We start from the raw sequence: 271531 nt of genomic DNA on the forward strand, positions 1-271531 counted from the left end.
CTTGCAGAGGCCTCCCTGCCTGGAGCTCCAGCATCACGCTCTGCTGAGGCCCTGGCGTGCAGCGCGCCCCGTTTGCACCATCCCAGAAGTGGGGCCCGAGGCCTGATCGGCAGGGAGGCCCGAGGGGACTGAGCAGGGGACGCAGAACCGCTTCCCAGATGGCCGGCCCAGAAAACCAGGAACAGGTTAAGGGGCCAGAAGACTGGGCAGGGCCGTGGAGTCTCCGTGGGGGCCGAGCCTGTGCCCGGGGAGCGCGGATGCTGGCAGTGAGAGACGGCGGCGCTCCCAGGAAAGGGGTCCCCCCTCGGTGCCGCGGGCTGGGAGCCGCGCAGCCCTCGCCAGCGCCCCGCCCGCCCCGAGGCCCGAGCGCGAGGCGCCGCGGGAGGAATTCCAGCCATTTCCTCTGCGCCGAGCGGTATGCGGCCTGCTCGCTGCCCGACCGCAGCGCAGCCGGGAGGTGGGGGCCGGCGGCGCAGGCCAGTCACCAGCCGCGTCTGGCAGCTGCCCGGGCCTCGCAGTCCCGCTCCGGATCCCCGGAGGGCCTCCTCTAGTCCCTGCGATCAAACCGGCCCTCGAGCGGCACCAGACCTGTGCGGCGGCCCCGGCCCCTGCTCCTCCCCGCGAGGCCGCCGCCGGCTGAACCGCCCCCTCCCCGCGCCTGCCCTCCCGCCTCCTCGGTCCCCGCCGCGCCACCCCCCACACATCCCTGGCTGCCGCCGACCCCCGCAGGCCCCCGGAATCTGAGTTTGAAACAGAAGGTGGCCCTTGCTACATCCCTTTGGGGGCACGTCCCTTGGCCTTTCTAAGCCTCAGTTTCTCCACCTGTGAAATGGTCACCCTAACAACATTGCTCCGAGAAGGCAATGGCACCCCACTCCAGTACTCCTGCCTGGAAAATCCCATGGACGGAGGAGCCTGGTAGGCTGCAGTCCATGGGGTCTCTAAGAGTCGGACACGACAGAGCGACTTCACTTTCACTTTTTACTTTCATGCATTGGAGAAGGAAATGGCAACCCACTTGCCTGGAGAATCTCAGAGACGGGGGAGCCTGGTGGGCTGCCGTCTATGGGGTTGCACAGAGTCGGACACGACTGAAGTGACTTAGCAGCAGCAGCAACAGCAGCGCTACCAAGTTTGTGCCGCCCAGAGGTTGAGAAAAGGAACCTGCCGGATCAACATCGACGATGTTCTCGTTTCTCTAGGTACCGCTGCTGTCCTAAACCTCCCGGGATCTTCCGCCCATCCTGCCCAAGGCCTCTTCTGATGGAGCAGACAGGGCGGCTTTTCAGGTAGGCACTCTAGACGGCCGCCTCAGGGACCGGCGGAAGACTCTTCCTCGGGTTTATTTGCCCTCCAGGTTCTTTAAAAGCCTAAAGAGCAGTTATTTTCATTTTTTAAAATGATGTCATCGCAGTCTGAGAACAACCAGGCACGTAGCGATTAGGAGAAGTTGAGGGTGCAGCCCCGGATGGCCTGGACTCTACATATGGGTCTGAATAGAGAATGGCCACCCCGTGCCCTCTGGGCTCCTCTTTCCAAATGCAGATACCTCCCACCACCCCCACCACCACCCCCATCCCCCTTCGGAGAGTGGACAGTCGTTCAGGCTTTAACCCTTTGGAGGAGCAAGAAAGGGAAAGCCAGAGCCCCCAGGCGACGAGGAAGGTGGGAGCCACTTCCCCCGCTGCCCACACCCGCCTCACCCACGCCCACGGCTGCGGTCAACAGAACACGAGGTGGGGTTGGAAAGCCCCGGGTTTCACCGGGCCTAACCGCCCACTTCTTTGCAAACGCGGCACGGTAAGAGCCGCTCTGCCTCGAAGTTCCCCCATTTGGCCATTCGTTTGGATACTGGAACTCCCTTTCCAGCCAGAGCCCCGAGGCCGAGAATCAGCCTCAGGAGGTGCGCTCCCTCTTCCCCCCGACACACGCTGCAGCCACAGACCGCAGAAATCCAGGTGGAGACAGGTCGAGAAAAACAGGTGCTATAAACATCCCAGTCCAGCGAGTTGGGAGACACGGCTCGCAGGCAGCCCCTCCCCGCTCACCCTCTTCCGAGCCGGGCACTTCCGGCCATCATTGCGCTGCAGGCGGCTCTCGGAGTCGGGAGGGGCGGACTCCATCTGTTTCTGAGGCCTGGCTTCCCTTTCCTGTCCCCAGACCCCCTAAGTGCCTAACCTGAGGGTTTTCTCTGTACTCTGGATACCCTCCCTAACTGCCATTCGCAGACGGCTCCCTTCCTGCGCAGATATTTTTTTTAAAGGCTTCTCCCAGGGACCCCAGGCTGTGTGGCCAGTCTTCCGGAAATGCTGGCTCCTGTTACAAAGATGCATGAGGGGATGCTGCCTGAGGTTGGAAGGCAACCAACTAAATCACATCTTAAAATGTAAAGTTTGATTCTGAATTTTTGATAGCACTTTTTGTGTGGGGGGAGGGGGGTGATGGTGGGGAACAGGCTGGAGGCAGACTGTATTTAAAAGAGGAGGAAAAGGAAGGGGGGAGTTAAGTATATGCAAAGAGTGGGTATGGCCACATTAGAAAAGAGAATTGCTTTCCCAGCACGCTGGTTCCCAGTTTAGTGGGACCTTCTGAACCAGTCTCCTGAGCCTGGGACTTGTTGAGGTGCATGCAGCTCGCTGAGAAAGAGCCTGTTGGACAGAAAAAGACTCCACTGGGGAAAAGGCTAATGAAGTTCCACCGCCTGGGGCTAAGGGATTCAGACACAAAAATTGTCCCCAGGATCTCAGAGAATCTCATGCCTCCAGGAGAGAGTGGCAAAGAGCAAGGCAGGTTTGGAGATGATGAGTGAAACAGATCTGAACCACCAGTTTTCAAATGTGACTGTAAAAATAAGCTCTCACTAAATACTAAATAGAGCCCTGGTTTGAAAATGAAGTCACATCCCCTTCCCAGTGTGGGTGCTTACTCTACAGTGTCTGTGCACAGGAAACACTTGCCCAGCTCATCACACTGAACCCTACTTAGATTGTACTATTGCTAATTGCTAAGTCACTTCAGTCGAGTCTGACTCTGTGCGACCCCATAGACGGCAGCCCACCAGGCTCCCCCGTCCCTGGGATTCTCCAGGCAAGAACACTGGAGTGGGTTGCCATTTCCTTCTCCAATGCATGAAAGCGAAAGGTGAAAAGTGAAGTCATTCAGTCATGTCCGACTTAGCGATTCCATGGACTGCAGCCTACCAAGCTCCTCCATCCATGGGATTTCCAGGCAAGAGTACTGGAGTGGGGTGCCATTGCCTTCTCCAGAATGTACTATTAATTCCCTGTTATTACACATGAGAAAACTGAGGTCAGAGAGACTAATTAACTAGCAAAGGAGAGTTTCAAGCCCAGGGATCTGACTCCGGTGGCTACCTGTGGAACCTCTGCTGTAGGGTAATTGACTCTGATGCTCTTTCTGACCAGAGATTGGAATGACTCCACTTCAGCCTTCAGCTGCCTTTCACAGTGAGGAAGACATTGCTGTAACACCCACCAGCCTCTAGCAGGCCCCAGTGATTGCAGCTTCATTGAAATTGATGGTTTTCCTGAGGGGGCCATGCAACCTATTCCAAGACTCCAGAGTACAGAGGAACAGACTGCCCATAGGAGGAGGACTCTGAGTGGCCTGGATATAATCATCAAGGTCAGGCCTTCCTGTGTGATTTCAGGACTACAAGGAGCCCCAAGTGGCCTTCTAACTAAAAATCAACCATTAAAGAACCATTGTGCTCAACACAGAGTCAGATGTGTGCTTACAGGTCACTGCTGTCTCATCTTGGGCCATGCGCCAAGGCGACCCAAAGATATTTGTCTAGCTTTCCTAGTGTTTTTTAAAAGTTGAGTTAATTACCAAGCATTTAAAATTGGAAGATGGTACAGAAATATCTGAATTTTCTTTCTTTTTCTTTTAGCTTCTCCCCCTAAATCTTAAGAGCTGGCCACACTGATGAGTACTTTGTGGTCCACCACAATCCCAGCCATCGCATCCTGTTTTTCACTCCCATCCTCCTGTTGGCCCATTAACATCTGAATTTGCTGACCCCCATCTCTCTCACTAAAATGCAGTTATTCACTGAAGAGGTAACTGTTGAGTCTAACTAGTCACATTCTGGTTTGGATATCTTTTCTGGAGAGCTGGTTGTGATAGAACAGTTGAGGTAAGTTAAAGTGAGGGTAGAAGAGAAAGTAGGGCTCCCCTGGACAAGGCGCCCAGCCATACCAGAGCAGAGCAGATTTCTGAGATCCTGGAAGACCGCAAGATGAGAAATTAATGTTTGAACAACTGACTTGGATGTCAGAACATCAGCTGCTTCCCAGAAGCTCATCCTTTCATGTATCTTTGCAAGCACCACACTTTCATTAGCATCTTGGGCTGCCTTCCCCAAACCTCCTTCTGGAAGTGCCTTGGGGAGTGTCCAGAAGCACACCCTGGAGGTGATTAGAGGGCGGCCGGCTCAGGCTGTGAGCAAGCCCGAAGGAATGGATCTGGCTTTAAACCAGGACAGAACTGAGCCTGGAAGAGGAGCTGAATAAAGACAAGGACCAAGTGATTAACTGGGGTTTGAGCAGCCAGGAACTGAAGCACGGTCTCATTCACCAAGATGGTGAGCAGCTGTGAGCTCTGAAATGTGGACCACAGGAGGGAAAACCATCTTTCCCAAACTTGGAAGCTTTCCTGCCAAAGCAGTTTACTGTGCCGGCAGAGAGGAGAGAAGGTTTTGTGTGGCGACGTGAAGGCAGATGAGATGGCCTTAGACTACCTGATAGACCTTGGGACATCAGCCTTCCCCAGATGTCCATGGGGGAGAGTTTCAGCCCTGAATATTTGAACTCGGACCTTCTTGGCAGCAGTCCATAGGACAAGTGTGTCAATAGAGCCCCGGATGTGTACTCTGGGGTGTGGAGGGTGTGAATGTGATGAAGTACTTTTAGGGCTTTCAGAGAAACAGGAAATTCAGTTATCAGAGACAGGAAAGTCTGTCCACCTACTTTCAAACCCAGTGGATAGTGTGGCACTCAGACTTGTCACAACTGCCTTTGGAAAAGGCGACAAATTAAGAGAGCAGGGAAAGAGTAGGAAAGGCCTCTTCAGGGAGTTGACTGGCTGGGTCAGGGCATGTTCTCTTCAGAGAGCCTCCTGTCACCTCCTACGTTAGTGGGAGCCCCTGAAATCCCAGCATTCAGCCTTGCCACCATCATCTGCTTTGTATCCAGTGGGACTAATCTCACTGTGAACTCGCTCCTGTTCTGCCGGTCCTAAAATCCCCCTGGCTCCCAGAGGCCCTGTCCTTCTCCTATTCTGTGGCCTCTCCCACCCTCCTCACTCTTGAAACTCTTCTTCCGTGACATCTGGAGTTCATAATCCATGATTAGCAAACTTTCCTTTATCCTCAGTCTATTCTCTGAGCATCCCCTTCACTTCTTTCGCTATGGGACCCCTAGCTCTCCCCTGAGTTCACTGCTGACCCCACAGCCTTCTCCAGTGGGGCCTGAGTCAGCCTTCTTCCCTAGGCCTAGAGGGGAGATAGGTGTCCTCCGTAATCCTGATTGTCACCTTTGCAAGTACTCTCTTGCATACCACATTCAGTTGCATCTTATCAGATTTTACCAATCGCTGCTATCTTCTCCTGACCCCCTGGCCATATTTTGTTTGCAGTTTTTCTAGATCTTGGTTCATCATCACTCACTCTTTCTAACACTGTCTTAACTCTTGGTGACTTGGTATACATGTCAATGACCCTTCCAATACCCAGACCTTTCAATCTCTTGAATTTCTGTCCTCCAGTGATTTTTCCCTCCCTTCAACCCATAGCTGTGATTAAACAGCAGTCCCTCCATAATCTCAATTTTATGCATCCTCCTATCGTTCCAAGTTATCCCCTTGCTTGATCTCAGTTATCCTCTGACCCAATGAGAACCTTCAATCAATTGATCCCACCACCCTTCACTGTTGCCCACCCCTTTGATGTTCTTACTCCCTCCTGACCCAGTGTAAAATTTCATGACCATATCACCTGGAGAAATACACCCAGCCAGGCTGCTTGACCTCATTTGAAGTTCATATTGATGAAACTTAAGTGGGCCCTTAGTGTTTCCCAACTGTAATACTTAGGTTCCCTGGTCCACTCACTCACCTAGGCTCCTGGATGACAGTTTCATCCTTTCTTTTCTCTTCTCAAACCCTTCAGATTCCCTCCACACTCTCTATCACCTGAATTCTAAAAGAATCTACTGGGATTCTTTTTCCCCTGGGAAAATAGAAGGAGCCAAAGGAGAAAGCTGCAGATCCCTAACATCACATTTATCCCCTGTCCAGCAGCTTCATCTTCATACTTTGCCTTTCCACCTACTATCTCAGTGCTGACTCATCCATCAAAAGCAAATTCCTCCACTTGTGTAGGCAATCCAGTCCCTCTCACCTACTCACGGACATTACTCAGTAATTCTTTCTTTCCTCCCCTACACCAGATTATTACTCTGCTGGATTCTTTCCATCAGCACACAAACATGCTATTATTTCCTGCATCTTAAAAAAAAAAAAGAAAAGTCTTTTAATGACTGTACTTGCCTTGGCAGCTTCTGTCGCATTTGTGTGCTCCACTTTAGAGCAGATCCCTCAGAAGACTCATCCGTACTTGCTATGCCCAGTTCCTCTCCTCCAGTCCTCTCTTACACCAACCCCACAATCAGGTCTGTGTCCCTCAGAGTTCCACAGAAATTATTCTGGTCCTAGCCACCATGACTTAACTAAATCCAGTGGTCGATTCTCAGTTCTCATCTTATTAATAACATCTGATATAATGGACCACATCCTCCTCCTCCATATATGTTTTTCCCTAGGCTTCCAGAGCATCTCACTCTCCTCTCTCACTGCACCCACCTTCTTGGTCTCTTTCCATGGCTCCCCCTCTTTTCCCTGACCTCTAAATGTTGACTTGCCCAGGACTCAGACTTCAATCCTCTGCTCTTTTTTATCTACCTCTTTTGATGATCTCATCTAGATATGTGGTTTTAAATACAACCAATACACTCATGACCCACATTTATATGTCTAGTCCAGACCTCTTCCCTGAACTCTAGACTCATATATCCAGCTGTCTGCCCCATATCTCCAAACTCAAGATGTCCAAAACTGAAGTCTCGAGATGCTCCCCAAACTTGATCTACCTGCAGTCTTTCCTATCATAATGGTGGCAACTCTGTTCTTTCAATGGTTCAGGCCAGAAAACTGAGTTACCCTTGACTCTTGTCTTCTTCTCACTCGCACATCAGATCTGGTAGGAATTAACTCTACCAACAGAATACACCCAGAATCCAACCACTTCTCACCTCTTTCCTGGCTGCCATCCTAGTCAAAGACACCATCGTCTCTCTCCTGGATTACCACTGTGCCCACCTGTCAAGTCTCCCCACTTCTACTCTGACCTTCCGCAAAGAAGCCAGAGTGATCCTTTTAGAATGTACTTTAGACCATATCACTCTCTAATCAAAACTTCCAAAGCCCCCTCTCCTCTAATTCTTTTAGGCTTACTCTTTAATAAGTCCCTACTCCTCTCAGTATAAAAACTAGTCTTTATGATGGCCAAAACAGGTCCTGCATTAATTATCTACCCACCTCTCCCAGCACTCACCTCTTTCTTCTTTGGAGTATTTTATTTTATTCTTTTTTTTTTTTTTTTTGGCCAAGCTGCATGACATGTAGGATCTTAGTTCCCCAACCAGGAATTGAGCTCAGGTCCCTGGCAGTGGAAGCACAGAGTTCTAATCACTGGACCACCAGGGAAGTCCCTGTCTTCCTCTCTGGATATTCCCTTCCTCACTCATTCTGGGAGCCCAGCCTCCTTGCTATAGATGTACCCTCTACCGGAACACTCTTGCCCTGAGTCTACTTCCAGCTTTCTCATTTCTGCAGTCTTCAGATTCTCAACTTTTCAATAAGACCCATTGGACCACCCTGTGTAATACCAAAACTTGCCCTTTCCCTGCATCCTGACACTCTTGATCACCCTTAACCTGCACAACCTTGTTCTTTCCTGTCCCCAAAGCATTTATTATCTCCTAACATACTATATGATTTATATATTTATGTTTATTGCTTATTATTATCTATCTTCCCCTCAACTCCACCCCCACAGGGATCTCTCTATATATTGTTCACAAATATATCTGAGATGGCCAGAGCAATGCCTGACACATGGTAGAGAAACCAATGCATGTTTTTCGGAATGAGTGAAAATATCCAAAATTTCTGTGCCAAGAGCAAAGGGGAAAATGGAACCGGAAAGAGCAGTTGGAGCTGACCATAAACGCATGATTCATGGGCAAAGTCAGGTCAAGTTGGAATGAGCAAACAGTGCTCATAATCGCTACATAGATAGATAGATGATAGAATCTCCCGCACGGTAGGTGACAAAGTGACTTTATTTACCACATATAGAGTAATAAAAGCCTGGACCAATGATGCTGACTTACCCAAGTTCCCATCATTGTCGGTTGGTTTTTAGCTGTTCTCCCAGCCCTAAGTGGGCCAGTTACAGTTGACACTTGAACAACGTGGGTGTGAACTGCCTGGGTCAACTTGTCCGTGGGTGATTTTTAATAAATGTAAAATCAGCACTCCCTATTTGCAGGTTTCTCATTAAGGGGTTCAATCAACCACAGACTGTTTAATCCATGGATATGGAGGGTCAACTGTATTCAGTGGACTATACCATCTTTCATGAAGTATTTGAGCATCCACGGATTTTAGTATTTGCAGAGACTGCTGGAACCAGTGCCCCGTGGATACAGAGAGACAACTGTACAGGTTGACAGAGCCACCAGAGACAGTAAAGGCCAAAGGACAGGAACCTACAAGTGGAGACTTTGAAAAAGAAACTCCTGTCTCTTCACCTCTTCCTTTAAGTGCCTTCTCAGTGAAGGATGCTGCAGTACCAGATGTCTGGGGTAGTACTCAGGCCATTTCATCAGGTTTCTGCCATTATTGGATGCAGATGGTTAATAGTTCTGCTTGCCTGGCCCCCATATGTCCACTGTTAACAGAGGCCTCCTGGAGGCCTTGCCTTCCTTTCCCATAGGGATTACAGCCTCCAGGTTGACTGCCAATGTATTCCTTCTCGAAAGATGCCAATGTTATGCAAGGAGCCTCTGCACTAAAGATAAACCAATTAAATAAGGCTCCTGGGGCCCTCCAGACATTTCAGATGGAGACCCTGTGGTATCAACAGTGTGGCTGCACTGGGAGTTTGAGGCCAGTATAAGGTCTGGGGCAGGAGGCTTTACAGGTCCTGAGGCGAAGTAGAATCTCAGAGCCTTTACAGAGTTGAGGCTTCATCTCATGACAGGCCTAAATAACTGCAGGCAGAACTTCCAAAGAGCTCTAGGCAGAAGCTCCAGAAGATCCCCCTTGACTAGACATAAAGACAAGACCCAAGTTTAGAAGACAGACGCAAACCAATTTGCCTTTTTTCCAAAACAGGGCCCTGTTCAGCTGTACCTTCATCTTAAGCAACGTATGTGCATTGATGGAGCTTACCTGGTGCCAAGAGTGTGGTGAAAGGCATGGAAATACGGTAAGCTGGTGTCATTTTCTCCATAGGAAACCTTCATTCATAAGGAAGGCATTCATCCTTAACATGAATAGGGATGCCCTGTGTGGTTTGGATTAGACACAAAACACAGCGGAAGAAACAGCACTCCTGTATAACAATGTAATTTAAATTAGTTAAAAATATTTACCCAGTCTCATGAGAGAGGTCAAAGGCTTAAAGTATATTCTCAACGCTCAGTCTAACATCTCTTTCCTCCACTGACCATTGCCCTATTTTGGTCCTCTTCACTCTCCCCAAAGTCAGTTAACAATCCTCCCCCACCCTCTGTACCTCCACCACACACACACACACGCACACACACACACACACACACACACACACACGCACGCACGCACACAGGTTCTTGATGCCCTTCCTCCTAGCTTCTGTCTCCTTGGACCTTTTCTTTTCTCCATTTCCAGTGTAACAATTCCTGGCCTCTCAGGCCCCTTTCAAGTCTTAGTTCTTCCCAGATCTTACATCGGATCAGCACAGTAGCAGACTAGCTGAGCTGGAATCTTTCTTAGGCAGTAATTGGGTAAAGTTGTACGTATTCATGGGGAGATACTGTATAATCCTATGCCTTTCCTCTGTATCTCTTTTAAGGATGTGGTTTTAATATCCACATCCATCAGCATTTTCTTCCTAGGAGAAAAGAGAGTGAGGGAAGGAAAAGAGAGTGAAGGGAGTCAGAGTGTGTCTAGGGAAGGAACGGGGCAGAGGTTCTTTTGATCTGCTCCTTACATTCAGCTCAGATGCCTACACTGGACAGTGCCCAGGTTATTGGTAGATTCTGGGACATTCCTACGTTAGCATAATCAAAAAGAAAACTGAACAAAACCAATAAGAGGTTAAGGCACCAAGTCAAAGTAGAGAGGCATCTCTGGGCCTCTGAACTTGACTTGAAACATTCCGTATGAAGGCAGGAGCTGGGAGGAGGAAAAAAAAATGAAAATTGTGTCTTGATTATTTTTTTTTCTGATTACAAAAATATGTTCAATGTAGAAAACCAGAAAAATACAGAAAAGTACAAAAAGTGATTGGAAAAACAAAAGAAGCAACACTTGTGTTCCCGCCACCCAGATATAATCAATATGAACATATTTGTTTACATTTACAATGCATGCATATTCTTTTTAAATCAAATTATAAACATAGTATATACATTCTTTTAGAAATTTTTTCTCATTTAACAATGTATCATAATTTCCCCAAGTCATTAAATATTCTTACATACAATATGATTTGTTAAAGCTGTTCATGATTTTATGCTGTGGATTTTGTGCCATGGAATTGCCCAGTTTTATGTGGGAGAGTATTTAGGTTGTTTCCAAGCATAGAATTTTAATTGTGGCAAGGTTGTCTGCACCACCTGTGTTTTTGGACAATCTAACCTTCTTCCCTTACCAGCAAGTAAGGATCCCTTCGAAGTTCTAGACCAAGAGAACCCTGCATTGGCAGAAGTAACTCCTCACAAGCATTCAGCTATCCTTGTGTCCTTCAGAGAAAGCCTGGCATTAGGCTTACTCTGAGCATCAGAGTCGGAGAAGGCAATGGCACCCCACGCCAGTACTCTTGCCTGGAAAATCCCACGGACGGAAGAGTCTGGTAGGCTGCAGTCCATGGGGTTGTGAAGAGTCGGACATGACTGAGCGACTTCATTTTCACTTTTCACTTTCATGCACTGGAAAAGGAAATGGCAACCCACTCCAGTGTTCTTGCCTGGAGAATCCCAGGGACGGGGGAGCCTGGTGGGCTGCCGTCTATGGGGTCGCACAGAGTCGGACACGACTAAAGCGACTCAGCAGCAGCAGCAGCAGCAGCAGCAGCAGCAGCAGAGTAAGGATACTTACTCTTATGGCCAGGCCATTCTTGAGCAGATGGAGGGAAAATATTTGTCATTCTAAATCAGGGAGTCCACCCAATTCATTCAATGCAATCATCCTTAAAAATGTATTTTTGTGCTAGTCCTGAGCTAGATATTATAGAAGAAAAGATATGGTTTCCATGTCACATAAACCTGCACTCTGTGTGTGTCGACAAACATAGAAGTGTGAAAGAGTCAGATAGATTATGTGTGAATGACTACGTGCTAACTCTGTGGTTCGAATCACAAGTGCTTTGGGAGGTGAGAAAACTGCAAGCACAAGGTAGACTTGAGTGGTCTGGGAAGACTCCATGGAGAAGGTGGAGCTTGGAGGCAGGGTGGACTAGGAGCATTCCATGTGGAGGGACACAGAGGCCAGAAACACAGGAGGCAAGAAGGAGGTGCGTGTGGCTGCAGTCTGCGATTGAGGGGGAAGTGGTCCATCTGATTGGATAAGTCATAAATGGGGCACATGCAGAGAGGGTCAAAAAGATGTTTGGCTCTAATTCTGTAGCTGTTTCCCCTTGTACCAGAGGTGTCACATCAAGAGAGGAAATGTCTAGTCAAATTCAAGCTGAGTTGTTTTTGTTTTTTGGTGTGTGTGGGGTAGCAGGGTGGGGCCAGGGGGATGGTTTATACATAGAACTTCTCGAAGCCTTTAATATTGTTTATGTATGTGGCAAGGTCAAGAGAGGAGGGAATCTGACTTCCCAAGAGTCTTTGACCACAGAATCTTGTTACCATGGACCATCTCCTTGGGTGTTCCAGGAGACGCAATTAGGGGCTAGTGAGGACTTCGCTGGTGATGCAATGGATAAGAATTTGCCTGCCAATGCAAGGGACACCAGTTTGATTCCTGGGCCGGGAAGATCCCACATACCACAGGGCAGCTAAGCCCATGCACCACAACTACTGAGCCTGCGCTCCACAAAGAGAACACCACTCTGCTGCACAACCAGAGAGTAGCCGTCACTCGCCACAACTGGAGAAAGCCAGTGCACAGTGACAAATTTTCAAACTGGAGAGTAACACGTGAGGGAAAACAAAGTTTTGGAAGGTTGATCTCATAGCAGAATGTAAGGTGAACGCGAGAGAAAACAGCCTGTATTCAGGCAATACAATTAGATGATTGAATAAAGACTCCAGATAAGTGGGCAGGGTTGGAGCACACTGGAGCCGAGAATGAAGAACAAAGCATTGATTGAATGCAGAGTCTGCTATTGGGCTCTGGGGAGATTCAAAAGTGTCAGAGTTCCTAGGTCTTTTAGGAGTTTGAATCCATTCATTAGGATTTTCATTGCAATGCACAGAAATCAACTTGAAGCAGCTTAATCAAAAAAGAGTGTTTTTAAGGAAACAGGGATACTTCTTGAGGAGCTGAAGCCATGTACTGGAAAGTTGGCAAAAAGTCCCCTGTCCATCTGGTCTCAGCTACCCTGTGTCTGCTTCATCGTCCTCATATTATTTCTCTCTCCTCTTCTGTCCTCTAATAACCCCTCCCCTCTCCCCTTTTCCCTTCTCCGCCCCTCACCCTTCTCCCCTCTCCCCACTCTCATTTGTGGAAGAAAATGGCTTCTCTACAGCTCCTGAGTTTGCATGTTACACTGTTTGCATGACAGAGTTCCAGCTGTATCAGAGGCTGAATCTCCATCTCTTCTTCCCAGTTTCAGATTTCCAATGGGAAGAATCTCGTCGACCAGCTTGGAACACATCCTACTCTAACTAGGGGGACAGGTTTTAAAATCGAAACATGGCTTCAGGAGACTTACCCTGTGAGTAGTGTGGGGGACCACTGCCAGGAACAGGTGTCGGCTGTTGAGTGATGCTGGGCTTTCCTGGTGGCACGGTGGTAGAGAACCCACCTGCCAATGCAGGAGACTTGAGCTCAGTCCCTGGGTGGGGAAGATCCCCTGGAGAAGGAAATGGCACCCCACTGCAGTATTCTTGCCTGGGAAATCCCATGGACAGAGGAGCCTGATGGGCTACAGTCCAAGGGTTGGCAAAGAGTCGGACACGACTTAGTGACTAAATAACAACAACACAGAGTGATGCTATGACCTTTCATTGAAAGCATGCTTTTGTAAGAGTTGAGCATGAGCACACTATTGTTGAATGAATGGATAACTAGGAAGCTTTAAGGCAACTTCATTAGAGTCCGTATTCTTGTCCCTTTGCCAAACTCCTTCAGTCTCCCAGTTCTATAAAAACCTGCAGATGAAGGAAGCAGGATACACAATGGTTATTAGCACACGCCTGGGTTAAATTGTCTTATTTTGGATCCTGTCCTTGAAGACTTGAGCAAGTGATGGAACCTACCTGAGCTTCAGGTTTCTCACCTCTAGAATGGGGATCATGAGGATTAAATAAGATAATATGAGTAAAGTGCTCAGCACAATGCACCTAATTATGTTGAAAAAGTGAAAGTGCAGTCGTTCATTTGTGTCCAACTCTTTTCCAACTCATGGACTGTAGCCATGTGTCTCCTGCATTGTAGGCGGTTTCTTTACTGCTAAACCATTGGGGAAGCCCTGCAGATTGGGTCAAAGGAAAAAGCAGCAGAAAGTGGAGTGGGTTCAGATACCAAACTCAAATACCAGGCTTCTCTGTCTATGGGATTCTGCAAGCAAGAATACTGGAGTGGGTTGCCATTCCCTTCTCCAGGAGATCTTCCCAACCCAGGGATTGAACCCAGGTCTCCCACATTACAGGCAGATTCTTTACCATCTGAACCACCAGGGAAGTCCAGTTATGTTAAGAACGTAAATTTTAAACAAAAATTAACTGATGGAGGGGGCTTCCTGGTGGTCCAGTGGCTAAGACTCTGTGTTCCTAATGCAGGGGGCTTGGGGTCAATCCCTGGTCTGGGAACTAGATCCCACATGCCACAACAAAGACCCATTGCAGCCAAATAAATAAATAAAATAATTTTTAAAAAGAATTAGAAAAAGAAAGAAAATTAACTGATGGAGCTGAAGTTGACAGGAGCGGATCCAAATGTCTTTGATAAATGGGGCAAAAGAAGATGAATTGTCAGATGGGCAAGTGGTCAGCTTGGTTCTCCAGATATCCCTATGAACGTGGCCTTTGGAATAAGAGGTTTGGGGAGAAAAATAAGCCACGAAGATCTTGTGGCGCCAACAGGGACTTTAGAGATCACAGGTCATGTGTGCCAGTCGCACTCCCTTTTGTTCCTAGAGATTTAATATCTACCAGCCTATTAAATGGTCATGATTTGGAGGAGAGAAGACAAGAAGAGGAATTACTTTCAGCTGGCCCCGGTCTTTAAATAACCCGGGGTACAGCATCTTTCAAACACAAAGGAGACCATGTGTAAAACATTAGTTAAATTCAGATATAAATCTAGTCTTTGACCAGTCCAAAGCTAATCAATATGCTTTTCTACTCTCTTTGAACTTTGAGTTTTCTGGCAACAACGAAAACCCCAAACCCCATCCAAAACCATCGTCCAGACAGCCCAACTCCTATGCTCCCCTCTCTCATGTCACATATTGTTGACAGAACTCCTCTCATTACCACATGCATTCCAGTGGTGATTCAAATTCTTCTGCAGAAATGGACTTGAAAGACAGAAAATTGCTGTTGTAATCACTTAATAAGGAACCCTGGACAAGGAATACAGGGCTAAGAATATAGATTTACTCTTAGCTTTTATGGATGCATTTCCTTCAATTATTTTCATTGAAAATCACGATGAACTAATTTAAATAGCAAGGTAAACTGAGATGGAAAATGACCCTTAATAAGAAGTTTGATGGAAAATATAGATTGGCCTGGTCTTCAGCACATCAAGGATTCTCTTGGTTTCAATTGCAAATTCGGAGAGATTTGAAATGTGTTTGTTTGAATGTGTCAGTCTTAGGCAGAACTAAACTACGCTGTCCCTTTCCAAAAATCAAGAATCTGCCCTGGAAAAAAATCATGCAGTATGATGTACAAAGCAGAGGGGGAGGAAAGAAAGTAGTGGGTGAAAAAGACCCACCCAAGGACTGCAGCCAGCTTCCCCAGGAAGATTCATGACCACGCTTCAATCCTGTCCTGTGATTCTTTCCAAGGGATTTTACTATAAATCACTAAAAGCAACCGCTGCTGTTACCAGAGCTATCTTTGCCTCAAAAAGAAGAAAATTCAGGACATGCAATATAATCCTCTCACTATCTAAGAGAGAAACCAGCCCATTTGTCATAAGATCTGAAAACACCAGCTATGTAGTATATTAAACATTAGCATTTCATCTTTCATAAAAGGAGGGGGGGCACATAGGACGACGTGATTGGATGCAACCATGATAAAGTGACTTGAATTGGATTGACTAACTATAACCTACAAAAACCATTCTATTACAAATCCTGTTCAGTAAAAGGTAAGAAAATTCTATCAACATTTTTTTAAACCACTCTGAGCTATTCACAACAAATAGATCCTTACTCTTAGCGGATGTATAAGCGTTTATGTAATGCAGGAGTTTCATAACTTGGAGAGTGTCATCAAAGTCAGAGCTGATACAGTGTTCCTGCCTTTGACTTGAATGCCTTCTTCTTCCCTATATAGGGTGATTATTGCTTCACAGTGTCCCCGGTATGAAAGGACTTTGAAAGGTCATTTGCCTTGCAACCCAACTAGCAGCATTAGCATTACCAAGGAGAGGCTGGTTAGAAAGGCAGTCTTGGGGTCCACCCCAGTCTTACTGGCTCAGCTTCTGCATTTTGACAGGATCCCCAGGTGATTCATAGGCACACTGAAGGTGAAACTCTGCCACCCTAAGTCATCCTACTGCCTCTGAGCAAAACGTGCACGATGGGATGGGTAGGCTGGTCTCCTTCAGCCAATTTCAGGTCCTTTATAGTTTATCCTGTGTGAGTCATTGAGAGGAAACAGGAAGCACACTCATTTAAGGAGGTCTCGCTTAGCCTAACAAAGCTAGCAACTTCTTCAATACATTCAAGTTCCTGTTCTTGGAAGAACTGCTGCTCTGGGTCCTGTTGCTCGGTCATGTTGACTCCTTGCGACCCTTTGGACTGTAGCCCACCAGGCTCCTCTGTCCATGGGATTTTTCAGGCAAGAATACTGGAGTGGGTTGCCATATCATTTTCCAAGGATCTTCCTGACTCAGAGATAGAACCTGAGTCTCCTGTGTCTCCTGCATTGCAGGCGATTTCTTTACTGCTGAACCATTTGGGAAGCCCTGCAGGTTGGGTCAAAGGAAAGAGAAGCAGAAAGTGGAGTAGGTTCAAATAGCAAACTCTAATAAAGTAAGGGTAGCACAGAAGCTGAGACTGTGAGGGATGGGGAAAACAGTTTCACCAAATTACCAGTTCCAAAATTGTCTCTGCACTGTGGATGATTTATAGCCCTGGAAGCTTAAAGGCTTGAGTCTCTTGCTGTATTTTATTTCAGATTAGGAATTTTTATCTAATACTTCCCTGCAGTTTAAAATGAAGGCCCTGTAACTACAAAAATGAATTTATCTGGTGGGCTGTGTTCATTTTGTAGTTATCCTGTAGGTTTCAGATTTGTTACAGGACTGGAATCTGGACAATAGAAAAACTCTCTGTGGGTTAATGGCAGCCAACTTCCAAGCCAAAACTGAAGGACATAGGATAATTATGTATATGTTTCAGTGTCCTCAAATTTAGCTGCACATTAGAGTTCCCTAGATAAAAGGTTTTTACACAGCTTTCTTGAGATATAACTGACATATAATAAGCTGCATATATTTTAGGTGTACAGTAGGAAGAATTTTGATATATGTTATACATCTGTGAAACTATCACCATGATCAAGCTAATCACCCCTAAAGTTTTCTTATGCCCCTTGGCAACCCCTCCACCCATTCTGCAACAACTAATTTGCTTTCTGCCACCATAGGTTAGTTTTCATTTTCTAGAATTTTAATTTAATGGACCCATACCCTTTTTTTTTTTTTTTTTGAGGGGGGAGACCTGATTTCTCTTACTCAACATAATTATTCTGAGATTCATCTACATTGTTGCCTGTATTACTAGTTTGTCCTTTTTACTGCTGAGTAATATTCCATTGTATGAATATACCACAATTTATCTTAACCATTTACCAGCAAAGGACATTTGGGTTGTTTCCAGTTTTAAACAACTATGAATAGCATTGCTATAAACCTTCATGAACAAGTATGAGCATATGAGTTTTCATTTCTCTAGGTAAATACCTAAAAGTGGGTATGGTAAGTATACGTTTAACTTTAAAAGAAACTGCCACATTGTTACCCAAAGTGACTGTACAATACCATTTTGCTTGCTTACCAGAAATGTATGAGTTCCAGTTGCTCCACATCCACTCTAGGAATTGGATTGGTATTGTCAGTGTTTCTAATTTTAGCTGTTTTATTAGATGTGTAATAATATCTCCATTGTGGTATTAGTTTACATGTTCCTAGTGACTGCTGACGCTGAGGATCTTCTCATGTGTATATCTGCCATCCTTATATCTTTTTTGGTGAGAATCTTTGAAGTCTTTTGCTTATTTTTTAATTGGGTTTTGTTTTCTTAATTGTTGAGTTTTAAGAGTTCTTTATGTATTCTGAATATAAGTCCTTTGTCAGATATATGATTGACAAATACTGTCTCTCAATCTTTTTATTCCCTAACAATGTCTTTCAAAGGGCAGAAGTTCTTAATTTTGATAAGGTTTAATTTATAATTTTTTAATGGGTTGTGCTTTCGGTGGTATAACTGACCAAATCTCACAAAGATTTTCTTCTATGTTATTTTTCTAGACGTTTTATAATTTTAGGTTTTATATTTAGATCTATAATCCATTTTGAGTTAGTTTTTATATATGATGCAAGATATGGAATGATGTTTACTTTTTGCATAGGGATATTCACTATTTTCGGAGAAGGCAATGGCACCCCACTCCAGTACTCTTGCCTGGAAAATCCCATGGACGGAGGAGCCTAGTAGGCTGCAGTCCATGGGGTTGCGAAGAGTCGGACACAACTGAGCGACTTCACTTTCACTTTTCACTTTGATGTATTGGAGAAGGAAATGGCAACCCACTCCAGTGTTCTTGCCTGGTGAATCCCAGGGATGGGGAGCCTGGTGGGCTGCTGTCTAGGGTCGCACAGAGTCTGACACGACTGAAGTGACCTAGCAGCAGCATTCACTATTTGTTGAAATGACTGACCTTTCTCTATTGAATTGCCTTTGTACCTTTGTGCAAAAGCCAATTGACCTTATATTTGTGGGTCTTTTCTAAAGTCTCCATTCTGTTCCCTTGATCTATCTTTATACTAATATCACGTTGCCTTGATTACTATAGCTTTATTATTAGTCTTGAAATCCAACTTTATTCTTTCTCTAAATAAGAATTTTAGAATTAACTTAAATTTTACAATATTTGTCAACTTCTGGGTTTAAAAAAGTCTAATGGGATTTTGATTGGGATTTGATTTTATAGATTTGGGGAGAACTGACAGCTTAACAATTTTAAATATCCCAATACAAGAACACGGAATATCTCTCATATATGTGGTCATTTTTTAAATCTCTTTTTAGCAATATTTTTTCAGTGTACAGGTCTCATACTGCATTTTTGAGATTTAATTTTAAGTAGTTGATACTGTTATGCCCTTGTAAATGTTTATATAAGTTCAGTTTCCAACTTTTTGTTGTAACTATTTAGAAATACAGTTGGTTTTTTAAAATATTGATCTTATGTCCTGCAGCCTCACTAGACTCATTTATTAGTTTTGTAGCTTTCTTAGGTTCCATAGAATTTTCCACATAGATATTTATGTTTTCAAAAGTAAAGACAGCTTTACTTCTTGTCCAGAGTGGCTTCCTTTTATATGTTTTTTCTTGCCTTATTGTACTTGCTAGAAGCAGTAAATTGCTAAATAGAATTAGTGATAGTGGACAACCTTGCTTTGTACTTGGTCTTAGAGGAAAGAGAGCCAGTCTTTTCCATTAAGTATGATGTTATCATTAGGTTTTTCATAAATGCCCTTTCTGAGATGCTCCCTACTTTGCTGAGAGTTGCTTTTTAAAAAATCAGAAATGGATCTTGAATTTTGTCAAATCTGCATCTATTGAGCTATTCTTCTGGTTTTTCTTTTAAGCCTGTTAATATGGTGAATTACATTGATTTTCAAATATCAAACTAACCTTGAAATCTTGAGGTAAATCCATTTGTTTACTATTTATTATCATATATATAGTTAGATTCCATTTGCCAAAACTTACTTAAGAGTTTTTACATCTATACTCATTAGAGATATCAGTCTCTGCTTTTCTTTTATTGTAATCTTTTTGTCTAGTTTTGGTATCAGAGTAATCCTGTTCTTATAGAATGAGTTGGGATATGTTCCATCCCCATCCCCTTCAAGTTACTTGAAGTGTTTGTATATAGAATGAATATGATTTCTTCCTTAAATGTTGGATAGAATTCATCTTGGACTGAAATTGTCTTTGTGGGAAGATTTTTAACCACTAATTCAATTTATTTAACAGATGTAGAACTATACTGGTTATCTGTTTTTTTGTTTGAATAATAAATTCTATCAAAAAATTTTTATATTTCCTCTAAGTTGGTCATATTTATTGACACAAAGCTATTCTTGATATTATCTTATAGTAATTTTAATATCTGTAGAATCCATAGTGATATCACCTCTCTCAATCCTGATATTAGTAATTTGTGTCTTCTTTCTCTTTTTTTCCTGATCAGTCTGGCTAGAGGTCTATCAATTTTACTAATCTTCTCAAAGAACCAGCTTTTAATTTCATATATATTTTCTCCGTTGCTTTTGTTTTCCGTTTCACTAATATCTTCTCTAATCTTGATAATTTACATTTTTCTGCTTAGTTGAGGTTTAATTTGCTCTTTTTCTAGTTGCTTATGATGGTATCTAAAGTCATTGGTTTAAGGCCTTTCTTCTGTACTATGTTTAGTGGTATAACTTGCCTATAAATATGTTTTGGCTAAACTTCAAAAATTTTGATATACTGTGTTTTCATTTAGTTTCAGATTACTTCTTAATTGCCCTTTTGATTTCTTCTTTGACCTGTAGGTTATTTAGAAGTGTGCAAATTCGTTCCCAAACAATTGGCTACTTCCTAGATATCTTTCTGTGATTAACATTTAGCTTAATTCCTCTGTAATCAAAAAACATATTCTTCTGATTTGGATATTTTAAAATTTCATAAGACTGATTTTGTAGCTATCTTTTATGGTCTATCTTGGAAATTTTTCTGTGTGCTCTTGAAAAGAATAAGTACACTGTTAAGTGGAATGTTCTTAGAAATGTTAAGTTAAATTAGCCCTCTCTAGTCATTGCTCAAGTCCTCTATATCCTTACAGATTTTCTATCCTACATGTTCCATCAATTAGTAAGAGAAAGGTTTTGAAATCTTCAACTATAATTACAGATTTGTTTTTTTCTCTTCTACCGTTCTAAATATCCCACCACCAAAGCCACACATGATAAAAATCAATTCAGAATCTCTGGGGGCATGACTCAGGCATCAGTATGTTTTTAACTCCCCGGAGTGATTTGGGCTTCCCTGGTGGCTCAAATGGTAAAGCGTCTGCCTGCAATGCAGGAGACCTGGGTTTGATCCCTGGGTTGGGAAGATGCCCTCGAGAAGGAAATGACAACCTACTCCAGTACTCTTGCCTGGAAAATTCCATGGATGGAGGAGGCTGGTAGACTACAGTCCATGGGGTCGCAAAGAGTCCGACATGACTGAGCGACTTCACTGGTAGAGTGATTCTAGTGTGCAGCCAGGTTTGAGAAACGTAGCCTCATGCAGTCCACAATGTGGATTCAACAGATTCTCAAATGCATTATCTTATTTAATCCTCATACCTGCCTTTGAGTTAGGCATTATTCATTCCTATTTTACCTAAAATGAAATTGAGTCCTAGACATTTGTCCAAGATCACACAGTTGACCAGAAAGCCTAGCTGGGATTTGAACCCAAGTAACCTAATTCATAGTTCATTCCTTTGAGGTACTTACATTTTGTCCTGTGAGGTATGTTTATTGACTAAAATTCTATCTGTATTTCTATTCTGTCCCCCTAACACACTCTTTTGGGTTGTGGGCAGAAGCTGTGTCTAACCCAAAACTTATAATTTTCACTGGACCTACCACAGTGTCTGTCCCCTGGAGACGATTCTAAGGTTTTTCTTTTTCCTCTTGAGAGATCTAAGTATCTGGGTTCATCTCACCACATAGTCATCCATCTGCCGTTTTCATAGTCCATCCACAATCTAAGGTTTAAGTCAAGCTGTAATTAACACTGGAACACAAACTCTTCTCCAGAAGCCTTCTCGGGCTGCACGCTGTCAGCCTGCTTCACTCCACTAAGGCACAACATTGGCAGCCTGGGCCTAGAATTTGCCCCGAGCTACGCATACAAGTTTGGGGCAAGATTAGGAGAGAAGAGCAGCCGGGGATGGATGCATTTCCTGTTTTGTTTGAGTGCTTCCAACAGGAGAAGTAATGATGAAAGAAGCCCTGCCCATGCCAACCCCTCATTTGTGCTTGGCCGTCAGGGGTTTCTGGCTGGTCTTTTTCGATTTGTCGTTATTTTTCTCCAGAGGTTCTGGGTTTGCCTGCATGTGCCTGCTGCTATGTGGATGCTATGATTAATTCAGTTGGTCAAGGATTAATACTTAAAGATCAGGAATGATTTGAATCATTCCTCCAGAGGAGTTGCTCAACTGCCTCCAGGGAAAGGGATCAGCCCCCCAAAATGGACCATTAATGTTTTTGAGATAGTGTGCCTTTCAAAGAGACAGATACATCATAATTTGTTTCACCATTCCTCTGCTACTGTCCAGTGTTCATTGTTTCCAGTTTTCACAGTTATCAGTGATTCTCCCATAAATATCTATATTCATATAAAGATTTCCTCCCTCCTTCTTTTGAATTATTTTCTTTGTAGAAATTTCCAGGAGTGCTGTTACTATACAGAAGGATTTGAATGATTTTAAGGGATTATGAGCTCTTAAAAAGGCAATACCACAGAGTTCATAGCCCATGTCACATCTTGATTAGTTGAATTAATTATGACATGGAAGAGCCAAGTTATTTCCTAAAGCATCATTCACTGTCCAGTCTTATCCCACAGAGTGGTGTGAGCAATACTAGATAAAGGCACCTCCATCACCTCATTCTTTATTCCACCAAAACTCACTTTAAAAAAAAAATCCTATGTAAGACCAGAAACTATAAAACTCCTAGAGGAGAATATAGGCAAAACACTCTCCGACATAAATCACAGCAGGATCCTCTATGATCCACCTCCCAGAATACTGGAAATAAAAGCAAAAATAAACAAATGGGATCTAATTAAAATTAAAAGCTTCTGCACAACAAAGGAAAATATAAGCAAAGTGATAAGACAGCCTTCTGAATGGGAGAAAATAATAGCAAATGAAGCAACTGACAAACAACTAATCTCAAAAATATACAAGCAACTTATGCAGCTCAATTCCAGAAAAATAAACGACCCAATCAAAAAATGGGCCAAAGAACTAAATAGACATTTCTCCAAAGAAGACATACGGATGGCTAACAAACACATGAAAAGATGCTCAGCATCACTCATTATTAGAGAAATGCAAATCAAAACCACAATGAGGTACCACTTCACACCAGTCAGAATGTCTGCGATCCAAAATCTGCAAGCAATAAATGCTGGAGAGGGTGTGGAGAAAAGGGAACCCTCCTACACTGTTGGTGGGAATGCAAACTAGTACAGCCACTTTGGAGAACAGTGTGGAGATTCCTTAAAAAATTGCAAATAGAACTGCCTTATGACCCAGCAATCCCACTGCTGGGCATACACACCAAGGAAACCAGAATTGAAAGAGACACATGTACCCCAGTGTTCATCGCAGCACTGTTTATAATAGCCAGGACATGGAAACAACCTAGATGTCCATCAGCAGATGAATGGATAAGAAAGCTGTGGTACATATACACAATGGAGTATTACTCAGCCGTTAAAAAGAATACATTTGAATCAGTTCTGATGAGATGGATGAAACTGGAGCCGATTATACAGAGTGAAGTAAGCCAGAAAGAAAAACACCAATACAGTATACTAACACATATATATGGAATTTAGAAAGATGGCCATGACGACGCTGTATGCAAGACAGCAAAAAAGACACAGATGTGTATAACGGACTTTTGGACTCAGAGGGAGAGGGAGAGTGTGGGATGATTTGGGAGAATGGCATTGTAACATGTATACTATCATGTAAGAATCGAATCGCCAGTCTATGTCCGACGCAGGATACAGCATGCTTGGGGCTGGTGCACGGTGATGACCCAGAGAGATGTTATGGGGAGGGAGGTGGGAGGGGAGTTCATGTTTGGGAATGCATGTACACCCGTGGTGGATTCATGTCAATGTATGGCAAAAACCAATACAGTATTGTAAGGTAAAATAAAGTAAAAATAAAAATTTTTTTAAAATAGCAAAAAAAAAAAAATCCTTACACATTTTAAACAACGAGCTTTTGGAATAAATTTAAGAAACTCCAGAACAAAACCATGGGACAAATCAGTGATGCACCTCCTGAGATAAATCCTGTCTTAGAAATGAAATGAGAGCATGCAGTGTGCGTGCAGGGGGGACAGGAGGGCAAGGGTACAGGTCAGTTATGATTGGAACGTTGATGTCACACTTGTCCTCTGCAGACTGGTTTCTGGGAGCTGGGTGCAGACAGCCTGAGTTGAAAGCCAAACACAGACAGCAGCTGTTGAGGATGTAAAGCCTCCGGCCAGAGTGGACAGGGAGATGGGTGTGGTCACCCATAGCCCGATTTCCACCCCACCCTGTGAGCCCAGTCACGGAGGCCGAGAAGAACGAGCTCCCGTGTCGCATTCCAGTGCTCCTTTCTGGGCTTGGTGGGAATAACGCAAGAGACTGGTTGCCAGGCCCGATTGCCCTGCACACACCCCCTCAACTGGGTTCCCCTGGCAGTCACCGAGACCCCGGAGAACACCGCGACCAGCCGCGCCAGCCCTGGACGGCTGCACCGCTCTGGCCATAGCCCCAGGTATAAAGTACAAGGAAACCCTACAACCGTCCTCGAGGGACTTCGGGGAAAGTGCAGGGAGCGTGCGGATCTTTCCTGCATTGCACAAGGAAGCGCTGATCCACCGGATCGCCACCGGCCCCTCTGCAATTTCTCAGAACCTCTGACAAGAGCCCTCAGGCTGCATCACTGAGCAAGGAATCTTCATTATTCATTTCAACATCACTCTTCTTGGAAACCCTGACTGCTCCACTCTCCAGAAATAATCCATCAAACTTTTCCCTTTGTTGAAGTCACACTGTGAAAACTCCCATAATCAAATTCCCCATGTTCGGATCTCTGCTGATGTTATTATGTAACAGTGGAGTCCAGAGCAAAAAGAGTGGGGCAGACTGACATCTCTTTTTTTTTTTTTTTCCCTCAGTCTTTTAACTTTTTGTCATGAAGTGTTTTAAACATACACAAAGGGACAGAATGGCATAGTGAACCCCACGTCCCTACCACCCAGTTGGAACAATCTCTACAGGCGCTGATCTTGTTTCAAGGAGCATTTCTGAATTAGTTACAATATAGCTTGTTTTGGTTTTTTGGCCTCCAGGCATGTTGTATCTTAGCTCCCTGAGCAGGGATTAAACCTGCACTTCCTTGCATTGGAGGGCAAAGTCTTAACCATTGGACCTCCAGGGAAGTCCCTAACTGGAATTTTTAAAAGCAAGTCCCAGACACAATGTCATTTCACTTGTAAATACTCCAGTGTGCCTCTGTATCTAAAAAGAACTTTCTTTTTTGGTGTAACTCTATAGGCACTGGTATTTATTTAGCAACTATTGGTATTTGTTTGGGATTGATATTTAGGTTAAGCATAGCATCACTGACTCAATGGACATAAATTTGATCAAACTCCAGGAGACAGTGAAGGACAGGGAAGCCTGGCGTACCGCAGTCCATGGGGTTGCAAACAATTGAACACGACTTATCGACTGACCAACACATGACAATAAGACCCTTTACACAATTTAGTTAATGAAATCTCAGCCCAGCAGAGAAACACCTTAGAAATTCGTAACCTCCGCAGTGGAAAGAAATGCTCTGGCCTTGAGAACTTTGCTGTTTGCATTTTACTTATGAAGAAAAACTGCTCAGCCAACTCAGGGTAAGCTGTGGAGAGGCTGCAGTCCAAGAGACGGCAGAGCTTGGAACAAGAGGCGACGAGTCAGAGCCTGACTTGCTCCATCCCCCCTGGATATTCAGGTTATTAAAGGGACAAAGCTTCCTCGTATGAAAAATTCCTTTTAAAAACAAAACCAAAAAAACTTACTTATACCTTTAAATTACATTGTCAAGATAGAAACACCCAGACTTCTTAAAAAGGTAGTGCCTTAAAAAAAAAACACAAAAAAACTATGCATAAAAAGATTCCTATTTCTACTCTCCCCAGGTGTGTGTGCAGAGAGAGCACTGGAGGAGTGTTGCTTCAAGCCTAAGCAATCTCAGTGTAAGTTTGCTCTGTGTCCTTCCTTGCAATCTCTGCACCTCATCTATGAACCCGCACTCAGGAGATGGAAGCAGAGGAGCAGCACTGCATTGACTTGCCCGAAGAAATGTTCGACTGCACAAGCATAGCCTTGGGGTGAGTCTCTGCCTCAAGGACAGGCTGATAAACCCACTCTCAGTCACACAGGCTTCGGGCCTTCCAACTCCAGCCTCCTAGACTCAAAACCCCAGGTAAGCCCTGGAGACAGTCACAGCATACTGCTGATTCTCCCTTATGCTTGCCATTACTTCATGCAAGAGTGCCCAGTGTGGATGGATGCCCTCCTCAGGCCCAGTCCACCAGGGCTGGAGATTGGAATGTGTTACACAAAGGAGCTGCCACCCACTGTTGTGGGTGAGGACTCTGTATGAGGAAGGAGATATTGTCACCCTGGATGGCAGTGTGCATACGCTCACTGAAAACTGGACTACTTTATTTATTTAATGTTTGGCTGCGCTGGGCTTCACTGCTGCGCTCTGGGCTTCACTGCTGCGTGCTGGCTTTCTGTAGCTGCAGTGAGGCAGGGCTCCTCTTTGTTGTCGTGCATGGGTTTCTCATTGCGATGGCTTCTATTGTTGTGGAACACAGGCTCCAGGGGCTTCCCTGGCTCACTGGTAAAAAATCTGCCTGCAATGAAGGAGATGTGGGTTTGATCCCTGGGTCAGGAAGATCCCCTGGATGAGGAAATGGTAACCCACTCCAGCATTCTTGCCTGGAGAATCCCATGGACTGAAGAGCCTGGCGGGCTCCAATCCATGGGGTCACAAAAGAGTCAGACGCGACTTAGCCACTAACCGACCACGGGCTCTAGAGCATGGGCTTCAGTAGCTGTGGTGCACAGGCAGCCTGTGGAATCTTCCTGGGCCAGGGAAGGCAAACTCTTAACCACTGGACCGCCCGGGAAGTGCCCGAGCTACGTCCACAGGCTTCGACAGGTGTCCCTCCCTCTGGGCCCACCCGTCCGATGTCTGTGTGACTTGCCCTCTTGCCGCTCTCACTTCTTTTGTATCTCTGCACAAGCACCCCATTATCAGGGAGGCCTTCTCCCCCGACCCCAGCACACACCCAGCCCTTTCTTCTCCTTGCTTTGTCTCTACCACTGTCACAACCTGATACATAGTTATAATTTGTTGTCTGTTTTGGTTGCTCCCCTATGCCTTGAACCTAGATCAGTGCCTAGAACATCCAGCAAGGGTCCATCACATTTGTCCAGGGTGAATGACCTCCTTAAGAACAAGGCCAGGCCCCCTTTTCATACCTGACTGATCAGAGCAGGCAGTGGAAACAGATGCCCTTTGCCGAGCAGGGGCTCTGTAGGAAATCCATGGGGAAATACAAAGGAGCTTTCCAGATCCAACACTCACCCTGAAAACCTAGCTGTTCTAGTAGGAATGCCAATTTCTTAAATCTGTATCTTCCGTGACCATGTTTTGAGCGTGGGACCACCAGCTTGTCCTGTGTTCTTACCCTTCAGGGTGTACGTGGAGTTTCCCAGTGCCCCGACTAACACACTTTCAGGCACTTACACTTTCATAATATATCCCTCTCAGAGCTATACCACTGAAAGGTGTTCCTTCAACAACAGAAAGATTTATTACTTTCTTCCCCCACAGAAAAACCACAAAAATATTTTCTTCTTGACTACAGCAGTGAGTTCCAAGTTTCATTAAAGAACTGGCCAGATGCTTCCTCCTAGCTTGTGTGGGAAGAAGTTAAGATAAAGGGCACTTGGAACTCTACCTCTGAACACCTGCCTCATACCTTATTTCCTCATGACAGGTCTTCTTCCTGTTTTCCTGGGGTCGGAGATATAGAGCTGTATATGATTGGCTTCTCCCAGCAGCTGGGGCTCTGGAACCGCCCCCCCCCCACTCCACGCCCTCTCCTTCTGGGTATTAATAATAGATGGCTTTTATTGAGCTGTGCACCTGCCATAAACCAGACATGGCACTTCACAAATTGTTTCAAATTCTTAATCTCCAAACTGGAAAAGAGCTGTAACCTGAGTGTCTGCTGCTTGGACAGCCCTTCTCTCTGTAACAGCAGAGCCTGTCTTTCTGTCTCTGTCTCTGAGAACCACTCTCCACCAGTAGATTTGTAGAGAAGAATAGGAATCATCTCCAAAGCCAGTCCAGGCTGTGGCCAGCTCCACCGCTTTCTCCTGTCCCCAGCTCCACCCTCAGCCAGGTCTCTGCTTGCCAGAGTGTGGGGCCTGGCCTGTGTCCTGTGGCTGCCATCTTCCCCGGGCATGACACTCATGGTGGCCTCGGGGGTGACATTGACAGAATAACGGCCCCCAGAACGTCCACATTCTGGAACCTGTGAATATGTTACCTTACATGGTAATAGGACTTTGCAGATGCAATTAAGTTAAGGACCTTGAGTTGGGGAGATTGTCCTGAAATATCCGGGTGAACACAATGTAATCACAAGGGTCCTTATAAGGGAAAGAGAGTAAAAGTCAGAGAGGGAGATATGACGATGGGAGCAGAGGTCAGAGGGATATGAGGAAGAGGCCAAGGAATGCAGGCTGTCTTTAGAAGCTGAAAAGGGCAAGAAAACAGATTCTCGCTTGGTGGATTCAGAAGGAATGCAGCCCAGTAGACATCTTGATTTTAGGTCTTCTAACGTGCAGACAGTAAGATAGTACATTTGTGGTGTTGGTGACAGTTCGTTGTACCAGTCACAGAATACTAATACAAGGGACAGTGCAGGGAAGTCACATTCGCTGCTGTGGTCTTCTCTCTTAATTCTGCACAGCTAACATGAATGTGTAAGCCGCTTCATTAGAAATTTGGGGATATGTATGGGGAAAAATGAAAATTAAATATAATTGTTCCCAGAGCCCCAAGTGAAGAAGGAAAAGCCCTTAGCAGTGTGTCTTCATAGGCCTGGTCCATTTCCTAACCTTGCTGACCAGTCCCAAGGCCAAACCTATTTCTTCTTTTCCTCTGTGAGCCCACTGCTCTCCATGGTGCCATTCATTCATTCAACAAGTGTTTACTAATTGCCTGTGGTGTCCATTCTAGGTGCTGGGAGTAGAGCACACAAAAGACAAAGGATACAAGCTATCACTATATTTACCATTTACTACAACACCCCCCGCAAGCCCCATGATATCCCCACTCAACAAAATCCTTCCAACCCTTACCCTCTACTGCAAATAGGATCATCTACAGGGTAAGGATAATCCACAGCCAAACATTTTTCAAAGTCTAAGTTACTCAGAAATCATACCATGTTGTTAGATGACTCCCAGGATAATCTGAGAGGTTTCGTTTCTCCAGTTCTTGTTCTCTTTAGGGTCCCTCTGCCAGAGTGTAATCAAGATAGCCCTCCTCCTTCTTCCTGTGGTCTTCTGATCACCAGTGATTAATTCTTAGATATCACACACACACACACACACACACACACATACACCAAAGAAAAACCATCCGTGTTAGTCCAAATCCATACTAAGGAAGTGAGGGGAGAATCATCCTACATGAATTTCGTTCTTCCAACATATTCTGCCCAACTGAATGGGGACATGCCTCACTTTTGTTATGCAAAGCAGCTCCAATTGCTTCTTTCTCGGTTCCTACCTGTAGACGATGCCCAGGACTTGCCCTAGCAATGCTGCCTATTACGGTGCCCTTCCAAACAGAAAGACCTCTAGTCATTACATCACCCCTTTCTACCCAGAAGCTTGGTAGATGTGCTTTTTAGATTCATTGAGCCACATCACATTCCTATCCAGGGCTGCTTCGACTAATAGACTCCATGGGGACATGAATCTGCACCCTCTTTCCCCAATCCCTACCAAGCGATCCAGAGTTATGGGACTTTTCTAGCTATAGGAAGGAACTCCCAAGGGAAAATACCTCCTTTTCATCACTTGTAAATGATTCTTTCCTCCTTCTTCTCCTCCTCTCCTATGGTCTTTTCCTAACAAAGGATGAACGGGCACCATCCAGCAGATACTTTAAAAAAAAAAATTGTATTGGAGTATAGTTGATTTACAATGTTGACAGGTGTACATCAAAGTAATTCAGTTATACATATACATACATCTACTCTTTCTCAGATTCTTTTCCCAGATTCTTATCCCAATTACAGAATATTGAGTAGAGTTCCCATCCTATATCATAGGTCCTTGTTGATTATTTTATATAGAGTAGTGTGTATATCCTCGGAGAAGGCAATGGCACCCCACTCCAGTACTCTTGCCTGGAAAATCCCATGGACGGAGGAGCCTGGTGGGCTGTAGTCCATGGGGTCGCTAAGAGTCGGACACGACTGAGCGACTTCACTTTCACTTTTCACTTTCATGCACTGGAGAGGGAAATGGCAACCCACTCCAGTGTTCTTGCCTGGAGAATCCCAGAGACGGGGGAGCCTCATGGCCTGCCATCTATGGGGTCGCACAGAGTCGGACACGAGTGAAGCGACTTAGCAGCAGCAGCAGTAGCAGTGTGTATGTGCTAATCCCAAACTCTTACCCCACCGCCCCACATCCTGGCCTTTCCCCTTTGATAACCATAAGTTTGTTTTCAAAGTCTGAGCCTGTTTCTGTTTTATACATAAGTTCATTTGTATCCTTTTTTTTTAAGATCTCACAGATAAGTGATATCACATGATATTTGTCTTTCTCAAGCAAATACTTTTGATTAAAGCAAATATTAGCTCTCTGGGCACTGAGAAATTTCAGAAGGAAAAAATGTGAGCAATAGAATCTGATGAAGCTTACTACCATTAGCTACACCGTGCTGGTTGAAGCGTGATTACTGTAATAGAAATAAAAATGCATTGATTATGCATTTACTGGGTGCCAGGGCTTTACTAAATGTTTTTCTTGCCTTTAGCTCATTTAGTCCTCCTCAATGAAGTTAGGATGATTTTTATCCACATTTCACAGATGAGGAATTTGAGGCTGTGAAGGGTTAAGAAAATTGCTCCAAGATTACACTGGGAGTTGGTGGCAGAGTGGGGGTTCAACCAGGTTCACCTAATGGTCAGACCTTAACCTCTGCTGTATTGTGCTTTAGTGACTGGAATCCTCTCCAGGCTGGTACCTCCTATCTCCAGTTCCATTCTTAACTGAAAATGATAAAGGCAGCAAAGAAGGAAAAGACAGGTTTCCTGAGCAAATTTGAGCACCCCTGAGAATTATAGATAGGTGAGAAGAAACCTGAAGCCAGGAATACGAAATTTTAAATTACAACTATTTGAGCAATAATAAGTTTGGAAATTCGTGGTTTAGAGTCAAGCATGGTGTAGGGACCGGTGGCAACATTTATTTTGAAAAGTGTCAAGGACTGCCACCTCCATTTAGATGCTTTTAATAAACGACAGTCTAAAATACTCTAAAGAGAATCCCAGCAGAGACTACAAGCCAAGAGTCTTTGGCTTACAAAATCATGGGGGCTGCTACTTCCTAAGTTACCATGCACAGAAGCAAAACTTGGCAGAATCAGAGACAAAGGATTTTGATCTTGTTCCCACCATTGCAAAACAAACCGCTGGGTTACCTCTGTTGCTGCTCCTGAGTACCAAATCCTGCGAGGCACTGTTTGAAAGAGAATCCCATTTAGGTCTTTGCCCAGGGAAGTCAGCCCCTCTAGAGGTAGTCCCCCAAAGACCTAAGTTCAGGGTCTTTTCTACTCCTTTTTGTTTTCTGCAGAGTTCTGTTTCTTAAGGAAATTTTCTGCATGTAATCAAGCTGCTACTCTGACACCATTTTCATTGAGTAACTCATGGTGATGTCACACCAGCCAGGCACTAGGGGAAGCCCTGCTTTTATGGGTTGGCTCTTAATTTAGGAATTTTTATTTTCTGACTTCCCTTCCCCCCCACCTTTTTTTTTTTTTTTTTTTTTTTTGCTGGACTCCACTGCATTTGAGCAAGATGCCTGAGTGGTGAAGTGTTGCCTGCTTTTGAGAAAAGGAATTCCTGCTCGTTGAGAGGCAAATGGTTGAGTGAAAGCAAGATGTGAGTCCTGTAATAGTACATCTTAATTGGAGAGTTGGCAAGAGAGGAAGCATATGTAGGCTTGGTGTGGGCTCCATTGCTCCTAATGGGGTTTGTGGAACTGAGCTGAAGAGATAGGCCACGGACAATAAGACTCACAATCCCCCCCTGCTGCCACTGTCCTATGTACCTAGGGAGCCAATTGCCTCTTCCCTGGCACCTGGGCAACCACATCTAACCCACATCCCAGCTTCCTCCCTTGCCTCTCGGCTGCTCTGTGCAAGCTTGGCAAACCTCGCCTGTAAAAGCCTAATCCAAACAGCATGTCCGCTGAGCTCAGGGGGGTGACTCATGTGCAGTGATGCGTGAGGCCAGCAAGTGGAGATTAGGATCTGGCCCGCCCGCCAGCCTACCCTGCACTTCCTTTGATCAGCTCTGATGGTTTTTAATTCTGCAGAAGCAGCTTCCTGCCAGGGACAAGTACCTCTTGGTGGAGGCTGGAGCTGTGTCGATGCTGACCTACTTGTCAGAGTCAAGGCCTGCATGTGCTGATGGCACGTGGACCGACACTCTGGGCTCACAGCCCACGCAGAGCCAAGAGGGGAGCCTCTTTCGCTGCGGTGCCCGTGGTAACATCAGAAGCTTGCTTCGAAGCCAACACCAGCAAGGCCATGCGTGTGAGCAGCCCGGTTTCTGAACCTGATCCTGGCATTGGTTAGACTCACTGGGTAATAGAGAAAAATGGGACTCTCTCTAGGGGACTTTTTTTTGGTAAGCTGGAGCATCTCTAAGGACAGTGTTTGGCACAAAATGAAACACTCTCTGGGCTCTTCAGAAGTGCTTTTTCACATCTGTTTTGCTCAAAATGGAACACATTCGAAGTATATTACTTTCTTGAACTTTTCTCCCCCTGCCTGAGTAGAATGTGTTTGCCTCTTGCTTCTTCCAAATCCCCGCAATGACCAACACCAAACAGAGCCCCTGAGACCAGGTCTTATTCTCTCTGTTTCTCTCTCATCCTTTATCATGCTCTCTCCTTTCTCTCACTTTTCTCAGGAAGTGAAGGAGTGATTCTCAACCTCAGTTGCAAGTCAGGGAGACCCTGGGGTCAGGCTCGGGCTTTAAAAAATCCCCAGTCCCAGGCTCCACCCTAGCATAATTCACTCAGTCTCTGAGGGTAGGTCTAGACATCAATAGTGCGTGCCTGTGTGTGTGCTCATCACTCAATGGTGTCTGACTCTTTACGACACTATGGACTGTAGCCTGCCAGGCTCCTTTGTCCATGAGATTCTCCAGACCAGCATACTGGAGTGGGTTGCCATGTCCTCCTCCCAGGGGTCTTCCAGACCCAGGGATCAAACCCAAATCTCATATCTCCTGCACTGGCAGGTGGGTTCTTTACCATTAGCACCACCTGGGAAGTCCTCAACAGTGTATGAAGCTCCCCACTGTGCAGGCAAAATTGAGACTCATTGAAATTTAGGATCACGTGGCATAAGCTGTCAGCCCTAGAAATGCTTCCTGTTTCCCTGTCTGTCCTTCCCACCACCATTCAATCTGAGAGCCTTCTAGAGACTGGTGTACATTGATACTTTAACCAGGTTAAGGTCAGATGTTACCCAGATAGGGTAATTAGACTACCTATAAAAATAATTTGTTCCTCTGATTTAAAGTATTTACCCTCCCCTTGTGACTTAGCAGAGACTGAACATGAGGAACTGAAATACAGAATAGATGGATCTCGCAGGGAAGAAGTAGAGGATAGTTCAGTACACAGCACAGGGACCAACCCAAAGGGAATTTCTGGGAGACAGGTTTGTATATGGTGGTAATGGGCTGTGGGTAGGGCTTTCAGATCAAATAAGGACCCTAGCTAAATTTGAATTTTCCAATAAACAACAAGTAGTGCAATATTTGGAACATACTTATACTAAAAAAACTATTCATTATTTATTTGAAATTCAAATTTAATTGGGTGTTCTACAGTTTGTTTGCTAAATCTGGAAATCCTAGTTGTAGATGGCAGAACTGTGAGAATCTTGGGTATTTGAGGTAGTGGTAGGTCTCACCTGTGTGCATCACTGTCCTCCAGGGTGTGTTGAGGAGAACAGGTAGAATTTGGGGCTGTCCCAATGACTAGGGATTGTTATGAGCATCTAGTGGGTGTGGACCAGGATGTCAAGTATACTGCGGTATGTAGAATAGTTCCAATGAAGAATTATCCCATCTAAAATGCCAATATAATGCCCTGACCTGTCCCACCCAGTTCACCATTTTACTGAGGACTCCCACCTGATTGCCTTCACATAACTGCTCCCTAGAAAGTAATGCACTGGCCTCTCAGAGTAAGTTCAGAAACTATCCCCAGAAAAGAGCCAGTTGCATAAATTCCAAGGTACATGCTTCATGTAGTCCAGCCGAACTATATAAATGATCCAATGAAATGAACCCTTGAATTTAACCCAAGCCTTCAAAGTTTACAATAAGTACTGCTGGCTTCGGGAAGCCTTCCTTGACTGCTCCAGTCTTCACTGATAAGTTTCCTCAATCCCTAGAATCTTTGTTCTTCTCATTTAATGCTTGAACATATTCTAATAGTGGCATGTGTCTAGCCCGTGAGTCTCCCTAACCACCCGGGTGATATTGAGGAAGTGAGACCAAGTTCTAGGTGACCTTGGTCATGTTACTAATTTGATGGTTAGTTTTGTTGTTTGTGGCACTTTTCAGGTTTTTTAAAAACTCTGGTGTAGCTGCAATTAAATGTACAGCTAGGTGAAGCAATTAAAGTAAAGATGAAAGGGGGGTTGAGAAACCACATAGAGGAAGGGGAAGATCAGGAGCCTGAGATAAGATAATTTTGTAAATGGGTATTAAACTTAAGTTCAGGCTCCCTGACAGTCAAAGGAAAAAGGGAAACACAACTGGTTACTGTCTGGAAAAAAAGAAAGCAATATTAGCTCATGAGGAAGCATAATCTTTTTCTTGTGAATTCTAAGTGAAATTTATCATATAGATCCTAAAAGACAAGACATTGAGAAACAAAATGGAAAATGTCTTCCGCTGTGTTTTTGGAAGATATAAAAAAGCAAATGTGGGTGGGCTTTTTTGTTTCTTTTGTTTTTTGTTTTTCTATTTCTTCTGTTTACTTTCTAAGAAATTTGGGACTGTAGTATTCAACTTTGACTCAGTGAAGGCACTCTTGTAAGGTGTTAAAAATATTATTTTCTTTTTTTGGTTTGTTTTGTTTTGTTTCATTTCTAGTGATCTGATTAATCGGGGAACTCAGTTTTCACCACCCGGAGCTTTCCCACGGACAAAAGAGCCTAGCGAGCTACAGCCCTTGGGGTTGAAGAGTCAGACACGACGGAGTGACTAAGCAACAGCTTTCATGAAGCCTTCATGTGTGGCTCTCCCAGGAGCTCTGACAGCCTTCAGGAACAGGTAGCGATGCTGTAAGCATCTAGGGTTGCGGTGAGAGGTAGCGGAAGGATAGCTGGAAACAGCCACATTCTACCTCGCACCCCACCTCCCCGCCATCCTCTCCGCACCCCACCTCCCCGCCAAGTTAGAAGCAGATAGTTGGAATTATCCAGCTATCTTTCCAGCCACATCCTCAGGAAAGGGATAAAGGAAAACAGAGTGTCACCAAGGGCCCACCCCAGGGCAGGATCCTGAGAGTGGCTTGAGGGACTGCCTAATCCCATGTATCATGCTTCAGTAAAGTGCTACACTTTGGGGTTATTTTGCCTCTCTTCTAAAGTCAGGGAACAAATAATCAGATGACTCAAAAAAAAAAAAAAGAGTTTCCTTTTTTGGTTTTATTTGGGGCTTTTTTGGTCTTGTTTTTAGACCAACTTACTAATGGGTGGGGGACTAAAACAAACGGAAAATAAGCCACAGATGAACCCCCCACCCTGGGCTGGGCAACATCAGTAAGAGAAAACTGTGGCCTGGGACTTTGAAGGGTGGCTGGTGAGCACACGTGTCCCTAGCCACCCACCCCCATCTCGGAGGCCAGCCCTTCTGCCTGGTGGCTAGCAATGACAAAAACCAAGATGAATCACCAATATGTCAGGATCCATAAATTGTGAAAAGTCTAAGCAGCAGGTCTGGGATGAGAGATCAAGGCCAAAGGTAAATATTTCTGAAATAGGCTTTTGTTTTCCGATGGCAGCTTGGATTTCCTTCCTGTTGGTGAGAAAAGGATGGCGGGGCTAGGTGGGGCTGATCCAGCTGCAGAGGGAAAGGCTGCTAGAGCGGGAGGGGACTGCTTTTCTCACTCCCAGGGAGCCTCCCCAGGGCTCCCCCGCTTCTCCTTGCTGAGGCTGGAGGGAGGGGCACCCAGGGAGAAGTCTCTACCTCCTTCCCTAAGAGAAGGAGGTGGTTCTGCCGGTTCTTCCCTGGTTGTGCTGACCTTACTGGCCTAGGGGGCTTGCTTCTGGGTCAGAGGATACCAGCCTCAGTGCTGAAATGTGTCTCCTGGACTCACTTCTAATCCTCTGGCAGGTCAGTGTTGACTCATGCTCTCCCTTCACAAGGGATTAGACGAAGGGGGCTTAGGGTCGTTTTTGGCTAGTGAGCATCTGAACCCCCTTCCCACGTTTGGGACGCTATCACTTCATGAATTTCAGTGCCCTATAAAAGACTGTTCTAGTCTTCTAGAAGTCTCTGGAAAAGTCTAGTCCCCTTTGCAGCTAGGACATGGACATACAACCAAGACTTGGCCAATCAGGTGCTCTTGCTCAGGAAGGAATCAGAAGTTATTGGCACCAACAAAGTGGGACATTGGAGAATCCTTTCCAGGGGAGGCTGCAGGGCAACAAAAATATCCAGGCTCCCACTGCCCACGGTGGTATCAAGTGTCGAGGGCTGAAGACACTGATGGTGGAAGCGGTGCAGCCCTCGGCAGCGGCGGCAGGGGTGCCCTCATCTCACTCTTTCTAGGCTGTGATTGTACCTGTGGCCTCAGATATGATCCTGAGTTCTCGGTTCTTATGTTTTCTGATCCTCTTTTTCAGTCTTCTCAGTGATTATTCGATAGCTTTTTTGAGAAATTCCTTCTCTTAAATCGGTCAGAGTTAGTTTCTGTTGCTTGCAGCTGAAAACCCTGATTCTGCCCAGCTACAGCTGGTTTCAGTCAATCATTTGCAGATGCTCCTTTTTTTTTCTCTTCCCTGCTTGCATTCTTCAAGCCTCTGTCCTCCTGGCAGTTCCACAAGTAATCCAGAAAAGGAGGAACGAGCATGCAGAGAATTTGACCACAGCTGGGAAGTGAGCCAAGAGAACTCTGAAGAACTTGAGTATTAGCTCCTTCACTTTGTGAGGTGGGGTGGATGTGGGATTAATGAGACAGAAGGCTGTGGGCTGTTCATCTTATGTTGTTTTTCTCATCTCTAATTTGATTCTACAGTGATTCCCTATGGCACTTACAGAGCCCGTGAGGGCATGGACTGAGTCGCCTTGTTTTCCCCAGTATCCAGGCCATACAGGATGCTCAGTAAATAGTAGTAAAACATGACAAAGAAAGTTTGAGAAGGAAATCAGGAGAAAGAAGGTACATATATCCTTAGTGTCTCTGTAGAAAAAGAACTGTCTCAACTACGTGGGCTGGTGAGTCGAGCCAACACTGCCGGCATTTGGTGGTGTTGATTGAAAAGCAAGAACCTGGAGCTTTAGCCATCAGACTGTCAAAGACCGACACATACTCCCAGGCAGGCAGAGCCTAACCTGGGTCTAGTCCAGGGAGAATGTCAGTCCATTCTTTCTTGGAAGAGAACCCCAAGAGTGCCTGCAAGTTCAACTGAGATGGCTCTCCAGAAAGCGTTTTGAATCAATTTCAAATGCATTGACAGTACTTGGTTGAAACCCCAGACAAAGGTTGAGCGTGGGTGGAGTTAGTTTGAATCTAGAGACCAAGAGCAGGTTACCTTAACCGTTAAAGAACCTCAGTGCATCTATTGTATGGGTTTCCCAGGTGGTACAGTGGTACAGAATCTACCTGCTCATGCAGGAGACTCAGGTTACATCCCTGGGTTGGGAAGGATCCCTGGAGAAGGAATGGCAACCCACTCCAGTATCCTTGCCTGGAAAATTCCATAGGGTTGCAAAGAGTTGGACACGAGTGAGCATACACACACGCACACAGCATCTTGTTTTGAGGAACATTTATTCAGATTTGAGTCCACAAGGAAGTGTTTGCTACAAACTGACTCTGGTTCTAATTTTTGTTTGTGGGATTAACCAAGGAAACATTTACCTTAGGCAGCTCTCTTAACTAACCTAAGTCTTCATTTCCTGATTTTAAAATCTCTGGTTATAGAGAGTTTGGGCTATCTTGCTCACTAATTTCCTAGCTAAAATTTGATGTTTCTGTTAATTTTCTTAAGGACAAGAATCATGTGTTCTTTTTCAAATACCCTTGCATCCAAGTACAAAGCTGGACCCAGGAGGCACAGACAGCCCATGGTGTGGCCATGTTCTGAAAAGACTAGACTAGACCCCTCTAAGACCTTTCTCAAGCCGGGACCTAAGGCTAGCAATGAGAACGTTAGAAGGGGGAAAACACTGTAACTAGGATCTGTAACCAGTTTGTGGTGCTTAGTTCGGCTAATGAAGCTGAATTTCCAAGATATGTACTTCTAGCCTATGCTTGTCCCTTGGACTGCAAGGAGATCCAACCAGACCATCCTACAGGAAATCAGTCCTAAATATTCACTGGAAAGACTGATGCTGAAGTTGAAATGCCAGTATTTTGGCCACCGGATGCAAAGAACTGATTCATTTGAAAAGACTCTGATACTGGGAAAGATTGAGGGTGGGAGGAGAAGGGGACAACAGAGGATGAGGTGGTTGTATGGCATCACCGACTCGATGGACATGAGTTTGAGTAGGCTCCAGAAGTTGGTGATAGACTGAGAGACCTGGTGTGCTGCAGTCCGTGGGGTCGCAAAGAGTTGAACACGACTGAGAGACTGAACTGAGCCTATGCTTATCTTTAAATTCACACTGAACAGTAGAAGATAGTTAAAGCTGCTCATACGTCCAATACTGTCTGGGGCTAGTGAAGGAGAGAATTGTGAAACATCGTGTGTGTGTGTGTGTGTGTGTGTGTGTGTGTGTGTGTTAGTCGCTCAGTCGTGTCTGACTCTTCGCGACCCCATGGACTGTAGCCTGCCAGGCTCCTCCATCCATGGGCTTTTCCAGGCAAGAATATTGGAGTGGCTTGCCGTTTCCTTCTCCAAGGATCTTCCCGGCCCAGAGATTGAACCCAGGTCTCCTGCATTGCAAACACTTTGCTGTCTGAGCCGTCATACACATGCACGTATATTTTAAACCTGTGCTGTGCATCTTGGTTTCAGCCCGTGAAATTCTGTGTTGCCTGTTTTTGCTCCGAGAAGGTGTGCTGCGCGTCTTTCCGTCCTGGGCTTAGAATGATAAACAGATTAGAAGGTCATGAGTGACAGCGGCCAGGATGGTCCTCTTACTTCCTCCGCTTCCTCTCTGGGGAGAGGCCGGAGGACTCCGGAGAAAACAGAGATGGGAAGGAAAACAAGTCCATCCCAGCGTGGGGAGCAGGGAGGGGAGAGAATGGTGACAGGCTGTGGGAGCTGCCAGCAAACGTCTGATTTCCTGCATTGCTCGGAGGAGAGGAGGCAAGTCTTCCCAAATCCGGGCGCCCCAACACGATTGCGAAAGCCACACCCATCGGCCCACAGACAGCCAACACTGCTGCTGAACCAGTGAGACACCTTGGGAAACCGCCCGAGTTTCTGGAGACATCTCTGTAAAAGCTGCCTTTCGCCCTGCTGGATGCTAGAATCCCAGCACTGGGCGACCCAGAGCCGCCTTTTGTTCACGGCAAAGTTAATTTCAGAAATATTGTTCTCGGAGGGATGCGGTCCTCGGGCCAAGAGTCAATGCCTTCTCCCACCGGCGGCCGCGGGGCCGGCTGAGCACGCGCGCAGAGGCGCTCTTTGAGCTTTGAAGTCAACAGAGGTAGGCAGGGCAGGCCACGGTGGAAAACTGTGAAGTCAGCAGAGTTATCGCGGGCACTCCTCCCTTCCCCCTTGCTTCCCCTTTCTCCACCCATTTCCCCCCTCTCGGCTTGCAGCTTCTCATTTCCCAGGGGATCGCGCAACGGAAGAAAAGCCGTCCGGAGATACGAGGGGCCAGCCCACGGCTCCAGCTATCGAAGTATGCTCCCCCCAGCCCCCACCAAGTCTAAAACAAACACAGGAATGCATGCCATACATTTCCAAAGACTAGAGAGCGCAAGCAGAAATCCTGGCCTTTGTGCCTTCTCCCTTAAACCCCACGAGTTTGGGGCCTCAAGTTTGAAGCCGGCTTCCTGCCTCCCCGGGGGTTTTTGAAAGATTCAAAAGTGCCTCAGACCAAGACAGCTGCTTGGTTGATGGCTCACATTGAAACCACAAATTATAAAATGATAAATCGCTGCTCAAAGCTCTTCCAGGAAAGACTATGTTGTCAAGATTAAGTTACAACCTCATGGACCTATGAGTGAGCCGAGCTGCTGACTAACTCTCACACTTCTTTTCCTGCCGAAGATGTTTTTGCTTCGTGAACTTTCACTGTTTCTGAATACTTGAAACAAATGACTGAAGGCAGGAAAAACATCGGGGACTTCTTAACCCATGGAGCTTATTACAGACTTTATTATGTAACGGCTGCTTTCGTTTTGTGAGACCCAAAGGAAGTTGAAGAAATCTCTTTCTTCTTGAGCACTTAACTGCCAGCGATCTGTGAGAAATGGCTTCATGTGGGCAGCTCCACTCACTTGAAACTCTAGTTGGAACGTGTAGTGTGTGCTAAATCAAAGCTGGTTTTAAGGAATTTGGGTCTTAAAGTATCTGTTCAGTGATTTGGGCAGGATTGCAACATGAATTACTGTATTTGGTTCCCGTGAAATGAATTCTTTGGACTGGTCTAGTGATCAAGTGTGACAAATAATTAGGCCACATGCATACTCTCATGTAATGATGCTCCTCTCTGCCAGGGTTTTGGCAGGCAGAAGGAGGCAAGATGAAATGCTTGTTTGACGCCTGTATATTGCCTTGCTGAGGGGTCTGGCACAATGACCTCATTGAGATCACCTGGGGCTGCAAGAAGAAACTCAATCATCCATCCATTCATTATAGTCTCCAAGCACAGGGCCTTGGTTACACAACTCTGATCCGGTTTCTCCAAGGCCACTCAAGTCTTGAGGACCATCAGACTGTGAGTCATAATCACTTTAGCATTGACTCCTAAGTTCCCTCTTGTTGATTTTACACCTCAAGCCCTTCAGTTTCTCTCTTTCTTGGAGGCCTTGGGTTCTGTGTGACAGTTTTTGTTTTCTGATATCATCTTGTGTTATCACCCATGCCAGCCACTGCAGGGCTGGCCACGGCTACTCTTGTCTCTGCTTTTCTTGAGGTCAGGCCTGCTGTCGTTACTGCTGCTTTTTCTGGGCTACTTCAAGTTGTGGAGAGAGTTCTTTTCCTGTGATTATAACTCTTTCTTCCAATTTTGACTGGCCCGGCGTCTCTGTGATTATAGCTCATTAGGACTCCTGAGGCTAGGAGGCACTATTTTTTTATGCTACCTTGTTTTTTTTTTTTTTTTAATAACATGTATTATAACTTACTTTTTGCAGGGAAGTATAAATATGAAAACAATAGTAGTCAATCCCACAGTCCAGTAATGCTTCATAGTATTTTTTTAAAAATAAAAGTAATAAACCCAAGGGAAAAAATTAAAGCAATAAAAATGGTAGAGAAAAATAAAAGCTCCTCTTCTGCCCCTTAATCCCGCCCCCAAATATAACTACCATTACTAATTTTTATGTATCTTTGTTACTGCACATGTATGTATGTCCTTTAACAAAATTTTATATAAAAATAATCTTTCTGTACTCATCATCATTCTACATTTTGCTTTTTTCACCTAAAATGCTATCTAAGAGATTTTTCCATCTGTGCATTGCAGGGATACTCCCTATTTTTAATGTCTGCATAGTCTTTATTAGAGAATGTGCCTTCCAAATGAAATGCATTCAAATAAAATAATTCCAGGTCATTTCTGTCCTTTACTTCCTCCACTCCCTGAATCCAAAGTGACTTATCTGACTTACAAGTTTGGAAGAATAACCTAGGCATGTTAGTTTCAACCCTGGCCTTCCTGAGACTCTCATTTTTCACAGTGGTGAAAAAACTAGTACCTTCCTTGTATAGAGATTAGATGAGTTAATATATGTAAAGCTCTGATGCATAGAAATTATTCAGTAAGTGCCAGTTCTCATAATTAATTTTGCATATGCTGTACTGGGACTTGCTCTCTCCCTTAACAGTATATCTTAGGGATTATTCCACAGCAGTACATATGCATGCATGCTTAGTCGCTCAGTCGTGTCCAGCTCTTTGTGACCTCATGGACTGTAGCCCGCCAGGCTCCTGTATCCATGGGATTTTTTCAGGTAAGAATGCTGGAGTGGGTTGCCATTACCTCCTCCAGGAGATCGTCCCGACCCAGGAACTGAACCCTCATCTCCTGTGTCTCCTACATTGACAGGCAGATTCTTTACCTGCTGAGCCATTGAGGAAACCCACTTATAGACATACTTCATTTTAAAAGTGGCTAGTATGGTGTTTCATAGTATAACCTCACTGTAGTTTATTTAGATGTGCTCCAATTTGTGTTGTTTCTAACATTCAACCCTTTCTCATCTGAGGATACTGATTCTGGAGTCGGTCATTGTAAGGTTCACCTGCCATAAGTATATTTCCCTTTATTTAACATATATATCATTTACTACCTGTCATACAATGTCCTAATCACCTTTAAAACTTCATTATTAACTCATTAATACTCATAATGATGCTTTTGAAATAGCAATTTAATCTCCATATTACACATTGGGAAACTGAGGCACAGGGAGGTTAAGTAACTTACCGGAGATCACATGGCTGGGAAAAGGAGGACTGAAAAAGCCAGGCCAGGCAGTCTGGCTCCCAAATTCACGCATTTGACCTCCCTGTCCACATTCTTCACCTCCCTTTATTCTAAACCCTGTGGCATCACTTCAATAAGACCTTGAGACTCATCTTGTCATATTTCACACCTCTATTGTGGATGGGAATTCAGCCTTTTTGGAATATATTAGGGACGTATGCTGCTGCTGCTGCTAAGTCGCTTCAGTCGTGTCCGACTCTGTGCGACCCCATAGACAGCAGCCCACCAGGCTCCCCCGTCCCTGGGATTCTCCAGGTAAGAACACGTATAGATGATTTAAAAGAGAACGTGATCGGGACTTTGCTGGTGGTCCAGTGATTAGGACTGTGCTCGCCAACGCAGGGGGCACGAGTTCAATCTCTGGTCAGGGAACTAAGATCCCACATACTATGTGGTGGGGCCAAAGGAAAAAAAATAAGACAAAACATGTTTGCCGAATCAGTCTGACTCAAATTACCAAGAGCCAGCTTTTCTAAGGACTGTCCCAACTATAGCCAGCCAACATGGAGAAAGCTTTTCAAGTGATGATACTAGCAATTGCCTTCAGAGGTCCCAGGTCTGGGCTCACAACTCTGCCACAGTGGCCTGCTGCACAAACTCACAATGCAGGTCAGCAGACAGCCTTAAAATAAACAAACATGTTTGTGCTGTGCCCAGTTATGAAAAAGTGCATATCCAATTTGGTAGTGCAAAACTCATGCAAATAATCTTTGCTTTTTCCGATTCCTGCTGTGTATGAGTCTTGGACTTGGCCAACTCAAATTCCTAAAATACTAAGGTTCAGAAAGTCTGGTCAAAGTTTGCTAGTTAAATATGAAACCCTGCCTCCTCTATCCATCATCACTGCCCCCATCCCTACCCTCAGGCCACTTTAGCTTTCAGACATGTGTACACTAAATGCTTTTTTCCTTTAAAGATATGGGTGAGATATTTCTTTTGGAGTGTATCCAGATAATCTGGCAAATCCACACTTGATGTTAGCCACAGGGAAGAATATAAAAAAAAAGAGGAACAAAAAATAAAATTAGGGCAGACTATGGACTCAACCCTCTTTAGAAATCAGAAAAATGGAAGACTTTACCAAACTGAAGGGTTTAATTTTTTTTTTTTGCTTTGTTAATGAAAAAAATATGTACACATACATAATTTAATATTCTGGAAAATTCTTAATGATTAGCATTTACATTTTCATTTCAAAAGTTATTGCTTATTTTAACATACTAAAACCTGTACTTTTTCCTTTTATACATAAACTTCTATCTCTGGGTTCTGTCTTTTAGAAAGAAAGTTACTTAAGGCCAGTTTTTTACCCATCCTGAAGCTTAAATTTTGGCTCAAGGAGCTTCCTGTCCTATTCCAGCTGTGACATGTTGAAAATAAACCTGGCAATCGGAGACAATTTGTTATACTTTCTGAGCTTTTGCTGTGGCTGTAGCCCCTTTTGTCTTAGGAAATAGGGTGGGAGATAGAGAGAGAAGTGAGGGAGAGGGAAGGAGAAGGGGGGGAGATATGATGGGAACAGGAAATAGGGTCTTCCGGTTTTCCCAGGCCTTCTTTCTACTCCTTTCACCTTTGCATTCTCCAAGGGGATGAGCTGCCTCTGCACGTACAGGCGCACCTCACTTTATTGTGCTTCACTTTTTTGTGTGCTTTGCAAATATTGTGCTTTTTACAAATGGAAGGTTTTTGGCCATCCTACATCAAGGAAGTCTATCAGCACCATTTTTCCAGTAACATTTGCTCATTTCATAACTCTGTGTCATACTTTGGTAACTCTAGCAATGAACGTGAAAAAAGAAAGAGTCACTCACTTGTGTCTGACTCTTTGTGACCCCATGGCCTGTAGCTCAGTAGGCGTCTATGTCCATGGAATTTTCCAGGCAAGAATACTGGAGTGGGTAGCCATGTCCTCCTCCAGGGGATCTTTGTGACTCGGGGATCTTTGTGACTCAGGGATCAAACCCAGGTCTCCCGTTTTGCAAGCATATTCTTTGCTGTCTGAGCCACTAGAGAAGCCCTTTTTCAATATTGTACTTGCTGCAGTGACATGATCAGTAATATTTCATGTTAGTACTACTGCTCGCTGAAGGCTCAGATGACAGCCTTTTTTAGCAATAAAGTGTATTTAAATTGGTCTTTTTCTATGGCTCAGTGGGTGAGGAATCCGCCTGCATAGAAGATATAGGAGACATGGGTTCCATTCCTTGGTCAGGAAGATCCCCTGGAGAAGGAAATGACAACTCACTCCAGAATTCTTGCCTGGAAAATCCCATGGACAAAGGAGCCTGGCAGGTTACAGTCCATGGGGTCACAAAGTGTTGGACATGACTGAGTGACTGAGTACACATTCACATATTTAAATTAAGGTATGTTGTTTTTTTAGACATAATGCCATTGCACACTTGATGGGCTACAGAATAGCCTAAGCATAAATTGTATATGCACTGGGAAACCAAAAAATCCATGTGACTTCCTTTACTGCAGTCTTCACTTTATTGCTGTGGTCTGGAACCAAACCCACAGTATCTCCGAGGTCTGCCTGTATGTCTAATCCAACTCTTCTCACAGGGAGGTAGTTGAGCAAGAAGGGATTGTGTTGAGATGGGAGCAAGGACTTGTCTTACCCTTAATTATAATGTACAGTGCCGGAGATTGAACACAGGAAACTAGATTCTGGCAGAATTGCTAAGAACAAAGACAGAAGTTGATTTAAAAAGAAGTGATCCATTTTTCATTAAAAATACCAACCACACACTCATGGAATTAATCACCATATCCTCCCACCCCAGTATCATCTACTGGAAACTGCTCTAAACCCTTGTCCTACTGAAGAAGTAGGTCCAAAAGCCATGTTTCGTAGCTTGCTATCCAGCTATCCATTCTAATGGCTGATTGGAGAAGAGGTGAATCCCTGATTCAAGGGCAGTTAATCCGTAAATTCACTAGATTCCCATGACCTGTGGCCAGATATGAAAAGGAAAAGAGATCTTGGGCTAATCAGAGTCATTCTCAGAGGAGTGGCATGAAAGAAAGGTTTGCTTCTTTCACAGAAGTTATTAGCAGTGCAGAAAGGAGGAAGGGTGAACTGTATTTATAATGATGAAATCCCACAAACACCGGTGGATTTAGTGAGGTCTGTCAGGCCACCTCAAATTGAGAACTAGCTTTTAGCACTAGTTTCTCTGAGGCCAGCCCGTTACGGTTTCTGTTCTTGCGTTTCTGAAAGCTTCCATTATCTTATCTTGTATTTTTCTTAAAGTTCTTATACTCAAGCTAGCTGGAATGAGTGCCTGGTGGTTGTAGCCAAGAAAAAGCCAAACTAAAGCATTATTAAATAGGCAGGCAAAAATAGAGCCAAAATAAAGAGGACTGAGAAGTCAGGGAAGTCAAAGCCAAAAGCAATGGGGGTAGGTGACTTTGTTACGGTTCTTGAGGTTGCCAATAATGTTGCTGAAACTAGTTCAAATTGATTAAAGAAGAAAAAAGAAAAGGAATTCACATATTTATGTGAAGGATGCTCAAGTAGAGCAAGGGCAGCCAGGACTCTTAAGAACTAGTGACAATTCCTCAAAATGTTAATCACAGTGTTATTACCATATGACCCAGTGATTCGACTCCTATGAACACTTAAGTGCACACTAGAACTTGTGCACCAGTGTTCACAGCAGCATTATTCAGAATAGACGAAGAGCGGAAACAACTCCAATGTCCACCAGCTGATGAATGATAAAGCAATTAGCGTACCCCTATAATGGAATATTATTTTATTATAGAAATGAAATGCTGATACATACTACAACATGAAAGAACCTTGAATAAGTGAAAGAAACTAGACACAAAAGGTCACTTATTATGTGGTCCCAGTTGGCTACTGGGGGCTGGGCAGAGTGGGGAATGGAAAATGATTGCTAATGGGCCTGGGGTTTCTTCTGGGGGAGATAAAAATGGTCTGGAATTAGATAGTGATAGTTGCTGCACAATTCTGAATATAATTTAAAAAAACCAACTTAATTGCATACTTCACTTTTTGAAATATTTATTTTTATTTATTTGGTTACACCAGGTCTTAGTTGAGGCACACAGGATCTTCGATCTCCGTTGTGGAGTATGGGATCTTTGGTTGCAGCATGTGGGACCTAGTTCCCTGACCAGGGATAGAACCCAGGTCCCCAGCATTGGGAGCTCAGAGTCTTAGCCTCTGGACCACCAGGGAAGTCCCTCACTTGTATACTTTTAAAAGATTGAATTTTCTCAACATGTGAATTATATCTAAAGCTATTATTACAAAAATTATATACATATGAAAACAGAACAAAGCCAAACAAAACAACAATATTGTGTCTCAAAGTGGAAAGCCAGGAAGAGAAAACCACATGACTCTCTCTGTCTCTCGCTACCCCCTACCACCCCAGGCTGTCATCTCTGCTTCCCTACGGACATCTGCTTCATTCTTCCCTCTCTACCAATCAGCTTTCTTTGCTGTTTCATGCCCAGAGCAGCCTATAAACCCCACAGTTCAAACTTAGGTGTTGTGACAGAGACTAACCAGGTGGTCACCTGTCCACTTGTTCTTCATTCTGAGCATATAATGAAATGACATTTTTCAGCATCCTTTGCAGTTCAGTTCAGTTCAGTTCAGTCATTCAGTCGTGTCTGACTCTTTGAGACCCCATGGACTGCAGCACACCAGGCTTCCCTGTCTATTACCAACTCCCGGAGCTTGCTCAAACTCACATCCATTGAGTCAGTGATGCCATCCAACCATCTCATCCTCTGTCGTCCCCTTCTCCTCCTGCCTTCAGTCTTTGCCAGCATCAGGGTCTTTTCTAATGAGTCAGTTCTTCGCATCAAGTGGCCAAAGTATTGAAGCTTCAGCTTCAGCATCAGTCCTTCCAGCGAATATTCAGGACTGATTTCCTTTAGGATTGACTGGTTTGATCTCCTTGCAGTCCAAAGGACTCTTTGCAGTCAAGTGCAGTCATATGATGAATTATGGCCAGGAAAATGTGGGCAGAAGTGATACATACTCTTCTCAGGCCTGGCCAGTTAGAAAACCTGCTCTGTACCTCTCCATCCTCTTCCTCTTTCTTTGACTAGGACCTTAGAAAATAGTTGAACTGCTAGATGAAAAAGGAGCCTGGATATTTGATAAAATTTATTGGAGCACAGCATTTCCCCATTGACCTATTTGAACTGGATATGATTGAGAAATAAGCTACTGAAATTTGGGGGTTGGTTGTTGCAGGAGTTAACTTACTCTGACCATATATGTCCTCTGTACAAGAGATTAACCCAGATTGACTGGTTGGGCTCGCAGTTCCAATGTAAAATCTTCAGATAAGAAAATTGCATTGGTCCTAAGTGAGTCAAGAAGTCTTTTAGTTCACTTGTCTGAAGCTGAGGCATGAGGTCACAGGGCATAAACATAGTTCCCTGGGGCTACTTACATAAGCAAGAGGCATTTTTTAGAGAAAAGATGTCCACCCTAGTGGTTAAATAGGAGGGGTCACTGTGAATTAGGGAAATGAAGATGCAATGCCCAGAGCAACTCTATGTTTCTTCCTCTAATACATTCATAGATAGAAATATAGGTATGGATAGAGATATATTATAGATATGGATATAATACATTCTGGCTCCTAATTTTAAAGGTAAAGTTCTTTTTAGGCAATTTGAAAAAAGAAAAAAAGATTGAGTCACCATTTTGCTGTAACTCCTCCCCTCCTTTACATTCCATTCCTTCTCCTCCCCCCATCCTAGGGGACAGTACAATGTAATGTACTAAGTGCGAAGTCACTTCAGTCATGTCCAACTCTGCGCGACCCCATAGACTGCAGCCCACCAGGCTCCCTTGTCTCTGGGATTCTCCAGGCAAGAACACTGGAGTGGGTTGCCATTTCCTCCTCCAGTGCATTAAAGTGAAAAGTCAAAGTGAAGTCACTCAGTCATGTCTGACTCTTCGCAACCCCATGGACTGCAGCGCACCAGGCTCCTCCACCCATGGGATTTTCCAGGCAAGAGTACTGGAGTGGGGTGCCAGTGCCTTCTCTGGTACAATGCAATGTGTGCCTGCTAAGTCACTTCAGTTGTGTCTGACTCTTTGTAACCCTATGGACTGTACCCCACCAGGCTCTTCTATCTATGGGATTCTCTAGGCAAGAACACTTGAGTGGGTTGCCATGCCCTCCTCCAGGAAATCTTCCTGACCCAGGGACTGAACCTATGTCTCCTGCAGCTCTTGCATTGCAGGCAGATTCTTTACCACTGAGTCACCAGTGTAGCTAAGAGTAGTTAACTCTGTAGAATGAGATTATCTGGCAATAGCTTTGTTTCACTGTTTCCTGGCTCTGGGATGTTGGACAAATTATTTAACTCCTCCCTGTTCTAATTTCTCCATCCATATGGGACTAATAATAGCGCTTACCATGAAAGAGTCTCATGAAGATCAATTAGTTAATTTGTTCAGGGTATAGGAATGTGCCTGGTTCATAGTGAGAATTTATTTGCTGTTTGTTGTTATTATGTATTTGAAACTGCATTGCAAATTTAAAAATTTTTTTCTAGAATCTTCTAAAGATGAAAGGTGGACTGTGTCTTTACTCAAAACACTTCTTGTGTTTCTGAAGATCCCAAAGAAGTGGCAATCAGTTGTTCTTGGGGATTCTTTGAACTGGTGGAGTTATCCAAATGCAGGTATTTATATGGAGATTAAAAAGCAGAGACTTGACTTTGTCGACAAAGGTCCCTATAGTCAAAACTATGGTTTTTCCAATAGTCATGTATGGATGTGAGAGTTGTATCATAAAGAAAGCTGAGCACCAAAGAATTGACGTTTTTGAGCTGTGGCGTTGGAGAAGACTCTTGAGAGTCCCTTGGACTACAAGATCAAACCAGTCAGTCCCAAAGGAAGTCAGTCCTGAATACTAATTGGAAGGACTGAGGCTGAAGCTGAAGCTCCAATACTTTGGCCACCTGATGTGAAGAACTGACTCATTAGAAAAGACCCCGATGCTGGGAAAGATTGAAGGCTGGAGGAGAAGGGGCCTACAGAGGATGAGAGGGTTGGATAGCATCACTGACTCAATGGACATGAGTTTGAGCAAGCTCCGGAAGTTGGTGATGGACAGGGAAGCCTGGCGTGCTACAATCCATGGGGTCTCAAAGAGTCGGACATGACTGAGCAACTGAACTGAACTGAGATGAAGATACTGAGGTTTTTGTTTAAATAACACAAAGAGCCATTTTTATTGGCAGGAGGTGTACCTCTTCCAGATTATTGTAATGTCTCATTTCCTCTGTTAACAGTCTGAATCAAGAAGTTGGGGCCTCAGGACTCAGGCCAAGAGGACTAGAGGAGACTCCCCATCCAGGAGATAGGAAGAGCTCCTGCACAACACTGGCAGCTGAAAGCAAAGGAGGGGGATGCTAGGCAGGAGCCCCCGGAAAGAGTCTAATAGGGGAAATTTGGGAGCAGTGATATTCAATATCCACTTTTACAGGTTTTTTTCCTGTACTGTAATTCCCCTCTGTAATCATTAAGACTTCATGAAGTTTGTTAAAATTGCAGCCTTATGTTAGCAGCATCCTGGGAAATAGAAGGTTTTCATATTTCACGGTAAGGTATATATTAGAGAGTGACAGCCAGCTGGAAAAGCTGTTAAGAGATGGCTAGAGGTGACTGGGGAAGAATTCTGGAACAGAGCTGTTCAGTGTAAGGTGACCAGTGGAAACCAGCATGGATTGGGGAATATGTAAATACCTGGAAAGAGGCAAGGAAGGTAATCCAATAAAGCTGGAAAAATCTGGATAATCTCTCTCTCCATATGTGTTTAAATGTGTGTTTGTGTGTCTGCATACATACATAGAATTTATATCCACTTTGGATTTATGGCATATACTTTTTCCCATTATGTCGTCAGCTTTCTTAGTATCTTTAAATATTGTTCAAGTACATAACAAGTATATAATGAATAATGATCTCTTAATACTCTATGATTTTATTCTCTTCTTTATATAACTACGTCCAATTATTAGACTTTTTCAGTTTTTTACTTTTGTAAGTAACACTGCAGTGAACATTCTTACATATTTTTCTGTGCATGTTAAGAAATTATTTCTGAAGATAAGTTCTCAAAAGTCTGTTTTCTGTGCTAAATAGTATGAATGGTCGTAGGCTTTTGATATATATTGACAGATTGCCTGTTGGAAAGCTCATAGCCTAAAGGACTCCATAACCACTGCACTCCATCTTCATGTTAGATTAGCTGTGCTCATTTAAAGAGGCTGAACATGATAAATATAGGACAGTATTTACTTGTTACCATGAGATTTCACCAAGGAAATATGTCTCAATTTCCTTGTCAAAAACTTGCTTTTCTTTACCTCCAAGATAGTCTTTCTTTAGCAGATTTAGCTATGAGGAAACACTGATATTCTTTACAGAGAGAACTCTCTAGCCTCCCTCAAAGGGAGCTTATTTTTTTCAAACTTTTTTTAAACTTTTAATTTCATATTGGAGTATAGCCAATTAACAATGTTTTGAGAGTTTCAGGTGCATAGCAAAGGGACTCAGCCATGTATGTACATGTATCTATTCTCCCCTAAACTCCCCTCCTATCCAGGCTGCTGCATAACATTGAGTTCCCTATTCTATACAGCAGGACCCTGTTGGTTATCCGTTTTAAATATAGCAGTGCCTATATGTCAATCCAAACTCCCTATCTATCACTTCCCCAATTCCCCCCCACCCACACCCACACCCTCCTGGAAACTATAAGTTAGGTCTCTGAGTCTGTGAGTCTGTTCCTGTTTCCTAAATAAGTTCATCTGTAGCATTTCTTTTTAGATTCCACATATAAGAAATGTCCTATAATATTTCTCCTTCTCCATCTGATTTACTTCACTCGGCATGACAGTCTCTAGGTCCATCCATTTGTTCCTGCAAATGGCATTATTTCATTCTTTTTAATGGTGAGTAGTATCCCACGCATGCATGCACACATATCTTCTTTATCCATCCCTCCGTCAATGGACGTTTAGGTTGCTTCGATGCTTTAGCTATTGTAAACAGTGCTTCAGTGAACACTGGGGTACATGTATCCTTTGGGGCCATGTTTTTCTCTGGGTATATGCCCAGGAGTAAGATCGCTGGATTATGTGGCAACTCTATTTTTAGTTTTATTAAGGAACCTCCATACTGTTCTCCATAGTGGCTGTACCAATTTACATTCCCCCTAACAGTGTAGGAGGATTCAAAGGGAGCTTATTCTTAATTCTCCTGTGTCTACTTTGAAAGCAAGGCGAAATAATCCATCTGCTGGTGGCATGACTGAGGGAAGACCTTGTCTATGACTCTCAAGTTTGCCCCCACAGCAGGTATCCTGACCCCAGATAAATGCCCACTAGTTCTTACATAACATACTTAGAGTGATTGGAACTTTACATACTATTATAGAGAATATTGATGGCAAAATATGATGGGGATGTAGAGACCATTTACAAGACCAGACTGACGTATGTAACATTGTCCACTAGAACGTGCCGAGTGTTAGGATGGAGTTAGTGGCATCGCCATGAGAGGAACAATACAAGTGATGTGCTCACACCAGCTGTCCTGGCTCTCTCTTAACTGAGTCCTTTAGTCCAAAGATAACCATGGGCAGCTCTGAGCCCTCAGCTCAGAGGGAGCAAGCCATTCAATTTCTTTGACTTTATTAATTCATGGGAAGTAGTTCTTGAGAAGTCCCTAGAACTCTGTTCTGCACTTTCAACACTTGACATCACAAATCCTCCCCTGAGAAGTTGTGGGAACTAAGCAAGAAGTTTAATTGCATTTCTTGAATCATAACTAAATAGTGAAAGAACCTGGACTAGTGCTGTACACTTCCTTTTATTTGTGTATTTGTTCTTAACAGTACTGTTGCCGACTACCAAAGTAATGCATGTGCATAGGAGAGAGAAATAAAAGTACAAAGAGTAAAATAAAAATCGCCCATAATTCCAGAACAATAGAGATTTCTGCTGTTAACATTTTGGTAGATTATTTTCCCACGCCTTTATCCATAGATCTATAAACATACTATCATCTCTTTCGTAATTCTGAGATCATACAGTATTATTTTGTAATCTCCTTTTTTCTTGTTGTAGGATGTTTTGCACCATCAAAAGTAATACCATGAGGGCATTTCTTGTATGTAGCTCTGATTATTTCCTTCGGGCTGATTCCTCAGAGTGAAGTTGCTGAGTTGAAGGTAGTCACAGTTTAGAGCTTTTGATAAACAGCACTAGCAGGCCCTCCAGAAATATGGACCATTTTCCACACCTGTTAGAAGTATCTGAGACTACCTGTTTGCCTGTCTCCTCATCTACAGCGAGGAGAATTTTTTTTTTGAAAAATAAATTTTCTAAATTGATTTCTGGCAAATGATGTCTCCTCATCTTAATTTGTACTTTAAAAAATAAAACTCTTCTCTTATACAGAATTATTTATGCTCGGTATTTCTTCCTTAGTGAATGCCAGCTTCTGTCCTTCGCCGTACTAACGCTTCCTCACCTGCCCTGTGGCCAGCTTGGTGAGCCTCGTTTTGTGCAGAATCCTGGATGACTGAGAGTGACACCAGTGAGAAGACGCCTTTCTCATACCGTGTCCCTGGGAGGCCCCGAAGGCTCTCCCACAGGAATGGCTTCTCACTCTCGGGCAAGAACGGCCGATTTTACACCATGGCCTGCCTGCACGTGGGTTATGTCTCACTGCACAGTCTGGTGCCAAAATGCCACCGTTTTGGAAAGAAGGTTGCAGGTCTGAGGCAATCTCATATTTATTTTAGTTCATAGACTAACCGATTTATAGATCTTCCCCAATCTACAGCTGTCACAGTGTCACTGAAATGAAAGTGGCCAGGGGGACCTTATCTGAAAATGATTATTCAGTTGAGTGCAAGTCCTCAGGACCCGAGGATGAAAAACTCCTATTGTGACTGGAAGGACTTTGATGATGAGCACCACTGACCTGTGCCGACTGGAAACGTTCTGCATCACCATTCCCACCTCCATCAGGCACTCAGTGTGGGCAAAGCCAAGCTTTTCATTAGGAGGAGGGTGAGGAATGATACACAAATTTCTTGATCTGGCGACACACATACTTAGGCGCTCACAAATGCATTCTGTTTGCACATATGCAATAAATCCTGGAAATGGTGTGGAGAAAAGGAACGTTCTTGCACTGTTGGTGGGAATGTAAATGGATGCAGCCACTATGAAAGACAGTATGGAGATTCCTTAAAAAACTAGGAATAAAACCACCATATGACCCAGCAGTCCCACTCCTAGGCATATACCCTGAGGAAACCAGGGTTGAAAAAGACACATGTAACCCATTGTTCATTGCAGCACTTTTTACAACAGCTAAAACATGGAAGGAACCTAGATGCCCATTGACAGATGAATGGATAAAGAAGTTGTGGTACATATACACAATGGAATATTACTCAGCTATAAAAAGGAACACATTTGTGTCAGTTCTAATGAGGTAGATGAACCTAGAACCTATTATACAGAGTGAAGTGAGTCAGAAAGAGAAAGATAAATACCATATTCTAACACATATATACGGAATCTAGAAAAATGGTACTGAAGATTTTATTTACAGGGCAGCAGTGGAAAAACAGACATAGAGAATAGACTTACAGACATGGGAGAGGGGAGGAGAGGGTGAGATGTATGGAGAGAGTAACATGGAAACTTACATTAGCATATGGAAAATAGCCCACGGGAAATTGCTGTATGGCTCAGGAACTCAAACAGGGGCTCTGTATCAACCTTGAGGGATGGGTGGGGAGGGAGTTTCAAAAGGGAGGGCATATATGTATGTATGCCTATGACTGATTCAGGGTGGATGCAGGGGGAGATGGGATGGAGTTTCAAAAGGGAGGGCATATATGTATGCCTATGGTTGACTCATGCTGAGGTTTGACAGAAAACAGCAAAATTCTGTAAAGCAATCATCCTTCAATTAAAAAATAAATAAATTTTTTTTAAATTACTAGGAAAAGAAACTAAAGGGAATGACATGATCAAAAGCAAATTATTCATTTTGTATTTCTTTTCCCAAAAATAATTTCAGACTGTCTAAAGGCAAATTAATACAGTAATATCCATACAACTTACTCCTCTGATGAACCTTTGATAGGCACTCAGACTGCCTCCCTAAAGTGTGCAGACAAAAACGGAGACTGCTTCTTAAATTCATTGGAAAAGCTTTATGGTTACTTACATTCATGAAGAACTATAAACCAGGGGTGGGAAATCTCTCCAGGTCTTTAATCTTATTATTATAATCCAAGTGTTTCATCGCACTAAAGAACCACTTAGCACTTCTTACATTTCTAGTTACAGTTTATCTCTTAAATGCCTGTTCTTTACTCAGAGACTTCTGACATTTGGAGAAAGACTGAAAATAAAATAAATCTTCTATCTTTTATTAGTTAAAGGCCATTTTAACTTTATGCTCTTATAAGATTTTGTTATGAGGTTTTGATCCTGTATTTGGTCATTTAGTTATTGGATTTAAAATTTGGCATTTCAGTGGACCTCAGACCAGTGAATTTCTAGAAATGTACAATCAAGCTATCACCTAATGGTTTACCTGAAAGTTTTTAGTTAATCAGACTTGGTTTTATCAGGTCATCCCACAGTAGTTTGCTGAGGTTTTACTGACATGAGACAAAATAAATATGGATGAGGAATATTTGATTTAACTCTGTAGGGGATACGAATTAGTAGAAGAATGGATTTTCTGAGGAAAATAAGAAATTAGTAAGGACAAGAAATTGTGATCTAGACAGTGGCTGCTGTATTAGCTTATAGTGCAAACTGAATAGTGGAGGAAGGAGGACAGCAGTAGAGAATGGGGAAAAAGCATCTACTCAGTACCTAATGAGAGGCTAGGAAATCAGCTTCTACAGCCCCAGGAGGAAGTGGGAGAGAAGAATTGGTAACCCTGACTGGCAAGCATACTTGGGTACCCTGAATACTAAAAATTTGTGCCTTTATCATACTCCAAGTCAAGTTAATTTTCTGCTTCTGCCCTTCTCCATTCATTCATTAAGCAAATATTTATTAAGCACTTGCCCTATGCCAGGTGCTTGTCCAGGGGCTGGGAATACAGTAGTGAACGAAATAAAGTCCTGCCAAAGTTCTTTCAGCGCTAGCCTAGATTTTCTTCTTCAGCTCCCACGCTAGCCCCTCGGTCTTCAGCCCCTTTCCCCCCACTGCAACCTGATTTCTTTTCCCGCCATCATGATGAAACAGCTCTCTAAAGACCAATGACGACCTAATCACTGTATCGAGTGCCCCTCTGTCTTTCCCCATTTTCCTCAGAGTCCGTAGCATTTAAGAGCATCTGATTTCCATCAGTTTTTAAAACTCTTGGCTTCTCTGGGTTTTGTGACGTGGCACTAGCTTGACTTGCCTTCTATGACCGTTATGCTGTTTCTCTGACTTGTTCTCTTGCCTTCTAAATTGTGGTGGTCTGTTCAGTTCCACACATTGCTCACATCGATTTTCTCTTTCTCAAATCTTTCTCCTCGATCCTTCTCAGGACTTAAGTCATTGGCTCGATTTGGAAGTATCCTAAATCTATATCCAAGGACCCAGCTCTCTCCAAAATTTGAATCTCACATTTTAGACTTTGTGCTGGAGGCTTCCATCTGGGCATCTGCTCGTGATGCCAGCGCAATCTGTTTAAAACTGAAGGCAGCGTTTTTACCACCCAGGGTTCAAAACTGCAAACAACAGAAACCCACTCTGGCTAATTCAAGCAGAAAATGAATTCACTGGGAGGATATCAGGTGGCTCACTGGGTTGACAGGGAAGCCAGAGGACCAAGCATGGAAAATGGGCAGGAACCCAGGCAGTCTGGGGCACAGAGAGCACGGCCAAGTTCACTCCATAGGAGGAGTCTGTTGAGGACGCTGCCCTGGAGCTGGCTTTCCCCGCACACAATCAACACTGGTCTTCAGTGTGTCAGTCACCTTCCAGTGTGGTCCTTGATGGCTAGATTTTTGTATTATTCCCCCCAGATTCAAAGACTTGGGTTGGGGCTTCTGATTGGTCTAGGTCATGTGCTGGGTCCCAGCTGCCCAGATAACAGCTGATTCCCTTCAGCTTCCCACAAAAAGAAAGGGATCTGACACAGGCCAACCAGAAAATGTCAACTAACCACTATCTTTTCCCCTCCTCCCCTCATTTCCTAATATCTCCTTTTGCATTTAATGCTGCCATCCTTCTCTCTATTACTGGGAGTTGAATCTAGATGATTTCTTTTACTGCTTCCTCTCCCTCAGCTTCTGAGGCAGTCAGTCATCCAGGTTTGCAAGGATTTATCTGTCATTCATTCATTTGTTGTTTTCCTTCACAGTATTTTCTTCCCGGACCTTTCCATAGCTACTCCTCCAAATTGTATTCTCCACTTCCAGGGCCTCCTCCAATTTATCCACCCACAGGTTCATTTTTTTCTGTAGCAACACTTTGATCTTATCACTTGCATTGTAGATGTCTCAGCCTGGCATTCAAGAATCTCCACAATAGAATTCTAATGAGACCAAGAGGCAAACTGGTGCAGTGAGAAGGGCTTGGCCTTCAGATACAGATTAATATGGGTTCAAACTCTGATTTTCGCACTTTCTAGTTGTAAGACTCTTGAGGCTCACTTTCCTGATCTGAAAAATGGGAATAATAAAACCTATCTCCTAGGGTGTTTGTAAGTCAGCTCTTTGAAGGTTAGAACAGCGTTATGAGTTGTGTTTAGGTTACAACATCAACTCACAGATGCTTATATGAACAATATTCAATTACAGACCTGTCTGTTTCAAAACTTAAATAAGATTGTCATCGGTGTGGTTTTGACAAAGGCAGGTAGGGATCAGTATGCTACATGTTTTGAGAGCTAAGTGGAAATCTAACCACCATTTATAGCATTGTTCCTAATTTCAAACAGCTGACTTGCAAATGACCTTTTGGAAATATTTTATTTGCAAGTAGAGAACTTCCTGTGTTATTAATTTTGGGAGTTGAATTTCCCTGATTGGCTGCTTTCCACTATAACATTGCTATTTTAAAGTATTTCCCTGCAGAATTTCAATTTTGTGAGAGGCTGCTATGAATTCCTTATGGGGAAAAAAACATATAGTCATGGTGGACAGATGAAAATTATTAGCTATTATTTCTCAGGCTCACCCAGCATTCTGTAAAAGTGGTGGAGCTCAAGCACATAGAAAGAAAGCTCTAAAGTTTGTTCCACAGTCTCAACAAGCCCTGTTTCATGGCGTTAAGTTCTGGATTGGCCCTGGGAAAACCGAGCTCTACAGCCCAGGCTGGAGCTTCTCTGGGCTCAACATGAATGGCACCATCAGAGCTACCCTAATTAACCTCAGTCGACATTCATTCACTCACTTGTGCATCCACGCAGCAAATCCCCCTCAGTCAGGCGTGTTTGGTGAGCCTCACAGTATAGGTTTCAGTCTCATCAGCTCCTGCCAAGAATTTACAGCACTGCTGATTGCTTGATTTTTTTCCCCTGAGGTCAGTAAGACTTTAGGTGAAAGATGGTAATCATGCCAAGATTGGTAAAAGTTGTTTAATTAGCATGATATTTTAAACTAGTCTCTACACATATAATTTGTGGGTGGGTATGTGAATTAATATGCACTGCAATGTATTTTTTTTGTCTCTCTAATGGTTTTTAAAGTGAACACATGTTAACAATATGATTAAAATAATACTTATGATTATTAAATATTATTTTTGATTAATAGTATGATATGATATACTTAAAAGTGAAATCTCCTGTATTTCTCTCCACATATTTCTTCCCCCACTCAATTTCACTTCCCAAAGGAAACTACTTTTTAACACATTGGGGGTACATGCTCCCACACTTCTTTTTCTTTTGGTATAGTTTATTTATTTTTTATTTATTTTAATTGGAGGCTAATTACTTTATAATATTTTAGTGGTTTTTGCCTTACATTGACATGAATCAGCCATGGGTGTACATGTGTTCCCCATCCTGCACCCCTCTCCCACCTCCCTCCCCATCCCATCCCTCAGGGTCATCCCAGTCCACCAGCCCTGAGCACCTTGTCTCATGCATTGAACCTGGACTGGAGATCTGTTTCACATATGATAATATACATGGTTCAGTGCTATTCTCTCAAATCATCCCACCCTCACCTTCTCCCACAGAGTCCAAAAGACTGTTCTATACATCTGTATCTCTTTTGCTATATCACATATAGGGTTATTGTTACTATCTTTTTAAATTCCATATATATGCATTAGTATACTGTATTGGTGTTTTTCTTTCTGACTTACTTCACTGTATAATAGGCTCCAGTTTCATCCACCTCATTAGAACTGATTCAAATGTATTCTTTTTAATGGCTGAGTAATATTCCATTGTGTATATGTACCACAGCTTTTTTATCCATTCGTCTGCTGATGGACATCTAGGTTGCTTCCATGTCCTGGCTATTGTAAACAGTGCTGCGATGAACATTGCGGTACAGGTGTCTCTTTCAGTTCTGGTTTCCTTGGTGTGTATGCCCAGCAGTGGGATTGCTGGGTCATAAGGCAGTTCTATTTCCAGTTTTTTAAGGAATCTCCACACTGTTCTCCAGAGTGGCTGTACTAGTTTGCATTCCCACCAACAGTGTAAAAGAGTTCTCTTTTCTCCACACCCTCTCCAGCATTTATTGTTTGTAGACTTTTGGATCGCAGCCATTCTGACAGGCGTGCGATGGTACCTCACTGTGGTTTTGATTTGCATTTCTCTGATACTGAGTGATGTTGAGCATCTTTTCATGTGTTTGTTAGCCATCTGTATGTCTTCTCTGGAGACTGTTTAGTTCTTTGGCCCATTTTTTGATTGGGTCGTTTATTTTTCTGGACTTGAGCTGCAGGAGTTGCTTGTATATTTTTGAGATTAATTCTTTGTCAGTTGCTTCATTTGCTATTATTTTCTCCCATTCTGAAGGCTGTCTTTTCACCTTGCTTATAGTTTCCATCACTGTGCAAAAGCTTTTAAGTTTAATTAAGTCCCATTTGTTTATTTTTGCTTTTATTTCCATTACTCTGGGAGGTGGGTCATAGAGGATCCTGTTGTGATTTATCTTGGAGAGTGTTTTGCCTATGTTTTCCTCTAGGAGTTTTATAGTTTCTGGTCTTACATTTAGATCTTTAATCCATTTTGAGTTTATTTTTGTGTGTGGTGTTAGAAAGTGTTGTAGTTTCATTCTTTTACAAGTGGTTGACCAGTTTTCCCAGCACCACTTGTTAAAGAGATTGTCTTTTCTCCATTGTATATTCTTTCCTTTTTTGTCAAAGATAAGGTGTCCTTAGGTGCGTGGATTTATCTCTGGGCTTTCTATTTTGTTCTTTTGGAATAATTTTAAAGTTATCCCTAGGCATTCTTTATGGTTAGAAGCTAGAACAACATCGCCATTTAGCCTCTGACAGATCTTGGAACCCTTCCATACACTGCTTATGTTAAACATATTATAGAAACAAAGAATTAAAAGAACTCTTTTTCCTTCCACTCAGATATTGTTAATTTCTGATTCTGAAAGCCAAAGAAAAAAGCCGTTTTTTTGTGTGTATTTATGCTTATGTGTACTATAGATTTATATAATCTACACAATTCCATGACCATAGCATTTAGTTTAAAAAAAAAAAAACATTAAGACAGTGAAATAAAAGGAGAGAAAAGCCCAGCATACTTAAAAAGCAAACAAACAAACTTAATTGCTCTTGAGGTCACTTAAAAAATGTCTGAGGGAGAGAATGTCAAGAAACCAAAGTTTCTAGTTACCTTTCAAGGCCATCTAGCTAATGAGAGCATAACAAAGAAACCATTATAGGAATGTTTTATTTTTCTTCAAATCTTAGGTCAGGGCATTGACAATAGGTGTTGTGTGGCTTCACAAGTATTCAGAATCCCCTCCCACAGTAACCTCATTTTGACAGAGAAGGGAACATAATAAAACACAGAGTCAAGGTTCTGTGTATGAAGAAAATGTTTTTAATTTTTATTATTTGATAACTGTATTTAGCCTTTTGCCATAATTGAGCTCCTGAAAAATGCTGCTTATTTTTACTTCTGCTATTGAATTAAATTACACTTAAAGGGCTCAAAGTGAGGGGTCAGGGGAGCTCTGTATTGAAAATAATTGAAAGATAAATCTTTTGCTAGAGTTGTTTTTACCCACTCAGTTGTGTCCGATGCTTTTTCGACCCCGCGGACTGTAGACCGCCAGACTCCTCTGTCCACAGGATTTCCCAGGCAGGAATACTGGACTGGGTTGCTATATCCTTCTCCAGGGGATCTTCCCAACCCAGGGATCGAACCCTAGTCTCTTGCATTGGCAAGCAGATTCTTTAACACTGAGCTACCTGGGAAACCCTCTGTTAGAGTTCATGGTCCAAATAACCACCCAATAATTGGTAACTGTTAAGTATATTTTAATTTTTATGTGTGTTTGATGATAATATACAGCTATATTTTCATTTTGAGGGATTTACATTAAATCTTCTATTTTATTATGGTAGTTTTAGACTGTTTTCAAGATCTAATTTGATAAATATAAAACAGACAAATTAATACTGGCTGCTTTAAAACAATTAGGCAGTTGTTGTTGAAATAATGTTTTCAGATTGACTAGTTTTCAGAGTTCTATGTTTGTTTAATATTCAGTAAATATTTATTGAACAGCTAGTCTGTAATAGGCACTCAATATATAATGGTGAATAAAAGCAGACACAGTGCAAGCCCACTTTTAATAACAGCAACAACTAACACTTACCAAGTTCTTGCAACATATGGGGCCCTGTTCTAAGGGTTCTTAATGTACTCTCTCATTGCATCCCCTCAACAACTCTAGGAGTAGAAGTAGTATTATCCTCGCTTTACAGATGAAAAACCTGAGGGACAGCGAGGTTAAGTAATTTGTCCAGTGTTACATAGCTAGTAAGTGGTGGAGCTGGGATTTCAGTCTAGGCAATGTGACCCCAGGGTCTGCACTCTCAAGCACTGGGATACACTCTCTCCTATTTTCTAAAAGTCTTTCTTGTAGTGTACAACCTAATGGGTAAGGTACTAATTGAATAATCATTTAAGGAAATGAAAACTTCTAACTCTGATGAAGAGGAATATGGCAGAAACTATTTGGGTCATTGTTACCAAAATGTTTCTCTTTTCCTTCTAGTTACATGAACACTATTTCCTAGTCTTCCTTAAGGTTAACTGTGGTCATGCAACTAATTCCGGACTATAGAGTGTGGATGAATGTGAGGTTCATACTTCCATGTCTGGACCATAAATTTTCCTGATTGACTCTCCCTGTTCTTCCACCACTACCCCTATTTGGTGGCTGAAAAGAGTGGACTTAACATAGAAGAAACCTGGATCCTTGAATGGCTTCGTGGAGCAGAGTCCCTGATGATCTGTACTGGATAGTGATGAGTAAACAAAAAATATTAGTTTAAGCCAACTGAAATTTTGGAATTGTTTTTAATAGCAGTCAGCTTATCTTGACTAATACAGAAGATGAAACCTTGAAGTTGCATGCTGCTATAAGGAAAAAAAAAATCTAAAATACATGATTTTGAATTCGTAACTGGGTAGGGATGGTGTGGAAACAGATATCAGAGGGCAGTATACTTGAGAGTTTGTTATGTCATCACAAAAGATTTGCTACAACTGTTGCTTGTGACAACTTAAAAGGTAGCACATTACTTGCCTATACAGCTCTACAAGAAGTTTCTGGAAAGAGAGTTGGTAGTGTGTGTTGTCTACTATTCGCTAACTTTAGTAAAGCATTAGAACAAAGAGAAAAGCTCAAGCAAGAAGTGACCATTTTTTTAAGCAAGAAAGTACTCTTGCCTGGAAAATCCCATGGATGGAGGAGCCTGCGGGGCTACAGTCCATGGAGTCACTAAGAGTCGGACATGACTGAGCGACTTCACTTTCACTTTTCACTTTCATGCATTGGAGAAGGAAATGGCAACCCACCCGTCTTCTTGCCTGGAGAATCCCAGGGAGCGGGGAGCCTGGTGGGCTGCTGTCTATGGGGTCGCAGAGAGTCGGACACGACTGAAGCGACTTAGCAGCAGCAGCAGGAGCAGCAATGGAGTTAGAGGTCCAGAAATTTGGGGGATGAAAGATTATAAAGCTGACTACTTCTTGACACTAAAATAGGAAACAAAATATTAAAAACCTGTGAGTAACAAAGCCCGTTAGACCAAGACTTCAATGGCAAAGATCTAATTAAGAGTATGGTCTTCCCATCCAAGTCTAATGGCTTGAAGATAGCCCCCATTAAATTGAGAGAGAGGAACCAAGGAATGAAAACAAAGACAGAAATCATGCTTGAAAATTAAGTATAGGAAAGAACTTTGGGTGTGGTTACTGGCACACGTTGCTGACTGGAAGCAAACAGATCAAAAGCCGACCAAGTTTTTGAGGGAATCATGTTCTTAAAGAAATCCTTTGATTATCTGAGTTGAAAGTAACCTTTGGATTTCATGCCAGCACCAGTAGGAAGTGAGCTGAGCAGACTCTAAGGAAGGTATATTCCCCAACACTCGTTTTCCGTAGAGCAGCAAAGCCAGGGACCATGGAGTAGATAAGGGAATTCCTTGGAAACATGAGTAAGATTTAAACAAAGAACTTTGCTTACCCCTTCATGGTAATTCTGGAATTGCTGTGGATAAGTGAACTATAAGTGACTACTATATTTCTCCTCTTATTTGTTCTTCTTCTGAATAAGCATTTATTTCATTTTTCTGTCCTGTTTGTTTGCTTTTAATAAACTTCTGGTTGACTTTACTAATTAGGATGAGCATGAATTTCTTTTGTAAAAATGTAAGTAACTAAAACAGAGGCAGAGGAATTCCCTGTTGGTTCAGTAGTTAGGGCTCTCCATTCTCACTGCCAAGGGTTCGGGTTCAGTCCCTCCTTGGTAGGGGAACAAAAACAACAAAACAGAAAGCAGAGATAGATTTATCAAGAAATTAATGAAACTTAAGCTCTAAGGGTCTCTGCCAAGGCTCCAGAAAGTGTCTTTCCACTGCACCCTCTCCTTCATCACATTTCCCTTCATGTCAGTTTGTGTTGGAGTGACCCTGGATATTCTGCGTATCTGGCTAATGGAAAGCTGAATTGGGGATACATTTAATTTGGGGCTTAATGAAACATACTTACATGGGTTACAGTCCCATTTAATTCAGTTATTGCTGGCTTTCCTTGTTTAGCAACAGATTCCAGGATGGAATCTATGGCCCTTTGCACTGATTCACTTGGCATCCTGTCATGAGGTTACAGGGCTAGAGGTCATAATGTGGTATTAACACATGGCTGGCACTGGAAGTATGTGGGTAGTGTGGGAGAAACAAGGTTTGAAACATAAAGAGCCAGAAGCTAGTCCAGGGGAAATTCTTCTAATCATCAGACATGTACAAACTGTAAGTGGAGAATCTGGTTATCATTGATGTCAAACCAAAATGGAAGTTCTCTTCTATTAGAAATATACTCAATAACGCAGTGTTTTATTTTTAATTCATCATACATTTTATTTCTTTTCTTGTTTTTTTAAAGGGTAATCACATGAAATGGGATCAATCAGAATTCCTGCAGCAGTATTATAGCCTGTTTGATATGTGTCAGATGGTTTTTTATGCATCCCAGCTGTCCATAATAAAGACTGATTGATGAATAATGATGCCAGAGGAAAAACTCCATTTCTTTTGTCCTCTCTATTAAAAAATTATTTAAAAATCACTGTCCTATTCATAACACTGATCTTACAGGTTTACTGTGACATTGAAATGAGGTCAGGCATACAAATAGAAAGTACTTGGGTACAAAACCTATATAGCAGGTTCCCATATAGCAGGATCATGTAACAGGCTCATATGACAGGATCACAGTAAAAAACAGTCATTGTCATATGAAGAGGTAATCAAAGAATATACAACCAAGAAATTTAGTAAACGTGCATTGGACATTTACTTAGATGTCATATTTCTCCATTTTATAATGTTTATGGTATTTGCAGTCTTCTTAAAATGTATAATCTATTGTGATTACTTTTCTTAGTCTAAATAAATACTTGATTTAACCTAATTTTGTATCTGTATGGTTTGTATTAGCTTTTTTTTTTGTCTGCATCACATGGCATGAGGGATCTTAGTTCCCCAATCAGGGACTGTACTTGCATCCCTTGTATTGGAAGTGCAGAGTCTTAACCACTGGACCACCAGGGAAGTCCCTATATTAGTTTTTCTTAAAGAGGCCCCATAAACAGTAAATGTGTCAGGCCCCCACAAAACAGGGATCCTTCTCTGAATTAAAAATATACATTTACTTGCTGTGTGTCAATTATATCTCAATAAAACTGGGAGAAAAAATGATTATTATTTTTTTAATTTAGCAGTTTCTTTAAAAAATGGAATGCACAGCTACCATTCAACCAAACAATCCAATTCCTGGGTATTTATCCCAGAGAAATGAAAAATATGTTCACAAAAAAATACGTGTACATGAACATTAATAGCAACTCTCTCTATATAACAGCCCCATATTGGAAGCATCCCAAATGCCTTCAACAGATGAATGGTCAAACAGTGACAATCCCAACCACGGCATTTTCAGCAATAAAAACAGCAAACTCTTAATACTCACAAATTACCTGGATAAATCTCCAGAGAATTATGCTGAGAAAAGCCAATCCCAAATCATTACATATTACATGATTCCATTGAAATGACCTATTTATAGAAATGGATTACAGATTAGTGGTTGCCAGGAGTGAAGGAGCAGATGGTATCAAGAGGAAAATGGGTGTGTTTATAAAAGATAGGTTGGATCCTCATGCTCGTGGAAATGATACAAATGTTTTGTATCTCCACTGTATCAGTATCAATATCTTGGTTGTGATATTGTACTATAGTTTTGTAAGAACCTGGGTAAAGGATATTCTAACAAGTACATATGAATCTACAGTTATTTCAAAATTAAAGTTTTTTAAAATGTGTATATATACCAGTATACAAGTTCTTATTCTTTTAATTGACTTAAAGCAGAAAGTTTTGCATACAGGCATAGAAGAGCAGCTGTCAGAAGTAAGCATGTCTCAAATATTAAGCAATTAAGACTTAACAGAATTATACAGATATGAAAATGCCCACAGCAAAGGAAACACTGGGTAAATAATTTCGAAGAAAGAGAAAACCTCAGACACCATTTTGACTGTAACCTGAATTTATCTTGGCTGCTTTATGGCCCTTTCCCCCATAGCATTCAGGGACACACAGGTCTGATATCCAAAAAAGAAATTTAAAGTAATTTAGACTTTCAGGGAAGAATTTTAAAGAGACATCAAAGGTGAAAAGTATACTATAAGACTTTGACAAAATGTTTAAACAGTCCTTTCAACCATCCAGTTCCTCCAAGTTCCTCTCATTATGACAGTTGCTATTTCATCTTTCTCATCTTCTTTCTTATCTTCCTCTCTTCTGCAACTGACTAAAAGGACTGGTTGTTGTCTAGTCGTTAAGTCATGTCTGACTCTTGCCATCCTGTGGACTGTAGCCCTTCAGGCTCTACTGTCCATGGTGTTTCCCAGGCAAGAATACTAGAGTGGGTTGCCATTTCCTTCTGCAGGGGATCTTCCAGACTCAGGGATGGAACCTGAGTCTCCTACATTGGCAAGCAGATTATTTACCTCTGAGGCATCAGGAAAGGCTGTAAAAATCACTCTTAATCTCTTCTAAGCCAGCTTTTTATTATTGTACAGATCAATTTAGTTCCTGGATACCTTATATTTCTCCTCTGTAACTAGTCCCCTGATCCACACAACGTAGTCCCAAGAGGGACTTGGGAAACCACTGGAAGGTCTTCAGAAGGATGGAGAATACAGGTGTGTGGGAATGAGGATGAAAAAGAAGGTTTAGATGTTTTGCTTACCTGTCCAGTCTTCCATTTACAATGGAATAAAATGAGGCCCAAGTGAGTTTAGTGACTTGATCACTCACCTCTTGAGTCACATGGAATTGGGCCTGGACTCAGGATTACTTCAACCCTTTGTTACACTTCCCTAGTAGGCAATCCTATGATTTGTCCTGTCAGAGGTGGCTTTGCATCCTTGGTGGAAAACAACAGGAGGGGGGAATTAGTTCTAGTTCTGCTTTTACCAGGTTCCGTGACCTTGCGCTGCTGCTGCTGCTGCCAAGTCGCTTCAGTCGTGCCCGACTCTGTGCGACCCCATAGACGGCAGCCCACCAGGCTCCCCCGTCCCTGGGATTCTCCAGGCAAGAACACTGGAGTGGGTTGCCATTTCCTTCTCCAACGCATGCATGCATGCTAAGTCGCTTCAGTCGTGTCTGACTCTGTGCGACCCTATGGACAGCAGCCCACCAGGCTCCTCTGTCCACGGGATTCTCTAGGCAAGAATACTGGCGTGGGTTGCCATTTCCTTCTCCTGACCTTGCACAGGTTATGTCTTTTCTAAGGCTCAGTGTCCTCCCTGAAGCGGAGGCAAGATGAACGCTTGGGTCCTGTCCAGTACTAACATTCCTTGCTTCTGGAACATCCTGGGCCCTGCCCTGCTGTGGGCCTTGGGCTGTGGAGTAATGGCCTTGAGCTAGTCAAGAAGACTCACCCTCATCTCTGTCCCTCACCCTACTGGGACAAAGGAAGAACCCGCGAAGACTGGATTCCTCCCCCGACTTGGTTGCCTCTTTACTGTGCTAAGGCACTCAGGGTGGCCATCTCCTGTCAGAGGAGCTCCAGATTTGAGCTTTGAAGGGTCTCTCTGGACTCCCTAGGTGCTGCGGAGGAAGGAATCCTTGGAAGTTCCTGAGTATCCCAGGCTGGAGGTCTCCCCTTACCCTACTTCCTCGGAACCAGTTTCAAGTCCCAAATCCTGGGCCCTTAGGCAGTCCACCGCGCAAGCGCAGGCACCCGTCCCCCGCGAGGCGGGCGGAATCCGAGGCTAAGGCAAGGTGAGAGGGAAGGGTCCGCGAGACCCCGCCTCCGGGTCGTCACGTGGGAGGCGGGGTCGGAAGCGTGACAGCGTGCGCGGGGGCGGGGCTACCACTGCGCGCGGGCGCGCGGGCGCGGGGGCGGGACGCGGCGCGGCGCTCACGGCTGCTGTCTGGGACGGAGGCAGGGCAGGCGGCGGAGCGGCGCGGCTCTCAACCTGACGGGGAAGTGGTCCCGGCGGCCGCGGCTGACTGCCCTGGGGCGCACGGGCCGACGGACTACGGAGGCGGGAGCCGAGCCGCGCGTCCGAGAGAGCGAGCGGGTCAGGCTCAGCGTCGACCACCCTAGTCGGTCCGCTGAATGAAGTGCCCGCCCCGCTGAGCCCGGAGCGCGGTGCTTTCCCCGCAAGATGGACGGTTTCGCCGGCAGCCTCGGTGAGTGCGGCTGGGAGTCCTTCCTCTCCTGCGCAGGGTGGGAACCTTGTTCCCTGCACACGCAGCCCGGGCCTGCTCTCCACCCTGCCCCTCGGGATGGCAGCAGTTCCACTGCACATGTTTCCCTCGAGCCTGCCGCCCCTCTCCGGGCTCCGGTGAACTCGGAACCCCTCCCCCAAGCCAGCCCTCCTCAGCAAGACCCTCCTTTCCTCCCAGCGTCCCCGTCGGTGCGGGGCGCTTCTTCCCCGAAGTGGGAACCTCTTCTTTCATAGAGGCCGCCCTAAAGCTGTTGCGCCCCCGCGCCATACACTCACGGCTCCCCCCACCTTCAAGATTAGGACACCTCTTTCTCAAACCTGAATCTCTTCTGGGTACAACACTCCTCCCCCGTCTTACATACCGAGCTCTCTTTCAGGGTGGGGACATCCCTTACCCACGCACAGGCTCCCTTTTAGGGAAGGGACCCCCATTCCCTCTCTCCTCCTCAAGCCTTCACTTTAAATTTGGAGTCGTCTTTTAAGTATCTCTCGGGGTAACTGACAACTTCCCCTCACTCCCTCCACTTCGCTGAACGTTTCGTAGTGGTGGAGAGATCCAGTAGCGCTGAAGCATCATTTGCCTAATACAGGAAAGGAAGAGGTGCTTCTGTGTTGGGGGACCCTCTTTAAGAGGGGAGTGAACGCAGAAGTCTGCGTGCTGACTCTGCAAGCATGCTGGGGAGAAGTAATCCTGCCCCATGAATCCATAGGAAAGGGGGCCTCTGTCAGGGAAAGAAAGGATTCTCCATTTTTGGAATATGTTGTCTTTGTGGAATGGAGAAAGGGAAGTAGACTGAAGTATTGTTGCAGTGTTCCCTTTCACCCGAATAAAGGTAGTAAATTTTGTAACTGGTTAAGAGAATCAGAACTCGTGGCTGGTACTCAGAGCCATATAATCTGTGTCTGGAATTACTATTCTTTGAGGCTCTTGGAATTTGGTTACTGTAAAGATTGAGCTCAACTGTTATGATGGTGAGAGAAACAGTTTCTGCTTTGGCTGATAAGGCAGTTATGTGATACCTGCTCCTGGATTGGTATATTGAGTATTTGACGCTTTTCTTTTCGTTTCTTGATAATAAATTCCTAGTTGGTTAGTGTTCATGGATCAACGCATGGGCCGGCCATAGGCCATAGTTTATTCATACATGTTGAGATCAACTTTTTTTTAATATAAAAAAGTATATTTAAGAACAGTGGACCTACTATGGGTATTAAATAGTAAAAACCGTAATTTTGGCTACGACTTTATTTGGGAAAAACACATACTTTCTTTGGGAAACACACACTAGAGGGTGGAAATCCTAAAATAGGAGGCCACTGAGTGTTACTCTTTCCTCCCCAAAGGCACCTGTTGTCCATTATCTAACCTTTGATGTCTTATAATTCCTTTCATTGTGAAGTTGTTTCATTCTTGGGCTCCTTTTAAAGAGGTATCAGCTTTTCACTGCCCCGCCCCCCCCTTTTTTTAAGCCATATGCCTGTGTCTGGATTTATTCCGTAATCATATTGGACTGAAAGACTTGTCCTTTATGTTCACAAAGAGGTGACATATACTTGGGCAAGAAACTGAGTGTCGGGGGATGTTGTGCGGCTGATGCGGCTGAGGTATCTGCTCTGCTGGCTCCTCAGCCTGTAGGAATGGTGGGATCACTGCTCAAATTAGAATCAGCTTTTACTTCTGGCTGTTGGTTTGTGGACTTCGAAGGCTTGCCAAAACTTCATCTTCTGTAAGCGTTTTGTGGGAGTCATTCTCACTAATTGGGTGCACTTAAGTTTATTTTGAAAGTGGATATGCGTTTTTAAACAACTATCCCTTCTTACACTGTTCATAAGGTAACTGGTAGGAGAGACTGAAAGAGAAGTTTTAGTTGGGGCTCCCACTTTTCGTAAAGAATGTTATAACTGACTGTGATGTTAAATGTTGTATTTATTTAAGTTTTTTTATTCATTTCGTACCACCCTTGGGTGACACCTTGAGACTTTTACCTTCTTTAAGTATGATGTTGATCAGGAGCAGAAGAGATGCTTATATTTAAAGAGAGGAACCTATGTCAGCTGGGAGGGAAAGAAATGGTTCCTGGCAGTATTTTTGGAGCTGCTCCTGATGAAGATACTTCTCAGCAGGAGATTTGTGCTTTCTCTTTCTGTCCCCCTTTGAAAGAGTAAAACTAGGCCCCATCTTAATTGAAACCTTAAAGGATTGGGAGTGGGCGAAGGGTAAAGCTGGTATATTTTACTGGTAGTCTTTAAACATAGTTTTACCCAACTCTAGCCAAATCGCTTGTTTCTATTCCCTTCAGTTCGTTAGTCTAGTACTTGGAGTTACGCTGATCTTTATTTTACCTTCAAGAGAGCCATGAATGTAAAGGCAAGCTCTTGTATTCTAGTAGACGTTTCAAAACTTTTTTTAACCAAACAAGAATTCAAAACATGTGAACTTCTTCTGGGGTCATGAGTATTAAAGTATTTATTCTCAAGGAAGTGTATGTGTCATTTTATATACTGTATGACTTCTTGAAAATAGAGAAAACTACGTTTTTATAAGCAGAAAAGCTGAGTGCTTTGTAAACTGATTCTAGAAAAGCTGATTATTTAAGGGAATGTTATGATGCATCATTTTGTTAAGTGAAAACAAAAATTCAGACTGTACCATTGATTGTTGAGTGTTTAGATAAGGAAAACACTTAAGTGCATTTTCTGAGATGTCTAATGGCAATTAAAACTGTGTAATGATTTTGAAATCATTGAGAGGAATATTAGATGCTAGTCTGTGTTATATGTGCCATATTGAAATTGTATACCTGTTGTATTTCTTTTGTTTTGTCGATACATTTAAAACAAGGAAAGGATGCTTTTATTCTCTGCAGCTGATGAATTTCCGGCAGTTGGACTGGCAGGTGTTTGTACTTTTTCCTTTAAGCATAGTATCTTTTAGTTCACAAATTATTGTAATACAAAAAAGCAGCACGTTAGCAACAATTTTTTTTTAAATTAGTGAGGGGGAAATACTCACTAATTAATTGTCTTAATGTCCTGCCTCCAAATCAGTATATGTGAATATACACACATACCCGTACAAAACATGTATATAGTAAACATTTTAAATTTCAGGTCTGTGTGCAGAAGTGGCAAACTGTTGACAGAGCTTTCGTGCTGATTTTCATAAGGCATAGGTTAGGTGCGTTTCATGCCTAGTTTCTTCAGCATCTCTTTTTCATAATAAAGGTTTTAATTTTAAAACTTGTCTTGGAAATAGCCTCAGGTTTAGTCAGTGTTTATGCCTTAAAGAAAGCATATTGTTAACCACATCAGTTTTAACTTTTTCTGCTCCAAAGATTAAAAACAAAACTCCCAAACTTCTTTTTAAAGAAAAATTGTAATGAATTAAATTATAGGGTTAGTATGAGAAATGTAACATTCTTCAGTGCAGTAATAATATGCTTCAGTTTATCAGATACATGAAAAAAACAATTTTTAACATAATATTAGAACTTATCATTTCTTATCTCATATATACTCTTGCTTTCTTAAAGGAACAGTGTAGTGTAAGATTTTTAAATATTAATCAAGTATTCTTTATTCATATAAAAGTGTTTCTCATGTAGTAACATTACTTGTGGAATTTTTCCTTAGCTTTTAATTTCTTTAATGGCTGTTTCTTGAAGGGCTTGAGGCGGGTTTACATTTTAATATGACATGAGTAGTAACTCTTCAATGGTTACTACAGCATCTATAACATGAGTTAGAGTATTTCTTAACATGTACCCATTTTATGACATGCTTCTTGCCCTTCAGGAGCTTACTATCTGGTTTTCAATAGGTATCTAGAGGTGTTTAATCCTAAGTAAAGGACCAGAAGTGGGAGTTGAAGGGGAAGGCACCATTTAGAAGGCAATGCTGTGTATCAAGCACATAACTTCTAAGAGATGACATTTGGAGATTACTGAAATTATCCTCAATAGAGCGTGGCTTTTTAAAACCGCTAAATAACTTATTTAGAAGTCCAAATATTAGGGAATGATAACTACTAGCTGTTTTTTTTGCTTTGTATTTAAGTTTCAATAGCATGTAGGACAAGTAATGTATTAATTATATATAGGATATATATATATATATATAGCATGTAAAACCTCAGTGTTTGTTTATAAGAAATATTGCAGTAACATTTTGATTTAAAAATAGATGGATTCTAAAGCTTTTTTAAAGTTTAAGGAGATAATCTACTTCCCAAATCTGTAGTATATTTTTACGTCTGTGTGTGATATCTTGTCCTATAGCTGTAGCTGTCATAGACTGGTATAATGCCTTACCTTTGTATATTGCTTTATAGTTTACAAAACTTCATTTCATTTAATCTACACACTAACCTTGAGAGAGAAGAAATTATTTCCCCATTTTTAGGTGAAGAAAATAAAGTTCAAGGAATTTGCAGTTTTTTGAAAAGACTTCAAATCCAGATTTTTCTTTTCCCTTCCTTTTTCTGGTGTGGGGGTGCAGAGCCTGATTTGTAAGGTTTGTATCCAATGAGAATACAAATGACAGGAAAAAAAAACTTTTATTCCTAGTTTATTTGTATTCAGCTGACGTTAACATGTTGATGTACACGTTTTTAGTCTTTTCCTGTGCTTTTTATACACAGTTAAAATTATACTATAGATATAATTTTGCATTCTGGTTTTCTCATCAGATTCTAACCATTTTTTTCACTTGAACTCAGATTTTTTTGATGGGACCCAGTGTTTTCCTTATCCTATTACTGACTCTTCATAACCCACTTGCATGTCTATTCTAATGTACTTGGATATGAACTGTTCTTCCTCTAAATCAACTTCTTAATTTTTCGCTGTAAGTATCACCCAGCCTTAAAATGTTTGACTCTTGGCCATTTTTGCCTACCACATTAAAATCTCTTCTAAGACTTATCAATTCTTGTCACCTTTTCACATCCCATACTTTCCTTTTCTGATACCACAGTTGAAGGCCTTATGTTTCTGTGTTTGCGTTATTGCCTAGCCTCAAGAATCTCTATTTGTCTATAATTTGTTTTGTAAGGGGTGGGAGAGGGAGGACCTTTTCCAGATTGCTTCATTGCCTCAATGACTAAATTCAAGCACCTTAGCCTTGCTGTCAAGATCCTCCATTATCTCTTTCTACTGTCTTAACATGATCTGGCCTAAATGACCTATTTCTTTTCCCCCATATTTGATTGGCAGTTTTTCATCCCTGTGTCTGTTCTGTCTTGAAGTACCCTTCAAGGCCCAACTCAGATATTGTTTCTTTTCTGAACTCTCTTCTTTGTTCTCTTTCATTCCCAACTCATAGTACCAACCCTTGAACTTTTAACACAGGAACATTTTTAGGGCACTTACCACAGAATATTTCTTCTCAAAAGGTAGAAGTAATTATTACAAGTCCTAAAATTACTGTAAGTCTTACTTATACAACCAGATTATAAACCTACTGAAAGGCTGACACTCATGTGTTTTTGAAATCTCATAGCAGAGCAGGGGTGATTTCATGATCCTGTGAAATTGGGGGGAAATTACTAGGGAACCAGTATTTAACTGGCAACATACAACCTTGGCTCTTACCATCATTTCTTAAAAAAATGATAACTTGAAGACCAAAAAATTACCATACACAATGTCAGAGTAGAATCCTTAAAAAAATTAAATAACTCTTTATGTTCTTGTTTTTTTTGGTTCTTATTTCACCTGAAATAAATGAAAACTTTCTCCCAACTTTGTTGAAAATTTAATAAAGAACTGTATCTCAGGTTCTAGGGTAGTGTTTTTCAAGTGGAGTTTTTGTGAATCACTTATTAAGGATTTAGAAGTCAGTTTATTGAGGGTCAAGATGAATATTTTTAAAAAATGAGAAAGAGACGGAAAGGAAAAAAAGATTGTAAAATATTAGTGCTTTGCGTGATATTGCTTCAAGAAACTCTCAATTTCATATAAATATGTTTGCCTTAGATTGCAGAATAAAATTTATTTTATGGGGGGGTCACAATTCAGATGAAAGATATGTTTTTAATGGCTGTTACTCCCTATCTTTGAAAGACAAGGCGCTACGGCTGACATATATGAAAATGTGGATGAACAATCAGAAGTAAGAGTTATAATGAATTGTGCTGTTTCTGAAAAGTTTTTCAATTCAGTCACTCAGTCATGTCCAACTTTTGACTCTAAATATAGTGATTATACCATAGTTATCATCAGTAGCAGCAGAAGTATGTCTTTAGTTCTAGAATCAGTTCAGGCAAACTCCATATGTAGAAATGTGGTTTATAAAACTGATAAGCTAGGGTATTATACTTACTTTGCAGAAGGATTCACCATATTGGGTTTTTTTTCAGCTTTCCTGATGGATTTGTTTGTGTCTTGACTGTCTCTCCACTTCATTAGCTTTTCAGAATCTATCCAGTCTTTAAGGCATGGCTCAGGTACACTTGTCTTTCTGGAAGCTATACCTGATTATTCTAGTCTTGCACTCAAACCATTGCCCTGTAGAGCTCCTTAGGTCAAGGACACCAAGTGTGTATACCTTAGGGATCTAGGAGTATAGCCAGAAGTTATCTACTTAAATATTCATGAGATTATTTTGCAACCATTTTAATAAAGGTTAGTTGAGACAGGAATCATTGATACATGCTAAATCTATGGGACATTTTTGATGAGGAGCAGAATGTTTCAGTTCAATTCACTCACTCAGTGACGTCTGACTCTTTGTGACCCCATGGACTACAGCACGCCAGGCTTCCCTGTCCATCACCAACTCCTAGAGCTTACTCAAACTCATGTCCATAGAGTCAGTGATGCCATCCAGCCATCTCATCCTCTGTCGTCCCCTTCTCCTTCCAGCTTCAGTCTTTCCCAGCATCAGAGTCTTTCCCGATGAGTCAGTCCTTCGCATCATGTAGCCAAAGTATTGAAGTTTCAGCTTCAGCATCAGCCCTTCTGATGAATATTCAGGACTGATTTCCTTTAGGATGGACTGGTTTGATCTCCTTGCAGTCCAAGGGACTCAAGAGTCTTCTCCAGCACCACAGTTCAAAAGCATCAATTCTTCAGCCCTCAGCTTTCTTTATAGTCCAACTGTCACATCCATACATGACTACTGGAAAAACCAGTTTTGACTAGACAGACCTTTGTTGACAGAGTAGTCTCTGCTTTTTAATATGCTGTCTAGGCTGGTCATGGTTTTTCTTCCAAGGAGCAAGTGTTTTTTAATTTCGTGGCTGCAGTCACCATCTGCAGTGATTTTGGAGCCACCAAAATAAAGTCTCTCACTGTTGCCATTGTTTTCCCATTTATTTGCCATGAAGTGATGGGACCAGATGATCTTAGTTGTCTGAATGTTGAGTTTTAAGATTACTTTTTCACTCTCACTTTCATCAAGAGGCTCTTTAGTTCTTCACTTTCTGCCATAAGGGTGGTGTCATCTGCATATCTGAGGTTATTGATGTTTCTCCTGGCAATCTTGATTCCAGCTTGTGCTTCATCCAGCCCAGCATTTTGCATGATGTACTCTGCATATAAGTTAAATAAGCAGGGTGACGTGTACAGCCTTGATGTACTCCTTTCTGTATTTGGAACCAGTCTGTTGTTCCATGTCCAGTTCTAACTGTTGCTTCTTGACCTACATACAGATTTCTCAAGAGGCAGGTAAGGTGGTCTGGTATTCCCATCTTTCTAACAATTTTCCACAGAATGTTTGCATGGTCTTAAATATCTCTCCATACATTGCATATTAGTTAGAAGGAGAAAAAATAGTACCTTTATACAGTGATGAAATCAGACAGCACCTTGAGTGCATGATCAAAATAAATAGCACCAGTGGACATTGTGTGCCTCTGAATATGATGCCCTGCAAAGAGCACATCACTTAGGTAGTTCTCCAGTGAGGAATTCATAACCTGGATGTAATCATGAGGCCATATTGGACTTCAGTTGGGGAACATCCTGTTTTATAAAAGGGTAGGTGGGAGACTGTACTCTTTAATGTTAATGTTACAAAGACAAAGAAAGGCTGTGGAAGTGTTTCAGATTAAAGGATACTGAAGAGACATGACATCTCTTCGTGGTACCTGATCCTAGAATAGATCTTGTATTAGAGGGGAAGATGCTGTAAAGGATATTATTGGATCACTTGGCAAAATTGGATTATAGGTGGTAGGTAACATAAAGGTATGGCGTCAATGTTGAACTTTCTAAAGTTGGTAACCTAAGGTTATAGAAAATAATATTTATATTTTTAGGAGATACGCGCTGAACTGTTTTTTAGGAATAAAGGGCCATGATACATAACTACTCTCAAATGGTTCAGAAAAAATTAGGTATATATGTTATATACACACACATATACATACACAGCTGTATTTATGTGTATATGTATTTGTGTTTGTATTAGGAGGAGGGAGGGTGGAAGGATGCTCCTGTGCAGTAATGCAGATGAATAAAATGTTAACAGTAAATGAATTAACAGTAAAACTGTACAGGTGTTTTGTACTGTTCTTGTTCTTACAGCTTTTCTGTAAGTTTGAAATTATTTTTAAATGAAAAGTTTTAAAATCATACGACTTTGCATTAAACTCCATAATATAGAATTTTAAAAGTAAAGAAATATCTCCTCTCCCAGAAAATTCCAGGCGAACTCTTGGGATAAAACTGTGGCTCCAAGAATGTGTTCCATGTATATCATGTGGTTTCCCTTTATCCCTAGGCCTCGGTTTGAGAAGCATGTCTCTGGGCCAGAGGCAGCTGCGGTTCAAATTTAGTCAGCAGACATGTTTTGTTTGGCCTTTTTGAGTGTGTAAAAACTGGGAAATTTCACATAAAAATCTGCATCTTTGGTTTCTCTTGAAAAAATGGGATGATCTTGCCATCAGCTTGCGTTCCAGATGATCTGTATACTCACTGAGTGGTGTGTCAGGTAAAAAGCCTCAGCCCTGCCTTATGCCTAGCTTGTTTCAGGTAAAACCTGGCCCCTATAGGCTGTGTTCACAGCCTTTCTCTCAGGGATCCCCAAACTCTGGGCTGCTCACTGGTACCTTCTGTCAGATCAGTGACAACATTAGACTAGAAAGAAATAAAGTGCAAGGACTTCCCTGGCGGTCCAGTGGGTAACACTCTGTACTCCAGATGCAGTGGGAACTAGATCCCGCATGCCACAGCTGAGACCTGGCATGGCCAAATAAGTAAAAAAAAAAAAATGCAATAAAGTGCACAGTGAATGTAAATGTGCTTAAATCATCCCCAAATCATCTCTCCCACCCCAGGTCCATGGAAAAATTGTCTTCCAGAAAATTGGTCCCCCCAGAAAGTTGGGGACTGCTGCAGCTTGCCCAGGAGATGCTGGGGTATCTTTGTGCTTGTAGTAATTTGAGAATTAAGTCGTTAAAATGATGCCCTGACACTTGCTAACATTCAGGTGTACGTCTCCTATAAACAAGGACATTCTCCTACATAACCGTACTACAGTGAGGAGAATCAGGAAATGAATATTGATATGTTGCTGCTGTGTCACCCTCAAACCCATTCATGTTTTGCTAATTGTTTTAATAATGTCTTTTTTAGTGAATAACCAATTCAGAATCAAATGTGTTTACCGATAGTTGTCATGTCTCTTTAGTCCCTTTGAATCTGGAGCAGTTCGTCTTTCCTTGGGTTTCATAAACTTGATGCTCTGCAAGATAATAGGCCGTGTGTTTTGTAGAATGTCCTTAAGTGTGATGTTTCCTCCTGACTGGATTCAAGTTCTGTATCTTTGGCACAGAAGTCACAGAGGTGAGCTGTGTTTGTCTCATTGCATCCTATCAGGTGGCACACAGTTTTGATTTGTCCCATTACCGATGACGTCCATTTTGACCCTTTGATTAGGGTGGGGTCTGCCAGGCCTTTCCATTGTCAAGTTACTTTTTCTAAAAACTTTGTAATTAGTATTTTGTAAGAGGTGCTTTGAAATTTTGTAAATATTCCGTTCCTCATCAGACCTTCACGTTGCTGGTTTACTTAATATATCTGTATGGAATCAGCTGTCTTATTTCTTTCCCAGTGGGTTATAATCCATTATTGCTTATATATCGATGCACATTCTTCATGGTTCTTGTAATTTTGGAACCATCTAGCAGCGTATGTTACACTTAAAAATTACGTTGAGCACATGGACTAGACCATTCATATAGGTTAGTTTGAAGGAATTTGCTGTAAGTGGGAAGCCATACAGGGCGTTTGTTACTATTATGTTTCTATATTTAAATAATCAGCAATTATTGAGAGCGAGATACTGTTATGTGGTGTGTGTGTTCGGGGTGAAAGAGAATATAGTTAAGCAGCAAAGTCAACCATTTTTTTCCCCTTTAAATATTGTGATCATCTTTCCTTCTCAGAGAGTATAAATATAAACTTTAATGGATCATATTCCATTGTTTGGACATCTGATCTGCTTAAGCTGTGTATATAGAACATAATTTAACGTATTCTAGATGACTGATGGTTGTGATGAGCTTTCGACGTGATTCTGTGCTGTGATACGGTGGTGCTTCTGAGAGCTGTTTGTGTACAGCTGTTTCCTCCATACACCAAATGACACTGAATAGTTACAACTGCCCTCCTTGCTCTTGCCATTTAGTGTTGGTGTGCGTTACCCTTTGCTCTGTTTTTATATGTTAAAGCGTCTCACCCGTAATATTTGAGTTTATATATCTTGAAAGATGATTCTTCTCTCATTATTAGACCTACAGTTTGACAGTAATTTCTTCTGGGGATGGGAATTGCACTGTGAGGCATATGGGATCTTAGTTCCCCAACCAGGGATCCAACCTATGCCCCCTGCGTTGGAAGCTCAGAGTCTTAACACCAGGAAAATCCTGACAATAGTGTCATTTTTCAGTGGTTTGTTTAAATCAGGGTTTAAACAGGATCATACATTGCATTTGGTTGCTATGTCTCTTTTAATCTATAATGTATATTTTCCTTCCCTTTTTTCCCCCTAGTTTACTAAAGAAACTAGACCTTTCTTCCTGTAGTTAAATTAACATGAGTACAGATTGTATCTTTTGTTTTTTTTAAGCTTGTTTCTTTGTTTTGTCTGTCCTTTAATAGACACTTACAGATTTATTTATTTGATGTATTTTGATCTGCTGCCGTTACTCTTCGAAATTTTGGTGCTTAGATTTTCCTGTTTTGACCTGTCAGAGCATTTTCACATTGCTTCGAGTCCTGATCCTGGTGCTTTGTCAGCTTCATTGCTTTCTGATAAGATGCTCAGACTTTACACTTACACTTCCTGCTCCATTTTTACAGTCAACTGTTATTCTGAGAAGTTGTGGTTCCTTTTGGTAGAAAATGGTACTCTAGGCTCTAGAGGTGGCTTGTTGTTACTAGATTGGTTATTGTTTCTAATCCATCCTTTTTTTTGATTTCCAATTTTAAATTTGCTGTAGACTAGGAAGCCAGATAACAAAGCTGTTTTGACTTATATAAGGGTTGTTTCGGGTCTCAAAAAAGAACCCAGGAATCACGACCTGTGCCTTTTGAAATTATATGGTATAGCACTTACAGGGACAGAATCATACCTAATAAATATTACTAATATTTGTAATATGTGACTAAATAATGTCAGATGTTCCTCAGGATAAAATGATAAACTGCATCTTCTCACCCTAAGGGTCCACTTTTATTTTTCCCCTAACAGTTTTATTTATTTCTTAGTTTTCAGCGGTGCTGAGTCTCTGTTGCCGCACGGGCTTTCCCCGAGCTGCAGCGTGCGGGCTGCTCACTGCTGTGGCTTCTCTGGTTGTGCAGCGTGGGCTCTGGGCATGTGGGCTTCAGCTGTGGCTTCCCGGCTCTGGAGCACAGGCTTAAGAGTTGTGGCTTGCGAGTTTAGTTGCCCCTTGGCTTGTGGGATCTCTGGATCTCAGAGCAAACCCGTGTCTCCTGCATTGGCAGGCTGATTCTTTACCACTGAGCCACCACTGAAGCCTTCTGAATGAGGCCTTTAATAAAATACCTGCGCTTTTAGTTTATACACTTGATGTGTACATGTTTTAAATTATAGACCACTTATGTTCCCTATATCCTCGTTTTTAAGGTTATCTTTTGTTTCTTTTGTTTTTCTTTTAGGATAAATCTCTGAGTTAATGAGCTGTTAGTATCTTGAGAGTCAAATTATGCTATATCAATATTTGTCATATTCCGTAATAAGAATGTACTTCTTTTCCTTTTAAAAAATTTTTTCCAGAGAATGTACCTTTTCTGACTTTTCAGAATGGATGACTTCCTAAAGTTGAGATGACTTGCTGTTGTAAAACAAAACTGTTTAGTTTTTTTTTTTTAACTGTTTAGTTTTGATACCTGACTTTTTTTTTCCTTAAGTCATTTTTCACTCTTGTATGTAACTTCTTATGGTGATTTTTAAGTGACATGTCAGAGAAAATGACAAAATTTGTTTGTGTTTTTCTTTGAGGCATTTGTTCCAGAAAAGTGCCATAACTGACTTCTGTTGATGAGTGGGAGATTTTTTTTTTTTTTAACTTTGGAGGATATCCTGTTTTCAGTTTAGTTGGGGCATAGCCTTTGACTTTCTTTGACTGCTTTGAGTACCTCTTGGCATTCATCTTATTTTTTTAATCCTCTCCAATTATAAATAGTGAGGATTTTTTTTTTTTTTTGGCACAAACAATATTTTCTTGATTTTTAGGATCTATTATTGTGGATCATATAAGATGTAACATATTGGGGAACAAAGTTTAGAATAAAGAGAATGGCCAGGAAAGTAACCCGTTTTTGACTTCTTTTCTTGAAATCTTTGAGTATTCTTGAGTGAAATTTAATGATTATACACACACTGTGAAACTCCTTATCTTAGTTCATTAATGCATACTGTAATGGGGCTAAGGTTATAGGTTTGAGTCTCATATAGGCCACTTATTTGCGTGTGTTTCCTGGTCATAAACACATTCATTAAGTAAATAGCTTTTGATTAGCTTCTTTGGGTCACACTCTGTGCTAAGTGCAGTGGGAAATTGGTGAATGAGACTCTCGAAATCCCTGCTCTCATGAAGCTTATAATTCTGTGGGGGATTCAGGCAGTATTTATTCAGGAAATATTTATTGAATGCTTGGTATGTGCTCAGCACTCTTCCAGCTATAAACATAGTTCTTATGGAGCTTATGATGTTGGCTTTTAAAATACAGAGTAACAAGAATTGTGATGGTGAAATATGGGAAGCTTTGGAAACCAAGGAAGGCTACCTTAAACTTCCGCCTTCCAGCCTTTTCTGTTTTATTCAAATGCTTGCTTAGTTTTGGGTATAAGCAGGTCACAGTAGCCTTCCCAGCTCGTGAAAATGGCTTAAAGGAATGGCATTTACTTTTTTTTCTTCCTGCTCCCATATACTTGAGAAGATGATAAACTACCAGCAGAGCTCACTTTGGTTGCCATTTTCATCCTATGCAGAGACCATTGTCAGCTTCGCTCTCCTGGTGTCGTCCGTCCTAACTTAAGTCAGTGATTCAGTAACTTCTGTCCTCTCTGTTATCTGTGTAAGTGGTGCTTTCCTGAGATACTTGCTTTTTCTGTGCTTTGTTGGAGTATGAGTCCTGTGATTAAGTCTGTGGTCTTCGATATACTTGCTTTAGGAAATAATCATTGAGGCAGTAGTGTATGGACTACCTCTCAAGAAATTTGGTTTCACATGGCTAACTTTTTGAAAGGAAGCAGCAGAGCAGAGGCACTAGCATTTTTTCAGCTGTGAATTAGGAAGCATGTCAGATGCTTTCCATAAACTAATAACTAAATGGCAAAGAAGATTGTTAACGTCAGTTAAAAAAAAAAATACCCTCGGGTAACTTTTAACTAGATTGAGCAAAACTGAACTTGTTATTACAACCCTACATATGAGGGCGGTGATTATAGTAGTATCTGTTAGACTTTTGGTGACTGAAATGAACTATTGCTGCTAGTATGAAAATCTAATAATTGAGCAAATATTTATTCACCAAGTGCCATGTACCAGGAATTGTTTTCATACTGGGAATATATCAGTGAAGAAAAGAAACAAAAATTCCTACTAAAGCATATACTGTAGTGAAGGGAGATAGACAGTAAACAGTTTTCATTTAATTATTCACTCAGGATATGATTCCTGCATTATCTATTATAAACATAGTGTCCTTTTTTTCATATAATAGATGGTGATAGAGCTTGTGTGGTCTTTGGTTTTGTGAGATAAGCTTAGAGAAAAGTAATCTTGGGGAATGCAAAAACATATAGGTAAAATATTGACTGTGCTTGTCTACTATCATTGAGCATCTTAGTCACTGTATCTGATCATGTGACAGTTTTGAATAGTATATGTACTTCTTAGATGTCCATACTAAGACTCTTAATTTTTTTGTTTCATATTTAAAGTTTTATTGTTTACTATAGTACTTTTATATGTTTGGATATATATTCCCTTGAATTGTAATATTTTTTTCTTGTGGAAAAATTTGATCATATTTCTCTAAAATCATTTGCTTCCTCTAGGTTAGTTACTGTAGATCACTGTTTGGCAACCTGGATTTGGGACCCCTATTCAGTTCCTAAGGAGGATTCCCAGGATGCTGTGGAGCTCTCCAGACAGCTGTCTGTGGGTGGTAGTGAGAGTGGAGGCAAGCAGTGGGTTGTGTGGCCAGGGTGAGGTCACCTCTTTTACCTTCTGGCCCTCCTTCTTTCCGGACTTTAACACCTACTTTGGTACTTAAAGCAGTTTGGGTTCTATGCTGTGTTCTGAACAGTCGTTTAGTAGTAGTACCCATAAGATGATGTTAGATGTGTTTTGGATGGAACTCACGGGGGTGTGACTATGTCACAGCAACAACAAAGAAGTTGTTTCAGTAGTTTGAAAAGCGTTGGTATAGTTTTAAGTCTTCTGACCCACTATAGGCCACTGTTCTCATGTCTGGAAATTAGTGACTTCACATTTGATCTTTCCTGCTCTCACTTAACTTGCATATGGCCACCAGAATGTTTTATTGTCACTTTCTGGCCTAAAAGCTTTTTATCATTTTCAGCTTCTGCGAGATGAACTCTTGGCTTGGGCCACCTGGCTCCAACTTACTTTGCCATTCTTAGCTCTTTTTGGGGAATCATAGGTGGATTCATTCTCTCACTATCCCTTTTCTTGCCTCATTTCTTGCTACCTTGTTTCTTATGCCATAATTTATTATATTATATATTACATATATAATATGTTGATGGGTTTGACATATACCCTCAGGAAAATTAGGGAATTTGAAAACCAACAGATAACGACATATTCCTAAGAGTTGCATGAGAAAGTGTCTTTAGAGTAAGGTTTTCTGAATTGTTTTCTTTTCCTACTTATTAACTTGTTCCTGCTTCTCAGCACTGGTATTTTGTGTAACCCTGGATGAGCCAATCTTCTTTTTTGCCAAACTTCATTGGACTTCTTTAAAACTGAGTGTATTCTGTTCCTTTAGGAATTTGTCTGGTATTTTTGCTATCAAATACAGTGCATTCTTGATAGCAAATTCTCAGTCATTTGTTTTAAAACATCACCAAACACCTCATTATCATATCTTGATCTTAGTTTGATCTTAGTGACAAAGAAAACTACAGAGTAGTTTTGAGAATTCAAATTTTTAAAATCAGCTTTATTCAGCTGTGTGTGTGTGTGTGCACTAAATTGTTTCAGTCATGTCTGACTCTTTGCAGTCCTATGGACTGTAGCCTCCTAGGCTCCTCTGTCTGTGGGATTCTCCAGGCAGGAATACTGGAGAGGATTTCCAGGCCCTTCTCCAGGGGATCTTCCTGACCTTGGGATCAAACCTGGTCTCTTATGTCTCCTGCATTGGCAGGCAGGTTCTTTAGCGCTAGCGCCACCTGGGAGCTGTGCTTTACCTGTGATAAATTATGCCAATTTCAAGTGTATAGTGGGTCTTCCAAAATTCATATAGTTGTGTATCCACTACCACGATCAAGGTATAAACCATCTCTATTACACCAAAAAGTTCCCCCCGAAGTTCCTATACCACCTTGCAGTCAGTCCTTTCCCTCCACCCTGTTTCTGGCAACCACTGATTTGCTGTCTTTCCCTATATTCTGCTTTCCCTAAAATATCATATAACTGGAATCTTAAAATCTGTGGTCTTTTGTGCTTTTCACTTAGTATACTTTTGGGATTCATCTGTGTTGCATGTGTCAGTAATTTATTCCTTTTTATTGCTGAATCGCATTTTATCGTGTGAATATACCACAGTTAGTTTATCCATTCACCAGAGGATGGCCGTTTCAGTTGTTACCAGTTTTTGGCTATTATGAATACAGACAGCTGCTGTGAACATTGGAACTTTGGCTCCCCACGGCCCTGCAGCCACTAATCTGCCTTCTGACTATAGATTTGCCTGTCTGGTGCTCATTTTTCAAAAAATGGGTTGATTATCTTATTATTAGATTTTGAGAGTTCTCTGTATACTATGGATGCAAGTCCTTTATCAGTTATGTGATTTGCAAATATTTTCTTCCACTTTGCAATTTAACTTTTCATTTGCTTAACAGTGCCTTTTGAAGAGTGGAAGTTTATTTTGATGAAATCCAATTTATCAGTTTACTAGGATAAAGTTTGTCTTTTATAGTACATTTTATGTCCCATTAAGAAATCTTTACCTAACCCAAGATCACAAAGATTCTAAAAGAAAACTGTCTGCTCACAACACTTCTGACACCAAATGTGTGGATTTTCCACACCACTAACTTCCTGAAATTAATGCAGATCCTATAGGTTAAAGAGTCAGTCCCTCATGAGTGCCTTCCTTCTCCAGATATCAACTACAAGTTCAGACCTCAGATACTTCTGACTGACCACTTATAAATGGGAGATTCCTATGCCCCTTCCTGGGTCTGATAATATGTTAGAATGCCTTATAGAACTCAGGAAAGCACTTTACTCCCTGTTACTGGTTTATTATAAAGGATACAATGCAGGAGTACCCAGATGGAAGAGATGCATTGGACAAGGTTCTTAGGAGGCATATGGAGCTTCAGTGCCCTCTCTGGGCATGTCACTCTCCCAGCAGCCACCTTGAAGTGGTCATGTACCTGCAAGCTCTCTGAACCCATCATTTAGGGTTTTAACGAAGGCTCAGGTATATAGGCGTGATTGATTAAGTCATTGACCAGTGTGGCTGAGCTCAAATTTCCAGTCCTTCTTCCCTCCCCGGAGGTCAAGGGGTGGAACTGAAAGTTCAAACTGTCTAATCAAGAAGTTGGTTCCTCTGGCAACCAGCCTCCATCTTCCAAAAGTTACCTCTTTAACATCAACTCAAATATGGTTGAAAGGGGCTCTTCACATCTCTTTACTCAGAAAATTCCAAGGATTTCAGAAATTCTATGCCAGGAACTGGGGGCAAAAATCAGTTATATATATTGCGTGTTATGTCACAATTTCTCTCCTATTTTCTTGTATAAGTTTATAGTTTTTACTTTTATTTTAGGTTTGTGATCCTTTTAGAATTAGTTTTTACATATGGTATGAGGTATGAATCAAGGTTCATTTATTTGCACACTGATACCCCTTTGTTCCAGCAACATTTGTTGAAAAGATTAGCCCTTTTCCTTTGAATTGCCTTGGCACCTTTGCTGAAAATCAATAGACTGCATATGTGTCCGTCTATTTTTGGACTCTGTATTCTGTTCCATAGATGGCTATGTTTATCATTAAGTAAATACCACACTGTCTGATTACTATAGCTGTAAAGGCTTCAATTAAATTTTTTATTTTTGAAAAATAGTTTAGAGGAAATAAATTTAACTTTAAAACTTTGTAGACTGACATAAAATTACATAATTCAGTGATTGTTGTTAACATTTTATATTTAGATTTCAGAGTTTACTTTTTAAAATTACTTCCAAGAACACAATCTCTTGATTCACTGATGATTTTAAGAATTAGAGCAGGCACTGATATTCATATTTTATAAATGAGGAAACTGTAATATTTAAGAGGGATAGTTTAAGATCAAGCTGTAATATTTAAGAGGGATAGTTTGAGTGTGATAAAGGAAGAACTAAAGCCAAAATGTTATGCCTTCAAAAAATCCAGTGTGCTTTCCACTATAGCACACTGCTTTCGTTTGCTACTTCTCTTTATTTTGAATATCAGAGAATGAGTATTTCATGAAAAATTGAATCACTAAATTTTATTTAAAGTATAGAGCTATAGGAGAACAGTTAATCTGTTTTTTTGGTCACCAACATCACAAGACACATTAAGAAGTCAAAATTGGACTTCATCCCCCCCCCACCCCCCACCCAGTGGTGTGTTTTACAACCAGAATAGGTATTTACACTTTCATTTTAAATTTAGAAGTGCAGGAAAGAAGCAGCAAGATATGTTAAATGAAAGCTAAAGATTCTTTCTAAACGAACTGTTTTAAGAATGAGGATCTTCTTGCCAAAGTGAGAATAAGAACAATAAAACTTAAACTTTCGACTGTTTGAAGCCTGAAATTATCTATAGTGTTCTGTTATGTTGCCACCACATTAAGTCTTTTCTCCCCAAATCCCCAGAGCCTCAGATCCTACTTAAGAGATTCTTGCAGGAATCCTGGTAAAAGATGATGACACCTGGGGCTTTGTGTGGCAGAGGTGAAAGAAGTGGTAGCTTTTGGAATGTCTTTTGGAGAGGCTGTCGATGTGCTGATGGTTGGTTGTAAAGGATAGAGAAAAGGACTGAATCATGATCCCAGGATTATCCACTTAGAGGTTTTTCCCCCTCATCAACTTGATGGTGCCATGTACTTGGTGTGGAGAAGACTTAGATGAATTGGAAGAGCTACACAATGGAGGAAAGGAAATCAGAGAAGCTGTTAAAGTTCTTTTTTTAAGTTAATTTTTTGTTGGCATATAGTTGATTTACAGTGTTGGTTTCTTCTGTACAGCAAAGTGAATCATTTATACCCCCTCTTTTTTAGATTTCCTTCCCATTTAGGTCCCCAGAGAACACTGAATAGAGTTCCCTGTGCTATACAACAGGCTCTCACTAATCTGTTTTATACATAGTGGTGTATATATGTTGGCCCCAATCTCCCAGTTCATCCCATTCTCCCTCTTCCCCCTTATCCATAAGTTTGTTCTCTACATCTTTATCTCTATTTCTGCTTTTCCATTGAGTTACCTATACCATTTTCCTAGATGCCGCATATAAGCAATATTATATACTTGTTTTTCTCTTTCATTCTGTATGACAATCTCTAGATCTGTCCACATCTCTGCAAATGGCACTGTTTTTCCTTTTTCTGGCTGAGCAATATTTCCTTGTGTTTATGCACCACAGCTTCCTTATCCATTCCTCTGTTGATGGGCATATTTAGTTGGCTTCCTTGTCCTGGCTATTGTAATATTGCTCCAGTGAACATTAGGCTGCATGTATCTTTTTGTATTGGTCAGTTTGCTGGGTTATATGGTAGTTCTGTTTCTAAAATTTTGTTTTTATTGAAAGCAATATCACATCTCAGACTGGGAAGATAGAGACAAGATGAAATTACTTATGATCTTACCTTCCTAACAATCATTTAAAGTGTTTTGGTGTGTGTGTTTACCGTTTTGTATAGAAATTGGCAAACTTTCTGTAAAGACAACTACTCAATTCTGTTGTGGCATGAAGGCACCCATAGACAGTATCATAGTTGGGTGTGCTTGTGTTCCAATAAAGCTTTATTCATGGCCACTGAAACATGAATTTCAGTTAGTTTTCTCATATTGCAAAATATTCTGGTGTTGCTATTTCCCCCCAAACATTTAAAAATGTAAAAATTGTTCTTAGCTCACAGGCCATACAAAAATCACCGGCAGACCAGATTTGTCTTATGCGTTTGCTTTGTGGTTGCAGTAATAGCTTACGTTGAATTTCGTTACCTGCTTTTTGTATTTAATATATGTAATAAATGTGTACAGTTCTAGTTGAAAACCAAAGTGATCACATTTGCTGAATAATCTGAATAAGCTCTGATAAACTTGGAGTTTATGAAGTACCTTTATATTATTTCTTTTAATTCTTAAAATAACAATGGGAAATATTTACCGAGCTTAAGGTGGCTCAGATGGTAAAGAATCCACCTGCAGTGCAGGAGACATGAGTTTGATGCCTGGGTTGTGAAGATCCCCTGGAGAAGGAAATGGCTACCTGCTCTAGTATTCTGGCCTGGAGAATTCCACTGGACAGAGGGGCCTGGCAGGCTACAGTCCATGGGGTCTCAAAGAGTTGGACATGACTGAGCAATTTTTCACTTCCCTTCACTTAAAATACACGTTATATACATAGTCGAGGGTAAGGATGGTGCATTATCATTGGAATTATTGGTCTCTTACCTCCACTTCTCCATACATACTTGTTTTGTTCTTTGAAATAAGTCTTCTTCAGCAGCAGGGCTCATCCCAGTAGCTCTGCAAATGTGTCCTCAAGGTTTCCTTCCCTTAACTCTAATTTGAAAAATCCAAAGACAGGACTTTGGTCCTGCTTACATCAAATTTTTATCCCACTGCTAATCATTATGTTTACAAAGGGCAAATTGGTCATTTAGGAATATGGCAGTTCTCTTTTGGAACAAAAGTCTAGAATAATAGGAGAAATGATTGAGTAGTCTCTCAGATGAAGGTCTAAAGGGTAGTACTCACAGCCACTTGGGGGAATTATGAATTGGATAGCCCTACCAAATCATGTCTGTTTACAATCCTTGGTTAATTCACTGATTTGATTTTGTGTTCTTTTCTTTTACTTGTTTGTATCACACTCAGTTCTCTTTCCTTCACTCTAGTTTTCATTGCTACTTAATTGTTTTAACACCATCTCAATTTTAAAAATCTCTAGTTTTGAAAGTCTCTTTCTCAAGAGTCTAGGTCTTACACCTCAGTGCAGATGATGCTCTTCTTTTAAGAAGTCTGTATTCTTTCTGTTGTTTCCTGACCACTGCAGTCCCTTAAATACTAATATGCTTTTAGAGCAAAATCTTGGTTGAGTATCTTGTCTTTTCTGTAACAACATAAAAGGTTGGATGAGAAATAAGTGAGGATCATTTGGAAACCCAGACACTAAAATATGAGTATATTTTGCTAGAATAATTGGCTTCCACTAGAATCCAAAAGCCCCTGAAGCGGTTGCTGGGGTCTCAGAGTTTTTAGGGCAATTGATTCCACTGTCATTTTCAGTTTCCTCCATATCTCATCTAGAGAACGTGAGATTCCTGGTTCATCTATACAAGGTGTTCAGGTTTTTGCTAATGAGAGAAATGATAGGTGAAACCCAGCAGTAGTAAGATTGTTTTGCAGGTTCTGAGATGATAGAGAGTATGGCAGGGAGGCGATGGAAATAACGTTTCAGCTGATTCGATCCATCCGCCAAGCATTGGTCACAGCATGCTTCATAGTGAAATACTACATAATGTGCAGACAGTTTATCCTACTGAAGAAAAAATTAATAAAAGGTGGTTTGGGGATGAAGAATTAGAAGAGGAAAAGCATTTAGAATTTTGTCTGTTGTGTAATTGTTTAGACTGATGGTAGAAAATATTCTCAGGATAGAAATTACTGTGGAGATTTTATTTCTTAGGGCCAAACCCAATCTAATGCTGTAATGAGGACTAAAATGATTTCAGTTCTTTTAAGTTTTGGCCATTTGTCATCTTAGATTTCTTAATATCCCCATCTCAAATTCTTTAACTTAATCACACTATAAAGTTTTGGTTCCTTTTTTTTTCTTGCCATATAAGGTGACATTAACGGGTTCCAGGGATTAGGACATACGTAAAGGGCCATTTTAATATACTTTCAGTTTTTCATTTGTTATTTATTGAGAGTAATATGCATTCTTATTTTTAAATGTGTTGACCTTACTTTATTGTCAGCTGGTTTTAAGATTTCCCTTTTACCATTTTTAGGGGCACTCATGTTTTGCTTATTTTAATTCATATTTATAATATAGTATTTTTATAGCCTGTAAATAAAAATATATACAAAGGAGTGGTTACTGTAAACTCTTCACTTCTAATGTTAAGTGTTAATTAGAATAAGCTACAGTATGTGGTGAAGAAAACCGTCTTTTAAAATGAGATTAGATAAAATATATTTGTATTTCATTTACTTTTCACTTCCCATGTTTTCTATTCAATTGTTTAAATTTTTATTCTAGATTTGTTGTATTTATATACTCTGAATGCAAATCCTTTGTCAACTATATGTGCTGTTAATATTTCTCTTCACAACTGTGAAGTTACTTCCTTAATGGTGTCCTTTGGTGGATAGGAATTTTAAAACTTCTGGTGAAATCTAATTTATCATTGGTTCTCTATGACTTGTGCTTTTACTTTAGGTCAATGATTAATTATACTTCAGATTGATTTCTATGTGTGGTATGAGATAAGGAATAAAGATCATTTCTTCCTTATGCTCCATAATAAATAGCACTTTTTGTTAAAGACCTTGCTTTACTTTCCTATTAGGTTTGAATATTAACTTATTAAAATAATTCTTCAAGTAGTTACATAGTTAGATCGCTTATTGGTTATAGAAACTGTGCTTCTAAGTTCAGTGTTACAGGTTCGTTCTTTCAGGATCAGTGAACTTGGCCTAGTTTTGTGGCCATAGATACATTTCTAGTCTGCTTTAGCCAATTGGTAGACCTGTATAGCCTAACTCCATTGTGCTACCAGATAAAACATTAGAGCATATCCCCTCCATGGTAATTCACTAATTTAATTTAGTGTGAAAGACAGTACCTCATTACATTTTTTAAGGATATAATATGCATAGTAATACAGTGCTTATTGTGGCATGCTCAGTTTTTGTGCCTTACTAAAATAAGCAGAAGTACGTTAATTCTTGTAAACATTAGGAAATAATTTTCCAGAATTTTGTGTAGAGTGGAAAATGGTGACATGACACTATAAAGTCTATTTGTTGTTAGGTTTTGTGGGTAAATGATAATTACAAAAAATTTAAGAGAAGAAAATTTTAAACGTAGTTCTACATATGCTTGAGTCAATATATACATATATTACATAGACCCAATTGTTGGCTTACATTTCTGAGAGATCCGCATTAAACACAAGTCATCTTTTAAGAGGCTGAATTTCAGTTATATTACTGTGGTAGGATTTGTGCCAGCCTTTGGTTAATCATTATCTTGTTGATTATGTTTGGTTCAAGATGACTCATTTTTCAAGGAGCTTTATTGCAACATTACATGTTTACTACAGGAAGCCTGGACGGAAGTGGAGCATCAGGTCCTTGGAGATGTTTTTTTTCTCTAAACTTGATTGTACCAAGTGTTATTAAAGTTAATTATTTTTCAGTAATTGAATTCTCTGTAGAGCCTAGTATTTCATTAACCAAATGTTATAGGATCAGTTATTTCTTTTTCATGGCAGACAGGTATATATACAGTTTGATGATTGTTTAAATATTGATCATACTTCATATCATACTTTTGGCTGCATTTGGATAAAATACTGTATCTTCATTAGGTTGAGTATTATAATTAACTGAGAATTTTGGAAACATAGAGATTTCAGTTGATGAAGATGTGAATGTATTTATATGCTGAGGGCAAATGACCAGTAGATAGATCAGAGAGGGGCCCATGCGTGATGGACATAACTTTTCTACAGATAATATTTAATATTAGGAATGCTGTGTAGTACATTTGGTTTTTAACCAGAGACAACTGTGATTTGGGGAGGGGTATTTCTACCTGAAGTCTGCTATTTTCTCTTTAAAAGAAGAGGCGAGGACACTCAGAGAGAAGAATGAGGTAGAAACGGTGGAGCTGAAAGCTGAAACCAAGTTCTGAGAATTTGAAGTACTGAGGCGAATGCGATTGGCATTTACTTGAGAAGTGTAGACTCAGATGAGTTTGACGGCCTTGGATTTTCTGGTCACCTCAGCAGTGCGCATCATTTCCCCCATCCTGCCCCCACAGTACTGTGGTAAATGTGAAGGACGAAATTTGAGAAAGAGGGAGGATGGCATAGGAAGAGCCATTCTAAGAGGGGTTGAAAGGATCCATCTTGGATGTCTGGACTGGATAGAGAAAGAAGTGAAGCCAAAACAAGACTGGGAGATAATGGAGGAACGTAGCACCAAAAGTTTCCTTGAAGCTAAAGTGTGATGATGGGTGGGTTGGCTGGGAGGTGGGGGGAGGGGTGGGGGAGGGGTGGGGGGGCGGGGTGGTGTACAGTGTTGAAGAGCCAAAGGATAAGGAATGTTAGTTATAGGTCAAAACTATGAATTTTAAGGTTTCAGATGAATAATTGTTCTGGGTTATAAGGTATAGAGTGATCATAGAGGTAGGTTGTTCAGTTGAGTGTTGGATATAAAGATAATTGTAGTTGGATATCTCCTTACTCCTTGAGGAGAGCAGCTAGGATGTTCACAAGGATTTGGAAGTTACCTGGTTGATGGTGCCTGAAAAGGCAAGTGAGACAGTAAGACGGGCATTAAAACTTCTCTGCTAAGTTGAGGAGTGATGGGGAAGTTGATTGATGACACTGATGAAAGTTAAGTAGCGCCTGATTACAAATAAGGAAGAAAAGTTGTAACAGTAGACTTTTGGAGTAATCATATGTGTGCCACAATAGGAAAATGATAAGAAAATGCTGATATCTCCCAGTCTGTTGTTGGTGAGGTACAGAGAAAGGTGGAATGAGGTTCTGGGAAGGGTCTAGGGAAAGTTTATTCGTAAAAGAAGCAGCATTGCAAACAGTGTAGTAAAAACCTTTGGAAAGGAGGGGAACCCATCAGGAGAGAGGATGGGTAGGAAAGAGCAGGAGCCAAGCCTTACAGAAATCAGATGTCTGTCATTTACTGGTCAGATGGTGAGTATTTTAGGGAAACAAAAGTGGTTTGTATTGTTATGGAAGCATGGACGAAGGCCATTTGTTATGAGGTGGTAATTCATGGTACATCATTTATGCCAGTTTCAAAAAACAATTTTGTATGATACCATTCCTTAGTGATCACATCATCATGATTATCTGGGTCGTGAAGATCTTTTTTGTACAGTTCTTCCGTGTATTCTTGCCACCTCTTCTTAATATCTTCTGCTTCTGTTAAGTCCCTACCATTTCTGTCCTTTATCGAGCCCATCTTTGCATGAAATGTTCCCTTGGTATCTCTAATTTTCTTGAAGAGATCTCTAGTCTTTCCCATTCTGTTGTTTCCCTCTATTTCTTTGCATTGATTGCTGAGGAAGGCTTTCTTATCTCTCCTTGCTATTCTTTGGAACTCTGCATTCAGATGCTTACATCCTTCCTTTTCTCCTTTGCTTTTTGCCTGTCTTCTTTTCACATCTATTTGTAAGGCCTCCCCAGACCGCCATTTTGCTTTTTTGTATTTCTTTTCCATGGGGATGGTCTTGATCCCTGTCTCCTGTACAGTGTCACCAACCTCATTCCATAGTTCATCAGGCACTCTATCAGATCTAGTCCCTTAAATCTATTTCTCACTTCCACTGTATAATCATAAGGGATTTGATTTAGGTCATACCTGAATGGTCTAGCGGTTTTCCCTACTTTCTTCAATTTGAGTATGAATTTGGTAATAAGGAGTTCATGATCTGAGCCACAGTCAGCTCCTGGTCTTGTTTTTGTTGACTATAGCTTCTCCATCTTTGGCTGCAAAGAATATAATCAGTCTGATTTCGGTGTTGACCATCTGGTGATGTACATGTGTAGAGTCTTCTCTTGTGTTGTTAGAAGAGGGTATTTGCTATGACCATTGCATTTTCTTGGCAAAACTCTGTTAGTCTTTGCCCTGCTTCATTCTGCATTCCAAGGCCAAATTTGCCTGGTAGTCCAGGTGTTTCTTGACTTCCTACTTTTGCATTCCAGTCCTCTAAAATGAAAAGGACATCTTTTTTGGGTGTTAGTTCTAAAAGGTCTTGTAGGTCTTCATAAAACCGTTCAACTTCAGTTTCTTCAGTGTTACTGGTTGGGGCATAGACTTGGATAACTGTGATATTGAATGGTTTGCCTTGGAGACGAACAGAGATCACGACCCAGATAATCATGATGATGTGATCACTAATCTAGAGCCAGACATCTTGGAATGTGAAGTCAAGTGGGCCTTAAAAAGCATCACTACGAACAAAGCTAGTGGAGGTGATGGAATTCCAGTTGAGCTGTTTCAAATCCTGAAAGATGATGCTGTCAAAGTGCTGCACTCAATATGCCAGCAAATTTGGAAAACTCAGCAGTGGCCACAGGACTGGAAAAGGTCAGTTTTCATTCCAATCCCAAAGAAAGGCAATGCCAAAGAATGCTCAAACTACCGCACAATTGCACTCCTCTCACATGCTAGTAAAGTAATGCTCAAAATTCTCCAAGCCAGACTTCAGCAGTACGTGAACCGTGAACTCCCTGATGTTCAAGCTGGTTTTAGAAAAGGCAGAGGAACCAGAGATCAAATTGCCAACATCCACTGGATCATGGAAAAAGGAAGAGAGTTCTAGAAAAACATCTATTTCTGCTTTATTGACTATGCCAAAGCTTTTGACTGTGTGGATCACAATAAACTGTGGAAAATTCTTCAAGAGATGGGAATACCAGACCACCTAACCTGCCTCTTGAGATATCTGTATGCAGGTCAGGAAGCAACAGTTAGAACTGGACATGGAACAACAGACTGGTTCCAAATAGGAAAAGGAGTACGTCAAGGCTGTATATTGTCACCCTGCTTATTTAACTTATATGCAGAGTACATCATGAGAAACGCTGGGCTGGAAGAAACACAAGCTGGAATCAAGATTGCCGGGAGAACTATCAATAACCTCAGATATGCAGATAACACCACCCTTATGGCAGAAAGTGAAGAGGAGCTAAAAAGCCTCTTGATGAAAGTGAAAGAGGAGAGCGAAAAAGTTGGCTTAAAGCTCAACATTCAGAAAACGAAGATCATGGCTTCCGGTCCCATCACTTCATGGGAAATAGATGGGGAAACAGTGGAAACAGTGTGAGACTTTATTTTTTTGGGCTCCAAAATCACTGCAGATGGTGACTGCAGCCATGAAATCAAAAGACTTTAACTCCTTGGAAGAAAAGTTATGACAAACCTAGATAGTATATTCAAAAGCAGAGACATTACTTTGCCGACTAAGGTCTGTCTAGTCAAGGCTATGGTTTTTCCTGGGGTCATGTATGGAGAGAGTTGGACTGTGAAGAAGGCTGAGCGCTGAAGAATTGATGCGTTTGAACTGTGGTGTTGGAGAAGACTCTTGAGAGTCCCTTGGACTGCAGGGAGATCCAACCAGTCCATTCTGAAGGAGATCAACCCTGGGATTTCTTTGGAAGAAATGATGCTAAAGCGGAAGCTCCAATACTTTGGCCACCTCATGTGAAGAGTTGACTCATTGGAAAAGACTCTGACGCTGGGAGGGATTGGGGACAGGAGGAGAAGGGGACGACAGAGGATGAGATAGCTGGATCGCATCACTGACTCAATGGACGTGAGTCTGAGTGAACTCCGGGAGATGGTGATGGACAGGGAGGCCTGGCGTGCTGCGATTCATGGGGTCACAAAAAGTCGGACACGACTGAGCGACTGAACTGAACTGAGCTGAACCATTCCTTAATGAGATGAACAATGGTTGGGTAAGTAAAATTGTGAAGATTTAGAATAGAAATACCATTACTGTGTACACATGAGTAAAGAAGTAAGAATTTCAGCGGTAATTACTTATGATCTTTGCTATACAAACAGCTACAGACAGCAATTTTTTGTGAATTCTTTGTAAATGCTTATGTGGGTAAATGTTAATTTGTGGTCATCAAGCAAATTAATCAGTTCATTTAACAATATGTGTTGAGTTCTTATTTGGTCATTGGGATCAAAAGCTGTCTTTTTTGCTTTAGCACACTGTAGTCGAAAAGATAGTTTCAGAAATTATGGCACCAATTCATACTCATAAGCCTTCTTTGTAAAGACAATAATTCTCAAGTTTAACAGTTTGGCTCTAAACATCGTAACAATTCTAAATTCATACATAGAGGAATGTTTTAAATCTTTTTTAGAGTTTTTACAGATACTAGTCTGATAATGTTGGCATGCCTTTTATTGAATCTTTGCTGGAAAAATAGGACATGAAGCAGAGCACAGTGCTTTGCCAGGGGAGAGTAGAGGAGGCCATAGGAAATGAGGGCACATCCATAAGCAGCAGCAGCACGGGGTAGCCCAGGTCTTTGCCACTTCTTCCCCTAGTCTCCATGGATTGCCTACTCTGTTCTCCTAGGGAGGACCGAGGTAAATGGAGTGAATTGCACCCTCTAACTGTTCACTACAGCAGCAACTTGGCAGAGTACAGTACTTGCCGAAGTTCCCAAGTTTGGAAAATGACAGTCTTCAGCTTTATGACTTAAAGTTTGAAATCCATATAAGTAAAATTTAAGTGAAGGGTCAGTTCAGTTCAGTCGCCTGTATTCTAATTCCCATCAATAGAATTGAATTTCTGAAGGTTTTGTGACCTGTGTTGATGTTCAGAATGTTTTTCTTGGCTGCGTGCCAACTTCCTAGTTAAAACTGTGAAAGCATTCCTGTCAAAATTTAGCTATTTAATTAAATTAATATGTAATTATAATAACTAACTTTTATTGAGCACCACTCTGTAGCAGGTTGTGTTCCAAGTTCTTTACATGTATTGACTCATTTAATCCTCACAATAACCTTATGAAAGAGTATTATTATCTCTTTTATAGATGAGGAAACTAAGGCTTGGGTTAAAAAAGTTACTCAAAGTCACACAGCTAGACTCAGTGTATGTCAATTTAAACTTGGTTTATGAAGTTAAACTTAAGACTATTAAACCTTTAAAAACTTACACTTTCCATAAATATGTAAAGATGTAAGTGGTTTTTTTTAATTGTTTAATGGACAGTTTATCTTTCTATCTGTGGTAACCCTTTTTTATCAGAATCTGAGATAAAAATATTTGAATCTATATTATGTACAGTATAGTTTTTCTGAATTTGAATAAATTTGTTTTGTTATTAAGCATACAAATGTCTTGACGTAGCTGTAATTAAAGTTAATATAACAAAGTTCACTTGAATGTTACATAGATTTTATTTGTAGTACAATGGATGGTACCATTGCCTATGGAAGCTATTGTACAGGGTGGCTGTAAAGTCTGGTTTCACTGATTAATATTACAAACCCTTTTTCTGTATACTTACCTGTGTTTCCAAATTTTATAATCACCCTATATTTTATAAAGGCCTTTTCTGCATGTTCTGGTGTGGGTTTTAGTTGCCTGGAAGTAAAGAGGAAAAAAATCAGAAAAGAGGTACTATACTTTTGTGGCTTCTATATCATAAGAAGAAGGCCTGGACTCCAACAGTTTGATTCCCTGTAACTATATGATGATGGTACTAATAATTAAAATAGAGTAACACTGCATGCGTGTTCAGTTGCTCAGTCATGTCCAATTCTTTGCGACCCTGTGGACTGTAGCCCACCGGGCATCTTTGTCCATGGGATTTTCCAGGCAAGAATATTGGAGTGGGTTGCCATTTCCTCCTCTGGGGATCTTCCCGATCGAGCCAGAGATCAAACCTTAGTCACCTGCTTGGCAGGAGGATTCTTTACCCCTGAGCCACTTTATTTAGTACTTACTGTGTATTAGGTATAGTGCTAAACACTTTATATGTATTTATCCTTTTAATCCTCTCAACAGTCCTATTAGGTACTATTTTCTGTCCTTAAAAAATTTTTAGAATTCTGAGTTTTAGAATATTAAACAGTGAGACAGTCTTCATAACTAGTGGCATAGGCAGATTTTGAAGCTGGGTTGATCTGATTTCAGTGCCTAAAGCATAATCTCTTGTCTGTTCTGCTATATGATAGGGGTTGGCTTTTCCTGTAAGTGGTCATATGGTAAATATTTTAGGCTTTGTGGGACACATGGTCTTGCAGAATTACTCAACTCTGCTGTTTTTGTAAAACAGCCATAGTCAGTACTTAAAAGAATGGGTGAGACTGTAATAAAACTTTACTTACAGTCACTGAATTGCATATCATTTTTGTGGGTCCTTTAGTACAGTTCTTCTTTGAATTCAGTTTTCAGGTGTTCAAAAAGTGAAAAATCATTCTTAGTTAGCTGGCCCTATGAAAGCCAGTGGTGGAATCAGATTTGTCTTATGGACAGTAGTTTGTTGACCCCTGCAGAGTGATGTAATTGTTCTTTCCCTCACCAAGGATAACAGATATGGAGAATTATAAACATTTCTTTAGAATAAACTAGTATTTTTAGGTACCACTTAGAAATGAATTTAGGTAAATATTCTTTGGGGCAGATATTCATGGAATGCTAAGATAATGAGACTCTTTAATATTATAATTCTTATTACCATACCATATACTTTTAGAAATCATAAATATTCAACTTAGTTATTTCTGTTAAATTGCCAGTTTGTTCTATAACTATCAAAATTTTTTTTCAAGGCCTTTTTGTATGTTAGATGCTGAGGTAATTTGATTCTTCTGTTAAGAAAAAGGAGTTGGAAATATAATGAAGAGTTCTCAAAAAAGATGATTCATGCAGAGTTTACAAAACTGGTGTCTTAGATTATAATTTGTCACTTATAAAGTTGACCTTTTAGAATGGATTTATTGTAAGTTTGGCTTGTATGCAACAAAAATACTTCCAGATGTGATCACTGATATATGATTCTGATTTAAAATGCTTAATGAAAACTTTTAGTGTTGACATATCGATACTAATAAAAATCTGTCCCTACAGTTAGTGAGGTTTATCAGCAACTGTTTACTTTTTTATATTTGGTAAGGAAAAGAGATACACAAAGACTAAATTAATCTCAGTTTGATCAGTAACGATTATAGGTATTGATGGAGTTAAATGGCCATTTATAGGGATTATATGGTGCTGAGTCAGCTTCCCTGACTTGCCTAATCCACAATAAGCACTCAATATATCTGTGATATTAAATTCTGTGTCAGCAGGTACACAAACGGAGGAATCAAAAGATATGTTAGTACAAAAGGAAATATTCTTTTTAGGAATTGTCAAGTTGAGTAAATCAGTCAGATTCTAGACGAAAATGGGGGAAGTTACGTGTATTAATAATGCTATGTCAGAATCATTTAGTGATTGGCTATTACCTGTAGTACAGTATCCAGTTTTCTTCGGGGTAGGATTCAGAGTGCTCCATAATTTGGCCCTAGCCTTTCTTTCCAGCCTTGATGTTCATTCCCCAGTGTTAACAGACTGTGTAGTCAATCTTTGTTACTCAGTTGTCCACAAATACTCTCTCAGTGTGGAATTTTCTTTTTTTTTTGCCTACCCAGATTTTGCTTAGAGTTCAAGACCTGAGTCCAATCTCTCTTCTTTCAGTTGGACCACTTTATTCATCATGATCTTTTTTCCCTCTAAATTTCTAGCACTCATTACTTTTGTCACACATATGACAGTTACTGCTTTGTAATATTTCTTATAAAAATGTTACATATTTGTTTTGTCAGCCCAGCCAGATGGAAAACTCCTTGAGAACAGAGAACATATCTTCTACTTGTTTTGATGTATTGTAGAACTTAGGAGGAAAGTAAAAACCTCATGAATTCCATGTTTATGTGTATGAATTTTTTTTTTCTAATGTGCATTGTTTTTCCTTTTCAACTTTTATTTTGAAGTAGCTTCAGATATAAGGAAAAGTTATAAGAATAATTCAAAGAACTTCATATTCTTCACTCAGATTCACAATTACTAACATTTTGCTGTATATGCTTTATTGTTCTTTCTCTACCTTTTTTTTTTTCCCCCTACTGAGACATTTGAGAGTAAGTGGTAAGTATTACTGCCCTTACCACAGTGAACATTTTCTAAGAATAAGGGCATTATACAACCATAGTATAGTGGTGAAAATCAGGAAATAAACATTTGTACAATACTAGTTTTAAATCTGTAGACGTAATTTATCTGTCACTGATTGGTTCCATGTAGCATTACCGCACCACCCCCCCACACCCAGTTCTAGTCAAGGATCATGCGTTGCATTTAGTTTTTTTGTTTCTTTAGTCCTCTTGCTTTCTTTAATCTGGGACCGAACCATTCCTGAGTCTTTTTTTAAATAATATTAACATTTTGGAGATTACCGGCCATTTATTTTGCAGGATGCTTGCCAGTGTGCGTTTGTCTTATGTTTCGTCATCACTAGATATAGGATATGAATTTTAGCACATGTATAGTCTGTAAGTGATGTTGTGTCTTTAGAGTGCATCATATAAGGGGCACGTGATAGTAGTTTGGTTATTTTTGATGTTTTGTTCGATCACTTGGTTAAAGTGGTTCTTTTTCTTCTTAAGAGGACCTAAGAAGAGGACCTCCTCCTGCAGTGGAGCTAAAAAATGTAAGAAATATTTAAGGGCATTACCTGCATTAACTTAAGGGATATCAACTTCTGTTAATTTGGTAAATAATAAAATTTGAATCATCGCAGAATTGTAATAGTCACTAGTGAATTTGGATAGCATAGTGATCAAGACAGTGATCAGACCTGGACATTTATCCAGATGCATAGTAAAGGTTACTGTAAAGCTATAGTAATCAAAAAAATGTGGTGTTGGTAGTTGCATAAACAGGAAAAATATTTTAAAAGCAGACTCATAAAGCATTAAACATATGATGAAGGTTACATTTCAAATTAGTGAGGAAGAGAATGGGTTCATTAATGAATTATAGTTGGGAAAAATAGAACTATTACACAACTTTCAATTGTAAAAACTCAAGAGATAAAGTATCATTCTCATCATATCAAGATGCATAGCAGCAACATGATTTCTGACTCTTGGCTGAGATGTTTTTCAGACTTCTCCACTGTAAAGTTACTACCCCACTTTTCTATAACTACTCTTTCAAAGGTACAACCCATACCTAAGGAATAGAGAGGTAATGCTCTCGTCTCCTTGAAGGCCATCTACTTTCATGTAATAGTTTATTTGAAATTCTTCTACATGGGAGATTTATCTCTTCTCCCCTATTAATTCATTCAGTTATTCCTATCAGTTTGGACTCATGGATATTTACTTTATACTTTGGGTTATAATCCAATACTACTTCATTTCGTACTTAGATTGTTCAACTTTTTTTTATTTTGAGAACTTCTTTACTTTCTACTACTATAAAAGGACTTAATTTTTAGATGAGTTTATTTAAAAATAAAATTTGAGGCAGTTCTCTTATGGTCCAGTGGTTAGGACTCTGCTTTCACCAAGGGCCTGGGTTGGATCTCTGGTTGGGAAACTAAGATCCCTCAAGCCTCACAGCCCATCTAAAATAAAATAAAATTTTATGTCACTCAAAATTATATGCATAAAATTATAGAATATTCTTATCTTAGAAATCAGTTGTATTTAAATATTAGGAATGCGTTATAGTTATTAAAAACTGAGGCTTTCTTCTTGAATCTGGAAGAAGCCTGTGTAAACGTCTGTCTCTCATGCTCTATCATATACTTCATTGGAGAGGCCTTTCTTTGCAGTTACAACTTTGTGGGGTTTTTTTGTTTTGTTTTTTTTTGTTGTTTTGTTTTTTTTTTTAGTATTTTCCTCAACATTTATTGAAATGCCTATAATGTCATGAGTATTGTGGGAAGTATATGAAATATGGTCTTCTGTTGTGAAGGGGCTTGCAGTTGAATCTGGTTAACAGTCTGTAAGCACCGTTGAGAAAACTCAGTCACATACTGCTGAGTAGAAAGTACTAAATGATAGAGGTGAGGCTTATGAGAGTTTAGGAGAGAAAAGATTCAGGGTTGAATAGAATGAAAGAAATAACTTCTTGGGGGTGAGAAAGGAGTCCTGAAGGTAGATAGAGTATGGGAGATGGGCAGAGTTGTTTTAGACCAGAAAGTGAATTGAGTGAGTGTTGTTATCTGTAGAACAATGAGGAAATTTTCTTGGTTGGATATATGTAAAATTGAAAGTGTTAGTTGCTTAGTCGTGCCCAACCCTTTGTGACCCTATGAACTGTAACTCACCAGGCTTCTCTGACCATGGAATTCTCCAAGCAAGAATACTGGAGTGGGTTGCCAGTCCCTTCTCCAGGGGATCTTCCCAACCCAGGAATCAAACCCAGGTCTCCTGCAAATATATACTTGGGATATATATTGGAGTAGTTTAAAAGTATCTGAACCAGTGGATTCCCTCTATCTTTTGTAATGAAGTTTAAAATCATGGCTTTAAAGACCATGCCTGAGGGGGTCTAAAAAATGCTGGTCTGGATGAAGGACAAGCTAGAATCAGGATTGCTGGGAGAAATGTCAATAACCTCAGATGTGCAGATGATACCACCCTTATGGCAGAAAGTGAAGAAGAACTAAAGAGCCTCTTGATGAAAGTGAAAGAGGAGAGTGAAAAAGTTGGCTTAAAACTCAACATTCAGAAAACGAAGATCATGGCATCTGGTTGCATCACTTCATGGCAAATAGATGGGGAAACAGTGGAAACAGTTGCAGACTTTATTTTGGGGGGCTCTAAAATCACTGCAGATGGTGACTGCAGCCATGAAATTAAAAGACTTGCTCCGTGGAAGAAAAGTTATGACCAACGTAGACAGCATATTAAAAAGCAGAGACATTACTCTGCCAACAAAGGTCTGTCTAGTCAAGGCTACGGTTTTTCCAGTAGTCATGTATGGATGTGAGAAGTGAACTGTTAAAGAAAGCTGAAGGCCAAAGAATTGATGCTTTTGAACTGTGGTGTTGGAGAAGATTCTTGAGAGTCCCTTGGACTGCAAGGAGATCCAACCAGTCCATCGTAAAGGCAATCAGTCCTGAATATTCACTGGAAGGACTGATGCTGAAGCAGAAACCCCAATACTTTGGTCACCTCATGCGAAGAACTGACTCATGTGAAAAGACCCTGCTGTTGGAAAAGATTGAAGGTGGGAGGAGAAGGGGTTGACAGAGGAGGAGATGGTTGGATGCCATCACCGACTCAATGGACATGAGTTTGAGTAAACTCTGGGAGTTGGTGATGGAAAGGGAGGCCTGGTGTGCTGCAGTCCAAGGGGTTGCAAAGAGTCAGACATGACTGAGAGACTGAACTGAACTGAAAGGGGATCTGTCCTAATTATTAAAGAACTTGGATATTTAAAATTTGCAAATATTTCTACATCTTCAAGTTTTGTGGATTATATTCCACTTTCATAGTAGTTTGTAGATGCTAGTCTACTCTTTAGCTTCCAGTATTACAAAGAATTCCAATATTTTACTGCAAATAAAATGTTATTAGAGACATTGAAATTTTCCTCCCAGGAAGGTTATATTATTTTCTCACTGAAATAATTGAATTTAAATTGTATAACTTTGCTCTTGTTACTGCATAGTGTGTTGTCAATGTTCTGACAAGAGTAAGATTTATCTTTTGTGTGGTGGGTAATATAAGCTTAGGCTGGCAGCGAACAGTAATATTTTCTTCCCAGACACACAATAAGCCACTTAAAAATAGTATGTAAGCATGTATAACGGCATTCTTTAGCCATTGTGGTACTTGACTACTTTGGGCCTTTGGATCATCTGTTAAGGATTATATAAGGTTTTTGTTGGTTTTAATTTCTTAATGAAAATTCTCTAATTGTATTTTTTTTTCACTTATAGTTGATGGTGTTTGAAATTTGAACTAGTGTGTATTTAAAGTCATTTTTAATAAAATGTTAGGCTTCCAAGTTTACCTGTCAATATCCATTGAAAATTTTTATTTAACTATATTTTAAAGAGAAGAAAGAAAAATATTTAAAAATTGGCAATGCAGTAAATGTGTTTTTCTACATAAGTTTTATTTTCTGTTATTTCTAATTGGAGGATACTTACTTTACAATATTGTGATGGTTTCTGCCATACATCAACATTTAGCTACGTAAGTTTTATTGCAAAAAATCAGAATGTTTTATAAATGTTTGAGACTTTGGGCGGGAGGGCTGGTGGTGGTGGTGGTGGTGTCATTTTTAGAAGCTTCCCTTCCCCAGCAAGTCACTGCTAAAATTCTCTCTTGATTTTCTTCTCATTAGAACTTTTTCTTCCCCCTCTCCAGATTAACAGATACGTTGACATGACATTGACATGGCATTGACAGATACACTTACTCTGTGTGTATTATTTGGTAAGGTAGTAAGGCAGATTATGATCCCTTTTTTGCATTTATGTATCTACATCACTTTGCCAGTGTTTCTTCTAGGGCAGCATGTATCATTCATCAGGGCTTGGAAATAGGAAAACGCATCCGCAGACATTGTAAAAGTAGCTACTAGAGAAAGAGGGTTTGACAGTATTGTGTGGTGGTAAAGCAGTAGAATAGGAGTGTGGAGGCCTGTGTTCTAGTCCTGGTTCTGCCCTGTATTATGTAACCTTGGAAGTCAGTTTCTGCATTTTCGTTTGGCTTATGTGATCTCCAAGCCACCTTCTATAGTTGTATCATTTTATGCCATGCTTCTGCAGACAAATGAGCAAACTAGTTTAAAGTATCAAGAATAAAGTGTTGGAAAACCTCTGCTTCAGGTGTAAAAAAAATTAAAATCTTATAATTTTGCCCACTCTCCACCCAAGTACACGTATTTTTTTCATTTATTGATTCATTTTTCAAAATTTATTTTTAATTGGAGGATAATTGCTTTACAGTGTTTTGTCAGTTTCTGCCATAAGATGGGAATCAGCCATAAGTATACATATATCCCCTCTTCCTTGAAACCTCCCCACGCCCCAGCCCCACCCCTCTAAGTCGTCACAGAGCTTAGCATTGAACTCCATGTGTTACACAGCAGCTTCCCACAAGCTGTCCATTTACACATGGTAATCTGTATGTTTCAGTGCTACTCTTTCAATCCAGGTAAGCTTTTAATTGAAGTATAGTATACATACAGAAAAACTACTCAGATTATAACAGCACAGAACATGAATCACAGAAATTACCAGAAGCCCTTCGGAGATTCATAGTCACTCCTTTTCCTCTCCTTTCTAAGGATAACTGCTGTCTTGACTTCTAACATCATAGATTAATTTTGACTGTTTTTGAAATCACTTAGTATGGCTTTTTGTGTCTGGCTTCTTTCCCTCAACATTATATTTGTATTGTAGTTTGTTCACTTTTTTGTTCTTAATTTATATTTAAAATTGAGCTGTAGTTGGTTTACAGTACCATATAAGTTTCAGGTGTCTAACACAGTACCTTGTTCATTTTCACTGTGTAGAGTTCTTAGTGTAAATATACATTGATTTATCTAGTCCTCTGTTGGAAGAATCAAAAGGAAAAGAAATTGAACTACCTTAAAGTTAAGCATGTCTGATAGTTTTTAATCTTCAGGGATTGAGTATTTCCAGTTTATACTTTAACATACTGATTAAATGAGCCTGCAAGTTACAAATGGATTCTTCAACTTAGTTAAAGTAGCCTAAGGTTTCTCTTTTTTTTCTTTGCCAGCAGCCATTTGAATCTTGTTCTGCTGCCTTTACTGGAAGAAAGGGATACTTTAATTATTATTTTAATAGCATGAAAAAAACTCCAGAAGCATACGTATTAAAGAAGCAAAAGATTAATAAGAGCAGCAATTTAATAGCTTCTAAATTTTTGGTTCTAGGGTAGATATAAGAATTAGAGTCTTAATTTCATATTTCATAGCTATTTAGAAGGTACTTTTGTGTTTTCTTAAAATAAGTATAAAATTAAGGATATTGATGACTGTGTTGTTATTTAAATACATCAACTTAGGTTCTGTCACATAATATATGAGCTGAATATGTAGAATTTTCATATTCACTCCGTCAGCACTTGTCAAGCACCTACTGCACATAGAGTCATAAGCTTTGTTTTACTGCCTGTGTCAAGCATTGTGTCAGTTGGTGAATAACACGTACAAGTTTGCAGTCCTTAAGATTTTTCCCAACAAGTCACTGAAAACCAAAACTGTAGAGGCTTAAAAGACATTTTATTGTTTTAGATGCAGTTAATTCTCTATTAACTATTTTTACGGTAGCAACTTGGATGGGAGTCACAGATAACTGACAGTGTCAGATGATGGATACATTATGAATTTAAAGAGCAAAAAATACATCTAACACATTTGCTTTTCTGTAAATATCACCCAGTATATAAAAAATGAGTGGTTTAAGAAATATTTTGCTATTTGTTGCCTAGCTGAGTTTTTATTATACAGTGAGTGGGATGTATATATTTAAATAGACTAGGAAGTGATATTTCTAACTAGCCCTTTTCTCTTTTTAAAAAAATTTTTTACCTGTTTAGCCTAGATATTATAGGGTCCTTTTTTATTTTTCAGTACATTGAGAATGGATCATTTCATAAAAATGAAGGATTTGGACTAAAATATTTGCTATTTAAGGTACTTTATTTATGTATTCTGGTTTTTAAAAAGCACCGCCAAAATTTAGAAGCTTTAAAGAACAAGTGCATTGTTGTAAATCATATTATTTTGAGTCAGAAACTTGGGCAGATCTTAACTAGGCAGTTCTACATTAAGGTCACTCAGTTATATTCGACTAGAAGGTCAGACAGTTTCATTTACATGTCTGGTACACATCTGAATGGCTCTCAGGCTGCATTTAGCTGAAACTATCAAACTGAGCTGGGTATGTGGCCTCTCTGGCATAATACCTCAGACTAATTAGATTTATAAATGGCAGGTCAGTACTTCTGAAGAAAGAAACCAGAATCTTAGAATATGCAAGGCATATTAATGTATAGTCTTGAAAGTTATACAACTTCTATTAATCAAAAAGCAAGTCAAAGGGCCACCCTAGATTCAAAGAAGAAGACTGTAGAAAATCATTAATACTTCCTGGGAGGTGTGGTTTATTGGGGCATCATCTTTAGAGACTAGATACATTACAGGATCTAAAGATCTATAACTGCATAGTAGATATAGAAAACATTTTTTAAAACAGAATGGCATTCAAATACTGTAACCCAAATATCTTAATATTTTTCTCTTAAATCTTCCAGAGTATTCTGTAATTTGTTTGTATTTTTCCTATGTATGTGCCTCAGATTTTTTTCTCTTTTGTTAGGAAAACTGCTTAAAAAAGATAAAGTTATTTACAGTGAACACCTAGATAACCACCGGTTAGATTCTGTAATTAACATTTTGCTGTTCTTGGGTTATCACATGTCTGTCTGTCATCAGTCTGTCTTATTTTCTGAGGACTTTAAGAGATGTAGGTACTCAGAAGTAGATATGTCCCTTTTTCCTTTTGATTCTTTTACCTTGGAGAATAGTCAGAATATATAAAGAATCTCTCTTTAAGAACGTATATGTTGGGAACTTTTCAACCTGCCTTATTCATCACATATCCAGCCAAACTTTGGTGTAGTTTTTCACAACCCTTAAGCTTCAGAGTCTCAGTAAGATCTTTGTAGGAAAAGAAATCATTTTTTAAATTATAAAAACAATCACTCACAATCTCAGCATAAGCACAGCTGTTCTCATTAATGTGTTCTTGTTCTTTTTCCATTGCTAGTATTTTTATAGTTATTTCTGATGTATTGCACAGTGGGCCCTTAAAACAACTCAGGGATGAGGAGCACTGACCCTCCAGGGAGTAAAAAAATCTGTGCATAACTTATTATCAGCCCTCTGTATCCCTGTTTTCTCTGTGTCTGGGTTCCACATACATGGATTATGCCATGGATAATAGTCCTTGGACTATGTATTACTGTAGTATCTATTGAAAAAGAAATCTGTGTATAAGTGGACCAGTGCTGTTCAAGCCTCAACCATATGTAGGTTTTAAATCTTTTATTGAATTTTGGGAAGTTTTTAGATTATTATAGCCTGATAATGAATGAGTGATATTTTATTGAATATCTGGATCACTGTTTTTAACCCTGCCACTTTTGAACAGTTGCTTTTCAATTGAGAAAAGCTGTTGAACCCAATGAAATATTACACTTATTGTGTGAAATTGGTTATATGCAAAGTTTATCCCACGCCTCTGATTTACACAACCATAACTGTTGAAACGGATGAAATGGCAGAGAAACAAAAAAGTTAGAGGGAACAAAGATGAACTTCAGTTCTGATTAACTTTGCAACTGCCTCAGAAGCAAATAAGGAAGTTAGAAAAAAAATTTATTTTCAACTTTACATGGAATATTTTTGTCAATTAAGTAGATTTTCATTTTCACCAGTATTCTCAGAGCTGGGCTGAGTAAATTTCCTGAAGTCTACCTGCAATTTTAAGCATACTAGAATTTTTTGGTGTTGAAGTATAAGGACTAGATATGTGTATTATATTTTCAGTGAATTTTATTCCTGTTTGGTGTGAAACTCCTCTATGAATTATGAGAAGCAGTAACCAGTTCACTACACTTCCGTAAGTGGTAGTTTCAAAATTTTCTCCCAGTTTAAGCATAACTGGCTAATCAGAGAGATTCAAAAAAATTAGATCCAGTAATCTTAGGGATAGTCTTGTAGGAGATAATTTATGAGTTCTCCTATAGTGATACGGGCTTCCCAGATGGCTCTGGTGGGAAAGAACTTGCCTACAATGCGGGAGATGTAAGAGACGCAGGTTCAGTTCCTGGGTTGGGAAGGTCCCCTATAGAAGGGCATGGCAACCCACCCCAGTATTCCTGGCTGGAGAACCTTGTCGACAAAGGAGCCTGGTGGGCTATAGTCCTTAGGATCACAAAGAGTCAGACATGACTGACTTGGCACAGTGATATAGGATTACACTTAACCCGTCAAAGCAGTTAAATCTTGTTCTATTTAAAGATTTTTCAGACAAAACTGATCTTACTTGTTAAAAGTTATTCTTCCTGGAATTAACTTTTACCAGTGAAATAAAAATTTCTCTCTAAGACCTGTTTTTCATGTTATATGTTGAGTATATTTCATCTTGTTTGACCCTTTGTGGAAACAGATGATTACTGTTTTTTGTAGAGTAACTTTAGATACTTGAAACCTAATTTGTCTTCTAGGCTTCACTGTGCCTGAATTAAGTTATTTACATAATACAGACCTGAACAGAGCTTTCTGTTAGGAAAAAATATGCTCTGGACTACTTTTGACCTTGTTTGTATGTGCATACGTTCATTGTCTTAATGAGTAGTTAGGTTATTTGAACTATTGATACATTGATTGCTGGGACTTTTAGAACATATGCCCAAGTATCAGATCTATCAACAAGTATTATAGCTAATTGCTTAACTAGAGAAAATAGATTTGATCTGAATTTTGAATTAACTTTGGAGAAGACATGGGAAATTTGATCTAGGTTCTGATCATCACACTTTTGGAAAATTCCTCTAATGGATGATTGATCCTGGGATTAATTTATGGATCTGAGTCAGATCTGGGGTGATCCCATAAGATTGCATCATCCTCTACAAAGTGGGCTCTAGAACATCCAATTTGTCCCGCAATTGAAAATTACTACATGGATCTCTTGTTTATATGTATCCTCCAGAACGTGTCTGAAGAGAATAGATGGTGGAGGAAAGAAGAATTAAATTTGTCTCATCATATTTACTTTGGTGTCAGCCTTTCACACTTGGTTCCTATCTGGACAACACAATACAATTTCATATGAGGAGTAAATGGATACTCCTTTAAATTTTGAGAGTGCTTTACTTTGACGATAAAAATATTTGACCTTTGGGGATTTCAGCCAGTAGGATGGTAGTGGTTTCTCCTTTGCTTGTTTCAAAACCACTGAAAACTTTTAGTATAGGTATAATACAATTGAGTAACTTGTTATACATTTTCCTAAAAATGTAACTGAGATACATTTACCTTGTTCATCAGTGACATCATTTAAACAATTATGATTCTTGGCAGTGAGGAACTAACAGTGAACACAGAAACAAGTGAATTCTGAAGCCAGTAATAAGTTTAGTTTTAGACCTTGAATTGATTAATTATTGCAAAAACAACATCAATTGAAGAAAAGCCCCTTTCATAAGGAAATATCAGATGTCTTTGAAAAGGACTACCTTATAAATTTCCAAGTTCTGCAAATATTAGATTGCTTTAGTTTTTACATTGATGTTTGTTTTGCTTTTCACAAATTAAAAAATGACAGATCACGTTTAACATAAGCTTCAAAAAATTAAGTTTATTTTGTGTTTTTGGGTTTGTTTTGGTGCATGAGCATTTGAAACTCTTCTGCAGCCAAGAGTACCTTCTTTGAAATTTCTGTTGTGTATAAGAACGGTTTAAGAGTGTCAGTTTGTGTGTTTGTGAGGGGGGAGGATTTGTTCTTAATCTGCTATTTAATAAATGCATTATTTTCACTCATACTGTTTGTTATAGATCATTCAAAGCAGCAAAGTTCTCTAAAATGGTGTTATTTACATATAATGCACACATAATACTTGTGATTTAAAAATACCAATTATCCATATCAATTATATGTATGTGTATATACTTAGTATAGTTGAAGAAAGTTGCTCTTAGGGCATTTTCGAGAGAGAAGCTAGTAGTAAAGGGAAAGGGGGGGGGTAAAACTACCCATCAGCTCCGTCACTGACAGTAATCTATTTTGCCCCATTATTTAGGTTGCCACTGCTTTATTTAGACTATTAACCTTCATGGTCCTAGCAGCTCCTTATCTGTTGCTTAGATTCTAGTCTCAACTCTCAAACCTATCCTTGGCCTTAAATTCATTCTCCATTTAGCTGCCAGGGGCGATGAGCTACTTAAATTGTGATTTTGATCTGGTCATTCTCCTGCTGTCCTTTAATAAGACAGTGGTTTTCAGAGTGACGTGTAGATGATTTCTTGGTGGCATAAGAAAAAATTTTAGAATTTAAAATTTTACCTTTTAAAACTGAAGTAGAATAAAGGAAAGAAACTGTGCTTTACCAATGTTAAAAAGAACAATTAGCATGCTCCCTTATTCAGTCTGTCAGGTTGGATGGTCCTCTGTCGTGAGCGGAGGAGTGGGAATTCCACGTGGCACAGGGATTGACAGTGGAACTCTTTCAGGTACTGTCCGTGTGTTGCAGCATATTGCCATTTACCCATACTCTGTTCAAAGTGCATCTGGCTTCCCGTGTGGCTCAGACAGTAAAGAATCTGCCTGCAAGGCAGGAGACCTGGGTCTGATCCCTGGGTCAGATATATCCCCTGGAGAAGGAAACGGCAACCCATCCCAGTATTCTTGCCTGGAGAATTCCATGGACAGAGGAGCTTGGTGTGCTCCTGTCCAGGACACGGTTGGAATAACACTTGAGTCAAAAAGTTGGACACAACTGAGTGACTGACACTTGTCATATTATCTAATGCTCACAAAATGAGTGACTTTGAGAGATTTCTTTGAAGAAACCATAGGTTAATAATAATAATGTTAGTAAATCAAGCACAGGAAAAGAAGAAAATGGTACAGCTGATCCTTCTACTCTGAGTTCAAGCTCTTTGTCAGCCACATTAGTCTTAACATCAATGATCTAATCAGGTCTGTAAATCATCTTGCTTAAGTGAATATTATTGAGAAGACTTGTGTGAATCTTTCCCTAAGTGCATGTATTGTCTTAAACTATTAACTAATGATTGAAAAGCCAAAAGAGTAGTTTTGGGTCATGTCTTGATATTATTCACCACCCCAGGTCTGCATAAAATGTAAATACTATGAACACTTTGGGGATTAAGTCCTATTGAGAAAATAAGGCAATGTATTGGGAGTGTGTGTGAAAGTAATTTAAAAAAATGGCAACCACAAGATTAAAATATTTGCTTCACTTGAAATAAATAAGTGTGCCATTTTTCAGGATACACACAGAAATTAAGCTATTACTATTAGCAAGATAATTAAGATATCATTTATCTTTATTCCATACTTTTCATGTTTTTATTTTTTACATGTTTTGTAGTATTCATAACATATTAGCACAGTTAATATCTGTATAAAAATATACATATATTGGGAATGTGAACTCAGTATTTAAAAACTTTTAAATTGTATAACATATGTAATCATAATCCAGATCCATAAAGAGAATATACCCCAAACTCCAAAAGACCCCACCTTCTTATGCTTCTATTGCTTACTATCGCCTCTCACATCTCTAATAATAGCCTCTGTTTTGTTTTCTGACAATATGGTATAGTTTTGCCTGGTTTTGTACTTTTAAGTGAAATCATAAAGCATATATTCTTTTGTCTGGTTTCCTTTGCTCAGTGTTATGCTTGTGAGATTCATCTGTGTTGTATGTAGCTGTAGTTCATTCAGTATCATGGTTAAATGGATATGCCACAGTTTATTTGTCCATTCTGATATTGATGGATATTAAGTTTGTTCCCAGTGTCTTATTATGAATAATGCTGCTCTGATTCATATACATATTTCTTGGTACACATGTATACACATTTCTGTTGGGTGTAATCATAGAACTGGAAGTGTTTGGTCATGGGAAATGTATTTATTCCACTTTAATTGATCATGCCAAATAGTTTTCCATAGTGGTTGTACCAGTACATAATCCTACCAGCAGTTCCCAGAGTTTCTGTCATCCCACATCTTCAGCAGCACTAGATAGTATTAGTCTTTTAAGCCATTTAGTGAGTGTACAGTGGTAGTTTCATGTGGTTTCAACTTGTACTTTCTTAATTACTAATGAGATTTAACACCTTTTTGTGTATTTATTATTGACCATCTGGCTGAAAAGTTCCTGTTCAGGTCTCTTGCCCAGTTTTCTGTCAGACTGTCTTTCTAATTGATACGTGAGTATTCTTTGTATATTGAGGATGTGAACCCTTTGTTAGTTGTATACTCCAACCACTTTCACCTATTCTGGCTCGCCTTTTTACTCCCTTTTTTTAAATATTTATCTGTCTGGCTGCATTGAGTCTCCATTGCAGCACTCGGGACCTTTGTTGTGTCCTGCGGGGTCTTTCCTCGCGGTGCATTAATTCTCTAGCTGTGGTCCATGGGCTCAGCAGTTGTAGCATGTGGGCTCAGTTGCCCCACAGCATGTGGACATCTCAGTTCCCCGACCAGGGATTGACCCTGCATCCCGCTGCAGTGCAAGGCAGATTCTTAACCACTGGACCACTCAGGAAGTCCCCCACTTTTTACTCTTAATGATATTTTTTTGTGACTAAACATTCTCAATTTTAAGACTAATCTCACTGTCAACCTTTTAACTTATCAGTGGTGATTTTCATGTCTTATTTAAATATCTTCTAAAAGGTTTATTATTTCATCTTTCACATTTAAATCAACAATTTACCTGAAATTTCTGTTTTGAATATGTTTTGAGATGAGGGTAAGGTTTTATTTCTTTTTTTCCACATATGGAGATTCGTGTTACCCAGTATTATTTATTGACATGATTCTTGTTTCCCCTGATCTCTAAAGTGCTGCCATTGGTCTCCATGAGTGTGCATATTTTCAGATTGTCTTTTCAGTTCCATTTCCATGGATCCATTTGTCTATGTCTTAATTACTATAGTTTCATAGTGAGTCTTGATATCTAATAAAACAAGTGCTCCTACCTTTTTCCTTTTTTTCAAGAGGCTGTTAGTAATTCTTGACCCTTTGATTTTCCATATAAACCTTAGAGTAAGCTTATCAAGTTTCATGTGCATGAGCACACGCAGGGTGTTCACACACAGATTATTGATGTTTTTCTGTATTGCATTATATTTCTGGGTCAGCTTGGTTAAAAGTGGCATATTTTCCTTGAGTCTTCAATCCATGAACATGGTTTATTTATCTTATTACTCAGGTCTTTAACTTCTGTCTACAGTATTTACTAGTTTTTTATGTAGAGCTCTTAAATGTCATTTATTAATTTTTATTCCTAGGTATTATTTTTTAGTACTACTGTAAATGTCTTAAAATTTTTTTTTCTTTTTCTGTTTTTTGCTAGGATGTACTAATACAGTTGCTTTGTATATTGATCTGTATCCATCAATGTTGCTAAACTTGCTATTAATTATAGTAAATTATTAAGATTTTTTAGGATTTTATATGCATAATTGTATTGTCTGTGAATGATAAACTTATTTCTTTTCTAATCTTTATTTCTCTTATCCTGTTACTTGAGTAGAATTGAAATACAGAATAGAAGTAATGAAAGTAGGTATCCTTGGTGTTTTTGTTTTTGTTTCCCTTTGCTCTCTATCTCAAAAGGATGGCTTTAAGTATTTCAACATTAAATATGATGTTGTAGTTTTTTGGGTTTTGGTGTATGCATGTTCTGGTATATGCATATTTGGTATATGTATGTTCTGCCAACAAAGGTCTGTCTGGTCAAAGCTGTGGTTTTTCCAGTGGTCATGTATGGGTGTGAGAGGTGAACTATAAAGAAAGCTGAGCACCGAAGAATTGATGCTTTTGAACTGTGGTGTTGGAGAAGACTCTCGAGAGGCCGTTGGACTGCAAGGAGATCCATCCTAAAGGAAATCAGTCCTGGATGTTCATTGGAAAGACTGAAGCTGAAACTCCAATACTTTGGCCACCTGATGCGAAGAACTGACTCACTGGAAAAGACCCTGATGCTGGGAAAGATTGAAGGCAGGAAGAGAAGGGGTTGACAGGGTATGAGATGGTTGGATGGCATCACCGACTCAAAGGACATGAGTTTGCGTAAACTCTGGGAGTTGGTGATGGACAGGGGGCCTGGCATGCTGCAGTCCATGGGGTCGCAGAGAGTCGGACACAACGAGCAACTTGAACCAAACTGGTTACTGTGGCTGCATAACCAATTAAAAATATAGAGGCATAAAGCAGACATTTATTTCAAACATGGATTTGGATTAGGAATTTAGAATTAGGGCTTACTGTGGAAGGCTGTCTCCACTCTGTATTGTCTCATGCCTTGGCTGCAAGATACAAAGTAGTGGGAAGGAATCATCTGAAGGCTAATTTACTTGTATATCCGGGTGTTTATGCTGGCCCTTGGCTCCCACCTGAGTTCTTTCATGCAGCCTCTCCCAGTGGGTTAGTGTGAGCTGCTTCACTGCATGGTGGCAAACATTTCCAAAGAGAGAAGGCTAGGTAGAAGCTGTATACTTTTTACAGCCTCATCTCAAAACTCATGTAAGCGTCATTTTTTCATTCTCTGATTAGCAGTCACAGGCCCCTAGCCAGATACAAGAAGACGAGATAGAAACCCTGCTTTTTGGTTAAAGGAGTATCCATCAGTCACATTGTTAGATGAGTACTGGGATGACATATGTACATACTCTTAATACATAAGTGTATGTATGTATGTGGGTGTCTAACTAGGGAGAAATGTAGAAAATATGATCTCCCACAATGTTCATCAGATTAAGAATGTTCTTTTCTATTCATAGTTAATCAGATTAAGAATGTTCCCTTCTATTCATAGTACTTTTACATTTTTGTTTTGAATTGTTGTTAAATTTTATGAAATGTGTTTGTTGAACATGATCTTATTTTCTGTTAATGTGATAAATCTCACTGATTGCAATAAATTAAACTTGACTGTGATTTATTATCCTTTTAATATATTATTGCATTTGGTTTGTTAATATTTTCTTTAGGATTTTTGCATCTTTGAAATTCCCTGAGGGTAAGGACTGTCTTTCACATCACTTCAGTATCCTACCGTAGAGTTACTATGGGCTTCTCTGGTGGCTCAGATGGTAAAGAATCCACCTGCAAGGAGACCTGGGTGGTATCCCTGAGTTGGGAAGACCCCCTGGAGGAGGGCATGGCAACCTGCCCCAGTATTGTTGCCTGGAGAATCCCCATGGACAGAGGAGCCTGGCGGGCTGCTGTCCATGGGGCTGCAAAGAGCAGGACATGACTGAGCCAACAAGCACAGCACAGACCTAATATAGCATTGAGCATTTGAGACAGAAGCTTGGAAAATAAATGTCAGTCACTTCCTTATTCACAATACCAAATCCTTGGAATACTGTGTGTTGGTGATTTTTTAAGAAATGTGCTCTATTGTGGGAAGCCTAGGAAAGTTTTTCTGAAAATGTGAACATATTTATCCTGTCACAGAATTGACTGAATAGTCTCCTATTTTTCCTTAGATACTGTGTTTCTGTTCTTTATGGTAGAGCTTTATCATTTCTGTCAGCTTGAGAACACTCCCTTTAAATAAGCAAGGATTTAATTCTTTGAAGCAGGAAGTACTACCATGAAATGCCAAATTCTCTATTTTGGGGCTAAAAAAATTTTGAAGTTACCTTATTTTCTCCTTATTCTACTCTCTCTGTAGCCATGGAGAAATAGAGTCATAACATTAGTATGCCATCTACTTTGATTATGAAGGTGTTTCTTAGTCTTATTAATAAAAATTACTTTGTCAATAAAATTATTATCCTTTAAGAAGAGGTGCTTTTAAAATTACTTTATATTTTTTTAAATTATAAATATATACTTGCTCATTTAGTTTGATTCTGCATCAGAAATTGACAAATTAGGCTCTTGCACAGAATCTGCAGATTTGTATGTACATCGTTGTGTTGTGTGTTAGTTGCTCAGTTGTGTCCAACTCTTTGCAACCCCGTGGACTGTAGCCCACCAGGCTTCTGTTATACATGGAATTTTCCAGACAAGAATACTGGAGTGGTTGCCATTCCCTTCTCCAGGGGATCTTCCCAACCCAGGGATCAAATCTGGGTCTTCAGCATTGCAAGCAGATTCTTTACTGTTTGAGCCACCAGGGAAGCCTAGCCAGGAATAATTTTTAAATCTTTAAACGGTTAAAAAAAAATCAAAAGAATAATATTTCATGACACATGAAAGTTACATGAAATTCTAGTAGTAATTTCAGTGTTCATAAATTTATGTTTATTGGGACATATTCCATTTGTAGAGATACTGTCTATGGCTGCTTGTTCTGCAAGATCAGTGTGTGATGACTGGAATAGAGATCTTCTGACCTGTAAAACCTAATGTATTTACTTTCTGGTCCTTCACAGTAAAAGTTAGCCGACCCTTGTTCTGTATAAATGGATTTCGGTGTTTTTTTTTCCCCCCTTCCAAAAAACAGGACATAAAATACACTGTTTATACAGTAGATATGCATCATCTTATTGGTGACTTTTTCCGCTTATCCACCGATCATTGATAACATACTGATACCACACTGATATATAGTATGTAATATTCTATATTTAGATACTATATTTCATTCACCTGATCTCATTTTTATAGACCTTTAGGTCTGTTTATACATACTACAGACGTTGCATCAGAGTACATATGTGTAATTTTAATTATTTAAGTAGCAATTACTAGATTGCTTTTCAGAATATTTGTAGCAGTTCACAAGTACACCAGTATAACTGCCTGTGTCCTAACACTTTGGCCACTTTTTGCTGTCATTTTTTAAAGATGTGCTTTAAAGGAGCTGAAGTTTCATCATCTCAACGTTTCATTCTTCTGTTTTTTAAGGTCTTAAGTGTCAGCAGTCACAAATTGCAAATTTTACGCTAGCCAGTCATCTTTCCTCCCCTTGCTTATAAGAAGTCTGTTCCTTTTACAAGAGTACTGTGTGAGAGATTTTGACCTTAGCCCAGATCTCTCTCAGTATATGAAAAACATCCTCACTAAACACATCTAGATACAATGAGTAAAATGTTTATTTACAAATGCCATTATATTTTTCTTAATCTTTGGATAGCTTAGTAAACAGACATAATAGTCTTTTAAGCTACACCGGCTGTAACCTACATTATGAAAACGTTGTAGTTGGTTTTACAGTTCCAGCTTCTTTCTGCCTCCCCACCCCCCGCCCCATTATACTCTTATTTAGGTGATTCCTATGTGCTTTTCACATTCTCAGTAATGCCCCAGGAGGCTCTAGTCAGTCATTTGGGGAAAATGGAAACTCCACTTATACTTTTCAAGGGAATTTACAATGTAAATTATGAAATGAAAGTTTTTGTTGCTTACTGAATGGTTTGTTGTTGTTTCGGTAATAGCTTTTTTGCTCTATAATTCATATACCATACATTTAAAGTACACAATGCAGTGGTTTTTAGTATACTCCCAAGGTTGTATAACCTTCACTGCAGTGAATTCTAGACCATTTTCATCACCCTAAGAAAAGATTCTGTGGTTTTCAGCAATCACTCCCTTTCCCCCATCTTCTATAGTCTGTAGGCAACCACTGGTCCACTTTGCCTGTTCTGAATGTTTAATGTAAATAGAATCATACAGCATGTGACTGACTTCTTTTAACTTAGCATGTTTTCAGGATTCATCTGTGTTATAGCATATATCGGTACTTCATTTTTTATGGCTGAATGATATTTCATTGCATGGTTATACCATGTGAATGAATATCTTTATAATTCAGTGGATATTTGGGTTATGTTTACTTTTTGGCTCTTGTGAGTAGTGCTGCTATGAACATTCATGTACAAGTTTTCGTGTGGAGATAACTTTTCATCTCTCTTGTGTATATACCCAGGAGGGAATTGCTGGGTCATGTGGTAACTCTGTGTTTAACTTTTTGAGGAACTACCAGACTATTTTCCAAAGCTGCACCGTTTTTGTTCCCAGCAGCCCAATGTATGAGGGTTCAGTTTCTCCACGCTCTCACCAACAGTAATTGTCACTTTGACTATAGCCATCCTAATAGATGTGAAGTGATATCACATTGTGATTTTTTTTAATGTGGTGTGATTTTTTTTTGGTATGATAAAATATGCATAACATAAAATTAATTATTTTAACCATTTTTAGGTATATAATTTACAGTGTCAAATAACTATTACCACTGTCCATTTTCAGAACATTTTTGTCATTCTAAACAGAACTTTGTACTCATTAAATACTGACTCCACATTCTCCTCTTTTCCCAGCCCTGGTAACCTCTGTTCTGTTTTGTCTTTCTGAATTTTCCTACTCTGTATACCTCATTTAAATGCAGTCATACGCTATTTGTCCTTTTGTGTCTGACTTATTTTATTTAGCATAATAATTACAAGCCATGCTGTAGCTTGTGTCACAGTTTTATTCCTTTTTAATGTTGAATAATATTCCATTATATGTATATACCACATTTTGTTTATCCATTCATCTGTGGCTAGTCATTTCGGTGGTTTCACCTTTTGGCTATTGTGAATAATCTGATATGAATATTAGTACTGACATAGCTATTTGAGTCCCTGCTTTCAATTCTTTTGGGTACATATCCTTAGAAGTGGAATTGCTGGATCTCTGTTAAACTTTCTGAGGAATCACCAGGGTGTTTTGCTCAGCAGTTACATAATTTTTTATTTCCATTTACAGTACACAGGGTTTTTATTTCTCCACATTCTTTCATGTACTTATTATCAATTTACATATCTTCTTCGGAGAAATGTCTATTCCACACCTTGGCCTATTTTTGAGTGTGGGATTGCTGGGCTTCCAGAGTAAGAGTACTTCAAATTCAGTAAACCTTGCCAGCTTATTCTCCCAGGTTGTTTATTAATGTACATTTTCCCTCCAAAGTGTATAAAAGTTCTGATGCCAATATTTGGTGTTGCCAGAATGTACAGCTTTTGTTTACTTAATAGCTATGAAATAGAAGCTTATGATTTTAATTGTATGTCCCTAATCAGTGAGGTTGATCTATTTTCCCTTCTTCCCTACAAACAGAAGTTTGCCAACTCCTATCTTTTTCATATTTTTTTCTTAGTTTGCGTTCTTATTATAGTATCTGTTTTTAATTTTTGCCTTTAAAAGTCTTTACTTTTCAAAGTGGAAAGAACTGAATTTGAATTTGTGTTCCTGGGATTTAATATGGTGCCTGACAAATTAGTCACTCAGTAAAATGTAGAATGAGTAAGTATTTTATAGAAATCTAAAAATTTGTTCTGTGTTTAAAGAAATAATGCTACCCAAATTAAGACACAAATGAGTACTAACAGCTTACAGTTTACATCATCTTTGTTGTTGTTGTTTAGTTGCTAAATTGGGTCTGACTCTTCTGCAACCCCATGGACTGTAGCCCACCAACCTTCTATGTCCATAGGATTTTCCAGGCAGAACTGGAATTGGTTGCCCTTTCCTTCCCAGCACAGGGATAGAACCCACATCTCTTGCATTATAGGTGAATTCTTTGCCACTTAGCCACGTGGGAAGCCCAGATTAAAAGCAATTTTACTAGCAAAATTTTACCTGCTAGAAATTAAAGGACAGACTTTAAGAGATGCTACTCAAGACACAGGGCATTTGGCAATGAAAGCTCAGAGTCCTAACCACTGGGCCAAAGGGAATTCCCCACCTCAGCATCCTGAATAATTTCTGTACCTCATAGTACTCAGATACTTGAATGTATGAATAGGCCTTTTAGAAAGACTGACTGTAATAGTAAAGAGGGAAGAGGTGCTTAAGCAAAGAAACTAAACTATTTAGGAACCAAATACTTTCTGGTCTGAAATCAGATTTTTATTTGAGAAGAAAGAAATGCCCAAGGTATATAATCTACAGATGAGTAGCAGTCTGCAAATGGGAGGTGGTGAAAAGAACCCCAGGTGCTGTCATGTATGAGGAGCCTTTTTGTTATGTATTATCGGTGACAAAGCACTAGGCTGCAGAACTTCTTGACAATTCTGTAATCTTAGGAGTCTGTGAGCAGTCGTTTAATAGGGCTACATTTGTTATGAAGAAGAGTAGTTCAGACCTAAATTATAAAACTGCAGTCTTACCTTTGTCTGTTGACTGAAGAGAGACATAATAAAGTACAATCTGCGTCAGAGCTTCTCACCAATCAATAGCAAGAATTTGAACTCTGTCCTAGTCTGTGCCTGGCACTACGTTTCCTTTGTATCATTCTATTTCCCTTCTGTCTGCTTTTAGTCACTCTACATGGTCTCGCCTAAATGTCCTTTGTTTCAAACACATTGCACACCTCCCAGCCCACTTAATTCCTGTTAATCTTCCAAGGAGCTCCTCCTGTATTTTGATGAATCTATACCAGGTATTAATCTATAGAGAAGTATTTTCCCAAGTCTCACTTGAGGAAACACTCTTGGTGGTTCCTACTTTCTTCTGTAAGGGCTTTTGTAAATATTAATCTAGATCATTTTGCTTCATTCCTCTTTTATCAGCTTTGCTTTTAGTTTATCCTTATCTCAGTCTCTGTAGCATAGCTCTTAATGTTCCGTTTAGTTTAGGTTTTATCTGTTTCACAGTATTTTGTGTGTGTGTTGATAGTCCTGTTATTTCTGTTTTTCTTTGGCTTGGTTTAAATTTGCTTTTCTCAACTATAAATAAAAGTTTAAAAGCAACAAATTGAAGAGATTATCCATCAGTAGTTTTGTTTTGACACCTAACTCCATGAGTTTGTTCTTTAACTAGCTTTAAAAGCAATTATCAAAAGAATAAATACATACTGTATTCATTAACTTTCACCTGCTTTTATATACTTTCGTGAGACTAAAGACACTTGTATTATTGTAAGCATATGTAGTTTAAAATTGGAATGTCTGACCAGAAGTAAATTATTATAGGTTACTTATTCATGCAGTTGTATTATTTTAAAATAATTTGGAAAATTAGTGAATTAAGAGAAATGACTGTTCTTATTGTTAATCGAATTCATTATCTTACTCTAGTGAAATGGTTGTAACAAATCAGCCAACTTAGTCTTAACACTTAAGCTTTTTAAATTAATGAAGTGACCATTCTTTCAGTTTCTTTACAGTTCATGTGGATTTCATTTTATTTTAAACAAAGGCAAAAGGAAATGTGGCTTGCCACTTTGCACACACATTGTTTATTTCCTAGTAGAGAAAAATACTCCTTTGAAGGGCTTTAATTCTGTTAATCATAGAAACTAATATGTTTTATGTTTCAGTTTCAGAAGGCAGAGTTTTGTATTTATTACTGTTAACCAACTGAAAGATGATCAGAGAAGTAGTGCCTGAGGACAACCAGATAACTGTAGTGAATATTCATGGGTTCATTAATTCATGTGTTTCTGCGTGCGCCTGGAATTTAGCCACTCCCGAAAGCAGCCTTAGTTTTCTGTGTCTTTACCCTCCTTTTGCCTGCGTGCTGTTTGCTCTCCTTCAGTTCTTTGTCTCTATAAATAAGTAGAAGACTTTTCTTTAGATAAGAGAGCAAAGGGGCAAGAAACGAACTGTCTTAAGAAGTTTTTATTTGTGCCAGCATAGAAGTGCTTTGTGGTAGGCCATCTGGACCGGGAGGATTTCCTCAGAATGTAAAGTATGTCGTGAGATTTAGAGAGCTGGGATTTGCTCTGGAACTATCTGGGAAGGCAGCAGGAAACGTGGACAGAACTGGTTTATATTGCTTGTAACGTAGGTGGCAAGAATGGAAGACAGCCTGCCTAGTCTCGCTTCAGTATGTGGTTCCTCTACACTTTCAAACTTCTGCGCTGGTAATGTATCTTTCCTTTTGTGGGAGACATGTGCCACAAACTTTACTGCTTGTGACAAAAGAAATCTGAGGATGTGGGAATGAATTTAGGCCCCTTCCTTCCCCCCTCCCCCCTCCCCCTAGCTTCCTTTAAATATATGTGTCAGTAATAGCATAAATATTTGGTTACCTACTTTTATAAATGACTATTGTACCCCCTTTAAGAGGATATTTTCCTGTTGTGAGGGCAGAATAGGCTTTGTTCAGCTTGTTTACCCTATCCCCACAAAAGGTGGTCATTACATTGTGAGGGAAAAAATAAAAACAGCTTTTACTGGAAAATAGTTTTTTTTTAGGGGGGGGGGAAGCATGTCTCTTAAAAATAGGAAATGAGAATTGTGTAATTAAGCTTGACTTTTGCTTCTATGAAGTCTAACCAAAAAAACATCAAAAGCAGAATTATCTGATTATGAATGAATCCTAGTAAAGTCCTTCCCTGGGACTAGCCTTCATGCTCAGAGTGCTGTGGCAAAAAGGGTTTCATATTTTCTTTTATTTTAACACAGTTCCTTTTACAATTTATACTACTAGGGGGATTTTTTAGTAAGAATATCTTATAAGAAAAACAGACATGAGTTCTTTAAAATAGAAAATATAGATCAATATTATTTGTGTTACTCAATTGAAGACAGATGCTCTTTATTTTCATATATTATTACTAGCTGGACACGACTGAGCAACTGAACTGAACTGGAGGTAATTAATATTGTCATTTACTAAAATAAAATATCCAAACTTTAACAGTGGCTTGTTTAATTAAAACTTCTTTGAGAGAAAAATTTGACTTCTAGCAGTAAAATATTAAGAGAAATAGGAAAGATTAATTCCTGCCTAAATATATGTTCATATGAGCTCTGTTTTTATTAGTGTATTTTCTTATGGTTTATTTCCAAAGTAAATTGTGGCTGTTGTAGAATTGATAGTGCATAACTTTTTGATAAAATACTTAAATATTGTCTTTAAAAGACAATATTTGAAGACAACCATTTCCATTTTAGGAAAAAAAAACATTTATTTTGCTAAATGCCTTCTGATGGGAATTTACTAATGTGACAAATCGGTTGTGATTTTGTTTTGTTTTTTGAAGAAATGATATTTAAAGGCATCCAGTTTTCCTTTGGATGTATTATATTGATTTTTGTGTCTCTCATTAACCTGAGAATATTTCTTTTAAACGTCATGAGACATACTTTTACAAAAATGTTTTTATTCACTGTGCATAAAAACCTACACATTAACCAAATTTGTATTCAAAATTTGGGTGCATTACTAATTAGGTTTACATCACAGCCTAAATTAGCTTTGCTTTTCTTTACTGAGAAAATAGTTTTATGTTTTGTTCATGAAGAATATTTCACAGAAAAGTCGTATAAAATAAGAAGATAAGGGAGCAGAATCTTCTAAAATCCCACTTGTCAGACATACCTCCAGTCTCTGTACAACTGTATGGTATGTATGCTTGTGGATATACAGTTCTGTATGGATATAACTATACTATAAATGTTGCCTGCAATTTTTTCCCTCTTTTATAGTATGTTGTTATACCTACTAAACTTTCTAGTTTGTGGTTTTAAATATATACCATCCTTTTTAAGAGCTCCATGAGGTACCGTAGTACAGATGTTTATTTAATTAGTTCACCATTAGTAGTGATTTAGCCTGGTGCCTTCACTATTTTTTTTTAAACTATAAACAGTGCATGGTGGAATATGATTTCTCATGGTTTTTCACCATATTAGCTCTTCTGATCTTCATCACTACCATTCTGCTCATTAATGTCTGACCAGTGTCTTATAGAAATGGTTTTTAATTTTTTTTTTTAAATATTTGTTCTTTGGATGGTATTGTATCTCATATCATATACCTTTTTGAAACAGACTTCCCCCCCCTCCCCAAAATTCATAGGTAACAACTAATCTTAGTTCATACCATTAGGCCTCAAAACAATCATTAAACCCACAGGTTTAGTTGCTTTTATGACACAAAACTTCAGGGTTTTAGAAGTAAAACTCCATTTATATCTGTTTGGGGATTTAATTTGAAAAACTGGTTTCATTGTTCTAAAACAAAATGAGTAAATTAATTATGTAGTCTAGCCATTCGCATTCCCTTTCCTCTCTCAGAAAAGTCACTAACCTCCACCTCAAAAAAATATAACACAATGTGTTTTAATTGTCTTTATGACACAGATATTCTGTTATCTGTGCACATCTTCCTTCCTATCCCCTGCTCTACACTATCAGAAGTAACTATTGTCATAAATTTTGTATGTATCATTCCCTTGCTTTAAGGGTTTATTCTAAACAATATATCACTTTTGTATTTTTTTAACTTTATATAAAGTCCAACTTGCTTTTTATACTCATTGTTAATATTCCTAAGATTTATACATGATGTTTCATGTAGCCATAGTTTATTTTTACCACTTACTAGTATTCTGTTGGATGTTTGTATCACAGTTTGTTTATACATTTTGCAGCTAATGATTGTTTCCAGTTTGTTGCTGTTGTGAACTTTGCTGTTATGGACATTATTGAACATTTCTGTTGGTGTGCGTATGCACAAGCAGAGATTCGCCTGACAGGTCACCTGTTTTAGTTAAAGAAAAAAAGAAAAGTTTTATTGGAACATAGCTATACCCAATCATTTACGTATTTATGGTTATTTTTGTGTTACAAAGGTAGGTTTGAGTAGTTATTATAGAGATTATGTAGTCTGAAAGCCTAGAATATTTATAGTATCTGGCCCTCACAGGAAAAGATTGCCAGCCGTGCTGTAGGTCAGGGTCTGTACACCAGGAGTTTTTAATTGCTGGGTCATGGGATGTGTGCATCTTCAGTTTTGCCAGATGAGGCCAAAGTTGTATTTTGTTGTTGTTTATCTCAAAGTCTTGAGACAGTTTACTGCCTACCGGTAATATATGAGAAAATTCATATTGCTCTTTATCCTAGGGAATACTTGATACACTTCATATTGTCACGCTTTAAGTTTTTTGCCCGTTTGGTTTTAATTTTTTCCTTTTCAAGATTATAAATGAAGTGCTTGAGCCTCATTTCATGTGTTCATTGGCCATTTATGTTTCCTTTACCATGAGGTGTTTAGTCACGGGTTTTGCAAACAGTTTTTCTATAGGACTGTTTATCTTATCAATTTGTAGGAATTCTTTATTCAGGATCCTAATCCTTTATCACTTACAAATGTTAGAACTATCTTTTCCTCATTTGTGAATAGCTTTTTCTCTTTGTGTCTTTTAGTGAACATGTGTTCTGAAAGCTAATGTAGTTTCAGTGTGTACTTTAATGGATAGTGCTTACTCTATCTTGTTTAGGAACCTCCTTTCTACTTGCAGGATATGAAGATATTCTCTATTATTTTTCTAAAGGTTTTAATGATTTTGCCTTTAATTCTTTAACCTGCTTGGATTTGATTTTCATGTGTGGTGAGGAGAGGGACTTCAATATACTGAATTTTAATGAATTTGTGAATTTTGATTTAACTTGGGAAGTTCCGCCATTATTGCTTCATGTGTTTCGTTTTGTTTTTTTTTTTTTTTCATCTAGAATCTTTTTCTCCTTTTCCTGTGGGACTCCAGTGATACAAACACTAGGCCTGAAGCTGTGTCCATTTTCTTCCTCTATGTTAAAATTGTAAGCATCATATATATATACATACATTATAGGTAACACTAAGTGCAAAGAAAGAAGCAGAAAAGGTATGAAGAGAGATTACAAGTTTGAAAATGTAGTACTTTAAATTATTTAATTAGAAACATAATAGCTTCCAGGGCATCATTTTATCACAGTGCTTGCAGCACAAAGTAATTAAAATTTTAAGTGAAAACTGAGTCATCTAGAAATGGCCACATTATAAATATATGCCCTTATTAGGAAAACAGGAAAGTTGAGTGTACCATTTTAGAAAGATTTACATAAAATCATTAACATTCAAAAGATGCTAGAATGTATAGGCATGCCTCGTTCTGGTATGACGCTGGCTTGCCAACTTTTAGATACTTAGAATAGAGTACCATATATTTGTCTTGGCAAAGGTAACACGTATTTCTTGACAATTCAGAAGACAGGTTAACTGTGATTCACTATAGTAAAAGCATAATAAGCCGTTAACCATTGTAGTTTTAAAACTGAAATATTGGATATTAACATTTACCTCGCACTTCTAATAAAAGAGACTAACTTATGCCAATAGTACATTAGACTGATGAAAAAGAGGTTTACGGACCGTCTTTCTCTTTTCTTTCTTTGCCCTTAATGAGTTTACGAACCCTTGGGAATTTATTTGTGGTTCATATTTTAACCCTCAAGGCTAGAAACTATTAATACTTCGAAAGGAGCAAAGAAATAGGAGACTACCGTAGTAAAAGGAAAAGGAATTAGCGTGCTTAGATTAAGAAGGGTGAGTGGAATATGCCTTTGGAAATGGATATATTCTGTTTACTGAACAGATATATTCTTTAAAAAGTCATTGTGAATGTGCATGTGGTACCTTAGAGATTGAAAGAAAAATAAGAACAAACTTTTGAAAATGTAAAGAGGAAGAGTGATGGGTTTTTTGGAGTCATCTGAGGAAGAAACTCTAACCCCAGTTTGCTGTGTGCCCAGGAGTAACTCTCCAAATTTCATAGTCTTTGTGTGTGTGTGTGTGTGTGTGTGCGCGTGCGTGCGTGTGCTTACTCAGCCGTGTGTGTGTCCACGCGCGTGTGCGCGCATGCTCACTCAGCCATGTCCATTACTTATCTATAAAATGGCAAGAGGAACTGTTGATCTTTAAGATAGTCTCTGTTCTAGCTTTTGTAATCAGTGAGTGCAAATTTAAGTTCATTGCCTTATGCTCTGATATGTTCATTTATAAATTGGAATACTGTGCCTAGAGGAAACTTGCTTTAAGAAATCAAATTTCGGAAGCAGTATATTTTAGCTTAACTATAAGTTTAAATAGTTAATTTCACATTGTTACTGTGAAATTCAAATAATGTAGAAATACTAAAAAGCAAAAATTTCCCTTTATCTTGTCCTTACCTCATTCTCCTAGTCAGAAGTAACCCAATTACCAGATTGATGTGTATTCTCCTAGATTTTCCTTGCTGTGCATTATAAGTAAGTTAAGTCGCTCAGTCATGTCTGACTCTGTGCGACCCCATGGACTGTGGCCCACCAGGCTCCGTCCATGGGATTCTCCAGGCAAGAATACTGGAGTGGGTTGCATATACATATGTAAATATGAAATTTTTTGTTTACTTCTTAGAAGTATGTTTTGGTGCGTGTGTGTGTGTTTCAATAAATTATTCAGTACATGGTATTCCCCAGTTTGCTTACTCCACTTGAGTTGTCTTGTGGGGCTTTCAAATTTCTAGTTTATATACCTGTCTTATTATTTTTATGTTATTTGTTTGTTTATTTTAAAAGTCATTTTATTTATTTTTGGCTGCACTGGGGGCTTTGCTGTGTGCGGGCTTTCTCTGGTTGCAGCAAGCAGGGGCTTCTCTTTGTTGCAGTGCACAGGCTTCTCATTGCAGTGGCTTCTCTTGTTGCGGAGCACAGGCTGTGGGTGCGTGAGCTTCAGCAGTTGTGGCACACGGGCTTAGTTGCTCTGTGGCATGTGGAATCTTCCTGGATCAGGGATCGAACCCATGTCCCCTGCACTGGCAGGTGGATTCTTATCCACTGTGCCACTAGAGAAGTCCACCTGTTTTACTATTTTTAATTGCATGGCTTTCTATGATGTGAATATATTATCATAGCTTATTTACCCCATCCAGGGACTTGAGATCATTTCCAGCTTTGTAGCAATAATAAAAACAGTGTAGTAAAGAACCTGCCCAGACAGAATAGTAACTTATTGAACTCTTGGTGTATGGCAGTGCTGTACATTTTTTCATTTAATAATCTCAAACTGGAGATAAGTACTATCATGAAAAAATTTCATGAAGAAGCCAGTCAGAGCTGGTGAGTGGTAAACAGGTTTATTCATGCAGTGTAACACCAGAATTTATGCACAGTTCAACCACAGCTTTCATTGCTCCTGAAAAGGTGAAAAAGGCCAAAATATTAGGACGATGTTACAGGATTTTAGGGCTATAAGGAACCATAGAGATCAACTCCTGTGCAGCTTTGCATCTCTGTTGCTGCTGCTGTCTTGTCTTGAGTGACCCTATAATTGATCATCCAAACTGGGAAACTTTAGAGAGAAAGAAGGAGTGTTATGATAATATTTTTACTGAGATAGCAGACATGTTTGTCCTGGGCAAATCGAGATGCATGAACACCTTACCCCTAGCCTAGACCACCTTCGCCTTTCACGCGGGTTACTGCATTAGCCTCATGTTTGGTCTCCATATGTTTACGCTTATCCTGTTTCAATCCATTTTCTCTCAGCAGCCAGAATAACCTTTTTAGAACAGAAATCTGCTCATATCACCTCATAGTTTAAACCCTGTTTGGCTTTGTGAAAGAACATATTTATTCGATTCTCCTGTGATTATTAAGATGCAACATGAAAGTAAAGTGCACTTAAAACTGTGAGTCAAGTCCTCCGTTTGAATCTCATATATCAAGACTAGTTTGGTGACCTTGGGTAAGCTATTTCTCAAGCTGTTTCCTCAAGTATAAAATACAGATAGGGAGAGGAGGTAATAAATATGAAAGGTCCTGTATAAATCCAGGATGTTGTTAATGGTTAACAGTATGCTTGTAATGTCCTTTGAAAAATTGTCCTGTGCCTTATCACAGTATCTAGCAGGTCGTGGTAGGATTTTTACAAGCTGAACCACCATTCATGTGACTGTCCAAGTTTCACAAAATAAAAACCTTAGTCATTTTTTAAAAAAATCAAAGTCTATAAAAGTTAAAGTAATTTACCAAAAGTAAAAGCTAGTTACCATGTCGGTACTAAAACCCAAGAGACTATACCTTTGGCATTATAGTCTGGTAATCTTTCCACTAGGCTTTGCTGCCTTCCCAAAAGAATTAAGAAGATTATGTGTTTATAAAAATCACATAAATATTTTACCTATGATTATAACTTTGATACATAACCCATCTCCTGTAATTTGAGAAAAGTTTAGAAAGGCGTATCTGTATCATTTCCTGACTTTATCAGGACTTATGGCTTATAGGTGGTGGCTTGTTGAAAGAGAGTTTGTCGGGTTTCATAGATATCTGAAAGAAATATTAGAGTAACTCTCAGAATTGATGGTCCATGCTTCAGAGACTAGAACTGGAACTTAGGGCAGACAATACTTTTTATCATCGACAGCCCTAGATCTGTATGTCCTTACAGTTGACAAACCAAAAACGATGATACCTCCCTCCCTCCCTCCCTCTGCTCTCTCTCTCTTTCATATTTGAGAGGACTCCTTTTGGCCTAACCCATACCCATAACCATTTCTATGGTAGTATTTGATTGAATCTTATGAAATTACCAATAGACATATTTTAACCATCAAAAAAACCCACTTCGTATACATCACCTTAGTAGTAGTGCATGGTGTTAGAGGAGAAAATGAGGGATCATAGATCCACAGCCCTAATGGAACCTCAAAAACCAGTAGAGGTCCGCAAAAGAGCTGTTTTTCTCCTACCAGAAGAAGGAAAATAGGAAAGTATTCTAGACAGACTAGTGTTAATATGATAATAACCGTAGTGTGACACATAGAGCATCATGGGTCAGTTAGAATACAGCTAGTGTATGGCATGCATGCTCAGTCATGTCTGACTCTTTGCAACCCCATGGACTGTACCCCGCCAGACTCCTCTGTCCATGGAATTTTCCAGGCAAGAATACTGGAGTAGATTGCCATTTCCTACTCCAGGGGAATCCTCCTGACCCAGAGATCAAACCCATGTCTCCTGTATTAGCAGGCAGATTCTTTACCATTGAGCCGCCTGGGAAGCCCAGAATTCAGCTAGAATTCTGGAAATGAAAAAGACTTCAAATATAAAAACTTCTAAAATGAGAAGCTGAATTTTTCTTTTCTTAAGCCTCACAAAGTTTGACAGATCTGCCTTTTATGTAATACATGGGCGTAAAGCTCTCAAATTTTACCTTTTGTTCTTTGCTGTTGTACGTTAAACATTTATTGAATATCAGACACGTCCTGGATACCTTCCACAAAACAATCTTTTAAACACAAACTGAGGCTCAAAGAGATAAAATACCTTGCCTGAGATTGCACAACTTATTAATTACAGAACTAGAATTCAAAGTCTAAATTGAAGATAAAACCCAACTTTTCCTTTCATTGCAGTACTTCTCAAAGATTGTCATTGGAATACCTCTAAAGACAGAAGAGATACATGTGTGTGCCTGAGATGTCTGTAGGCACGTAAGATTTTAAATGAGTGTGTTTGCTGCTCTGTAATAAATGGTGATGACTTTGGTTTTTAAGTGCTGGCAGTTTTGTTGCTGCCGTTTCTTAGTTAATATATGGCTGTGCTGGATCTTTGTTGCTGCACAGGCTTTTCTCTAATTGTGGCAAGTGAGGGCTCTTCTCTAGTTGTATGCAGCCACTGTGGTGGCTTCTCTTGTCGCAGAGCACAGGCTGTAGGGCACATGGACTTCAGTAGCTCTGGCACGTGGGCTCAGTAGTTGTGGCTCACAGGCTGTGGACCACAGGCTCGGTAGTTGTGGCACAAAGGCTTAGTTCTCCACATGTGGGGTCTTCCTGAATCAGGAGTTGAACCAGTGTCTCCTGCATTGGTAGGTGGATTCTTTATCACTGAGCCACCAGGGAAGCCCCCGTTGTTGCTGTTTTTAACTCAGACTTTGAGTTAAATTGTCTGCGTAAGATGTCTGGCACGTTATCTCAGTATGAGAAAAATGGCACACTGTGGCTTAGCGTGTGCCGGAGCTAGAGGATGGCTCACCCAGTGTATATCACTCAGGTCAGGCCAGTCAGCTGTGAGAACCTCATTTCTTCCATTAAGTTTTCTGGTTATAGTGAATTAGCCATTAGCAAATGATCTTTTATACATTTGGATTCAGATTGACCCAACAAGTAGTATACTCTAAAGTTACACAGCTCTGAAAGTAGTTTGTAATTGCTGTATTACGGCTGAACATTATTTTGTTGTTGTTGTTGTTACAGACCTAAGGGAGATATTAGCTATGTGCCTTATAGAAACTATACCTTTTTTTTTTTTTTTTTTTAAAGAGTTTGAGCAGCACTGGAAAGAGCAGCAAAAAGTATGTTACTAATTACGTAGCCATGCTTGGGGGAGGAGGTTGGGAGCATAATAATAAAGACAGAAAGTAAAGAATGGTTTCTGGTCATTGATGCTGAAGGTGAGAGGTTCCCAATTTGATACAAAAAGCAAAACTGAAGTGATTTGAACTCCTTATTTTCATAGATAATTATGATAATGATATAATAAGTAAAAAGGATGCTTTGAATAGTTTGCAGTTATGCAAGTTTCCAGATGTCTACAAAGTGGTATATTTAGGGAACATTTTGGTGAAAAAGTTATTAAGGTGATGGTGTAATAAACAACTCGACCATGAGAAAATTTTCATAGTTTTAATTACACATCAGCTATATTAACTTTTCTGTTTTAAATTAGTTCAAGTAGCTATGAAAATCATAAAGATTTAATCTGTGTAAAAATTATTTTCAGTTTTTCTCATCTTTTATAAGAGTTATCTGGTATACATTTTCTTATACATCATTAAATTGTTTCTTAAGCAGTTTACTTTAAAAAATATTCCATATTTTCTTCTTTTTATAGATGATAGTATTTCTGCTGCAAGTACTTCTGATGTTCAGGATCGCCTCTCAGCCCTTGAGTTACGAGTTCAACAGCAAGAAGATGAAATAACAGTGCTAAAGGCAGCTTTGGCTGATGTTTTGAGGCGTCTTGCCATTTCTGAAGATCATGTAGCCTCGGTGAAAAAATCAGTCCCAAGTAAAGGTAATTTAAGTGTGTTGTAAAGTAGGGAGAATTTTGCTTTTCACAACATTTTCTTTGAAATAATATATTAAATGTATTTTATCAATGACATTAAGATTGGGAATATAAAACAATAGTTTCTCTTTGGGGTTACATATGACTAGAGTTTATTTTCCATTTCCTTTTTCTTTATTCCTAAGAAATTCTGAAAGTTTATTATTTTTGTGTAATGCCATTAATTGTACTTACTGGCTTTTGTATCGTACTGTTTGTGTGAATTTAGTGTCTTTCAACTGCATAACAAATTTACTTAGAGCACGAACAGAATCATCTGTTTCCCATAGACTTCACATTGTATGTTGAATATAGCAGATAAGCACTCATCCTGTTAAAATGAACCCTCTTATCATTACAGAAATGATTTACACCATTATAGTAGTTCATATAGCTTCACGCTAAGCCTTCTGTGGTCATTAGTCAGCAAAGTCTTGAAAAATTTAATTAAAACTCTGAAATTTATTGCCAACCCCAGTTCAATGGAAATTTCAACTTCCAGACTTTGGGAGTTTTCAGAGGTTGAAATAAAGTTATTGGGACCTCGTTGCTCTGAGTTTGGAGCAGATGTCATGTGCCCTTTCTCTTCTTCCAGCCACCCAGAAGGAATTTTAAATTCTTTCACATAATCGATCAATCAAACACATCATTTCAAATGTCTCACTGACTTCTTGGTAGAGTAGATGGACTTGTTGCAAGAAGGGGGAGCTCTTCCAGGGCCCGAAAGTGGGCTCTTGGCTAACACTCAGAAATGAATTGTCTGAGGAGACCCACATGCTGACAAAGCAAGAGGTTTTATTGGGAAAGGGCACCCTGCCAGAGAACAGTCGTGTAAGGGAACCCAGAAGAACTGCTCTTCCACATGGCTCACAGTCTTGAGTTTTATGGTGGTGGGATTAGTTCCGGGTTGTCTTTAGCCAGTCATTTGACTCAGAGTCCTTCCTGGACTTGTTCAGCCAAGATGGATGCCATCGAGAAGGATTCTGGGAGGTAGTCGGACATGTGGTGTCACTTTTTAACCTTTCCTGAACTCTCCCTGTTGGTGGTGGCTTATTAGTTCCGTGTTCCTTACCAGGACCACCTGTGGTAAAACAGCTCATGCAAATGGTTACTATGGTGCCTGGCCAGGGTGGGCGGTTTCATTTGGTGTGCTTCCCCTAACAGACATAGGCATAATTATCCCCATTTGGCAACAGAGAAAGAAGATTCATCACCTTACCTCTACTGTAATATGTCAATGCAAATGATTAATCAGATGAGTCTTACATAACTCCTAGATTTTTAGTAAGTGATTAGTTAACTAGAATGTGAGGAGCAGATTTGGAAGGAAGATTATGAATTCAGTTTCTGAATGTTGAATTTGAGGTACATATGGTGTATACATAGATATATATTGATAGTGCTCATGCTAGTCCTGGCTAGCAATAAAAATTTGGGAATGTTCAGCTTATGGATGAACATTTCTATGTTGAAGTCATAGAGGATGTAAAAAAGAAAGTAGCTCAGGATAGTTTTTTGGGGAGCTCCAGTATTTCAGCATAGCAAAGAAAGAGTGATTCATGTTGCCAGCTGCTACAAAGAGGTCAAGTAGAACAAGGACTGAGAGGAGACCGTTGGATTTGATATTTCTGAGAATGTTAGAGAACCTCTCCAAAAGAAATTTTAATAAAGTGATAGGATTACAAATCCAATTGCACTATTTGAGAAACAAGAATTGAAGAGAATTGTGGAATCAAGAGCTACAGCTATAGCCAGCTACTCTTTTCAAAAAAATTTGCCTGAGAAGGGAAGACGGTAGTCACTAGAAGGATGCTAAATCAAAGGCCAGCTTTAATTTTAATTTTTTAAGATGTTATAGACTTGAGCAGAAAAATATGTCGAGACCAGAAAGGCAGCAGAGAGAAAGATGATGTTGGTGGGGGAGGGGCAGTGGTAATTGTGGCAGGTTTCCTGGGAGTTTGAGAAAGGATGTTAAAGGCAGATTAAGAGCTGTTAGTGTTAGATGGAGTAAAGACTACTGCTGAGATAAGCTGGGAAGAGATAAAATTCAGTGGAGATTGATGTACGTTCACAGTTGTCACTGCTGGAAGTTTCATCCCTTATCACTTTCTCCTCAAGAGAGAGTCGCTCAGCTGTGGACTGGAACCCACCAGGCTCCTCTATCCGTGGGGTTTTCCAAGCAAGAATATTGGAGTGGGTTGCCGTTTCCTTCTCGTGAAGTCCTTTAAGAAACTAAGACAGCTTCTGGGTGGTGGACTGAAAAAAGGAAGTAAATGTTTGGGATGGTTAGAGAGTAGAGAATGGAAGGCCACAGAAAGAAGTGCTCAGGGACCCTGATGTGAAACTTCAAGGGAGAGGCATTCATTCTGCCTGGTTTTCTGATTTACATTCTTATACCTCCCACCCTCCAGCACTCCTGGGCTTTGTGTAGAGAGTTAGATAGCATGCCATTAATACATTTGTCTTACTAACCACCATTAGATAAATATGTCAGTGGTATAGGATAAGGGGCCCATGCTTGACGAAAGACTTGATTGAAGCCACTCTGGTTGTTATAAATGGGTTTTTTATTTTTTGAGAACCAACTTTGAGGACTGTCACGATCACGCCAGGGGAAAAAAATTTATTTGGTTATAAATTGATTTTTGTAAGAGGATTCTGAAGTATTAATTTACAGGAAAGGTAAACCTGTGCATAATGAGAGAAGAACAAGTTTCTCTTCTATACTGGATATGTGTATCCTCAGCTTCTGGCTCTATTAAATCCTGTAAGAGAAAGTGACATAGTATTTGGTCATTACCCACAGCATTTTTAAAAACTTATTTTATATAGTTTGTATTAGCCTACAATCTTTAAAAAATTTTATTATGCTAAAACAATGATACATTTTAATCTTGTTTTGAGGAAAAATTAAAGTGTTTTCTCCCATTGTTTATTTACTAAGGTATTTTAGTAAACAAAAATTTATAGAGAAATTTAAAGAAAGAAATTTAAAGACTGCTCTTTTTTAAATTTGGCATGTAGATGATATTTTATATGACACTAAGTTACTTAGCATCTACTTGTTTCAGTTTCATGAAATACAAATACAATAGCTATAGTCCCTATCCCCAGGAATATATTTTTGTAAATGGTCCTTTTCTAACTGTCCTTCATTATTTCTTTGTATCTAAATTGAATTTAGGATCAGTTTTGTTACAGGCTCTTCAATGGAGATTTATCCAGTTCTGGAACCATCTGCAGTTTCTACATTGGAACTTTTCCTTCCACATAGTACTGATTATTATTTCTTATTAATAACTTTATTAACTAGAGAGATAATAAGTTCCTTTCCATTAATTCTACGTCTTAAGTTTACTTTGACTGCCATTCTTATAATATGTTGATATGGTTTACTTTTTGAAGTGGAGTCCACTAGTGAATATTCTTTAACTTACTTTGTTACCTTAAACACAGACTTTGAGTTGCTGGCTATAAAATGGATTGATGGGGGAGGATGGATTACATAATAATTTGGGGAAATATTAATTAAGAAATGAGTGTAATTCATTAAAAATTTATTACCATTTCCCATTAGTGAAAAAATTTGCCTGACCATTTGTTTTCTAATATTGATACCAAAACATCAAGAGAAATACATAAAGTTTTGTTAATTTTATTTGCAATTCTGAGCAACTTTATCTCAAAATTTATATATATTATAGTATAGAAAGTAATTGACAAATATTAAGTGAATATTTGCTGTTGTCATTTGTATATAACCTTAAAAAGATCAACTATCAGTTTTGACATAAAACAATTTATTAATACTATAAATATTTGAAATAAACACTTAAAGTGTTTTTTAACAAATGCAAAAGAATTTTGAAAAAGCAGTGAAATTATTTTGCAGGGATTTCGTATTTTTTCTTTCATTAAAAAGTAAATGATTTGAAATTAATGTTATATGTCAATTATACTGCAATTAAAAAAAATAGTGAAATCATTCCTGATACTGTAGTACAGCTTTATACCTGAAAATTTTTAGTCCCTTGCAAAATGAGGATTTGTAGTGTTCACTTTCATACAAATTACTACAGGACAGTAATCATCTCCTTAAGATATTTAGACTTACCATCTTCTTAAGATATTTATAACTTCTAGAGGACTTTTCTTTAGAGGTAAGAGTAAACTGCAGTAGATAAGTAGGTAATAAGATTTTATGAGGTTATGATCAGAAGTATAGGTCAACTTCCTTATTGTTGAAGACAACTATTACATACTTTTGCTAGATGGTGGTGATATGGAAACATGACTTGGCTGCAGGTATGGCTAAAACTAAATGTGTATGCTAATAATTTAATGACATTCTCTGCCACTTCATAGTAGTATTGCCATTCAGTTAATGCCAGAATCAGAAACACACCTAACTAGTCATTTCGATATTTTTAGTTCTGTTCATTTAGTTTGTCCTCTCCAGTATGCCAGCAGTATTAAAGCTAAACCTCATTTTTTCTTGAACATATTATGTCAGACACTTAACTGAGGTAGAAAGTTTTCCCAATAGTTTTTAAGGTGGCCAGTCATTTAAATTTCTCATATACCTTCTCTTCTGTTGGAGAATTCTTTCCTTTTGACGACATATGTTCATAATATATACACCAGTTGCAGCTGAATCCTTGCCAAAAAAAAAAAAAAAAAAATTACCTGTACTTTGGAGCAAAAGAGAAGGCCCAGGGAACACTCTGGCAGTTTTAACTGCCAGGAAGACAAATTATGTCACAGCTGGTGCCTGGGAAACCCATTAAGACCTCTTGGGGTGACCAAATGAATGTAATTTGAGAATATAGCCCAGTGGCAATATGTGAAGACAAGCTGTTAGTACACAATGGTATAGAAGCTCATGAGTCAAATTATCTAAAGGTGGGAAACCGTCATTTTAAACCAGGAAACTGCTGGTAAATCAGAAAAATCAAGCATTATGACTGCTGCTTGAGAAATGAGAGAACCCAGAGGCAAAATAGAAATTTAGAGGATGTCAGTTCTCTAAAAAAAGCATTCCTAATTATGCAGAATCTAGGATAGTATACAGACACAGATCTATATCATTTAGCTTTTACTGTAAATACATTTGGGAGAAGACAGAGATGGTCATGAGTTTGAAAATGTTGTTAATAAGTAAATTCCTTTAATCAGGTTAGGAGGAGTGAATTTCCTTGGTGGGGCCCTTGAGCTAAAATGATTCATAATTGTGGTAGGGGGTGGGAGAGTATCTTATTATTTTGACAACACATCAAAGACTTCTAAGCTGCTCTTTGTATATGAAAATAAACGGGAGGATATTGCCTCAGACAAGGCAGCAATTACCATTTGCAGAGCTCCATTTCTCCATGAGAGTCAAATACTCTGGTCATTTCTACTCAGAACACCCTTTAAAAAATTAATGGCCAAGAGTTAAGACTAAAGTACACCTTCCTGTGAGACTAGAGAAGAGGGGAAAAGTACAGATAAAATTCCAAATGGAAGAGATAAAATTTGATAAAAGTACATGTAGTCCTCAATCTTTTTAAAGCATGAAACAAAGTTTAATTGACAAATTGAAAGAGGTGGCAGGGAGCTTGAAAGTGTGAAGAGAGTGGAAGAGATGAGTGTGAATTAAAAGTTTCATTATAGACCATCTTTACCCTTCTCCTGATCAAAAATTTTCTCATCCTTTAGGGCCTCAAATGAATTCCTGAAAATGATCTATTTTTGGTATCTTTCTGGAGTTGTTTAAAAATTTTAAACAAATTCTGATGGTATATATATATATATTTGTTGCTCCTGCGAGATTATAAACTATTTGGAGGCAGGGACAGTTTCTTACATAACTAGCTTTGGGGTGACTCACGATAGATGCAAGAATAAGAGAATGTTACAGATGAGGGTAACAAGATGCATTTCAGATTTGCAACACTTGCAACAGTCACTAGTGAGAATTCAGTGAAATTCATTAATATTTAGGAACTGTTAGGCTAAAGTGTCAGAAAGATCATCTGCTTAGGTTTGTCATCAAGAAATACAAACTGATGATTAGCATCCTTATGTCACAATAAAGTAAAATAAAGTATAAAATTTATTCATTGTCCTTCAACCCTGGCATTATGATGGTTAAAACTGAAACTGTAATTAAAACAGAATTAGTACCTTCTTGGTTAATAGGCTTTTAGCCTAATTTCTCTTATTTGAACTGGATTTCTGCTCAGAGATAGGACTACTTTTATACCTTTGGTTCCTAGAGGTCACTGTTGGTTCCAGTCTTCCAGTCTTGCAGGCTAATCTTTGAGAGGCTTGTGGCTCAGACTTTATAATGTCCAAGCCTTGGGGGAAGGGGTGTGTGTGTGTGTGTGTGTGTATATATATATATATATATTTAAACATACGTGTGTGTGTGTAGCTAATGATGCATTTTAGTCATAAATTTGTGTAACTGCAATCATTTTTATACTCCTTTCTTCCAGTTAGGTTCCTAATATTCTGAATTTTAAAGAATACTTTTTAGACTCCTCAGCCAAAAAACAGGCCTTCACCCACAGTTCTTTTTGTTTTTTGCCTCTGCTTTACATAACTCATTGCCTCTACTGTGGGAGATCATTCACCCTTTTATCCAAATACTAAAGATTCCTGGCACTAAGAGTTACTTGAAATTAAACTGTAGGATGGGCGGTGACCATGAAAATCTTTTGGTGTCTTCTTGCTAGTTAATGTAAGTATCTGCGGACCTTGATGATTTAGTGCTATTCTCTGCTTAGAATTTTCTTTTCCCCTACTCCCATCTGGTAAATTCCTATCTGTTATCCTGATATAGCTCAAAATGTCACTCTCCATAAGACAGAGTTACTTCTTTCCACTTATTACCTAACCATTACTTCTCCCTGGACTCCTATCTTGATTTCATTCTCTAATATAATCTTGAGCAAGTTAATAATCTCTTTAGGCCTCAGTTATTTCATCAGCAAAACTGGAATCATAATAGTATATCCTTTTTAGGATTATAATGAAGATTAAAGGACATAATAATTATAAAACACTTAGGATAACAATATTTAGCAAGTGATTGATAATTAATATTAATACTCTTCTATACCATTTACTGTATTGTATCTCTTTCCTTCATCTTTTCAATGCACCAATCACTATTTTAGGTTCTGGAGATTAAAAAATTAAAAAAAAAAATTTTAAAAAGACACTGACTTTGCTTCTACAGGGCCTTAGGTAAAGTGAGAAGATAGCTAAGTCAATAATTATGAAACTGTATGAATTTATATTAAAAAGGTAAATTTAGGGTATTGTGGGAGCACCTGATGCTGAGGCTAAAACTCCTTTGGCCACCTCATGTGAAGAGTTGACTCATTGGAAAAGACCCTGATGCTGGGAGGGATTGGGGGCAGGAGGAGAAGGGGACGACAGAGGATGAGATGGCTGGATGGCATCACTGACTCGATGGACGTGAATCTGAGTGAACTCTGGGAGTTGGTGATGGACAGGGAGGCCTGGTGTGCTGTGATTCATGGGGTTGCAAAGAGTCGGACACGACTGAGCGACTCAACTGACTAAACTGGGAGCATCTAACTGAAACTGGAGTCAAAAGATTCCTTGCAGAAGGTGACATCAGCATTCACCTTCCTTTATGATCTTAACATCCACCTACTGGTACCATTTCTCCAATTGTTAATCTATATTCTAGACTTGAGCAGTTAAGAATTACCTACTTACTAGATTGTTGTGCTTCTATGTCTCTCAAAACTCATAAATGTAAAATGTCCCCAAGCTGAAATCATTATCTTTTAAGACCTAAATATTTCTTACAACTTCCTTTTCCTTTCCATTTATGCTGCCTAGCTCTTATTTCAGGTCCACATTATGCTATGCTTAGACCAGTGCCCTGAAATCTACTCTTCATACAGCCAGCTGGGATGAACTAAGTATTTTTTTCAGCTTCATAGAGATCTTTGATGGTCTCTATTTCCTACAGATAAAATCTCCATAATCTAGCTCCTTCTTACCTCTACCATCTGGACTTTACCATCTGGACTCTGCTTTTCCTTGTCCTACATTCTCACCACATAAAGAGCTTTTTTCCTACCCCACCCCCATGCTGTGCCCACTTACATACCCCACTTTACCTTCTTTCTGTTCCTTTACACACACTGGGAAAAGATCCATGTCTCTTATCACCTCTCATTTACCTGGCTGCCTCTTACTTATTCTTTAAGGCTGCTCTGCATTTTTCCTAGGGAGCCTTTCCTGGGCTCTGGGTCCCTAATCACCCCTACAGAACAGTGTGTCTTTTCTCTGAGCTTGTGTGATGCTCTGTTCATATCATTTTGCTGCTGCACTTACTTTATGTTTTCAGTGCCAGTGTGATTTTCTTGCAAGATTTTAACTCCCTGATGCTCGTGGCTCCCTTATATTCTCTTGTAAGCACAAGGCTAGGATAATAATAGTCCTTGAGTAAATATTTGATGGGTAAATGGATAATGAATATATGTAAATGTAGGTAAGCAGAGGTGACTAGTGTATTACAGAGAGAAGGATCATCCAGGAGTAAAGTGCAGAGGAGTAAAAAGTACTTAGTTTGCAAGTTTAAAATAAACAGAAGTATGAGGTGTGAAGTTGGGAGTGTCAAAAATGAGCTTCAACTGAAGAGAGCCCATAGTGAAAGATTTTCTTAGGCCTCGCTAAGGAATTTAGGTTTTATCCTGAGGACACTGGAGAGCCATTAAAGGATTTTAAACTAAGCAATGACAGGTAGATTTACACTAATCCATTAATTCTAAGATGGCTGTATTTCTTGCATTTTAACATCTCTGGAATTGTATCTTACTATTGATTGTGTCTTACAGTTCTTACAAGCAGCATTTCTTTCTGGTGCTGTTCATGATAATGGTATATATTACAATTGATGGCATGTTAAATTCAAAGATACATGGCATGTTTTAGAAAGATTTCTGACACAGTGTACAGGATGTTTTAAGAACAAGGTCATAACAGTGCTAGAAGGGAGAATAGAGAGAAACTGATCATAATCCAGAAGAGAAATTTGAGGCAGTAGTGGTGAAGAATGCATTCATTTAGTCGTTTAGATATGAAGTGTTTTCTAGGAGTCAAGCAGAATGCTAAGCGTGGTGATACAGACAAGAATCACACAACAAGTAAGAGTTCCAGCTAGAGTTGCTGCTGCTGCTGCTAAGTCACTTCAGTCGTGTCTGACTCTCTGCGACCCCATAGACGGCAGCCCACCAGGCTCCCCCGTCCCTGGGATTCTCCAGGCAAGAATATTGAAGTGGGTTGCCATTTCTTTCTCCAATGCATGAAAGTGAAAAGTGAAAATGAAGTCGCTCAGTCGGGTCCAACCCTCAATGACCCCATAGACTGCAGCCTTCCAGGCTCCTCCATCCGTGGGATTTTCCAGGCAAGAGTACTGGAGTGGGGTGCCATTGCCTTCTCCTAAACTAAAGAGAGTATCCCATTTATACTAACTGGGAGAATGTGTTTGTTTTTCTTTTGGAGATAATTGCTAGCTTGGTGTGTATGAAATACAAAGTCTTCTTTCTCCTTGAGGTAAAAGAACGTGAAGTAGCTTTTCTCTGTTTACATATTAGTATGAGAAGTTCTAAAATAATTTAAAACAAAATTCAGGGGGCTTCCCTGGCGGTCCAGTGGTTAAGATTTATGACACAAGGGATATGGGTTCAGTCTCTGATTGGGGAGATAAAATCTCACATGCCTTGGAGTCAAAAAAACCCCCCCAAAAACATAAAACAGAAGCAATATTGTAACAAAGTCGATAGACTTAAAAAAAGACAAAATTTAAAAATAAGTATTGATTAGTGGCCTATCTCACTGCTGCACTCGTTTTTCAGAAAGAGAACATTAATGTGTAATTCCTTCCTGAAAGACCTAATATCATGTGTATATTGGCAGGATTCTGATAAAGATATTAAAATAAAATGATTTGTACTTCTGTCTGTGGTGTAGCTCCAAAAGTTCTCCAGTGTTTTTAATTTTGTACTTGTTCACTCATGCTTATACAATCAACCAGATTCAATAAGAGTTCAGGTTAGGCTAAAGATTTGTCATTTTCAACATAGATTACTTGATAATTTTCAGTCATATAGTATGTTTTCTGAGACCTACCATCTTATTCATATCAGCATCTTCATTTTTCTATTTTTCATTTATTTTACATAATAAAGATAAAATAACTAGATAATTACAAAGATATTTCAGTTTTTTAAATTGTTATTACTCTTTATACTTTATAACTGACTTAGTACTTGGATATCTTTATAGAAAGTGAAAGAAAGTGAAGTCGCTCAGTCGTGTCCGACTCTTTGCGACCCCATGGACTGTAGCCTGTCAGGCTCCTCCATCCATAGGATTTTCCAGGCAAGAGTGCTGAAGTCGATTGCCATTTCCTTCTCCAGGGATCTTCCCGACCCAGGAATCAAACCCGGGTCTCCCGCATTGCAGGCAGACGCTTTACTGTCTGAGCCACCAGGGAAGCCATGAGCTCCTTTATAGTGCCATGATACCTTTATAGTGAATAATAAAAATGAAGCCATTATGTTAACATATATACCTCAAAATGGCCAATACATCATAATATATCTCATCTTTTTGAAGTAAGTATCTGGGATACTTAGTTTGAAAGTATCTAGGATACTTACTTCAAAGGCAACAAGAGAGCCTTCTGAGACTGATCAAAACTGTAAGGTATAACACTGCCATCTAATCATGTGGCCATGAATGGTAATTTCACAAGATACCTTGAAAGTATTTGAAGAATTGAACAGTAAACTGTAGGACTTTGAAACATTGATGATATGTTGATTTTTTTTAACATTTTTTATCATAAAATACATAGCATAAAATTTACTACTTTAACCATTTTTAGGCATACAGTTCAGTGGCATTAATTACATGCACATTGGTTGTGTAACCATCACCACCATCCATCTCTAGAACTCTCTTATCTTCCCAAACTGAAGCTGTGCATCCATCTACTCCTTTCCTTGTCCCCCATCCCGATTTTTTCTTTTTTTCTAGAAACTACCATTTTGTTTTCTATTTATATGAATTTAACTCCTCCAGGTATCTACTGTAATTGAAATACAGCAGTTGCCCTTTTCTTCTTATCTGGCCTATTTCACTTTGAATAATGTCTTCAGGGTTCATCCATGTTATAACATGTTTTACAGTTTCATTTCTTTATTAGGCTAACTAATATCCCATTTTATATACATATATACCATTCATTTATCAATGGGCATCTGGGTCTGTTCAGTTCAGTCACTCAGTCCTGTCCGACTCTCCGAACCTATGGCCTCCCTGTCCATCACCAGCTCCCGGAGTTTACTCAAACTCATGTCCATTGAGTCGGTGATGCCATCCAACCCTCTCATCCTCTGTTGTCCCCTTCTCCTGCCTTCAATCTTTCCCAGCATCAGGGTCTTGTCAAATGAGTCAGTTCTTCGCATCAGGTGGCCAAAGTGTTTCTAGTTTCAAAGCATCAGTCCTTCCAGTGAATATCAGGACTGATCTCCTTTAGGATGGATTGATTGGATCATGCAGTCCAAGGGACTCTCAAGAGTCTTCTCCAACACCACAGTTCAAAAGCATCAGTTCTTTGGCGCTCAGCTTTCTTTATAATCCAACTCTCACATCCACACATGACTACTGGAAAAACCATAGCCTTGACTAGATGGACCTTTGTTGGCAAAGTAATGTCTCTGCTTTTCAATATGCTATCTAGGTTGGTCATAGCTTTTCTTGCAAGGAGCAAGCATCTTTTAATTTCATGGCTGCAGTCACCATCTGCAGTGATTTTGGTGCACCAAGAAATAAAGTCTGCCACCATTTCCCCATCTATTTCCCATGAAGTGATGGAACCAGATGCCATGATCTTCATTTTCTGAGTGTTGAGTTTTAAGCCAACTTTTCCACTCTCCTCTTTCTCCTCTTTCACTTTCAACAACAGGCTTTTTAGGTCTTCTTCACTTTCTGCCACAAGGGTAGTGTCATCTGCATATCTGAGGTTATTGATATTTCTCCCAGTAATCTTGATTCCAGCTTGTGCTTCCTGGGAACCCCCATCCAGCGCAGCGTTTCTCATGATGTACTCTGCATAGAAGTTAAATAAGCAGGGTGACAGTATACAGCCTTGACGTACTCCTTTCCCGATTTGGAACCAGTCTGTTGTTCCATGTCCAGTTCTAACTGTTGCTTCCTGACCTGCATACAGATTTCTCAAGAGGCAGGTCAGCTGGTCTGGTATTCCCATCTCTTTCTGAATTTTCCAGAGTTTGTTATGGTCCACACAGTCAAAGGCTTTGCATAGTCAATAAAGCAGAAGCAGATGTTTTTCTGGAACTCTCTTGCTTTTTCTATGATCCAGCAGATGCTGGCAATTTGATCTCTGGTTCCTCTGCCTTTTCTAAATACAGCTTGAACATCTGGAAGTTCACAGTTCACGTACTGTTGAAACCTGGCTTATAGAATTTTGAGCATTACCTTTTGGCCTCGTGGATAATGCTGCTATGAATATGGGTATACAGATATCTGCCTGACTTCCTGCTTTCAATTTTTGGAGCTGTATATACCTGGAATTGGAATTGCCAGATCATTTGGTCCTTTCATGTTTAATTTTTTGAGAAACAGCCGGTAATATTTTGTACTCCAGGGCTGTGTGTGTGTGTGTGCGCGCGTGGGCGCGCATGGTGTGCTATTTTACATTTCTATATGTAATATAGAGGAATATGTAAAATAGGAATACGTTGGGGTTTCCGTTTCTATGTGTATGTAGAGAGCACTGTGAACAATTTGCATCATATATTCTTACTGAAAAGCAGTCAAAGATCTTGAATAGATAGTTCTCCAAAGATATATGGAGGGCCAGCAAACCCAGTAAAAGATTCTTGGTATTAGGGAAATGCAAATCAAAACCATGATGAGATAGCACTGAATTCCCAGAGATGGCTACAGTTGGAAAAAAAAACCCTGAAAATAACAAGTGTTGGCATGGATGTGAAATTGGAACCCTCATACATTGTTGGTAACATTATAAAGTGGTGCAGCTGCTGGGTTTGGGGGTTCCTCAATAAGTTAAACGTAATGCTGTGACCCAGCAATCCAACTCCTAGTTATCTACCCAAAATAATTAAAAACATGTTCAAATGAAAACTTGTATACAGATGTTTAAGGCAGCACTGTTTACAGTAGCAAAGAGAGAAAACAACCCAGATATTCATCAGCAGATGAATGGATAAACAAAATATGGCATAGTTGTAAAACTGAATATTATTCAGCCATAAAAAGAATAAAGAATAAATTACTCTTACATTGCTCCCATGTGGATGAACCTTGAGAACATTGTTCTAAGTGAGAGGAACCACACACAAAAAGTACATATTGTATGATTCCATGTATGTGAAATACTCAGAATAGCCAAAACTACGGAGGCAATGAAGACTAATGGTTGGCAAGAGCTGGGGGGATGGGTAGGAGGGAATGAGAGATGAATGTGTATAGGGTTTCTGTTTGGGGTGATTAAAAGTTCTGGACCTGGGTAGTGGTGATGGTTGCACAACATTGTGAATATACCAAATGCCACTAAATTGCACATGTTGAAATTGTTCAAATGGTATGTTTTATGAGTGTTTTACTATAGTAAAAAGAAAAAAGGTAGCAAGAAGTCACTGTTTGGGCAGACCATCACTAGATCTGATGATCAGTGATATTAACATAGTTTGGGGTTATTTTACCTTATATGTGAAAATTTTCCTGGGAAGTTTGAAAAATAAATTGTAGTAGGTCTTTTCCTTCCTCTCTCCTGATTCATTCTGTCTGAGGTAGAGAATAGGAATCTCAAAATTAAGGAAGCGCTTTATATGATTGACACAAGTGGCTCCTAACAGCGTATTATTGTCAGAAATTCAATGCTGTACTATCGTACATGTAACATTCTAGGGTGCCAAATATTGTAGGCTCTATACATAAAAGTTTTTGCTCTCTGTGCTTTTATGAAAGAAAAAGAGAAAATGAGATTGGCCAAATAGAAAAGATTTTCTTGTGTTCATGTGAGAAAACTGAGTCCAGAATTTCAAAATTATTCCCTACTTCCAATTTTTAAATAAATTTGACCCTTAATAGACGTGGCTCTTTTATCTTGTGACTGTGTCTTCCTTACCATGCCAGCATATTCATCACACATGTATTCCAGTCCTCCTCCTGTTTGAACGAAGATAACAGAGGTTATTTCATATATTTACGCTTTATTTATAGGGAATAGTATTCTAGGATTCAAGATTTATGATATCTAGGATTTCTAATCAGTTAAATTTCGACAGAACCTGAGCTCTTTCTGAAAATCGCTGTTATGTGGGGACTTGGGGTTTACTTAAGGCACAGCTTTGGATCGTGTCCTTTAAGACTACTATGTGTGGAAAGCAAGCCACTGAGTTAGAGAGTGACTCTAGATGCAGTTTAGCAAATAAACGTGTCTTTTTTTATAGGTCTATTTTAATGAGAGTAAATCTTCAGACTATAATATTATGTGCTACATGATGGATTCCTCTGAGACCTTCAGATCTCATTCGTTTCCTTTTGAACTATAGACAATACTGGAGATGTATCTAATTAAAGTTGGGTTTACAAGCTAGCAAAGTTCATTATTCTGTGGAGGAAATTACCATTTCATTGTGTTTGTATATAATTTTTCCAAATAATTTATAACTTTGTATATCACATAGAGTTGTCTCAGTTTACAGATATTTATCTTTTTGCACTCTTTCCTTTCTTATTTATGTAATTGATGCTTACTGAAAAAATAATTTTGTATGTTACCTATGGCAGGGTGGGCCGTCTGCTTACTAGATCTAAACACTAATAGACTGACTTTTGAAGCTCTAATCTTTGAGCAATGTTTTGAAATTTGACTTTAAAACTTTTTTCTTAACCGTATCTAGGCCAGCCAGGCCTTCGAGAAGCTATTTCTATGTCCTGTATAACCAACGGGAGTGGTACAAACAGAAAACCAAGTCACACCAGCTCTGTCTCAATCGCAAGAAAAGAAACTCTTTCATCTGCTGCTAAAAGGTATGCATTTGTAAAAAGCTAACATTGCAAAACTATCTGAATGTGATAACTCAGTCTACTTTTGAAAAGAATATGAAATAAGAGCTGTATGGAATTCAAGTGAGCATGTCTTTTGAATTCTTTGTCTGAATGTAGTGATATCCTGCTTGTACTCGCTGAGTTTACATTCATCATACCTATGGAGCTGTGTGGGAAGTTTTTGGTTTTTACGAAAGAAAGCAAGCAGTTTCATTTCCTGGTTTGGTTTTGTTTCTTTTTAATAAGCATCTGTTGATGAGATAAGCATGACTATATTTAATGTAATTATATAAGTGAATTTTGCATAACAAGTGATGCATTTGACACAGCATTTTTAAAGGAGAAATAGACTCTTTGGTATGTATGTACTTTGGTGGGAGATTAGATGCTATAACTTTTATTCTCAATCATAACTATAAAATTGAGGCTTAATTTAAAAATGGGTGTGTGTGTGTGTTAGGGGGTGGTGGACAGGAAGGCAGTGGAAATATTGCAATATAAAAATGTCAGTGGGTTACAGGTTTACATTCTCTATGTTCTTTTCATGAATTAATTAATTCAGCATTCTAATAAAATTGCTTGCAGGATCTTAAAACCGTTTTCTTCAAAGAACGATTGAAGAAAAACTTTAATAGAATAATATTTAAACTATGCTGATGGAAAATGGTTGCCTCAATAAGCTAATGCTGAGGTTTTTGTCAGTGTGTTTTCACAGATGTTAACCAGACATCTGACTACAGGAATGGTGAAGAAATGACAGAATCTTTAGGCCTTTTAAAAATCCCGGCCTTTTAAAAATCCCGTTCTGTATTTGAGTCATTAAGTCATTGTTATAGCATGTAGACTTTATCCTCCAAAGCATGCCAAAATTTATTACCTGTGTTCCAGTTTCAGGAGAAAAGGACAAATGATGAAAAAATAAACGTGTGTGGAAATTTTTAATACAGTTTTTAATAATAAACATCTTTGTTGTATCCAGTGATAGTTTGTATTCAGCCCATTTTCTTACATAGCTATAGTTATGTGCAGTGATCAGTATTATGTACAGTAGTGACTTAGTTTAAACCAGATGAGTTTGTTTATTTATGATGCAGGGGCTTTGTGTTTTGTTTTAAAATAACACAGGAGGAAAATCTACTGGGTCCATATAAGACTACTGGCCCAACGCTGTGAATTCAGAATAATTTGAAGACCAGTAAGAAAGAAGTAGTTTCTAATTCAGTTTTAAATTTCAAAGTTAGTCTGATATTTTTGAGGTAGAATTAAATTTCTCAGCACATACTGTAAAATTTGAGTATGAACAAGACCATCAAAAGCCAGTCTGAAGTCAGAAGGTATCAGAATGAACTAGATTAAGAAATATTACTGTCAAAATTATATTTGAACATTATTCATTATCATGTGATTACACTGTACTATTTACATTTGTTTAGCATGTTCTTAAACATACTTTCTTTGTAGATTATGCACCTTATAGTAAATTCTAAAATATCCTTTGGTTAAGATAGTTGCAATTTTATACCTTTTCAATGCTGGCTGGAATCGTTGTTTCCATCTGTTTTGTAATATTGTCAGAAGTGTTTGTGCAGTATATGGACGCTTATCCAGTGTGATCAGGGATAGCGATGCTTCATTAACCAAGACTCAGTGTGGAATCATGTGAATTTATAAATAAATATCTGAAATATTTTATTTTAGCTTAAAATATGTTCACGTGGGCTTCTCTGGTGGCTCAGATGGTAAAGAGTTTGTGTGCAATACAGGAGACCCAGGTTCGATCCCTGAGTTGGGAAGCTTCCCCTGGAGAAGAGAATGGCTACCCAGGACTCCAGGATTCTTGCCTGGAGAATTCCATGGACAGAGGAGCCTGGTGGACTACAGTCCATGGGGTCAAAGAGTCGGACACGACTGAGCAACTTTCACTATGTTCATTTGTCGATTTTTTAATAAAAGACTGAGTCTCCCCCTTTTTCCTGTCTTAAATACTCAGACTCATTAGACTACTCTTTAGACTACTACTACTTATCTCATTAGACTACTTACTGTCTTGCGTAAAATACACCCATAAATTGTTTTTTACAATTTTTAGTTTCATTTTTTAAGACAGAATAAGAAACTTAAAATTCTTGCAAAATGGTATGAATTAGAACCCATCTTTTTTCTGTGGGTTTTTTTCTTAAATCTTTTGTAATTGTTTCACCTACACAAAATTTAACAGCAGTTCTTTTAGTAACTCATTTTTATTTGGTCTTTGCAAAGCATTCAGCTTAGTTTACATAGAAATTATTCTCTTTTCTGTGTACATTTTGTCAGTTTTCTTTGTATTTTATTAACTTAATCATTAAAATAACAAGTACAACTGGCATAAAGAAGTTCAGGGGAAAAAACACAGTTGACTCTTGGTAAGTGTAAAACTCAACTGGTGAGAGCAGAAGTATACAAAAGAAATAGGAATTAGAGAATAACCTACAGAATGTGAGCATTTAGTGTTCCTTAATTGTCAGCGTGCTTAACCAGAGGTAATGGATAGTGTCACTAATGCTCTGATTTGGGTAAACTAAAGTCAGTTAAGAGAGCTTTTACTGCCCGCCCCCCCCAATTTGCTAAGATGGCATAAGGCATTAGAGGCCGATTTGGTCCAAAGGGGCAATCTTCATAGGATATGTTGTCTTAGAATTATAATAAATTCTTTACTGAAGATTTTAATAGCTTCCAGGATTCTTAAAAGAAATATTTTCATTATTGAATGAAAGCAATGTAAATTATATTAGCTGTATGATTTAGGATTTTGAATTATATAATAGTAGTAACTTTTTCCATCATTTGATATCTTTTTTGTTTAAATATGTGTTGTTCCATGTTATACTTTATTTTACAGTGGTACAGAAAAAAAGAAAGAAAAACCACAAGGACAGAGAGAGAAAAAAGAGGACTCTCACTCTAATGATCAAAGTCCACAAATTCGAGCATCACCTTCTCCCCAGCCCTCTTCACAGCCTCTCCAAATACACAGGCAAACTCAAGAAAGCAAGAATTCTACTCCCACCAAAAGGTTTTAACTGACCCCAAGTAATCAGAGTTAGGGAATGGTTGTAATGATCCCTAAATTCTGTGACTTGAGAAAAAGTTGGTTATCCATGAATTCTAAGAAAAACTTGTTGACTTTTTTCCCTTCACTTCTTTGTGGCAGTAATCTGTATTTTAACACATTGGGGAATGATAATTTAAAATTATCATTCAAAATCTATAAGTTAAAATGAGGAAAAAGCTAAGTTATAAAAATGAAAGGAAGGCAAAGGTAACCTACTCTAAAACCAAAACAACATTTTAAAATTATAGAATATTAAAAATATATGTATAACTGCATAAATTTATAGCCATGGATGAAAATTGCATGTGTTCTTATGCTCACCATATTTTGGCATCATTACAACCTTCAGCTTGTCAAGGCCCTTCACAACATACGGCTCTTGACTGTGACTGCAGCTCAGTTTCAGTTTTGGGTTTTGGGAGGATAAGTTCTTGCTTGAGTAGAGAATCGAATTCATTTCTCCTAATCTTTCCTATGCTAAAGGCTTGCTTGAGGGCTTCTCTCTGTGTCTTAATAATTAATATTTTAAAGTTATGAGAAGGGGAGAAGGGAGAAACGTTCTAACAGTGTGTGTGAGCCTAAATTGGGGGTCTAAACTTGCATGCTGGGAGTTCAGCACTACAGCTGCCTTGTAATCAAATATTTAGACCAACTTAATGAAATTTGCCTGCTTTAGGGATGTTGATTCAAGCTTTATGATTAGGTATAGATATATTTTATCATCATACTTCCACTTGGAAATCTTAGGAAAATATTAAACCATTCCCAGAACTGGCTAGGATTTTAATAAAAACAAATGACATCCATTCCTAAAAGATTTTTAATATATTTTTATTTGATTAGCTTACTATTTTGCCTCAAATCTCTAATGGAAAATTTGGGAAAACACAACACCCTTCACTTGATTGATGCATGTTTAACATTTTTAAAATGCTTTGTGTGTCTCACGCAGATTCTTATCCTATCTTAATGGTTTGTAATTCTTCTGCCTGATCTAATGTGGAGTTTTTCTTGGATATAGCTTATTAACGTTTTGCAGCCTTGGATTATGTGTGATTAAAGGTGGCTTTTTTGTAATCAATCTCTTTAAGGTTCTGATTTGACTTGGCATCTTCTTTGTCCCACATCTCTTTTTTCAGCTTCTTAAGGTCTCCTGGAAATGTGCTTGCCATTCTAAATTTCTCTTTGAATGTACTATTATAAGATGTATTGAAGACTGGATGAGTTGTAGGGCAGTTAACAGTGCAGGAAAAAAATCATTTATAAATCAGAATATTTCAGTTATGTGGGATTAGTTTTGATAATATCAAAACATTCCTGTATTAAAATGTTTTTATTTTTGATCATGGGTAAAATTGAGAGATAAAAACACAAGTTTTGCTTTTAGTCCCACAATTATTTAGAAATTGTCATTTGTACCATATATAATTTAATTACATGAGGACATAAAAAATGAAAATAGCAGCCTTGTCATGATTTTGAATAAGTTTTTTTCAAAAATTCACACAATTTCATAAATTATGAAAGAGTAATTATTCAGATTTAAGCACATGGGTGTTCTAAAAATCGAGTACTATTTATTCTAGTGAATCTTTTGAAAAATAGTGAAAATTAAAAAACAGACTAGATAATTGCTTTGTTTAACTCCTTCACTCATCCAAGCACCGACCCTTTCAACTAATCATTCTTTCTCTTTTCTGGATTAGCTTTAAGAAAATGTTAATTGCTGCTTATATGTTCTATTCAAACTCAATTACATGTCATTGCTATGCACAGAATTTTCCTCTAATAAATTAATATGTTTCTTCCAGCATAAAACGACCACCAACAGCTGAAAAGTCACATAATTCATGGGAAAATTCAGACGATAGCCGTAATAAATTATTGAGGGCAGTTTCAACATCAAAATTAATATCAAAAGTTATAAAAAATACAGACAAGTAAGTATTATACTTCCATCTGAAAATTACTAGTTCTTTTACTATCATATTTGCATGTACGGTTATATGCCTTGTTTGAATCATTTTTAAAAATCTGTATTTATAATTTATACCTTTTTTCTTCTAAGTACATTTTTTCTTTTGTGTTATTTAAAAAAGGCTCTTCCTGTTAATGCTTCTCAACTCATAATAAATCTCAATAATGTCATAAAATTTAAGTATTTTTCATAAATTCTTTCTGTGTTTTACTATTTAAGTGATCCTAATGGAATATTCCTTGTTTTATAACACAGTGTATATTAGTAGTTGAGACCAGTGAGAAACTTTAAAGAATACTGATGCCTGAATTTCACATCTGCAGATTTATTTGGGATGTAGCCTAGACATTAAAGCTTTTGCAATTTTCAGGTGATTATAATGGTGAGCCAAATAAGGTTATGAAATAAATATCTTTGAATTCCTTTTGTAGGCATAAAGATGTCATCATCAACCAAGGTAAATTAAAAATCCTTTTTAAAAAATATTTTTTCTAAATCATAAGTTTTCCCTCTTGATAAGAATATTGACTTATTTTCATTCAGTGTATTTTATTAGCTCACAATAATAAAAAAAGAAGCGTATTTTATAATCATCTAAGAAAATCTCTTAATTTTTATTGTAAGATATGTCATTTTTGTCTCAACCAGCAAAAATGTCAACCCGTGAAAAAAACAGCCAAGGTAAGAATAAGCTACGCAGTTGGTCGCCTTCTTAGTTAATTTCTTTCTGGATCTCTTATTTGGCTTTTCATTATTTATACTACCTGACTTTCCTCTTAATGAAGAAAATATGGTAATTTGAACTAGTGAATCCAAACACTTTTCCACTTCTATGAGCTCTGAAGAGTCAAAGTCAACAGTAGAAATAAATATATCATCACAAAGAGGTATAAAATACCAAGGGGAATTTCCCCCCTTTAAAAAAAAAGAAAAGTACTTAGAAAAGCCATTTAAAAGATTGATAAATTTTAACTCAGTTTCCTGTCTTGCCAACTTCATTGCAAATAATCGCTCATTTCTTGAAGCTAAGACTTAAAATGTAATGAGTCTAGCAAATCCATTTCCTCTTAAATTTTTCTTTTATATTAATTGTAATTTCTGGCTACTTGCTGTTGTTGGCTTGTTCTGACCCAAAAAAGGAGAGCAGACTTTCTGTAAATGTGTATTTAATTTAATTGCAAAGTAGGTAAGATTTATACATCAGTTTTACATTCTCCTTCAATTGCCTGCAAATTTAATTGAAGCATGCTATTAAAAGTAAAAGCATGTCCTTCCTGTGCATGCTTTTTACAGCTAATTTCTATGTGTCATAGTTATCTTTATTTTTCTAGGCTATTATATTAACCATATACCATGTGGTTGAAATTTTTGTTAGAGATTTAACTTGATTTCTATAGATTTTTACTTTCTTTGATTCTACTAAGAAAAAAGTATTTGTGATCTTCTTTGGGTGATTTGTTTTTACATAGAAATTCTAAATAAAGTTGATTTTTGCTACGGTTTTCCTTCAGTTAGGTCTTTTTTTCTCTTCTTTAATTAAGTACAGCTTAAGTAATAGTTAAAATACCTTAAGGAAAAGTGAAAATTTATTTACAAAGCCAATTCTTTCTATGTGCCAAAACATTAAAAAATAATAATAATAGAGATAGTGATAGATAGTGGAAGGAGCAGTGAATGGAGAGCGTCTGTGTTTAATATTTGGCTCTGTTGTATAGCAGTCTTGTGACATAGGCAAAATAGCAACATCTTTGGGTGTTTTTCTAATCTGAGAATAGTAACTATAAAGCTTATTTCACAAGACTGCTGAATATGTATGGAAGTACTTTAAAAACAGAAAACAATACCTATAAAAAGGTGCTACTATTATTACATGTTTTGCTAAAGAACACATTTCATAAAAATCCTTATAGCTATGGTAAATGAGAAAGGGCTACCTCTCTGTCATGCTGTGGTATGCTCTTTGGAAGGAAAAGGGAACTAACTTATGCTTAGTAGGTCATAAGTGAGTGGTTTGTGTTGGTGACAATTTTCAAAACCATCCAAATAGGCAGATACGTAAATGTATTTAAAAGGGAAGAGTTTTGCTAGAGAAGGATCACCAAAGTGGGGAAGAAAGGATGGAATGAAAAGCTGAAAAGGGATATAGAAAAGTCAGTTAAATTCTGTCACAGGAATTTTATGTGGCACTAGTGCTAAGGAACCCGCCCATCAGTGCAGGAGACATGAGATGGGATTTTGATCCCTGGGTCAGGAAGACCCCCTGGAAAAGGAAATTGCAAACCACTCCAGTACTCTTGCTTGGAAAATTCCGTGGATGGAATTGTTCCAGATGTTGGAATTTAATAATGTCAAGTGTTCTTGCATTAAGCCTTATTTTTGAAATTTGAGTTTGTTCTTTTGCCACTTTAATCAGCTATATATATCATTAGAGTGTATTTTGAAGGAGAACTCTTACACTTTAGCCTGCTGCATAATTCAGGTCTGACTGAAGCAGAACCTGTGCAAAGAAGTAGATGGTTCTAGAGATTGCAGGTAGGGTATGAGAGGTAAGGAACAGAGGGAATCTATGAAGGCAAGCTTGAAAGTGGGTAAGAGGCATCTACTGAAATAAGGGACATTTGAGGAGGAATAGATGTGGAGAAAAGAATAGTTTGGTTTTGGACAGTTACGCTTGAGTTGCCTATAAATCTTAATTTACTTGTAGAGGTGTGTTAACAAACAACATACTGTAGATCTTTGACACCTGTAGTTGAAGTTGAGACTGGTTTCACCATTTACTTAACCTGTGATCAAAAGCAGATGAATTAATCTTGTCTTTGTTTTCTGATCTATAGTTGAGACAACCATAAAAACCCTCGAAGGATTATAAAAATTAAAGATAACGAAGTGTCATAGCACATGGCACATAGTACCAAATACATTTTCATTGTTATAAATGTAACAGTAAAACTTTGCAGTTAAATATGTGGAGTTAAGATGAAAAGATGACCATTAAATAGATGGTCTTCACTTAATGTGAGTTGTAGATTGTTTAGTATTCATTTTGCATAATATATTTCACAGCACATTTTCTTATACTTTAGCTATTTAAAGTATCTCATTTTTGGATAGTCTTTTTAAATGTGATTTATTAGTTTTCTAGCTCTTTTTTGACAGTGACAAGTGTGACTTGTTCTAAGCCATCTGCCCTGATTTGGAAACAAGCTGATTTACATTTGGTATACATAAATGAGTGGTAGCAGAGAAAGCTTGATCTGAAAGGACTGTGTTCTTTAAGCCCAGCAAAGTAAAAGAGCAGTAAATATGCATATTCAGATCAGCACTTTGAAGAAAGGAAACCATGGTTGAAAGCAGTAGGAGGTGAAATGGGATGTACACAGGGCAATCGCTCGTCTAGGTGTACTATACCATATTGTCTGAACTCTGTGGAACTTATATTCTACCTCTAAGAAACAAATAATAACTATTTAACATATCAGGAAGTAATACACATTGAGAAAGAACAAGGAGAGGGGAGAATTGCTATTTTATATACAGTGATTAGGGGAGACATCTCTGATAAAGTGACATTGCTAAGTCACTTCAGTCGTGTCCGACTCTGTGCGACCCCATAGACGGCAGCCCACCAGGCTCCCCTGTCCCTGGGATTCTCCAGGCAAGAACACTGGAGTGGGTTGCCATTTCCTTCTCCAATGCATGAAAGTAAAAAGTGAAAGTGAAGTTGCTCCGTCGTGTCCGACTAGTAGCGACCCCATGGACTGCAGCCTACCAGGCTCCTCTGTCCATGAGATTTTCCAGGCAAAAGTACTGGAGTGGGGTGCCATTGAGTCACCTGAAAGGAAGTAAGTGAACAATTGGGTAGTCAAAGAAAAGAATTTCATGAGCAGAGAAAATTGGAAATACATAAGCTCGAGTTAAGAGCCTTCTTGCAGTGTTAGGAGCAGCAAGGAGGTCCTTGATCATAGTGTGCATACAATTCTGTATTTGTTAACCACTACTGAAGTGACTTAGCAGCAGCAGCCACTTATAGAATATAGATTCATTCTAAGCTAGAGAGGCGTCATTAGACACCTCACTTAGGAAAGGAAAACTGTTATTTAGTGGAAAGAGCATAAGAATAATAAGCATGAGACCTAGTTAGGGGTGAATCACAGAACTTTAAAGGATCAATGTTAATTACAGTGACTACAGTTATGAGTGTTGCTTGGGAAGAAACTAAAATTTCATTTGCCAGAGGAAATTATGAAAAATAAAATATCCTTCATCTGTTAATAAATTTTTCACCACCTCTTGGGATCTTGGACCTCAGTTTCCTGATACATACTTTGGATTAGACTGCATATTGCCAAGAATCTCTTTAATCACTTTTTGAAAGCTGTTTCTCACAACAAATAGAAAATGGAAGATAGCCCCTCATACCTTCTCTAACTCATGTTTACTCTACCTCTGAAGAGTTTGACTGCAGGTGCTTTTGCTTAGTGCTTAGTATTGTTTTCTGACCTGTTGGCTCCAGGCATGTTCTGTCCTGAAACCTGATCACTTCTGTGTAAACTGAGCATTGTATCTGAAAACATAGCTAAAATTTACTGCAAGGATATAGAGTAGCAGTGTCCTACTGACACTGTTTGTATATTGTGTTACCTGCTAAGAAGAAGTATATTGTCACCTCCTGAGAGAGTGTGCAGTTTGAAACAAACCAAAAAAATCAAAAGCCTTGAGCTACAGATAGAATCTTTCCTTGTTTCCAAGATAATATCCAGAACTTTGCAATTTCAGAAGTTAGAAAGAAGGATGATAACCTTAAACCTATTTTAAGTAAATAAGCAGAAGGGAAGGAAACCAAATATTGCACTTCCAAAAAATATACTCACTACTAAAATTTACCTATTGGCATATGTTAAATAGAATATATAAATATTACTTAGATATCTAGGTCTTGGCTTTGTCCAAGTATATTCTCTGTATTTAAAAAGAGAACAAAAAGGAGGGGACTTCTTCTCTGTTGGAAATTTTATTTTTGAGCAGACACCTGATTTCTTGTTCTTAGTGACAGTCGTCTAGATTAAAATGTATTTCAGGGCTGTCCAATTTTTTATTACACAAATCACCCCAACTTCTAGAATATGTGTTTTTGACATCCTCTTTGCTTATTTTCAGCTGAGAAAAAAGCCCCAACTGCCCCCCTTTGATGATTCTAGTGGTAAAGAACTCACCTGCTGATGCATGAGACGTAAGAGATGCAGGTTCAGTCCCTGGGTTGGAAAGATCCCCTGGAGAAGGGCCTGGTAACCCACTCCAGTATGTTCCATGGACAGAGGAGCCTGGCAGGCTACAGTCCATAGGGTCGCAAAGAATTGGACGCAATTGAAGTGACTTAGCACGCCCGCTTTGAACATGGAGAATATGAGTTTTCATGAGAATTTCTAGTCTTGTACATATTTATTTTGCTGTGTTTAAAGACATTTCACCCACACTGAATTTTCACAACTGTAGGTAGAAGTTTTTTGTTTTGTTTTTTTAATTTAAAGTAGGAAAAACAATTAACTGGAAAATACTCATTCCTTAACCATGCCGGTTAACTGAGCTAGTAGAGTTAGAAATCCATTCTGTCTGGAAATGACAATCAGACTCCATGTTGTGTTGCTCATTCTATCAGTTGTTACTGTTTTCCTGAAGTGCTTTGAAAAGAATTCTGAAACTTGTGATTAGTATAGCAGAAAAGAGGTACAAATCATCAGTGACATATATGAGAGTGCAGGAAAAGACATAGTGAATTACGTACCACATTTCTAAGCCATACTCATGGTTGATTCTCCAAGGAACAATTTTACCAAAAATACTCTGTTGATTATTTCCTTTAATAATGCTTTTTAAACTTTTTAAAGATTTTAATCTTTCTAAAAATATATGCAAATAATACAACAAGCACCCATTTACTGACCCCCCAAATTTATTAGATCTTTACATTTTGCTTTATTTAACTCAGGTTGTTTTTTTTTTAATTCACCTTTTTTTTTTCCAGCTATAACATGTGATATATCTTAGTTCCCCAACCAGGAATCTTAGTTCCCCAACCAGGAATCTTAGTTCCCCAACCAGGGATCAGATCCATGCCCCCTGCATTAGGAGCTCAAAGTCTTAACCACTGGACCACTGGGGAAGTACCTTTAAAAAAAAAAAAAATTAAAGATAAATTGAAGTCTCTCAATCCTGTATAATTGGGCCTCTTGATTCTCTTCCTACTGTAGTTAATTGGGAAAGAGCTAGAGGGATAAATATTTTGGTATCTGAAATTTCTTTTTTTAAAAAAATTAAATCCAACTTGGTATATTCAGATAAAGTGAAGAATTTTTTTCATTTATTTAGTGTTTAAGATAACTTTTCCTGGAGATATAAGTGAGTGATTTGAGGGACTTTTTTAAAAACCATATTTTGCTTAGTTTAGAAATGTTTTCAGCAATATAGCATATCTTTTAGAAGTTTTGTGTGCCTTATGTTGTTGAATAGATTTATTTCCCTTCTTTTTACCAAAGAAAGCCTTGTTCACACAATAAAAATAATCTGAAATGCTTAAGCAAACTCCCATATCTGATATTTTCAAGTAATTCTATTACAGTCACAGTTGTAAAAAAAAAAAAAAAAGCAAAGAAATCTGACTAAAGGAAGTTTAGATTTAGCAAAGCAGTTAACTACAGATTGACTTATTACTATAATTAGTATGTCTTGGCCAGCAGATACATAAGATTTTGTTATGTATCTCTCTTGTAAGCTCCCAAGAGTCTAGGTTCACATCTTTATATCTTCATTGTGTACCCTCACCCCACCCCCATGTGTCAGTAATTAAGAATTCAATAAAATTTACCAGCTAGTTAAACTCTACCTATAAAACAAGGAAAATTAAGGTTTTAGCATTTTGTCAAATTTTTCAGACCTGTGTTCTTGCCCAAGCCAGTAAAACTAACTGTATAATATTTGACAAGCACCGCAACTAGGAATTTTTTTTGATGTGCAAAATAAGGTTAGATTATATATCCTACATTTATGACTGGCCTTTTTATTTTGCAGCCTTCATTTTATGATCTGTTTTTACAGCTAGACCTTTGAAAAGGAGTGAAATTAAGATTTTATAATAGCATATATCAACTTTCTTATCAAAATCCAAAGATCCTCATAAATTACATAGTTTCATTGGAATTAAAAAAAATATTACTCTAGCGTAAAACTTGAATTATTTTGTTTAAAAATGAATTTGTTTTAAGAAAAGATTTTAGCTTTCCTTAAATGGGTTTTTGTCACTTTGTACCATAAAATTGTGGACAGTATTTCTAGCATCTTGTTTACTGGCCTGTTCTGCAGCTCTGTGCTTTGGGGGAGTAGAATGGGTAGTATCTGAGGAAAATCTCACATTAAAGATTCTGCAGTTTTCTGTTTGCTGAAATTGGGTAGAACCACACTGCCACATTTTAGTGAAATATAAAACCCAAATTCAGTTGTGGTGGGGAGCCTTTTAGTTCTAAAGATCATGAAATACAAATAAAAATGAAATTTCTAAAGTGAAAACTTTGGGAGAAAGATGCTTTAAACTATAAGTATTCTAGAAGGTCAGATGGCTTTCTGCGGGCAGTGCCCATTACATAAATAAGTACAAATCATAGTCCAAACCCTTGAAGCTCTGCTGCTGCTGTCTTTGAAAGGCTTTTCTTTTTTTTTCCTTTAATATCTCTAGGTGCAGAAATAGGGAAAGCTATTTAAAAAAAAAGAGAAGGAAACAGTCTTGGATAAGAGTACAGTTTTCTTCTACACTTTTCCTTTTGTTTTGTTATAATCTGTGAAAGATTAATAAATTTTGATGCACATCTTTTAAGCATATAATATTGATAACCAATTGTTTATATCAGTATGAATCATTTCAGCAATACTTTTCTCAGAACACCTGAGAGTAACTATCCCAGAAAGTTTGGATTAGGGAATATAAAGATCATTTTGCAATTTGGAGCACTTTGGAAGATAAAACAGCCCAGGGTTGATGCTTAAGTAGAATAGTTAACAGCATGTGAGGAGACTGAAGGGCGAGGACTAAGAGGTGTGCATGAAGGACATAGAAATACAGTATTTCGTATTTTTGTCTAACACTCACTGTTCCAAAAGATAACACAGCAGAAACATCTTTTTCTTCTCTTGTACTCTGATTTCCCTGTTGTTGGGAATTCAGGGCTCAAGCTAATACTATTTGGACTATAAGTAAGCTACATTATCAGGTAATTGGACTTATGTAGCCTAAGGACCTCACCACTGTCTGAACAGTACTGCCCAATGGAAATATATAAAGCACATATACTTTTAAATGTTCTAATAGCAACATTTTTAAAAAAGAAAATTTTCACAGGTAAGATAAGTTTGGGCTTCTGCAGTGGCTCAGTGGTAAAGAACCCACCTGCCAGTGCAGGAAACGAGGGTTCAATCCTTGGTTCGGGAAGATCCCTCCGGAGAAGGAAATGGCAACGCCTTCAGTATTCTTGCCTGGAAAAGTCTCATGGACAGAGGAGCCTGGCAGGCTGCAGTCTGTGTTATCACAAAGAGTCAGATACAACTCAGTCTCTAAACAACAACAACAATAAGATTAATATATTTAATCCAGTATATTCAGAATATCAGTGGGTGATCAATATACAAAACCATTAATGAGTGACTTACCTAGTAGCCCAGTGGTTAAGATGCTGTGTGTTCAGTGCAGAGGGTACAGGTTTACTTCCTGGGCAGGAAACTAAGATTCCACATATCATGAAGCTGGGGGTGAGAGGCGTGGGCATGGGCGGAGGAACATTAAGGAAAGGTTTTACTTTTTTTCCATACAAACATCATCAGACTCTCAGACTCTGGTGCGTATTTTATACTTAGAGCATGCCTCAGTTCACGCTGACTGCCTGCTAAGTATTCTGCCAGTGGCTCTTGTTCCAAATTGTACAGATCTAGAACAATAGTTTAGAAAGAAAATATTTCACAAGTTCTAAGTAATAGACATTTTGGGACACAGTCTAGGAACTCATTTGACCTTTCTGAGCCTTGGTTTCTCCTGTAAAAATAGGTGTTTGGACTAGGTGAGCTGTAGGATTTCTTCTTCTTCCAACATTATGTGTATCTAGAGAAATGAACTGATAAAATTTATTAACAATATCCCACACAGTTTCTTGTGTTTTTGTTTATTTTTCCTTACACCATGTAGCTTGGAGGATCTTAGTTCCCTGATCAGGGATTGAAGCTAGGGCCTGGCAATGAAAGCACCGAGTTCTAACCACTAGATCACCAGGGAATTCCCTGAATTTCTTCTTTTATAAATAAGATATCTGTCATTGATCAGATTCAATTAAGAATATTTATTTTATTTGAGCATAAGCTAGTAGATTCAAATAAGGATGGCCTCTATCACAAAGCTTGCATCCTGTCCACTATACTGTTATAGCCACTCTGTCAGTACCAGGAATTTTCACAGTGTCAAAATAGATAAAATGTTGAGATGACTTACATTTCAGGAAGCAGCAGCTTCATTATTGAATACAGATAGCCCTATGCTGTGTTTACTAATTATCAAGAGATAGATAATTTAATCATTTCTTTTTCTCACATTTCTGGACCACCAGACTTTATTACTATATTAATTACTATTACTGACCTCATATGCTTTTTGTCCCATGGCCCCTCTGTTCCCCTTGACTTTCATGCTGGAGTACAGTGAGGACAGCCAGAAAGTAGCAGTTGATAAAACAACTGAGTGGTTTAGCTATAAGGTCAAGAAACCTGACAGACTCAAAATGTTTGCAGTGAGAATTTGACTCACGAGTGACGGAGGAGGAAAGAGGTTCTTCATCTACATATTTTATCTAACTCCCAAGGTAAAGACTCTCTTCTTAGTTTGCAAACTAGTGAGTTCTGTGTAGGCCAAAGGTGTGTTTTCACATGGTATTCTCCCTCTTTGGCAAAGGAGTAAATATTTAAAAATTGGGAGACTTCACAATAAATTATAGATTTTCTGTTTCTCTTGAAAAATGAGAAGCTCTAGCAGCACTGGGCCCACATCTTTCTTGAGGTGGATTAAACTGCTGCCTCCCTAAGGTGGGCCTGGTGGATACCAGTGCCCCCACCCTAACTGGTCATCCCATATGCTCCCAGGGGTCTCAATTTGCATTTTCTGCCTGGGCCTCTAGACACTTGAACTTGTGACCCCTGTATTAGTAGCCCAGATAGGACCCTCAGAATTCTAGCTCATTTGCCTGCAGTTGCTGTTCTGTGGACAGTCACTTTAAAGCTTTTGAAGAGAGAGGAGTGTTGAATCATGTATTATAAGCAGTTCCTAGACAGTGTTTAGAATGCTTACAAAGGGATGGAAAGAAATACTTGTCAAGACCTCATACTTTACAGTGTGATATCTTATTTGTTCAATCAGAATTCCAAATGGTAAGTAGTGTTATCATTTTATTTATGAGTCTTATGGTTAGGAAGAGGATAAAGCTGGGATTCAAATCCCAGACAGTGTGTCTCTAAAGCTCACGCTCTTTTCCACTATAATGTGTTGCCCCCCTCAGTTACTGGAATGGTTCCCAGTGTCTAGATATATACTCAGCCTCCAACATGTATACCGCCAATTTATAGACAGGAAAAGGATTTTCATCCTAATATGCATTGCCATTTTTATATTATATTAGAAAAGTTTGCAAGCATAGATACAGCTGCTTTGCTTAGACTTGGTTGCTTATGCTGCTTTACAGTTGCTGAAGGAATCAGTACAGTATTCTGAGCTGTCTCTATTAGCAGAAGTGAAGTTGCTCAGTCGTGTACGACTCTTTGTGATCCCATTGACTGTAGCCTACCAGGTCCCTCCATCCATGGCATTTTCCAGGCAAGAATACTGGAGTGGGTTGCCATTTACTTCTCCAGGGGATCTTCCCGACCCAGGGATCGAACCCAGGTCTCCCACATTGCGGTCAGACACTTTACCCTCTGAGCCACCAGGGAAGCCCCTATTAGCAGAGGAGGGCACTTTCTTTTCTTTGATGCTGCCCTAACCCATTCCCTTTGCTGGATATACAGTCTCCTTTAACTGGCAATAGAAACATCTATGAAATATTTTTTTTCCATTCAGAAAGCATTTATGCTGTACACCTCTGACCAGTGAATGACCTTGGAAGAAATTCCACATGACAGGAATTTCTTTTCCTTTAAGGATTTATTTTCTTTAAAAAACAAAAACAAAAACCAACTAGAGGGAAAATTATGTAACAAACTGACACCTAGAAGAAAGTGGACCTTACAAAAAATGACAAGGAGATACAGATGAAGATGATTGCTGAAGGGAAATAGTTACAGCTGATAACTAAATTGTTTAGTTATCATCAAAGTCCAGGAAACAGAGCCCACTCTTAGATTCAGAAGTAATAGAGACATACATCACGTGGTGTTAAAAAATTGTGGCGTGGGAGGTCTTAGCCTGTTCTTAGATCAAACCCTGAGGCCGAGCACACTGTAATAATAATAAAAATAACTTGAACTTCTCACCCATAGCAAGTACAGTTTAAAAGTCTTACTCTGAAGAAATACTTACAAACATTTAGCAAATGTTTTTTTTCCTTCTGCTTTCATGGTTTGTGTTACATAAGCTATTGAATTATCTACGCGTCTCCTTAGTGGCTTAGCTCATTCCTTATTAGAAGTCCTAAGGCTGACTCAACCTCTGATTGATAATCACACTTTGTTTCTAACGTGATTTTCCTATCGTAAACAGACAAGTTAGCAAGTTCTAGACAGCGCCTATGCATTTACACGCAGTCCCGTATTTTCTCCTTCCCTTTTAGGTTCTTTCGTAAACATTTCACAGCCACCATCAACATTTATTAAACCTGTCTGTATGTAGATCAACCAAGGATGGGTGTTGTTGTTTTGTTTCTTAAGACTTACAAACAGTCTGATCTGATCACTTAAGTATTGTTTTCATTTGTAAAAGGTATACCATAAATGTTGATTTGATTCTGGAGTTGTCTTTTTAACATTTGTAGTTTTAGACTATTGCAGATCTTATAAGCAGCTATTGGCTTATGTAAATAAAAGATGTTTGTGCTGTTATGTTAATATTACCTAGGCTACAAACTAGAAAACTATTTCCTAGCACAGTCTTTAAGATTTCAGGGCATTATGATTGAATTTAATTGCTTAAACTCAAGGCTGATTGTAGGCACAGTTGTGAAATGAAGGACGTTGGTCGTCTTTGCTCCCTCTCTGATCACTGCCCTGTGTAACAGGGCTTAGTCTCTCTCTGTGCTTGACTTACGGGGCTGTCTGACTCCACTCATGGTATATTCTGTGGCCATGGTTTTTGGCTGCCGTTAAATGTCAATAGGTTGATCAGGTAGTGACAGCCATCAGACATGGTTGTCGTCAGAGGACTCTGATAATCTTTTTTTTCAATTGTCAGAGAACCTTCCATCACAAAATTATTTCCTCTTGCATTTTTATACCTCAGTTTTCCTGACTTTCTTGTTGAAATCTGTGAACTTACAGATAAATTATATTTTAATTATGAAAAGTTATTCTCACTTAAGGAATGACCAGTGATTTTTTTCCTTTGATATTTTAAACTAAGTCTTTACACAAAAGCAGTTATATATAATGAGACTCGAATTCTGAGGTAGCTATTTTCTGTCTTGTTTTTATTATAGCATATTAATAATACATTTTTTCTATGAATATTCAGCAAATCCATCTGTCTTAATTTTTTTCTTGTGTTTCAACAGAAGGAGAATACATTAAAATGTTTATGCGAGGTCGACCAATTACAATGTTCATTCCTTCTGATGTTGACAACTATGATGACATCAGAACAGAACTGCCTCCTGAGAAGCTCAAACTGGAGTGGGTGTATCCTTTTCTGTTGTGACAGCAAATTTGTTTGCTCTGTCTTTAAGAAAAATTACTTTACCTGACGTCTGTCAGAATTGTCTTTATGTCAAGTAAACGTGATAAACAGTGACCACTTGAGAAAGTAAAGAGATGTTCTCTAATCCTTTCACATATTATGTGTATATTGCTGTTCGCAACTTAAAAGCACCAAAATTAATATCTTCAGATAGGGTAAGCAGTATTCCATGGACATCAAGGCAGGTGCTTGTGGTGTAGTGAAAGAGGCATCAGACTGGAATTGGAAGGCTGGTGTTTTGAGTCTTGGCTCTGCCACTTACCCTCAGTGAACCTTACTTCTTCCCATATAAAAAGAGGTCAGTAATCCCTACCTCACAGGTCCGTTTTAAGAATTAAATAAGGAAACATCAGTTAAGCATTTTGTAACCTTTGAAATAATATGAATTATCTTATTAAGAGGTGAAATTAGCAAGGTGGATTCTAATTTGAGAATTAACTTCTTCACGACCAGACATTTTCTTAAAAATGAGTATATGAAACAGTGCTCCTTATTTCACTTAGGAAGCCTCATTTCTCTTAGACATTCTAAGAAATTCTTAGTGAAGCAGAAGAAACTTAATGTTTGAACTTTGCTTTTTGCCTCCATTCTCTTATATCCTCTTTCCCACTCCTTGAATCAGTCCCTCCTTTTGGCAGAGATTAGCTTGAGAAAACTCACCAGTCCTGTGATTCTGCATAGTTTTTTAGCAGGTACTCTGCTTATACCAAACTGTGCCTGGCTATGTTGTATTCATCAATTAGGGTAAGTATAAGTGTCAAGTAGCTCTTCTTTTTTTGTTTAATTTTGGGCTGCACCATGTGGTTTGTGGGATCTTAGGTCCCAACTAGGGATCAAACCTGGTTAAGCAGTGAGAGCGCAGAGTCCAGCCGGTAGATCGCCAGGAGATTCCCTCAAGTAGCCCTTCTTTTGCTCTCTCTCTTTTTCTCTCTCCATTTAAGTTAGATCCTCCTCCTGTGTTTTCTTCTTAGCATCCTGTTGTTTTTCCTTCCACAATTTCTAATATACTTGGTGTAAATTTTTGTTACCTTTGAAAAGCAAGAACTCCAGGGACACAGGCCCACATATTTTTGTTCAGAAATGCATATTCTACTCTATGCCTGATACACATTAGGAGCTCAATATGTATTTCTTGGTTGAATGAGGAAACTAGGATTTAAGCATATTAAGTCTTGGAACGGCACAAGGGCTAATGGCAAGACATGAGTTTTATAGTTACAGTCTAGTCCTCTTTACTTATACTGATTCCTTTACATATCCATTAATAAATTATTTAACATTTTGAAAGTTATGTTTGTTCGAAACCTTGACTCTTTATTTTAAGATACGGTTATCGAGGAAAGGATTGTCGAGCTAATGTTTACCTTCTTCCTACCGGGGAAATTGTTTATTTCATAGCATCAGTAGTAGTACTATTTAATTATGAAGAGCGAACTCAACGGCACTACCTGGGTCATACAGACTGTGTAAAATGGTTGGTATCATTTTATATATATATATATATATATATATATTTCATCCTCTTATTTTTATATTTTATTAAGCTAGGTTTTTATTGGAAATGATTTCTTATGGAAAAATGAGAATTTAAGGATATTATGGACATCCTATAGGTAGATTTCAAAAATAAAAAAGACTTATAGGCCTCCAAAATAGTTGGTGTGATACCTGCCTGAACAGGTACCTGCAACATATCATCTATAAATTTTGATAGGTGCTTCTTTGGCTTTTCCAGAGCATTTATACTTTTTCCTCTGGCCTGTGACATCAGATATATGTGGCAGACTAGACTTTTACGTACTTCTGAGAGTGATTATTGGTTACTTAATATTTATTGAGAATTTATGTAGGTAAGTTTTGAACTTGAGACTTTTGGGAGAAAAGGGAAATCATAGCTGAATAAGGATCAAACTGTAAAATAGAGTGAGAACCATAAAAATGTGAGAACTCCTTTTCTGTGCTTGGAGTATTTTTGAAGTACTCAATTTTACTACTTTGAAGTTAACTTTAATTACCTATTGCTTAAATTCATTATTTTCCAACATTTAAAAATCTTCTGTTCTGGCAACTATATCTATACCTAGAAAAAAATTAATATACATTAGACTTAAAATATAGATATTGTTAAACTTTTAGAGATGATTAAAATTTTGTCTTTGTCACTAGAAGGATAATAATACATGTACAAGATTACTTATTACAACATCATTTTTGATGGTAAAGGTTGGAAAGAACCTGAATATCTTTTAGCTGGAAACTAGTAACATGTGCTATGCATGCAGCCACGCAGCCATAAAGAATGAGGTTAGATGGACTCAGAGATTACCTTACTTAAGTGAAGTAAGTCAGAAAGAGAAAGACGATTATGATGTGATATCACACATTTAGATCTAAAATATGGCACAAAAGAGCAGAAACAGACTTACTTAGTAGAGAATAGATTTGTTGAGACTGGGGAGAAAAGAACAGGGAGTTTGGAATTAGCAGATGCCATCTATTATATATAGAATGAATATACAACACAGTCCTATTGGATAGCACAGGGATTTATATTCAATACCCTGATAAACCATAATGGAAATGAATGTGAAAAAGAAAAAAAAAATTATATATATATAACTGAATCACTTTGTGCAACATAAATTAACACAACATTGTAAATCAACTCTGCTTCAATAAAATTAAGAAAGAATGAGGAGAATGTTTGTGTATTAAATGGAAAGATCCTTAAGATACACTCGTAAGTATAAAAGAACAAGAAAATGTGTAGTATTTGACCATTTGCGTAAAAAAGGAGGTGGAAGATAAATATTTATCTTGACTTTCACATAGGTAAAATTTTTCCAGAATTAGTAATAAAAAGAAACTGATTACAGCGATTACCTGGTTGGTGTTACAGAGAGTAGGGATAATAGCCAGAGAGATGAGATTTTAGCAGAGTTTCATAAGTGTTTTTGTAGTTTTTGATATTTGAACCATGCACATATATTACCTAATCCAGCAATTTTGCTTTTTTAAGTGTTTAAGATTTGAATTAAATATGGAAAAATGTAAATATTAGATTTTTAATTAACTCAATGTAATTGATCTATGTTAAAAGTAAAATTGATGGATTAGGTAATATATGTGTTTGGTTCAGATATTAACTATCAGTGTAATTGATCTCAATAAAGGATGTATGGGCTTCCCTGATAGCTCAGTTAGTAAAGAATCTGCTTGCAATGTAGGAGACCCCAGTTCAATTCCTGAGTCAGGAAAATCCACTGGAAAAGGGATAGGCTACCCACTCCACTATTCTTGGTTTCCCTCGTGGCTTAGCTGGTAAAGAATCTGCATGCAGTGCGGGAGACCTGGGTTTAATCCCTGGGTTGGGAAGATCCCCTGGAAAACGGAAAGGCTACCCACTCCAGTGTCCTGGCCTAGAGAGTTCCATGGACTGTATATTCCATGGGGTCGCAAAGAGTTGGATACGACTGAGTGACTTTCACTTTCATTTTTCTTTCAAAGCATATGAACTATTTGAGAAGAAATAACATTAGTTAAAGCAACATATTGAAAAACTCTAGCCTCATTAATAATAAAATAAATTAAACTGATAATCTTTTATACCAGTCAGATTACCAAGACATGTTAAAAGGTATAATTCTTAATATGAGGAAGTTGTAGTGAAATGTTGAAAACATTTTTATTTCTTTATAACAGTTTAAATTGATAACTATTTTGGAAAATAATGAGCAATACATAACAAAAACAAAAAATGTATTCTCTGTTTATTGCTTAAATTCGTTATTCTCCAACATTTAAAATCTTTACAAGATGTAATATTACATCTTCACGGTAATAAAACTATGTGAATATGTCTAGGTGTAAGACTAGAAAGAAACAAGTTCCTTTATTGTGAACATGTGATAAATTTATCATGCCACAATTATGAGTAGATATTTTCTTCAAATTTAGTGTTCTAATAATTCAGTTTAACAAAGAAGGCAAAAATACCGCAGAAAACTTAGAAGACCTATAGGTAATTGATGTTTATTTGATTAGCCAAAGAAAATAAAACAAATGGGTCACATTGAGTTTTTTTAATGATTAAAAACTGTTTGAAAAATGTTGATACTGAGGCATGTTTCTGCTGTTTTACATCTTTCCTGTATTTAAAATTGTTGTTAACACTGCTTTTTAGCCTTGCTATACATCCTGACAAAATTAGGATTGCAACTGGACAGATAGCTGGAGTGGATAAGGATGGAAGGGTGAGTGGCACAGTTTTATGCATTCTGTACCAGGTGATATTGATATTAGGATGGAATTGATTGTATTTAACCCTAACTCATTTATTTCATTCTCTTAAAATTTAACTATTAAGGAATTTTTAGTATAAGCAGAGAAAAAAATAATAGAATGTAATAACATTAAAAAAAAAAACAAGAGAGTCACACTAAAATATTCCTTTTCAAAAAATAAGTGTTCTCCCTAAGGAAGCTATTTATTTATAAGAATGGGAGAACTGATAAGCTTATTAAAGTTCTTTTTTTAAGTATAGAATAATTTATCAGTCTGCTGGAAGGTACTATAATTATCCTAAATTGATGGATCCCTTAATTTTATATTTTACATATGATTTTATATGTAATTTATATATGACTAGAAATAGCACTTAAAATTTTTCAGTTATTATTCAATACTATTGGCTTACATGACAAATCCCTTATTAATAAGGATCAGTGAATATTAGTGATGACTGATTAGCATGTATATGACTATACTTAATAACGTTTTCTGCCTGGTTTCTTTAAAGAAAAGTAGTTGGAGGGGTTATATTGGATGACTTTTAATACTCATTCCAGTTCTAAATTCTGTTTAAGGGCTGTTTGCTTAGCAATTTTTGGACACTGATTTTTTTTTTTTAATATTATTTTCTCAGGAATGAAAGTAATGCAAAAAGCAGGATTTCCAGTGCAGATTTGCTGGTATTAGAATCCTGAGTCTACCTTTTAATAGCTGGATAACTATGGACAAGTTATTTAAATCTCTATTTTAGAATAGCATTGAAACTTGTGTATTGCCATATGTAAAACAGATGACCAGTGCAAGTTCGATGCATGAAGCAGGGCACTCAAAACCAGTGCTCTAGGGCAACCCAGAGGGATGGGGTAGGGAGAGAGGTAGAAGGGGGATTCAGGAAGAGGGGAACCCATGCACCCTTGGCTGATTCATGTCAGTATATGGCAAAAACCACCACAACATTGTAAAGGAATTAGCCTCCAATTAAAATAAAATAATTAATTTTAAAAGCTATCTCAATTTCCTCATTTGTTAAATGATGATTATAATAGCACCTAACCCCCAGGGTCTGTGAGAATTAAATGAATTAATGCATGTGACGTATTAGAATAGTATATAGCACATACTAGATACTCAGATCATTTGCTGCTACTATTATCACTTTGTCATTTCCTTATTTTTATAGTATGAGAAGAAAATACCTGCTCAAGATTCTTTGGGGGCATGTGTAAATGTACTGGCTATTTTTTATTAGACATTTATCCATCCATCATTATTTTTTAAAGATGGCAAACAGTTCTTGTAGGAGTGGTATTTTCATCTATGTAAATACTAGTTAAGTCCTGCTATCTTGTATTTTTCCCCTTGTTTTTGCAGCCCCTGCAACCCCATGTCAGAGTGTGGGATTCAGTTAGTCTTTCTACACTGCAAATTATTGGACTTGGAACTTTTGAACGTGGAGTAGGATGCCTGGATTTTTCAAAAGCAGTAAGTAACAATTTTTAAGGGAGTAAGCCAGCCACACAAAGATACAGAAAAGACGTTAAGCTCAGGTTTGTGTGTGTGATAGAAAGGTATCGCTTAATTGAAAAATTAGATGTTAGCTGTTGCTTATCAGTGGCCAGCATTTTAACTGAAATACTAAAGGACTTTGGTTTAGATAAGATCCAGGATATTACACTTAATTATACTTACATTATTCTGCCTGAAATAGAATTCCAGTGTAATAGCAGGAAATGGTTAAAGGAATTGCATACATAGCATAGTAAAATTGAAGTAAGTAATAAGATATGTTTTTGATTCAGCTTGAGTCATAGAAGTCTATTTTACTTACAAAATTTACGGACATGAAACTTGGCCAATTCTGCCACGAGTATTGTCTTTTCTTAATGTCATGTTGCAGCAAAGAAAATAGCCAGATCTTTGTGCTCACGAAAGTCATGAATTGTTTTGGTTCTGAATTGATGATGGCATGGTTTTATATTTAAGTTTAAAATTCAGCATCTAGCAATCTTAACCTAAGTCTTGATGCTTTATTCTGGGGAGAATGAAATAAGATGTTGCTCATTTAAACATCCTGTTTATTCTTGAACTATATGTAATTGTTATAGACCATATAAGAGAACATCTATATTTTTAGGATGCATAATTTTTCATTTCAAATACAAATATCCCTCCAGATTTTATTGGGCCTCATACTTACTTTAGAATATATTTATGTATTCACATTATCTCTTTAATTCCTAACCATCAGTAGTTGTATTCTGGTTTATGGCTGTTTTGTGGGATGTGGAGGAGGAAGGGACATTTTTAGAGCAGAAGTATAAATTTGGGTGGATACAGGAACTTTACTAGCTTACAAGCACTGAATGTCAAGGGTTCTCATGAATCAGGAATTAGAAGAAAGGAGATGAGCAGAGAGAAGGGAAATACTTTTACTACCTTTTTTACCCCCTAAAATCTCTGTAGCAGTAACCGTTGTCTTCTTGTTGATATTGTTACAGTGTTAAGATTGTCTTGAATTGCCTCATACACTAACTTTTCCTAGTTTAGGTAATCATTCCAGTACAGGGTAAAAGAAGGCAAAAGAGAAGAGAGTAAGCTCTGCCCTTCCTCAGTACTCTCACTTGTCACCACAGTATTTCTTTGTTCCATAGACATCATAAGGTATATATTACAAATGCTACTAGAAAAAAAATAATCTTTTAATATCATCCACAGTTCTTTTTCTGGAAGGTATCAATTAGTTAATGAAAATAGTTTTAGGAAAATAGAAAGGAATTTATTTATGTTTTTATTTATCTTGTTTATTCATTTTAATATAAATCAGTAATATCATGGAAAACTAAAATTGGCAAACTTTCACATAACTTATTCCAACAGATTTACCGAAATTTAGGACCAAAGTTATAAAATTATATACATTTCACATCTACTGCAAAGGAAAATACTTTAAAAGCAGTCAGAACACTTTAAAGCAGAAGATACTTTAAGATGCAGAATGGACTATCCTCAAAATTGATTATTTGCTATTTTTGAATAGTGGAAGTAGCTAGATAGCAAATGGAAATCAACCTAGGGGAAAAAATTAGAAATATGAAAAAAATTAGAATCCTTATTATATTTCTGAAGAAAATACAGTCTTAGTAAATAGTATATTCATTATATTTCAAGGAACCATGAGTTTAAAGGATTTTGTATTTATCTTAATGTTGGCGGTTTTCATAATATGGTATTTCTTTTTTAAAAGTAAGCCTTATCTGAAGATTTTTAAATGCCTTATTTAAACTGACTTTTCTTTAGGATTCAGGTGTTCATTTGTGTGTTATCGATGACTCCAATGAGCATATGCTTACTGTGTGGGATTGGCAGAAAAAATCAAAAGGAGCAGAAATAAAGGTAAAAAAAATTTGAATAGGTTATTTATCTTGTAAAATACATTTTTTGTTTCGCAAGTCCTTGAAGTATGTTGCATACTTTTAGGTTTCAGGAGAATACAGTTCAGTTCAGTTCAGTCGCTCAGTCGTGTCCGACTCTTTGCAACCCCATGAATCGCAGCACGCCCCCACCTGACCATATTCATCAGATGTGCTGACTTGCCGTCATTCTTATGATGGTGGTGGCTTAGTCACAAGTCATGTCTGACTCTTGCGACCCCATGGACTGTAACCTGCCAGGCTCCTCTGCCCACGGGATTCTCCAGGCAAGGATACTGGAGTGGGTTGCCATTTCCTTCTCCAATAATTCTTATGGTACCTTTAAGATAAAATAGTCAAGCAGCTTCAACCACTTTCAGTGATGTTTCAGATACATTGTACTACTGAAACGCTGAAGTAGTTGGATATCTAATCTCAAAATTAAGACTACATGCTCTACTTGGCTTCTTCTTTAGCAAAATGTTATTTTGTTCAATCTATAAAGATTAAAAAATCTGAAGGAAAAATTCAACCTCGGGAATATGACTGACATAACTGAAAAAACATACAGTGATAAGTTTTTTTGGTCTAAATTATGTTTGTGGGGTTATTACATAAAATGCCACCGCATTTATAGTTGCTGTGGAGTAGTGTTAATCCTTTTGTGTGGAGCAGGCTATAACTTGTAAGAAAGCAATGAGGTTAGCATTGCAGCTGCATTCATATGGCTCAGAAAATGGCCTCCCTCTGACAGGCTTTCAGAGGGATCCAGAGGTGCAGGATGGCTTTTGAAAGCCTATGACATATTTGCTTTACTCTCAAATAACATCACATTCCTCCTCAGTTGCTCTCCAAGTTTTGTTTTATAAAATCTTCAAGCTTTCAACCTGTTGGATGAAAAGAGGTTATTTCTTTTAGGTAGTTTTAATCTTTTGAAAGAAGTAGGGTAGATTTTATTTTACTTGAAAGGAATATAAGGTGTCAGGAAACCTCAAATTTTAAAAAAACATAAATGAAGATAGATTATCTTTCAGCCATCATTCAGAGTAATTTTACGTTGAAACATAGGGAAGTTATACCACAGTGAAATACATAAATTTTGGTCCATTGTATTAAAGGCTGCCAGATGAAGTCTTATGGTTTTCCTCCTCCTGGCCTCTCCTCTGTCTCCTTTCTGGAACCTTCGGGGTGCATGTTGCTGAGAGTTACATCCCATGTCTTGTGCAAACACCATATGCTGCTCCATTTGCTCCCATGGCCTTGGTTACTACTTGACGTGTCCCACACCAGCTAACTCCAGCCCAGGACATCCTCATGTGAATACCCCAGCCACAGTGTGTACAGACACGTACTCATCATATTTATTAGCCCCCAGTCAGCTTTGCCTCTCAGCAAGTAACATCACATTCCACTTAATTGCCCAAGTTGAAAATTCAGGCATCATTCATGACTCCTTTTCCCTCACTTCACACTCAGCCAGTCAACAGGTGCTTTCAGTTCTGTGTCCTTAATGTCTGTGTTAGAACTCTTTCTCCCTCTCTCTCTTTTTTAATTTTTTGTAATTTTTAATCAATTCATTTTTTTGGCCACACTGTACAGCTTGTGGGATCTTAGTTCTCTGGCCATGGATTGAACCCAGGGCCATAGCAGTAAAGTGCCTAATCCTAACCACTGGACCATCAGGGAAGTCCCTATATTAGAAGTCTTTTGTTGCAAATGACTTCAAAACAACTAAAGCAAACTTAATAAGAATTTATAGATTCACGTTTAGAAAGTTAAAGAAGAGATCTAGTAAAGGTAGAGAATTTTGCCTCAGGAATGATTTAAGTCAGGGACTAGATCACTGATTCTGTCCCTCTTAGCTTCTCCCTATGTATTGACCTTATTCTAGTCTTCTGTAAATAAGTTCTGTCCTAGCTTATGTCTCAAAGGATCGGAGATTTGATACATTACTTGTTAATTTATGTAAATTTAAATTCAGTAAGGCAACTTCATAACCTCATTGACAGAAATTAAAGAAGATCTAAATCAGAGGATTGTACATTTATAATGAGTAGAAGATAATATTGTAAAGGTGTTATTAATTCTTCTCTGCATATTGGTCTGTACATTTCAATATAGTCAGAATTCCAGCTTGATTTTTATAGAAGTTGACAGGCTGAATGTATGAGGAAATATGAATGGGTAAGAATAGACAAAATCACCAAGGTTGATGAGGGTATAAAGTAACTGGAACTCTCATATACTGCTGTTGGCATGTAAACTGGTACAGCCATTTTGGATAACTGTTGGGTATTACCAGGTACAGTTGAACACATGCATATGCCTAACACCTCTGACCCATCTTGTTGCACTGCTGTGTTAGAACTCTTTCTCCCTGTCTCTCTCTCTCTCTTTATTTTTTGTAATTTTTAATTAATTTATATTTTTGGCCACACTGTACAGCTTGTGGGATCTTAGTTCTCTGACCATGGATTGAACCCAGGGCCATGGCAGTAAAGTGCCTAATCCTGACCACTGGACCATCAGTGAAGTCCCTATATTAGAAGTCTTTCGTTGCAAATGAAAGTTGTATAAACCCTAAAGAAGATAATACATGTGTTGACCAAAAGACAAGTAATCAAAAATAACAGAAGTAGAAAAGAAAGTTACTCAAATGTCCATCAATAAGAGAATGGATAAATCAGTGCTGTGGTCTTTCCCTGTAAAGGGAATACTGTAAAGCAGTTTGCATGATCAAATTGCAATGTATATACCGACATTAAATGTATCTCACAAATGTAATGATAAAATACGCTAGACACAAATGAATACCCTCTGTATTATTCCACTTAAATAAAACAGACAAAGCTAATCTTTGCTGCTGCAAATCAGTTCAGTCGCTCAGTCATGTCTGACTCTTTGCGACCCCATGAATCGCAGCATGCCAGGCCTCCCTGTCCATCACCAACTCCCGGAGTTCACTCAGACTCGCGTCCGTCAAGTCAGTGATGCCATCCAGCCATCTCATCCTCGGTTGTCCCCTTCTTCTCCTGCCCCCAATCCCTCCCAGCATCAGTCTTTTCCAATGAGTCAACTCTTCGCATGAGGTGGCCAAAGTACTGGAGTTTTCAGCTTTAGCATCATTCCTTCCAAAGAAATCCCAGGGTTGATCTCCTTCAGAATGGACTGGTTGGATCTCCTTGCAGTCCAAGGGACTCTCAAGAGTCTTCTCCAACACCACAGTTCAAAAGCATCAATTCTTCGGCGCTCAGTCTTCTTCACAGTCCAACTCTCACATCCATGCATGACTACTGGAAAAACCATAGCCTTGACTAAACGGACCTCAGTTGGCAAAGTAATGTCTGTGCTTTTGAATATGCTGTCTAGGTTGGTCATAACTTTTCTTCCAAGGAGTAAGTGTCTTTTAATTTCATGGCTGCAGTCACCATCTGCAGTGATTTTGGAGCCAAAAAAAAAAAAAGTCTGACACTGTTTCCCCATCTATTTCCCGTGGAGTGATGGGACCGGATGCCATGATCTTCGTTTTCTGAATGTTGAGCTTTAAGCCAACTTTTTCAGGATCATGGTTATTTCAGTGGAGGGAGAGGATAGTAACTAGAAGAGGGATCTGGGATGTTAGTAATGATCTGTTTCTTGTGTTAGATGCTATGCACAGGTGTGTTCAATTTGTGAGAATTTATCAAACTGTGTACTTAGGATTTGTGAACTTTTCTGATTATATAGTATACATTAATAGAAAGTTTAAATATCCTATAAAGCTACACTAATACCCAAGTGATTTATTTTCTTAGATTATTTCAGTTTATATCTTGAACATCTTATCACTAGAACTGTGGGTGTGTATACTTGGAAGTATTTATACCAGTGTGTGTGAGTGGCTCAGTTGTGTCCGACTCCTTGTGACCCCATGGACTGTCCGTGGGATTTCCCAGGCAATAATACTGAAGTGGGTTGCCATTTCCTTCTCCACGGGATCTTCCCACCCAGGGATTGAACCTGCATCTCCTGCTTGGCGGTTGGATTCTTCACCACTGAGCCACCCGGGAAGGCCCCCCTCACTGACTTGGTATGATAATCTCTAGGCCCATCCATGTTGCCATAAATGGTATTATTCCATTTCTTTTTATGGCTGAGTAATACTCCATTGTATTTATGTACCACATCTTCTTTATCCACTCATCTGTCAGTGAACATTTAGGTTGCCTCCATGTCTTGGCTGTTATAAATAATGCTGCAGTGAACAGTAGGTGCATATATTTTTTCAAATTATGGTTTTTTCTGGATATGGGCCCAGGAGTGGGATTATATAAGATCATATGGTAGTTCTGTTTTTAGGTTTTTAAGAATCTCCATACTGTTCTCCATAGTGACTTTACCAATTTACATTCCCGCTAACAGTATAGGAGGGTTCCCTTTTCTCCACCCCATCTCCAGCATTTATTATTTATAGACTTTTTGATGATGGCCATTCTGACTGGTGTGAAGTGATACCACATTATAGTTTTGATTTGCATTTCTCTAATAATTAGCAATATCTAACATCTTTTCTTGTGCCTTTTGGCCATTTGTATGTCTTCTTTGGAGAAAAGTCTACTTAGATCTTTTGCCCATTTTTTCATTTGTTTGTTGGATACTGAGCTGTATATATATTTTGGAGGTTTGTCTCTTATTGGTTGGTTTTCTCCCTTTCTATGGGTAGTCTTTTCATTTTGTTTATAGTTTCCTTTACTGTACAAAAGCCTCTTAAGTTTAACTAGGTCCTTTTCTTAAGTTTTTTTGGTGGAAAGAGCATAAAAGCTCTTTGTGGTTTTTTGTTTGTTTGATTTTTCATTCTATAGGAATCCATAGTGACCATTCAGCCTTCAATCTGAGGATAAATCTCTAAATCAGTAATATTTTCTTGAATGAATGATCAATAGTAATAGTAAAAAAAAAAAACTGGGTTTTTTTTTTTAAAGACCAAAACGGCAGTGTCTTTAAGACAGAATTTATATTGCTGTTTCATTTGCTAGTTTTAGTGTTCTTTTCCCTGAATGTGCAAGAAATTAAAACAAAACTGTGATTTGCATAAATGTCTTTTTAGTGCAGTTATTATATATAGATGGCCTAAAAGATAATATAATAAGATAAGGACATCAGATTTAAACCATTTTATTCTGAAAATGTATTACTTAAGTTTTTCAGGAAAATAAACATTGGAAGAAAAGGCGTTTCCTTAAAATTTTTCCCTATCTCTGGGACTTCCCTGATGGTCCAGTGGTTAAGATTCTGTGTTTCCACTGCCAGGGTCACAGGTTTGATTCCCTGGTGAGTGAACTGAGATCCCACATGCTACATGTGGTGTGGCCAAAAAATAAACTTCCTTGTCTTTGATTATCAGGACCTGTAATTGGTATTTAATGAAGATAAGGATATACATGCACCTAAAGCTATATTTCTCTTTTCACAGACAACAAATGAAGTTGTTTTGGCTGTGGGATTCCATCCAACAGATGCAAATATCATAATAACATGTGGTAAATCACATATTTTTTTCTGGACCTGGAGTGGCAATTCACTGACAAAAAAACAGGGAGTTTTTGGGGTAAGGATCAGAATGTTACAACTTTATTATAGAACTTTAATTTTAAGTAAGGATAAAGTTATCATGCCCAAGGGGAAAACTGAAAATTCTCATTGTTTCGTTGTAGAAATATGAAAAACCAAAATTTGTGCAGTGTTTAGCTTTCTTGGGAAACGGAGATGTTCTTGCTGGAGACTCAGGTGGAGTCATACTCATATGGAGCAAAACTACTGTAGAGCCCACACCTGGGAAAGGGCCTAAAGGTACAGTATTCTCGTGTTCAAATCATTCTTTTCAGTTTGCACTATCACTATTGCAGTCAGACCAGGAGAGAGGGAGCTGTAAGGAGACAGTATGAGAGTCGCTAACATACATTTCATTTTTCACAGTTCTTCATAAAACCTTTTTTTAAATCAAATTAGTTACTCATTTATTAAGCATATATAGCCTACATTTGACTACCTTGCCTTCCAGGAGATTATTACAAAGTAATTAGAAAAGATGATACAGATACCACATTAAAAACTGTAGAGATTGGGAGAGAAGTCACCCCAGTCTTCAGTATTTTGTAAAGCCCTCACAGAAGAAATGGTATTTAAGCTAAACCATAATGAATGTAGAACACTACAGAAGATAGGGAATCTTAATCCCAGTTAGGGATCAGTGTACATTAAGGGAGGAGAATGGTGATGACTGTGACGCATCCAGGATAGTGTGAGTAACTTTGTCATGTGTTAACAGAAACAAGACGTAGCCAGCATGAAGGAATGACACTTCCAGGGTAGTGTGAATGGATTTGTCATGTGTTAACAAACAGGAGATAGCCAGCATGAAGGAAATAGTGTTCTAAAAAATACTAGTGTTTTGCAGTTGCTCTTATCATTTTAAACTAATATATACTAAGCCCTTGAAAGTTCAAATAGAGATTAAAGATACAGATTGTTTTGCGTTACCCACAATAAGCCTTAAACCTGATTGAGTTCACCATGGAAGAGAGAAGAGCTATGAGGCCAAGGATACTTTGTCCCACAGTTAGATGACCAGAAAAGAGCCTGCAAGGATTACAGATTGTTTTAAAAGAAATTAGTAGGACAGAAGTTTTTATTTAGTGCTCCTGAACAAGGAAGAGGAGAAAGTTCCCAAGAGTATCAGGAAGGAGGGCTATAGGAAGGTCAAGAAGAGAAGGTCAAGAACCAAGAAAAGACCATTGGAAGTTCACAATTTCAGTAGAAAAATGAAGGCTGTAGAACAGCTGAGTGTAGAATAGCCAGTTTTTTAATGGAGAATTTTGAGAATCCCAGTTGAAAATGGAATGAAAAGTAGAGGTACTCGAATCAGTAGTCTTTTTAAGGTTAACTAAACCTGAAAGTAAAATGCGGATTGTGATGGAAGAAAGATGAAAACTCTTAAGAGAGATGGGAATAACTGGATTAGACATCAGAAGAAAGATTATCCTTGAAAAAGAGTGATACTGTACATTTATTCTGAAACTGGAGCTTTGGAAAACTAGTATCTTACGTGGCTAAATGATAGAGGTCATGCAGAATGAACATTGCTCTCAGTAAAAGCAGCTCTCTGTTAAAAGCTTGAAGTTATTTTAAAATGGGTAATATAAGAATAGTATACATCATGTAATATAGTATACACTAGTATACATCATGTAATCAGACTCCATTACTTCAGAATTCTACTTGTTGGAGTTGGGATCCATCTGAAACCTTAGACTTGCCAGTGGATATTAGATTTATTAGAACACTAAAACTGAAGACCTGTGAAATTTAGAGGTATCATTTTCTAAATAGTCATTAAAATTGTCCTTATCCACTTAAAAAAGGATGGGCCCAAGGACCTTTTCCTTTTTTTTTTTTTTTAGTTTTTGAAAACTTTTATTGAAGTATAGTTGATTTACAGTGTTGTATTAGTTTCAGGTGGATTGCAAAGTAAATCAGTTATAGCTATACATATACACTTTCTTAGATTCTTTTCTTATATAGACCATTACGGAGTACTGAATAGAGTTCCCTGTGCTATACAGTACATGCTTATTAGTTACCTGTTTTATTGTTTCATATATAGTAGTATGTATGTGTTAGTCCCAGTCTCCCAATTTATCTCTTCTGCTTCTTACATCCTCAGTTCAGTTCAGTTGCCCAGTCGTGTCCGACTCTTTGTGACCCCATGGACCACAACACGCTAAGACTTCCTGTCCATCAGCAACTCCCAGAGTTTAGTTAAACTCATGACCATTGAGTCGGTGATGCCATCCAACCATCTCATCCTCTGTCATCCCCTTCTTCTCCTGCCCTCAATCTTTCCCAGCATCAGGGTCTTTTCACATGAGTCAGCTCTTCGCATCAGGTGGCCAAAGTATTGGAGTTTCAGCTTCAACATCAGTCCTTCCAATGAACATTCAGGACTGATCTCCTTTAGGATGGACTGGTTGGATCTCCTTGCAGTCCAGGGGACTCTCAAGAGTCTTCTTCAACACCACAATTCAAAGGCATCAATTCTTTGGTGCTCAGCTTTCTTTGTAGTCCAACTCTCACATCCATACATGACTACTGGAAGAACCATAGCCTTGACTAGATGGACCTTTGTTGGCAGAGTAATGTCTCTGCTTTTTAATATGCTGTCTAAGTTGATCATAACTTTCCTTATAAGGAATAAGCGTCTTTTAATTTCATGGCTACAGTCACTATCTGCAGTGATTTTGGAGCCCCCAAAAATAAAGTCAGCCACTGTTTCCCCATCTATTTGCCATGAAATGATGGGACTGGATGCCATAATCTTTGTTTTCTGAATGTGGAGCTTTAAGCCAACTTTTCCACTCTCTTCTTTCACTTTCATCAAGAGGCTCTTTAGTTCTTCTTCACTTTCTGCCATAAGGGTGGTGTCATCTGCATATCTGAGGTTATTGATATTTCTCCCGGCAATCTTGATTCCAGCTTGTGTTTCTTCCAGCCCAGCATTTTTCATGATGTTCTCTGCATATAAGTTAAATAAACAGGGTTACAATATACATCCTTGACATACTCCTTTCCCAATTTGGAACCAGTCTGTTTGTTGTCGCACGTCCAGTTCTAACTGTTGCTTCCTGACCTGCATACAGATTTCTCAAGAGGCAGGTCAGGTGATCTGGTATTCCCATCTCTTTCAGAATTTTCCAGTTTATTGTGATCCACACAGTCAAAGGCTTTGGCATAGGCAATAAAGCAGAAAAAGATGTTGTTCTGGAACTCTCTTGCTTTTTCAATGATCCAGCGAATGTTGGCAATTTGATCTCTGGTTCCTCTGCCTTTTCGAAAACCAGCTTGAACGTCTGGAAGTTCACGGTTCACATATTGCTGAAGCCTGGCTTGGAGAATTTTGAGCATGACTTTACTAGCATGTGAGATGAGTGCAATTGTGCAGTAGTTTGAGCATTCTTTGGTATTGCCTTTCTTTGGGATTGAAATGAAAACTGACCTTTTCCAGTCCTGTGGCCACTGCTGTTTTCCAAATTTGCTGGCATATTGAGGGCAGCACTTCACAGCATCATCTTTCAGGATTTGAAACAGCTCAACTGGAATTCCATCACCTCCACTAGCTTTGTTCATAGTGATGCTTCCTAAGGCCCACTTGACTTCACATTCCAGGATGTCTGGCTCTAGATGAGTGATCACACCATCGTGATTATCTGGATCGTGGAAATCTTTTTTGTACTGTTCTGTGTATTCTTGCCACCTCTTAATATCTTCGGTTTCTGTTAGGTCCATACCATTTCTGTCCTTTATTGAGCCCCTTTGCATGAAATGTTCCCTTGGAATCTCTAATTTCCTTGAAGAGATCTCTAGTCTTTCCCATTTTATTATTTTCCTCTATTTCTTTGCAGTAATCACTGAGGAAGGCATTCTTATCGCTCCTTGCTGTTCTTAACCCCTAGCAGCCGTCAGTTTGTTTTCTGCATCCATAACTCTATTTCTGTTTTGTAGATAAAGTTATTTTGTACCTTTTTGTAGATTCCACATATAAGCGATGCAATATGATATTTGCCAAGTACCTTAACAGCTGTTGGATAACATAGTTATTTGTAATATAGAAAGATAGTCCCAATTACTACATTTGTGGTACATTTTCTCCCTTTCTCATCTCCTTTTCCCAACATAGCAACAGACTACAGGATTCATTCTCCCCTGGACTGAGTCTGGAGGTATCTGTGAGAGCAGTATGCATGGCCATTTGGTAAAATGGGAGCAGAGAGAAAAAAATAATAAATGCATAGTTAGTCCCTTTCTTCTTTTTCTTTTTCTCACTACACCTCCTGTTCCCACCCCCAGTAGTGGGCCTTGGAATTCATTCAGCGTTACCTCAAATTAGTTTTCCTCAAAAATACTTTATTTTATTCTCAAGTCTCATTTGTGCTCAAATATACAGGTCCACTTTGCCCTTTTCTATGGTACATGAATAAATCAGAGGAAAGGCATTGAAAATAGCTTTTTTTCACATACACACTAATATATATAAAATAGATCATCAACAACAACCTGTATTCTGTAATAACCTTTACAGGAAAAGAATCTGTAAAAGAATGGATAATGTATAACTGAATCACTTTCCTTTATACCTGAAACTAACACAACATTTTCTATCAACTGTACTCCAAAATAAAAATTAAATTGAAAAATAATAGCATTTATTCAACCCTATTTATCCTTACTGTTTAAGGACAATAAAACTGAAACAGTATCCAGAGAACCATATAGAATACTTCCTTCAAGGTAGAAGGTTATGAGAGAAGAATTAGAGACCTTGTTCTAAAGTCAGTGGATTGGAAGTAGAGAGAGATTCTTTATTAGTAGCAGTAGGAGAGGAAAAAAAAAAAAAAACTAAGCCTGTCAGTCTCTGAGTTCCACAAACAAAAAGGAGAGGGAGAAAGAAAAAGGAGGTTATGGGGAACCAGCCTGAGGTTCCTGAGACATTTCCCCGAGGATTTTTTTTTTTTTTTTGGTGACATTACTGTCTTCCACTTCACACCCCTTTTCCATGTGTGAAAATGAAAGTTGCTCAGTCATGTCCAACTCTTTGCCCGTTCCCTCCTCTAAGGGATCTTTCCAACCCAGGAATCGAACCCAGGTCTCCTGTATTGTAGGCGGATTCTTTACCAGCTGAGCCATAAGGGAAGCCCTTTCCATACATAAAAGCTAACAATTGAAGACATCTGTTAATTAGCTGAGAGCCTTCAGAGCTAGCAGTTGAAATGAGTTCTCTCATTTCAGTTTGATGATCTTCCACCATCATCCTTAGTGCGAGCAAGTGACCTTATGTGCCGTTGAGGCATCATGGCAGATAGACAGTAAATTCCTTCCAGTACTGGAACCTGGCCTGAGCGCTATAGCCATTGCAAAGTATTATTACCAGTTATTATGAAAGGAGATAACTCAAGAACAGTCAGATGGAAAAGGTGATGAGGACAAGGCCTGGGGAAAGGACCTGTCCAGAACCTCCATGCCCTCTCCGGGAATAACTCTCTCTCCAAGTCTCCATGTGTTCACTGACCCAGAAGCTCTGGGTTGAGGATCCTTAAGAAAAAAGAGAGAAGAGCAGTATTATCAGTTATCCTCCCACTCTCTTTTCTTTTTCTTTCTACCCTCTTCTCTTTCCTAGGCATACATTTTCAGTATCAGAAATGTCAGGAACAATATTATATTATCAAAATATTATCAAAACCGTAACTCAAATTGTTGGCATATATTATCCCACCTCTCTGAGTAGTTTGGATATAAATGCACCCTTCATTGGCCTTAGTGTGCAAGGGCTGGTAAAGGTTCCGAATTGTTTTTATTTATTTTCTTTTTTGTCTGAAAAACTGGTGCCTTACCCTTAATGCAGAGAAAATCTACATAGGCACAAACAGAAAACAAAATCTCATCTTGTAAGCTGCTGGACACATGAAATTTGCTATGTGACTGATCCTATTATGGGCGAACTTGCTGAGAATTTGGTTTCTTCCTTTATATATATAGTTTTCCGTTATGTAAGTAAGGCTGGAAAGGATTTGGTGAGTTTAGTAAAATAAATGTGTAAGACCAGATCAGAACAGAGGTTCATAGTTTCCATTTCTAAATTCTTGCCCAAAATTTTAATGGATTGATCCAGTTTACATATTCCCTAATAAGATACTTCTGTACCCATGGCAGTCTTTATCAACCAGACTTTCAGTATACTGTCATAATTGCATCTAATAAAGGGACTTTCGGGAATTGCAGAAGTATAATTTCACAGCTAATTCTTTTATTCTAGTGAATAGGAGACAAAGGAAAACTGTGTTTTATGCCTCATAAGGAGCTCTCTTGCTTCCAAACCACTATTTCCTTATCTTAAATGTAAATTAAGGGGAATCGTCAAAGTAATTAGTATTTTCTGTTTCCTGTTTTTCCAGTTTTATATTTTTATATATAACCTTGCCTAGCTAAGAGTTGGACACGACTGAGCGACTTCACTTTCACTTTTCACTTTCCTGCATTGGAGAAGGAAATGGCAACCCACTCCAGTGTTCTTGCCTGGAGAATCCCAGGGACGGGGGAGCCTGGTGGGCTGCCGTCTATGGGGTCACACAAAGTTGGACACGACTGAAATGACTTAGCATCAGCAACAGCAGCTTAATATATGTAGTTTTTAATATATAACCTTATCTATAATGACTTGATACTTGTATGTACTGCAGAATGATTACCAAAACAAGTTAACGTGCATCACTTCACAGTTACAATTTTTTTTTCTTGGGATGAGAACTTCTAAGATCTGCTCCCTTAGCAACTTTCAAATATACATTATAGTATATAGTCCCCATGCTCTGCATTAAATTTCACAGTTGATACCTTTCGACTGCCTTCACACATTTCTTCTACCCCCACCCCCACCCCTGACCACAACCAGGCTGTTCTCTTCCTGTGAAATCTTTTTTTTTTCAGATTCTACATAGATGTGAGATCTCATAGTATTTGTCTTTGACTGTTTACACTTAGCTTAATGTCCTCAAGACTCATTCATGTTGCGTATGGCAGGACTTCTCTTTTTTAACCCCATTGTGTATATGTACGTACCGCATCTTCTTTATCCATTCATCCATCTGTGGACACTTACGTTGTTGCAGTATTTTCTGTGCCCTACATGGGTACAAGGTATTTGTTATTTCCTACATATATGAAATAGTTCAGTTTTTTCTTACATGAAAAAGTTCAGGATTCTTTTAAGTTGAGGGGGAGGTTGAAAGTGTCTATATCCCCCCCTTAAAGTGTTCATTATTCTTAAATCTTTACCAAGTTACTTAAAGGAACTTAGAAACACCATTTCAGCAAATATCAACACTGGTACGTTTGCACATTGCTGAGAATATAATGGGATTCCCGGGTGGGTCAGTGGTAAAGATTCCTTCTGCCAGTGCAGATGTGGACTCAGTCCCTGGGTCGAGAAGATCCCCTCAAGAAGGAAATGGCAACTGAACTCCAATATTCTTGCCTGGGAAGTCCCATGGACCAGAGAAGCCTGGCAGTCTACAGCCCATGAGGTCACAAAGAGTCGGACATGACTTAGTGACTAAGTACACACACAAGAATATAACATAAATTTCAAAGTCTCCCTGACATTTGATTCTATACTTAAACAGGCACAGAAAGCCCTCCAAACAGTCTTTATTTGGCAGTCAAGATAAACTTGCTTTTTATGGAAACCTTGTTTCTGTTAGAGTTGAAAATAAAGGGGGGATTTGCAGTTAAGCTTCGATAGACTTGGCCATGATTGTGCCTGGAGGTACAGTAGGTTTTTAAATACAAGGATAATTATTTTTCTTGGCAGGTATTTCAAACATTATTTGGCTGAAATTAGAATGTCAGAAATATAGGCCCATGAGAAGGAAATCTTAGACTATAAATTACTTTGTAGGTAAATACTATCTAAAGTAGAGTATTTTTGTTCTTGATGAAGCATTTGTTCTTCAGTTTCTCCATTTTCTAAGATTCTGTCTTTCTAGGAAGATCTTAAGTGTTTAACAAGGTATTTGTTATGTTTAGAAGTAGGGAAGACTGAATTAAAAATAGAAAAGCTGTATTTTATTTCCCTGCTTTCTGATGGAGAGTTGTAAAACACCACACCCCTGCGTTCAGTTTCTTGCATGGTACTCTCAGACTACTTTTGTTAATTTGACCATGCATGAGAAAAATAAGCTCACGCTCCCTCTCGCCCCTCACCTCCCACTTTTAACTGCCCATATAAAGCCAGCAATACTCTCAGAAAGTTCACATCTCTCAGATGTTCTTTCTCTCTTGATCACATCAGGGCCATGATAGATAATTGGCTGGGTATCCTACTGGACACAGTTGTGTTGTTCAGTGTTTAAAGTATTTTTAGGTGATGAATGTTGATGTGAGCCGAGGCAGTTGACCTGAATAGCAAGTTTGTTGGAGCTCTGCTCCCAGCTCTGCTGAATCAGGCAAGGTCTACTCCAAAGCATGAGGCCCTTTCCTTTCTCCTTGCCAGAGATACCCATCTATTAAGTTATTTATTCCACTAGCCGCCTCACACTGAGAAATACTGAGAGTCAGCTATAGCGTAATTTTTTTTAAGATACCAAAGTCCTACAAATTTTAGTTAATATTAACAATATAATGACAGCTCAAATGGTAAATGAACAATCTCAGTTAATATCTCTAAGATTATACTTCACATACCATAAAGTTTTATCATTTTAAAATGTACAAGTCAGTGATTTTTAATATGTTCAGAGTTGTTTAATTATCACCACTGTCTAACTTCAGAATACCTTTACCACCCCGAAATGAAACACTGTGCCCATTCGCAGTCACTTTCCTTTCCTCTCCCTCCTCAGTCCCTAGCATCCACTTGCCTTCTTTGGATTTGCCCGTGTCGGACAGTTCATGTAAATGTAATCATAGAATGTGTTGTCTTTGTGAACAGCTTCTTTGAGTTGCATCTTAATGTTTTTAGGTTCATCCATGTTATTTCACATATTAGTACCTTATTCCTTTTTGTCACTGAATAATACCACATTTTGTTTTTCCGTTTGTCAGCTGATGAGCAATTTTATTAGAAAATGAACAGTTTTTTTTCCAGTTTGTTGAGGTATAATTGACACATAACTTTGTATGAGGTATACAATAAGGTCATTTGCTATATGTTTATCTTGCAAAGTGATTGCCACAGTAAGTTTAGTTAACATACATCACTTCACGTAGTTAGAGATTTTTCTCTTGTGATGAGAACTTTTAAGATGTACTGTCTTAGCATCTTCAAATATATGACACTCTATTGTTAACTGTAGTCACCATGTTATACATTAATTCTCAGAATTTATAGCTGGAACTTTGTACCTTTAACCACCTTCATCCATTTCCCCCAATGAATAGTTTTTAAACTTAATTTCTGCCCCCCCGCCCAGGGGAATCTAATGTGTATTTTATTGACTGACTGGTCATGTTTAAACCAGGCTCTACCTGGTCATTATGAACCTGGTAATTAGTCTGCAAGAATCTTCCAAAAAGCTTTTACTGTGTTATTTTTTTTTAAAACAGAGTATTTAAAATAAATTTTGTTTTGCACATTTCATACAGGCTGCCCCTGCTTTCTATTTATTCATTTATTTTTACTTTTTTTTTTAATTGGAGGATACTTGCTTAACAATGTTGTGTTGGCTTCTGCCATACAACATCATGAATCAGCAATAAGTATACATTTGTCTCCTCCCTCTTGAGCCTCCCTCCTACCCCATGCCCCTTCTCACCCCTCTAGGTCATCACGGAGCAGCAGGTTGAGCTCCCTTAACTCTGGGAAGAGCTTCTCTGAGTAAGGCATCATGAATACCAAGGAAAAGGGCTTGAGTACCAAACTCTGTTGTCTTCACTCTTAAGAAAGAGGCTTTGATTATATTTTTTTACCTGCCTTGTTCCTTCCTGGGTACCTGTGAAGTGCTGAGAACATATAAGAAACCTGGGCCATCATTCAGCTTTCACACTGGTATAGCTGTCAGTTTTTAAAATACTTCTCTGGTTGGTCAAAAGCCACTGCTCCAAGCCACCAGTGCCTCTTCTGCCCCATACCTTCCCCAGTATCTCAGCAAATAAAAGGGGTTATCCTTGGCAGAGCAGAAGGCCTGCAGGTCAGCAGTGGTTAAATGTTAAACATTATGACTGTTGCCCCAAGAGGAAATGAAGGCCCTTTTGCAAACTTACAGGAACGCTGAATATAAGAGACTTGAGTTCCGGTCACAGCTGTGTCACTAGCTAACCATGTGGTATTGGTTAAGCCCGTTCTATACCTGTGTGCTTAGTTATAAAATTAGAGGAGCAATATCTGCCTTAACTGTTGAATGAGAGGATTGTAAGATAGTAAAGTTCTGAGGCTAATATATCCCCTCTTGTCTGTGGAATTGTCACTACTTTAGCCTACCTTTTTGTAAGAATATGTTTTGAATTATTTTCAGAGTAACTATTGGCATGAATGCCAAATATTGTATTAAGCTTTGCTATCTACCTTGCAGAAAAATTGGCTGGAAATAGATTTTTGATTGTAGAGTCATGAGAACTTTTGATTATTTACTCTGTAGTTCTGCTGAAGTTTTTTCCCAGAAAGACACTAAAATCTGATGGAGAAAATGTTATGACTAGTGTTTCTGCTTTACCCCTCATTATGTTAGGTGTTTATCAGATCAGCAAACAAATCAAAGCTCATGATGGCAGTGTGTTCACACTTTGTCAGATGAGAAATGGGATGTTATTAACTGGAGGCGGGAAAGACAGAAAAATAATTCTTTGGGATCATGATCTGAATCCTGAAAGAGAAATAGAGGTAAGGATGAAAACAGAACATAAACATTTTAAAATGTTAAACCCTCTAAACTCATGTCTTTTGTCCCACATTAAGATAACTTACACTTTTCTGGAAAATTTGGTATACATTCTTGTCATTTCATTCCCTTGAAATAAACCAGGAAAAAAAAAGACTATTCACTAAGCCAAATAATTTGAAAGAATAAGAAAAATGGGCAGAATAGTTAACTTGCTTACTTATTTCTGACATTATTTTTTAGTGACCCAAAAATAACCACATAACCATATAAACTTAAAATTTGCCAGACATTTATCAAATATTGTATTATACTCCATGGTATACAAGATGACCAGCTTAATTTTAAAACTCAAAAATAATCTTTTAAATGATGGGCTTAATGATAATTGCTGATTATATCTCTGAATATGTCTGCTTCATGGTATAAACGAAGTATATCCATAAAAACAGGTTTTATGTGTTCAGTGAAAGTTGAATGAGATCTCAAGAAGTGAAATGGTTTAGAATAGTGCTTTAGATCACTGATTGTCAGAGCAGAGGCAAACCTCACAGTTCAATACTGCTTCTGTTTGTTGGTGACTTTAATTTTAAATTTACACTCAGCCTTTTCCACTTATAACATGCTTTGCAGGCAAAATCTCTTAAAAAGAGAATTCTGACGTACTGCTCTTGGATTTTATTTCCAAGAAGATGTATCCCCATATTATAAATAAAGAAATTTGTCTCAGGCTAAATGGCTTACCCAAAATAATATAACCAGTAAGTAACAAAATCAAGCCACAGTCTTCATGTAGTCTCTCAGAACTTATTCCTTTATCCCTTACTCATAATCCTTAACTCTTGAAATCATACAAAATGTGAATTTAAAATTGAAGCAAAGAATGTTGATAATCCATTATAACTTCTGTGTATAAAATGTAAATGTATGAATAAATAATTTATTCTCATAAAATTACCTGGTACTTTCAAATTTGAAATTCTGTCATTTATTACCACGTAATTGTGTGCAGCTATAACTTCCGTCTTCAGGTTGATTAATGCATTGTATTATGTGTATGGTGACTTTATAAATTATCTTTTAGGTTCCTGATCAGTATGGAACAATCAGAGCTGTAGCAGAAGGAAAGGCAGATCAATTTTTGGTCGGCACATCACGAAACTTTATTTTACGAGGAACATTTAATGATGGCTTCCAAATAGAAGTACAGGTAAGCTGTATGATTTTAACCATTAACCGAATATTTTGATGATACCCTTTATTTCTTACAACAATGGGTATGTTTCTTTTTCAGGGTCATACAGATGAGCTTTGGGGTCTTGCCACACATCCCTTCAAAGACTTGCTCTTGACTTGTGCTCAGGACAGACAGGTGTGCATGTGGAACTCCGTGGAACACAGGCTGGAATGGACCAGGCTGGTAGACGTGAGTAAAGCAAAATGCGATTATAGTTTCCCCACAGAAACTCCCCAAAACTGGCAGTTGGTAGCAGCAAAGCAAAAAGGATTCAGTATTGGTTAAAACCAAGTTTATTGCTATAGTTCAATAAAGAGGAAGAGATAAGGGGGAGAGTGTTTAGTTACAAAGTACATCATGAACCCACTCCAAAGAAGCAAGTTAACAGGACAGAAGCTCAACTTTTCTGTCAGGTTCAATAGTAAAAATCAAGAATATTTCACATCTTTATGGAGCGTTAATTGTTATGGAAATGTTTGGGCCGCTGGTGGTGGGGCAGTTGGGTTCAGTAAGTACTGCTCACTAACAGATTCTACTGTCGTCTTTTTGAGTTGGTCTCTTACTGTATTTTCTCCCTACCCCACCCAGATATTCACCTTTTCTAGCCTAAAAGGTGTATGCACGTTCTTTGTAGCCTCTAAAGAACTGTACAGATGTTTGTTGTTATCCTTATTATTGTTCCACTGCCTAGCTGCAAGCTGGCGGTCCTTTCCCCCTACCACTCTGCCAGCATGTCCCCTTCCTGCTCTGAAGTTCTTTTTCCTCTTATGTCTGTGTGGTATTCCCATTGGCTATAGTAAAGTTGATTGAGATTCCATGTTTATGTGAAACAAGTTATTTTCAAATGTTTTGCCACTCTTCCCATAGATCTAGGGAGACTTTCTCGTGTACTCCCCAACAGCTGTCTGTCTCTCTTCTAGGAACCAGGACACTGTGCAGATTTTCATCCAAGTGGCACAGTGGTGGCCATAGGAACGCACTCAGGCAGGTAGGGTCTTTAAGGGAAATGTGAGCTGAGTAATCTTAAGTGGTGGGATGTTTAACCATTATTCAGGAATGTTCTCTATCTGATCTGGAGAATTGATCTTTTAAGTGGCACAGTTTTATACTTTTTGCTCTTTTCTGTTATGTATACTCATTTAATCACTCAGTAATTTTTTGTTAAGGACCTACTGTTTGTTAGACCCAATTGCAAGAGTTCAGGCTACATCACAGTACAAAGCAAAAATCCTTGCTCCCACGGAGTTCACACTTTAATGTGTGTCAGGGGTGGAGGCAGAATAAAAAAATAAGCCTTAACTAATTAAGTTAGTTATTAACTAATTAAGTTAGAAAAATGAAGAGCTATGATGGGGGAGGGTTGAGCCTAGGAAGAGGGATCTGGAGGGTACAGTTACAAAATGCTATGGGGAGGTCAGAGTAGCTTCACTAAGGAAGGTGGCAGTTCAGCAAACTTGACCCTCTCTTGTGACATTTTCTGCGGTATCAGAAAACTTCTGTTCTCGTTATCTTTAAAAAGGGAAGGAAATCGAATCTGAAATAACCCAGTTGAGCTTTTGTTTGAGCTATAGCTTTTTTCCTTCTTAAATGCTACACAGGTAAATAATAAAGGTATGTTTCTTGAAATTGTTATTAATTACTTATCTTTGCAGACCTTGTATAGTACCTTTCCAAGGCTATTAAGTAATATATATTTATTATCTGTATTTTTAATTGTCCTTTTTATTGCCTCTGCTAGTAAGTAACCCTCATCACAAATAGCTTAATTTATTTTTTAAAGAGGCAGAGGAAAAATATAAAATCAGTTTTCAAAAGTTAAACCCATAAAAAATGTGGAATGCTGATTTCTAATAAGGTGAAAGTATTGTGAACACACTTACATAAATATTTTTATGACTGTAACAAATATTTCAGATCATCCAGTTTATTTCAGTTTAGTTCAGTCACTCAGTCATGTCCAACACTTTGTGTCCCCATGGACTGCAGCACGCAGGCTTCCCTGTCTATCACCAACTCTCAGAGCTTACTCAAACTCATGTCCATCAAGTCAGTGATGCCATCCAACCATCTCATCCTCTGTCATCCTCTTTTCCGCCTGTCCTCAGTCTTTTCCACCATCAGGGTCTTTTCAAATGAGTCAGCTCTTCACATCAGGTGGCCAAGTATTGGAGCGTCAGCTTCAGCATCAGTCCTTCCAGTGAATATTCAGGACTGATTTCCTTTAGGATGGACTGGTTGATCTCCTTGCAGTCCAAGAGATGGACTCTCAGGAGTCTTCTCCAACACCACAGTTGAAAAGTATCAATTCTTCAGCACTCAGCTTTCTTTATAGTCCAACTCTCACGTCCATACATGACTACTGGAAAAACCATAGCTTTGACTAGACAGTTTATTTAATTCCACTTTACTTAATTCTAACTAAATTTAGCCATTTAGAGGTGTTTTGTTTTTTTTTTTTTTTAAATCAAGTTTTCCCCTTTGGCTGTTAGATGCAAATTAATACCTCTGAAAAATTGAAACGTTTTCAAAATCCTCATTTATAGTGCTCAGAATCATGGAAGAACAGGTCTTTAAGGTAAAGATAAACTTTGAATGTGGGTATGTAATTAGAGATGTTATTTGAGTGGTTCTGAAATAGTGGAATTTTAGAATTAGGCTGCTTGGGAGTGTAATTGGTGATAACTTGCAAATATAGATGGGTTTCCTATCTCAGATTCCCTCAAAATACATGGCAGTAATAGATTGTTGCTTGGACTAAACAGGCATATGGCAGGCCACTTTGTAGAATTTGGAGGAAATTTATTTTCTGTTTTACCAAAAATGTATTTTTTGAGCATATAAGAATCTCCTAAACTACAGTGGTGAACTGGTTTTCAGGAAACCACAAAAGAGTTTACTTCAGATCTATTTTGGGGGCAGCTGAACAGATATTACAAATGCTAATATCAATGAAACAGTAGGAATAAGAACTACCATTTTTTCACAGTCTGATGACACACGTTGTACTAAATTATTTTCATATTGTACCTTTTGTTTGTTGCATTTTAACAAGAATGCAACAAAATGTTCAGTAATATCTCCTTTGCACAAACAGGAAGCCCAAGACCCAAGTCACATGAGTCACTTGTGCTTGAGCTGGGATTTAACTCAGGATCTATATGATTCGAGTTCCATATGGTTTTAAAGCTTGTCTCTTTCCAGGATTCCACCAGTACTCTTTTGAGATGTTCTTATAGTGTTTGTACTATTACTTAGAAATGTTACAAGGAAAATTTATCTTTGAAGGTTGAATCACTGTCTGACATAGTGTTTTAAAAGCATTTACTGTGTGCAATAAGGAGTTCAGCACTGAGTGAAGTAGTAAGTGCTAGAAGGACTTGAATCATTAAGACTCAACCCCTTCATTGGATGCATGTACATTCAGAGCCCCAGTTTTTCATGACAAGCAGATCTGATGAAACTTACTGAAGTTACTTTCTAACATTTAGTATAACTGTGAAATCATCGTTAACAAATTTAAAAGGAAAAGTTGCTTAATGTAAGTGACTTAGCTAAGCCTCTTGGAGTTGTGAGTAGGAAAAACCTTATGAGTGAGAGTGATATAACTCAAAAGTGCTGTCAGTTAATTCTTTCTAGTGTAGAGTTGGGGATTATTTAAAATCTAGAGGAGATGTAGTTATCAGTGTTCATTTTCCTGCGTTTGATTCTTAGAGAACTTTTCTTGTTATTATTTTTTTGCATGAGTCTGTGAACACTTGGCTCTATTGTCTAAAACAAAATTCCTCAATGTAACCATTCAGATTATTATCACTGACCCTAAGCCTGCAAAAAATCACACTGAGGGCAAGAATTTTTTTAAGTTTAATACAGCACATTATCCAAATTGTTCATGATCCAGAAAAGGTGACTAGCAACATGTTTAAAGACGTGTTCATGTCCATATCTAGAAATCTTCTACTTGTAATCAAGAAGTAAGCACAAGTGTAGATAAATTATCACAATGGTAAATAAAATTTATCATTTTAAAAGATTATATTATGAATACAATTTCTAAGGGAAAAAATGAAATGCATGGCCCTATGTGGACATACTGTTTCCTTAACATTGCTATTCCTTACATATTAATAGCAAAGAGTCTTTTTAATAGCTTTATTAGATAGCATTCATCTACCTTAAAATTCACCCTTTTAAAGTATACAGTGCAGTAGTTTTCAAGAAGTTCACAGCGTTGTGGAACTTTCATCACAAGCTACTTTCAGAACACTTTCATTAACCCTGAAAGGATGCACACTATAGCAGTCATTGCTCATTACCCCCACCCACTTCCAGCCCTGAGTAACTGGTCTACCTTCTATTTCTGTAGGTTTGCCTATTCTGGGCATTTCATATAAATACAGTCGTATAATTGTGATTTGTGACTAGTTTCTTTCACGTAACATGTTTTGAAGGTTCGTGCATGTTGTACAGCATGTATCAGCATTTCATTCCTTTTGTCACCAAACATCCCATTGTATGGCTGTTACATCTGAATTAATGTTTCGGTTTTATGACTGCTGTGAGTAGTGCTGCTGTAAGCAGTCATATACAAGCTTTCATGTGGACAAATGTTTTCTCTTCTCTTGGGTATACACCAAGGAGTAGAGTGAACTATGTTTAAAACATTTTAAGGAGCTTCCGCATTGTTTTCCACAACAGCTATACCATTTTACATTTCTGCTAATAAACTATGAGGGTTCCAATTTCTCTACATCCTTGCCAACAGTTGTCATTGCCTGTGTGTGTATTGATTATAGCTCTCCTAATGGCTGTGGAGTGCTTTTTCATTGTTTTAGTTTGTGTTTCTCTGATGGCTAATGATGCTGAGTATCTTTTTCATGTGTTTATTAGTTATGTATGTATAGCCTCTTCAGAGATATGTTTGTTCATATCCTGTGCCTATCTTTGAATTGATTTGTCTTTTTATTCTTAGTTGTAAGGGCTTTTTATATATTCTGGATAAAGTACCTCATCAGATGTATGACTTGCAAGTATTTTCTCTCATTCCAGTGGTCTTTTCACTTTCTTTCTTTCTTTTTCTAATATTTATTTGCCTGTGTCGGGTCTTAGTTGTGGCACCCAGGACCATTCATTACAGCGGGTGGTCTCCCTAGTTGTTGGCATGGTGTGCAGGCTTAGTTGCCCCACAGCATGTGAGATCTTAGTTCCCCAACCAGGGCTCAAAAACAGGTCCCCTGCGTTGTAAGGCAGAGTCCTAACCACTGGACTGCTAGTGGGAGTCCCTCTTTTAAATTTCTTAATGGTAAATTTTATTGCATTAAAGTTTAAAATTTTTATATTTTCCCATTTATCTGTTCTTTCTCTCGGTCCTAAACATTTACTACGATATTTTCTTCTAAGAATTTTATAGTGTTAGCTCTTACCTTGAGATCTTGATTTATTTTGAGTTAGTGTTTGTATAGATATTCAGCCTCATTCTTTTGCTTGTGGATACCCAGTGTTGCAGCACTGTTTTGTTTTGTTTTTTCAGCACTGTTTCTTGAAAAGACTTTTCTTCCCGCAGTGAAGACTTGAAACCCTTGTTGAAAATCAGTTGACTGTAATTAGGTTTCAGTCTGGATTCTCACTTATATTTCATTGATCTTTATGTTCATCCTATGCAATACTGGTCTTGATTATTATAGCTTTGCATTATGATTTGAATTGGGAAATGCGAGTCCTCCAACTTTGTTCTTTTTCAGGGTGGTTTTAGGTATTCAGGATTCCTTGAATTCTATGCAAATTTTAAGATCAGCTTGTCAGTTTCTGCAAAGAAGCCTTGATAAGGATTGTTTTCTTCTTTATAGATCAATTTGAATATGTCACTGTTTTAACAATATTAAGCCTTCCAATTTATGAACAGGTGTTTTTCCATTTATTTAGGTCTTCAATTTTATTCAAAGATGTTTTTAGTTTTTAGGGTACAAATTTGCACATTTGTTAAATTGTACCAGTGTTTCATTTTCTTGATGCCATTTTGAATGAAATTGTTTTCTCAATTTCATTTTTAGAATATTCATTGCTGGTATATATAAATACAACTGCTTCTTGCATATTGATCTTGTATTACTTGAATAAACAAGCAGTAATACTTGAAGATCAACAGAGAAATTACTGTGAACCTAAGTGGTCAGAGAGCACCTCGCAAAGGAGGTGGAGCTGGCCCTGCCTTGTAGGAGTTCTGAGATCTTAAGAAGGCAGTGAAGAGTTAGGAGCTCATATCAGCCAGAGGAAGTGGATTGAGCCAACGCAAGAAGCTATGAACTAACTGAAATAGAACATTCCTTAAAGGCCTCTTGATAGCTAAACAGTGGAATCCAAACTTGTTAGCCTGGCGTTTAAAGCCCATTAAAAATCTTTCCCTCACCATTCCAGCCAGAGTAGTTAAGTTGTTGTCCTTCAGATACACCTCAACCCTTTCTGTCCTTTCTTACCTATTCCTTTCCCTCTGATTCTTACTACATTTGATATGATGAAATCCTAAACCACCCCCACATCCTCAGTGATTACTCCCTGCTCTGAAACTTCATGATCCTTCATGATCATAAGAGCAGTTGGGAAAAAGTTACAAACCTGCCACCCAGAGGATACACTTTATATGATGATGAATATTTTTTAATGCATTTTATGAACAGATATAGATTCATTTAGAGACTTTAACATGTGATACTTTCCAGCTCTGAAATCTTATGATTCTCCTTTTGCCACTAAAGAAATCAATGTGTGTGTGTGTGTGTGTGTGTGTGTGTGTTTTAAGTCATCAAATTATGGTGGTAGTGTGTGTGGTTATTTAACTCACAGTCAGATTAGTTTAAATATATGGTCAAAGATTTCCCACCTCTGATGCTGAGCAGTTCCATTTAGAAAGATCCTTTAGGCCACATAGAGCCCCATAATGATTCTTTGAAGCAGAAGCTTGGTTCCAGTATATATACTCTAGATTAGAATGAGAGTCCAGTTCAGCACAGTGAAAACTTAAATTACTTATTTGTAGAAAACTTCCTTTACTTCTCCATACTCTCGTTAAGGATAGAGGTCCTGAGCTAGAAAGTCTTTTCTGAAGGTAGAATGTAAATTCATGCACTGAAAAGGGTGGGAGCCTTAAAATTATTGCTGTATAGTTTTCACAACAAAGTTATTCTAATTATTACTAAAAAATTACTCGCTACAAGTGAAAGAATTAGTCTCTGATAGCTTCCCACATAGGTCAGCTGGTAAAGAAGCCCCCTGCAATGCAGAAGATCCCAGTTTGATTACTGAGTCTGGAAGTTCCCCTGGAGAAAGGCATAGCAACCCACTCTAGTATTCTTGCCTGGAGAATCCTCATGGACTGAGGAGCCTGACAGGCTACAGTCCACGGGGTTGCGAAGAGTCAGATACAACTGAGCGACTAGGTGTGCACATGTGCAATTAAAGAAATAGAAAAAGTAACCAGAGGGTTTTCTGTTTGTTTGTTTGTTTGTTTTTTAATTGTTGTTGTTTGTTTCTTTTTTGAGAGCTACCATCTCTTACCAGTAAATAACTCAGTTTTAGGTTCTACATATTGTATACCAACAGACATTCTGGAGGTTTTTTTATTACTTTTTTTTTTTTTTTGCCATGTGGGATCATAGTTCCCTAACCAGGAATCAGACCCATCCCCCCCTGCAGTGGAAGTACAGAGTCCTAACCGCTGGACCACCAGGAAATTCACTTAAAAAAAAGAGAGTTTTCAGAGCAGTAAAATTGTTTTCAGTTTTCCTAGGAAGATTGAACTGGAAACAATATCAGTCAAGGCTTCTTCAAAATAAAAACTGGTAATTTTAAATGCCTAAGAAAGTATAGTGAAGTGTTTACATAAACTCATTAAAAACTTAAAGCCCACAGAGCAGTGTTGTGTCTCATTGTTGTTCAGGCATGTCTGTTCACTCTTAAGTTGATAATATTTTGTTCCTTTACTCTGAGAAGGAATTATAATTTGTTCCCTCACTTGGCATCAGCTTTGGCATTTCTTGGCTAAAGAGTAGTTTCACGGTGGCAGCCATAAAAATTGATGAATGAATTACATTCTCAGAAGAAACCTATAATCTCTGCGTACTGTCCAATTGCAATAAAGTACGTTCCTTATGCACCTTTTGAAGTAGAAATGATCAAACCATGAGCCCAGGGCTTCAAAGTGCCAGTTTCCTGCTGATTGGCTTTTCATAAACTTGGATATTTACAAATAGAAACTGTTTCTCTTACCTGAGTAAAAAGCAGAATTATTAATTAGGTTAGTACCTAGAAATTTCAACCCATAACTCACAAGTTATTTGAAGGAATAGTGGTCTCTTCTCAGATATTTATTATAATGCTTCAAGATTAAAGGAGCTGTCGTCATGACTCCTGCTATTGAATTTAGTGGAACTTTTCCTATCTGAGCAATTAAGAACTTGCTGCTCATTTGTCCCATTCAGTTCTATGAAATTAAGATAGTGATTTTATTTTTCTAATTTTGTCCCATTCTTTCCACTCCAACCATTTCTTCCTACACACTGCGTTTCAGTTACATAATTCTTACTAAAACAGCATCTGTCATGTTCGAGACATTTTATATTTGTTCATTTGTCCATTCTGTAAATATTTATTTAGTGCCTGATCTGAGCCAGGCAGTCTCGACTCTGAGCTCCTGCAGCTAACTGTGCCTGCTGTCTGTAGCCTGCTCCTCTCCTGGATCTGTCCTTTAGTTGTCCTTTCTTAGTTCCCAGTCTTTGCTTTGTACCCCGTATCTCACCCTGCTCTTAGAAAAGGGTCTGATGAGAGTCACTTACTGTGTAGTTAGGTGTAAGTCATTGTTTTACCTATCAAGAGGCCTTATACATTTTGACTTTTCCTATAAATGTGATAGAAAAACTGCTTTTCAGAGAGCTGAAGAGGTTGCTATGCTGGTGCTGGGGTTATTGGAGAGGTAGAGTGCCCCCTGCTGGCCCCTTTGAAATCTCACCAAATGAATGGCCTGCCTTTCCTCCCGCCTTCATGCTATCCGTGCTGCTTCTACCTCCGAGGCAGTGCAGCTGTCCCTCCTCCTGCATGAACTGCCTGTAACTCACCCTCAGTGTGCAGCTCAGCCATGTTCTACTGATACATCCTCCCTAAAGGTCTTCCTATGCCTGTTCATTCTTAGGCTATTCAGTTTCTATGCTAGTCATTCTTCTGAGTTCCTCTACTATACGTAGTCACCATCGGTGAGATTAGCACTTAATTGTGCTTTGTTTTTTAATATAATTTATTTTTTAATATAAATTTATTTATTTTAATTGGAGGCTAATTACTTTACAATATTGTATTGGTTTTGCCATACATCAACATGAATCCTGTGCTTTGTTTTAATTAGCTCATTTCCTTTTCCCTGGCTCTAGTGTAATTTCCAAAAACACTGATCATCTTGTCATTTTCTATTTGGACAGTGCCTCTCAAAGAGACACCCTTGGCATTCAGTGAATACCTAAGTAGAAATGAGAACATGCCTAGGCCCATATGTATAAGTATATTGCATCTAGTAACATTTTGCAAAATAAATTCATCCTTCATTAGAAAAGGGTAACATGTCCAGCTTTAGGGCATTATTAAAATTTCTTTTTAAAAGGAGAAAAAAGTCAGCAGCCTTTTTTTTTTTTCGATAAATGCTAATGTCTGAGGAAACTTTTGATTTTCTACTTCTTAACAGGTGGTTTGTTCTGGATGCAGAAACCAGAGATCTGGTTTCTATCCACACAGACGGGAATGAGCAGCTCTCGGTGATGCGCTACTCAGTAGGTAGGCAGGTTTACTCCACTCCAGGGGGCATTTACGGCTTTTCTCAGTCACTATGTATTTTCACTTCCAGTAATGCTGACTACTTCATTCTCTGCTCTCTACAGTTGCTAAGTATTGAATATGTTTCCCCAACAGTAGGTTCAGTTCTGCTGTAGGAAACTGCAAAAGATCTGCTAAAGTTAAACAGTATTCTAAATCATCAAGCAAACATAAATTTAGAACAAACTGTTACAACTGCATTTGCAGTTGAAAGCAAGATATAGAGCAATCAAATACCTTTCTTTTTTGAACTACACCTACTTAGAATTTTCAATAGGTATTAGGCTAAATGTTAATAAATTTAGCAGTCTTTTCTTCATATATAAGAGGATATAAAACAAATTGTAATAATATCCAAAGAATACAAATTTTATAGGCCCTTCAAGTTCTTTAAAAAAATCTCTCTAGTTTGCCTTTCACTGTTTACATAGGAATGATTGGTTTGTTAATTAGATAAAATACCCAGCAACTCACTATAAGAATGTGATCAATTCATTTAGCTACTTTGAGTAATTCTTTTCTATTTTATTCAGAATGTTTATTAAGTTCCCAACACCTTTTTCCCTGTATTAATATGGTTTTAATCCACACAGTTCAAGTGACATTTTCTTATATTCAGAAATGTATTCCAGTAGTTGTTGAATCAGTGTGAAATCGAAATGATCTTTTTGATGGCTTCTAAGACATTTCAAAGGAAGCCAAGAACGCTCTTCTCTGTGTTGAACAAGGAAGGAAAAGTATTTGCTTTGAGCTATAAGCTTGGCAAGAGTTATTCTGAAGAAGAAAAGGTTACCTTTTCTGTTTTACTTTGGCTTTTTTCAGTGCTATAATAGCAAATAACTGCTCAAATTTAGCATTTAAAACCCCAAGATCAAATGAACTTTATTGACCGTCTGTTATGTGAGTACAGCGGAGGAGATGATAGAAGAGAACGCTGTCCCTTCCCAAGAGAACCTACCCCGTAACTGGAGAGATCACATGTCCCCGGTTGAAATGAGCAGTTGTACGCTCTGCTTGCTATATGAATCCTGTATACTTAAACCTATAAAGCCAGGTTAACCTCCTTGGGCCTAGTCTGTAGCTAACTAGAAGGAGATGAAGCTAAGGTCCGAGTCCAAGGCCCATGGAGCATTTCCAGGAAGGGATTGTGCACTTGACTAGATGACCGTTTGGTTTTCAAGTATGTTTAGTGATGGAAGGAGTCATTCATTAAACACCAAATAATAATTAATTTGATGAGATTTAACAACATTTGTAAAATATCATTTGGTATCGGTCCAGTAAAGTGATGGTAAATAAACCTGTCAGTGTATTTCTCTATTTGACATTTTTTCCTGTTTCATTCTAGATGGCACCCTCCTGGCTGTAGGATCTCATGACAACTTCATTTACCTCTATGCAGTCTCAGAAAATGGAAGAAAGTATAGCAGACATGGAAAGTGCACTGTAAGTAGTGAAGGGGAATAAATTGGCCTATAAAATTGTTGGAAGATTTTACTTTGTAAGAAGAGTTAAATGTTTGCATTGATGTATCACCTTTAAACTTGGGAGATTGAACTTCTGTCTTTCTCTTTGAAAATTGACATTGCCTGACAGCAGAATTTTGCAGTGCACTTGAAGTTCTAGAAAGATTTCTTCTTTGATGAAAGTTTAATACTTGTCTCTCTCTAACTGCTAGTTTTAATGCAGTTTCTGATATCAAAGCTACTTCCTTAGGAAATCCTTAGAAAATAATGCTTTTTTAAGATGAAGTGAGTCAGGAATGGAAGGGTATCTCTCAGGTTTCAAGCTCAGTGTCCCATGATCCTACCCATCCTCGACACTGCAGTTTCGTTTTCATGTGACCTCTGGAGCACTAAACAGAACATAATTTATATGAAGAACAGAAGCATACTTTCTTTAGTTTACTGCATTTCTGATTGATGAGTTTTATCATTGTAAGATGAAGTTTAGGTTCGGTTACAGATATACTGAGTACGTATCTTATCGCAGGCAGTTTGCTAACTCAGGAAGCGTTCCAGGCACTGGGAATACACCTAAGATTTGTTCATTGTCCTCTAAAAGTACATATTCAAACTGAGGACAGAACGAAAAAGGCAGGAGGTATAGCATAGTGGTTATGGGGATAAACTTTGGATTGAACTACCTGGATTTTAACTCTCATTTCACTGCTCACAAGTGTGACCTTGGGCAAGTTATTTAAAACCTTCTGCTTCAGTTTTCTCATTTATAAAGTGAATTTAGTAGTACTTTCTACTTCACTGGATTGAAACAAGGCATATAAAATACTTGTAATAGTGTTGGGCAAATAAATGTACTCAATATATGTTAACTATGGTTTTTATAGAAAATGAGGTGGTTTGGTATCATGTTAGCAATCAATTTAGGATTAGCAAATTACTTGATGAGTTAGTAGCACAGATTCTTCAACAGTCTTTACCACAGAAGAATGTTAGGGCAATGAATAAAAGAATGAGTTTTTAAAAGCAAATACATAAGTAAAACCCAGGCCATTTACTATTCAGAGAAGAGACTTACTGCCTTTTTTGGTTTATTTTCTTTTTTCTTGCGGGGAGAGCATATTTTGTATCATGTGCCAAAACCAGCCAATAAACTGATCTACAGGCAACCTTGTAATTTTATAATTTACCCAAAATATTTTTATTGACTTTGACAAAAATTATGAATCGGTGTCCATTAATTTATTTAAAATACATCTTTTAATCAATTTATTATCTTAATAGTTTGGATATGGAATAGTAGAGTAACAGTGTATCATTGTATATAGCATATCAAATGTTCCACTGAAAGGGATTTGCAGACTACTTAAGTTTACCCTACCAGGCACCAACATTTTCTTAATTATTTTTTACCTCAGCCTGTTTTTAAAAGTCCATGTCTTAATAAGTAGAGTAATATCAAATATAATGTATTCTTGTGGAATCATAAAATTCTACAGTAGCACGTTAGCTCAGACCTCATTTTACAGACCAAGAGCCTGAGTTTCAGTCTTCAGAGAAGGTAAGTGGCTTGTCCTGATCGCATCTTGACATAGTGGCTGATCTGGGGCCTGAACCCCGTTCTCCTGACTCTTAGTAGAGCAGACTGCTCGAGGTACAGAAATGCCTCAGATCTGTTAACAGTGTGTGGTAGTGTGCTCTGCTCTTACAGCGCAGCACCTGGGGCAGGAAGAGCAGCGTGTGACACCGGCAGTGAGATGACCTTGGAAGTGTTGAGAAGTGGCAGGTTTATCGATTGCATGACACTGAGTTAGCCTTCTCCAGTTAGGCAGCTTGTATCTTCAGAGCGTATGAAAGTATTATGTTGAAATATCTTTAAGAACTGTGGAATTTTATAATACTTTTTGGGGCTATAATGAAAGGCTCAACCACTCTGCTTTTCTAATTATCTTCTGTTCTGTGCTTTGCTTCCAGCTCTCACTCCTCCTTGCTGTCTGCTTCCACCAGCTGCTCTTATAACCTCATGTCTGCTTTTATCTGTTGTCTGCTATGATATAGGACAGAAAAGGTTGGGCTAATGCTGCCTGGCCACTTTCTAGGTTGCAACTTTAGGCAAGTTAATTTCTGAATCTTAATTCTTAAAATTGGAGATTATAATAGTTCCTACTTTTATAGGATTGCTGTAAAGATTTTAAATGTGTCAACTGGACCTACTCTCAAAGTTCCAAACACAAATGCTATTTTCTGTTTTGTTTCCAGTATTTCCTGTTATTACTAGTTAACATTTAAGTGACCCTGTAGCTTCAGAAACATACTGGGCTTAGAACTTTAGGAAGTGTCCCTCTAATAAATTATAAGCAAGCAACTGAAACTGTCCCTGAGTGCCAACATAGTAGCTTTCTGTTTGACTGAAATTCCCGCATGCCTTTTAACACTGCTACTCCAAGATTTGAGCCCAGGAGAAAGAGTGTGTATTCAAGTTGCAGTGATGTACTAAAAAAGCATTACAAATAGGTAAGAATTGCTGGTAAAATGTTTCTTTTTTGGTCAGGATTTTGGTAAATGAAAATATATATACAAAGAGAAGAGTAAAAGACTTCTAAGCTGTCTACCTGGAAGTCAGCAAGAAAATTACCCATAATACTAACGCTGTATATATTTCAATATTACTGTAACAGGAATTCTATTGCAGTCCTTTGTGGCTTAAACAAATGGGGGTTATGTTTTCATTTAAAAGAAGTCACCAGGGACTCAGGATTCTTCTTTCTTTCTGCTCCCATCATCCTCAGTATGGTGCTGCTGGAATTCCAGTCATCATGTCCTGGTTCCAGGAAGAATCAGAGCCAGGGGAAAAAAGACATTCTTCCTCCTAAGGCAGTTCTAAAGTTTCCCTAGTAGCCCCACTCAGTGACTTCTGCCACCCATAACTGCAAAAGAGGTTAGCAAATACAGAGTTTGAGCTGGGCACTGAAAAGGAGATTGTGGAATGGATAAATATACTTTACATATCTACACTCTGAAGATTGAGTTAGAAAGGCTGATCCTCTGGAAATTAGCTTTCTCTCAAACCAGCAAAGCACATCAAAAATGTAACAGGGGAAAAAAATCCTAATTGCAATAATAACAAAAACTGTGGATGCTTTGAGAATAGACTTAGCAAGAAAAGCACAGGAAGCTATGTGAAACATGGCCGAAATACAAACTAAGGACTGAAAAATAGACATAACGTATTTCTGGAAGAAAAGACTTGACAAAATATCTGTTCTCTACAAATTAGTCTCTAAATCTGATGCACTCTTACTTAAATTTTCATGATATTTATGAGCTTGATAAAATCGTTCTAAAGTTCATCTGAGATTTTCCACATTATAAAACTATCACAGTTGGCTGGGAATAATAGGTAGATAGCCTAATGGAACAGAGAAGAGAGTCCAAAAACAGATCTCCGTTTATATGGAAATTCACTAGATAATACAAGAGGTATTTCAAATCAGTAGAGTAACAATGGGCTCTTCTCAGCCTGCATTGTTCAGCATCACAGCTACTAACAGCAACTTTATGAAATTAACTACAGTTCAGTTCCCTGGGAACACTGGCCACATTTTGAGTACTCAGGAGCCGTAGGTGCTGGCTGCTACTGCATTGGACTGCACAGATAAACGTTTTCATCACTGCAAAAACAAAGATCCGTTGTATGTCACTGCCCTAAATAGTGATTCCGTCGTGTCTTGACTCTTTGTGACCTTATGGACTGTAGCCTACCAAGATCCTCTGTCCTTGGAATTGTCCAGGCAAGAATACTGGAGTGGGTTGCCTCCAGGGGATCTTCCCCACCCAGGGGAACCTGTATCTCTTATGTCTCCTGCATTGGCAGGCAGGTTCTTTACCACCAGTCAGGACCTGTTAAATAATAGAAAATTGATTCTTTGGGGAGTGTCATTGGGCTCGCTAAGAATCAGATCCCTCAACACTTGGCACCTGTTGAAAAACTGCCATGAGCTTTTCAAATATCCAAACCAAGGAAGCCCCCTGTTAACAAATCTACTTCATTGTCAGACTCACCATGGCTTAGCATCATAGCCCCCTAACCGACCAGCATCCACCTGGACACCTACTTAGGAAAAATTTAGTGCCCTATGAACTCAAAGCCTCGGTACTTTTTTTTAAAACTAATCAGATAATATTAATCTATAGCCAGGGTTGTGAAGCACTGATGTAGGTGATGACATTCTGTGTGATTAACAAAAGATTTAGCTGAAATATTTCAGACTTTTCCAGAGTGTATTCCCAGGCACCATCACTTGTGGTTGTTACTTTGGTTACACCATTCAGCTGCTTAAAGGCACTAATGAACACACCAGCTTAGAAGACTCTTCTCTTCTGGGAGGTATACTTACTTGCTCCCAACCATGTCTTGCCTATGGGGGGACATTTGAGGGGATTTTCCCCCAACGTATGCATGTATCTTTGATGGCCTGTGAGTTAGATGAGACAAGGACACTCTGAAGTGGAAGCTGGGAAGGCAGCATCATAGATTCCTAGCTGAAAGTCACATCTCATCTTTGCTTCTTTATTGGACTCCATATCAGGGAAAAAATACTTTGTTTTCCAGTATGAATTGATAGCTTACTAAATTTGGGGGCTTTTCCTACTCAAGTTCTTTGTGAGAATTTACTTGATATTTAGATTTTTTTACCATCTAAATACGTGTCCAACACAGATGTGAATTAAATGAATGTTAAGTATCCATACAGTGCTTTTGATTCTTTTCTAAGTAATACTATTAAAGTCCCTTCAGGGAGATTCAAACAGTATTTTTAAGCACTATGTTAGGAGGAATGCTTCCTGGAGGACAGTGGTTTGCCGTGATTAGTTAAATCCTTCATTCGTGTAGTGCCAGTGTTCCTATCTTAGAAGCTTGGCTTCTCTGGATGCCAGCCAGGCATCAGATTGATGAACCCTGTGAAAAAGATGTGAGATCCCGTCCTTCTGCCATTTTCAGAAAATATCCACAAACCATAGACATCTTACTGGCCTTGATTTCTTGTTAAGTTGGGACATCTCCCACATGCCTAGCAAGTAATTCCTAACCTGTTTGCTGACATACCACCTAACCTCCAGTGACTTCAGGAAGCTTCTTGGTTCTCAAGTTCACGTAAATTCATTTAGATGTATAAATGTGGGTATTTTCCATACAGCACTGTGGTAGATTATAGCGCCAGGGAGGTTTTAGGACATGTCACTGAACTGCAGAAGGCTCCAGGAATAATTAAAATACTCTGTGTAAGTCATTAAAAAGTATTTTGAATTTATTAGTGTTTTTTTTAAAAGCGTATTTCGGCTGTGCTGAGTCTCCGTTGCCGCACAGGCTCTCCTCCAGCGGAGGCTGCCGGGCTCGGGCTCCTCACTGCAGAGGCTGCTCTTGTGGATCACAGGGTCTCAGCCTCGCAGGCTGCAGTGATTGCGCTTCCCGGGTCTAGAGCACAGGCTCGGTAGTTGCGGTGCCTGGGTTTAGTTGCTCCGAGGCATGTGGGGCTTCCAAGATCAGGGATCGAACCCATGACTGCTGCATTGGCAGGTAGATTCTTTACCACGGTGCCACCAGGAAAGCCCCTGAATTTATTAACTTTAAAAATACAAGCCATGTGAGCAGAAAGCTAGGAATTCAAAAAGTACAATCAAAATTATCAATAACTGTTCTAATACAGTATAGCCGATAAGTGATCTTGAGTCTCTGTTGGCTTTAGTGTAAACTGTAAGACGTATGTGATCTATCCGCAGTAGTTTATTGAAAATCATCAAATGCTTACATGTGAAGCCAGCATAATATGGCACCTTACTAATTTTTTGTTTGAATTCCCAGTGTTAGTAAAACCTAAGCAGAAAAAGATCTGTCTTTTTGTATAAAGAGTCAGATAGATGATTAATTATTGGATCTAGTTGATCAGAGGGAGTGTGCTATTGGGTAACTTTTTCCCCAGCATATTCTTTGGAGATAGGAGTTTTTTAGGGGATCTCCACATGCCATGGGTACTCAAGAAACTGACCAGGAAAATTGTACTCTTCTTTTATACAACCTGGAACCAAGATTTCATTCTCAAAAATGGAGTCGCTCTAATTAGGGCCACTAGTGACTTGAAATAAGGCCCGAGGTTGTAGTGTCTGTTTCAGCGCCCTCTGAGACTGTCTTCCCTGGAAGTGTAGCGCTGGTCGTGCTCGGTGATGGCATCCAAGTGGAGGCACCAGCAGGGTACTCCCGGGATCCAAGTGCTTACCCTTCCCACTGTGGTCAGTTCTCTTCAGTCCCACAGTTCTGGCTCCCAACCAAAGACCTGCTCCAAACCATAAGCCTCATTTAGTTCCAGAGGCCGTGATACTGCTCTGCTTCAGGAATTCCCAGTGAATGGCTACCAAGAAGACAGTGTTAACTGTGAGACTACTTATCATTCATTCAGAACTCTTTAAGTACATTCTAATGATTGATGTGTTACTTCCTAGGGACATTCCAGCTATATCACACACCTTGACTGGTCCCCAGACAACAAGTATATAATGTCTAACTCGGGAGACTATGAAATCCTGTACTGTAAGTATGAATGCTCACATACAGCTGAGGTGTGTCTGTCAGGGGGTAGTAAAGAGCAGGCTCCGTGAAGTCTGAAATGTGCAGCGCTGCACAGCGCCCCTCTAACCTGACGCAGCACTTGAAGCCGGCCAAGGACTGAGAATCTCAAAGTAATCAGTTCATTCAAATGTCATAAGAAATTATTCAGGGAGACTGATCCTGCTCTGGATGGTTCTGTATTTAACAGCTCTTCCTGGAGACAGGAAGGAGTATAATGGATGGGTATTTATGCTTTTTAAAGAAAAAAAAATAACTTCAGTAGGAAAGTTTATCCTTCTGTGTGTGCGTGAGTGTTCATTGCATCCAACTCTTTGTAACCCCATGAACTGTAGCCTGCCAGGCTCCTCTGTTCCTGGAGTCTTCCAGGCAAGAATACTGGAGTGGTTTGCCATTTCTTACTCCAGGGGATCTTACTGACCCAGGGATCTAAAACCATGGTAAACACTTTGTTTTCCTTTCAACTGTATCTTAATATGTTTCAGTGTATGGATTATAAATACACGTAAATATGGCTAGTTTGAATCAAGATGCATTTTCAAATCCATTTGTACACAAGCACTATGAATATACTTCCTGTTTCTAAATTTAAAGGGGACATTGAACATGGCTGCAAACTGATGAGAAATCGATCAGAATGTAAGGACATCAATTGGACGACATATACCTGTGTGCTAGGCTTCCAAGTCTTTGGTAAGGACATTGCACTTGATGGGAAAATCGGTCTGGTGCTGTTTTTGTGTAATACCTAAATTTCTAAATGAAAAACAGTCTGCATGTATTTTTTTTTAATTGTAGTATAGCTGAATTACAATGTTAATTCCTGCTGTCTGTCAGAATGACACAGTTATTCATACACATACATTCTTTCCCATACTCTTTTCCATTATGGTTTGCTCCAGGATGTTAATATAGTTCCCCATGCTGCACAGTAGCACCTTGTTTATCCATTCCGCATGCACCAGTTTGCATCTGCTGATCCCACGCTGCCAGGCCAGCCCTCTCACACCCCTCTCCCTTGGCAACCACCAGACTGTTCTGTGTGTCTGTGATTCTGTTTCATAGACAGGTTCAGTCTGTCATATTTTAGATTCCACATATAAGTCATCCTAATGGTGTATGTCTCTCTCTCTGGCTTCCTTCATTTAGTACTACATGTGCTCTTTCGTGTTAACTGCTATTAATGTCCAGTTCAGAGAAGTTAAATATATTAGGATTGAACCACTACAAGGTTTATTCTCTACAGAATCCATTGGACCCTAATAAATATAAGACAATTAGAAGGGAAAGGCATTTACAGATTATTACAGATTGCCTTTTGTGTTTTTTCCTCCAGGTGAAAATTGAACCTTTCAAATTAGTAAAAAGCATTTTCAAAATAACCGCTTTATTATCACATACCGTATATAAAGTGTACAATTTGGTTATTTCAGCATATTCACCAGATTGTGCAGCCATCATCACTGTCGAATTTTATACCATTTTCATCACCCAGAAAGAAATTCTCTGCCCGTGAGCAGCCACTCCCCTACCTCACCCTTCCACAACCTCCCAGCAACCACTGATCTCTTTTAATGATTCACATACTCAGGACAGTTCATATAAATGGAATCATACAATACGTGATTCATGAAACTGACTTCTTTCCTTTAGCACAAGGTGTTCAGGGTTCATCGTGTGGTAGCATGTATCAGTACTTCATTGTGGCTGAATATCTCTGTGTACAGCTGTATCACACAGTTTATCATCAACTGATGGACACTTAGGTTGTTCCCACTTTTCAGCTATTATAAATAATGCTGGTATGAGCGGTAACCTACAAGTTTTAGTGTAGACGTGTTTTCATTCTCTGGGGTGTATACCTAAGAGTGGATTTGCAGGGTCAAATGGTAATTCTGAGTTAACCTTTTGAGGAACTGCTGGACTGTTGCCCATAGTGGCTGCACCATTGTCATTCCTACCCGTGGTGTACCAGGGTTCTTTCTCTGCGTGGTTGTCAACAGCTGGTGGTGGTTTTCATGTGGGTGTCCAGCTTTCCCACTACCATTGGTTGATATATGAAGGCATTTTCAGTAGACATTATTTAAAGATAAAATGTGGAGATCATTCCTAATACGATATTTTGAACATTTCTAGAAATCTGTCCTTTGACAGTTTTCTCAATCTTTGCCAGACTGTAGGATTCCTTCTGAGAAAGTTAGGATTAAAAAGAGATGGTATACTCTGTAATTAGAATTCTGGATATGGATATGGCACCAGTACCTAACTGCTACTGCTACTGCTAAGTCGCTTCAGTCGTGTCCGACTCTGTGCAACCCCATAGACAGCAGCCCACCAGGCTCCCCCGTCCCTGGGATTCTCCAGGCAAGAACACTGGAGTGGGTTGCCATTTCCTTCTCCAGTGCAGGAAAGTGAAAAGTGAAAGTGAAGTCGCTCAGTCGTGTCCGACTCTTCGCGATCCCATGGACTGCAGCCTACCAGGCTCCTTTGTCCATGGGATTTTCCGGGCAGGAGTACTGGAGTGGGGTGCCATTGCCTTCTCCAACCAGTACCTAAAGCAGTACCCAAAATAGGAGGGTTTTTTCCCTTATCAGTGTATCTCTGCCTTCTGAGAGCTGGACTCTCTCCACCCTAGTGGTAGAGCTGAACATTTCTTTATGCACTGTGCATTAGAAAAAATAATCCATTATAAGTACTTGTTCTAAACTAACTGCTATAGAGATGTAGAAGCCAACTAAGTAAGCTTGGAAGAAATTAAAATAATCCTGACAAGTCCGTAAGCAAGTTCATTATTCTGGGTGAAGCTGAAGCAGTGGCCAATAGGTAGTAACTTACCTAGTTATTTTAATGACACAATATTTAATTTACTTATTAACAGATGTCAATTAACGTATTGACTAGAGACATACTAATATATGTTTTGTTACTCAAATGTTATCGACCAGAGATGTTCCAGTATTCACTTACCTAACAAATCACTGGCTATAGGCATTAGTTTCTGCAAAAATTACCTGGTCAATAATGTGTTAAGAAGTGTTTTGTCTTTACCAAATTAAACCCCTCCTCCCCCCCAAAAAAATTGTTCTCTAGGGCAGTATTGAACTAGAGGAGGCCAGCTTCTCAACTCTTACATGTTATTTTTAGTCTAGTAGGGATTTGTGCTAATCATGTTGAACATCACCAGTGACTCAGGATGATTCAGAATAATTAAATTTGCTGTGTCGACTTTTGGACATACATAATAGTTCCAGGAAAATTCTATGGATAGGCGTGATAGACTAGTGGATTATGACCTATGCATTTCCATTAAGAAAGAAAAAGTTTTTTTTAAAAAAAGTGCCTGCCTGAAAAGGAGCAGTGAAAAAGTATGTAAATTTTCGACTGCCCAGAGTCTACTTTGCAGAATTACTGCCTGGGTTGTTTCTGCACTCTGATAACAGAAGTAACAGATTTCCCTTCCAGCTAGAAACTTTCAGGAGCTATATTTATTAGCCCCACCTGCTGGTTACTAGTGAGTACTTTTGAGTCTTAAAGTCTTAAATTTTCGATCTTGAGGTTATTTCAGTTTATTATTAGTTAGATTTCAGATAAAATTTCATTTGAATGAAGTATTGAGGCACTAAGAAATCTATAAGGGAAATTCAGCAGCTAGGAGTCTGAACACAGATGAAAATTAATAAGTTTCTAAAATAAACATGTAGCGTGGCACTTGTATTTTTCAGACTAATTTTTCTAACAGTTCACCCCCCACCATGTTTCCATATCAAAGGTGTCTGGCCAGAAGGATCTGATGGGACGGATATCAATGCACTGGTGCGATCCCACAACAGAAAGGTGATAGCTGTTGCTGATGACTTTTGCAAAGTCCATCTGTTTCAGTATCCCTGCTCCAAAGCAAAGGTAAAACCAACTTAATAAAGATGAGTGTTATATTTAGGGCCTTTTGTTTGGGGGATAATTTTGTGTCAATGGTGGGAAAGTATTTGTAGGGTTGCTGATTACTCTGCAAAATGCTAGAGTGCACAGGGAGCGCGAACAGGCCATCTGTGAGCGTCCATGCAGACAGTGCCCGTCCTTCCCTTCATTGTGGTGAAAGAGAAGACACTTGATGACGTTTCACTCGTGTTTTTTTTTTTTTTTTTTATCTTAGCAGTTTTATATTTCTTCCAAACATATTAAAATATTTTATTTTTGATACACGATCAACATTATAAGACTCCTAAACCATCTATAATCCTACCAACCTAGTAAATTCTCCTCTAGCTATCTCAGAATAGTCACTAAACTCGTAACAAGTATACCAACCTGACATCCAGAAGAGACATTTTTTAAACATAGTCCAAAAGTACAACTGTCCAGTTACTTTGTTTCCCACATGCTGCTGCTAAGTCGCTTCAGTCGTGTCTGTGTCCGACTCTGTGCGACCCCATAGACGGCAGCCCACCAGGCTCCCCCGTCTCTGGGATTCTCCAGGCAAGAACACTGGAATGGGTTGCCATTTCCTTCTCCAATGCGTGAAAGTGAACTCGCTCAGTCGTGTCTGACTCTTAGTGACCCCATGGACTCCAGCCTACCAGGCTCCGTCCATGGGATTTTCCAGGCACACATAAATAGGTATTAAAAGGAAATTTGCTGCTAGCTTTCTTCTTCAGCCAGTGATCTGTGGTTTTTTAGATTGTTTCACAAGCTGAATTGGCCTTCCTAACCTAGTCTCCGTTGCTGTGAGTAGGCATGTAGGGAATGAATTTAATTTTGCTGTCTGATTTATTTCATGTAGGCTCCCAGTCACAAGTACAGTGCCCACAGCAGCCATGTCACCAACGTCAGTTTTACTCATAATGACAGTCACCTGATTTCAACTGGTGGAAAAGACATGAGCATCATTCAGTGGAAACTTGTGGAAAAGTTACCTTTGCCTCAGAATGAGACTCTAGCAGATCCTACACTCACCAAAGCCCCTCCCTCTTCCATCGAGAGCGTGGTGCAGTCTGATACCCCCACACCGCCTCCTTCCCAGCCCTTAAACGAGACAGCTGAAGAAGAAAGTCGCATAAGCAGTTCCCCCACACTTCTGGAGAACAGCCTGGAACAGACTGTGGAGCCCAGCGAAGACCACAGTGAGGAGCAGAGCGAGGGGGGCAGCGAAGAGCTCGGCGAGCCTGTTTATGAAGAGCTAGCCAACGAGCTAAGCGAGGAGCAGAGCAGAGCCGCCCTGCCCGGGGGCCAGCAAGACCCCTCATCCCTGTCCTAACGCCAGGACTTCAGTGCAGCTCGCCTTTTCCTTCAACTGCATGTGGTCTTGTGATAGCAGAGTTCAGATAACACTCTGAGGAGTGATGAAGAATCACTGTTGGTGGAGTTTTGGTTTCCACGTGATCTGTTTTCAACAGTCTCATCTTCCGTCTCTTAAATGCAGTCAACCTAAAGGTTTGGTTTGACGTGTGTTGAAAATTAACCAAACTTAATAGTAGGAAAAGACTGAAACATTGATTATGTCTCAGAAATTACTGTGTATGTGAGTAGTATGATGTAAATACTGGAAACAAAAACAGCAGTTGTATAGATTTAAAAATAAACCCCTCGTTATCTGAACAGGTTTTCTTCAGGAACAACCAGAGGCATCACAAACACTGTTACTCATCTGCTCATCTACTGGCTCAGACTGTGCTTTTTTTTTCCTGATGCTGAAAATCAGAAAAACAAAAACCAAAAAAAACTCTTCCGAGACCCTCCCCGCCCAGATATGTAGTGGAAGCGTCTTAGTGAACGCAAGCCTGCGGCGTGGCTGTGAGCAGGGTGTGGCCTTCCTGAGTGGGGGCACTGCGTTCTCGCGCTGCGCAGACGCCCAGATGCGCTTGTTGCTCTGCTGTGTAGGTGCTGCCTTTTCTAAGTCAGAGTGAGGAACCGTCCCTGAATCTCCTGTGCGCAGATCTATTTCACCTTACAATTAAGAAAGCAGTGGTTTGTTAAAGAGCTTTTAATGTATATTAAACCAGTGATGCTCAGAAATAATGGATTCTGCCAAGGATCCCTTTACTGGCCTAAACATTTTCAAGTGAATGGAAGGAAAAAAAACACATGCCTATACAACTAAACTTGGCTAATTTTAGCTTAGCCTTCATCATAATTTGTTCCCTCAATAACAGAAATATTAATACAGTAAGTTTAAATGATTAAATTGGTGCTTGAAATTCATTGGTTTAGTTCTAATTTTTATACAGATTGAGGGATGAAATAACAAATTGCAAATTCTTTTTTACAGAAGTGTGACAGTAGTCATAGTAATTTTTTATAAATTGCATACTTAATAGACTTCCTACATATATGGTGATTTTTCTCTGGTGGAGTTGCTTTAAGCCTTGCAGTTCTGAGTGGCTATCCTCTGCTACTGGGGGCAGTGCATGTATTTTTATGCAGTGGATAGTTTTGGGTTTTTGTTGTTGTTTTTTTTTTTTTTTTTAAGTTTTGTCAGATGATTGTTTTTCTTAAGTATGTGTTTCCTATTTTCAAAATAATTACTGATAAATATGCATTTCCTATATATTTGTTTATACTTTGATTATAAAAAGGACTTATTTTTTAACTTGCTGCATTGTTTTGATATCTTTCTGTTGTTGTTAGATCATGTTTAGAAACTTCAGATGAGTCCAGAAGTCTTAAGTATGCGAGTGTTTACGTGACTGTGCCATTCCAAAGTGCTTCAGAACTGTCATTCCCTTCCATCTTCTCAGGAGTAACGCAAGTCAGGTATCTCATCATCTGGTAACATACGGACTCCAGTGAACGCCCAAGGACACTCACCACATTTGTACTCGGATGCTGTATGTAAGGGTGTGGGTATGTGTGAGGGGTGAGTGAGTGTAGACACTTACTCTGTGTCTCTCTCTATACAAGAAGATGTGCACCACATTGAAAATACTCAGTGTGTGTCTCTGTGTATAGGTATATGTTGTGTATATCTCTTTCCTTTTGTTTACAACTGTTCAGAAAAAAAAAAACCTCAAAGCAGTTCTCTTCAAAAGAAGAGAGACTCCAGGCAACCCATCATTTTTCAGTATGTTTATACATAATTATCAGAGGGCAGCAGCAGTATCAGGCATATATTTTTGCCTATTAGCTGTGGTGATTGAATCATCAGGTCAGCATGTGCTAGACCCTGCAAAATAATAAGAGATGACAAGTAATTCTAGAAGAAGAAAAAAGCATTTTGTAAAGTACCTGGGGGATACCGCTCTCCATGACAAGCAGGGAGTGTATCTGGGGATATCAGTCACCTTTGGGGTTGCTGTGTACAATGAAATTTATATTCGTGATATTTGTGATATCTTGGGTGGTAGTTTCAAAAAGACACTACTAATACGCAGAAAGCGTTCCAGCTCTCTATTGCTGGCAACTACTGTTTTAACAGTCAATTAAATCTGTGATTATGGTTGGAAGTGGGTGGGATTATGAAATTGTAGATGTTTTTAGGAAAACTTGTGAATGAAAATGAATCCAAGTGTTTTATGTGAAGTTGTTGAGCCATTTCTACCATGCATTCCTGTCTTTTGACAGAAAAATTTGAAGATTAAAAATAAAATAATCAAAATGTTTCATTTGTGTCTAAATGTGTCTTGGGTCTTTCTTCCTTTACGCTGCTAGTTCCACCCAGTTATCAGGAGACACGACGGACAGTCCAGAAGGACACATTCATCAGTGGGCCACTGCCGCCATGGATACAGCTATTCTGGTGGTTACAGGCTCCATCTCATAAAGCTAGAGGAAATTACTTCCGATTTACGCTTCCATTTAATAGGCAGTAGCTTCGTTTTAATTTATTTCATGTCTGCACTCACTCAGATGTTTACATTGGGTGATCCTAGCTACCTGCCTCCCCGGTGTTCGCCTGCGGGAAGCCCTTGAACTCAGCATCACGCTTTCTCCATCTCTCCTGGGTTGCTTAGTGACACATCCTCTGGACACTGCAACCATAAGTTAGCTGCTGCACATTTTTCTTTATGAAAAAGTAAGCCATACATTTCCCAGTTTCACAGTCATGGAAATGATGGGGTTTCCATCATCACCTTATTCATCCGTGGTGACTATGAATGTATGTTCACAGCCCCTCACACACACTAACCCGTCAGAGGCGTCCTGGGCCAGCAGTTCCTCTCCACCGATTCTGAGACACAATGGCTGGCAGGCGGCAGAACAGACGCGCTAAACAATGTGATTTTTCTGAATAAAAAAGGAGCTCCAAGCCAGTAACCTGTTTATGGGGAAAGAGTGGTAAATCAGATCTTGGACATAAAGGTGTGGTGGTATAAGTTCTAGAGGGAACTATGTTTCCAGCTTACAGGGGGAACTAAAAGGCAGCTTAGGACAAGGACAGGTTTCTAGGACAAAGGAGACAGGCTGAAGAGCAGGCATGCTGGCCGTGAGCAGAGCGGAGCTGCTGCCCGAGGAGTCTGCGGCCAGAACCCCCGACGCCCCAGCCTCATACAGCGCACGGGTTGGCCTGTGCTTCAGGAGCAGGCCCGCGCTCGCTCACCCATGACCTCACGCCAGGACGCCATGTGCTGTCTCCAAAGCTGGAGCCTCTTCCCCTTACACTAGGAGAAAGGCATTCTTTAGAAACGGAGGAAGAAGCAAAGGAGGAGGGTGAAGAGTCACAGATTTGGGAAAGGAGACGGGGCAACATCAGTCCATCTCAGTCCACACCAGGGAAGGATTACTGTCACCATCACAAAAACAGGCTCTGCTGAAGAAGCTGCCTTCGTCCAGGATGCCCAGGACTGGCATCTTCAAGGACCTTAGAAAAAGTTTCCAGGCATTTTCCCTGAAAAGTAGATGCAATCCTTTGTAAAAGGCAACTGCTGCTTTCAGGGACTACAGTCATCTTTCCCAGAGGAAAACTGGATTTCTACGCCACCCTCATTAATGGATTCCTACAATAACCTCTGATACAAAAACGGCAAGGGAACTAAAAGAGAAATAATCCCAAATGGAAGAAGAAAGTTTGGTTCCTATAGACATGTCAGCGTGTTTCATCTCTGAATCCGTGGGTGACATCTTCAGGAGACCATAACTTACCGAACTGAACACGTGTGGTTTTTAATTTTACCAATCAGAAATATGGAAGAAAAAGATACCACTTCTATATCTCAGAGGACAAAAATACAAGAAATGTGGGAAACAAAAACTCAGTGCTCATGGATTACGACACATCCATATAGAACTAAATGTTATTCAACCATCATAGCTGACACTACTGTAACGTTTTAGAGCCTTCCACCAATTTTTTCAGCCATCCTACAATCGATCACCATTTTACACGAGTAAACTTACAGATGAAAGGCGAGGTCAGCCTAATAGTACCAAGTGACTGAACCAAGATTTGAAGGCAGGACCTCCTGCCTCAGAGCCCCTGGGGTAGCTCTGCAGCCGGGCACTGTAGGAGATGCTTACTACAGAAGAGTAATATAGCAATTATTAATTACAAGAGAATGAAATGGGCTGAGCTTCTGGTAGGAAGGATTTGAGACCAGTATATCGAAAAATCACAGAAAGCAGTTAGGCTTTGGAACGGTCGACTTTGGGCTCTGAACAATCACAGATGACTGGGACCCCTCCCTGGCACAAGACCCCTCCTGCCAGCCCTACAACTGGAGGGGGGGCCAAGCTTCCAGCCCACCCCACAGCACCTCCTGCCAGCACCTCTGCACTGCCTGCCTGCCTGGGCTCCTGAGGCTCAGTCCCTGAGGTTCCATTTTAAACCTACTTGTGTGGAGACACTGCTCCCTTATTTTCCAACCTCTGAGCAATTTCTGTTTCACTGAAAAAGAAGCATAGCAGCTTCTTTCTTCACCGGTCAAGTGCTTCTTCCCTTAATCTCCGGCCTCTCCTCTCTATGCAGTCCTGAAAGCAAATTTCCCTAGGGAGTCACCCAGGGACAGAGGTGAATGTGCGTAGCCACCGGTGCTGACGACTCAGTGTCAGTGGGATGACGCACGTGCACTGTCGCCAGATCTCACTAAGGGAGCTGGAGACAGAGTGCTAGAAGGGGACTTAGGGAGGAAAAATAACTTCATAATAAAAAGCAAAAGCCCACCTACCTGGTCATCCGTTTCAGTCCTGATGTTCCCGTAGCCACCAAGCCAGAGTGCGCCCTAGGCAAGGTCAAGGGGTACCCGAGCCCACCCCTCCACAGTGATGCCCATTCAGCCAACACGGGGTTGGGCTGACTCGGTGACCTGGTGGAAGCAGGGAAGCCAGGAGCCGGCATTCTCTCAGTGTGTCAGCCACAGAACTTTCTCAGTTAACACAACTGTAAGTGATGTCCAGGCAGGGCAGGGTCTCTTCCTTCTGCAGACTTTCAGTCTCTGCAGTAAAAATGTGCTGCTGACACAAAGAGGGAGCCGGTCTGAACCCAGCAAGCTTGTGTGGGACTCAGATCCACAGGCACACATCAGGTGTACGCACACACCCTCCTCATACAAGGAACTCGACCGGGCCCGGCAGGGAACCTGCTGACGAGAAAGATACAGGCCCTGCCCTCATGGAGCATGGATCCTGGAAAGCCAATCTGGGAAGTTTACCAACTGTATGTTTCCACTAATGACACTACTGATGTGACAATACTCTGAAGAACAGACTAGCAGTTGCCAGGGGACAGCAAGGGGGTGATGTCACCTAGAGGGGCGGCACGGGGGCCGCCGTGATGATGAACAGGCTCCATCTTGGTTGTGGGGTGATGACATGAACCTCCACGCAGCACTAAATCGCACTGGCGGAAGCCAATTCAGACCTGTAGTCTGCGTGACTGCTGTGCAAGCGAACCCTTCCTGGACTTACCAATATGATAACACTATATACGATGTCACCATTGGGGGAAGCCAAGGGAAGGCTTCATGGGACTCTTAAAACTTCCTCTAAGTCTACAGTTATTCCAAAATAAAAAACCTTTCTGAAGTAATGTTATAGAAACTCCCTTCTCTTTATGCTTTTGAAGGAAATATGGAAACAAAAATGGGCTTTAATACAACACAGATTTTTTAAAATAAAATTCCTATCCTGGTGCACCTCAGGTATTCCACCTCTGATCAAATAAAACACTGCCGATGTGGAACATGCCCTCTGCAGCTTTCCCCATCTCTGCTCGGCCCCCACAGGGCCTGGGGGAGCCCCTGGCAAGGGGGGGCTCACTGGTCAAAGGGCATGCCTGGGAGCATGGAGGCTTTACCTGCTTGCGGCTGAGAAACAGTCAATGCATCATCCTGCCGCCAGCAGAGTCCTCCCCGTCCCTGGGCGTTCACTGCTCCTGGGTCCGCACTGGCTTCCCTTTCTGCCTGGTTTGAGTGTCGCTGACGCTCACTCCCTTCCTTGGAAATGCTCGCATGGCAAGTCCCCCATGGCTGCCTTCCCTCAGGTGGTTGGGCTGAATCACCTTCCCTTACTCAGACTTAATAAAATGACAAGAAAAAAGAATTCTACTATTTATGGGTCCCCAGTGAAACTGCTGCAAAACTGAGATTAGGTGACCAGGCCTTCTCCTTGGAGAGTGATGGCCCCATGGTTTCATTGGCAAAATCCATTTTCATGTGGCCTACTGTTTGTTTGCTGTCCATGAATATCTCAGCACCGGAATCATTAGCAGGAGCGTTTGCCAGGCTTTGACATTTCCATTTAGAAGATGAATTAATTCTGAGCTGAGCCACAAGTCCCTTCTCTCTTGGAAGAACATGTTAAGATTCAAGCTCTCAGAGGCCCCAGAGCATCAGTGAGATCTCACAGCAGTCCCACCTGATGCTGGGCCAGCCCTTCCATGAGGGCAAGTGAGGAATCTGACATAAAAAACTCAAGGCTGCAGTGAAGGGGCATTTTTCATTGTGAGTTTAAGTTTGGGCCCCTCCTCCTTGGTCTCTGTCCAAAAGAGAGAGTAAGGGTTTGCCCTCCAGGAACACCTGATCCTCAGGGAAGAGACCTCCCGGGGAGCTCATGGGCTCCACCCCCACTGCCCCTCGTAGGCCCAGCATCCAAGGGGCTTGAGACAAGCAGGGGGACTGTTCTCACCTCAGAGCGCAGGGAAGGGAACTCCTCCGGGTCAAGGGTGACAGGCTGGGGCTCCATCACAATAAACAGTGTTTGCGCTGGAAGCGACGAGCAGGGTGACAGATTGTGTGGACAGCTAGGAGAGCCTGCAGACAGCTCCACTAATAGAGCTGCCATTCACAGCCGCCCAGGCTCAAGTGGTTTCTATGGAAAACCCTCACGCTGAAATTGAAGGAAGTTCTTTTAAATTACAGTAGTTGATAACTTTTGATCAAACATGGTCAAATGTGAACACGAGGATTTGCTGGGAGGGCGCCCTGGCAGCCACAGCGTGGCCATCTGCAGCGCTGGGAGCTATGACCCAGGCACGGGCCATCTCAGCTACGCCCTGCATGTGAGGATCTTCGCTCTTCCCCCTTCTCACTCAGGGTTAGGGTCTGTCCTGCGCCACTCCGTCAGCAGTGCCGGGGACGCACTCCAGTGACCATGGGAGGATGGGGAGGGCAGCCGCCGGGTCACTCTACGGAGCCAGCCCCAGGCTTGCCCTCTGGGTGTGGGAGTGACACTGGTCATCACCCTCTTTCTTGAAAATGCAAACCTCTCCTGCCAGGCCCCACAGCCTCCAGGTTTCTTTTCTTCTCCCCTCTGTCCCCTTCCTCCCATCTTCCTTCTGAAGGGCACCAGAATATGCCAGCCCCAAATTTGCCACTTTGGGAGGTTGATTGTTCTGAGCTGTAGGCATCTGAAAAACAGCCAACCCAATGAGCGACTTTCTCTGAACGCTCCCATCTGCCTAAAGACAGATGCTCCAAAGGAACTCAGTTGTTATAGATCCCTCCCGGGAGCTTCATCAGCCAGGGGAGATTGACTCTCATCCCAGAGGAGGCTGAGCCCACCCTACACCCAGACACACTTGTCACAAACCATCACACTTCCCAATCATCCTTCTAAGGGCCTCGTGACGTCCCTAAAAATCACTCTCCCCTAGAAGGTCTGCCTCCCCCTCCGTCTCCCCTACTAAGATGGTGTTGAAGCCTGAATTCTAAGCCCCTTCGGGGGAGCTCCTTGTTTTTCTCTGAGTATCTCCCATGTATACGTGAGGTCTACATGTTCATAAACTTCCATTCTTTTTTATTTTCAAGACAGACTAAAGTGTTTTTTTTCTTCTAGTAAAAGGTATCTATTACTTTGAAATAAGATACACCTGGGTTTATGAAGCTGGATGTGTGGCCACAATCCAACTTTATTCTGGGTGCGCCTGACACCGAATGTAAGCAACAACTTTGAATCAGGCGTGCTCCTCATGGTGGTGGTGGGGGTGGGGGGTGCGGGGGATTTTTCTTTTAATTCTTATTAGCTTATAGTTACTTCTGTCTGCCTCTGATTAATCTGTCTTTCAATACAGACGTCTCAGCCATGGGCTCTGAGGGCTGGAAGGCAAACTATTTTTCCTCCCCTGTACTTCCATCTTCCTAAGTTTTTAAAGATTTTATTTTTAGGTACAACTTACAGCAAAGTGCAGAAGTCTCAGGGTATCTGCGTTTATCTGCCTACACGTATACACGCCCACCCAGATGAAGAGCTGCCATGTTTTGGGGACACAAGCCTCCCTGTGAAGCCTCCTCCTGTCAGTACTCCCTGACGGGGGCTGGCTCTGTTCAGACCTCTGTCACCACCGAGCTGTTCTGCCCAGCTTTGATTTTCATCTAAATGCAGTCACGTCACGGGCTATGCTCTCTTTTGTGTCCGCTTCTTTCACGCAACATGACGTCTGCATTCCTTCTGATCTTAGACCCTCGGGGCCATCACAAGCTCTTGTCTTCTCCACCTCTCCTGAATACTGGTATTTTCCCCATTCTATTTCCTCATCTTCCTACACTCCCTAACAATGCAGCAGACAGCAGGCTTCCACCGCCCCTATGTCCTGCACCCTCTCAAAATTCCTACCTCTAGTCCAAACCCTGGGCTTGTCTCCAGACTCCACTGCAGACTCAAATTCTTTGCGTAGAGGGCTCACAGGCAATCCGTTTTTCGCAACAACACATGCCCTGCCCTGCTGCCCCCCAGTCCTGCACCTCCACTCACCCAGGAGCCAGGCTGAGTCATCCTGGAGCAGCCAGAAGCCTGCCTGCCCCGACCGCTAATTGTTAGGTGAATTCACTGTCGCCTTCTTAACATCCCTGGGCTTCGCACCTCTCTCCCCATGCCCACTGCCGCTGGTCCCCAGGGCCCCATCATCTCTCAACTGAACTCTCAGGGTAACTCTCAACAGTCCAGTGCTGCAAGTCTTTCCCCCTCCAATGCGCCCTCCACATCAACACCATGGATTCAAACGCAGCAGCAGAACACTGGATTCTGTGGCCATTCCCCACACACACCCCGCGTGCTCGCCCACCGGAGCCCAGCCCTCTCGCGGCCCCTGGCGGGGGCTCCCTCTCCCACCCCTCTCACACTTCAGCGGGTGCTCCTCCCTCGGGCCAAATGCCCCTCCCCGCCGTGTGCAGCAGGGAACCCCGGCGCATCCCCATGCGATGTACACAGTGCCCCCTCTGAGGGCGTCCCTGCCGCTCCTCCTCATTCCTGGGCCCCAGCCCTGACCTGGACGCTTCTGTTGCACTTTGGTTGGGCCCATCCTTCTCTGAGCTCGGGGACCAGCGACAGCATCACCTCTGTCTGGCCTCTACTGCCCAGGACAGAGCCCAGCACGCAGCGATTCCAGAATGAACGGTGTGTGCCATAAGGCTTCCTGATGGTGAAGGTAGGCCAGGTCCCCAGTCTGCTAGGGAGACAGGGCGCCAATCCTCAGGTAACCCCAGATCTGCTCACAGAAAAGCCCTGCAGGAAATGACAACAGGGCATCTGATGGCCCACTAAGGGAATGCCAGAAAACTCGCGGGGAGCCAGAGACAGCCCAGGGAGCCGGCCAACTCCAGGAAAGACAAGAGCCAACAAGACTTCAAGCCCCAGCTCAGAAGTAAACGGGCTGCCTGGCACCACTAGGAAATCCCAAGCCTGAGCCCTCCTGGGTCTGAGGCACGATCGTTTTCACAAGTAGAGTCAGGCTGTTCCTCTGTTTTTAACGGCATCTGGTCCAGATCCCAGACCACAGTGTTCTTCTAAGCCCAGAACACAGTATGAGCTCAGGAAAGACCAGCAAGTACCCACCCCCCACAACTCCCACTCCCAAGACATTCAAATAAGGGTACAGTTAGCATTTCTCACCTCTGTCCAGAGGTGAGGCTAAAGGAAGCAGACCTCCCTGCCCCGCCTCCTGAGTTCTGAGGGCCTAGAGTGATCCACCTGGAGGAATCCTGGCTTACAGATCCTCAGTCGTAACACTTCTCATCACAGTCATGCAGGAAAATAAACAGAAAAGATATGCTGGGTGACAAGGCACAGGAAGTCCCGGAGCAGGCACACAGAGCTTCCATCACTCCCTGCTCCAGGCGCGCCGGCTCCTCCAAGACACCGAGCCTGCAGACAGGCCGGATGAGGACTCTGACCTCACTCAGCGGGAAGGAAGCCCCCACACCCAAAGCATAAATGCTCAGGGACAGTGAGGTCACAGAATGACAAACAGCAGGACTCTCCCAAATCAAAAGGCTCTCCTGGGAAGACCAGGCCTCACCTCAGCCGCCCGAGGCCTGCCCCTGCCCAGGCTTACGACTTTAGCCCTTCACTTTCTGTCCCAAGGTCACAGGACCTATTTTTGCAAATTGTACACCTCAGTTCAAGCCCCAGCTGCAAGCAGCCTCCCGGCAGCCTACTTCCCCCGGTGCAATTCCTTCTGATGCTCAGTAAACACGACCCAAAAAAGGGAGGGATGATCAGACACACACAGTTATGAACCGATTTTCCGAATGGCCGTTTATTCAAGGACATAATTTCAGAGGAGAAGAGGGAACAGACACCAAGTATAAACAATGGCTCTTCTGTGTGACTCTAACTAGAATGACAACTAATTAAAAGCAATTTAATGTTGGTTCATGAAAGATTAATGGAATTCATGTTTTGGAGATGCTGAATTCAACACAGACTTAGCCAGAAACACAAATCTAACCTTTTATTCTCTTTAATTATTCGGTCAGAATAATTTCCTGAGAGTGGGTTTAGTCTCTGGATGGCTTTAATTAAACACCATTGAACTTTGAAGTTGACATCAACTCATCCAGCTGCAACTCAATTTTCAAATTAATCTGCTGTCTAACACAAGGTTTTGTGGCCCATACAGAGGAGTTGGAAGATGAGCTTGGAGCAGTGGATGGGCTTGGAGCCTCACAAGGACCCCATGGACTATACAGTCCATGGAATTCTCCAGGCCAGAATACTGGAGTGGGTAGCCTTTCCCTTCTCCAGAGGATCTTTCCAACCCAAAGATCAAACCAGGTCTCCTGAAATGCAGGTGGATTCTTTACCAGCCGAGTCACCACGGAAGCCCAAGAATACTGGAATGGGTAGCCTATCCCTTCTCCAGCAGATCTTCCTGACTCAGGAATCGAACTGCAGTCTCCTGCATTGGAGGCAGATTCTTTACCAACTGAGCTATCAGGGAAGCCCCGTGGAGCCTGACAGGTATTAACCAATTCTGGAGGATCTTACATCTTTCCCCCACTCTCTCCAGTGGAAAGACATTTCCATAACTCATGTCAGGACCTCCGTAAGGAGAGGGGCCTGGGCTGAGCTGCACCACCAAGCTGCCTCTTTCTTGGCACTTCCCACAGTCCTGAGCTGCACAAGCCTTGTACAGCCACACCCTGAAGTGGACTCTGGGGCCAGCAGCGCCCTACCCAAGCACCTCCCCTCCACCCTTGCCAACCTGCCACCTGCCTCCATCTCCCCATCTCCTTCAGAGTGCGGGAATGTGTGAAGAGCCACAGCACGGCCTTCCTGCCTGGCAAGGTACCCACAGAAAACACTCCTACTTCTGAGCTGACTTCTTTCCAGCACCCTACCCAGCTCTCCTTTTCTGAGAACCCAGGTCCCTAATTTTGTCAGCTGAAGTTTGCAGCCGTATCAAGGCCCTCCTGCACTAAGCTCCTGCTTCTTTCCCTTGCTGACTTGGAGGCAACCCCACCATTTCCTACAGCCTGGGGCAGTTCAGCTGACTTCCTCAGGAACGATATTTGGAATAGCGGAGCACTCCAATCAGGCGAGTACATGTGGGACAGTGTGAAGGACCTGTGCTCAGGCCATGAGGTACAGCCCTGTGACCGTGACAAAGCTGAGTTTCATGGACAAGGTCAGGGCACGACGTCCTAGGAGGGTTGTGACAGAACTGGAGGAAAAAAAAATTATCTAAAGAGTGCTTTTCCAGTCACCCTGCTTGCCCATTACTATTTTGCAGCAGCCTCCTTAGAAGCCAGACGCCAGGCCCTGAGGAGACAGCACCCAGTCTCCATGAGCCATCCCAACAGCTCCTGCAGCAGCCCAGCACCCCTCGCGCCCTGGAGCCACGCAAAGGCCAGGATTCTCAATCCAAGTTTACGCAAGTGTAAATGACCCACCAGCAGGCGGCTGAGCCACCCCAGTGTCTCTCTCCGTGTAATGGGGGTCCGGGTCAGCTGACGCCCCCTCATACGTATGGGGTTGACCCACTAAGCCAAGGTGTAACCTGGGTCTTGGAATGGAAGCGACGGCCAGGCTTCCCCAGCTGCACCCAGCCGGGGCAACCTATCCTCCCAGACCAGGACAGCTGAGGGGCAACAGTGGAATTCCTCCGTAAGAGGGGATTTCTCTTTGTTTAATCTTTTTATTCTGTACTGGGAGACGGCATGTTGTGACACTTTCAGGTACATGTATCCATTCTCCCCCAAACTCTAGCAGGGAATTTCCTGACTATATGGTTTACCAATCCTAAGAGACTGAGAGAGAATCTGAAAGGACCTAAAAGTAATTCTTAAATCAGTTTCCCCAAATCTAACTGCAGCACCTGCTTGCAAAGGCAAAGGCATCGGATCCATCTCGGGGTGCCTGGCTTCTGCACACTCACTAACTACCTGGGAGGAGCAGAGCACAGTGGAACCTCCTGATGAGCAGCCGCAGGTCAGAGGCAGCTCTGGGTGACCAATGACGACACCCAGTGAGCCTCACAAGAGGGGCACTAAGGACAGGCCCCTCTCAGTCCTGACACGGGCAGTCTTTGGTGCTAAAGAGTGCGTGCTCCAATCCAGGATATGTGCAGTCAAAATCTCAAACAAATGTATTAAATCACTGGAACCAGACAGTATCAGAATTTCTAAGCAGTCAACCATTACTGTCCCTGGATAACCTCTAGCTGCTGCATATCATCAGGTCAGAAAGTAAAAGTTCTGCACAGTTCACAGCCACAAAAAAAGTTCAAAAGCAGCCCTGGGTATCAGAAACCTCAACATCTGACAAGGCTGAGAAGCCTGCCCAGGGCCACACACATGAAGGAGAGAGAAAGTATATAAATCCAAGAAAGCCAGCCAGTGTTACAAAAGCCAATTCCATCCTCAGTAGGCCTCTGACAGCTTCACAGTGAGTCACCACAGACGAGGCGCCGGGAAGAAGAGGGAAGGCCGCGTGGACCCGGAAAGGGACCCCGGCCGACACAGAGAGCAGAGGAGGGACAAACGGGCACGTCACTGAAGGCAGCAGCAGCAGGTCGCCACTTCAACCTTTTCTGCTCATTTACCCTGAAACAATTTTGAAAATCTGTGAATTCCCCTTTGTATTATGTAAGCTTAATGCTTAACATCTAAAGTTTTCCATTATAATTTTAAACAGTTGCAAAGAATACAGTTTCTGGTGCATTTAAATAACAGCTTAAACTACTAAGTCACTCTTAAAATGTAGCCAGTGGACTGTAAATACCAACGCAATCAGACACCTACCTTCACTCAGTTAAAAATACCAATGTCGGGCTTCTCTGGTGGTCCAGCGGTTAAGAATCTGCCTTGCCATGCAAGGGACACCGGTTTGATCCCTGGTCCAGGAAGCACCCCCATGCCACAGAGCAACTGAGCCCCCATGCCGCCACAACTACTGAAGCCCTCGATCCCTGGAGACCGTGCTCTGCAACAAGAGAAGCCGTGGCGATGAGAAGCCCGCTCATGGCAGCTGGAGAAAGCAATGAAGACCCACACGCAGCAGTGAAGACCCACACGCAGCAGTGAAGACTGAGCACAGTCAAAAATACTAAATACATGATGCTTAAAAACAAAACACAAATGCCTATTTAGGTCAGAAATTTCTCGAGTTTGCAGCTCCATCACTCTACTCCATCTAGAATTCTACCCCTAAATTTTAGCCTGTGCTATGCTAAGTTGCTTTGGTTGTGTCCAACTCTTCACAACCCCATGGTCTGGATGCTGGAGGCAGGAATTCCAGGCATGGAATTCTGCCCTGCCCTCCTCCAGAGGATTTTCCCAACCCAGGGATTGAACCCGCTTCTCTTATGTCTCCTGCACTGGCCGGCAGGTTCTTTACCACTAGGTGCCACTTGGGAAGCCTAATGTAACGTATTTTCAGGCTTGAAAGCCTCTTATTGACTATACTTATAAGTCCCTATAAAATATTAAATTTCCTATTTCTCATTTTTACATATATTAAGCCCTGAGAAACCTTGTTCTCACAAACAGATGGTGATGGAAGTTTGGCAATAGCAACATCTCTGAATTCCATGAACTCCTGAGTGATACACCAAAGTCATGCAGTGATCTATTATCAAAATTATTTTTAATGACCAACCAACAACTCAACTGGTTCCTCCTTCAATTTTGTTAAAAACAGACTCGGTAAACTTGTAACCTGTAAAAGGATTTGCTCCTTTACAAAGGACTCATATTCTCAACATTAGACTCATAGTCTCAGTCATTAGACTCATTTCTCAACATTTATATTTAGAATTATCTCCACGGCACCCTGGGGCTTCCCTGCTGGCTCAGTTGATACAGAATCCACCTGCAATGCAGGAAACCCCAGTTCAATTCCTGGATCGGGAAGGTCACCCTCTCCAGTATTCCTGGGTTTCCCTTATGGATCAGCTGGAAAAGAATCCATCTGCAGTGCAGGAGACCTGGCCTGGGGTCGATGCCTGGGTTGGGAAGGTGGGAAAGGCTACCCACTCCAGTATTCTGGCCTGGAGAATTCCATGGACTGTATAATCCATGGGGTCACAAAGAGTCAGACATGACTGAGTGACTCACTCACTCACTCCATGGCACCTCAGAGAGCAGGGCAATACACCATGGTCCTGTCCAGAATGCGTAATAGTTTGCTTCCCTTTTGCAGAATGGAAATAATTATAAGGGTCCTCTTATGCTAGGCGTGCAACTTTAAAAGTATATGGAAGTTGACCTAAAACGGCGATTCCCTTAGAACTACCCTTGCCTGAGTACCCCATGGCATCTTCTTACCCCCAGGGCTACTCGAGTTCAGACCCCTGTTGCGAACACTAACCACACAGCCTGGAAGAAGTCAGGAGTGACTGTCCCTCTGCCAAAAGCATCTCATCCAGACAACAAGGACAAGGAGGATGGTCCCCCTCTGAGTAAACAGTCCAACCTGGCCAGGGTTCAAAGCACTGGGCTCAAAAGGAATAATCCTAAGAACACAGTGAAAGGCTCAGAGCCTTCAGTTAAGACTCACAAACAGGCCACCCTGAGCTCCTTCACTGCATCTCCCCCAGTGGGCTGGTACCAAACAGTGGACTGGTCGAGTGGGGGACATCTGAATTTGGGGCTAGACAACCATTTCCTACCATGTGCCACAAGAAACAGAGATAAAGCTGATCCACAGAAACAGAGTTAAACAGCTGCACAGCCAAGAGAGTAACAGAAAAGATAACCACCTCGGTCCCAAAGATAGGTCTTGTGGCCCAGATCCACTCTAGTTCTGGAAAATCCCCCTTTCTGCCCTGGCTGATTTTAATGAATCTCCAGTTCTTGCAAGCAGAAGAAGTGTGGCTCAGACAAAACTCAGCAGAGTCTGTTTCTGAGGAATTCACTCTGATGGACCAATAATATTTACAGCATTATCACAAAGCACCTGGATATAAGCAGGCCAATGATTAGATAGTTCACAAAAAAAGAAAATATAACTTACCTTTGTAAATGAAAAAAAATTAACTATTTTAAATATGTTTTAAATTAAAGAAAGATATTCAGTATCATTAATTACAATGGAAAAACAATTTAAACCAAAGAAATTTTATCACTTACCAGATCTGGCAGAGATGAAAAAGTCTGATAATGCACACAGCTAGCAAGAGGGAGAAGGAATAGGCTCCCCTGGCTGAATAGGATTGGACGTCAGCACTATCTCTTGTTGTGACAAATAGCTATCAAAGTCAGAGATGCACATTCTCTTTGCCTGTAAAGTCTCACTTATAGAAACTATACTACAAATACACTCGGCAATGTGTAAAATGACATGTAAAGATTATACATTTAAGGCAACGTTTGTAAAAGCAAAACATTTTAGACTAAATAGCCATCAAAAGGAAACTAGTTAAAAGTAGGGCATACGCATAAAATGGGATACAATGCAGAAGAATGAGATAGAGAACAATTTCCAAACTATGAGTAATAATAGGAATGTATAGTACCTACCACCATAGGTTAGGCAAAAATCAAACAGGCAGAGAAGGAAAATGCACCAATATATACGAACAGACATACCTGAAAGTAAACAGAAGAAACTGGGGTAGAAAAAAATATCAGCACAAGACAAACACAGACAGTACTGTGTGTGTCAGAAAGAAGCTGCTCAAAGACTGACAGGGGCACGTCAGGGGGACAGAGAAGCCAAATATGGGCCAAAGCTGAGCATCAGCATAAATAATGGCATACTTGGTTATTACACTGAACGAGAAAATTACACCAAAACCTCTTAAAAGAGGAGTACTCCTCGTCACTGAAATACATGCACAGTGACACTCAGAAACTCAAAACCCCCTTAGTAATACATGATTCAGCCAAGAAATCATCATGGAACACCAACACTGGGTGTAAAACCACTGACCTCGTGGTATTCCCGGCCTCAAGTATCACCCCCCCAGATTACTTATCAATTAAAAAGGAGAAAGGGTAGATGCAACATCTTAATTAAGACTTTTTGCGTCCCCATGGACAGAGGAGCCTGGTCGGCTACAGTCCATGGGGAATCTCTAGGCAAGAATACTGGAGCGGGTTGCCATGCCCTCCTCCAGGGGATCTTCCCAACCCAGGGATTGAACCCAGGTCTCCCGCACTGCAGGCAGGTTCCTTACTGTCTGAGCCTCCAGGGAAGACCCAGTTAAGTTAGCCAACTTCAAGTCTCCAATAATGGGGCGCACTGGTGCCAAGCACCACATGATACAAGGACATCACACCATATATGAAAAATTCCTGACAGCACTGCTTAGCCTGAATCCAATCATGAGGAGACAGTAAGGACGTCAACTTGAAGGACGTTGTACAAAATACTGCCCTGAACTCTTCAAAGTGGTCAATATCATGAAGGACAGTGAGGGCTGCTCTGCATAAAAGGAGACTAAAGGGACATGATAACGATATGTCCTCATTCTTAGGAGACACTGCCTAAAGTATTTATGGCTGAATTACAACTCCATAGCTTTATCTTAAATGATTCAGCAAAAACCAAATATGTGTGTGCCTGTGTTTGGGAGAGCAAGAAAAAGCAAAGGGAACAATATATTGATAACTGTTGATCTAAGTGAAGAGGTGTACAGACAGGTGTATATTGTACCATCCTTACAATCTTTCTGTAGTCTGAACTATTTCAAAATAGAAACTTTGAGGAAATACCAGGGAAGTTTAGACTCGTACAGACAAATAAGAGGTTCCTAGCCTGTGAGAATATTGAGTGTTCTCATAAGCCGCATTTTATCTTTGGTAAGAGGTCACTGTTCTTTGCCATGGCAAAAGACAGACCATGACTTTATAATAATAAAATTCGACCTTTTCCAGCATTAATAGAGAGCATGTGAAGTCTACCAATTGTGACAGCACAGGAAATTACTGTCTAAATGAACTGTGTGTTACACGCACATTTCAGAACAGTCAGGCAGCTTCTTATAAGGAACCATATGGTAATCATCAGTGTGCCGTTTGCCTCCTGTTACTTGACTTTGAGGAACCATTCTGTAAAGATTATCTGGTGTCTAATTAAAAAGAAAGAAATTAGACTCGGGTATAAGATGCCTCTGATGTTTTCCTGAAAGTACTTTGAAAACTTATTTAAAAGGACTTCAAACTTGAGATTTTTTCATTTGTGTATTTATTCCACAATTAAAATAAATCATAATTCAAAGTCATAACATTTTTAGAAGGTAAAGGAGAATCTGTGTCACAGCTGTATTAATGAAACAGACGCTGGTCTAAAGGGCAACACGAAACGGGTCTTCTCTGTTCCCATGGTGGAATAAGTACGTAACAACTACACATGAAATTCCACTGAAGATCTGAGACGACGCAAATAATCCTTTGACACAAACTGCCCGACGAACGGAGGCAGGCTGCAAATAATTTCTATTAACACTGAACTGCAAGACAGAAAAATCCCCAAGGTGGCTAACATTTTCACGTGCCTGGCCTGAGCTTCTATCTTCCTTCCTCAGTCACATCCTAATCCAGAAAGGCTGCCCCACCCCATGTTCAATATGCCACCATAAATCCCCAAGGACCTCAGCACAGATGGCCGCTAATGAGCCTGTGTGCGACCTCCATTCAGAAGCTCCAGGGAAATTAGGAGCCCAAATGCAGAGAGCAACATCATTTCTTTAAACAATAGTTTTAACTGCTGAATGAGCTCTGGCAGGCCATGTACATTTTCATAACAAACCAAAATATTGTCTCAATATCTTTCTGCTTTTCTTTAAGAATGTAAAGTGGGACATTCAAGTAAAAAACAAAAAAAATTACAGAAATAATGAAAAATGAAAATTCAAAGGATTTATGCCAACAAGCAAACCAGTCCTCTGCAGCCTAACTCATTTGTTTCTGGGCTGGGATGCCATGTAGAGGGCGATCAGGCAGTAGACGGTCCCCCCGAGTGTCAGCGCCATGGTGGTCCGGTAAAGCATTTGGTCAGGCAGGCCTCGTTTCAGGTGGATGGGCACACCATCCGATTTCTAGAGAGAGAGAATTATCAAGGACATAGTTGATAAGAAAAAAGATTCTCACAATTTAGGCTAGCACAGAACAAAGGCCTCTACTTTATAATTAACCCACCAACCTGCTCCAGTGGAAAAAGCCCAAATCTACTAGAATGTGAACTAAAACACTCGGTATATTTTCTTACAAATGCAGCTGAAGTCTGTAAGACAAAAATCATTCTCCAAAATGCAGTCTCAGAAATATGCATTCAGCAAATTCCAAATTTCTAAGCAATTTATCAGATACTGCTTAATTACAAAACGGGCATCAGTGACTTTTTTTTAAGGCAAAGGTAATCAGTAGCTAATTAAAGTCTTGTAAGCGTAAGAGATGCTTACATGTAATCTGACTTCTGATCATTAGTGGATGCAGTATGAGCACACCAGGTCAATTAGTCGGTTCAAGGCCATTTTGTTTTCAACTGCCCTCCTTCTGTAAAACTGCTAAACCCCTATTTAACAACAAAACTCCATAAAATATTTAATCCACTGTTTTGCACAGTCGCAAAAATCCCTCCCCACCCCAACTCAAGACCCTAAATGCCCAAGTCTTACTTCTCAGATAAAAAAAGAATAAATTGAACAAAAGTTCTCAAGCTGGTCCTAAATCTGGACGTATTTTTGAGGAAGAGGAAGCTACCTTCCAGAGAGACAGAGTAACAGCTACTGCCACTCCCACAATGCCTGAAATACAGTCGAGTCACTGACCTCTCCATTATCTGTATGTAGATTAACATTAACAATATTTTAAACTCCAATCCTAGCTTCTCTTGGCTAATCAGCAAACCCAAGAGAGACTTCTCCACTTCTACCAACAGTTTGGTGAATTTTAGTGTCAAGCAAGCAAAAAACAATAAAGAGAAAGCACTGCCCAAAGTCACGGCAAGTGTCACCAAGCCAAAGGCATGCCGGGAATCCACAACGCTGCCATGCGTTACACGTGCCGGGAATCCACAACGCTGCCATGCGTGACACATGCCGGGAATCCACAACGCTGCCATGCGTTACACATACTGTTGCTCCCTCCATCCGGTGGGTGACCAACAGCTACACATGCCGTTTAAAAATCTGTACACCCGTAAATACTGAGCAGGAAATTGCTCATCCTCCCTTCTTTTATCAGTTTCTTTCTACACGAAGCTCTACCAGTTAATGGCTCAAACTAAAATACAGAGAATTTCATTTAAGGAAAAACAGGCGAGTGAGTAACAAATTAGACCAAGACTCAGTTTCAAAGGGTGTTTTAAGCTTAAATTATTCCTTTCACAGCCTTCACTGTTCTTAAGAGTGTCTTCTCTGACCTGGAAAAACTTCTGCAGCTCTGGAACTGTGTTTTTCCCAGCATAATCATATGCAATAGAACTGGAACTCAGTTTAGTTGGTGTGGCAAATATAATAGGCGGTGCTTCTGTGGAAACAACAGGTCTTAATCCCTGTAAGAAAAAAGGAAATTGGTCAAGTTTAAAGTGTATCTGGGCCTGTGAACAAACCTTTCCAGGAACAGGCTGTCTGGAGCAGGGCAGACAGTGATTCCACCACACAGAGAGAAGGAAAGTATCTCCATCTCCATGTCATATAGCATTTAAAGTCCTTAAACTTTGAACAGAACACTCTGGCCCGCTTTCCCAGAGCAAATACAGTCAAGAACTCTCTTGTCTGTGAAGGTGGAGGAAGGGGATGGTAGGGAACCAAACCACAATGAAGGCCCAATCTGGGCATCCAGATATACCCACTGTGTCTGTCTTCTCATCCAACCAGTAAAACAGTTACAATCTGTATGAACTTTGAGTTAAATTTCAAAAGAAACCTCGCTGTTCCTTTTCTCCTCTGAGTGAGTAGGTGTACCAATATCTCGATCCCTGAAGTGGACTTCAGAAACTTTGCAGACACATAGTAAAGAAATATCTCAATTTGCAAGAGCTTGTAATGGGAAGAGAGCTATCTTTCAGGACCAGGAAACAAAACAATTAGAGTAACTGAACTTTCTGGCATTAAATCCCTAAGTTATAAAACATATCTCGGGGCTTCCCCAATGATCCAGTGGTTAAGAAACTGCCTTGCAACACAAGGGGCACGGGTTCGATCCCTGGCCTGGGAAGATTCCACACGCCATGGAGCAACTAAGCCGGCGCACCACAACCGCTGAGCCTGCCCTAGGGCCCCAGAGACACAACTACTAAAGCCGTGTGCCTAGAGCCTGCGCTCCACAAGAGAAGCCGTTGCAGTGAGGGCACTCGCTGCAACACTAGAGAAAGCCCACGCAGCAAGAAAGGCCCAGCGTAGCCAAAAATAAATAAATAAATCTTTAAATACACACACACACACACATAGAGAGAGAGAGAAATAAAACAGGAAACCTCAGTGTTCTCATGTGTGCCGTGTTGATGGCAAATGCAGAGTGGACCGCGTGAAGCAGTGTGCGCCTAAGGTGGCGTCTGGTACACAGCAGTAGTCAATAAACGTAAGCTGAATGAGACGCAAGGAGGCGACTGCTCCCCCAGCCACATGAATGGATAAAGGGAGAACACACAGTCTCACTGCTAAAAAGAACCTGAGAGGGGAAGAGAAATGAAGCACCGGTGCATGCTGCGATATGGATAAACTTCACAAACATACACCGGGGAGAAGCAATCAGTCACAAAAGGCCACAGAGTTTATGATCCCATTCATACGAAAGTCCTGAATAGGGATATTTACAGAAAGTAAGTTAGTGGTTACTTAGGGATGGGAAGGAGGGTGCTAAGGAAGAGGTGGGTGATGGCTGATACAGCTTTCTTTCTGGGGCGATAGAAGTGCTCTAACATTAACATGGTAATGATTGCATGTTCTCTGTGAATACACTAAAACCATTTAATTGTACACTTTAAAATGAGTAAATGTATGATATGTGGATTATATCTCAAGAAAACTGTTTTTTTTAAAGGTAAGTGAAAGTGAAGTAGCTCAGTCGTGTCCGACTCTTTGCGACCCCATGGACACCAGGCTCCTCCGTCCATGGGATTTTCTAGGCAAGAGTACTGGAGTGAGGTGCCAGGAACCTAAGGGCAACTCTGGGTTTCTACCTGATACCAGTGGCAGATAAATGATTCTCCAAAATAACCTGCAGATGATATTAAGGAACTTAAGGGTCACATTAAGGAACTCCTTTTTTTAACCCTTTCATATTAACTTCTAACTCAGAAAAATAAAATCTTAAAGTTAGAAAGCAAAATTCAAGTTCAGCCCTTCCATTTCACAGATGAAAAAGGAAACCTTTTGCTCAAATTAACAGAGTTGTCAGACTTTTCTTAACCTCTTCAAATAAAAAAATATTCTAGTTTATCTATAATTAACAAGAGACCTAGCGATCACAGTGTCACTTTCACCAGGCAAGCACCGGGATCAACAGAGCAACAGAAAGGTATTAAGGTAAACTTGGCTTCTCTTTCTTCTGACAGGATCCCATAAATGGGAACAATTCATGGCCTTTTTTCTGTCCTGTTTTCACTCATTTAACATATTTTACTGAGGACTTACTCTATAATGAAAATACATAATGAATAAGGCACAATCTCTGCCGTTACAGATATTAATGTTACGGAATAATAACAGCTAATATCTTCTAAGCTCCTGTTATGTGCCCAGCATCATGTTAAGAATTTCATACGCATAATTCCACTTAATCCCGACAGCAGTCTCAGTAAGGTGTTACCTTTCCCTTTTGACAGAGGAGAAAACTGGGTCAGAAAGGGTGACTTGCCTGAGAACACATAACAAAGACACAGATCTAGGGTGGCCCGGTGACTCGGTGGTCAAGAACCTGCCTGTCAGTGCAGGAGGCATGGGTTTGATCTCTGATCTGGGAAGATCCCACATGCCTCGGAGCAACTAGCCTGCGCCCCAGCTACTGAAGCCCATTCTCCAGACCCAGGAGCCGCGGCCGCTGAGGCCCACACCCCCTAGAGCCTGCGCTCCACAACGAGAGAAGCCCCCACAGTGAGAAGCCGGCACAGCCACCTGGAGAGTAGCCCACCCACCGCAGCTAGAGAAATGCCCGAGCAACAGCGAAGAGCCAGCCCAGCCAGAACAAGCAAATTTTAAAAAAAGACCCAAGTGTGGCCCTGGCACTCAAGTACTACCTGCCCATGCTACCTCCCGTCAACCACTGCTCAAAAACGACACTTAAAGAGAAAGTCTGCTTGCTGTTAGTCTACATCTGGACTACAACACACTCAGAGACTTAGGAGTCAGAGACAGGGACAGGGGTTCCAACTACTGAGATAACAAGGCGATATTAAAGATCTCTCTTGAAGCTAGAGATTAGACATTCCCTTACCATTCTATGAACTCTTTGTGTTTTCTCCTAATGATCACTTCCCCTCGAATTGCAAAAATTTAAAAACACTTCATACCAAGCAACTTCCAAAATGGCTTGAAATTAAATTCACGTTTTGATAGGACTAATGTGGGAGCACTTTTAGATAGGATTACACCTAATTTCTTTGTGTCTGCTCACCAGTAAAGTTCAAAACTACAGCAAAGTTTTTGAACAAGATCATCTGAAAACAGGAATATCAACCACCTAAACAGTTTTAAATAATTCCGTATTTCCGTTTATAACATTGTAAAAATTTAGAATAAGTAAAGTCGCTCAGTCGTGTCCGACTCTTTGCGACCTCAGGGGCTGTAGCCTACCAGGCGTCTCCCTCCATGGGATTCTCCAGGCAAGAGTACTGGAGTGGGTTGCCATTTTCTTCTCCAGGGGATCTTCCCGACCCAGGGATCGAACCTGGGTCTCCCGTATTCCAGGCAGACGCTTTAACCTCTGAGCCACCAGGGAAGCTTAGAATACTAAAAGTTTAGAATATTAAATATTTAAATCACCTATAATCCCATTATCTTATCTGATCAATTATTGTGAACTGTATATTCTCCTCCAATCTGTTTTTCATAAGCATAACTTTATGCTTTTAATCTTTATAGTCACAGTGCAAAACCCCACATTCTGCTTTTCTCACTTGTAATAAGCGTCTTTTCAGGTTCTTTTTTTTTTTTTTTTTCTTTTCAGGTTCTTACACAACCTTTACAACTAAATTTACTCTTCATATCAACCCCATAAATTAAGTATTATCAGCCCAAATAACAGATGATTAAAAGCTCAGAAATGCTGTAGTTAGATGAGGTTCAAATCCACATGTTTATTAAACCATACTATCAATAATAAGCTGTCTTGGCCCCAAAGGTAAAAAGAATGGATATGGTGGTAAGTACTTCACCCTCAGTTCAGTTCAGTTCAGTTCAGTTCAGTCGCTCAGTCGTGTCCGACTCTTTGCGACCCCATGAGTCACAGCATGCCAGGCCTCCCTGTCCATCACCAACTCCGGAGTTCACTCAGACTCACATCTATCGAGTCCATGATGCCATCCAGCCATCTCATCCTGGGTCGTCCCCTTCTCCTCCTGTCCCTAATCTCTCCCAGCATCAGAGTCTTTTCCAATGAGTCAACCCCTCACATGAAGTGTCCAAAGTACTGGAGCTTCAGCTTCAGCATCATTCCTTCCAAAGAAATCCCAGGGCTGATCTCCTTCAGAATGGACTGGTTGGATCTCCTTGCAGTCCAAGGGACTCTCAAGAGTCTTCTCCAACACCACAGTTCAAACACATCAATTCTTCAGTGCTCAGGCTTCTTCACAGTCCAACTCTCACATCCATACATGACCATAGGAAAAACCATAGCCTTGACTAGACGGACCTCAGTCGGCAAAGTAATGTCTCTGCTTTTGAATATACTATCTAGGTTGGTCATAACTCTCCTTCCAAGGAGTAAGCGTCTTTTAATTTCATGGCTGCAGTCACCATCTGCAGTGATTTTGGAGCCCAAAAAAATAAAGTCTCACACTGTTTCTACTGTTTCCCCATCTATTTCCCATGAAGCGATGGGACCAGATGCCATGATCTTCGTTTTCTGGACGTTGAGCTTTAAGCCAACTTTTTCACTCTCCTCTTTCACTTTCATCAAGAGGCTCTTTAGTTCCTCTTCACTTTCTGCCATAAGGGTGGTGTCATCTGCATATCTAAGGTTATTGATATTTCTCCCGGCAATCTTGATTCCAGCTTGTGTTTCTTCCAGTCCAGCATTTCTCATGATGTACTCTGCATAGAAGTTAAATAAGCAGGGTGACAATATACAGCCTTGACATACTCCTTTTCCTATTTGCAACCAGTCTGTTGTTCCATGTCCAGTTCTAACTGTTGCTTCCTGGCCTACATACAGATTTCTCAAGAGGCAGGTCAGGTGGTCTGGTATTCCCATCTCTTTCAGAATTTTCCACAGTTTATTGTCATCCACACAGTCATAGGCTTTGGCATAGTCAATAAAGCAGAAATAGATGTTTTTATGGAACTCTCTTGCTTTTGCCATGATCCAGTGGATGTTGGCAATTTGATCTCTGGTTCCTCTGCCTTTTCAAAAACCAGCTTGAACATCAGGGAGTTCACGGTTCACGTATTGCTGAAGCCTGGCTTGGAGAATTTTGAGCATTACTTTACTAGCATGTGAGATGAATGCAATTGTGCGGTAGTTTGAGCATTCTTTGGCATTACCTTTCTTTGGAATTGGAATGAAAACTGACCTTTTCCAGTCCTGTGGCCACTGCTGAGTTTTCCAAACTTGCTGGCATATTGAGTGCAGCACTTTCACAGCATCACCTTTCAGGATTTGAAATAGCTCAACTGGAATGCCATCACCTCCACTAGCTTTGTTCGTAGTGATGCTTTCCAAGGCCCACTTGACTTCACATTCCAAGATGTCTGGCTCTAGATTAGTGATCACACCATCATGATTATCTGGGTCGTGAAGATCTTTTTTGTACAGTTCTTCTGTGTATTCTTGCCACCTCTTCTTAATATCTTCTGCTTCTGTTAGCTCCAGACCATTTCTGTCCTTTATCGAGCCCATCTTTGCATGAAATGTTCCCTTGGTATCTCTAATTTTCTTGAAGAGATCTCTAGTCTTTCCCAATCTGTTGTTTTCCTCTATTTCTTTGCATTGATCGCTGAAGAAGGCTTTCTTATCTCTTCTTGCTATTCTTTGGAACTCTGCATTCAGATGCTTATATCTTTCATGTTCTCCTTTGCTTTTCGCCTCTCTTCTTTTCACAGCTATTTGTAAGGCCTCTCCAGACAGCCATTTTGCTTTTTTGCATTTCTTTTCCATGGGGATGGTCTTGATCCCTGTCTCCTGTACAATGTCACGAACCTCATTCCATAGTTCATCAAGCACTCTATCTATCAAGATCTAGACCCTTAAATCTATTACTCACTTCCACTGTATAATCATAAGGGATTTGATTGAGGTCATCCCTACTTTCTTCAATTTGAGTCTGAATTTGGTAATAAGGAGTTCATGATCTGAGCCACAGTCAGCTCCCGGTCTTGTTTTTGTTGACTGTATAGAGCTTCTCCATCTTTGGCTACCCATCATTAAACCCCCCAACAACTGAAGGGCAGTCATGTGTCCAGTGTTTCAAGGCAGCTAGGTAAGACTAGCACTAGGGTTCTCAAGAGCAGACCAGGAAGCTGCATTTACAGGAAGGGATCTAGAGCAAATCCCTTCACCTATGTCTCTTCCAGAGCTATGGCTCCCCCAGCCTATAATTATGAGCCTCAAATATGCCCCTCCTCATCTCAATAAATGACAATGCCATCCTTCCAGGTACGTGGGCCAAAAACCTTGAAATTGTTCTTCATACCATTCACTCACACGTTTGAAAATACTTTTGGTTCTGCACTCAAATTATATTTAGAATCTGACCACTTGTCACCTGTCTTCACCAATCCACATCCTGGTCCAAACTCCTAGATTTTTACAACAGCCTCCTAAGTGCTCACCCTGCTTCCATTCCATCTTTCCTGCCTTGCAGTCTACTCTTAACACGGCAATCAGTAATTGTGTTAAAACAGAGGCTGTCACTACCTAACTCAAACCCTCCCAAAGGCCTCCAATCCCCCCGAGCAAAGCTCAATGTACTTCAAAGGACGTTCAGAACCTCACGAGACGCACCCCTCACCAGCCCCCACTTTACACCATCCTCGTTCTCCTCCCCAGAATTCTGGAAGAGCCCTTTACGCCTCCCAAGCCCCAGGCATGTTCCCTCTGCCTAGAATGCCCTCTCCAGGTGTTTACATGGCACGCACCCTCAGCTCATGTCACCTTCTCAGTGAGACCTCCCCTCACCACCGTTTTTAAACACTGCATGTCCCGCTCCATACACTACAGCCATCTCTCCCCTTCCCTGCCTTTTTTCTCCATAGCACTATGACCATCTATCTAACATACTCTCTCCCTCACTACCGCAATGGAAGCCCCACGAGGGCAGGATTTAGGCATAGTCTGTTCATTTTTCTTACTTCCCAAGACTTAGAAAAGCAACTGGCACAGAGCACATTTAGTAAATATTTGCTGAGTATAAACTGAGGAAGCCTACCGTTTCAATGCTGCGTAGACTTGCAGGTTTCAGAACCAAAGTCATGAAAACCAGCACTTGATGGTAGAGCCTCCCACACATCCCAGAGCAACAAGCAAATAACTGAAAGCTGTTCTTAAAATAAGCGGACTGGAGACCAAGCAGAAATCACAGTATCAAATCTCTTAGCTATTTACACAGTCACTGCCTCTAAAACTGATGAAGAGCCATTCACCTGTTAACCACGTTTCAGAGCTGAGTTCTTCCTAGTCTATTTTAGCTGCTCCAAATTTTTACTTTTAAATTAAAAGTATGACTTTTTTCACCTCAAAACTGACTGGCCCAAAGTTTTCCCTTTCTTTTATCTTTTAGGTTTGAGGAGGAGGTAGAGGGTGGAGAAATAAGAGAAGTATTCCAAAAATGTTTTAATTTTTAAATGATAGAAACTTAGGAGTGCTTTCACTCTGATTTAGGACAAACAAGTTTCAACCTGCAGTGATTGAGTCCTTCATTTCTAAATGCCAGCTAGGTATCACCACCAATATTTCCTGGATACTTCACACTCAAGAGCGTTCAAAATTCACCCAGCTGTTTCTCACAGAAACACCCCTGTTTCTGCGGAAAGCACCGCCATTCTTCCATTACCCAGTCATCCTGAAGTCCTCCTTCCTCATTTCCGAAATCTCCTTCAGCAGGTGCTAAGTACTCACCCTCCAGACCTCTGATTCTCCCTCTCCTCTTACTGAGAAGACCCCGAACTCTTCTATGAGTACAAGGCATCCCTGGCCCTGGTTTCTCCCAGTCAGAGTATCTTTTCAAACACAGTTCCGATGATGATACACACTGTGTCATCATCAACCTGTCATGAAACCAAAGGGAAGACGCATGCCCTTGTTTCAACCTCTGGACAAGACTCGACCACAACTTTCCGCATCCAGTTGCTTTGTAAATTCCTATTCATGTCTCACAAAAGTCCTTCCATCATGTTCTACCTCCATCCAGCACAGCCAAAGTGACCTACCCAATGATTCCCTTGCAGCCCCAGTCTTCCCCTTCATTCTCGCAATTCCCTTAACCTAGAATATCCTACCATCTTAACGAGAAGAACTGCTGGATCATATGGTAAAACTATGCTTCAGTGCTTTAGAAAATGCCAAACTGTATCCCAAAGAGGCTGTAGATTGCACATCCCCACCACAGTGGAGTAGGGCTCCAATTTCTTCACAAGCTCACATTCTGCTGTCTTTTGTCTTTTAAAGCAGGTATGAAGAGGTATCTCCTTGTGGTTTTGATTTTTATTTCCCTAATGACTTATGATGTTGAAAGCATATCTTTCCAAACGCTTCTTGGCCTCTATTTTTGACACAGGACAGAGAGAAGTAGGGAAAATGCTTTTCACTCAACCACTGGAAAATACCTTCCCAATCACTTGCCATCAGGTTGACTTATGAATCTACCTGTACTTTTGTTAGAGAACTAGCTTTTCCATTATTAGGTTACTCAATGCATATTAGAGTATTCACTTTATATAATACTGAAAATTACAAACATCAACATTTCACATTTACAAAATTTCACACCTTAAGTGTTTCCAAGAAAGAAAAAATTGAACTACTCCTAATAACCAAAGTCAAAATACTTGGTTTGGGGATATCAGTAACAATCACTCTGAAGTCTACAATTCATATAAAACCTGGACAATATTGTTTCTTTCAACATAACTTAAATCCTTAAGTAACTAAGAAGTTCAAATTCTCAAGAGAAACACCAATTCAAGTAATGCTAGAACTCTGAAGTCCTTATCTGTACCAAATGCATCTTGGGGTAATATCTGCTCAAAGTGCTAATTTAATTTCAGGATTGTCAGTTTTAGTTTAAAATTTCACTTTTTCTTACTAAGTAAGAGAGTCCTGCGGACAGCAAAGAAATCAAACCTGTCAATCCAAATGGAAACCAACCCTGAATATTCTTCTCCTGAGGGCAGGAGAAGAGGGCGAGAGGATGAGATGGTTGGATGGCATAACTCAATGGACATGGGTTTAAGCAAACTGAGAGATAGTAAAGGACAGAGAAGCCTGGTGTGCTGCAGTTCATGAGGTCGCAAAGAGTCAGACACGACTTAGCAGCTAAAAAACAACAACAACAAAAATCTAAATTATGCTAAAACTCTATTAAAAGAAATTCTACAACCAATGGAAAAGATCAACTGTGATACTTCCTATAATGAAATTCTGTACTGCAATAAAAGGAATACACGTAACATGAATGAACCTCAAAAATACTGATAAGAGGCTTATACGAAACAGTACTGTGTGGTTCCATTTATATGAAATTCAAAAACAGGCAAAACTATCTATATCTAGTGATATAAAAAAGAATAGGAAGATGGACAGGGACTGACAGGGCAAGAACAAAAAGGAACTTTCTAGGAGTGATGTAATGTTACATAGTTTGTAAGTGTGGGTTACACAGTGTGTTTGTCAAAACTCAAATTGTAACATTTTAAGATCCATGTGCTGAAAAATACACATCTCTATAGTAGAAGAGTATTTGCTTTACAGCAGAAGCCAATGTGAATAGAAATGGTTATTTCTTATAATCTGCAAAGCTAGTCACTGTTGTCAATTCCTTCTAATCCTCAATTGTTTTTTTGATAAATGTTCCTCTTCCACTCTCCTTTCTCTTGAGAGTCCCTTGGACTGCAAGGAGATCCAACCAGTCCATTCTAAAGGAGATCAGTCCTGGGTGTTCTTTGAAAGGACTGATGCTAAAGCTGAAACTCCAATACTTTGGCCACCTCATGTGAAGAGCTGACTCATTGGAAAAGACTCTGATGCTGGGAGGGATTGGGGGCAGGAGGAGAAGGGGACGACAGAGGATGAGATGGCTGGATGGCATCACTGACTCGATGGATGCTGAGTCTGAGTGAACTCCGGGAGTTGGTGATGGACAGGGAGGCCTGGTGTGCTACGATTCATGGGGTCGCAAAGAGTCGGACACGACTGAGCGACTGAACTGAACTGAACTCTCCTTTCATGTTTCTGCAATCTGATCAAAACTCCATCGTTCTTTCCCAATGTGGTCCCTGGATGATCTTCTCCCACCACAGCTTCTACTACCACCTATGGGCTGAAGACACCTAGATCTATTAAACTTCATAATCATAAACCCAGCTGCAACCAGACAAGACATATTACCATGAGCTCAATCTGGACCCTTACTCCCCAACCCCACACCTCAAAGAAACTTGCCCTTTTTCTTGCCCTCCTTATCCTGTGGTGGTTTAGTCGCTAATTGGTGTCCGACTCTTGCACTGCACGGACTGCAAGCCGCCTGGCTCCTCTGTCTATGGAATTTTCCAGGCAAGAATACTGGAGTGGGTTGCCATTTCGTTCTCCAGGGGATCTTCCTGACCCAGGGATCCAACCAGGGCCTCCTACACTGCAGACAGATTCTTTAGGTCTGAGCCACCAGGGAAGCCCCATTAACAGCATATCTATTCTTAGACTGAAATCATTCTTAAACATCTCCCCCTTGAGCAGTTGCAGTGTTTCACAGAATGAGGAGGAGGTTAACAATGGAGCATTCTTTACATCCCACCTGGGGCCCTTACTATTCTATCCAGTTCTCCAACTGCATATCTCATCAACCCTTTCCTACCTACTCTGAGGATGAGGAATGAAAATGTCAGACCTAGTTTCCAGAGAACAGCTTATCCAGTAACAGCAACCTGCCAACGATTGCTAGTCACCTGACACACATTTCATTTAATCTGTATTACAGCTGCTCTAGAGAAAACCGAGCTCACAATAATGAAAGCAGCTAAACCAAGATCTGAGCCTAAATTAAGAATCTGGGACTCTAAAAACCCTTCACCTCTACACTACAAGCTGGAGACTGATCCTTCAATTCGCTCAGGCAAAATCTGAGCGAACTCGCAATACTTTCCAAACCATTCAAAAGCAACCCTCAACCACTTTATAGCTGGGGAAATGTCAGCTCTTTGCACGTTAACTACGAAGACTCACCCAAACATTTGAATTAACTCATTAAGTCTCCTAATTCTGATCACACAGCCCTCTTGTCCTTATGGCTTCCGTTGTTGCCGTCACCCCAGCTCCCAAATCTGGTGAATGGATGAAACTGTTTTAGGCTGCAGCCGGAGAGTGACAATGGAGCATGAGGCGCCTGAAAGGCTGGTTCTCCTCTCAAAGGGCAGGGCCAAACTTCGGACTCTGGCGGGTCCCATTCTGGCCCCACGAGCCACTCCCACGACCCATAAGCAACGACCTCGGGAGTCACCTTGACTCCTAGAGTGCCAGGCACAGCTTCCACACCAGACACCAGCTAGCCAGGGGAGCAGCTACAGAATTAGGAGCTCCATGGCTGCAGCAAGTGGGTGAGAAGAGATGAGGGGCCAAGAAAACCGGAGCGCGGGCAGAAGCCTCGCCTGGCTCGGGTGCCGAGACTGCCAGGCGCACCATGAGACCCGGGCCGCTACTTCTCCTGTCCGAACCCGCGCAGCACTACCCTTACCTGAGGGCTATAGGCGTCGGAAGCCCATGCTCCAGCCAACTTCTGCGTGAAGCCACTGAACTTATAATACATGACGGCCCGTATGGACTTCCCGCAGCCACTGCCCGCGCGACTGCCCCAGAGAAGGACCCCGCCTTCCCGGGTGTGGGCCCAAGTCTCAGCCTAAGGACCCTGCGTCAAAAGACGGGCTGCCCGGGAACCGCCTAACTTAAAACATGCCCTCTTAAGCCACGTAAGGGAACAAAAAGCCGTGTTCTCAGGGCCAAAAAGGCAAAACCCAGCTCTACGGCGGAAAGCCGCTGTTGCACGGTGTGCAGAAAATATGAGCGTCCTTCTTTCCCTCACGTTTAAACAGATTCGGGCAGTGCCAGGACACCCTAAGAACTGCGCAAGCGCCCCGCAGATCTAGCCGGAGGCTGAGGGACTTGTAAGGGTTGAGGGGGCGGGCTCGGGGCGGGGAGTGGGGCGGGCTCGGGGCGGGGAGTGGGGCGGGCTCGGGGCGGGGAGTGGGGCGGGGCCTAGGGCTGCAGGGGCGGGGCGGGAAGAGTACCCTCCTTCCCTCCCCGAGAGCCCCTGCTTCCGGACAGCCTCCTGGTAGTTTTTTGAAAGCTTCTCCACCTTTACCAATCTTATCTCCTCCCCTACCTAGGTCACCTTGTGAAGCGTCCGGCTCTCACTGGGTTGGCCCGTAGCTAGGCTTCTCTGGCAATCTAGGAGCAGTATGGAACAAATAAAAATTGGAAACACCTCCTGCAAGCTGTTGGGGTTTCACCCCAATAATATCAATGTATAAAGATAGTCTCCTGAGCTTTATGTAGAGGAAATACATCTACATTTCCTATGAACTTAAGGCACAAGCACATAAATTTTGTATAGTTCTCAGAACTGATTTTTACTCTTGCCTAAGCTTTAGGGGAACTGATTATTCATCCTTTTCGTGGGCTCTGCCCTTGGAGATAAATGAGGTGGGGAGTGGAGGGGAGGTGGCCCAAATATTTGAAAACTCTGGAGTTTGAGCCTGAAAGAACAGGACTACCCCTTTCAGTTCTGGTAGTATCCACTTCAGTTTTAAAATGTCTCTGGAATCTCTACTACATGCAATGTACTGTATAAAAGGAGTATACAATTCATAGTTTCCTGCCTCCTGGAATAAAACAAAGCCTGTCTTTGCTTTATCATCTAACCAGAGGTTTTCACAAGTGTGTTATAAGTGCATTTATATGGCGTTCATGAAAGCATGTGGCAAATTGATGGGTAATACTAACCTGTATATAGCATTTTCCATAAATAAACTCATTTAATCTTTACAACAATCCTATGAGATATAGGTGCTATTATTGTTAGGGGAAGCACACTGACTGAAGCCGCCCACCCTGGCCTGGCACCATAGTAACCATTTGCATGAGTTGTTTTAGGACAGGAAGTCCTGGTAAGGAACACGGAACTAATAAGCCACCACCAACTGGAAGAGTTCAGGAAAGGTCAAAAGGAGATACTGCGTGTCCAGCCACTTCCCAGAATCCTTCTCTCTGGCATCCGTCTTGGCTGAACAAGGCGTGCACCACCAGGAAGGATTCTGAGTCAGAATGACTGGCTAAAGACAACCCAGAAACTAGACTGCGAGCCACGTGGCAGAGCTGTTCTCCTGGGTTCCCTTACCCTTCTGCTCTCTACCAGGGTGCCATTTCCCAATAAAATCTCTTGCTTTGTCAGCACATGTGTCTCCTCGGACAATTCATTTCCAAGTGTTAGACAAGAGTCCAATTTCGGGCCCTGGAAGGGGTCCCCCTTCCTGCAACATTATCATCTCCATCTTACTAGACAGGAAAATGAAGCCCGGAAAAGTAACTTGCCCGGGTCAGCTATTACTGGGTGGCAGAGTCAATCATCTGGCTCAAGAATCTGTACTCAGGCACCGTGTGTGCTCAGTTGCTCAGTCATGTCCAGCTCTTTGCAACCTCATGGACTGTAGCCCACCAGGCCCCTCTGCCCATGGGATTTCCTAGGCAAGAATGCCGGAGCAGGTTGCCATTTCCCTCTCCAGGGGATCTTCCCGATCCAGGAATCGAACCAGCATCTTCTGCATTGTCAGGCAGATTGTTTACCACTGAGACATCTGAGCAGTCACTCTTAAGCACTACATAACAGATAAAGTAGGGGGCATTCCTGGTGGCTCAGTAGTAAAGAACCTGCCTGCAGTTCAGGAGATGCAGGAGACTCAGGTTCGATCCATGGATTAGGAAGATCCCCTGGACAATGGCATGGCAACCCACTCCAGTATTCTTGCCTTTCAAAGAATCCCATGGACAAAGGGGCCTGGCAGGCTTACAGTCCATGGGGTCACAAAGAGTTAGATGCAACTGAACACACACACATACAATAAATAAGTAGATATAACCCCACGCTGAGAAGAGGCAGACGCAGGGTGAATACTCCAGAGCTAGGATGTACACTAGCATCCCAGCTTTGGCAGGTGTAAGCCCAAGAGCCCCAAGTGTTCAGCATAGAATATTCATGTGATCAACCAGTCCAAAGTCAACTACTTTTATGAAGCAGCATTATGATATAACAGAAAGAACACGTGATTTGGTTTTGAGTCACAGTTTCTTTAAGGCTGAGTGATTGCAACTGAGTTATTTACATTTTCTGAGCCTCTCTTTCTCTTCTATAGAGTAGGAATCATCATCATTAGAATATCTTCCCTCACTAGTGTTCTGAGAATCAACAGTTACACACGTTACGTTGCTGATCTTACCTTTGAGTTACTTTTCCATGGTTCTTGGCTACATATAAGAATTCTGCACCACCAGGATTTTATCAGGAAGCCCAGCGGCATCTCCCTATCCAAATTTCCCCAAAATATAAGGATTGGTACAGAATAGACTAAGTCAGACAGCTTCAGATATACTGGACCGCACCTAATGGGAGTTCTTGGCTTAATTCTTACTTATGATTTTACTGTTAGCTAGTTTACTTGTATTTTACCTGTTTCACAAAAATGATGTTTCTTACATTATCAAATGTATGACTGAGCCTCTGATAAAGTGATAGTATATAAAAAATTAAAATTAAAAAAAGAATCTCAGTTTAATTTTTCTTATTTAAGTTAATTTAGTAAATGCTGAAGTCACTCATACAGCAAAAGGATAATGAGCTTGTTAGCTAATACTGGGTGGAAAGAAAGGTCTTTCATAGAGTTTAGACTGAGAAGAGAAATTTAATGATTTGGGACAGCTCCCTAGCTCTAACTTAACTGTCTTTTAGACATATTTTGAAAGAAAAAGGTAGAGAACATCCCCCAGCTTTTAGCAGCACTAAGGTGTACCAGCTTCTTGAAGTATAAAGGTGCCTGTCAACACTGATTATTTTCTTAAAGTTCCTGCCATCTGATTTTAGATTCTGCAAGACATAAATTAAGACTCCTGAAAATGTTACAACAGCCGGGCTGTTCAGTGGGAGATAAAATGTCAGTAGCAGAGTGTGGGTTGGGATGTCACATGGAGTGGCTGATCATAGGAAGATTTTGTCTCATTTCCCAAATAAAACGCAGCACACTCTGACAGCACTAAAGCACCCTAGTCTCATTCTTATTTGCATAATCCCACCCAACATCAAAGCATGATCTTTCTTCAGATCATGATCCCTTCAGGTCGTTTCCTGGATCCTATTCTGAAGGGAAGTGACCACAGCTCCTAGTGCAGAGAAGCTTGTTAATTGTCAAATGATTTGAGTGAGTGCAAATGCCGGTCTGGCTCCCAGTGAGTCAGAATGCTGCTGCCTCTCCATTTGTGAGGGCTGCGTGCTAATGGCCTCTGGCAGGTCGCTCTGTCAAAGCCCTCAGGAATGCACGGAAGACCAATATAAATTTTAAATTGGTTGTGCTGAATGTTAGATAGGAATGCATCCTTGTGAAATAGTTCCTAATTTTTTTAATTCTCCAATTTTCTCAGAATTTTTTTCTTTCTTTCTGTTTCCCCCCCTCCCCCTTCAGTTTTTGGCTGCATTCCAAGACATGTGGAATCTTAGTTCCCTGACCAGGGATCAAACCCATGCCCCCTCCATTGGGAAGCAGAGTCTTTAACCACTGGACTGCCAGGGAAGTCCCCAGTGTTTTCAGAACTGACCTGTAAAAATTTGACACTGAGTAGGTCTGCCAGAGTTAAAGTATGTAAGCCCTGTAGTTGTTGAGGTCACTGTGGACCCCACTTGCTGATTCTTTCACTCCTCCCTTGTCTTTAGAAGGGTTCATATATCACCTGGCTCTGGTGTCACCAGTTGGGAGCAGAAATATGACCGACGAGCATCTGTTCCAGGATGATTTATCATGGAGAGGGTCTCTCTCAAATAAGGACCTGCAGAAGGTCCTGCTTTCCCCCACTTTACTGTTTCTTTGCTGCCAAACCTGCAAACTGTAGAACCTTTCTAACCTGGGGAAGCACGCTTGTGAACGTAGATTTTGCCCATTCTAAGAAAGTTTCCCTGGTGGAAAACAGACTATAATAGTCTACCCTCTCTTTGGCAAAAAAGAAGGTAGAGGGAAAACATTTTCCTAGCATTTAAAACCACTAGTGATATCCCCAAGGAAAACATCCCCAGTAAAATACTGGAAAACAAAATGGAAAGCTACATGCACTTTATGATTTTCAGAACAATAACACCATTCATGCAATTATTCAGTAATTTTCATGTGGCAGAATTAGAAATCTCAGCTGTCATCTCTTAGTCTTTTTGTCAAGTAAAGCCCTATCTGGTATGGCAATTTTATGTTTGTCTTTGAAACGTGAAATCTAGATTATATCAATATGGTTGAAAAACAATTAAACCTTTGTTAAATCATGGTATTTTCATAGCAAAGGAGCTGAAGGTCTGAATGGTGCATTTCTTACCCAAAAGTGGGGAGCAGCAGCTGGGATTACAGTTGCTGAGACAGCTTTATTGCAGTTTGGGATGAACATACTAACATCAACTCCTGCTCTGACCTTCTCCTTGTTGAATGTCAATATGGTGTGTGAAGCTGCCTCACTTTTGCCTGCATGATTTTCCTTATGTGCAAGTCAAAAGCACATCCACAGAGATTATGGATTTAACTCAATTTTGACACATCACATTTCATTTCGCTGGTGAAGAAAGGCTGAGGTATGAGTCATAATTTATTTTAAATCATCTTAAATACACTTAATTATGCATAGAAAAAAGTTGAGATCCAGAACAAGATTCATGCAAATTTACATGAACATCATCTATAAGAATATAGAATATGTAATGTTGTCTTATACATAAAATGAAAAGGTTAGCAATGGCCTTCTCCAGGTTGAGGTCGGAGGGTGGTCCCTAATGACTGGAGATTCTCACTGTCTACCTGAAATGTGTCTACAGTATTGGAATATTTTACAGTGGGCATGTATGATTCCTTTAAGTCCATACATACACTGATAAAGAATACGAAATTACCAAACGGTGTAAAAACTAGAATTTTTAAATGTTTCCATGTACTTCTACCCTAAGCTACCAATTCATTTAGAATATTCTTTAATCATCCCTTACGTAGATGTGAGGAACCTATCCAGCGACAGTCCCCAAAAGCATTAAGCCACAAGAACCGTCACTCAAGGGCCATTCTAATCGAGTTAATACTATAGTGCTTCTTCTCCACAAAGCTTTTGGGGAAAAGAATGAATGAGTGAATAAACAAATCAAAGTTAACACTATAGTAGTTCTTCACACAGCTGCTGGAGAAAAGAAGGAAAGGGAAGAAGGAAGGGAGGAGGAAGGAAGGAAGAGGGACATCATCTCCACACACTGCCTTGAGAAACGAGCAACCATGCCAGACCGTTAACATGTAAGTGCCCTGATTACATGAAAGCTGGTGACCAAGCGAAAAAGGAGATTAGGAACCATACACCTTGGTGTCAAGAAGGTGAATGTTGATGGGTTATTTTCTTTTGAAATAGTGGAAATTTTTGTCTTCAGAAAAATCTGACTTTATCCAGTATCAAAACATGGGATCCTCCATAGCCACTGAAACCAATATATCCAGTTCCCAGCCTTGCACTAGATTTGCATCCTCAGGCTAATTCCTTAACCTCTCTTGGCCAGAGAACAAAAATTTCATGTTAACAGGGTGTATACAAGGATTCCCAGGTGGCTCAGTGGTAAAGAATCCACCTGCCAGGCACGAGACACAGGTTCGAGCCCTGGGTCAGGAAGATCCCCTGGAGAAAGAAAGGGCAACCCACTCCAGTATTCTTGCCTGGGAAATCCCATGGACAGAGGAGCCTGGCAGGCTACAGTCCATAGGGTCACAAAAAGTTGGACATAACTGAGCAATTAAACCAACCGACAATGCAAGGATTAAATAAGATGGTATGTGATGAATGAGAAGCTCATGCATGGCAATGAAGAGCAGCCCCCGCTCAACTAGAGAAAGCCCACACACAGCAGTGAAGACCCCACACAACCAATGATAAATAAACAGATTTTTTAAAAAGATGATATGTGCTTAAAAAGTTAAAAGAAACTTTGTAAATATATGAAAGCCTATATAGGAAATAATATTGAGTAAAAATACTAAAAGTGGACCTGTAATCACCAATCAATACAAGCCAAAATATCAATTTTGCATGATATAAAGCATTAGAATTTTAAGTGTACTGGATTTAGTGTTTGGAAAAGTTACTTGGTTATAATAAAAACTAAGCTAAAAATCTTTCCAAGTTTTTAGCCGCCACTCCCTTCTCTCTTTTGTTTTCCCCTCTTCCTTTCTCTTTTCCCCAAGAATAGCAAAGGCCATGGGAAATCAGACTAGAGCTGTCTGATGGAACCCAGTATGAAAACAGCCCCCAAAGACATGGGATTTATCTTTAAAGTTTGAAGGCCAAAGAGAGGAGTCAGGTGTCCCATGAAAATATAGACAACTTTTCAGCATCTGCATTAAAATAAAATGCCAAATCCATAATTTTACTTGCCTCCCCTTCCACCTCAGATTCTCACTAGTGGAGATGTGCATGAAACCCACACAGGTTTAAATCCCGGCTCTTTCTCTGGACAAGCTCAGTTACCTTGGGAAGGTGACTTCCTCACTCTGAGTCTCAGAGGTGAAATGAAGGTTCTAAATCACGGGAGTATCAATCAGTGTGTTATTAAATAGCAAAAATACCAACCTGTATTCACAGCTACCTGGGCACAGCATGCCAGGTGATTCTAGGACTCCAGAATGACTTGGGGAGGAGGGCCAGGAAGGTCAGCCTGGGTCTTCTTCCAAGAAATGGACAGGCCTCTAACTGTCACCATGCTGGTCTGGGAAGCAAGGCCACAGGTGGGAAAAGTAGGAGAAAGTTATAAATCTGAGGAAAATGTCTAATGAAAAACCAGTGCTCAGAGGCTCAGTCGGGTCCAACTCTGCTACCCCATGTCCTGCAGCCCACCAGGCTCCTCTCTGTCCATGGAATTTTCCCAGCAGGAATACTGGAGTGGGTTGCCATTTCCTTCTCCAAGGGATCTTCCCAACCCAGGGATCGAAGCTGTGTCTCCTGCATCGGCAGGCAGATTCTTTACCACTGAGCCAACTGGGAGGCCCCAAAAAAGCCAATTTCCCCCTTAAAAGAAGAGGAGCCTGAAACAGCGTAACATTCCGCAAACTCCAGCTGAGAAACTCAGAACACCTGAGTCTTAGAGGTCCAGGGCCCTGAGGACTCCTAGCCACACCCCTGCCTTCCGACCCAGTAGAGAAATTTCCCAAAGCACCAATCCAAAAACCCAAAGATTTCCAGCTGAAAAACTCAGAACACCTGAGTCTTAGAGGTCCAGGGCCCTGGGACTCCCAGCCACACCCCTGCCTTCCGACCCAGTAGAGAAATTTCCCAAAGCACCAATCCAAAAACCCAAAGATTTCCAGCTGAAGTCGGCTTTCTAACAGCGGGGTGAACCAGAAGAAGACATGACTGTTGGCATACAGTTGTGTGATCTCCACGTCTCAGCCAATCCCACCTTCAAGGCTATCTTGTCCTTTCTTGATACCTATTCTTGGTCCCAACAGCCCACAGATGCAAACTAACCGCATCAACTTTCATTTAAATTATAATAAAGGGAAAAATTGAATCAAGGTGTTTGTGTTTTCTCCCAAAGCAGAAGCAAGTGCTCTGCAAACAGACACAGCCTTGTTTCAGGCACGGATGTCAGAAACGTGGAGCCTGTAAATCTGCCCAGGCAGTTCTGTTCTTGAATTATTAAGAACGACCGAGTGGGTGGAATGAGAACATGAAATTGCTGTGTGCACCCGTGTTTTGTTTATGGAGCAATCATCTCTAGACGTGTTTTCTTTTTTTATGGAGAATCTTTTCTATGTTTGATTTTGAATTGCCCACCTTCCTCCCGGTCCCCAGCTCTCCCACACTCACTAAAAAGAAACGTTGAGAGTATTACGAAACTCTCCGTAAATTTAAAGAATAGGTTCCATTCAATGCCTCTCTCAACCAGTTCCATTTACTCAGTCAAAATAAGTGATTTAGCATTATGAATAACACAGATAACAACTGAATTTGAATATTGCATGTTATTTCCCAAGCTCATAACAACTGTCCCAAATCATAAAAATCACTTTTCATTTCTCCATCATTGTGCAAGGAGGATCTCCTTAGCCCAGTGAACTGCAAGTCCTGTGATGCTAATTATCAGCAGGGTTTAATTGAAGGTTTATTCCCCTGCCACAAGATTCTTCACTCAACTTCACTGTGCCTCTGTCTATCTATAAAATGGGCATTATATCTAATTTGTGAGGACCGCATGCCTAGAACACAGCGGTGGTGGTGGTTTAGTCGCTCAGTCGTGTCCGACTCTTTGTGACCCCATGGACAGTAGTGTGCTGGGCTCCTCTGTCCATGGGATTCTCCAGGCAGGAACACTCGAGTGGGTTGTCATTTCCTTCTCCAAGAACACAGTAAGCACTCATTAAACTGTAGCAGTTACGGTTGTTACTGGGCAGACAGGATGGAGCAAGCTTTTGCCAGATCCTATGAATCTTTTTCTCTGACACACCCCTTCCCCAACCTTGGCATCCAGCACACAACAAAAGGTACCTCTCAGACTTAGCATGGTGATAACAATCCCAGTCAGTGCCCCCGTCTTCCTAGCCCCGCTGCAGTTTCTATCCGTCTCTAGAGAGACCTGCCAGCAGCTCCCCCCTACACCCCCACCCTCAAGGGAGTGCGTTTGTTTGCTGAACTCTGGTGCTGTGTTTACCATCTGGGTGGATCTCATTTCACTGTTTCTTCTCTTGTTGTTTTCGGCTTCTCGGCCATTGTCTTGCCTGGGGCCTGCCCCAGTCCCATGCTTTGTGGCCCATCACTGTGAGGTCCCTTGTTTCTGGCAGCAGGCTTGCTGCCAGAGGCAGAGAACGGTGGCATCAGGTGCGTAAAGCAATCTCATTAACGTTTTCTCTTAGGAAAACTATCTTGGGTTTTAAAAAATGTTCTGTGGAATGGATCTAATAACTTAGTTCAATAATAATTTCTCCTTTGCCCGCTCTCACTGCAAGGATTCTTTCAGAAACAATTGAGCATTAGTGCTTTGCAATAGGCTAATGGGGCTGAATTTCCAGAGGACTCTCAACTAGAGGAGGAGAGCTTTACAGATTATCCACAACACAAACCGATAGGGGCAACCCTCCCCTGGCCGGGAAATGGATACAGATGGGGCAGCAAGGCCAAGGCAGGTCCCGCAGAAAACCCAAGGAGCTCTCTAGGTTCCATGGGCTCTCTAATCAATCTTTCCCTGAGGCTCCACAGAGGTTTGTCTCTTGAGCTGAGACCCTGTGCAGACAACGTTCAGTGTCCCACAGGAATGCTAACCAGGCCAGGAGGCCTGGAAACGCTGGGGGCTGTCCCTCCCCAGCCGGCCCCTCTCCAGGAGCTGATCAAATTAGAGGTGGAGAGCAGCGGCCACAGACTTTTCCCAGAAAGCTGTAGAGCTGTCAGTCAACTAGCACTTAATTTCCGGTGGGTTGTAAAAGTGCCATTTATCCTGCAAGCTTCAGGGTGAACAGGCTGCTAGGATTCTAAGTTAAATGATGCAAGAACAGCTACTCTTGGTGATGATTTTGCGCTTCAGAATTAAAAACAAAGCCAAAAAGATCAAACCTGCTTTTACAGTGATTGCAGTGAAGAAATCACTTTCTGGTAAATTGCCTTGGTGAAGCCACGTGTAACCTGCATGGACAGCCACTGGAGGTCCAAAGCCATTCAGCAGGACCTCATGGGCACAAGTGGAGTTCTGCCTGAACTCCTGCCTGAGGTCAAGTTTTCACCACTTTTGACACAGTCCCACCAATTAAGGGACGGCCCCCAGGGAAAATGAGTATAATCAGGCTGATTAGGATCTTGCGGTCTGCGGGGGTATTAGAAAGTAGGGCAGCAACAATGTTCCTGACACAGTGAGGCAATTGACTAAGGGATGAACAGATGCTGGTCTGAGGCCATTGGACAGGACAGCTCTCCTGGGCTTGCAGACCTAGGATTTAGAAAATCATGGAGATGTTTTCATTTCTAGGCAGGGCCACATGGGATGTCCCTGGAGGTCCAGTGGCGAAGACAACAAGCTTCTACTGCAGGGGACTCGGGTTCAATCTCTGGTGGGGGAATCAAGACCCCACATACCATGAGGCATGGCCCAAAAATAGGAGAAAAAAGGGCCAGGTGAAAAAGAAACCACTTCATGGAGCCACGAAGCCAGCACATTAGGGTGGTGGGATCTGTGCACGTGGTGGGGCTTGGAAAGGAGGGGATTCAGCGGGGAAAGGAGTATTTCACTGACTTATTATTTAAATCACGGATAGGATACAAGCAGAGAAGGCAATGGCACCCCACTCCAGTACTCTCACCTGGAAAATCCCATGGGAGGAGGAGCCTAGTAGGCTGCAGTCCATGGGGTCGCTAAGAGTCAGACACAACTGAGTGACTTCCCTTTGACTTTTCACTTTCATGCATTGGAGAAGGAAATGGCAGCCCACTCCAGTACTCTTGCCTGGAGAATCCCAGGGATGGGGGAGCCTGGTGGGCTGCTATCTATGGGGTCACACAGATCAGACACGACTGAAGCAACTTAGCAGTAGCAGCAGCAGCAGCAGCATAGGATACAAAAATGCTATCAATAAATACTACCCAAAAAGGCACAGTTAACTTCTACAATAAAGAAAGATTAGTAGCCCAATAGAACACCGGGTAGTGATGGTGTTCTTTGTCTGGGCTGGCCAGGTATGGCTATCGAGCACTTAAAAGGTGGTTAATGCACCTGAAGAACTTCATTTGTACTTTTACAACCTTTTAATTTGGATAGACACATACCGCTAATGGCTGTGGTGTAGGACAGCACAGGCTTAGGGGTTCAAGGTGGGGAAGAGAAAGAGGACAGAAGAACCTTCCTGTCAACTATATTTCAATTAAAAAAAAAAAAAAACTTCCTTGTTTGTCCAAGCCCCCAAAGAAGGAAATCTAACTCATTTGCTAATGAATTTAGGCCACGGGAGTAAAAACATAATTTCAACTTGTATTGAAAGTGTGCTTTAATGCCTGCCTAAATGTTGAACCGTAATAGCTTCTCGTTCACAGTTTCGGTGGGAAAAAAAAACCATTTGATGCTTCTGGAAAATAGAAGTGTCCTTCTCAGCATGCACCCACCATTAATACCTCCATCTCCCAGCCCCACAGAGCTTTGTCTCTAAGCTTCTAATGTCATGTTACAAATTTTAGTCAGAAGCACAAGCAAGTTCTATTGCTAATGGCAGGTCAGATTCTCCACTCTGAATTAGACAACCACTCCATCCAGGAATTCACTGCCTTTCTTGGCATTTCCACTAGTGAAAAGACAACTTATTCCTCCAAGAGATGTTTCTCTGTACTGATTGTGTTCAGCAGCCAGCTCACATCAGTGGGTTTGAGTAGTACCCCTGGGCCCTGGGCAAATCCCAAGAGGGGATGTGGCCTCTGTACACAAACAGCAGGCACCAGGGAAGAGGCAGGACAGCTGCTATCCAAGCCCCTAGCAATCCTTTCAGAGCAGACCCAGAAGCCCAGGCTTTGCCCCTCGCAAGGGACAAAGGTCAAGCATGAGTGAGGTGCAACAAAGACATCTCGAGCAGGGCACGGGCTTGGCAGAAGGGGTGTGGGGGCGGGGGGCGGTGGAGGCTCTTCTGGTTCAAGACAAACAGCTGAAAGGAAACAGTCAGCCCACAGCTTGGAGCCTCGTATCTGAGCCAGACAGCAAGCTTTTAAAATTCCATAAGGTGCAAGCACCGCACAACATTAGTGCCTGATGTCAGAGCCCAGCCCAGGTCTTGTGAAAAGCACCAAGGCCCCTCAGTGGTGGGAGTCCAGTCTGGCGAAGGGCGGGATGTCCCAGCCAGCTGTCAGGTAGGAAGAGCCCAGACGGGCCAGCCCCAGAGATGCAGACCTGAGCGGCAGCTCGGCCAGGCCTGCTTAATTGATACAAGTTTCTAACGAGCAGGATAAACACCATTTGGGGCCATTTGCTGTGAAATGGACTGGGGTGTATGAGAAATCGGACTTATATGGGCAGAAAACACACACGTCGGCAGAAAATACTGTGCTGGAGGAGTTTTAAATTGAAGACATGCCGTTCTGGGTGTGCAGAGGTGTTAATGCTTATGTAATTAATCACTTCATATTTGAAGATTGGGATTTTTTCCCTTTTAATTAATTAGCCAGTAGACTCATTATAGTACATTTTTCATGTCATAAAGGCAGTGGGTTCTAAGGAAAGTGGGGGGTGGGGTGCAGGGGAGAAGTGGGACAGCAGTGGTGATACCGTGTCCTGTGAAAAGTTCAGGGAACCAGAGTCATCGCTGCCCGAAAATTCCCTGTGAGGGGACCAGGAGCCCTCAACTGGTCCAGATGCATGGGATTTATCCACTTCTCATGAATGTAAGACTCCACTGTGCTCAACTGAGTACACACACACACACACAAGTGCAAGACTCCACTGTGCTCACTTTTTCATAACATGCATTTAACAAGAGTTAAGGCATGAAATTAAAAGAAGCTTACTGCTTGGAAGGAAAGTTATGACCAACCTAGATAGCATACTCAAAAGCAGAGACATTACTTTGCCAACAAAGGTCCATCTAGTCAAGGTTATGGTTTTTCCAGTGGTCATGTATGGATGTGAGAATTGGACTGTGAAGAAAGCTGAGCATCGAAGAATTGATGCTTTTGAACTGTGGTGTTGGAGAAGACTCTTGAGAGTCCCTTGGACTGCAAGGAGATCCAACCAGTCCATCCTAAAGGAGATCAGTCCTGAGTGTTCATTGGAAGGACTGATGCTAAAGCTGAAACTCCAATACTTTGGCCACCTCATGTGAAGAGTTGACTCATTGGAAAAGACTCTGATGCTGGGAGGGATTGGGGGCAGGAGGAGAAGGGGACGACAGAGGATGAGATGGCTGGATGGCATCACCGCCTTGATGGATATGAGTTTGGGTGGACTCTGGGAGTTGGTGATGGACAGGGAGGCCTGGCGTGCTGCAATTCATGGGGTCGCAAAGAGTCGGACACGATTGAGTGACTGAACTGAACTGAACTGATGGCCTATTTGGCGGATGGATTTGTCTTTTACTAGAAAGAGGGTGTGGGCTTCCCAAGAGGCACAGCAGTAAAGAAGCAGCTTGCCAATGCAGGAGACACAGGTTGGATCCCTGGGTCAGGAAGATACTCTGAAGGAGGGAAACCCACTCTTGTATTCTTGCCTGGGAAATCCCACTGGACAGAGAAACCCTTTAGGCTGCAGTCCATGGGGCAGCAAAGAGTCAGACATGACTGAGCAACTGAGCACGCAGGCAGGAAGGAAGGAAGCAGAAAGAGGGTGTATCGTGATTGGGCTCTGCAGCCAACCACCCTCGGTTCCAGTCCTGACTGTACCTTCTTAGCTGGAGTCTTGGCGCAAGTCACTTAGACCTTTTCATGCCTCAGTTTCCTGCTCTGTACAATGAAGATAATAGTAGTACCTACCTCAGGGTTATTGAGAGAAGAAAATAAGAGAGTGCATATAGTGTTTACTTAGGTACCTGGCACAAACTGATGGCTGAAAAGTGGTGGGTTTTATTACTAGAACAGTTGCACTTCTTTGTGGAACAGACCACCCTTGACTTCTTCCCAAAGCTTTGTGTGTGGCCATGGGGGTGCGAGAGAGAAAACAGAGAGGGTAAAATATACTCAACATAAATTTTAGCATTTTAACCATTTTTAAGTGTACAGTTCTATGGCATTAAACATACATTCACATTATTGGACAACCATCACCATTGTCCTTCACTGGAACTTGTTCATCTTCCCCAACTGCAACTGTGCAGTCATTAAACAATAATTTCCCGTTCCACTTGGCAGCTGCCTTTCTACTTTCTGTCACTAAGAGTTTGACTACTCTAAGAACCTCGTATGAGAGGAATGGTACCATATTTGTACGTGACTGGTTTATTTTACTTAGAATAATGTCTTCAAGGCTCATCATGCTGTAGCCTGTATCAAAATTTCCTTCCTTTTTAAGGCCAAATAATAATTCCACTGTATGCATATATCACCTTTAATCCATCCATTCATCTGTAAAGTGGACACTCCTGGTCTTTTGGTTATTATGAATAACGCTGCAATGAACAAGGGTGTACAAATGTCTCTTCAACACTTGGCTTCCAATTTTTTTGAGTATATACCCAGAAGTGGAATTACTGGATCATGTGGTAATTCCATTTAATTTCTTGAGGCATCATCCTATTGTTTTCTACCGCGACTGCACCAGTTTACAATCCCACCAGCAATGCACAGGGTTGCAATTACTCCACGTCCTCACCAACGCTCATTTTCTGGTGTTTTTTCTTAATAGCCATCCTAATTAGCATGAAGTTGTATTCCGTTGTGGTTCTGATTTGCACTGTCCTAATGACTAGTGATGTTGAGCATGCTTTCATGTTCCACAGAGCTTTTTGATAGCAAATATAAAGGAGAGAGCGTAGCAGAAACTCCCCGGGTTCTGGGCACCAAACAAGCTTGTATTTCTATCAAGATGATAGATAGATAGACAGGTGAATATAGTGAGATATTACACTTAGTATAAACATACAAACCATCTGCGTCTGCTTTGTGTCAAATCATTAACTCATAGGGTTTAGCTCTGGGACAGTGGGAAGAAGTTTTCTAATTTACTTTATATGTTCCATGAGAAGGGAGGATGGAGGTGTGTGTATGTGAAATTACAGGTGTCCTACTTTTGTGTTTCTCAATGTTTCTATAATGTGTTACTTTTGTAAAAAAGAAAAATATTTTTAAAAAATAACCTTGGTAACATTTGCATTTATGCCGAATTTCATAAGTTATGTTTCAAGGAACACAGACCAAGGGCTACAATCCATAAACATTTGAACTGAAACCCTTCTAGAGCTCTGTTGCATCCTACTTGGCAAAGGCATGACAGAAAGAGCTCTATGGTTCCGCCTGCCCTAGGGTCAGCTAGGAAGCCAAAGCTAAGACCACAGACAAGGAAGATCTACGCCTGTTTTCATGACCTTTACAGTCTTGCTGCCGTTCACACCAAACACAGTAAGGACACCACAGTGGGCTCAACAACCGTGTAAAAGTGTGCGTGTGTGGACGTGATCGAGGTACTTTTTGAGATGAGATTGCCCAGAGTCTTCCATAGTTTGGAAGCCTCCCCTGGAGGTGTCGCAGCAGTGATGAGTGGGTCCTGAGCTGACCTTGAAGGATGAGGAGAGTTGAATGGGTGTGTTGAGGAAGGAGTCAGCACCCCAGGCCCTGGTGACAGCATGGTGCGAGGCTTAAGAGGAAACGAGCCAGGGCTGTGCTGGCACTAGAGGATGCTGCCCAGCAGGAAATAAGGCACAAGTTTAGGGAAACAAATGATTAGACAGGAACTATCGTAACATTTTTGCCTTGACTTCAAAAGTAATACGTGTTCATTGAAGAATTTGATGAGATATAGATGAGAAGATACTTATTTTTACCAAAATACTAAAATAATGATGGCATGGCCTCCCTGGTGGCTCAGTGGTAGACGGTTTGCTTGCAGTGCAGGCGATGCAGGTTCGATCCCTGGGTCGGGAAGATGCCTGGAGGAGGCAACGGCACCCACTCCAGCATTCTTGCCTGGAAAATCCCATGGACGGAGGAGCCTGGCAGGCTACAGTCCTTAAGGTCACAAAGAGTCAGACACGATGTGGTGACCAAATCACCACCAGGGCTGACCCAGGAAGAACCTGCGTCTGTCACAGCTGTGCCTCTGGGGGCCATTGTTCACCATCCAGACCTCCCTTTTCTCACCCTCAGGGCTGCTCTGTGGCTGGGCTTAGAGGACCAGGACATGCCGCAATGGAGGATCAGAAGGGCTCCATTTCCAAGTGACTGGGAACCTAAGGAGGGTCTTAGGAGGCCTGGGACTCAGGGTCACCCTTGATGGGGCCATTGCCCAATTCAGCTACTGGTAGGGTCACCAGGTTTAACAAATGGTAATATGAAACACTGGTTGGATCTCCTTGCAGTTCAAGGGACTCTCAAGAGTCTTCTCCAACACCACAGTTCAAAAGCATCAATTCTTTGACACTCAGCTTTTCCCTTGGACTACAAGAAGATCTAACCAGTCCATCCTAAAGGAGATCAGTGCTGGGTGTTCTTTGGAAGGAATGATGCTAAAGCTGAAACTCCAGTACTTTGGCCACCTCATGCGAAGAGTTGACTTATTGGAAAAGACTCTGATGCTGGGAGGGATTGGAGGCAGGAGGAGAAGGGGATGACAGAGGATAAGATGGCTGGATGGCATCACTGACTCGATGGGCGTGAGTTTGAGTGAACTCTGGGAGTTGGTGATAGACAGGGAGACCTGGCGTGCTACGATTCATGGGGTCGCAAAGAGTCGGACACGACTGAGCAACTGAACTGAACTGAACTGAATATGAAACTGTCCATTAAATTTGAAGTTCAGAAATAACAAATAATTTTTCCATACAAGTATGTTCCAAGTATTGCATGGGACATACTTTTATCCAAAACCATTTTTTTTGAATTATTCATTGTTTATATAAAATTCAAATTGAACTAGGTATGCTATGTTTTTGAGGGCTTCCACAGGGCTCAGTAGTAAAGAAACTGCCTGCAATATGGGAGCTGCAGGAGATGCGAGTTCGATCCCTGAATCTGGAAGATCACCTGGAGGAGGGTATGGGAACGTGGAGAATTCCATGAACAGGAGCCTTGCGGGCTACACTCCATGGGGTTGAGAAGAGTCGGACATGACTGAAGCGACTTAGCATGCCTGCACACATGCTGTATTTTTATCTAGTAACAGATTTTTATTAACCTGATGTATTTGTTTCTATTGCTGCTGTAGAAAATGACCACAACATCAGTGTCTTCAAACAATACAGACTTACTCTCTTATAATTCTGGAGGCCAGAAGTCCAAAATAAGTTTCACTGAACTGAAGACATTGTTGGTGGCAGGACTGATTCCTTTTCCAGATTCTCAAGGATGACTTCATTCCTGGGTTCATGGTCCCTTCCTTTCTCTTTAAAGCTAACAGCAAGGCATCTTTAAACCCCTCTCTAACTGTGACTTTTCTCTTTCTCTTTATTATTAAACTTTTTATTTTGTATTGGTGTATAGCCAATTTAGAGGATTCCCCCATAGCTCAGTTGGTAAAGAATCCGCCTGCAATGCAGGAGATCCCGGTTCGATTCCTGGGTCAGGAAGATCTGCTGGAGAAGGTATAGGCTACCCATTCCAATATTCTTGGGGTTCCCCTGTAGCTCAGCTGGTAAAGAATCCACCCGCAATGCAGGAGACCTGGGTTCAATCCCTGGGTTGGGAAGATCCCCTGGAGAAGGGAAAGGCTACCCACTCCAGTATTCTGGCCTGGAGAATTCCGTCGACTGTATAGTCCATGGAGTCACAAAGAGTTGATACGACTGAGCAACTTTCACTTTCATAGCCAATTAACAATGTTATGATAGTTTCAGGTGGACAGCAAAGGGACTCAGCCATCCATATACATAGTATCTACTCTCCTCCAAACTCTCCCTCCATCCAGGTTGCCGCATAACATTGAGCAGAGTTCCTTGTGCCCTACAGTAGGTCCTTGTTGGTTCTCTCTTTTAAATATAGCAGTGTGTACATGTCCATCCCAAACTCCCTGATTAACCTTTCCTCCCATCCTTCCCCACAGAAGCCTGTGAGACTAAGTCTCTGAGACTGACATTTCTACCTCTTGCTTATAACAAGTTACATGGGGTCCACTTGGCCAATCCAGGATAAATCTCCCCATCTCAAGAGTGATAATCTAATCACATCTGCAGTCTCATTTACCATATGAAGTAACATATTCACAGGTTCTAGGGATTAGGATATAGACATCTTCAGGGAGCCATCATTCAACCTATTACACCTGTCTGACAACCATCAAACACTATATTGTTTTTATGGCAAAAGGTGTTCTGAGTTCCTAACTCCAAAACCAACTTCCTTCCCCCATCTGCATTCTATATTGTAACTATTTCACAAAGGTCTGTCTCTGTCTCCCTACTCCCCTGCTTCGAGGATACAGGCAACAGCTATTCATCTCAAGTCTGCCCTGTGCTTGACACAGTGATGATTGACTCACAGTGCTTGAGCAAATGCTGATTGAATACGTATTGAATTGTAAATTAAGCTGTTCCTTTAACAACGTATTTATATTATGGAAATAAACAACAAGAAGTGTGTTGGGTGAGAATGTGACTCGCTGGGAAGAGAGATGGGCTCTGGACTAGATTTCCAAGCAGCAACAGGAGCAAAGCAGAGAGGCTCAAGAGAAAAAAGTGAGGTGGAAGGGCAGGAGCACCCTAAATCACAGCCGCTCCCTGGGTCCTGGGTGCAAGTAGCGTGAATCTGAGAGGTACGTGTGAGTGTGGTAGGGTTCCCCAAGTACACCCTGAAGCAAGGACTTGGGCGCAAGCACTTGGTTGAGGAAGCACTGAGAAGGAGCAGTGCAGTAAGACTGCAAAGGATTAAAGCCGAGTGAGAGTGTGTTGATGGGTGCCGTGGGCGTCAAGGGCCAGCCTCCTGGGGGCCCCTCAGAATTGCCCCCACATCAATGCATCCACAGGAACATTCACTGCCCTTGCTGGAGCTATGCATGAGAACTGTTTAGAGGTGACCTGAAGGGGGCCCTGAAGGGATATGGCAGGACAAATGTTGTCTGTTCAACGTGATTACTACTATAAGGTGAGATTATATGGATGTTCACCTTTGATTTTATTTACTTTTGTAATATTTTAAAAGTTTATGAAACTTAACCTAAAAGAGGAATATTTCCACACCAGTCGGAATAGCCATCATTAAAAAGACTACAAGGCAAAATAAAAAGGTTTTTTCTTTTTAAGTCTACAAATAGGAAGAGGAAGTAGAGAAAACAGAACCCTCCTACACTGTTGGTGGGACGCATTAATCAGTTGGTACAGCCACTAGGGAAAATTGTATAGAGGTTTCACAGAAAACTAAAAACAGAATTACCATACAATCCAGCAAGTCCACCCCTGGGCATATATCCAGACAAAACTATAACTCAAAAAGATACATGCACCCTATGTTCATAGCAGCGCTATTCACAATAGCCACGACACGGAAATCAACCTGAATGTCCACTGACAGATGAACGGATAAAGATGTGGTACATACATGCAATGGAATACTACTCCACCATAAAGAGAGCAAAATAATGCCCTTTGCAGCAACATGGATGGAGCTACAGATTATCATACTAAATGAAGTGAGTCAGAAAGAGAAAGACAAATACCGTATGGTATCCCTTACATGTGGGACCTAAATATGACAAATGAACCTCTATGAACCAGAATCACAGGCATAGAGAACAGATCAGGGGCTGCCAAACGGAAGAGGGTCCAGGGAGAAATGGAGTGGAAGGTCGGGGTGAGCAGCGTAAGCAATCATATATAGAAGGGGTTAACAACAAGGTCACACCGTATAGCACAAAGAAATATATTCAATATCCTCTGATAACCCACACTGGGAAAGAATATGAACAAGAATGTGCGTACATGCATAACTGAATCATCACAGCAGTAGTTACCACAACATTGTGAATCAACTACACGTCAGTCAGCAACGTTTCCAATAAATAGATTAAATGAAATTTTAAAAGAGGAATATTTCCTCTTGTGAAAAATACTATAGAAAATACATATTCTCCATCCCCTCAAGTTCTGCTCTACAGTTAGGTCTTTGAGAGTGGGCAGGTTTCAGCCTCCAGGGCAGCTGCCATCTCGATTCTCCTAGCCTGATACATATGCACAGAAAACATTCCTCTAGCATTTCTGACTTTAAAATTCTCTCTCTCAGCACCCTCACTAGCCTCAATCTTTATACAGTTATCAGTTTCCCATCATGCTTCCTCAGAGTCCATCTCTGATCATCAGTTGACTCTTCTGAAAAGAAAATAAATATCAGTAATTATAAATTCATCGAGTTCATTCTGTTAGGATAAATTTTTTTCTTGTATTTTCTTGCTATAATTAATTTTGGTTTTATCTGATGGTTTTCAGACAATACCCTACCTTGGGAATTGTCTATGTGAATATCTGCATTCACTCCTTGATTTTGGAGTGTTGGGCTATGAAGGAAAAGGCCACCAAAAAAAGAACATAAACACTAGCTGTCATCAGTGACAGGACCTTCTGAGTATGAGGAACTTGAGTGAACTGCTAGGCTCTGTGGGTCCCCTTGAGGTCCATGGTGACAAGATAGCCAGTCCCTACCAGAAGTCCCTGTGGTCACTCTCAGGTTCAAATCAGAATGACAGCTCTCCCCATGGACACCTGGGTTTGGGGGGATAAGGGTTTCATGAATCAAGCCGGACGCATCATAGCCTAAAGCCCCTGGAGACCCCTTTCCTGTCTCATTTCTTTCTCTTTCTTGGCCACACAGCACGGCTTGCGGGATCCTAGGGAGAGAACCTGTATCCCCTGCAGTCTAAACCACTGGACAAACAGGGAAGTCCTCCTGTCTAATTTCTTGAAGAGAGAGAAAAGGAATATGAGAAACTTTTTTTCACTTACTCACCCCATAAATTGTTGTAAAGGAACTCCTATAGGCCAGGGACTGCACTAAGTACTCAATCCAAGGTTAAATGTGAATTACCTTTCCCAGGAGGAGGGATGCCTTGGATGCTGTCTGACCACCTCTGAAACAGAACACATAAGGGTGGGGAGGAAAGAGAAAGAGGAAAGGGAGCAAATAATTCCCCCACTCACACCAGGAAAGCACTGGAGTCAGAGCCAATTGCCCTCTGCTGCAGCTGATGAGTGCCCAAGTTTAGAAAGACATGGATCATACTCTCTCTAAAACCTTAAGGAACACAGTGCTTCCATAACTAAGCCTCTCTCTCTCTCTCTCTCTCTCTCTCTCTCTCTCTCTCTCTCTCTCTCTCACACACACACACACACACACACACACACACTCCAGAAGGCTCTATTGTCATGTCACAGTGGAAGGAGGGTTGCATTTTTGTTTACTTTGGCAAATCTAAATTTGGACCTAGAGTCTCATCACAAAGACTGCTTCACAGGCCCTGGTCCCTATCAAGCCTGTGTCCCTCTTGCTGTGGGCCAGGGGATCAGGCCACCCCACTAACACAGGCTAGAACCTGGGCCCGAGGTCCCCTGCCGACTGTTCCCTGACTGCCCACCATTCTGCCCATTCACTGTGCAATCTATCTTGCAAAAACAATTGGCATTCAGTTTTCAGGGGATGAGCACTAAGTGCAAAATATTTAGCATCTAGAAATTAAGCTACAGCACAAAACTGCCTCTTTAGTGAGTTAAATTCAATTACCTGCCTCCTTTTCTTAGCTGTGGATTGTAATAACCAGTAATGCCCTGCTCTGCGCATATCCATGTAAGGCAGTTCAAGGGAGGGGGTTAGATGGGCATTTGGTACAAAATGCCACAGGCACTATATTACTACAAAAGAATGGTTGGCTCTTCCTCCAGATTTTCTTCCACTAAGGATTTGGCTCCCCCCACCCTCCTGGCATCTACACTCAGCACTCTGAGAGCGGCAGGAGACCACTCTGCTCTGACAACTTTCTCCGCCACTGACATTATCTCCTAATTATCTTCTCAGCAGTGATGGCTGGGTACCAGTCCTCAACTTGTGCAAGATGATTATATTACCCAATCTGATTGGGAGGAAAGGAAATTCTGTTGTTCTTTGAGTTTCTTGGAGTTGTTACCATTTTTCCATAGGAGCTCAAGTAATATTCACAATAATAAAGAGGAAAACACACACACACACATTAACTTCAAACAACCATTACTGAAAACAATAACACACTTTCTTTGCCAGATGAATATGTTTATGTAACAGGGTGACTCCTGTCCTCAGCACAGCTTCCAAGAACCAGAGCCATTAAGTTAATGGCTTGAAACAGAGCCCAAAAGACCCGTGTTTGTTCCATGACACACGCGCTGGGTGGTGGGATGCACAGCAGTTCTTCAAAAACAGGATTTTTATTTTTTACGAACAAATGACTTTTTCCAACAGCCTTGAGCTATGCAGCTGCAGTCTGTGGTAAGCTTTGCAAGTGGAAGAGGCCAGTTTGGCCTGGAAATCAAGAGATGGTATTTAAAGGCCAATTTCAAGGACCTCCCAGGCAGTCCAGTGGTTAAGACTCCGAGCTTCCAATTCAGGGAGTACGAATTTGATCTCTGGTCGGGGAACTAAGATTCTGCATGCCCCATAGTGCAGCCAGGAAAAAAAAAAAAAAATCTCTGTAAAAGTAAGCTTCAGTGGGTCTGTCACTGCCATGCACCTGCCCTTAGAGAAGGAAGACTAGAAGCCATACCTACATCCCTTCCCCAGCCTCCAGTCTGTTCTCTGCTCTCTGTCACATCTTGGTGACCCAAGACAGCTTCTGTGACCTAAGCCCATCTCTTTTCTCCAGCACAGAGCCAATTGGTCAGATAAACAGGCCTGCCACCCAAGCTTGCACTAACTCTCGGGGTTTCAGAAGCCGGCCAAGCTGGTGGTACAAGGGAAACCAGAGAAGGGCTGGAAATGGACTGTGCTTCCCCCGCAATGGAAGCCCCACCCAAAGTGCTCGCAGTCCTGACACCTTGGGGTGAGGACCACACACAGAGTTCCGCTGCAGGTCAGTTTGCTGCCCTCCTAGACTCTTCCTCCTCAAGGATTCTCTAGAGACAGCCCTGGGGAAGTGCAAAGGCCTGAGAATTTGCTACAAGGCACAGCACAGTGTTTCTTAGTTCTCAACTATGTGGACAACTCCAAGACTTCCAGACCAGAGCAGTGATGTGGGTTTGCTCTAACCTGGAGGTGGGAGCTGCTTCTCCAGTTCTGGTTTGACTCTGAACATACAGTTGTCCAAACATCACCTAGTTCTTTGGGGCTGTTTTCTTTCATTTTGCAAAAATAAAGTTATTAGAGCAACCTCCCAAGCCATCAGCTTACTGGTCAATAAACCCTAGAATTGCTCAGGTGAAAATGACTGTCGAAATTAAAAACCAGCATTAATGATTCTATTACTGGCTTTATGAGAGGAAATGCTGGAAGTGTTTGTCACTCCTGCCTACCTGGCTCCCCCTAGCTCTGCAGGGCGCCAGCCTCACCAGTTTCTGGAGTGTGGTCATTAGCAAGGCTGCTACTGCCGCTGCAGGAAGCTGGGACACATGGGCCATCAGCAGGGCCCATGTGTCATTTGTAACTTCAGGCCTGGGCTATTTCTTGTAAGTAATTGGAGGAACAAATGCTTCTCTCATGCTAGTCTTTCCTCAATCCCTCTTCAAATCAATTCAACAAAGACTTGCTGGCCAGTTACTAAGCTTCAGATGCAGGAGGAGAGAAGAATGTAATCCCAGGGAAGATGTATTTATCATGACCGACGATATGCAAGATGCTGAGGCTGGCCCTGCGAATGCTAAAAGGAATGTCACGAGTGTCGCCTGCTTAAAGATGCTGACGGAAGACGCAGTCCTTACCCTCAAGGAACGAATGGCCCCAGAGACGAATGGGCGGTGCCAGTCAACCGGCTGTGACGCAAGGCTGAACACCGAGGCAGCAGAGGGCGCTCTTCCCGAGGCAGGGTCGGGGCAGGCTTCACGGAGACTGAGCGTCTGAGCCAGACTGAGAAAGAGGCGCAGGATTTCCGCAGGGGAAAGAAGGTGACCTGGAATAGGATGCAGCCAAGTGCAGGAGGGCTTCAAGGAAAGCCAGTGGGATGTGCAGAGGAGCAGGGAGAGATGGGCTGTGTCTGTGCTGCAGGCCATTGGGGGTGGGGGTGGGGGTCTTGGAGGCCACACTGGGGAGCCTGAACCTTACTCTAACAATCGGGAGCCATGGGGAGTCTCAGAGGAGAGGGCCTCCCTCTCATGTTCTTGCTTCCTCTGACTCAAGACCCCTCACTAACCCCCACCCCACATCCACCTTGCCGTTAAGGCCCTTCTTGCCTTCCAGACACAAGTGTAGAATAGGGAGGGGCCAGGGCCAAGCTTTCCCTCTCTCCTTACCCGTGGGAGAGTGCAGGGAGGCAGGGACTAGGATTCAAACATCTGGGTCTGTCCCAACTCTGATCACACTGCCCCACTGTGTGACAGCAGGCCCATCTCCCTCCAGTCTGAATTTCGTCTTCTGGAGTCGAGAGTGTCCAGCAAGGTGACCCTGAGGTTTGTCCCACTCTGAGTGCTCCATCCTGATGGCCCATTTGGGGACAGGGATGGATCTGGACTCCAGCTTGGCCTCTCCTTGTTCCCCAGTGGGAAGGAAGGTCAAGGGGAAAAGACCAGAACTATTCCTCCCATAACCCCTCACACACCTGTGAGCCAAGAAGCATCAATCTGCGTATCTATGGCCAGCTTCACCAGCCAGTAGCTGGTAGTGGTAGAGGCCGGAACCAGTGAGCCCCAAACCACAAGCGATAACAACCACCACTTACTGGGCTTGTGCTGGGTGCTTCCCACACGTGGTGTCTATTTAATTAAGCCTTAGGACAATTAGCATGCTGGGTATATTGCAGAGGAGAAAACCCAACCAGGACAGGAGACG

The 271531-nt window shown here is 40.3% G+C and overlaps 2 protein-coding genes and 1 long non-coding RNA gene across 8 annotated transcripts; 2 read left to right on the forward strand and 1 right to left on the reverse strand.

Annotated features, from left to right (window-relative positions):
- LOC106502609 lies at positions 1067–49732 on the forward strand. Its single transcript, XR_001296255.2, has 6 exons — positions 1067–1289; positions 9481–9574; positions 25951–26142; positions 32453–32672; positions 35257–35436; positions 49567–49732. It is a non-coding gene; the product is annotated as an uncharacterized LOC106502609 (long non-coding RNA).
- On the forward strand, positions 68176–216889 carry EML4 (echinoderm microtubule associated protein like 4). Of its 6 annotated transcripts, none has more exons than XM_018055167.1 (24): positions 68182–68472; positions 132631–132813; positions 147834–147963; positions 150860–151033; positions 152884–153012; positions 153482–153507; positions 153675–153731; positions 165833–165956; positions 167339–167488; positions 170198–170267; positions 171676–171786; positions 173602–173697; positions 179167–179301; positions 179408–179543; positions 189968–190119; positions 191202–191327; positions 191412–191543; positions 192275–192342; positions 201076–201164; positions 202552–202649; positions 209162–209249; positions 209880–209978; positions 213055–213185; positions 214063–216889. In XM_018055167.1, the coding sequence occupies exons 1-24, from the start codon at positions 68448–68450 to the stop codon at positions 214534–214536; spliced, it is 3003 nt and encodes a 1000-aa protein (XP_017910656.1). In that variant the 5' UTR covers positions 68182–68447; the 3' UTR covers positions 214537–216889. The 6 variants fall into 6 exon arrangements, with proteins under 6 accessions (XP_017910657.1, XP_017910658.1, XP_017910656.1 ...); XM_018055166.1 differs by lacking the exon at positions 68182–68472 and adding an exon at positions 122480–122852; XM_013967586.2 differs by lacking the exon at positions 68182–68472 and adding an exon at positions 122481–122852 and having other exon boundaries at positions 153699–153731.
- LOC102187496 (cytochrome c oxidase subunit 7A-related protein, mitochondrial) lies at positions 232494–246860 on the reverse strand. Its single transcript, XM_005686542.3, has 3 exons — positions 246414–246860; positions 234735–234866; positions 232494–233409 (listed from the first exon to the last, which is right to left on the reverse strand). The coding sequence occupies exons 1-3, from the start codon at positions 246483–246485 to the stop codon at positions 233269–233271; spliced, it is 345 nt and encodes a 114-aa protein (XP_005686599.1). The 5' UTR covers positions 246486–246860; the 3' UTR covers positions 232494–233268.

Source organism: Capra hircus, chromosome 11 (assembly GCF_001704415.2).
Source record: "Capra hircus breed San Clemente chromosome 11, ASM170441v1, whole genome shotgun sequence".
In the NCBI taxonomy this organism is placed as follows: domain Eukaryota; kingdom Metazoa; phylum Chordata; class Mammalia; order Artiodactyla; family Bovidae; genus Capra; species Capra hircus.

Bases quoted from the DNA above. Each gene is read 5' to 3' on its own strand.
- EML4 (XM_018055166.1), top strand. From the start codon at position 122,786: ATGGAAGACAGCCTGCCTAGTCTCGCTTCAGTATGTGGTTCCTCTACA. The intron at 153,732-165,832 runs GTAAGAATAAGC...GTGTTTCAACAG, and splicing joins CCGTGAAAAAAACAGCCAAG to AAGGAGAATACATTAAAATG. The intron at 201,165-202,551 runs GTAGGCAGGTTT...GTTTCATTCTAG, and splicing joins GGTGATGCGCTACTCAGTAG to ATGGCACCCTCCTGGCTGTA.
- LOC102187496 (XM_005686542.3), bottom strand. From the start codon at position 246,485: ATGTATTATAAGTTCAGTGGCTTCACGCAGAAGTTGGCTGGAGCATGG. The intron at 234,867-246,413 runs GTAAGGGTAGTG...TTTTTCTTACAG, and splicing joins CCGACGCCTATAGCCCTCAG to GGATTAAGACCTGTTGTTTC. The intron at 233,410-234,734 runs GTCAGAGAAGAC...CTCTCTCTCTAG, and splicing joins AGCTGCAGAAGTTTTTCCAG to AAATCGGATGGTGTGCCCAT.